The sequence below is a fragment of the Ammospiza caudacuta genome, chromosome 1, assembly GCF_027887145.1.
Source record: "Ammospiza caudacuta isolate bAmmCau1 chromosome 1, bAmmCau1.pri, whole genome shotgun sequence".
Classification (NCBI taxonomy): domain Eukaryota; kingdom Metazoa; phylum Chordata; class Aves; order Passeriformes; family Passerellidae; genus Ammospiza; species Ammospiza caudacuta.
Genome location: NC_080593.1, coordinates 39106525 through 39394882, shown reverse-complemented (window position 1 = coordinate 39394882; position 288358 = coordinate 39106525). Strand labels below are relative to the sequence as shown.

The window sequence follows — 288358 nt, the reverse complement described above, 5'->3', positions numbered from 1 at the left end:
TTTTCTCCCTTCCATCAAGAAGTCAGGTAGACAGATCAGGAGAGTCTGAAGTCAATGTTGCTGTCTTTTGGGGTTCTGTCAGATTTTTTACATTAGGTACTTGGTCGTCTTTCTCAGAAGTTTCCTTCTTCTCATAGCTTGGAGGAACTTCTGGAACATTTTATTGATTTCTTAGCTGCTCTCCACTGGAACTCCTCATAATTCCTTGCTTCCTAAGGCTTCCTTGGGTTCTTTTTCTTTTGTATCCCCAGTTCAAGCAGCAGAAAAGCTAACTATCCTGTTAAGTAGGGCAGCCTTTCTTAAATCGTCGAAAGAACTCTGGATAATCCTTTCATACCTGTCTCCCATCTTCAAGTGAAATGACTATGCCTCTTAAGTTGTCATAGGATGGAACTGAATACTTATATAAATTCTATTCAAGACTCTCCTGTTTTCCCTACAGTTCATGACAGATCAGTCAGACTCTTCCTTTAGACTGTAAAGAAGAAAGAAAATAGAGAGAGGGGAGAGTGTTCAAAGTGGATTTTCTGGTCAAATTCTATTTAACATTTTTTCTACTATTTGCCAATTCCCAGGCCTATGGTTTAGAATTATTTTTTAAAAGCCACCTGGGGTTTAAAAAAAAAAAGGAAACAAATCCTCAAAACAAAATGTTTCAAAATGCTCTGGACCAAAGCAATGTCCCCCAAGACAGCAAAGACTATCCTGTGACCAGATGCAGCCTTGAAAACTTCTGTAGGAAGTGGAATTTATACTATAGGCAGGAAAATTTGTACTTCTGTACATTAAGGAGTCTATAATCAATTTCCCTAGCTTTTGCTCAGGAGATCCCGTGACTACTTCTGTACATAATACAAATTCAGAAGTAAAGAGGAAACTATGCAAAAAAAGAGCAAATCCTTCATGAAAAGAAGGTCAAAGAACAGTTTAACACAGAGAATTTCACAATCTGTTGGAGAAGGTCAATACATGATGGATAAGACTACACCAGATGTATTTGTATATTTACAAATGTGAAAGCAGAAATTAAAGTCTTATTAAAAGTAGCAGCTGTTAATTGCCAGCCTCACATATAGACACAGGCTTGGAGAGACTGTTAATTAACTGAGTGAAAAAGTAGAGGAATTTCAGCTCTGAGTTACTTGTCATGGCCTTAAGAATTTTGGTGAGAGACTCTGATTCCCAGGTGGATCCTGAGCTGGATAATATTTGTTGGCTATACGGAGGCAATGATGTCTATCTGAAACAGAATTGCCCATCCATAAGGATGTGCTGATCCACTAGGGTCAGCATCAGCAACTATTAAAGCAGGCTGACATAAAGAGCCTCCCAGATATCTGTTTTCATATAGTCTGGAGACATCAGCTCGTATAAAACTGCAAAATATTTGAGACTCAGAATGTAAAATTGCTTTCCTTAATGAAAAGCTTCCTTTACTGAAGGGGAGAAAAAAATATCCTTCAGGATTTGAATACCAGCTAGCAGACAAGAAATCCAGAATCCCACTAAGTATGGAGCACACTTACATGAACATTTGCAACAGCCAGCACTTAGCTAAGGACATGATAAAAATCCCAAGGTGTTAATAATAACAACAACTCAATCCCTAGCAATATTCATAGGTTGTTGATTGGGGTTTTTTTTCTGCAAGATACTGGCAGGAAGGAATATGGAGTCTGTACACAAAATTTAGAGAATTAATTTTGTGTCTTCTATGTTTACTAGGTTACAGAGATGATATTTTACCTTTAGAGATGAAAAATAAAGCTGTGCTGCACTCAGACCATCATGCAATAATAACTGATGGTGGCAGCTGAGATTATGGGAGCATCTGCAGCTACAAATACTCATCTGGGACTCCTTTAGGCTTCTGTGTATCATCTGGTCTTCTATTATCTCCTTGGGAATTAAACTAAGCAACACATGGGTGCCATGATTTCTGAATGCTTGATAAAGGAAGTAAAAAATAAAGCTAATGAAAAATCCAGCCAGTATAACTGATACTGTAAAACCACCTTTACTAGCTCGGTAATGACTTAAGAAGGGCATGCATAAAAGACAAAGAGCAAAGGCGTTAGAACAGCTAACCCATTTGTTACCTGACCGTTCTCTTCAATGGTAATGAGAAGATTGGGAGATAATTTGGTGCATTGTGTTTAAAGAACAGCTCTTCGAGGTTGTCCCCGGGATGGATTGCCAGGGAGTATCGGGTTGCAAGTGTATGGTAAGACAATATGAAGAACATGGGAGGAGCGTTTGGTGGAGTAAAAAAAGGTTGTAAAGGTCTCTTAGGATGTAAGGTTGCAGAAAGGAAACTAGTTTGTACGAAATCATGTCACCTTGGCATATAATGAGTGACAACGAGGTGGAACCCTGATTACAAGGAAAAAGTGTACGACAGAAAAATTGTTACAAATACAGAGGTAAACAAAGAGATCTGGCTAAAGTACTTCGTGTACTTAGCTAACAAGGAGAAACAGCTTGGGTGGAGAAAAAAGAAAAATGTAACTTATGGAAAGACAGAGGTCTAACTCGAGCTGTGTTGGTATTTCTGGATTTGTTTTATACATTTATGATAATGTGTAATCCCTCCAAGATTTCTGCTAATCTTCTCTTGGTGGAAATTATTAATCTAGTAGCAGATCAGTGTTATTTGAGGGGCTGAAATTAACAGGGAACCCAAGTATTTGACTGTGGAAGTGAAGTATTTCAGTCTCGCAAAGGTCCTTACAGCTCATCACGGTCAGTACAGAATTCACAGAACACATGGATTACTCTGCCTGCTGCTTTACAAAGCACTAGCAGAAAGACGTTACCAGAAATAATGAGTGGAAATGAGTCTTGCTGCTAGCATGTAACAGCAAAGTGAGCTTCATGAGAGGATTTGGAACCCAGCCACCAAGGGATGAAGGAGTGGGGACAGTTGCACATGTGCTGGTGAAACATTGCATGGCAGTCTGGTCCTGTAGGCTGCGTGTTCCGGCAGAGGAATCCGAATGGCTGCCATAAGTCAAAGCTTTAGACATCTTCAGACAAGCATGAGCTAGTGTCTGTCCTGCAAGTAATGGAGGGGATGCACTCTGTAAATCACACCAGTGATCCGAGCTTAGAGTTCTGATCAGAGAAGAACAACAAATCTGTGTTACAAAGGTCCCTGTGTCATCTTTTTAAGTAATACCACTCAGCCCTCAACAATCCAATACCGTTCTGATAAAATTATTTTTGGATTCATGCTTCCTGAGATACTTTCCTATTTGTCAAAAACTAGCAAAGACTTCTGCTCCTGCACAGGTGCCAGATGCAAAGGACTTTTATGTCAGGGACCTAGGTTAATATTTCAAAAATCATACCGATATACGAGTCGAATGCAAGCATGCCAAACATAGGATTTAAAAAAAAAAAAGGAAGGACAATAATAATAGTTACAATGCTGCAACCAAATAATGGAAGACTGAATCAAGAGGAGAACTTAAAAAAATTGAAGTTTTCAGCATAGCACATGCCCAGCTACTGGGTCTGGCCCATAAGTTACATACTCTCTCTTGCTCTATAATTGTAGTCCATCTACAAATTTCATAGTCTTGGTAGATGGTAAGCTTCCTGGTTTTCTAGAAGTTTTTACAATATTTGAATTTGTGTTGCTGGTTAGAATTCTTGTAAAATTCAAGAGATAAAAAGCTGTAATAATCACTGCAAGTGGTCACAGGGAGATATGTGTGTCAATAAATATGTCATTTTTAAGTGTGTATATATATATATATATATATAAAAATTTCTACCAGCACATATAGAAGTTCTTGTCTGCAGTGTCTTAACATACTTGTCCCTGGCTCTGCTTTCTGAATTTAGTCTCTAGGGCAGATGTTCAGTCCTACAATTACTTCTAAAATGACATTTCTATCTGTAGTCCTAAGTAAATAGTGTGGAGTATAATAGGGAAGGACAGTTTTAGGTGACTTATTCTAACAGTTGCTTCTTACATTCTTTTACAAATTGGTTGCTGCATGGATGCATATATTGCACCTACCTTCATCAGCATCTTACACATCAGCAACAAATATCTCATGGAATAGGGAATCAAGAGTGGCAATTGAACCCACTGTTCAATTCAACCCACTGTTGGAGAACCTATTGTTCTCCAATCCTTGACATGTTGCAAGTGAGTGGCATGGCTGAGGGAAAGATTAACAGGTAAAGATACCACAGGTCCCTTGCTGCTGTGAGTTGTTGGTTCATTACAGGATCTGCTCTGGGTTTGTAAGCAATCCTGCAAGCACTGCTGAGCCACAGGGTACAATTCATTGACTGAAACCTAGGATTCCAACCTCCTTCTGGAGAGGTGTCTGAGGATTAGGAAAGATACCCTAGGGCATCTCATATTGTCACTCAACACTTCAGTAAGCCTTTAAAGTCTCCAACTTGGAGTAAATTTTTAAACAAAATATCTAGATGCACTCCAGCCTTCTTTTTCAGAGAGTCACATTGAATCTTAAGTATTTCATTCTTTTCTGCTTATCTGGAAATAATTATCTCCAAAACAATACAAACAAGTTAGCAAACAAACAATACCACTAGGGTATTTGTAATTGAGACCTTAGGCATAATTGTTTATCTGTGGAGGATAAAACACAGCTATTTATCTATGTTAACCTTTGACTACTTTCTTAGTCACATGGAACAGCTTATTAAACCAGAAAGGGTGGTGCATAGAGGTAATAGCTACTCTGAGGAGGTTTGCAAAATCACTCTGTCACTGTTTCATTCAGCCCGATGAGGTCAGAGCCTTCTAATTAAATTCAGTGAGTTCAGCCTTCAGTCTGCACCCTCAGTTGTCATAAACACGGTTGATATTTGTTATTATTTATGCTGTATTAATTCTCCCAGGGTGTTTGGGGTTTGTGCATATACAGGAAGAAACAGACTTATAGCTATGGGGATAATATGTGCCTTCCTAACTCCAGAAAATATCCCCCTGACCACTAGGCTTGGTAAGAGTTACTGACTTTCATCCACTGCTCATATCTGACTGTAATTTGCTGTGGAGTGTTCTGCTATAGCTTTCTATAAGGACTAATATGAAAATTGCATTGAATCATATTCAGAAATGAAAATAAAGGGGGAAGGAATGGGCGCCAACAGCTCCACAGGCTCAGCTGGAAGAAGCACCCCACCTCTCCCGGCTGGCAGGCCCAGTGCAGTGAGAGCTCCCTCTTCCGTTGCAGATAATTGTCATCATCGGGCATGCTGTCATTTTAACCCCAACATCTGGTTACCTGGTAGATTTTGTCATTGCCCTACTTAACTTACGTTTCCATTTTAAATTTACATTATTCTTTTACTGTTTGCTATTGTTTTCCTCTGTGCCATTGCTTGGGCTTTCTGCTGATTAACACAAAAATCAATATCTCTTCTACAGAAAAAGATCTGAATAAGCTGAGTGCAATAATACAATCATCAGGGCACAATTTAAAGTAAAACAAAGCAAAACAAAAGAGGAATGTACAACATATTCAGAACAGCCTTCTCTGTGGCCAGTTGTAAGAAGGCATCTTTGGCATTTACGATCTTGGTGAAAGTTAGTTTAAAATGTCATCAGTAAACCTGGAATATACTTGGAACAATTAATAATACACAAGATTTTTTTTAGTTAAGGAATTTATTTACTTCTTTCATCTCAATATGCTTCCAAGGTGAGTGTGAAACTTGTTTATCTGACAAGGTCCAAGCATAAGAAGGAATTTTTAAGACTTGGCTTTCAAATGCAATAGAAAATAATTTCAAGAAGAACTATTTATGTTGGACATTGTGTTACTATCTCCCAATAATCTGCCTCCTTCTGTGTTGTTATCTCCTTCTTTTCCCCCAACTAACTGGTTCTTCAGCATAAGTCTTTAGGGAAAGAAGAGTCACTTGCTAAATCCTTTCACAGCCCATAGCACAGAAGGGTCCTGACCTGAATGGTCTTTGGCCCTCGAATATTTTACGAGAATTTGTGACTTATTTTTCTTGTTTACAATATATAATGGAAAACTTCCATTGTTCTCATGTTGTATTGAAGGTTATTTTTTATTCCAGTTAAATATGTCTTGGTTGCTCTCAGAGTGCCAGATTCTCTGAGATACGTCAGATTCTGCAAAACAATCGTGACACAGATTACACAGTATGCTAATGGTTGTGTTACAGTAAGACGTGAGGAAATAGTGCACTACTTTAAAGTCTTACAGTGACAGCACAAATGACACACCATGATTTTGTTTTTGTTTGGACTCTGCTGGCTAGCAAATGTCTGGAACAAAAACTCTGGGTTTGTCTACAGGCAGTTACAGTACTACCATCAGTATATGCTCTTGTGTGTTTGCCTTCCTTCAACTCTGACCAAGGATGAGTGAGCACCATTTTGAATACAAAGGCACTTCAATTTTCATGCTTATTCAATCCTGGGCCTCTGCTGAGACTATGCTAGTAAAAATGCCACATATAAAAATGGTTTTATGATACATGTTTGTCCTCAAAAAGTCCGGCTGCAATAGTAACCGATGTGTCTGATGATAGAGCATACTTGCGTGTTAGAGTGAGAGAGTGTATGTATTTTCAGGAAGATTCAAACAAAATAATGGGGACAAACACATTATTTGAATATTTTTCCTTTTATATTTGAAAATTCTGGACAGTGAAACCATCAATTTCTCTGCTTGCCACTATGTGTTTTGAGTCTAAGCAGCCACAAAATTCTCTGACCACTGAGATGACCAAATTCCTTCCTGAGTGTAGGAGTTCAAGTCAACTCCACTGTCTTATATTTTTACATCCACAAATTTATAAAAAATGCTGTATTTTTCTTATAATAGTATTGCCTTCTCCATTTGGTTTTATTCTTCACCAGTGAAAATGCCTTCAGAATTTCTTACAAGTGATATGCTGTAACATATGGTAAGATTTCAGAAGTTTATGTCCTAAATTTCCAGGCAGGGAGGCAAGCAACATAATAGTCATGAGTGTTTCAGGAAACAGATCTTGACCACACTGGATATTTAAGGTTTCATTGCATCTAAAAAAACAAAGAACTAAAAAGAAGTCCTCCTCCTTTTCAAGTTTCACATTTCAATTTACAGCTATAGAAGTCAAATTTAGTTCCATTTTCTCCACATATAAACCTGGCATGGCAGTGTTATCCTTTTTGCTGGTTCTCCTTCCACATTAACCTTTTAATTCAGTGGTTATCTTCAATTAAATTTGTGAAAAGTCTCAAAGATGTAAGTTTGTTACAAGTTCTGTGAATTTAATGACTAGCTGGAGAACAGAGACTTCGCTGTTGGTGCTGCTGAGGAAAAGAAATTCTGTCATGTGGGATTTGGTGTTTGGTAGCACATGGGCCCATGACCTGGCTGCCCACTCAGCAACTGCCACCCAGTCCTGCCAGACTTTTCTCCACCTGGAGGCAAAAATAAAGTATAAAAGGGTGACACAGGAGGGAGCTGATGGTCTGGTGGATACATCAGGGAGGTTTTGCAGGAGGTGAGTTAATGATCTGAAAAGAACAAGGGCAGTAAGATAAGGAAGAGGCAATGACAGATACAACAGCAGAGGGATTATGAAAGAGGAAAGCCAGCTAGCAGAGGTGATTTTGGAGAAGATGTAGGACGCTAGTGTATAGGAAGCAAGGCTGTCTTTACAACCTGCTTACTGTAAATGTAATTGCTTGTAGACAATAGGAGACAATAATTGTAAATTACAAAATGTAGTGCATAAACTGTAATTTATATATAATATGAGACAATATCCTCACTGTTAACAGGCTTGAAGTTTAATATCTTACTAGATTATCATGCCAATAACGAAGTTTCGTTATTTAAAAGAGATACATTATAGGAAAAAAAATCATAGCAGCAGTATTCAAGTACTCATCCACAAGTACTTTCCCATGTTTCCAAGCTGTTGGTTGTTTTAGAAGGAAATATAATTACATTAAATACTTCCCTGTGTTCAAAAACTGAAATAGCTTGGCTTTCCACAAGATTATTAGCCTGCAGTAAACATGGGTGAGGTGCTCAGTGTAAACACAACTGAAACAGAATGGTCAACACTATCTCATTAAAATGAAGACTGCACAGCACAAAACACTGAAAGACATTTCTCTGTTATATAAACTATTGAAGAATATTCATTTACCCATAGCTCTAAACCAATGGTATAAATTTGGTTAGAGTACCTAGATTTCCCTTACTCTAGTTCAAGATAAATACTTTGCCTCCTCAAAACTAATCAATTTTACCAGTGGGACTGGATCCTTTTACCAGTAACATGCTGGCAGCTCTGAGGAACAGCGCACTACATTCAGACCTAAGGGACCCTGTGTATATACAGCGCTGTCACAGAGAATACCTGACTCTCATTTCCCTGCACCCCATCTTGCTTGCTGGTTTTTTATCTAAGCAACATCATATTTAGGCCAAGTATTACAAAAAGGGTCTTGATCCGAAGCATGGTCAGGCGCTGGAAGAGGCTCCACAGAGAAGGGGTCACAGCACCAAGCCTGACAGAGCTCAGGAAATGTTTGGACAAAACTCTTGGGCACGTGGGTGACTCTTGGGGCTGTCCTGGGCAGGGTCAGGAGCTGGACTTCAATGATCCTTGTGGATCCCTTCTAACTCAGGGTATTGTGTGATATTTGCTAAAGGAATCCAGAAGAAGGATATTTCATTAAATGTAGGAGAGCTGTGGTCAACAGAATCTAAATTGAACATCCACTGGGAATCCAAGATACACAGGTCCCAAATAAAATGAAGAACTTCCATTCCAATGTAATTTCCAAGGCAATATGGCCCAGTGAATGCTGGTCATTTACCAGAATGTCAGGAAGAAAAATTAGATGTGTAGGTGAGCACCTGATAAGGAGTCTAGACACATGATGGCTTTCTCCATCAAGAGGGATTCAAAAAGTTACAACAAAGCAGTTAAATTTTTTCTTATTCAGAAGACAGTGGTGAATATTCCGGGATATTCTTGCTGAATGCCAGCCCACAGATCCCCTCTGGAAACCAGTAGCTGTAAGAAAATAAAGGTATTCATAAAAATAGGTAAGGAGAGAACAGGAACTTGAGCTGTTGATGTGCAGTTAATCTCAAAAAGACACAGAAACAGAAATAAATCTCATGGAGAAATGGAAAATACTTTTCCTCCTGAAAAATGGTGCTAGCAATAGAAAAGTTATGTGAACAAATAATGTACGTTAGACAGTGGAAAAAACAAAGATATTTGGGAGAAAGAAACACTTCCTTTAAACCTTGTGCTCATTTTTTCTTATGTATTTTTAATATGAGAACAATAAAAATTACATTGCCCAGTCAATGCAGGTAACATTTTCCTAGAATACAGTAGAGTAGAATTTGTGCTCATATCTGTCTTAAAGAAAGGCTGTGTTAAGGAACTTGCTGTATAATAAAGAAATTTACTTTATGGTTAGACAGAAAATACATGTTGTACAGGGACATTTTATACTATGTATACCATTTTGGTTCTCAGAATGTAAGTCTTGCACTGGACCTCATGCAAAAGAATAAATTCAGAGCATTTCCTAGTCACCACAATAAGGATGTATTTAAAATGTAGGTACAAATTCATGCATTTTGAAGTATGTCTGTGGAGCCAGAGTGAGGTAGGCTTACAGCAATATTCAGCTAAACTCACTTTAAATGCCTCTTTTTATCAGTGACCTTTCCTTTAGAATTTCTGTGATAACACTTGGGGATATCACATTAAGTTTCTTAGTATAAAATTGAGCAGTGAACAGACTTTTAGAAAGATTATGGTGCTAGAGGGATATTTAATGGTGAAATCACTTACTGTAGTACTCATTTCTGAGAGCAAAGGTCTGAAGTGAAATGAATTTGGTGATCTTTGATTAGTCCTCGTTGGGCAGAGGTCCATGTCTGAAGTCAGCTATGTGTATAATTAGGTATAATTTTTACATCTGTTCAATAGAGGTTAATTGAACTATCATAATAATTGAATTCCAGTACTTCTGATTTTTTCTATTCCAAGTGTTCCTGTGAGATCAAAGCCAAGTATTCATCATCCAACACATTTGTAGGAAATTCCTGTTGCATTCAGTATTTGGTTTGTGGGTTAATGCAGGGCATTGGCATTTTTCAAACGTCTAAGCACAAATACAGATCCAAGCTTTCAAAATAAACAAGCGAAAGAAAGAATAAAATGCATGCTACACATAAATTCATTCTATACTGAAAATGTCTCATAACTTAAAGAAACAGTCAAAAGCATATAGGTTAGCAACAGACAAATTGACAAAGCTGGAAAAATCTAATAATCCTACTCATGTATTTTGCAAAGTTTTCACTCTTCTTGTTGGTGGCATTTTAGATTCAGTTTGTATTACTCATATTCAGTAAGTAAACACTTTGCATTAACATTGAGCCTGAAATAATACAGCTTTATTTTTTCCTAGAGTCGCAGGTGTGCAAACACATGACAAAAGCATATGCATGAATGCTGTGTGATGTGAGCAGTTACACATATTTTACAAGGTTACTGTTCACTCATTCAGAAAACTAACAGGGTTTTTTTTTACTGTTTTCTTATGAGAAAAAAATAGGCACCGTGATGAACAGCATCCAATTATACATTCATCTGGGATTCAACATTATTGGATTATTTTTGGCTCACTACACTTGTCAGACCTACTCTTTAATTTTTTAAGGAAACCTTCTCATTTACTGACTTCAGCATTTATGAAGAATACAGACTTATGATATTGAAGTTCTCTGACCATTCAAATAGGCAAGGTACTGACAAGGTTTTCTTTTACAGAACAGGAAGGAAAGGTATTGTCCATACCCATTTAACAACAGGCTTCTCAGTGAGGACTGTCCACAGAGGTGTCAGAGATGATCAAGGAGTGCAATTTCACCAGAGCTACTTCAGAAATTTAGACAGCATATGAAAAATCATAAAAATTAAAAATATTCCATCTGAAAGTAAACTTTTAAAAAAAATTAAATACTGCCGTATTGTCTCAAGGGCTTTATGAACATTAAGGTTGAATGACCCTGATCTGTCAGCTTACTGGACTACTTCTCTCACGGTACACAGGTTTGATATTAGCAATGTCTCACTTTGACGTAGCATGGGAGTTGTGGGAGTTACTGTCTCTCTGGGGAGTCCAGATATAGTGGAAAATAGAGGTGAGGCACAAATATATCACAACTATTAAATTAAAAATTCAATTTTTTATTTCATAATCCTCTCAAACTATTGAGCTTTTTGCTGGTGAATTACTTCTTTTTTAACTAAAAGTATAAGGTTCTAAAGGAAGGTTGGCTATCAATCCAGTTTTCTTTTAGCTACCAAATAATTTTCTGAAGAAAGTTTCATTGAATGTTGTCCCTATTAGACAAGGACCAGTGTTACTACCCAAACCAATCCAAGTCTGTAAGTGGTTGTCTCATGAACTTTTAGAGTCAGTCAGGCTGGTAGACTGGTTGCAGTGGTGTTTCTGTTTTAACAACTGGAGTCAAGAACAGTGCAGAGTTTCAACAGTGCAGAGAATGCAGGACTGATCCCTACAAACACACTTAACCTTTTTTGCAACTAAATCCCATAAACCAACTTTAGTGGTGCAATGAAGTTCATTGTCTGCTAAGTCATTGTGAATCATAAAGTCCCCATTTGTGTGGTATAAATCAACATAACTATTCAACAATTAAATCTACAATGAATATATTTTTTAAATTGCCAAGCATTATGTTTCATTTTACAAGCTTGCACATGCATTCTTTACAACCTACTGTCGTGTAATGCTTTATAAATGATACTTGATAAACAACAGCTGTATAATCTTGGAAATATTCATCAAGAGGCACATATATCCATGGTAAATCACTTTTGACTTGTACAATGCTGGTGGCTGGCATATATTCTCCTAACTGCTTGCACGTGGAACATAATAAGACATGGCACTATACTTCTGTGAGACAAAAATACATTCAGAGAACATACTAGGGTATCAACTGCAAGCAAGAATGAAAAATATTTGTCAAGTGCACAGTTGCAAAGTGTAAATCTCACAGTAGATGCTATATTTATGCAACACCACTATGCATGTTTTGCATAATAATGCAAAATAACATCTATTTTCAAATTGGGCTTCATTGCACTAATTTTCACAGTTTATTGGCACTGAATAATAAAGCTTAGGGAAGATGTGATATCAGGGATTGGCTTTGCTCTCCCATAAATTAAGCCAAGCTGCAGCTCCTGTATTTCTCTCAGCTGTTAGAGTTCTACTAATTCCCTAGATTATGTCATAGTTTATTTCCTATCTGTTATACACATTTCAACTTTCAGAAAAGTCCTTGGGAGGCAGAATATAAAATAAAAGGGTTCGGGTATACTTTCAGATGCTTCTCTGTGACTTCTGCAGAGCCAGATACAGCAGTTCATATGTCAGTGAGTTTTGGGGAGGAAGAGATAAGGAGAGAAGAACATCATTCACATGCTGATGGCAACTGGGTACTGATGCTGTACACAGCAGTGGGACTAAAGAATTGAAGTGCTCTGTGATTGCTACCTTTGGGCTCTGTGCTGAATTGAATTGCTCGTTATAGCAGCCTCCAGCTTTATTGAGGCTGCGCAGTTTCTATTTAACATTTACACTATAAGGTTACAAGTATTGTTCAAGAAGGACCATTTATCTTTTGTTTAGTATCTTCTGAGGAAGCCAAAGTCTGAGGTACAAACTGTGTCTACTCCACTCACGCAGCAATTCCCATGACATGGGCTATGCTTATTTTTAAAAATCATGGATAGGATTCTCCTCACCTAATCTAGCAAAACACGCCCAATGTAAACCCCTCAGCTAGGCTTCCTCTAATACCCAATGGAGAAAAGCAGACCAATTAATCCCATCCTAAATACTACCTGAGAAAAGAGGATGAACCTCCCTGTGGAGGGCGTACAGACTCTAGAGGCAGCCTAAAAGGTTTCCTTAGAGTAGAAATACTTTTTTTTTATAGGGTAGTGTGAAGTGAGATGAGTGCAGCCAGCTGTGTCCCTTTTAGTGTCTGTGCAGCAGCCATCCCCCCAGCACAGCTGCCCTTAGCTACAGAGCACATGGGGGTTGTGTGCATGTGGCACAATTTACCCCAGCTGTGCAAGTGAGATTTCATTCAGGGAAGTAGCTTAGTTTACCTGATCTGCTGTGTCTGCCTAAAATTAAGACCTTGATTCATGAGTGTGTAAATAGCTTTCATATGTGTTACACGGAGCAGTAGAAAACCTTTTTTTCCATCATAACTTGACAGGATCTGGAGTTGTTTGAGGAAGATGTTGCTTGAACAGGCTTTCTACTGGTTGTTTGTATCCATGATACACATTAGAGGAATTTGCTGTCTCTGCTGTTCTGCATTTGTGTCTGTGTTAAGCCAAAATATCTCAGGTTTTTGACAGAAGTTGGCAGGGTCTCTTTATATCCTTGTATCTCCACTATGGAAAGAGGAAAAGCTGGAGCATATCTTTTATTCACTTATAGAGGCATAACTTAGGCAGGAGCTCTCAAGAAAGGAGGTGCTGCACAGGAAGTCTCCTGGCAGTCTAATTAAAGGATGACCTTTGGGATGAGGGGAAAATTGCATACTTCTGAAACAAATGCTAGAAAACTAAGGAATTTTGCTCCTTTCTCAAGTTTGAATTTGGAAATATAAGTCACACAAGACAACAAATTTCTCATCTTCCTTTCTTGCTCACTAGAAGTTCTTATTAGGAAGCATAGAAAGTACATATTCTTTGCCCTTTTTTTAGGAACTTTGAGGAGTTTCTATTGAGGAACTCAAATAAATTTATTGGCACATTCATCTGTTGTGTTGGCATCTCTGGTTTTATCTGTGCATTGTGTCTATGTCTGTTTGTGAACAGATACGTGTCCCTCCAACCTATTTAGACCTTTTTAAACCTTTTTAAACAATGTGCTCATCAATAGTTTTTCTTCTTTTCAACATTTCTGTAGAAACAAAGACCGGATATATTAAGCCAAATCCAAGAGCAGAAGAGATCTTACTGGTCTACATTTCTGTATAAGTGAGAGCAAGTAGTAAAAGTAAAAAAAAAAGTTTAAAAGTTTCTTCAGTTAGGCACAGGCTAAATTTACATTTTGAAAGCAGCAGAGTGAATACTTATGAGTTAAAGTTGTATTTCAGCTCACTATTAAAGTCACCCTGCTAACGACACAGAACAAAAAAGCTTTACAGTGTATAGTACTGCTGATTAATTCTTAACTATAGAAAACCTTGCCTTCCTGGTGACATGAAGGTTTCCAACAGAAGGCAAAGACAGGTACTTATGAAACAAAACATGTAGAGGCATCTTTTTCCCTTCTATTCTATTCCAGGTTTTGTTCGTTGTTTGGATTTCCTGAAACAGAGGCAACATCTGTAGAATTGTGTTTAAATTCATTAATGAGCCTCTTCCCCAGGCACTCATCTAATCCTTTTCTTGATTCATTTTAATTTTGGTCTCCACCCTGAAGCAATGAGTTCCACAGTTATATGATGTATAAAAGCATTTTCTTTTGTTTGCTTTAAAACTGCTGTTATCTGAATGTGCTCCATTTCTTAATGTGATGAAAAACAGTGAATAACAATTCACTACCTACACTCCTGAAATAATTTTTTGCTTTTTAAATGTCTGCCATGTTTTTAACATAAAATGTGCTGTTGGCTTTTTTGCCAAGATTATTGCCATCTTTACCTCTGTTTAGTTCTACTGAAAGGCTTTTGAAACAGGGTAATTGGACTTGTATGCAGCATCAAATGTGTTACACATATGAGTTTTATTAAGTTGTTTTCTGTTTTGCTCTCAGTTCCTTTCCTAAGAAATCCTAACACTGTAGTTGGCACCAGTTATGCCATCACCTTGAAGATTATCTTATAGAATGAACCCCAGTAACCCTGGATTCTCTGTCCAGGATAGCAATAGTTCATTCAGAGCCCATTCTTTTAGTATTCAAGACTGATTTACTCCAAATGCATTATCCTGCACCTATTGATAATGAGCTTTATTTGCCGTTTTACTTCACTGCTCTTTCCAGTGAGCTCTGGAAGTCCCTGCTGTCTTACACCTCAGAAAGTCCCTCTGCCAGGTAGCACAGGAGAATGATGAGTTATACAGATCCAACTACAGATATTTAGGGAACTTGCTGGTTGAGAAAGTTGACCATTTACAGCTATTCTTTGTCATCTGCCTTTAAGTCATTGCTAATCCTTGGCAGCAGCTTCCTGTTAGCCCCATGGTAATTTATTTTGTAGAAACCTTTAATGAAGAAATACATCAAAAGCTTTTTAAAACCCCAAGTACTCTAAAGCAATAGGATTGCTGTAATCCACATGCTTGTTGAGAGTTTTAAAAAATTCAAATACATTTGTAAGAAATATCTTCCCTCACTAGAGCAGTGTATTGTGCAATATACTCTGTTTGTCCAGATGTCTATTAATCTCATCCTATATTACAGTCTGACCATTTTGCCTGTACAGAAAGCAGACTTGCAGTCTAAGGATCCGAGGTCTCTCTGGAGTCCTTCATAAAGATTGGTGTCACATTTCCCACCTTCTGTTCCTCTGGCAATAGGTTAGACACCACTGTTAGTAGTTTAGTGATTTTATATTTGGGCTCTGTTATAAATCTTCAGTGAATACCATCTGTTCCTGGAGATTTCTTACTGCTCAGTGTGTCAATTTGCTCTAAAGCCTTTTCTATTGACACTTGAATTTGAGCCAATTCCTCAGCCTTATCTCCCATAAGGAATGACTGATATCAGGACCTCATTCTCTTCTGTAATGAACACGATGCAATAAATTAATATAGCTTTCCAGCAATAGCCTCATCTTCCTGAGCATTCTTTTCATACCTTGATTGCCTATTGGTCCCATCTGAATCTCTGCCAGGCTTTCTGGTAATGGTATGTTTGAAAAAAGTTTTATTAATAGGTTACCTGTCCTTACTGTTACTCCTTCAAATCCCTTCTGGCCTGTCATACAGCATCTCTGTATTCGGCATTCTGCCATTTATACTCCTTTCTCTTCTGTTTGTTTGGATGCAGCTCTCAATCTTTACTTCTGACAGCTTTCTCTGCTTTAGTATTTAACATAGGCCAGGTGATTTTTTGTTTCTATATTTTTAATGATTGCATATATTTTCTCTGTATCTCTAATATAGAACCTGTCTAAATTGTCTTCCTGAAAGTGTTTTACTCCTCTGATGGCTGCTTTTCATTTTTATTTCACTCTTTCACCATTTTATATTGTTTCTATTTTTAAAGGTTTTGGTATTGTGGCACATTTGGGACCTTTCCCCTTGCAATAATGAGGATAATGATTGTGGTCACTATTAGGGGGTTCTGTATGAGTAGATATCTGTTCCCTGCGTAGCTGCTTCATAAACCAGTCATCTCTGATACCAAAAAATGTTCTCTCAGAAACAAGCATGCCTAGAAATAACATTTTTTAGATAAATTAATTTGTTTTCAGAAAGTCTACTTTCATTTGCAATAGAAAAACAGTTACTGGGGAGGAAAAAATGCTACCCAGATTTAGACCTTTTCTACCTAAATTTACAATAAATTTATATGATGTGGATCATACTATCTGCTACATAAGTACAACATTTCAATTGTTGCAAATTTTACTTTTTCCTTAGCCCAGTGTAAGTCTGATAATTTCAGTGGATCTGCTTTTCCGATTTATACTGAAGTCGAAGTAAGATCAGGTCTTAAATTTGCAGATGCACCTAAAAGGGATACTATAATTTGTAATAGTTGCAGACATATGCACTATGTGGTCATTTTCAATCAAGCTTTTATTCCCTCTGCTTTCTTTCTTCATAATTGTTTTAAATTGATGGCTTACATGATGTATTTTCCAGTGAAATTACCAATGAGACTCGAGAACTCCACAAACCTGACTAGCTAACTTTCACCTTCCCTGCTAATCTGTGTACTTATGAAGGAATTTAGCCATAAATCAGCAATAACTATTAATAGCTATTTTAGCCAAACCAAATGTCATCCATTCACTTGACTTCCGGTACCAACACAGCCAAAATGCCACGGGGTGATCAGGAGACGAGTGTAAGTGCTACACAACAGTGCATTTAGTTTTTCCATTTGTCATATCATGTCAACTCAGACTCTTCAACATCTTGCCACTTAAGATGTAAGCAGGAATAGCTGTCAATATAATCTTCAGGACATCTACAAACAAATTTAATCAGCTGAACACAAGGGTGACTAACAAATTCCAAAGAGAATCAAAAGTCTTCTCTGGAAGGAGGAGCGATCTCAGTGCTTTGCTTTGGAATTTATCTGTGTCACTGCCCTGCAGTCTTGCACTAAGTGCTTTCTTCTGATATTTTGCACCAGTGGACATGAACCTCCACCTGCATGTTTTACCAGGAATCCCATTCAGTCATAACAGGTATCTCAGTACCATGGATTTCCACACAAGAAAAGTATTGAACGTTACGGAGTTACCAGAGAAATTTCAAAATAAAACTGTTTTAAGGGTAGAAATAATAATAAGAAATAATAATTTAAAAAAATAGATTCTGTGGAGTGAAACATTGCAAATGATAGTAACAAATGGAACTTTCTCCAAATTAAAGGCATATTTAATTCTGGTACTGTTCCCATCATTTAGTTTCTTGTGTAATGTGAAAGAGATTTTCTTATAGAGCTAAGAGTATTTAGTTAGTTGATATTAAAAACCTAAGAAGAGGTAGCTGTGGAACCTCCTTCCTGCACTAGAATTGATATTGCTCAGTCATGGGGGCAACTCTTATGTTTCTATGCCAAGTCAGCTTCTCTCTTTACACCAGTCTTAAATGTTCAGGAGTCTGAAGGCAAGAAGATGCTTTTCTTACTGAATATTTTGTTGCAGCAGAGAGAAATTCTTTCTGATCTGTGACAGGTACTGGCACAAAGTTCTGGCAACCCAAAGCTGATAAAAGCCAGCTCTGATTATGCCAGTTTCTTGCCATCAAATGTTACGTGCTTCTGTCATTCCAAGTAAATCCATCCAACTCATGAATCATAATCTATCACAGGTTGCTTTTATCTTTCAGATTCCAGTGATATCTATTCTCTACTTCTGCTTCCTGCTCTTATACCTAGTATAAATCTTATGTACAATTATTACTTAACTATTCAACTGCTTGCTTGGTTTTCACATGTGCAATTCAAATTAAATGACGAACAAGTAAAAATGTTCCTGAAATTTTATTTTTACTTCTGTAAAGAAGAGTTAATTATTTTGTTATCTCTACCAAAACTTTTGTCCAATGTCAGAAAAAACTGTAACTATTTTTACTTCTTTCTTGAATGAGAGTGTATTTCTTGGACTGTATTGTGTCCTTTTTTTTTGTCTTGTTTTTGTAATGAAGAGGGGATTTTTGTTCAATAATGTAGATCATTACATGATATTACATTGGTGTAATTTAGCCCTGGCAGCTGGTAAAATAGGACAAAATATAAAAATACATTGGTTCTTTTTAATCTTCCATAGACCATATTACTGATGTTTTATTTTTCAAGAGAGGGGAGTTGAAGATTTTGGTTCCATTTAGTCCTTATTCGTTTGTTTATGCACCTTATCAAGAAGAGCTGTTCCCTAAGTGTGACATTTTTGCTTTATGGATGCTATTGACAAGAAATGGTTGAATTTCATACCATCATTGCAGCCTTCCTTTCCTTGAGCCACTAGGAGTGACACAGTTTCTCTCCAGTGGTGCAGTCTCCTCTAGTTCTAAAATTTGAGGTTTGTGCGCAGCAGTTTCAACAATATGTACAAGTATTATGACTACTGTATTTTATCAGAGGTAGGATATTATGAGAGGAAGGGGCTGCTTGTAAAAGAAATTACAGTGCATAGTGCTTTGGCTCTATATCCTGCAGGTAAACTGACTGATATTTTAATTTCCTAGGACTCTTTTGAAAGCTCTCTAAATGAAGGTTCTGAAGAAAATACATAACTTTGGTTATCATATTTTATGGTTATTACTGTGTACACATTAAATGTGAATTAATGCAATAAAACAGTACATTTCACATAAAAAATACTATGAATTTCACTGCTGTTGCTGACAGGGCACATGTATCAATGTAATTATGGGTTACAAATCGTTGGTAATAGAGGCAGTGTTACAGTTTTTGAAATTTCCCCATTTTGTGAACTCAGAAAGAATGCTGCAGCTTGTATTTAATTTATCTTGTCTGGTAGGCCTTTCAAAAAAGCAATATTGATGCTGGATTTATCTTTAGTTTGATGACAGTCAGAGTAAATAAGCATGTGGAATGTACTGGTGCCAGTGAAAATGTTGGGCCTGGCTCCTCCCTGGATTAGTTTGATGCTGTGAAACCATCACAGACAAGTGAACAGAAGAGCTCTGAGGCTTTTTGCCTCTGCAGGACACTTACAGGCCTGACACATCAGGGAGCTCTCTGTTTAGGACTCACTACATTTACTTCAGCTCCACATATTTGTCTGGCGATGTCTGTACTATGTTTGTTTTTCAATAAATCACTGATCAAAAATGTGTCTTTTAAAGCATTTATGCAGAAGAACAGTGAATCTTCAAACTCTACTATTCTGAAGATAGCAAATAGCAAAATTTGGTGTGCCCATACCTACATATCTAAGAACTTGGATGAACAACCAGTTATGGTGCCTTAAACCACTGCCAAATACCCATACCAGATGCGTCTCCTGAGCCTGCTGAGAATCTCTAGCACAGGTTGAAGCCTGCACGTTTTACTTCATGCTTCCCATAAGTGAAAAATTTGTAGTTAGTCAGTTACCATGGCTCCACTGAGATGTAATATCCCAAACAGCTGGGATAATTCATCTGTACATCTGAGCCTGTGAACAGGATATTCATTTTATTACCATGTTATTTGTTCTACTGTGTCATTCATTCATTGCCAGTTGAAAATCAATATATTTTTCCTACCTTTATGCTTCACATATCTGTCTAAATACCACTTTTATACTCTTTTACATCATCCACAATCATACTTTGTCTTGCTGCTACGTATAATTGTGGAATTTCCTTCCAGTTCTGATCTTCTGGTCTTTCAAATCCCTCCTTCAGTGTCAAGTCTTCCAAAAAGCTTACCTATGTTGGTCCATTAAGAGAAGAAATGCTGTCACAGCCCTAGTGTTCAGAAAAATACAGACACCCTTGTACCTGAGGAGTACCCTAAATGAGGAAGAGGTGGGTAAGTTTATCGGATGTACCACTAGTTTCCAATAAATGAAGAGCATTTCTTTACACATCAGTGCTAGAGGTGAGTTACAGTACAGCAATAATAAAAATCCTGATCAAGCAGATGAGTAACTGGTTGAATGGGACTGTGGGAAAGGAGCAAGATTGGATGGGGAGGGGAAACAAAAGAGTCAATCTCAGCTAAAAGAAGTAAACTGGACTGAAATTGTTAAAACTGTGGGAAGCTGGGTTTAGAACTTAGTGACCTCATTCCTTTGAATCATAGGAACATTTAGGTTGGAACAGTCCTTTAAAATTATCAACTCCAACCACTAAACTAACTCTACCAAGCCAAGCCCACCACATCTGCAAGTCTTTTAAATACCTCCAGGCAGGTACTCAACTACTTCCCTGAGCAGCCTTTTCCAATGCTTCAGGACCCTTTCACTCAAGAAATTTTTCCTTATATCCAAACTAAATCATCCCTGGTGCAACTTGAGGAGTTGAGAGAGAAGAGACCAACCCAAGAGACCACCTTGATACAACCTTCCTTCAGGCGGTTGTAGGGAGTGAAAAACCCCAGCTCCTTCAGCCACTCCTCATCAGACTTGTGCTCCAGACCCTTCTCCAGGTTCATTGCCCTCCTCTGGACATGCCCTGGCACCCCAGTGTCTTTATTTTAGTGAAGGGCCCAGAACTGAGCAGGATTCAGGCTGAGTACAGGAAGATCATCATCCCCTAGTCATGCAAATCTCAGAGTCCCATTTATTAAAACAGCTATTATTTGTTTCTTCATTGTAAGAATAAATGATTAGAAAGCATTCAAACTTTAAACCAATTAGGTATTATAACAGTATAAGTACTTCAAGAGATTAAACATCTTCTATGAATATATGAGCAGTTTCCTTTCCAGCTTAGAGTCCCTTGTCAACACTTTCAGTACCCACCAAAGACCCAAGATGCAGATGGTCAGCACCTGCTTCCTTCAGGCATTGGTTCAGCTGTACACAGTCCTAAGTGTACTGTCACTGCTTAACAAATACATCATAAATAATTACTGTAATTAATACTGAAGCTACTTCCTTGGGCTACTCATGCTTTCTGTGTCAGTTCTGCTGCATGTAATAGTGCTAATCTTTTAGGCTAAGTAGCTATTAAATTCTTTGAGTTTGGTGAGTTGTTTCCAGCAGCAGAAAAAATTAAATATCATTAGAAATTTGCCTCATATTTCTATTTATCCTCAGAGAATTCATCATCAGTTCTCGCTTGTCTGAACACATTAGGAATCAGTCAAAGGGAGACTGCTCATAATCCCTAATCACCATTTCAAATTTTCTACCTATTCCTGAAACATTGTCCCTTAGCCACACTATCATGATTCCTTTGCTATCTTCTGAGCTTTCCTGCTGCCTTTGTGGTGACATCTGACTCAAATATATTTACAAACAAGTCAGAACACCACTCGGTCTCTGTATTTCCATTCAGACTCCAGGGAAAACTCATAATTATGTACATCTACAGATATTTTCTCCAGTAACAAATGTAGTTTAAAAGGATCCCTCCACTATCTCCACTTTTTTACTTGTTTCTATCCTGTTTTAGCCCCTCCATGCTGCATTAAGTCCTCTCTGAATTACCAGTGCAAGTGTTTATGGGATTATAGTGTATGCTTGATCACTGACACGCTCCAAGGTAATCATTCCTTTTCTCATATTTGCAAACCTTCAAAAAAATTTAAAAGCACCACAAGTGGATTTTTTAAATGTATTTGCCTTAGCACACAACCTTACTGCCCAACTTGCAATGGTAGAAGACAAGGAAGAGCAGAAACAAACAGGAGCAAAGGGTTATTTTGTCTGCTGCTGGGAGGAAAAAAAAAAAGCAATACCAAAACACACCCACAGCCCTCATAGCTCAGTGTTTATCCCAACCTTGTGTACTGGTTTGTGATTGGGACACACTCTCATCTTGTTCTGAAATAAAGAGGAATGTGACTGCTACCTCATTTAACCTGACTTGAAACTAGCAATTATTCTTACAAGTTCCAAAGGCTTGTGATGGCCAAAAGATCACAGATATTCTCTGGGAACCAGCCCACCTCTAATAGACCTGCATCTCACTGCATTGGACTCTGTTTCACTAAAACTAGTTGCTATCAATTAGCTATCCTGTCTTTCTTCTTAGTTTCTATGGGCAATCTGAAAATATCATGGCAGAGGCTCAAGAAATAAAAGGGGACAATTGACTTTGATGATATGCTATGTATTTTGTTACTTTTAGAACTCTTCTTTGCCTTAGGGATGTTTTGTTATTATCACTGTTGTCAGTTCTGAACACTAAAATTTACTGTATTTGATGTTAAAATCTCAACTCAAGGTTGTAATATCTATAAAGAAAATATTGCTATAAAGATTAAACTCTGAAGGGGTTGTTCACATCCATGAGCAGACAGTAGAATAAATACTGAAAATCTTATCTTCTTCTATTTCTCTGAGAAGCAGGAAACAATATGAAAAACATTTATTTCTATTTGAGAGCAAATACTTTTAACAATACATAATCATTATCAGTCAATACTCAGATGTTGATAGTAATTGCTTGGGAGATGTTTTTCAAGATGACCTTTAAATGCCACAGTCCTAAGCAATGATGTACAAAGAATATTCTTTCATTTCAATATCTACTAGGAAAAAATTAAATTGCTTTTGAGCATAAGCAATATGTATGATAGTGGGACATATCTACACATTGGGTCACCCTGCACAGTGAGCAATGAACAGGCTAACATTCTGAATTTGAAATTACCACCTTTGGGCATGGCATTTCTTGCTGCAAACAACCTTCAATTCTTTACTCTTTAAGTCCAATGTCAATGCTTTTTCTATGATCCATCTCATTTTTTCTCACTAGCACATTAAACACACTATACAAAAATATTTTCCCAAATACAGTCCTAACACATTAGTGTTTGCCTAACCTAAGCAGCAAGATTTAGCATGAATTTTACAATTTTATCCAGCTATGAAACTAATAAGATCATTCAGAATCACATTATTAATATATTTTCTCAATTTTGGAGCTGCAAAATTCTTATATTTGTTATTATATTCAACAGAAGGAGCTGAGATGAAACTTTCTCTATGGAGAAGGTACTTGGTAATTGCCTTTTTAGAGTTTTTTGCACCTCCTTTTGAATTATTTCAAATTACATGATCAATATTTGATGCTGGCCATATTTCATTGAAAAGAATACTGTGGGGTCAATAAGTCTCACTACTGTTGAGAGTATCCTGTATGTATTGGCCAAAGCTTATATGCAAATGCAGCTTTTTTTCATTCAAGTATCTATGAAGTAATTGCTGTAACTGATTAATTCTAAAATAAAGAGTAAATGTGAACTTAGACACATACAAGCTGTGTATTTAGTCTTTTTGAGGTAGTTATATTTGTTGAAATATGGTATTTCAGCAGCAGAAATACTGCTTAGGAAGCAGATAATTACTCTTATAATAAATCAGATGATCTTCAGAATAAAATGACATTCACAAATGAGAAGAGTGTCCCCAAACTCTGGTTGTTTACCAAAAGAAAAAGAAAATATCTGTAATATTCCATATTGCAGAATGAAGCACATGAGGAGTGGGGAAAACTAATTTTCTGAAAGTGGGTGGAACTGACACAGTTTTGGTTTTTTTCTTTTTTCCTTTTCTTTCAAATCTCTCCTTTGCATTTAACTTCCCTTTTATGCCACTTTACACCCAGTAATCTGCAAGCTCTTTTAAATCATTAATGAATGAACCAGGCTGAACCAGGCCTCCCACTGATTTTATAAAGCAGGAACATATAATTAGGCTAATTTACAGGAGAAAGAGCTGATGCACTGGAAGGGTGAGTGACAAATCCAGAATCCCGAAGGACACCCAAACCAGAAGCAGTTATAAAACCCATGCCTTTTAACAGCAAATCTATTTTTTTACCTCATCCACTTTTGGAGTAGTTGTACAGGAATGGGTGCTAATGTAAAATACCAGCTCCTCCTACAAAGGGAGTTGTGCTAAAGTGCTGGCCAACTAAAAGCACTTGTCAAATTAATAGGATGAACAAGTTTAATAGGGTGATCAAGTTTATGCCTTCTTCCCTCAGCACAAGCTTAGGCATGTAGGATCCAGGCCTCGGATCCAAAGCTGGCAGAGGGAGATGCCCCAGTGCCTCTGAAAATCAAGGCCTGTTTAATAAGATGACCAAAAAAAGAATCTTCTGCCTGGACTTTTAAAAAAGATTTTACTTAATGGTCATTGAGGAAAAGGAAATAAACTAACCAAAGTACAACTCAACACTTATCTTTAAGTGCACTGTGAAAGCTGCATTGAAGAGATAAAGTGGTCTCTGTGACTCAGTAAAGGCCTCAGTTTTTGTCAATCCTTTATTTAAAGCTCCGCTGACCTAACCACATAAAGGAAAATAATCTTCAACCTATATTTGTGTGATGATTAAGTCTGCATGAGCTCCAAAAGCAGCCACGACTGACAGTAGAGAAGAGGGTCTGGGGATATTCAGCTGTGATATGTTGCTTCTGTGAAGGTCATCTCTTCTTTCAATCACAGTGAATGATTGACTCCACGTGAAGTTCATATTGCACGACGTACTTTCAGAAATGATTCATGTTAATGGTGTATCCCAAGGGATTGATGTTCAACAGAAGCTACATCTCAAGCTTAAAAAATGATTTAGCAATGAAAGCCTACAAACCAAAGCTCACGTAGAGACATTTGATGGTAAACATCAGAGAATAAATACAACTAAGAGTCATAAAATTGGATGGACAATAAATCTGACTGCTTAAGACCTTTTGGGGCTCAGATCATAGAATCCAACATCACTTACGTAGCCATTCCTAGATTCAGCTGTGCATTTTTTCCTGAGATGAAAACAGAAGACATTTTCAGCATTCTGACAGGTTGGAGCCACTTAAGGAAGTAGCTATGTCAAAAAACATAACAAAGTACAATTCTGAGGAAATACAACTCCCCCAACACTACCCTCTCTCCTCATCTCAGTGTTTATGGGACATACTGGCGCTGGAAACCCTTATCCATATTTGGAAGCATGGCAATGCCACACTCAGGCTGTGGCTGGGAGCAGAGGTGACACACTGTGCCTTTCTCCCCAGGAGCCACCGCTCCTCTGCCACCCCCAAGGCCAACGCTCTCACACTCATGGGAGTGTTTATTGGGTAATGTTGAGCACCTTAGCACACCCCATTATAGGAAAGACCAAATTATGCCAAGGTTTCTCCATCAGTGTTTCTCTCTGAGCCAGCTGTGAGTTTTGTGAGGAGACCTGGTGGCTGGCAGCCTGCTGGAACTACGGATGAGTGCTTAAGGAGGAGATTTGAGGCTGGAAGTCATGCAAATGTCTACTCACATCAGGACAAGGTTATGCAGAGGTGTTTTTTAATTACTATTCCAAAGCATTTTTTTTGTATTTTGTCAAATGTTGACATTGATGGGGGAAAGGGATTGTCCTTCACCAAATATAAATATAGAAATCATGACATCAGAAAAGAAAATGTTACGTGTCTCAGCTTTCAACTGAAATGACATTTGAGAGGGATTTCTGCTGAGGAGGGGTAGGGTGGTGTTCTGTTTGAGATTGTCTGAGTTTACATAGGCATAAGCAAATAAGTGGATTTTTAAAGATCAGGTCAGTAGTTTTAAAGATTATCTTGGTAGATATTTGTTGCCTTTATTAATATGTAGGACTATAAGTATTTTTTCTGTATTGGGCACAGAAATGTAAGTTATCTTCAACTTCTGCTGTCCAAATAATACACCTAGCACCCTAAGCTTCAGAGGAAGTTATACAAACCTCACAGCCAGTGAGTGCTATGTGATAGCTATTTACCATTTTTAAAAACCACTATTTATGATAAGTCTATATAGTCTGGATATCTATATGATTGTTCAGTCCCTTTTTATCTTTCTGAGTTCTTAGTCTCAATGACTTCTAATGATAGCAAATTTCACACCTCAAATACTGAAAAAGTGTTGAGTTTTTTGCTGCTGGCTTGCACCAAATGGCTCCTTCACTTTAGAAACAAGCTCAAGCTGTGGGTCCCTGGCTGCCTGCTCCAGAGCACACAGTATTGCACGGACTCATGCAGAGTGAGCAACTTTTATCATCTCTGGGGAGATTCTTTTCTTTTTCCCTCAGCAACCTCAGTGGAAGCTGGGTGACACACAGCCCACTGTGTTACATCTCCGTTCCTGTAGCTCTCCACTGCTCTCCACACTCACGATTGCACAGTCCCACAGCTGATTTGCTTTTTCAGCTGCAGTTGCCCATTGGTCTGTGTACAGTGCAGTCCTGGATCTCCTTTAGATGATATAATCAGCTTAAAGCTTCCCAGGTTCAACAGATTATTTTTCTTTGCAGCTGGATTTCGATGTTCTTTGTTATCACTGTGACTTTTCACCTGTCTTATTGAAGTGTCTTTAATATTCTCTACAGTCCCCTCAGGTCCTATACAGGTATACAACTTAGTCCCCTCAACAGACTTTGTTGAAATGCTATCCTTTCACCTTTCCAAGTCATTAATGAACTCATTAAACATCATGGCACATCATAAGGAACACCTGGGGCAATTAATCCACCACTGTGATGGGATCTGGTAATTTAATCTTACTTGTTTTTCATCTCTAATCAGGTCTAGACTGCAGCAATGTTAAAATCTTATATTTAAAAGGTTCAAACTGTGTCTTGACCTATCTGTTAATGTACATTTATTTCATATTTATAATTAATTCCCCTAGGACTAAGAATAATTGAAAGGCAAAATTCAAAAATCTCTCTAAAATTCTAAAGCCCACTTTGAAAAAACTCTACCAAATGGTCAGCCTGCTGTGTTATTACCTGGTTAAGCCTTTTACACAGGTGCAGTAGGAACTGTACAAAAAATACTTTCTGCTGCTTAAAATATTCCTTTGCCAGATACAGGGCCTTATGCTGCCTTGTCCATCTACTGTTCTAATTTCTGTGTATTTTTTTAATCTCTTAGCATTTCATTTGTTCTAACTAACTAAATGGAATGCTTCAAGTCTACCATAGAACTGAAAGGTGGATAACATGAGAACATAAATAATTTGTGGAGCAGAGACAGAAATCCAGGATTCCCCTGTCTCAAGAGATCAACAACACCTCTATCTCTTGATTAATGATCAGAGGAACAAGAAATTTATCATAATTCCCCAGTGATCTCTGCCCTGATGTCTATCTGTCATATTCTAATTACTTTCTTCATGTGAATACAGCCAGTTCTATTAGAGCAATCTCATATTTCTAGAACTCTTATCTATAGTCAGACTGTCTTGTACTGTAATTTTTCATACAATTTTCACATCTAAGTTTTTTGTTGTTGTATGTTATAGGATACAAATGAAACTGCCAGTTTTGCCTACTTTTTGAACAATGGCATTTCTGAGTTTCTATTTTTTAAAACGTAAGCTGATACAAATTTTTCCAAGTATGGGCAGACAAAAGGCAAAACAGCATCTCAGAATGGATGCATATTCTAGTTATTCTTCTGCCTCCTGAGAAACTGCCCTCAGGGACAAGGGAAGACAGGCTGAGGGGTTGTTCAGCCTGGAGAAGAGAAGGCTCCAGGAAAACCTCATTGCTGCCTTTCAGTACCTAAAGGGGCCTGTGAGAAAGGGAGGGTGAAAAACTTTTTATAAAGGCCTGTTCGATAGTTCTGAACTGGGCAATGGTTTTGATCTAATAGAGGGTGTATTTAGGTGGGGTATAAGGAAGAAGGTTTTTACAAAACGTGTGGTAGAACACTCTTTGAACAAGTTGCCCAGAGAGGTGTGGAACTATCAGGGTTTGATTGGTTGGGGCTCTGAGCAATCTGGTCTACTTGAGGATGATCCTGTTCATTGTAGGAGGGCTGGCTAGATGACCTTTAAAAGATCCCTTCCAATCCAAACTGTTTTATGATTCTATGAATATCAGGAAATAAATCAATTAAAAAAGGAAAGGAAGAAATGAAGAAAAATAGTCTTCTTAGAAATCTTGAAATTACCTTCTTTTAATCCGTTCTTCATCAGAATTCTTTAAATTTTCTAGTTTATTGCTAACATGAAGATTCCGTTTTCTCCTAACTTTACCACAAAAGCCCCTGCTTGGCCTCTCTGAAATCAGAAACTTTACTTCATCTACTAGAACCTGCTTTTTTTTTAGCAAAGAATAATATGATTTTAGTTGTATTAATCACCTCTGCTGAGCTTCAGTAGCTCCAGCAAGGTTAGTAAATGTGTAGATATAATGGGCCTGTAAAAACATTCCCTATTTCTTTGAGAGTTGGTGATTATTTTTCTTTGTCTGCTGTATTAACCAAGTAATGATTAATGTTGGCCTGATAAGTCTTACATAAAAGTGAGACATTAATTTTATCTTTATCATTATAAGGCTGTCTAATGTTGTGAATGGCTGCAAGAGGTCTGAAAAGATTAAATAATTTTGAGAGAAGGCTAACCTGTCTGATCTAAAAAAAAAAATCAGGACTATTTTAATTATTTCCTCTTCTTCTAGAAGATATGTGAACTGCAGCTGAGATTTATGTAGTTTACATTTTTTTTCTGAGTTGCATTGGCCCAAAGGGGGCTGCTTTTCTTCTTGAATAGTTAAAGCATACCTTTCATCAATCTTTTTCTCTTTCTGCCATTCCAGGGCACCTATGCATGTTGTCCAATTTACACATTTCAAGGTGGAACAGGGGAAATATGTACCCAGAAACCTCTTGCTTTGAGAATACTCCTGAAATACCATTTGTGCTCCACTGTTTACCTGGGCAGCCTAAGAACACCCCATGATCACAGCCTCTCTTAGATAAAGTAATTTTCTTTGGGTGAATGTTCTATAAGCACAGTAATACCCACATCCTGCTACTGGTTAATTCAGTGGAAGAGTGACCCCGTATTTTAAATATTATTCACAGGCATCCATTCAAACTCACAGTGGGAATCTTCGAAAGCACAAATGGAGCGTAAGTCTCAAATTCTTTTTGACTTCCAGCAGGACTGAGACTCCTTGTGGCTCACAACATCTTCCATAACCAATAAAATGCCAAGCTAAAAACATTGCACTGCAGTGAGGTTGACTTATGCTGAAGATAAGACAATGTTTCTGAGTTTATTGAAGCTATTGTTTTGGGTGATTTTATAGCTTAACCTTCAGTAAGTGTTATGAACACCATATCCTTTAAGATTAGAGGGAGAAGAAATTTATCTAAAAGATAAAATGCCTGATAAGTAATGAAAAGAAAATGTAGGTTTTGTATGAAGTTCAAGATTTAATGCATACAAATGTGAACTGCCTTGGTGTGCTTATTGTAGCGTCTGCACTAGGACACATTTGCAGAGGAGAGGGGGCAAAGGCAGAGGAGGTTTCCCCATGAGCAATGCCCTGTGAGGTGCCTGACACATGGTGGGGATCTAGCTGGGCAGCTCCCCCTGTCTCTAAAGCACACTGAAGCTGCACCCAGTCTTAGTATCCTTAATTGGGGTATTTCAGTTTATTGTACACTAATTAGATAGACCTGTTGGTTGAAGAAGAATCAACACCCCATAATTACTTCATTGTAAAATGTAATGAGCTTTGGAACCTGGCTTACTGTAAAAATTGCAGCATAATAAATAGAGCACAGTTTTCCAACTATAAACCAGCAGTGAATTCTGTTAGTGTATTTCTTCATGAAACATGTTTATGTGATAGTCTTCCAATTTTATGGCTGAAGTTTATCACCATAAGGTGCATTTCATGACAGCCAAATAACTACATTCAGTTAGACTTGTCACCATGTGCCTTCAGTATCAAGACACATGCTGATTGTATCAAATAGTGTTGACTGTCTTTGGCTGCAAATAGAAAAGATGATTACACTGTTCTCTTTAGATGTGATGTAATATTATTCACCTCACTAAAAACTGAAGGTCAAGGTTGTCTAAGAACATGAGAAAGATCATCAATTGAAAGCTTCATAATGTGATGATAATGCACTAAGAGAGACAGCAGTAGTTTTACATTAATATTTCTGTGATTTCTTATGCACGAGGCACTGCACAGCCTACAAACTAAGCAAGTGACTGCTGGTACATTTATACAGAAAACAGAACAATTCCAGGAATTCTGATGCTACCATATTTTGCAGTCACTTATTTATCTCAGAAAGGTCAGTAAAAACAGTTTACACTCTTGTGTGAAACTCCAGCAAAGGATTAGCACATTAGCAATGTATTTATGCCAGAATGTCATTATCATCTGCCTGAGCCTGTGAGAAAGCTCAAGCAAAATAAGGGACTGTGATGGAATCTAGTGAAGTAGTTTTAAGGAAAAAGAGTTTGCTCAGGATCATAGCCAAGCCTTGTAAAACCACTGGCAACACAGTTTGTGCTGAACGTGGGCAATGGAAACGCTTGAACCTCCTTCCAGTAGTAAACACAGAATGCCCAGCACACCATGGCGCACACTGTGGGATTTGAATAGAAGCAGAAGACCCACAGTAGCTTTAAGGGGAGCTGATTTCTGTCAGCTGCACCTCACGCAGGCCGGGCATCCCTGGATGAGAGGCAAGGGGAAGGCAGGCTGTGGAATCACGGGGTGCCCCTCACCGGAGCCTGGTGTGGGGATGGCTCTGGCTGCCATGGCAACCACGAGAGGAGCTCCTGCTCTTTGCCCTCAGCTGGAGACACTTGGCCCCCTGCTGCCCTGTCGCCTGTGGCCCTGTGGCAGCCCGACACTCACCCCACCTCTCTGAAAACAGCGGAGATCCGGGAGACACAAACTGATCTCTGGTGGGTCTTCAGCTCCCCGCACTAGTATGTGAGAATAGGAAAATTCAGACTACAAACACAGCTTGTATATTGACAAAATAATCATAAATAATTAGAATGTAATCTGCTTTGAAAAGACAGTTTAGTCTAATTTAGGACTGGATACAGAAATATTTTTATGGTAGACGTTGAATGGCACTGTGAAAGCAAAGGAGGGCAGGCATTTTCATCCTTAAAATGTGTCATTGTAATCCTTAACTTCATTTAGCACCCCCAGCACAAGGATAATATATAATCTACCTAAATAATCTTCATCTAATAATACTGATCTATATTCTTAACATCAATCACACCTTAGTGTATTTTAGTTTAGGAAAACACATAGAGCCTGGAATAATGACAAAAGTTGAAATGATCTTCTCTAGAAAATGTTGTATTCAGGGATTAATTTAAATGAGGTTTTAATATAGATTTTATTGCTTTAATTTTAATTTTTCTGTTTTGTTAAATGAGAGTTGTCCCCTTAAGAACACATTAAGAAAGAGAAACAAATCATCTTACTAAATAATTTTGATAAAATGTCACCCATGACGGTGCTGAAATTTTGGTAGATGTTTCAAAAGATCAAATAATATATTGGCATGATCATCTCAGGTTTTCCTTTCAATAAGCAAAGGGAAGTATAAGGAGACATCACAGAAGTTTTAAAATAGGGAGAAGGAAAGAGAGAGAGAAAGTAAATACAGTGAGAAAAGTGAAAATGAAGTCATTGGCAGAAGGGAAGTAAGAAGCAGAGGAGCTGCCAAGCGAGTAATGAGCTAGACCCACAGAGACATGGGTGGGTGGCTCAGCTGGCAGCTGCTGATGCTGCTCAGAGCACCTCTTGCCCCATCCCCATGCCAGGGGATCTCTGTTGGGTGCCTGTTGTTTCTCACCCTTAAATTCTTAACCAGCAGGTATTCAGACAGAGATTCCTTCTTCAGATCACTCAACACCAAGATCTGCATTGTGGCATCAGTTTTCCTGGCAGAGTGGTTTTATAAATGTGAGTTCATAGAACTGCAGCTGAAGCCAGTGACGGCTGCAGGTGCTCAGCCGTCTCATCCCCTATCCTTTTCCTTTTCCATGCACCTGCCCCTGCAAGGTGCTCTGAGGGTTCAGTCTGAGTGAAAGAGAACTGAAAAGCTCCAGACACATTGTAGCTTCCATAGCTCCTGTCCTGCTGCATTCCTGCACCTGGAATGGTGTTTGTCCTGTGTGGGACAAGGAGATTGTGCTGTACCTGTCTGGGCACCTAGACATGGTCAGGGACATATTTTGTCCTTGGCAACCCTTCAGAGAGATGCAAGCTGGATTACTCATGTGGATAGAGTGGCAGTATCACTCCTTGAAGTAGTTACACAGGGGAGTTTGATTTTCTCGTATAAGTAAACCATTATATTTAAATAAAAACCATCTCTTTTTTCTTATAGCAAACATGTTCCATGCAGGCTTTGTTTATTCCCACAAAGGGGCCAGAGTTCAAATTTGTGTAAAAATATCTGGTGATCAGAAAGTGTTTGTTTTGTCTTTTTTAACTGAAAACAAAAGACTGCATGGAAATTAAATAAAAAAAAAACCCCAAACACTACTATTAAGCTTTATTGCTAATAACCCTATGCATAATAATCAGTATTTTGTCCTCCTGATTGTGTTTTCCTATAATTTTCAAAGGGCCTAAGTCAGACTATGCAGTCCTTATTACTCTAAATGCATAACACTGTCTTCTAAATTCCCTGTAACTATTCAAATAGCGGCTCAAAAAGACAAATTGTCTATCACTCCAAAGTCTTAAAACAAAACAAAAGGCACCATATTGCCACTTTAGGGACACATTTGTTGCCTGCTGTTGCTATTATATATGTCATTTCAGTCCTGCAGTTAGCCATAAACTACATCTTTTCTTTTTCCAGAGAGAAATAAGAGATGCCTGAAGGGAAGCAAGAATGGAAAGCATCCTTAAAATGACTGATTTACAATTGGTAAGAAGATACAATATGAAAATTATAGCTTTCTGAGTGTGGCACATGCCAGGTTTGCGCAATGCTCTCGCTTTAAAAGCTGCCCCACAGGCCAGTGGGATGGCTCAGAGGACAGCATGTGCAGCTGTGTGACAGGGAGAGAGGGACCCCAGGCCGTGGTCTCAGGACAGGCAAGCAGCTCCTCTCAGGGGATGAGCTCATGGGGCACCTCTGCTGCACACAGCCCCCTGCAAAAAAGGGAGACTGCAGCACCCCACCTTTCTGCAGCACATCTGGGAGTGGAATGGAAACAATAATGAAGGCCCCAAAAACATCAACTGAGAGGAAAAAAGGCCCCTGTGATTCAAACCAGAGGCTGTTTCAGGAAGTAAGCAGCCTCTTAGCATAAAATCCTACCCAAGTTCAAGTAAATGAAAACCAATGCCTATTTTATGTGACTGTGAAAAGCAAACATTGAGAATGCTATTTTTAGGCTCCTGGGATTTAGGAGTCTGATGTTACTTAATCTGTGTTAGCTCCTGTGCAGCTTGGTCTCTAACTTAGGTTGTTAAATAGGATCCATCCTCAGCTTCTGCAGTGCAGGGTGGTGCTCTCAAGCATCTACCTTTATCTGGAAGGTGTAAGAGGAATACGAGCATTTTGTGGTGTATGAGATGCTTTACTAACAAACAAATGTAAAGTGTTTGGCCTTTTTACACTCAAAGCCAATAATGAATAGGGGAACTGCTGATTCATTTTGCATTTTAAGCAAAAAGCATGTCCATTGTGTAATTCTGGGGAGAATTTGGCCCAGTACCAGGGCTGGTATGGTGTCTGGCTCAAATACCTTCAGCAAAATAGAGATGGGTGCCTTGAGTCTGTATCTGAAGCTTACTCAGTTTATTTCATAATCCAGTATTTCATAAAAATCCTGCTACTTCCTACTAGCATAAACAATTCAGGATTGTGTTGGACTATCACATCTATTATTAATTAAAATGCTTATCTTCCATAATTTCAAAAACTCCTCTTCAACACCTTTTGTATTTTTGCTCTCTGGATTTTACTGTAGCATGGGATTCCATATTTTTCTTTCATCCTTTATGAAAAAGCACTTCACTTTGTGTTCTGTTGGTTACCTGATTATTTCATTCCATGCCCGCTTGTTCTGATCTTATCAGAAACAGAAATGATCCTTTGGCAGTGTTGTTCTCCAGTCACTCAGGACTGCAAAACCTTTTCTATAACTTTCATGCTCACCTTTAGGATTAGCTACTTTGAATAAAGCAGAATCATCTGCATTTTTATTCATTCCATATTTACAATGGTTTGCAAGTAATTTATGTATAGTACAGATCTCATATGTAGCCTTCCTCTACTGGGCATCTCTAATTTTTTCCTGATATTTTTTAGATATTGACATTTAATTTGACATTAATCCATTACAGGATCTTCCCTCTTACCAAGTAATAAACTCTAGTACTCCAAATATATATAGATTTTCTTTATTTAAAAATCTGTTATTCTATAGGGAGCTCCTAAAGCATGGAGCTAGCTGCACCAGTGTCTCCAAGAAGCAAAATTGGTTTATTACAGCTATAAGTGAGCTACTCCACAGAGCTTTACTAATAAGTTGCACAGTGATTATCACTCTGGTGTTCTTATTTCCCCATCACATGCTGGGATGATTGTTTAAAAGTCTTGTGAACTTGTTTTGAAAAATGATCCTTGTTTCAGTAACCCAAGAGTATAAAACAGGGTGACATTACAGTTTGTGTGTCTCCAGCTTTAATTTGTATTTAATAACCTAGTTTTTGTTAAGTATATTAAATTTAGTTGACTTTTAAAAGAGCACCCACTGAGTTTTATGCACATGCAAATTGTATGTCTGTTTGCTATAGAATTAAACCCTCAATTATAATGACAATAAAGATGTAGTTATAGTTTTAATAATCAATTATCAAATAAGTATCCTGATTAGTGCTTGAGATTAAGTTAGTGATTAAAAATTCCCTTATATGGGAGCTTCAGGAACGGGTTTTCTTAAGGAAATTGATCCTCAGACCCAAAGAGGAGTACCTGGATGCAGATTTATACTTAAAAAAAAAGATAAAAGAATTTGCTCTGATATTTGCACTTGTTGCCACAATAAAAATAGCAGGTTTGTGTCAAGATTCCTACCTGTATCAATGATCATTTAATCTGCACCTGTTAATCAACTGTAAATGGGAATTCAGTGTTACTTTTTGAGCTGTTCATGAGCAGTTCTGTGGTTTGAGACAAATATCTTCAATTTCTCCATGGGCAAAGTGGAAATAACAGACAGGTACTACCTATAGATGCTGTAAAAAATGCTCGAAGGCATGAAACAGGAAGAGATAAACACAAAATACCGCTGGGCTGAGGTGTAACTGTGATTGAACAAAAGGCTTGGGGGATAGGAAACCAAAGTAGCTAAACTATTTCTCTGGCCTTATTGCTAATTGGCTGGTGATCTTGGGTAGTGTCAGGTGGGAATTGCATATGAGACCTTCTTTACAGGGTGTTGAACTGCACACCTCAGTGCTCTGTACTCTTCTCATCCTGTATCTAGGCCTGTGGCATGTTTTAGTGAAGCGCTTGAAAGGCAAGTTTGTTCACTATTTGACATTTTGAGCTAGTTTATTTTCAGTACATTGTCAATTAAACCTCCAATGTTTTCTCATTTTTGTGTGCTGTTCAGAGCATCAATGTTTGCCTTGTTATTTTCCCCCTAGGAAGATTGCCTTGTCTACTAATTCGAATGTTTTGGTCTTTTAATCTACATGGATTTTAATGAAAACTCTTTTGACTGTTAGTTCACAGATTTTCCTTGCATTAAAAAGAGCCTGAGGTTTTTTCCATTGAAGTAATTTTCCTAATATGGTGAGAAAATGCCAGCATCTAGAAGCAGTGACTTAAAAGGAATGAATTAATACTTGAATGAAAATAAAACAGGATACTAATTCTGATTATGCAAAAATTTTCTATACAGTAGTGCTAAAACCCAGTAAATCTAAGAAGTCACATAAAGTTCTTAGACAATAGACTATAGAGAAATCAAGAATGCATGTAGAGATTGAAAATTCCTGGAGAGAGCAGTAATTTAGAGGGCAAAATCTATCATCTGGATTTGGGAGAGCAGTGGTTTGGAAGTGTGGAGATGGAGTCACTGATTTTGGAGAGCAACGGCAGGAAGCAGTGAACAAGCATTTCTTGTAGGTTCCTCTTATTTTAAAAAAGTCACATCTGGCAAAGAGATCTTGCCTTGCCTCCATTCTGGAGCCTTCAGTTTAACAGGTCCTTCCAGACCTTGCACTTCTTGGCACATAATTTAAATTGCACTGTCCAAAGACGTCCCTGAAAGTCTTTCTTTCTCCCCACCAGGGTTTGTTATCCTTCTCTGAATATAATACTGCATGAAACACTTATATGGAGAAAATTATAGGTTAAAAAATATTAGAAGTTGACAGTGCCTCTTTACTTCCCAGAAAGGCAAAGAGTTAGTCATTTGAACATTTCAATCTCTGCAAGAAAAACCTCACAGGTCTTAAGGTATTCCCAAAGGACTTATGGTTCCTCTTCTCCTGATAGCATTTAGCACAAATCATATTTTCCAAGGCCTTCTGATCTGCCCATGGCCCTCTGTTTTACTGAAAACTCTTGCCAGTACACAGGACATATGCAAGTGAACAGGGACATCATTAATTACTGTAGCTTCACTTCAGGTTTCACAGATGCTAATGTCCTGGAACTTCTACCCCCCTGCTGACTCAGACTTCTCCAGACACAGGAAATCTGTCCTACTTTACAATAAAAACTTCTGTCACAAAATTTAAGGATATCCTGAACATTTGTAAAAATGAGTGCTAAGGTGGGAATGTTTTTATGAAGATCTACAATCACCACCAGACCGTGGGGATAATTGAGTCTATGGACATGGAAAGATCCATTCTAGAGAATGCCCCACTTCTTTTGTGTGACTAAGATAAAAAAAAATAGTGCCCAGGTTTCTGACATTTTTTATAATTTCCATCTCCTTTTTGTCACTATGATTGCTGTGAAGCAATAAATGTTTCAAAATACTACAGAGAAAGGGAAAACTAAAGATTTTCTGACCTAGAGAATGGGCAGAAAGGGAACAAAAGAGGAAAAAGCATAATCCTAATATTTAAGAATTCAAAGTTTCAGTTTTAAGAAAACCACCTGCTTTACCGAAGAAGGCAAAATATTCCTGTTGAAGTTTCTGGTGTTGAGAGCAAACACATAATTTCAATTTGTGGGAAAGAGGATGCAAACATAAAATTCTAAGTGGAACTGCGTCAATTGTGAGTAATCATGGGTAAGAGGAAATGATAGTTCTGTAATACACACTTACTGTGCAACAAAAAGTGGTTTTTTCCATGTGATTGTATTTAAGATTGAGGCTACATTCTGCTTTCATTGGAGTAACTGAGTGTCATTATATAACAGATCTATCCCCAATCTCTAGACCCTGGAACAGAGAGTGGGTGAAATCAATTATGCATCTGCTTACTTCTGCAGCAGCCTGTACATTTTTGTTGTTTTGGCAGCATCAAATATGTATAGCAGATGCCATCTCCTGGCAAGATCGCTTTCGGAAAGTAGTCCTAATCTTACACAGCTTACATGCAGGAACCAATTTTTAACTATTTTTGAAATATGCTTAATGTGAAAGCAAACTGTTATGTCCTTGGAGTTTCATAGAAAGCAGAAACAGTTCAGGGACATTAGTTAAATGCTCTGATTTTCACTTGACAGTTCCTAATGGTCTTGTAGCAAAGAACTCTATAAAAGTTTAAACACATACATTTAAATACATATTTTAAAATTTTGGAATTCTTAAAAATCTGACCAAGTTAGGTAGGGGTTATTTTTTTCTTTAACTACCTGATACAGTTGGAAAGAGTACAAGCTTTAGGATTCAAGAGGGGGTTTGTAAGCTTATCTTCAAATTCTTGTCTAATTATATACAGAAGGAATAGGAATCAAAGTGTAATGATTTTAAAGAGACACATGTCTTGACTAGCAGAGAAATCTAGTAAAGTAACATGGAAAAAAACCCCAGAGTTCAAGGGGGTAAAATGCAAACCAGTCTGATTTGACTTGTACGTATTTAGCATATTTTATTGCATTTCATGAATAATTATTGAATTTCAGAAGCATCTCTAAGTGGCAAACAAGTATGATAAGGCCACACAACAAGCTCATGGAAATGAGGTTCTGACATGCAGTGATCCACTTTATTACACCAACAGATTGCCTGGCACTCAGCAGAGCATCTCCATGGGGTCTGTGGCCCTGCTGCTTTGACAAAGCTGAAGCAAAAACAATAGTGGTGAATCTTCCAGCTAACTGTAATCTGTGTTCATTTTGTATTTCCGAGTCCTTTTGGACTTAGTGATGTTAAAGTAAGGAACTAGGAGTAGGTGTCTCTTTGCTCCACCTCTGTTTGCACCGTCCTGTGCTTTGTGATTTCTGATACAGACAGGTTCACACAAGACACCAAACTGGCAAAAGTAAGGAGCTCAGAAATAGGCTGCAAAGTGGTCTTAGGATGCTGGGGCCACTGGGGCTTCAGGAAAAAAAGGAATTGGTAGAAAAAAGCTGACATTGAGTACCAGATCAACATTACTACAGTTTAGACAAGGAGAAAACTAAAAGCTAGACACATTTTCGGATGGTGAGTTTAAACTTGCTGAAGCTTCTCCGGTGTATTTAATGCAACACATTGTCATTGCTTCTTCTGTTAAAGAATAAGAAAGTAGGTGATTAAAAGATGCTGATTTTCAAAGAGTATGCTACATAATTTGCAGCCAATGAGTTCCATGGCTGAGAAAATGAGTACTTTGCTCATTTTGTCAGACATGGAAGTTGCAGTCAAACACTGAAGCAATAGTGGTTAAAGGGCTACCTCCTTTAATTGAATCCAGGAGTTTGGTGTCTTTCTGGATAGGAAAACTGATGGGAAAATAAAAAATACTCTGACAGCTGGGCACTTCTACCCCTAGATGAGGTTTCTTACAGGGCAGCACAAAACCCTGGTGATCCGTACTTGAAGCAGGGTGATTTTCTCCATTGGAGAATCATAGTAACAATCACAACTGGCCTAAATAATGGCATGAAAAGGCTTGGGGTCTTTGGAGCAGATCTATCCATTTGGAATATCATATTCATGTAGAGTAAATATATCTGTGGGGTACTTTCAGACCCAGGCAGTCCTGTGTATTCATGTATATGACAAGCAGAAAACTGTCTCAGCTGCTACAGCTGGAATTACTTATACTACATTTTAGTAATAAAGCCAACAAAGAGCTGCTTACCAAAATCATATCTTTTGCAGTGGTTTTAGACATTCTCAAAAATTTATAGTGCTTTTTTTTTGTAGGGCTTTATTTTACTTGATTTTTCTATCATTCTGCTCACACATTTCTTGGCAATGTTTTGCTGATGCAGATGTATGGGGAACAGAATCCCAGTCAGGGGCTGGTTTTGCCATTGTTGCCTATGTGGGAGCTGAGAGCCCGTCTCTCTGGAGCATCCCAGCTGAGCTGAGTGCTTCCCACCTCTCACTGAGCCTGTGATCTTGGTAGGGCAGAGACTGTTTCCATAGCCCTAATTGCTGGCTTTGCAAGGCTCCTTGTTACAAGTGTTTTTGCGCTCACTGAGGCATGTGAATCAAACTTGTCTGTGTTTGCTTCAGCCCCATAAACAGTGCTTGTTACAATATAGGCTGTTTGCCTGATTATTCAGAAGTCTAATCATTGTAGGCTTCATTCTAGCAGCACTCACACTGAGCTTGTTTTGCAAAGCCCTCTCACTACTTCCATTATCGTTTTAGTACTATGAAATTCTTTCACATCATACTGTTTTCAGAAAAAGAGTGGGGGGAAAAAACATCAGAAAAAGCCGACACCACAGAAACAGCTTCTTTGCACAGCACAGTACAGTACTGTTTTCCAAGTCCTGGCCAGAACTACTACTACTTATTTTGTTCTATGGGAAAAAAAAAAAAACTGTTTCCTTAGGTAATTCTCATCTGCCCAGTCCTGAGCCTCATTATTATCTCTTTTTCCCCGCTTAAGTAATTATTCCCTGGCTCTTAATTCCAAAAGTTGAATCAAATAATAAAACCTGGAAATTGCTGTCATTGATGTAGGGAGAATATAAACCAGCCATGTTTTCCTCCTGGAGGTTTTAACTTGAAAAACTGGAGCGTAACTGTTGTCATTGTCTGAAACTTCTGTAGCGGCTGGTAATTTACATTAATTAAGTATGCAAATAGGTGACATAAACAACAAATTGGCCTCAGCGTTAACAGTTTTCCTCCCACATTTTGAGACAAGCAAAGTGGTATAATGGTATGGAAGGGATCTAATTCATCCTAATTCTGATCTTCCTCTGGGAGCAGAAGGAATCCAGCTGGGCTGCTGGTGCTGTCAGTAATTTTGACACATGGAAGATTTTGGTTTTAATGTAATTTCAGATAAAGACTGCTTGACTTTTTTTAGCAACATTCACAGCAAAACAAAATGTGATGAGAATTAGGGAGCTGCTGGTCAATCACATTACCTCGAACATGCAGAATTCCCATCTTTTAAGTGGAAACAGAACTTAGTCATTTATAGGAGGCATCAGATTAGTCCAAATTATTTCTAGATAATGTTCAAGAATCTTGGTTGCAGTTTTTACTGCCCTGAAAGGACTGTCTTGTTGGAGCTCCGGAAATTAGGGCTTAGGGTTATTGATCCATTTTCTCTCTGGCCGTGGCAGAGAATGTGTGTCAGAAAAAATTTATAACAACAATACTCACTTATCTTTAGACATACTCTTCTTTTACAGCCAACCAAAATGAATAAAGAATGTATTCACTTTCAGATATCTATGTGCATTCACCGCAGCTCCCCTATAGATCACTCTTTCCTTTATGTCCCATCCATTTTTCCCTCCCAGAAGGAGGGATGCCACAACCTGCCTCAGCCCCCAAGTCCTGGCTTGCTTCCCCAGCTGCCCCATATTGTCCCACAGGCCATTTGTTCTGCTCTCACGCGTTGCTCATCTTTCAGTCATGTCATGCATGCTGTTTGCTAATTGCATCGTGGCTAACTAATCTGGGTCTCTCACTCATTTGGGGTGGTGGGGGGGCACTTCTGCCCTGCTCACAGGCCTCTGCAGCATCCCTGGCAGCATAGCTGTGGGTAGAGGACTGAGCTGTGTTTCATCAGAAGCTTAACTTTTTTGGTTAATACATTTCTTTGCAGATCTATTTCTGCAATTGTACAATGCTGAACATTGCTCTTGTCTTCATACCTATACATATTTGCTGCACATAAATAAATGGTTGTAGAGCAAAACCATGCACTGGTGCTCTCATTGCCTCCTCATCTGCAGATCACTGCAAGTTTTACATATTTGAAGTGAGTTTTGCTTATTTTGACTGGCTGCATCATTCATGTGGTTTTGTATTGTCTCTTCTAAGTGGAAGTGAGACCTAAGTGCAAATTCTACATTCTGAGGTAAGAATGCTCCATGATTTGCCAGTACCTTTGTTCATCAGGGCACTGGCAGAAACCAGTAGAAAGCAAACCCAGATAAAAGCATATTTAGTAGTTAGAAAATCATCACAGGTATTAGCTTGTCTCCATTCACAGCCTTTTAACTTCAAATATAAGATGGAAAAGTCTCATGTTTAATAAAGAATGAAAAACAAAAATAAACACAGCTGTATTCCATGGTCTTTATTTGACCAAATTATTTACAGTTGCCTTTTATTATTAAACTTTTTTTGTTTTGGAGGCTGATAATTTTCTTTACATAGCTTTCTGCTCAAAAGAATCACAATAGAATAATTTGATCCCATATGCTATCAGGACAAAACAAGGACTTCTCCAATAATAATTGAAGATTGTTCTTCAGAGTTTTCAGGTGACGAGATGTGAAGACAAATGTGAGTTATTTTAACACTGCTTTGGTTTTGTGTAATTTTGGTAAGTTACATATGAGCTCTACAGACTCCAGCAATCCTGTCACAGACTAGAGTTTTTAAAGATCAGTCCTAGAGAATTTCTGTGTGACCATTGCACAAAAAAAAAAAGTATTCTTAAATAATCAGCTATGTTATAATTTCATGTCAAAACTGCAGACATGGTGAATTTGCTATGATTGCACTGCAACAAGAACTACCAGAAGAATCAGGTAGTAGCCTGGATTTCAAGGAATTAAATTTCAGCAGAGTGTCACACTCACATTTTCTTGCTATAATCTAGGCTTGTTTGAAGTGATGATATCTGTAGGGAAAGGCCTCGACTTCTGATACTGAAGAAAAATCAGTGTCAGTGAAGTGCAGACCCAAGTGATAGGGCAGGGATGAGCTTCTTCAGAGAGGAAGAGCCAAGGAGTGTCTGCCATTTGGGACAGACAGTTCCTAAGGCTGGCAGGCTGATCTATTTGTGGCTGTCTAGTAGCATATAAGAGCAGCTAAGCTCTGTGAAAGAAGGAAGGAATATGGCCACGGACTTACTTTTCCTTTGGTCAAATTAGGAAAATAGCTGTGCATAAACCTGACAGGCTCTGTTCATATGGAGATGCCATTTCTGCTTAACCTCAGACTCCCACTGCTTGGATCTTAGTTAATTGTATCGTGGTCTGTTTGGATCATCTCTCTAGGCAGTGTCCATGGGGAGCACTGATGGAACATACATTATTATTTGTGCAGAAGTATTGAAGAACGACTGAAATACAAGTCTTGATCCAAAGAGATCTGGTCCAAATCCTACCTCTTCCAACTCTACCTACTGTGTGGTGGTGACCACAGAGCTCTGAATCATCTGGTTCTCCTAAAGGGAAACTGGTTCTGTGCCCAGTGAACCACAGTGACCTCCTAAATAAATGATACAGTAGAAAACTTGTTGTTGAACTGTATTGTGCATACTGGCCTTGAAGGCTTTACACTGTGCCAGGCCACTTTTATAAAAATAATAGACTGTGGTTTTAAAAAAAGCATTGGCATGCATGTACATTGACAGTCATCTTCACAGGAAATATTACATCCCTGTATTAAAAAAAAAAAAAGCAAGAACAACAATATTCTTTAAAGATGTCTGGGCTTTAACCTATCTTAGCTTTGTGAAATCTTTAGGATTGCAGTGGAGTATCTGAAGTCTTTGGTGAGGTGTAATGAAATCTTTATGCTGAGGTAACTTTCTTCCTTAATAGCATGGTGAGAGAGAATCCATTATGTTTTAAATCTGTCTTTGTCTCTGTGGAGACATTTATTTTGAAGTAACATTTTAATCATGGCTTCAGCCTGTGGGGAAAAAAGAAGATACCCAGAGCTGAATAATGCATGTCCAACTACCAAACGGGATGCTCTATTAACTCTGATTTACATATGACGGATTGTTTAAATTTGTAATATCACCATTCAGATGGCATTTTGGAAAGGTGAAGACCTCATTTAGGGCAACCATAATTCAAGGAGTAAATGAACATAGTTTAATAAACATTATTTGAATGTATACATTGTCAAAATAAGGCTGACTCCCACCACAATCACTTTTAAAACAAATTAGTTTCCAGGGTCCTTTTCCTACCACATGGGCTTAGAAATTACTTGCCTGGGTTTTCTTTACTTTGCCTGTTTTTATGGACCACAGGCAATTTTGGGGTCAGAAATAACACACATCAGCAGAAAATGTGAATTTAACAAACGTCACTATAGGCATGCATTTCTCATACCCATGTTATTTCCAGAATCAAACAGTTCTGGTCAGTTCAGTTTGGCCATTCATCTTCAGTTAATGGGTCTATGAAGAGTGATCCTTTATTTATTTTTCAGTGGTCTCTCCTGGCTTTTCGGGGCTGTGTGTGTAGAGGGAGACATTTTGCCCTTCTGGCAGCGTTTGTGCAGCACTAGTGGGGTGTGCCCTAGTTGGGGAGCGCCTGGTTAAAGGCTTCCCCCTCGCTGGACTGGCACTGCCCTCAGTGACAGCCCTGCAGCTCCAAGCCCTGAGCTGCCACTCCTGCCTTTGAGAGTAACTGTGCCACCCAATGCCACAGACAGCGCTGGGCAGAGGCGCTAACAGTGCCACAGGCACACATAACCTAATATCTTATTCAGAAGGCTTGCACAGTAATCTCGATGAGAATACTTTCAGGATTTTTTTTACGAGCTAGAAGCAGTGAGCACTGTTATAAATGCTAGCATATAACACTCTGAGAGGAATAATTGCAGCACATAGTTACTTATGTTAATACTATCACATTATCTTGTGATAGCTGTGCAATTAAATGAGTCACCACTACGCCAAAATCTCATTTGTCTCCAAGCACTCTACAAATATGCTGCATTCACTGTCTGTGCTTCGGTCTGATAGCTTTTTAGTCACTGCATTCTCTTTGTGTTTGGAGAACAACAGAGCTGTAGAGCCTTTGAAAAGATGGAACATGCTGTTTGAAATTTAGTAATAGAGGGATATTAATCTAATGAGTGGTTTTCCCAAAATGTACTTAAGAATATACTTTTCTGAGCGATATTTATACAGCAATGTCTGATTCTTAAAAGAGTGTTTTAAGAACAAAAACAATGTTGTGACATAACAGTCTGTATCCTATTTATCCTCCGCTTTGACTACAGCCTGTGTACTCCATATTCCACTGAAGCAAATCTCATTGGCACTGTTTTTAATTTTCAGATATTCCCAATAAGATATGCATAAGTTTTGTGATGAGCAATACTGGAACATCCCAAAAGTGAGCGAATATTCCACTTGAAAAGTGGTCAGCTCTTGTTTTCTGGTAGGAAAAGAAAAGGAACCTAGCAAACAGAGAGGAAAAACTCATTGGTGTTTGGGGAAGCACATTTTTGACAACAAATATCATTTGTCCCTTTTGTGTTACCGATTTTTGCTGAAGAGATTATATCGTGAATGAGGAAGAAAACTGATTGAAAAGGTTTCCTTTTCTTTGCAGAGTCTCTTCTGTTTCTTTTCCTGATTAAAATCTGCAGTCTGAATTTTGCATAGATGATGCCTCTCTGTCCTGAAAACACAGCTAGGTCTAAATGTGGGTAGAAATTGCTCAGCTTCCACCTAAATCAGTGAGGAACTAGAACATTGCCTCAATGCAAGCGAGAGCTAAGTACAGGCACAACAGCTCCTCTCCTGGTTGCTGTAGCAGCTCAGAAATGAACTGAGGATAAACAAAGAAAAACAGACTTAAACAGCACTTGAGAAAATGTTCCCTGTGGCCTCAGGACACCGTTCTGTTATGGTCAGATGCTGTTAAGGTTTAAGGAAACAGAAATCGAGAGTGGTACTTTTATACCCCAGAGTTTAATTGTGACCTTTTGTATTTAGGCAATATCTTTTCCCAGCCCAGGAATTAAATATAGTGCAGAGAGACAATCCTCAATGTGACATCAAGTATATTTCTTCCCCTGAAGAAATAAATGTGAATGATGAAAGCAGGAATGTGGAAATAAAAGTGTTACTTCCACACTTATAATGCCAGCTAGCACTTGTTACCAAACTTGTGAAAATAACACGATTTACTGTAATAGTTTACACTTGACTAGTGAGGTATAAAATATCTTTATCTTATAGCCATATAAACTATGGTTAAATTAGGCTGAAGAGAACACACAGAGCAGTGCCCACAAAAGGATTAGGAGTACAAAAGCATTACAAATACAAGTGGCAAAAGCAGAACATCCTGTTCGAAATATATGTTGAACGGAATGGAAATGAGCGGAATTAAACTAAAAAAAGAATGAAGCAGCTCACCTCTTGGGTAAATCTTAATCTGAAAGAGAAGTTGATTTAGGATGAAGCTATACAAACCCCTTACTTCCCTGGAGCATTTTGACTGATAATAAAACAGGGACTGTAAATGTGAGAATGCTTGGAGATAATGTGATTAGTCTGATCACTCAGATTTTTACCAGAACAACAAAAGCTTTGATTGAAGTGGTAACATTGTATTTGTATGCTCTCACCTACCTAATTATTTACATTGAATACCAGAAATTTTCAAGGCTTGTTTTGCTTTATTTTCATATCAGGATTACTCAGAAATCTGAGGTGAGAGTATTCACTATTCTTGTGCTTGAGAGAGATAGAGATATCAAGCTTTCCTTTCCAGGTATGGGAATTAGAGTTTCAAAAATAAAAGTAACAAACCAAACAGCTGAAAACAGCCTGTGCTGAAAAAACATCTCAACTGAATTACATTTTTTCCCATTTGCCTGATGTGATAAACCTTACACTCTTAAAAGATCTGTCTTTTAAATGGAAAATCAAATGGAAAACCTCAGCGCTTTGGGTTTTTTTATACTTCATGAAATATTGAACAAAAAAGAGGTCATAAGCCATTTTGCTGACTTTATAGGTCTCGTGAGACTTCTTCAGGCTCTCTTCTTGTTTGCTGCTGTACATCTGGAGTGAGAGTCATGCAGAGACAAGATGGCAGGTGTAAGTTGCTCTTGGAGATGTAAAACATTTTCCTCCACAGCATGCAAGACAAACACTTCCTTTCCTGTTTCCACCAGAAGGATAAAAAAAATCTTTGGGCCGTGCTCTTGCCCCCAAAAACCAAATTATTTTTTCCAGAAGTTCCAGCATGACTGGGATTTCCTCCTATAAAGTAAAATATGCAGCTTCCTTTTGAAGAAATTAAAAAAAAAAAATTAGTTACTGCCATGGGAAAAAAAGGTTTCACATACTCTTCTATAATAATTTAATGTTGTAATTGCACATATGAAAAAGAGTAAGCCATGGGGAAAATGAACATACGGAAGACCTAGTGTGCACTAAAATGAAAAAAGTCTATGTCTATAGCAGCAGCAACCACACGGCTCAGGAATCGCGGTCACGGTGAGCTTGTGAGGGGCACACAAAGCTGGAATCCTCCCCGAGGCGCGGGCGGCTCCCAGCGCCCGGGCCGGCCCCGGCTCTTCCCAAACGGCGCCACCGGGTGCCGCTGCAGGAGAGAAAAAGGAAATTAAATGTATGGAATGCTGTCCCGGCCTCGGCCAAGGACGGGGAACGCCGATCCTCGTGATTCCGCACTCGCGCCCAGCTGAAATAGTGCTTCCCCTCCTAGCACACATGCAGCCTTCTTGTGTTAAATTTCTGTATCATGAGTTATTAATTTTACTGCTCTCGAAAGTTATTGAGGAGAGAAAATAATGTCGTAAAATCTGTGTGTGACTCACATGAAGGGCAATGCAAGAGTTGATGGACTGAAATGATTTCATTTTGCTTAGAAAACCTCCAAGACTTCACTATGCAATTCTGTTGCAGTTAAACCTCTGTGGTCAGTTCTGATTTCACATTCTTTTAATTTGTTTGTTTTCAAAAGAAACCTCTCTAAAACGCAGCTGTCAGCACTGCTGATTCTCCTAAAATTTTTGCACGTATTCACCAAATGGTTTGCAGCTAAAATCCAGGAGGGGAGCCCATCAGTCCCAGCACTGCTGACCCATTCAGCCCTGCTGGACAGGGATTCACTCACTCTGCGCTGTCTTACCTGAGGCCTGATTGATTCTCATTTCATTGACAAGTTGGTTAAATTCCCCCAGAAACCTAACAGGATTCTGGCAGAAACTAACAATGTGCGGATGTTATTAGGAATTGTAATTAAAAAGAAATTCCTGTGTTATGAGGATTTGCCTAGGAACCAAAAGGCAGTATCAAAGCATATGTCTCTGCTGTATATTATTAGACTATTTTGTATTATTGAAATATGCAAATCATGGCTATTAAGGAGGATTTCAAATAAGCAGCCAGAGGAGTAGAAAGTTTGCAGGTGGCATGCCGATTGTTTCAAGATGCTCTACCAGAGACTAACAGCAAACATTTACTGCTTATCAAAAAAAAGACTTTAAAAGGACCACACGCACACAGAAAGCTGGCATGACAAAACAGAAATGTGAAAGTAGTTGTTAGAAGTAACAGTCGGTCTTCAAAAAGTGGAAATTGTGTTGAAATGAGGAAAACAGAAAAGAACATAAACTCTTATACGTTTAATATAAAGCCTTTATAAAGTGGGCCAAAATTATTTTGAGGAATAACTTGTGATAAGCATAAGAGTGAATAATAAAACTTGCTCTAAACACATCAGAAGCATGAATTGTGCCAGACAGTTTATAGGCATTCTATAATGTTTGGGCTATAAAAGAAGTATTTAAAGAGATAAGCCCAGAGCTGAAATGCTAAATGAATTTTTCACAATAATGTTCTTCATGGACAAGCTTAGGCAGGTTTCAATAGCAGAACATTTTTTGGGTCCAAGTCAAAGAAATTATCTCAATTTAAAGTGTCAGAGAAGAAATTTTAGAGTAGACAGAACCAAATGGTAACAAATCAAGTAGATTATATCAGGTTTTCAAAACATTTCTAAAGAAGTCTGATATATGTGACAAATTATTAATGCAATGTAACTTGACATGTAGATTGGCCTCTTTTCCAAAGGAATGGAACGTGGTAAATGTGATGTTCATTTTGTTCTTAAATTCAGTGGGACCTCAGGAATTACAGCCCAATGAGCCTGACCTCCTGTAGCAAGCTGATAAAGCTTTTTCAAAAGAAGGGTGTAAGGCACAAATGACTGGAGTTTATTGAAAAATTCAGCATGCAAGAGGATGAGAATGATTTGGATGGTGCATTATGAATGATACATCATAGATGGATTTCCTAAATCTTTAAGCAAAGATCCTTCATTAAAGCATGCTGAAGAAAGCAAGCATGAGATAAAGTAGGGTTTCTCGGGTGTCCATACACAATTGAAACAAAATCTTCAGAAATCAGGATAGGGAATGAATGAGTAGCTTTCTATTTTCACAATGCAGGGGTTTACTCATGGATTTTCTCCAAGATTTGATGCTCATACTGGGCTATTTTATATTTTGAATGCTTTAGAAAAGAAGTAAATAGAGAGGTCATAAGATCAGCAGATGATTCAAACCAAGAGCCACTTGTGATGGGATGCAGGATGTTTTCTCAAGATGGAGCAATTTGGCTATAAATGGTGGAAAAAATTCAATGTTAAATACTGGAAAATACCCATGGGGAGAAGAAAAGCCTTCTTATGCTTATGCAAGTGCAGCTTTAAATAGGTAATATCAACTACACAAGGAGGAGTCTGAGTTCTTCAGGAGATATTGTATGCAAATGTCAGATTAATGTTCAGCAATAGCAAACAAACAAAGCCCCAAAGAATTAGCAGAAGGAAATTATGAATAAAATAGAAATCAGGATGCAATTATAAACATGATACAATTTGCAGATGCAGAGTTATAAATCTGACCCATATTTTGAAGACCATACATTATTCTAGTTGGACTTATTTAAAAAATATTGTGGAACTGAAATATATAGTAATGATGGCAATAAGTGTGGCCAAAGATAAGGTATGGCTACCACAAAAGATGGAACTTAATAGAGAGGGCATACTTTAACTTGGATGAGAAACATCTACTTGGCATATGAAATAACAGAGGTTATGAAATCATTAGTGGCATGGGAAACATGAATAGGGAGAATAGGAAAATCTCCTCTTTTTGTCACAGTGTAAGAACTGGACTCCCTGGAGTGCCTCTCACAGATAGTAAGTTTGAAATCAAAAGAAGGGAGTATTTTTTTGTTTTTAGTTGCCATGGAACAGTAGCCACTGTCTCAGCAGCAACTCCTGCTCTACAGAGATTTGAAAAGGCCCACAGAGACAAAAAGAACATTAGATAAAGCTCTAAACTGTACCTCAGTCAAGTATAAACAAATGTAGTTGTCAATTGTTTATGAGAGGCAGACGCTAGCTTAGGGAGCTCTGCTCTGAGAGGAGACTGAAATCTGTAGGCTTGAGGAAATGGTGTGTTGGATTCATCTAAGAAAGGAGTCTGTTGCTTGTCCTGTTCAGTTGTACCCCTCTCATTTACAGTAGTCCAATCTCAGCCAAAAGTTATGATTATCCTAAGAAAGCCTGGGGAATGTTTTCACTAAAATCCTGACTGTTACTTCTGAGTGCGATATGTTCCAGGTTTGTGATCTGTAAGTCAGTTTTTTTTTGTGATTTGTAAGTCAGTGGATGTGTCCTGAGGTAGCTTCAACACCCAACAGACAGAACCGCATGCCTTCTACATGCAAGGGGCACAAAGCCCTGCCATGGGATTTCTCCTATCCTAAACTACAAGCCAGATGTGTGACTTATCAACTTCCAGTGGGAATCTCACGAGAGACAGGGAGCATTCAGGTCTTATCAGCACTGTAATCCTGTTGCCTTTGCTGGAGAGCAAACTTGAGTTACAGGGATGCTCTGTGCAGTTTTGGTGCAGGGGCTTTTGTTCAAGACAGCATGAAAAGAGTTAATGTAGATTACAGTTTAACTCTTCAGGGAAAACAGCTCCTACAACCTAAGTATGAGTGTTCTCCCAATGTGTATTTCTGCATAGCATTTCCTCTTCTGCAGAGCAAACCTCTACTGTGGACAAAGGAAATGCTAGGCACTGTGAGTCACAGGTCGCAATGACTAAATGAAATTAAGATAAATGTGTGCACAATCAGTGCAGGTGACTGTGAAGTTCCAGGCAATTCAGAAATCATTTTAGATACAGTAGTTCAGTACTATGTCCAAGCTAAGTCCTGGGGGTTACTTACATTTTTACAGATTTTCAGCAATTTGTAAGGATTAGTAAGTTATTGCTGAGACTTCTAGCTAATTAAGTACTTAGTTATATAGCAGAGTAAGAGTAGGATGGTATTTGAAATGGCTTACCTCTGACACAGAGAGGTCACCTGGTTTTGTTAATGACACAGTAAGGCCATAAACTTTATTACATATGAACCTGTTAAACTCTAGTGAGTGTGGAATGGGAAATAGAAGTGCAATATCATCAAAATCTCTGAAAAGACTTTTATAAGGTCGTGATATGCTGACACCAAGGATTTTAATTTAAGGTTAACATCTTCTAATAATACATTTGATAGCTATAATGTGACTTTCAATGGAAAAATTATTTAACTGTTATATTTAACTTTAAAAATTATATACCCCAAATGTATTGTGGCATATATTACCACCATAAATTAAAATGAATGTGTACATTACATAGTAACAAGAGAAAAAGGGGCATTTTTTAATTAATGGAATGGTAATAGTTCAGTGTCTTTTCACTTGTTCCTGCAGAGTGAAAGATGTTATGAATATGAAAGAGGGACAAACCAGTAAGAGGTTTAGCTTCTCAACTTCTCCTTTACTTCTGTCATGCAAGCTTAATGTATTCTGTACTAGTTTCCTGGGAACTTCAGAAGGATGAACATGAAAAAGGAAAAGAAAGGCTGTCTTTCTAAGCAGCCTTTGTCTAGAAACCAACATTCATATTAAAGGCTGAACTGTGTTATTTCAAGCTTTAGCATATATACCTCACCAAATAAGGGACCAGCCAACTTATGTAAAAGAATAACCTGCCTCTGAGCAGAACTTATTAGCTTGGGCACAGTTCCACAACAGCGTGTCCAAACAGCTTTTGGATTGAATGTATCTTCCATTTTGCACCTTAGAAAATGAGCTAAGCTATTCCACAACTGTCTCCACCTGACTACAGAGACATGCCTTCATAATACAGCTTGGACCAAGGCCCTTCCCCAGCTTGCTGACACAAGCTGGATGTCGACTGCTCTTACTTCCCAGCTGATGTGAGGCAGTGGCAGCACGATAAGTTCAATACCTATATTAACAGGAAAGCCATTAGATGGGCATTAAAAGAGCACTCAAGAACACATAGCTTAGTTTCTGAATTTTGTAGGCTCCTTAAAAAGTGCTGTGTGAAAGCAAACAGCTCTCTCTGCTTGCTTACTGCCTTAAAATAAGAATTGTCTGGAAAAAAATTGCAGTTAAAACTGAAGACACAAAAGGGGTAGAAGTTTCTGTCATTAGCCTTACAGATCAGTCAACCTCCAGTAAAACATAAACCGTGCTTAAATAAAATTAGGAAGTCTTCCCAGAAAAACACATCTTTGTCTGTGGGGCACCTATAGTTCAGAGGAGAAGGACCATCCAGCAGGAGCTCTGCTCTGGTGAGTGGCTGTGACACACTCAGTAAGTATTGTGTGTTTGGCATTGCAGGGAATGTGCATCTTCCCAAATCCCCACAAGTTCTTGAGTGCATGCGCTTCAGTCTGCTCAGCTCCTCCCCAGTCTCTCTTCTCAAAACCCATCGCATTTTATTTATCTGACGTGTATGTAACAATTTCAGCATTGTGGGAACATTGTATAACTGTGTGATTGCAGCCACAGAGGAACTTGTTGAATGCCCAAAGCAGGGAAGGCTACATAAACAAGGGAAATATTAGAAAGAAAAGTAAAGATAGGGTTCAGCAGCCAGAAAAAAGGAAAAAGTACACCCCTCAAAAACATAGGAAAAGAGAAGGGGCAAGGAGGAGAAAGAAGCAATAAATAGTTTAAATATGACATTGATTACGAAGTTGCTCCATTGTTCATGTTTGCCAGTGGGAGGGGAAGGGGAAAATAGCTTTTTGGAATGCTGCATGAACATTAATATTGATGGCCTCATAAAAGCAAATTTGGGTTTCTCAAGGGAGAAGAGTGCAGACACTCCTTTGCCATTTAAAGCTGAAGTTCATGTGGAGGAGAGTCACAAAAGTCTTCAGTCTGTGTACCACGAGTGTTCAATAGACCAAATATTTCTGGCAATGTGCCTGCTTAGATGAGTGTGTTAGTGCTGCCTGCTGGGTTATGTAAGGGGGGATACTGCAGCAGAGACAGTGAAGCAGGAAGCCTGAAACGTTCCAGAGGACCAACTGGGATTTCCCCTGCTGCTGTTGTCACAGAAGAGCCACTATTTTTAATTTAACTAGTAAAAATTAATTTACTTATCTTATTCTATACTTAGTCCGCTACAAAAAAAAAAAAAAAAGTATTCAGACAATGTTAGGGGGATTTTAAACATGTTATAGTTTAAACAGAGTAATTTCCTGACTGGTGGGGAGAAAGCTGGAAGACCAAGCAGCACAGACACACCATGTCTGCCTCATGCAGTCCTGTGATGCTTGGTGATGGGGGGAAATACTTGGCTGTGGTGCAGAGGTGGTAGAAAGCCAAGTGAGGCTGGAAACTCTGCTAACATAAACCAGAAAATAGCCAAAACTCTTGAGGGGATGCATCATAAAAAATATAGAGAGGGCAATGTGATGTAATTAGTTATTACAGCAGAGGGATGGGAATCAGAATGCCTTGATTTCTAGTGTTGTCCAAGTTACACACTGAGAGCACAGTCATGCCAGGTACTAAATGTCTTCTCACTCAGGCTCTTGTCTATTCAGGATATTGTTGAATAGCCTTTCCATATTCACCTGCTTTAGCCAAAACTACAAACACCATTCAACATGCTCCTCTCTTGTAAGCTAGAGGCAGACACTTTGTGGTGTCATTTTTTTCTAGGATACAATCATTATGTATGCAGACAAAAATTTTTAAAAGTAGTTATTTGAGAATATGGTTCCAGTAAGACGCATTGTCTTTTTTGATATTGCCTTTTTTGAGTAGTAATATATGCTGCAGTAACACAAATCCTGTGACACATCTCTGCAGGGTGTATTTGCACATGATAAATATACAAAACAATGTTAGCTCTACCATGGCTGAGTTGCTGATGCAAAGACACAGTAACAAAGACAGTGAAGTGTAAAAAGTCATGCATTAGTCACATACAAAGCTAGAACTAACAGCTCCTGGACCCTGACCCAGTGTACTTTTCCTTTGGCCAAAGGGTAAATTTGAGTGTCAAACAGACATAAAAAGTTTAAATGTCTCCATGGTTACTTGAATTTCAGAGTTGAATACATGACTTCAGAGATGCACAGGAATGTGGGAGAATGTGATGAGTACTGATACATTCTGAAAAATTAGGAAGTGGCTAACAAATACTGCAATGCACTTACAAATAATTGCTTTTCAGATATTTATAATTTGTTCAGTGATTTCCATGGCATATCACATCACAATCCCTGGCTCCAGTCCTGATATCCCCACTAAGTTCCTTGTCTAGTCATTCCATCTTCCCTCTCTTCTCCCTGATCTCGAAATCCTACTGTCTGCCCATTATAAATTATTGACCCAATTTTTCTCTTTTTCCACAAGCTTGTAGTTTCTTGTCCTTCCAGATTTTCTCATCAGTTACCTTATGCTCTAACTTCACACCCATTTGTACCTTGCACTTCTGTCAGGCAGCTTTGTCCTCTATCTGTAACAAAAAGGAAAAAAAAAAAAAAAAGAAGATAAAACCCCAGGAAAAACAATTTCTTGGTCCTGATAGGTAAAATCCCAAGGCATCAACTGTAGTTAGGAAAAGCTGAGAATATTGTTGCACCCTTTGGATTTTCAGGTGAAAAGTGAGTCCCTTCTGAGCACTGATGAAGAGATTTTTCCAAAGACCTGGACCCTGGTCAAACTTGGTGTGCTTTTCACTGAACGAAGGAATGGACATTCATTGCACAGAAATTGTCCCCTTACAAATTACACATTTTCCAAGATGTGAAGTGCTGCAGCTGTTCAGAGAAAAGGTTGTGATCAGACTCAAACTCTCCATAATGGCAAAAGAGCAAACTGTTAAAGCACTGTGAAGTTATAGCAAGACAATACAGGGTATTCTCCCAGAAAGTGCCAGACAAACTTTCTCATAGCTGATGCTATCAGCACCACCTCTTGCTGCAATTCACACATAGTAAAGTCATACTTCTTCTGTCATAGTTAGATTTTATGTTTCTGAAACACATCAGAGGGTGATATTTTTCTTGCATGCTTATGGCCAAAAAAATCCTGCTGTTGATTCTTGTGATTTACGTATCAGTTTTCCATTTTAAAATAAGTGCTGTGTAAACAACAGAGAGATTAATATAATGCTGTGGGAAATTCTAACCCATTCACATGCCAAGATTTCATCAGACTTTTAAAGGCAGGAGCTTCAGCTACATCTTTAAAATAATTGGCACTTTTTTCTCTGTAGCCCTGAGTCTGCAAAATATCAATTGCCTTATATGATGCCCCAAAATCTGTCAAAACATTCTGGATCAGATACTCAGCTCCTAGAACACTAAACTTCAATATACCAATTTCATGTGGATGCTGTCTTTGGTCTCTTTAAAACTCCTGTCTTCTGCCATTTTAATTTACACTCTCGCATAGTCAGCTTGCAGACACCGTTTCTGTTGAAACTTCAAATTTTGGCATGACTGAATAAAACATGCAGCATACCAGGTGTGAATTAACTAAATGGTGCTTGTGTTCCTAGAAACCAAAATCCAAAAATGTACTTGTGCTTATTCATTAAATATCTATTTAATCAACCGTTAAATGATTTAACTATGGGATATGCTTAATCAACCATTTTCCAGATCAGAGAAACATGGTTTTTATATGGTAAATCAGGCTGTGTGAGATAATCCGTATTTTTCAGATTTCCCAAGGTGCTTATTTTAAATGGCATAAGGTTTTTCTTTTTTTTTTTTTTTCTTTCATCTGCAGTATCACAAAGTGCTAGACAGCATTAAGCAGTAGAACATTCCTGTGAGGAAACATGGCAAATAGTGACAAACAGGAAATCTGTGTGCCATTTGAAGAGAGATTTGAAAAAGAACAAAAATCCCCCACACTCCAGCCCAGGATCAGATTGAAACTATTGGGATGGTTATCTCCCTGGATGTGAATCTTTGACTCACCTCATACCATTCTAATATTTTAACTGAAGAATTAAGTTTTATTACAAAAAGGACAGGCTTGCACTGGGGAGTCCAGGTTCTCTACAAGCTCTGCTTTTGCCCCTTGTCCTGACTTTATTTATAGCAGAGGCTGCTAGGTGAGCTCAGTTCTGGGTAGTTTTGCAATGTGCATAATCACCCTGAAGAAAACAGAATTATTATTCCCTCTGTTTAATAATTATTATTGGTTGAATGGAGCTTTACGAAATACAAATGAAGACAGTGTCTGTCCCTTTATGGGGCTCTCACTCATCTGGGGCTGTCATCCACTCTGAGAAAGGTTTTCAGGGAGCAAAGAGTGTGCTGTGGACAAGACACTGGAATGGCTCCTACCACAGCAGTGTTATCACATTTCTGGTGGCACCAGGCAGTTTTGCTGCATGTGCATATCTCTGCTCCTGAACTGAGAGCCTGTGTAGGTGAGCTCCCAGGAGACAGTGCTGGTGCCAATCTCTTTGATTCCTGACCAAGACTCCTGAGCTTCCCATTCCTTCTGGATCCCACTGCCAAAGCCTGCAAATAAAACAAAACTCTCTGCTCCTTTTGTCCTGATGTTTTGACACCCAACTCTATTTTCCACTGGAAAGCCTCCCATTCCTTCTTGCTTCCCAACACTCACTCTGCAGCCCTGCAACAACCACAGGGCCCCCAGTGAGGAGCACCCTGCTCTGTTTAGCTTTTGATCTGTTCCTGCCTAGCTCTCCTGCCCATGTCTGCCACTCTTCCTGCTCTGTTCATCCAGCTGCTGCTAGTCCCCCACCTTATACACTCCCTTACCCTCTTCTTCACTGCCATGGCCACTTCAGGGTGGTGGCCTGTCTGTGCCATGCCCACCTATTCCCTCCTTCCTGCCCACCACTTAGCCCTTCTTCTGATAGCATTTCACAAGAACGGGTTCCAGATGTGCTTCCTGGGAGTCCTGTCTGAGAGTAGTATCAGAAAATGTGTTCTGGACACAAAAAGGGCATAGGAGTAATCCCACTGCAACGCTAAAGAAGGCAGGAGGAACTGTGAAAAAGAACAGAAAAAGCCCCCACTCAAACCTAAACAAACAGAGAATATGGGTCTAGTCAGCCTGGGAAGGGGAGAGATCGAGCTTCAGGACCTGAGAGAAGATTGTGGTGGTATCAAGGACCGAGAGTTCAGGTGACTTTGATGAGGGCAGGGTTCAAAGCATGAATGGAGGGAATGGAGGGAAGGAAACAAATGTGCTGATGCACATCAGGAAGGTTGTTTCATTCTTGTAACTGTAGAAAACCACGAAGAAAGGGCTGTAGGAGTAATTTTTTATTTGCTTTCACCAAAAATAAACTAAGCAGCATTATCCTGTGCTGGGAGGGGAATGTTCAGTGTGGACAAAAGTTGCCGTCTGTGGCATCCAGCAGATCTTGTGGTGGAGACCACCTCAGGATGTGGATGTGATGCCACTGCCTTTCAAATAAAAAACCATTTGCTTTTCAGAACTGTCACTGAGGAGCCCGGGCGTGCAGCTGTGACAGGCACCTTGCGCAGTGTCCCGATCCTGCACTGTGACACGGCTGCACCAAAGCTCCCGGCCACGTCCCCCGGCCCCGCTGGGCACAGAGGATTGTCACCCGCTGATCCGCACCCACAGCTGACCCTGGGCTCTGTGCTGAGCACCGTGCCATGCATGACTGCGCTCGCTGCTCCCGTTGTCTGCGCCAGGCTGTTTGCGCAGCCCTCGCTCTTGGGGCTCTATGCGCTGTAACTTGCCTTTTTGTGCTTCTGGCTTCCATTGTCATGACACTAGAGGGTGACAAAGATTCAAACGAGAGCCACAATGAAACCATTAAAACTGGAAACTTGAAATTCAGATGGATTTTTTAAAACTGGTGAGTCGCCTGGTGGAATGGGCATGAAGATTCAGTGATGCTAATGGTATTTTAATAGAAGCTGGTGCCACTTAGTGGAAGCTTGTTTGGTTTGGATCAACCCTGAAACAGATCGTTTAAAATTAAGAGGGTGATAACAAGATTGTTTTCTGGGACTTTTCCAGAACAAGTTGAAAAAATTGAGCATTTTGTTGAGTTTTTTTACATGGTGCAAAATAAAGCAAATTTGAATTAGTGATGGGAAATCTGTGTTTGTGGAAAATGTGAACAAGGACAAGACAAAAACCACATAATCAAATGTAGGCACAAAAAAGTACTGCTGCTAATAGGAAGAGTAGTTTTCAGATATAGAATTATACAGAAAAAGAATATTTTTCTGTACGTAATGCTGTTTACAAATGTGAATATATTGGCTAAGAAGTGAAAATGGTGCAGTTGTTTTACAACACTGAGGAAACCAACCTCATTTTTTGAAACATTCTCATTATTTGCTACAACATTTTTATGCGCATACAGTTTATATTTCACATGAAAACAGGATTTGGATATGTATTAGCCACTTGATAACACACACAGAGCAAGAGATTCAGGATCAAATCAACCATGTTTTCACTTTCAGACACTGTAGCAATCATGTTAAGCCTTGCATCACTTAAAACATGGTCTATTATGTATGTCAAATACTTAAATTATTTAAAAATAGTAAGAAGTGCTCTGCTGAGTTAATTACCTTAGCTTTATTTGCCAACTCTGAGTAATTTTTGAGTGAAATTTGCATGACGTTACCGGCTCCCAGGGTCTTATAATGAAATTTGGTAGAAACTGCAATGTACTGGCACTAAGGAGTGTGTAAATCTCAGCTTGCATGTCTACAAAATATTTCCAGGCTGTAAGACAGTGGAAAAGGAGTGGAGTGGAAAAGAAATGAATCTAAATTTACATCATCTGAACTGCAATGAAAAGAGCTTCCTTTTGTTATTTTAAAATGTTATTTCAAATTTTATTGCTATTTTAAAAATGTTTAGGCGGTCTTGTGATGTTTGGGCTCTTATTCATCACTCTCAGGGCTTGCTGTTGGCAATAGAGTGTGCAAATGGCACCAGTCTGTGCTAGCAGCATCTATCTGTGCTGACTGCTGTGAGGTATTTACTCCACCCTGCTCTGAAAGGAGCAAAGGACGTGTAAACCCCTTTCATGGAAACTTTGGGAAGAAATAGGAGATTTGGTTAAGGATTCTGGCTGCTTTAAGCACTTGGCCAAAAGCAATGATGTTTAGTGGTCAGAATAAGGCACAGGCTGTAATATCTGCTGTTGCCAGAGCTAAACCAACACGTCACCTAACAGACCAAAAGTGCCTTTCCCTTCCTCTATCCCTCTGCACAAGTGTCCTTCTGGATGATGAGGCATTTTCTGGCAGATAGGTTGGGATGCCGTTTTTGTGACATCTGTGCACAAGGCACAGTAAAGTTCAAAGAGAAGGTGTGTTTTTCCCAAGGGAGGATGAAAGCACCCCCCAGACTCTAATGCATGTGTTCTCCACTTGGGATAACCCTGTGGGAGAGGGAGGGCCACCTCCTTTGGGGCTTCATGTGCTTCTTGAGTGAAGCAAGGAGGGCGGGACACTGGTGTAAGACATAGGACTGGAAGAGAGACACTTCACATGCTATAATAGTCCACGCTTTGCTCCAGTTTTTGCTCTGAAATCATATTATATAGAAACTATAAAAACTTCTGTAATGTGTTTTGAGATCTCTGTGGTCCGACAGAAGCGCTGGTAAAAGCTGGAGATGAAGAAGTTGCTGTTGTGGACATGTGTAGGCTGAGCAACAAGGCCTGAAGTCATCCAGCCTAGATGCAGGTGCTCAGCCCCCATGGGTGTGTTGGGGCTGGAGCTGCCTTTGGTCCCCACATAAGCAGTGACTGGAGAGATACTGGAGTTTTTGGGCTTGAACTGGCCCTTCTGCCCAAGTCTGTCACTTGCCTTAGTGCCATGTTTTCTGCTGAAAGAGACACCAGAAAGCATTCCAATGAAAATATGTTTTATAACACTTGCTTTATGTAATCTTCTCAATGTTCCAGCAGCCCTGACTGATTCTCAGTGGTAAAAAATGAGGGGGGAGCCACCCAGCAGTCAGCTGGTCTGAGAGGAAGAGAGGGAGCCGCTCTCACACAATGCAAGGACTTAGCCCCAGCAAAAGCAGGCAATGGCAATTAGATCCCCACATGGATGGTTCACACAGCCACTGGTGGTTTGGGTGCATATTACAGCGACCTGAGTGGGTCACTGCTGGTGAGAGAGAGACGGTGAATCTTGTTTCTTGATCAGAAGGCTGGATTTATTGATATATGATATATAATACATTATAACTATACTAAATAGAATAAAGAGAGAAGTTGCAGAGCTTGCTAGCTAGCTAGGCTAAGAATAGCAAGAAAGAATCTATAAAAAAGTTGTGTCCAAGGACTCTGTCCCTAGCTTGTTCCTTGTGATTGGCCCTTAATTATAAACATGGGAACATGAACCAATCACCAATCAAAATAGGCGCATCCTATTGCATTTCACAGCAGCTGATAACAATTGTTTACATTCTCTTCTGAGCCTCTGCCTTCCAGAAGACGCAGAAATCTGAAAGAAAGGATTTCTGTGAAAAAATGTCTGCGACAGGTGCAGAGAAGAGGAATAACACTAATGCACTCAAGATGCTGTCCAGAGAGAACAATCTACATTGGTGTCTCAAAGACCATGCCCAAGGAAATATAAATGGAAGTAACCCAAAGCACAGGAGGAGTGGAGAGCATTTGATTTTGCTGTGGGATCTGGGGCTCTACTTATATATGCAGGACACTTAAAAGAACTGTAGGTGGGAGACACCAAAAGCCCCCATGGTTAAAATAATACTGTTGGGTATAACAGAAAGGCATTTGTGTTTGTTTTGCTTGCAACCTCTTTGTTACCCCAGCTGTTTGTTTTATTAAGCCACTCGGGCTATGGGTATGTACGCCGACAGCCACACAGTGTCTGAGGTATCTGCTTGGCAGCCCTGCAGGCTGGGCAGTGATGCCTGTGGGGCTGCAGTGCCCACTGCTGATGGAAGGAGCACAGAGTCCTGCCTGGCAGATGGCAGAGGAACCTCACAGGAGCTGGCTGTGGTCCAGATCACCACCCTCATGTAGAAGCTGCTGTCCCCTGCTGTAGCTGACGTAACGAAGCAGTAGATCACCAGATTTTTCAGTGTGTGCTGTGGGAATCTGTTTGTACTCACACAAATGGTCCCTGGAAAAGGGACTCCAGTAGAAGGAATGAACACAACATCTTGCCAGTTTGTTTTATTCAACAAGCTGATTTGCCATTTAAAGGAAAATTCTTCCTTCCTCTCAGACGCTTCTTGTCTGCGGCTATTCCATTTTTCAGGAGAAAGATGGAAGGCTTTTTCATCCCCTTTTTTCCAGACATTTTCATTTTTCTTTCTCTCACCTAATTCTTCAGTACTTTTCCTTTTTCCTGCCAAAAAGTAACTGCTGGTGTGATATTTTTCTGTAAACTCTCCTTGTGGGAGATTAAAAATTATTATCAGTATCTTGGAAAGAAGAAATCTAGACTATTCTGCACCTTTCTTTAAGTGATGTTATGTTTTGGCATGAGTTGGAAATTGTTTATAGCATTATTGTCAGTACTTAAAAAGTTTACCTAATCATGTGCTTTTCACAGAAACTATGCAGACACAGCATATTCCTCCAGAAACATATGGTTCTGAAGATATTTAATAAAGATTAAAAATACATAATACAGAAAATCAATAAGTACCACATAAATTCTGACTAATCTGCATTTTTGAATATAAAATGATACACTTGTGGTTTTGATTTCCACAAATATTTTAAGGTTCTATCTATTTTTAAAATTAGCTGAATAAGTGTTGTGCTAAACTACACATAATCTCACCTTTATAAATTTCTTGAATTCATCATTGTCATCCAGTCCAGTGCTGTTAGCTTGAAAACTTTGATGTTGAGCTTGTAAGTCAGTGATAAAGCCACTAAGAAAAAGGTTTTTTTGTAACTTGTGAATTCATGGTTGGGGTCATGACTCTTTGCTGACATTTACCATTTGTCACCACTGTAGCTTTTGTAAGCTGGATCTTCTGTGGTCCAGAAGTTACATTACTTCAGAATTATAAGTTACATTGCTTCAGAGCTTATAACACAATGGTAGTGGGGACATCACTGGTTTTCAGAGAGATCCATAGATGAAGAGAGCACTTCAATGGGTTTGTGGCATCTCTTCTACCTCCTTTCTTTGGAACATTGGGCAAGCAGATCAGGTTGGAGCATTACTGGGCTCTAGATATGCCTTGGCTGCATGAGAGACCTGCTGGGAATTGCTGCAGTCAAAACACTTTGGAAGTCTGTAACAGTTCTGGCTTTGGGGAGAGAGCCTTCAACAGGATTAGAGGAAAAAGAAAAGGAACAAAGTTGCTGCACATCTATTTTCTCCCTTCCCTTCTGCATAAGCCTTAAGTGTGGGTTGTCAAGAGTGGAGGGTACTCTTCCACAAAGTTGTCTGTTGATGCTTTGCATGATCCCTAAGTTCATTAATCTATTAGATCTAGGAGTAATGTCCCTGGCTTATTACAGATCCTTCTCTCAAGTAAAGCCCAAGGAGCAAGCAAAATTAAATAGGCTAGAAGACGCCAATTGTGGAAGTCTCATGGATTGACAGAAACATTTGGGGAAGTTTTAGAAAATGGATGACAAGTAATGTACAAAACTCCATGAGCCAAATCCTCATCTGGTTAATATAACTTTTTTTCCCTATGAAACTTAAACCTCTAGATTCATTAACACCAGATGAAGATCTGGTCCTTGTCTGAATTTTTCCAGCCAGACATCTATTACTTTTGCCCTCAAATACTAGCCCTATTCCTTCAATAAAACTAAGCAGCCAAAAATTCAAAAATTAGGGGGAGGGATATAGGGGGAATTTCAAATTCAAGCCAATAATGATAAGTTTCTTCAATCTAGTCTGGAGTAATAACATACTCCATAAGTGCTTCTCCATAATGGTCACATTGAGATGGTAAATTAATTCAGTTGTAAGTGTAATTGGTAGCAATCTATATGATTGACTACTGGCAATATATAGGTTTTGTTCAATGTCTCATGTTTTCAAAAAGAATATAAAGTCTTCCTTACAGATAGATCAAATAGATAGTAATAATAAGAGAATACAATTTCTTGTTTGCCCTTTCTCTGAAAGCAATCAAAAAATCCTGCTGGTTTTCCAAAAATAATTCAATTGAATTCTGAGAAATATGATTAGGGTCTGAAAGGTCTCTTTTTCATGAAAAAAAATTCAGCATAGGCAAAAATCTTTTTTTTTTTGCCCTTTTTTTACTATGCTGAGACTCTCTGAGCAAAACTAAAATGTTACTGTGGTAACTGTACAAGCTGCAAGACACCATTCTCCAGAAAATTACATTCTTGGACATTTCCAATGTCTATATGCCAACACCTTGCTTTTTGTAATGTATACTTTGTGGCTCTTAAAATGGATCTTTTGTGATTGTTCTTAGTGCAGATCTAAACCCATGTATTTCCTCTGGTTCATATAAGCTTGACACTGTTACACAGACTCTTTCCTTTGTCTGGGTCTCTGTGTGAGAAATATTGTCTATATTGAATTTTATCACTAGGAGACACCCCCTGTACTTCCTGCGTTATGTGCTAACACATACTCACCAGTATTTACATTTGTTTAGATTAATATAAGTGGATAAAATTCTTTAAAATAATGGGTTCCTTCAGAAAGCCCGAGTACTCTTAGGGATCTGAACTGGATAAGTAAGACCCAATAACTCAGAGTCAGAATAGAAACTATGAGCCCTGGATCATCCAAAAGCACAGAAATGGGTGAGAAACCAAGCATCTCATGAATCTTCATTGCAATGTGTAGAGCCAAGTAACGTCACAATCTTTTTCGCTCAACTTCAGTGGTACCAAGTAAAAGAGATGACAGACAGAATCCTTGCCTTTTATGGCCTTGGAATTACCCAAGAAATGAACTTTGCAGTAAAAATTTAATGGTGGAATGTCATCAGACACATTGAGTCATGTTCTTATCTCAAGCCCACAATATATACAACTTTGTCAGATACCGGGTTTTCATAATTATTGTAAAATAATTAAATAAATGGACTTTGTCTGGGATTTTGAGTCTGCTAGCAGACAGTCTTAGAGCATAGCAGCTGTTTGGAGGGGTTTCCTGAAAGTCTTTGTTCAAAGAGAATTACAGCCAAACAAAACATTACTAAGATAGAACTAGTACTAGCTACAAAAGAGGGTGTTAAAAAAACCACACATACATATCAGACACTTGAGAGCTGATCATGGGCAAGATAAAAGACATGCAAAAGCAGCCAGCTTGTGTGAAATACTGTTACCCTCCCTGCCTGCCTGCTTTCCCAGGGTATTATCGCCCAGGCTACCTGTGTTATGGAGCAACATGAGTGGCAGTGATGAGCAATGGTGACCCCTCTGGGCAGAACCACTCCTTTGGTCGCCTCTCAGCCAAGTGTCCATTTCCTCCTTCAAATAGCAGCTGGAGTAGAAACTCTGGCTGGACTCTCTCACACTTAATTCTTTGCCTTTCTTTGATGTGCATAGAAAAGAATTAATCTACAAGAATTATTTTATTTCTGGGGGGTTTTTTGTTTTGGTTTTTTTTCTTCTGATTTCTGTGCCAAAAGCCTGGGTGTGGTTTCAGTGCTGTTCTCTTAAAATAAGTGCAGTTCTTTGGCCAAAACAGACAAAATTCCATGTGACACTCCAACCTATTTTTTTCTCGATCAGAGAAATCAATATCCATATTCAAATAAAACCCCAATAAATTGTCATGAATTGTGCATAAAGCACTTAAATGTTATTTCATAACTAATAAGATCAAAAAGCCTTTTGAATATGTTTAGTTGGGAATTTGTTGTTAGCAAATGATAAGATGTCAATGGCATCCACTCAGAGAGGGGGTCTTCATGGTCTTTAAGTATTAACAGCCCAGAAGTAAAATTTATAAACAGACAAAAAACCAATGCCTGAGTCTTCCAATTTGATGAAGTGTTTTGTGACTTCTGCAAGTGAAGTATGATATCACTTCTGCTTTCTGCTGCTGTAGTTGCCATCACTGCACTCAATGAAAATTTTTTACTAAGAACACACCTTATTTCTAAATCAGTAAATACCAGTTAAGGTACATTGACAGACATGACAAATGGTATGCAGTAGTGCCCAAACAGAGTTCCTTTGGCTTTGTTTCATGCAGTGAACTCTTGGTATTTTCAGGGAATATTAATTTTTTAAAATGGAAGAGCCTGCAAGTAAAAGTACAAGTCAGGTTCTTTCAGAGTGTTACGTATAGAATTCGGAATTGCTAGCATGCTCCTTACAAATAATATCTGCATATGATTAATAGGGTTACTCACTGTTGCCACAGGTCTCTCTAGAATGCATGCAAAAGTGCCTCCAGCTGAACTATATAATTAATGGCACCATAAAATCTTATTCATTAATATCAGAAAATGATTTATTACCACAGATATATGCATTCATTCAGAAAAAAAATCTTGCATTGGATGCACACTGTGTTGGACAAAGTAATGTGGCAAAATTATCCTTAATACTCTCTAGATGTTTATCTGAGATCCCTAATGAAAGTTACATGAAATCACCTTTCAGTGCAGTCATTTTTAATATAATTTTTATTATCTGAGGACATTAAATGCAAAGAAAAGAAAACTAAAAATGCACAAACTTTGCAAAATTGCTGTCCATTTAAAGAAAGCTAGGTCTAGACTTTAAAAGACTTGAACTGATAATCAAATATATAGGCCAGTTACATTTCTGATTTCGTCACTGTGGAAAAATACTGTAATATGTCCATTATGTTCTGTGCTTTTCCCAAAAAATACTTAATAATTTATCATTGCCAATAGTTTCAGTGTGAAAACAGATGTATTTCTCCATGTCCCTATGGTATATTTGAGCTCCCCATGAAGGAAAATCACGACCAGAAGATAAGCAGTTCTACATGGCAGTTCTGCAAAGCAATGAAACTTCACTTTGCCTTTTCTCATAAAAAAGTAAATGAAAAAGAAAAATCTTGATTTTTAAGTCTGTCTCAGTTTCTACTCAAAAAGAAAGTTTAGGTCTCTCTGAATATCATGTGCATTAGTCTCTGCTGGAGTTTAAAATAGTTCAGACATAGTTACAAAATGTCATGTACTTACTGTCTGAAAACATGAAATAGCAGCCTACTACTTTTTGTGATATTCCCTTTTCCAAAATTCACTGAAGTAAGTGGAAATGTTTCCACTGATTACATGAGTTTTGGAACAGCTTGTGTTCGTGCCGGTTAAGGTTCTGCCTAAGGAAAGATTGCAGGAATATGATTCTATTCTGAGAATTTAAGAAAATGCTTATTTTAAGAGATTTCCATTTAACTTTTTTTTTTTTTTTTTTTGCTGGACAACTGAGTATTTAAATGAAACTGAAAAAAATGGAGTTAAGGAAGAGTAATCTGCTTACTGGATGGCAATCTCTCCTTCTCTATCTTCTTATTTTATTCTAAATGACACTTTTCTTCATAAATATTTAGCATCTAAAAATATTCAAATTTCAAGGAAGAAAATGGATGGAATTATTTGACTAATATTTCAATATTGCTGATATTTTGCAAATTATTAATTTAATACTCAGGAAAGTTTAATTAAGTATAAGTAAATTCTGGCATTTGCATTGCAAGATTTAATTGGCTCCTTTGACTAATAAATACTTTCCTTTTCTCACATACAGTAGATTAGAAAACTGCTGGAGGTAAACTTTTGAAGTATGGAGAATTGTCTGAGCTTCATGACATCAATTACAGGCTAATTATTCTCACCTATTTAATTTCTGTTTGTTCCTCCAGTATTGCAATACCCATGTTTTGCAATTATATCAATAAATACAATAAAGCGAAAGCATTAAATTTATAGCAGGTCCCTTCCTATGAAATAGATATAAATGAAATAAACTTCTTCATGTCTTATGACTAGTGAGATATTACATAAAGTGAAATTTTCATTAGAAAGTGACACATTTTTCGTGTGTCATGTAAATAGCAAGGTTACAATACAGAAGTTCCACATATGGAGAGCAATCTGTCAGTATGATCTTTTTCACTAATGAGTACATATGGTTTTTCCTCATGTTTTCTCTGAACACTTGTACCTAACCCACAGTATTCCAGAGCAATCAGATATTGTGGCAACAAGCCCACACACAAAAAATAGAACTTTGCTTATTCAGGGAAATCAAAACTTTGCTATCATATGTATATATATCTATGAAGGGTGTTTTTCCTAGGAGGAAAAGAGGCAAAAACTTCAAACCATATTGAACAATGAAGACTGACTGGCCCTGCCAAGTGTAGTTGCCTGTGACAACACAGAACTGGACTAGATGACTCAGTCTCGTATTCCTGTTTATGACAAATCTGATTTGGTGTATAGAAAATATTGTAGGAAATCTCTAAGAGGCAGCTAAAAAGGAATTGAATGAAGGTAACTATCCTTTATTCATTATCTATATGTAGGCAGAAACTAGTATGTCTGGCATATGTTATGACTTGTATTTCATTTCTTCTCACGGATCTCAATAAAGTATGGCTTTGTAATTACTTATGCATGAGTTAGCAAGTCCTGGACCTCCTAAAGAGGAAGGTTGGTTTTTTGTTTTGATTTTTTTTTGATCCTAATGCAAACTGTACAGTGTGAACAGAACCCTGGTTTTGGCACTACTGCTTTGACTGCTGCCGTGGTTGTGAAATTTCTTTGACACTTGGTGATGCCACCAGCACTCTGGGTACCAAGGTCTGCTTTGCAGATCATCTCTGTGGTACAGAGCCCACCTCCTGGTGAGGCTGGGTAGGCATGAAGAAAATCTCCCTGGGTTTACCTGAACGTGGGGTCCCAATCGGTTAGACTGACTCTGCTCTTCCTTGTAACACAGGAGGAGTTAGTGAAGCCCTGCTAAGTTTCATCCCCTTTTCAACCCCTCTTCAGGGTTACCAAGGAACCTAAAACTGAGTGAAACCCAAAAAGAGCAGCTTTTGTTCCAGCCAGGAAGATTATGGCTAGCCCATCTGGCATTGATCCATCAGCTGCCTGTGCTTTGGTAGTAGACATCTGTAGAGACTTTATACCAAAGGTCTGGGATGAAAGGAAAGGGATGAAAGAGGAGGTTAGCAAGGAAATGCTAACTGGAACTGAGAGATCTGGGACATGGATGAGAATTGCTGCCTCAGTGGACATACTTCTGGGTAGCACCTAGGAATTATATTGCTCAGCTCTGGAGATGAACTCAGGTAAGGAAAAGGAAATGCGGCATGGCTTCCATACTCACATCCCTGCATCATGCAGAAACAAGATATTGAGGAAATGTGCTGTCACCATTAGGGGAAAGAAATTATAATGCACCTATATCACTTTATTTCCTGTTGCTTTTATGTACTTACAAGATTTTGATAATGCTAAAATCTTTGCATGCAGTCTTATTACTCTTCACTTTTTCTCATGTATTTACATAGCAATACACAGCACAGTCAAAACCAAGTACTATCTAAAATGAGCACTTTTTAAAGCCATTGCAGACTTTATCTGCCAGCTGAGGAGCAAATCAAGGCATGGAGAAGGCTGCTGATGCTGCATGAAATCAGCCTCTGCTGATCAGCTCTGCCTTAAACATATATATCAGACTATATCTGATAGCTGGTCTATTTTGTCTAAAGGTACCATGAGTATCTCAACTGAACTCTCCAATCTGCAGGACAGATCATTACAAATCACAGCATTCAGCAGAGCTGGGCTTGGAGCAGCGGTAGCTGTGTCCATGGCTACTACGGGGTGAGTTAAATCAAAGTGCTGCTCATAAAAGTTGTTCTTTCCAAGAATTTTTAATCTGAACAAGAACAACAACAAAGATTATTTTTCCCTGGACTGATGAATTTGTGGGTATAAAGGGTAGATTTTGTCCTGTTCCCATATTTTTCATGGGTGACAGCATACCTAACAGACCAAGGCATCCTTTCTCTAAAGTTTGAGCTCTTCTTTAATTTTGCAACACTGCCGGTATGGAGAAGGAGTTCAGATTCCCCATTCATGCCACAAGCACATGGGCTGGAATGAAACTTCAAGAAAGTGGGCTGGTTTTCAAAGGTCATTATAGTAATTTTTTCTAAGCTGTGCCAGCACTGTTCTGAAACTACCAGAGGACTTCATGATAAAGTACTTAGGCAAATTTGACTGTAATACTAGTCCATACAATTTCAGAGACTAAATAAATGCTGTGAAGATTATATTCAGTGTTATGTCTAATTTGAAACCATATCTAGAAACTGAATTGAATGTGACACAAGATCAAGAAAGTACAGACTACCAAAGCTTTTTTCTCATCCACTTTTGCCTAATAGTTTGTTACTGGAGATCAGGGCTTTAGTGCTTGGGTGATAGCTGTTTTTATTAGCACTAGGGGAAAAGCCAAAGTGGAAAAAATGATGAGGCTTGTGTCTGTCACATTTTATGGACTGACATAAGGTTTATTATTGTTTAGCAATATTAATAGGCTGACGTAGAAAGAGAGATTTATTGGAACTGTTCTAATATTAAGATGCTTCTGCAAACACAATAATAGATTTAAGACCCAAAGGGTATCCAGGCTCATTTCAATGTCATGTACAAGTTTGGCAGTCCTCTTTGCTTTGATTTATCTGCTCTCTTGCTGAGTCCACAGTCTCTAAGACTGGTTCCTTGCTTATTATCATAGCATTATGGATTTCATTTGCTGTAAACTAGCGGGAGAACTATGGGAGAACTATTTTCATAACATAACATTTTCACAAAATATTCTTTTATTATCAAAATATATTTTATATAATAAAATTATAGCAGTAGTTATTAATAATTATTTCCTTTTAGCTACATTTTTTTTAGATTACCTTTTCTAGAGATCTCTTAACTTCACAGGCAACAGAAAAACAAACCAAAATAATGAAAATACAAAGAGATGTAAGCTGACAAAACAACATATAAGGTACGGTATTATTTTCTTTTCCTGCAAATAGAAAACAGATTAAACATACCTTTCCTGTGTTTATCTAGACTTTTCTTCATAAAACTTTTGACTGCAAGGGCTTGCAGACCTCAGAAAAGAATTATTTTTGATCAAAAATTTCACAAACATCCAGTGATTATTTTGTTAGCTGTGTGGAGACCGTGAAATCAATAGCCATTTCAGAAAATTGTTGCCTGTCAGAGATAATGTTTATCTAGCACATTTCTGGTATTTTCTGCTTTTTACTGTTTTCCCACTATCTGATTTTCACTTCCACTTGAAATATTTTTGAACACTATCATCCTACTGCTGTTGTGCATTGTCTTCAATAAAACTGTGTCTAAAGAGAAAAATAAACATTCTGCAGCTCTCTGCTCTGATAATTTGGCAGCACCCTCTCGCTGGTTTCACTGTCTCTGTATAAAGCCCAGTTTCTGTTCCCTTGTACACAGCAGCAAGGCGAAGCAAAATACTTTAAAAAACCTAAATATATGTTTGAAATGGCAGGAATGGAAGGGAAAGCAGGGAGTGTGGGAATACATACTTGATATATTTAATCTCTGATTTATTGACCCAAGATAGAGCTTGCCCATTTCATGACTTGTTTCTTGTGCTGATGATCTAAGAGAATTTATTGTCTGTAAATCCTTCCTTAAAACTCACCTCCGCCCTGGTGTATACCCTGACCTTTGCAAGGCAGCTGGGCTGGGTTCTCTTACCTAATTTAGTCATCTAAAAGGCATTTAAGCACTAAATATAGACCAGTTACCTAGGTGCCTTCTGCAGTCAATGGACACAACCACATGCAGAAAGTGATTCATCACATCCTAAAATATGTTGGATGAAAGGCCCATTTCATGGATCTGTCACTCTCCATGGACTATGGCAACAGCCCAGGTGTCTAAGACCAAATGCCTTACTTTTATACAGCTGAAGTTAGGTGAGCTAAATCCCACTTCTGGCATCCACGTTGGATTTCTTGTCTCGACTGTAACAGTCCCATTGTTTCGTTGTCTATCTTGTCTGTGGTAACTATACATAATCCTATTTATTGTAGACATACGTTCTGGGTCCAGTTGTTTTTCCTCCTACAAATAAATTTCAAGCTCTTTAGAGAAGGAACATGGAGAAGTCCCTCTTTTCCCAGTTTCTCCCTCCTTTCCCCCTCCCCCCCTCAAAAGAACAATAAGAAATAATTCTGGTGCCAACAAAAAATGATTTTACACATACCCTTTAAACTATCTATTACTGCTAATTTAGTCAGTAGAATTTATGACATCTGTTCATGGAAAATCACCCCAGATAATTTTAAAATTGGTACTGGAAACTCTTACTCTCCCAGTTAGTACTACTGGGGGCAATTGAAAGATTTCTATAAATAAGGGTTTGAAATTAGTGAGAAGGCATGCAAAAATAAGAATTACTTGCATCAGTAAGATTTGCTGAATTCAGTCTTTTATTTATCATTTGCAAATGTGGCCCAGGGAAGATGTAGTAAGATTTGCTACCCACTAGTTACAGTTCCAGACTCTGTTATGTGATAGCCCATGATTGAATAAGTGCATGGCATTTCTGAAGGATTGGGAAGGGATGTAGAAAGATTACTCTCTTTACCACTCTTCTAGTGAAATTTCATGTGTTTGAACAGTGTATAATTTCAAGCTCATTTATGGCTATTTCCCTTTTTTAAATTAAAACTTATGAAGGTGGAAGCCAGAAACAATATCTATGGGTTCATTATGTGGCATGTAATAGGATTAAACCTTCAGGACCAAAAAATAAATGTCATTTTCAGAATCATTAAGGCTTTAACTGCTTTTGAAGTTGAATTTAAAAATCCGCAATGACACCGTCCTACACTAAGCTTACTGGATTCTAACAGTTCCCATTCCAGACTGCCAAATTTATACACTTTGTGCCAATTCCTGAGAAGATCTTTCTAAAACTATTACACCTAGCTTAGTCTTTTCTCAGGGTTTCTCATTATAATTTAGCATTTCATCATTTCAGTTGGTTGTAGTAAATGCTTTGGACAGCTGGAATAAAAGAGGCTTTGTTTCATAAAATCATTTAGGTAGTTTCATATGTTTGAAAGAGTTGTGCTGGAAGGAGTTTGAAGCAGACTCAGAAATTGCAGCTCCTTCCACCACATCACATGTGAAGAAGTAATGCAGAGAGAATTCCTTTTGCTGAGCACAAGGCCAGACTTTGTGGAGCACTGAATCACTGCCAGCTCTCAAAATTTCTTGGCAGGTAATGATCATCCTCACCTTTAAACATGTACCTGCAAGTGTAGTTCTGGGGACTAATTTCCACCAATTCCTATGGGAACTAGATATTACCCATAATCAAATAGAAATAATAACCCCCTTGTCTATTTATGTAGGAAGTATTTTAAATACTGATCTTTTTCAGCTTTGCAAGAAGAGTTTGTAAATACTGAAGTGATAGGTTGCTGTCTGTGTGATTGAACCATCTACTAACCCATGTGTCTGTGCATTTAAAATCCCTGAACCAAACTTGTACTTTCTCACAAGAAAGAGACTTTGCACTTGCCTCCATAGGAACATCTGAATAGGAAATCTCACAAATTTCATGCTGATGGTTGTTTGATGCTAGTTTTTAGAAAGCAGTCTAAGACTCTGTTTTTGGGGAAATCTCTTAGGACAGAATCCTAGAATTATAGAATCACTTAAGTTAAAGAGGACCCTTAAGATCAAGTCCATATGAGTTCAAAAGTGGAAATCAAGTCTGAATTTGTCTGTTTTTCTGGAGTATCATTTTACTTTTTCCATTATGAGAAGAGATTAATCAGGCATCTGTGGAGGATGATTCACGGTAGTCAGTGAATAAAAAAAGAATTTTAGGACCCTCTCCACTTCAGCTATGTACTGGTTGAAAGTTTTCAGTCTCCTGGGGTCAGGTGGATGCACCCATGACCAGTTTTCAGAAAAGCTGTCATTGTGCAGCCACATGGCTCCTGGCCTCAGAGACCAGGTTTCTGTGGAAAAAGAATGGAGGTTCACCAAATGGAAAAGTGCTACTGTGCTCCTGAGTCCCACCTCTGACTTGGGTGACTGGAGAACCTGAACTCTGGGTTTCAGGCACGGTGCTGTGTGAGAAATGCATCTCTCTCATTTCCCCAGCTTCTTTAAATTCTCATGCTGCTGCCAAGTCACGTTGTATGAAATATGTTCTTTGGTGCTCAAGTATTCCTTGCAGGATTTTCTTATGTAATAATTTGATTGCCTTATATTTACTTCTGCATTTATAAATGATCCATCTATTTTTAATTTAGGTAATGAGTTCCTTCTACACTGAAACAGCTCATTTTACTCATAGGTACACATTTTAGCAGAAATCTTAAAATATTCATAAGATTCTCTAGTTGTTTTTTTTCCCTAGGCTGTGAATCACTATCTGATAAAAAGGACCTGACCCTGCTTCTGTTTAAATCAACAGAATAACTTCTAATTCCCCTCGGACAGAGATGAGCTCATGATGATACTGAGGAAAGTTTGTTTTACTTTTTTTCCCCAGCAAAGTATGTTTTCCTATCCTTCTGTAAGACTGAAGTACTTGCCAATATTTAAACTTTATTTAGGCAAAGCTCCCATGAATATGGGTGTCAAGATAAGACCTACTGGCTCTTCTAATAAAGGAGGGGGAAAAGCCACTATCAAACAGAGCCCTGACTTTTTTTCTATTAGAGAAAAGCAGTAAGCATTTTTCCTCAGCTCCTCATACCTCAGTGTCCTGGGGTTATCCCTCAGGGCAGTAGGATGGGTGTGGAGAGGCCCAAGCTGCTGCCTCTGAGATTTTGGTTAAGGCTGGCTGCAATCCATGGCATGGGGAAGCTGTGGAGGCTGGACCCTCTGTGAACAACCCAAGATGGATTTTTGTGTGGGGCAGTACAAAGGTTATTAACCTCCTGAAAAATCTGCCATAGTCTTCCTTAGTTAATGCCTTGACTTGTGCGTTTTCCTTAAAAGTTTTTTATTTCTCCTCCGTCATATTAGGATTTAAAGTGGAATAACCAATACACTCCAAATTCAGTGCATGAAGCTTTCCTGCCAAGTCGCACAAACAAAATTATAAGGTCTGGTGAAATTGTACACTTTTTGGTTATTAGCCCTGTCAAATGAATTATGCTTCTGGGGAATCAAATGTTCATAGAATTTAAGCACTCATAGCTGTAAATGCAGAAAAATATCAGAATAAAAGTTTGCTGTTTAATGAATTTCAGCACATGATTTCTGCAACCTGTCCTGTTACAAAATGTAGGAATAACACAAATGTAGCATGACACAGATAATAGCTATCATAGCCCTTGCCAAGTCATTGTATGAGAAATGAAATTTATAATTAATAGTGACCAGTCTCTTGTGGAACGAGGTCCTGTTTTGGATAGTTTCCAAGTCATCTGCTGTGTCCCTAGGCATAGACTGACTGCAGAGTGTCACAAAAATTTCTTGCTTCAGAAGCAGGAAGGACAAAATAATGTAAAAAACAATTTTAAAGCACTTGAGATGCCTAAGCTTTGGACAGATCCATTTTGTAAAATTCACAAAGGAGAAAAAGCATGTATTGAAATATTTTCTTGCAGTTCTTTTAATTGTTGGTTTATTCATGGGTTTTCTTTTCATCTGCTCTGATGTGTAAAACATAAATAAATATACGACTGAACAAATGTAAACAGTGTAACCAAATTAAAAGAATTGTCAGCAATTACCATTGTATTTATCTTAATTTGCAAATTTAGTACTTGCTCTGAAAAAGACAGAGGCAAATCCTATTTGTACTGCTTTTTAGGAGAGAAAGCCCATTGCAAGGATCCTTTGTACAGCAAAGCCTCAGATGGAAGTGAGGGACACAGCCCGACTCTAACCCAATTTTGATCCCTTCTCCAGCAAATAATTGGGGAGTTCTGGAAGTGTTCAGCCCTTTGCTGGTACCTAGTGTCTAATTCTACAGCCACACTGCAATTCAAGCCTGTGTGACAGCTCTCATTTCTTACAGAACATGTCAGACAGAATATGCTGCCAAACCTGCCCTAAATTATTGAGGCAAGGGACAGAAGTCCATCATCTGCTACTTTTGCAGAGTTTAAGTGGTACCTTATTTCAGAGCCATCTCTCTGGAGCCAACACTCCTATGCACATCCCTGCTGGAGGCTGTGTGCCCGGCACTGTCTCTGTGCAGACCAGACAGGTCTGTGTTCCAGGGATGAGCACGGAGCTGCCCACACTCCTGATGCAATGGCACCACGCCAGTTAATCTGCTAAGGAGATGACATCAAGCTACCAGGGAATCTTTCATGCCTCCCTTCCCCGTGCTGCCTGATACACACAGGAACAGAATTTAGTGGTCGTCCTGGCTATCAGCCTGCTGAAATCAGTACAGGTTACGGCCATTGTGAGCAGCATCAGTTTGCTCCAGTAGGGAAAGTTCCAGTCCAGCCCCAAAATTTTCAAAGCTTTTAAAGCAAAAGAAAGAAACCTCAAAACCCCTTACAAATGAAGAAGTAAAACAATAAAAAACCCTCCTAAGACATTTAACAGGCAACTGAAGTATTTTTTCCAAGTACTGGATGTGCAACAGCTTTGAAGGGGGACATGCAATAAATTGTAGGATTTAATTTCTTACTCGTATTCCCATTATGGAACAGAAACTGATTTGGATTTTGTGTGGGGGTTTTTTAAAGCTTGACTCTGACCAGTAAATTTCTTTCTGCTACAAAATGTCCTCTGATGTTTCCTATTGTCATAAGTAGCCTTACATGGTCTGTTCTTGAGTCTGCTATGTTTTAAAATTCATTAAAAAGAATGACCCTCTTTCTCCACTGCTAAATGTATTAAACCCGAGGGACTTAATCTCTGTAGGAAATACTGGTTTCAAAGAAATTTAAAGTTTTGAAATTTTAATTTACTTTTTGTTTGTCCTCTCTCTGATATCATTCTGATATCTTCTCATTGGAAAACTAGTGTCAGGAGACCTTGATGATGTAGTTTGTATTTCCATTAATTTATTCTTGCCAGATAAATTATTGCCAGAACTTCTCAGTCACTGTCTTTATTAACTCAGTCAAATTTCTCCTTTGGGTCATTGTCCAGTAGTTTGTCCAGCTCACTGATCTGCTGGCAGACTGAAGTAACCAGTGTCAGGAAGAGCACTCTAGCAGGGAAGATGATGAAATCATAACATTTTTGGAATTAAACTTTTTATTTTCATTGAGAAACAGTTTTATGAAAACCAGTCACTGTGGATCACATTTGCCTCAGAACACAAAGGACAAAACAACTCTGTTTAGTAAAACAATTTGTTTGGGTCTGACTAGTTTGTTTTAAATACAGTTTTTCTTTGAACACAAAGTTTCTATTCACAAGAACAACCATAGCCTGCGCTGTTATTGAGGGGTGGTGCAGCATCCAGCAGGACCCATTGAGAGGCTTAATGTTATCTTCTTATTTGTATTTACTACGCAGATAAAAGCTTCCTCCCTATCTAAATCTTCTCCCACCATGTTCTCACAAGTCTGCATAATGAGATTAATAACTAAAGCTTCAAAAGGTAACCCGATCAACAAGACTTTGTGTTCCTCAGCTTTTGGTTGTGGTGAAGCAACCCGATGGTGAACTATGGTGAACTGCAAGCTCCTGGTGCTCCCAGACACTACAAAGCACCTTAAATTACAAATCTATTTTCCAAAAAGTGATGCTAGAAAAATGACACAACCAAGTTATATTTTTATATTGTTCTAATTTGTTCCAGACAAAACATATCAAATTTACAAGTGGAAAGGAAAGCTATCTCCCTTTTCAGTCCTAATGCATTAACTTGCCAATACTTGGCTCTATCAACTTGCTAAGAAGCTGAATGTCATTTTGGATTCTTTCTCTTGTTTTTCCAGTGTGTTGCAACGAGCAGGCCAGTTCCACCACCAGAAACACTTGGCAATCAGATTGTCTTCAGTAGCTTTGCGCACATACAATGGATTCTGACACTGTACAAGACAAATAACAGAAACTATTTCACTTCCTCTGGTCTGTGCAGAGCTAGCAGGAGTCAAAACAAACTGCCAAGCCTCCAGGCAAACAAATAACATGAACACACATGGAGGCTGCAGCAACAATGGCCAAATTTTGCAGGATCCTATAGGAAGCTGCCCTGCCTTTGAAAGCAATGGGGAGCTCTGCCTGAGGCACAGGCAGTCTCCCTCTCACCCCCTTGCAGCTCCTCAAATTGCACTGCTCAATGTCTGGTCCACTCAGCAAGGTTGGAGCAGACTTTTCCTGGAGAACTGGCCCAAATTATACATCCATCCTGGCACCCATTCAGCCTGCAGTCTTTCTTCCCTGTTTGCCAAAAAGCATGCTAGTAATTCAGATACACAGTTGGGTCTGGGATATGAATAGTTGGCCACTGGGAACAGTATGAAAACTTTATTGTTATCCATAGCCCATCATAAACCAAAAATGATTCTCCACATGTAACTGAGCTGGTTTTGGATTTTAAATCCTAAGACTTCAAGCCTTCCAATCTACTTCAATTACTTTTTTTTTTTTTTTCCTTTCCATTGCTCTGGGAGAGAAAGGGGAAAAAAACTTCACTTCAACACAGTAAAAAAATCCAGAGGTTATCAAGAGGCAGTTCAGGGATTGTTTGTGGTTTGTCAGGCAAATTTATGCAGTCCTTAAGTATACAGCTGGTACACCACTGAAAATGGGTCATTTCTGTACGTCTTTTGGGACAAGGAGTTTAGCAGGTTAGTCAGATGGAGAGTTATGCAAACATGGTTTAAAAAGTCATGCTTTTGTAGATGGTTTCAAAAAACAGATTCAGAATTTGCAGTTCATCAAAAGCTGGCCAGAGAGAGATGGAGAAATAACATAGCTAAAAATCAAAACATTGGAAGATAGATGGGATTTTCTTCAACAGTGTGATGAAGAACTGACAGTGAGAGTTGAATCTTCGTGGATTCTGCTGTATTATGCTCTCAAAGCCATTAAAAGAACTGTTGAAAAATTAACCACCATACAGGAATTCAAGAAATCTCTCAACCGTGTGTTTATTTTCCCGTCATGACACAGCCTTATGCACGCAAGAGAAAGAAGCAATCTACCATTCGTTTAAAATAGCAGAGTCCCAAGAAACCCTCGCTCTTATATAATCTAAAACCAGAAATATTAAAATCTATCTACCCATTTCTCTAACTGGACTTCTTACAGCATATTTGTGTGTCTTACAAGTCTGCAGAAGAAGAAGAGGCTGCTCCTCTCATAACTGTCAAAGCTGTGGGCAGGTTTAGGGATAATGCCATTGCTGCAGTGGGCGGATACGGCAACATGGAAATCAGCTGAGCTTTGTCATTCTGAGTTTGTCTCATTCCAGGCAGGAACCTCACTGGTTTTCTCCACCTCACCTTCTTATGGTCTCTCACAGCCTTCAGTGCATGCCAGAGCATCCTTCAGCTGTTCCAAGTCCTTATTCTCTTGGCCTGTTGGCAGCTGGCGATTGCTAGCTCTGTTAGACACAAACCATTGCTTTTGGTGGAAGAAGGAATAGCTCTTCCAGTCCATCAGAAAATTACAATGGAAACCTGTGTGGACAAGGTTGGGCGCTGCCCACCCACTCTGTTTTCAGTCACTGACAGCATTTCCTCTGTTCCTCCCTATTTTCCTCTGTTCCTAATTCAGCCATATGTTTGTGTTTTGTACATGTAAGTGAAGCTAGTAGGAGGCTTGCTGCTAACTTCAGTGGGGTTGGAATTTAACCCGCTATCTACATTTCTGCTTGTAATATTAAATGAAGGAACTGGAATTTCAGCAGCACCTTTACAGACAGAGAGATGCACACTTGGGTTAAGATCACTCGGGTGAAATTCAAGCCTGTTGCAATCAATGTGGGAGCTATTTTTTGCACTACGCCTCTGTTTAGCCCACACTTGAGAAGAAAACACACACAGACACCAAAGAATTATTTATTTAGAATAAACATCAGTTGAGGCAATTGAATGTAAATTGTTCATATCCTTAGTCACAATTATAAAAGCTGCCTGCAAAAGGGCATAGCATAGAGATAATACTATTCCTTTGGTCTTTTTCTCTTTTTCTGTAGCCATCTTCTCAGTAATAATCTTAATGACTTGGAAATGCAGCAACAGTATATTGTAGTACTAATTTGAGTATGGAGGAAAAGTATTTGTTGTCAGTATTAACCTTTGTTTATTACTGTGAAAAAGCCACAGTAGCATGTCATGCAGACCTAATTTGAGAATTATGTGTTGAAATTATTATATAATTCTTTTGTTTCCACCCTGTTTAGATGTTCTAGAACTGTTTCTGCGTATTTTGTTTTAAAGTGTTTATAAGATTGTTTACAAGGCTTTGTTTGTTTATTGTCTAGTAAGGTAATAGATGCCAGAGCTGACTTTACCTTGGTTCCTCACCATTACGTAGTATTTATAAGTAGGATTAACTTCCAAAAATTCAAATTTTTTCAACTGCCTTTGCTGTGCAAATAATGTGGTGCATTTGGTTGCTCTTTTAATTCACTGATTTATCTGCATATTAGATTCTAGCACCAAACTGAAAATGCACCTAAATTTATTAAATTGGCAGTATTTATTGGGTTTTCTAAGTTGTTTTTACATGGTTTCCCTTTCTTTCTCAGGGAAAACAAGAAACAGAGTGAATGAAAAGCCTGTGGATGGACACAGGCAGTCCCAGTAATGTCATTGCAGTCCCTTGGTGCTGAGTCTGGTGACACTGCCCTTCCCTGTGGTGCCGTTTGGGAACTCAAGAGAACTACAGGTACCTCCTACTGTAAACTGGGCAGGGAGTGATGCAGGTTTGAAGACTTATCTTTCAAGGAAAGCTTTCCAGCACACACATGGGAGGATGCTGAACAGTAGATACACAGCTTTGCTTTAACCTGCTGGAAGAGGGCTAATATTCTGCTCCACAGTAAATTTCCTACAGCATCCATTAATTTCTATTTCTTGAACATTAAGTCCCTCTCAATACAGAGCTCCACCTGTAAACTATGTAAACTGCTCTGGGAAGAAGATGGAACACATTCACTTTTCATCAAAAACAAATATATATAGATGTGTACAGGTATATATTTAGAATATTTTAGAGAGTTTCATCTGCTTTTTCAAAGTAGTATAAATATATATACATGTATATAAAGACTTAGTTCTAATACTCAGCTCTGAGTAAGGAAACAAACTGGTCTAAGAAGCCAACCAGCCTCTGCAACCGAGTTTAAGACTCTTCAGTTTTTTTTATTGGAAAGCTTCAGGTGGGTGCTTGTGATTACACAGCAGTCCGTGCACTGTAGCAGTTCCTATAAGAAGAAGTGGTTTCACCTGTTTTGCAACCTTAATAAAAAAGTCATTCTATCACAGAGAAAAAAAATTGCTATTTTAAAAAAGCGTGGCATGATTCATCTGTGTTTAAGTCACTTTTAAGAATAAACAAAATTTGTGCCTTTAGAGCACCAGTCTCTGCCAGTCCACTGCTGGAAACATACAGCAAACTGCTGTGCTTCACCTTCCCTGAACAGCAAACAATGGGGCCCGTGGAACCAGTATGAACTGATTTTACATAAAGGTTTAACTCACCCATGACATGGGAGACAAAATAACTCTCCTGCATGTTTGCAGAGCCTGCTGAATCATAAAAAATGCAGGCAGTCTGGAAAACACGCCATAACACGAGTTCAGAAATAATTTATATTTCCCTTCTGATTATATGCTGAATATTGGCAGGCCAGTCAAGGAGGACTGTTTATAATATACAGTAGTTGCAAAAAGCTATTTCTTATTTACAGGAAATGAAAAAAAGTGAAGTTAATAAGATGGTTGGAAAGGTAAGATGGTAAAGAAACCTTATACTTCTAGACATAAATAGTCAAATAATTTATGCATATGATTGACATTTCTGTCAAAATTCTGAGTTTGGGATGGTTTATTATGGTTAGGCAGTCAGAATTTCACTGTGCAGCGTCACCAATTTGTCCTTTTCTCCTCCTCGCAAAGGGATGCTATCATCGAGTGACTTTCCTGTGGAAGAGGGATGACCAGGCTTTTAGTTTTTAACACTTGTTAAGTAACCTGACATGTTTTTCCTTTGTTTGTTTAGCTTCTGTGGCTCTCATTTCCAAGACATATCCTGTGGATTGTTCAAGTGCAATTCAAAAGTGGAGAACTAAATATATGTGCACAGTGTCTCACTGCATGCTGTCTGCCTGAAATGAAATGATTAAATGAAATGACTGACTCTTATACTAATTGAGTCCATCCATGACTGTACCAGGGTTCACATTGTACCAGGGTTCACATTATCCCTCTTAAAAGCTCCAAAACTTAACCCTATTTTGGAGGGAAAAGGTGGAGTTTTTGCCACATTCCCGACGTCTATCCTAGTAGAGCACTGGTTTTGGCACAGACAAAAAGTTCTACCTGTGAAGTGTTAATTTTTCTTGTTGGACCAATGTCAGCCTTCCTATCCTAGAATATGAACAGTTCAAGAATTTTTTTCTGGGACAACTGAGCTAATTAAATTTATAGTTTCACAGTGTCTCTGACCCTAAGATAATTTGCTTGTGCCCTTTTGCCCCCTTATTATGTTACTTTGTCATAGATTTTATTTGGTTCCAGGAGACATCAGGGGCCAGTGAGAAATGGCTGTTCTGCAAAGGCAGGGGAGCCTTGACTTTATTCTGGTTGCAGCTTCAGTTGAGGAAAGAAGAACATAAGGCATTTCCCTCTCTACAGCAGAAAACCCAGTGATTTGCATAGACTCTGATCTCATCTGAATGTGGTTTTAGCATGGCTGCTTAAGATATTAATAGACTACTTTTAACTTGGACCTCCCTAAATATCCTCACAGTGGTATTGTTACTGTAACAGAGCACACTCCTACATGATCCTCTTTGGTTAGCCTTAAAAATACTTTAAAACCAGAAAGGAAGAATGGAGTCTTTGTCTATGAATGCTAAAATCTATCTTCATCCATGAGAAGCTGTCGATGATTGCCATGGAAACATTTACTAATTGTCCATGGAGCCTGTAAAATAGTAACAAAAAAGGTAAGATTTGTGAAGAAATAACACTTTGTGAGATGTGACCTGAACCAGAAAATTCTGAAAAGCCACAAAGACATGGTGTGGTATAGCAAGGCCTTTTCTTCTTTTAATCCTCTCTTGCACACAGACCACCTTGGTGTCCTACCTAAAGAGACCACATTCCCATTGAATGGGAGTATTGTCACCAAGTCCCTTGATGTCTGTTTACATCTTTCAAAATACAGGGACTGCTGGACTGTGACTGCAATCAGAAGGCAGGACAGCCATCCACTCTGAATCATAGTTTGAAAGATTTGATAGGTCACATTTCTCACTTTTTTTTTTGTAATTCTCTTCCACTCTGTAAAAATGCCATTTTCCAGGTCTAAGTGTATGCTTCTGGGTGAGGTGTGATGCAAACCCAGTCATAGCTCTCACCCTGTGGAATTTGCAAGGTAATTTAAAATCTCACAGCATATCAGTGCAGGAGGATATCAGTGCTCTCCAAGGAAGAGAGGCAGGACAAAAGAATACACTCATGTATAACTAGGTTGGTCAAAAGTACATCTCAAGAAGCCTCAATAGTTGGTAGTTGACTTTTGGTTTTGGGGTTTTTTTAAAATAATCTTGAAGTGCTACTGCTAAAATCTATTATTTGCTGTCAGTTCTCCATTGGCCAACCCAAGAGGCATCTGGGCTCTTAACAAAACACACTAAGGCTCTCTGGATCTTTAAAGTGTTAATCATCAGGTAGCAAAGGAATTATCTGTTCTAGGAAGTATTTTTGTGGCTGCAATGGTCTTGAAAAAGTTATGAATGACAGCACCAATTTTGTTCATCACCAATTCAGACTGCCAGCTATCAGTTGTTATTGACCTAACCTGCTGTGTACTACTAGATTTAAACAATTCTTTACTCATTACATGGGTCATTTAACATGGGCAGAAAATAGAATCTAACACAAGGAGGGGCTGTGCTTTGCCTCTGTATTCCCATTGCAGAGGACTCTGTTCCCTACTGGGTCCCAGTGTGAATGAACAAACCATGTCTTCTCTTAAGGGGAACAGATTCCTTACCCACTAGGAAAACGGTGGAGCTTAGAATTAGTTTCTGCTGAAAGGCTTTCCTCCTTACTGTTCCTACAGGGTTTGATAAGAAGAAGTATACCTATATATAATTTGCTTAAAAGGGGATGCCATATGGACTTCTGCCATGTGGCCACTCAGAACATGTATGACAGCATATTACTACAGAAGAATTCTTAAATAAAATTGCCATTTCAACCACCACATGACTAATATTGATTTTAAACCAATGAGGCCTCCTAACAGAACAATAGCAATGGAAATTTTCAGTGTGCTTTGGACCAGAAAGAAGTAATGAAATTGCTTTATATGTTCCTACTGGAAACATCACAAACCCACATTTCTTTACTATCTGAAGTCCGTATTTTGACACATGAACAGCCATGCTTTACTGCAGGTGCAAAAAACCAGATCACTTAGGGGTTTAGTGAGTCTCTTAATATTGCCTATTGCAGATTTCACTGGGGATCCCATAAAGAGAGAGAGGTAACTGGAAGGGTGAGAGGGAGGCTTGTTAGGCTGAAGACAGAAGCAATGGCCAAGGCAGAGCTGTGTGAGGACAGGAGCTGTCCAGGCAGGCCACGTTTACTGGATGAGAGCCACTGCACAGCTGAGGGCTTTTCCCTTTCCAAATTTTTTCGACTCTTAAGCCTATGTTTTTTCAGTAACAGTACCAGAAAAGTCCATTAAGTGACCTGCATGAAATTTGTCTGCTCCTTTATTTCTTGTTTGTGGATAAACCTTTTCATATAATGAATTGGCTGAGGCAAAGCTCATGGCAGAAACTTTGGTCCAGGTGAACTTTATTAGATATTTCCCTCATGGGACCACTGATGGCTTAGGGATAACTAGTTTAGTGCTAGTTCCAGCACACACTGTGGTGATCTCACCTGGGACTGGTCAGCACATGACCTTAGCAGGCTCGAGTGCATCTTTTTCCATATAAACACTGATTTAATTTTTCTGCCAGTGTAGAAAAGGGCACTTGGCCTTGTTGATGCATAATTTTTTCTGTCATGCATAATTTTTCTATTATTTTTTGTTACTTTAACTTTTCAGAGTGTGTATCAACATATTCGAAAAACAATCATCAGAGGAAAACTAAATAGCAAAAAAATACTGATATAAACCATGCACATTTCACAGAAGCATTTGATATTCTCTGTTCTGATATATTTTGTTGCATCTTGATGAAATGTTTTATATCAAGGAAAGAAATTAATATCAACACAGATTTATATCCAGGTGCAGCATGCACAGATAAAGAATAAATGAAATGAGATAAAATATTCTGCTTGATGATTAACATTGGACAATGTTGTATTGAACAAAGAGATGGCAGAGTTTTTTTATATGAATGCACATCAACAAAAAATGACAGTGCAAAGTATTAAGTGTTCTGGGGTTGCTACTGATTCACTATCAAAAAGGTTTAGGCAGACAGACTACTAGACATTAAATGGCTCAAGAGCAATATGCTGAAATTCTGTTCAACTAGAGACTTAGATCTTCAGTATCCACTCAGACATGTAAAACCATCTGGAAAGGTGAGCTTAAAAAATACTGGGCATGACAGTAAACATAGGGTTAACAGAAATAATATGCAAAAAATAATTCCAACAAGAAACCTAAAATTCAAGCATTGCTTCAGAATTCAAAAGAGTGCAAGAGATGAGTCAGTCTCAATACCTTGGCAATAATATGCAAGCCAGCGGGGATATCCAGACTGAAATCATGTCACAAATTGGCAAGGCAGCAGCTGCATTTATCTGCTTAAAGAAGATTCAGTCCTTGAAAATCTACAACTTAAAGAACAAGCTGAATATTCAATTCATGTTATTTTCAACTGAACAGATGGATGGGAAAGCTGGAAATCTACCAGAAGTATAGGCAGTCATCTAAGAAGTCTGATAAAACACTCAGAGAACATAAACTTAGAAAAATAGTAATTTTTTAAATAGATGGCTTTCTAATAAATTTTCCAAAATATAACAGTATGTGTTATCAGATATTAACAACAACAACAACAAGGTAGCTGTATCTGTGATACATGTTGGTAATAAACATGCAGAATGCACAGGGTAAAAGTACATAGAGAAGTGTAAGCAAAATAGAGAGCTAAAGGGACCCTTCTGCTGAACACTCTGAAGGACTCCCCATCATGAAGACCATAAAAGGTGCTGTGTATGGAGCCCACCTGGCTGCTGCTCTGGCCAACCTCCCCTTGTCCCCCTCCCACAGCAAGGGCTCCCAGAGCAGCAGGAAGCCCTGGGTGGCTGCTTCCAAACTGAGCAACAACCACCATCTCAGACAGTGAGTATCTGCCTTTCACATGGGCTTCTATGAAATTCGAGTCATGAAAACTGAGGGTGTTTGTGAGCTCCTTTGAGTCTGTACGACGCAGAAAAGCAGGTGCTCCTGTGTGCAGGATGGAAGGGTGAAAGCACTGCAATGGCTCAAATAAATAATGCCTGCATGCATCAAGCAGCTGCTTCATTTGGTTGCACTCTCTGCTCGGGGGTTTTTCCAGTAGATTCACCCTACTCTAAATTTTAAAGGCAAAATCTGCAGGAGAAGATATCCCTTTTTTGCAGGCAAGTACAGAAAGATAATTCTAGTAATTTTTATTTGTGTACTTTAAATTTAAAAAATCATCATTATGGAAAATAATGTGACAGTCTAGTAGGAAGCATGAATAGCAAAATTGTAGACCCTTCTCCAGACACAATTTTTCATTACACTGGGCCTTGCCTGCTCTAACATGCTTCCCAGTTCTTCCCAGCTCCAGTCAGTTGTGTGTTCCTATCTGGTCCTTCAGCAAAGAGCAATATAAAACCTCATCAATAGTAAAATCATGTATAGTTCAGATCCATTCTTTTGCTGTTGGAAGGAACTATAGACACTCCATAAAAACCCAGGAACTTAAAATGTACCTCAGGAAAGGTCTTGAAGACATTCTTCTTTCCTGACGGTCACTGTCCCTCCCTGTGCTCCTGTCTACAGCACCCCTTTTAAACATCCAGCTTGCTTCCCTTGACCTGCTAAGTTAAGGTGAAGTTTGTCCTTACTTGACTTCACCTTGCTCCTTTGCCATTGATTTTTTGACTTTATTGTCATTACTCCCCTCACCTTCTCTCATTAACAAAGCAAGGAACAGCATCTTCTGTTGGCTTACTACAATCCTAGCCTACAGACACCCCTCTATACGGAGCAACTGGACTTACAGGATGCCTTACGTATCCTTGCTAGCTGAAAATCTCTACTTTTGTATAAAAATGAATAAAGATAATTCAGTTCATCAGCCCTAGATATTTTAAAGTACATTGTTTTTTTCTCTCTAGAGTAAGATTGGCCCTTCTTCAGGTCTCTAGAATACATTGAAACTCTTCTAGACATCTAATCATTTGATAGATGTCTAATCTAGACATCTATCAAATCCTGAATTTGATAGATCCACAAACATGATATGGGTAGACCCTGTAGCAGTGGACCAAGACTCAGGACCAAATTCATATTTGTTTAAATACATAGCATATTTCACCTGGATTATGAGGACTTATGCTTTTTTTTTTTAGTAAAAAGCACACTTCTCCTTTACTGAAGACTTGAAAATACTGAACTGTGTATACAAGTTATATTTTAATGTATTTCAATATGCTGAACTTAAACAGTTATTTTATTACTTGAAAAGAAAATCCCAACTGGCTTTGTAGGATTGTAATTCACTGGCTACATCTTCTACATATAAGCTGAGCAGAAACATGATGCAGAAAGCACTGATACACAATCAGCACGTGCTATCCCATTTTCAGAGCAGAATCACATTATAGAGTAACTGTGTTCTAGAAGCTTAAACACTAACTGGGATGGAGCTTTAATCCTTTTACTGCCTTTGAACCACTCTCCCGTCTCAGCTGTGATATTATGAGGCCTGTCTAGTCAAATTATTGTATCCCCTAGTAGGAGTCATGTAGGTGCTTCTTATTTCTACATTTATAATGCAGGCAGCACCATGACGCCTAAACTATGTCCTTGTGTCTTTTTATTTCCTTTTGTACTTTATCACATGTAAAAATTGTCCGTAGAGACGTGAAAAGCAGAAAGAAGCAAGACATTGAAAACGTGTCAGCGAAACAGATGTCTATTTTAGCGGCTCCGTAGGTCAGCCTCCGCACCGGGCCACTGGTGAACAGTGGTGGGAAGGAAAAAAACAATAAAATAAAATAAAATAAAATAAAATAAAATAAAATAAAATAAAATAAAATAAAATAAAATAAAATAAAATAAAATAAAATAAAATAAAATACCACAACAAATAAACTTCTTTGCAATCTGTAAAGAAGTCCACGGCGTGTTTGCAAAACCACCTCCAAGGGGCCCGGGCGCAGCGGCCGCTCTTACGCAACCCGCTGCTGACCTGCTGGGCGGCTCTGCGGAGCGCGGCTCGGCGCCGAGCGGGGACAGCCCCGAGCGCTGCCGCGGCGCTCCGCTGCTAACCACGGCAGCGCCCGCACCGCTCCAGCCCGCCGGAATTAACTCAGTTCGTTCGCCGGCGGTTCTGGCCGTGCAGAAAAGGTGCATTCCAGCGGAAAGCTGCCGCGGCAAGGGGCGCTGGGGCCTCCCTCCGCCGAGCCACAGGGACACTACAGGTCCCGTCGCCGGCCGAGCCGGCAGAAGCGCTCAGGAGAGGCGTGAGGAGCTCCGGGACCCTGCGCTGTGCCCGGCGCGCCGCGCCATCCCGGCGCGCAGCCCCGCAGCGCTCCCCGCCCGCCACGCCGCTCGGCCCCGGCGCTGCCCGCCCCGCTCCGCTCCGCTCCGCTCCTCTGCCGGCCGCCTCCATCCGCAGGGAGAGCCGCCCGCCCGCCCGCCTGCCCGCCCGGCCCCCCCGGCCCCGCGTCCCGCAGCCCCCCCCAGCGGGGTCACCCGGGGACAGCGCCCGCCTCCCGCCGCAGGAAGCGCCGCAGCCGCCCCGGCGCCTCCCGCTCGGCGCTCGCCTGTGGCAGGTGAGACTCGCCGCGTCCCTCCCCGCTCCCCGGGGCCGCCCCGCACGCTCTCCCCGCCGGCCGAGGGGACGGGGCCGGAGAACTACCCCAGGCCGGCGTGTGGGGCGGGAAACCCGAGCGGGGTTCCGCGGGCGGGCCGGGCCCGCTGCCGGCGCTGGGCCGGGGCGGCCGCGCACGGCGGGGATGGAGCCGCGCCGCCGGCCGCCCCCGCAGCCCGGCCTGCCTGCCGCCCCGGCGGGGAGGCCCCGGTGTGCCGCCGCCCGGGGAACGCCGCTCCCTCCCTTCCCAGACCTGCCGGGGCTCCCCTGCCGGCCCCGGGCTCCCCGCGCCGGAGGGGATCGAGCTAGAGCTTCACTCAGCGGCTGAGTGTCCCCCGGCCCCGCGTTTTGTCAGACCTATTTACTGGCTACGCGGGAAGAAAATAGGCTCCAGGAAGGGCTACGTCGTGTTTGCTGCTTCTGCAGAGCTCATTCCACCCCTGGGAACTGCTCCGTAGGGAATTCGGGCGCTTTCCCGGCGCGGCGCGTGTGGGAGCGCTGAGCTCAGCTGGGATGGCAGCATGGGAGATGGCTGGGAAACCCTGGGGAGCTCGGGTCACAGATGGCAGCGGCCGTGTGTTATCATTCCAGACTGCACTCTGTGACCAGCTGACAAATTGAAACAAGCTGTAAGAACCTCTCTGCGAATGTAGTAAGGCTGTTTGCTAATCGTACTTGTGACTGCAAAGGATCACTTTTTTAATGAGTGCTACCGGCCTCCTACTCGAGTGAAGTCAATGTCCCTCATGCAAAAAAACAGAGTTGCATAGGGTTCTCTGTATGATGCTTCTGTGGGAGTGATGTAAACAAACTAACACAGAATATTATGTGGAAAAAGGAATATGGAGTAACGTAAGCTCTGCAGCAACAGGTGGCAGAGCTGAGGAGAAGAACAGAGTGCATGTCCTGGCTGTCTGTCTTGCATGTCTGTAATAGCACAATCTCCGTCCATTAGGGGCAGGGCTTTGTGTCACCAAAACAGTGGCAAACACGGGGCGACGTGAGCGCTGCAGCCGAGGAGCTGGCTCTGCTGGGTCCCGCAGCATGGAGCACTTGTGCCCTGGGGCACTCAGGAGGCGGTGAAAAGCGGAAAGAGCCTCAACAAAAAGCAAGCACTTGCAGCACATATCCGATAATCAAATCACAGTTCTTTCCCACGTTAAAGATTTTTCTTTTCCCCCAGAAAGCATACCTGAAACAAAATACTTCAGGATGCTGAGGCACTAAACCAGTGGCAAAGGAAAACAGAGAGATACTGTGTATCGTTAAAAAAAGTTCACAGAGTCAATCCATGCGGGCAAAGTTGCCAAAATGCTTGCTTGAGCCTTTAAAGTAAGACTTGCTTGAGAATTTAAAGCACAACAGCATGCTTGGCTACAAAAGCTTAAGGTCTTGGCCTTTCTCATTGAATCAATAAACATAAACTGAAAATAGGTAGATTTAATATAAATTTATACTGAGCAGTTGAGATAAAACTTGAACAGAATAAATGAGAGGGCATTGTTAGGAAAAAAACTTGGGAAATGGTATCAGGATTTATTAGGGAAATGAAGAAAGACATATTGTCTCAGATTTAAAAAGGAAATCTCTTTAAAAATGAGGCCTAGCAGAAAGAAAGAAAGGGAACCTGCTAATGCAACAATACTTTGTTTTCATGATAAAAGCAGCAGGGAAAATGTTTTGAGAAAAAAAGGGCCAGGAAAAAAATGTCTTTGATAATGATGGAAACATCCTATTAAAAGAAATTGAAGTTCTCCAGGTAACATAAATATTTTAAAAAGTAATATTGGAGTAAGTTGACTAGCTTAAGAGAAACAAACAAAAAGGACATGGGGGTAGTATTACTCAGAAGGAAGCTGAAATGCAGGAGATAAATTGCATTAATTTTCATCACACAAATTGTCACAATCTGGAGATCAGCTCAAGTAAGACACAAAAAGAGAGGTAACTTGCAGAAAAATTGTGGAGTAGGATTAGGAACAGAGAGTGGGAACCAGAGCATAAGTAGATAGCTGAAATGCTACAGGTGTTTCTGGAGACTTTTATATCGGAGGGAAGGATGTCACACTGCTGTCCTAGGGAGTTGTGAGCTCATTTTGCTATGTGGATGGCAGATAAGGCTAGAATCCCAGAGACTTTACCATTTTATCTTATTGGCTCATGAAGATACTTCAGAGAAACCTGAGACATTCTTAAATGTACTATGGGCTGCACTTCCAGAAGAAGGACTAAGCAGGAAAACAGCTGATATAGGATGATGTGTCTGCCATGGCAGGGGATGTCAGAAGCAAGGCCAAGAAAATTAGGGAGGGAGACCCAAAAGTCCCTTATGGGGCATTGAAAACCAAAGGGACTTACAGAAAATACAGATTTTATATACACCTGAAAAAAAGACAAAAGATTGTGAGGTGATTTCCTGGAAAGTATTACCAACTAGAAGGGGCAACTGTGATAAGGGCTGACGTTCAGCCACTCTTGTACAGCAGCACGTACACAGCTATGAGGTATGTTGTGTTACAGGATGTCCTGCAGACCAGGAACAGCCTGATAGCTATCCTGTACCAAGCTGGGCTTTCTAGGCCATGACAGACCAGCATTTCATGGAAAAAAAGGAGGCAACTAATTTCTTCATCTACCCAAAGGAAATGTGGCATTTTTAATGGAGTGTTTGACACTGTAATGGAAGAAAAAACAAAGCAAACCATGAATAAAAAGGAAGGAAAGCTTTTGTAGAAGGACAAAAGTAACAATGTGGTGCAGTTAGGAGAATATAGACAGCTAAAGAGAAGGCATTACATAAACAAAATTAGAGAAAAAACAGAGTAAAATTCCTAACCTTTCCAGGTCAACAAAGCAATTCAGCCCCATTTGCAATCAGACATAAATTATGGCAGTCATGCTAGCAAAAGATATCTTACATTAGGATACATTTTCACACAAACTTTACACTTTGGTCTGACCTTGGCTTTCTGAATATGGACCAGTTTGTTTTTACTGGTTTTATGACATTCTTAACATTTCCATTACAATTATTCCATTTGCATTTCAGAACATGTTCTATGGACGGAAAAACAATAATATCATTCCCAATCAGTTCAGTCCCTACAAGTTTACCAAAATGAAAGGGAGAACACATGGAACCTATGAAACCCAAGGAACCTATGGAACTTAGGCTGAGAGGCAGATAGAGATACGAAGGATCTTCCAAACATTTTTTTATATTAATGGATTAATAAACCAATAATGGCAGGAAGAAAAGGATCCGCACAAAACTTTCAACATATTAGCTAAAATGTTGCACTTGTCTGACATATAGCAGCTATAATTCAAATGAGCTATTGGGGCTGCATTATATAAATGGTATGATGAGTTCTGCCCTCTTCCTTGGTGAATTAAGATTTTAGCCATAGTTAATACATGTTAGGAGGTTTGATCTACCTGGTTTTGGAAAACAACAGAACACAAAAGCCACATGGTTATTTCAGAGAAATGTTTTCCTTTAGGTTTCTGGAGACATGTCCAAGAGAAGCCCTTGACTCTCTTCTGTATGACTTGGTCCTGGTAGTTAATCTTGATCAAAAACATGGTAAAGTAAAACTGCATGAACTTTACGTGTCCTCCTGGTGAAGGTAATGAGATTTTTGTTAAGAGGTTTGATTTCTGAATAACAGGTAACTGCATCAGGCACGAGTCAAGGGAATGTAATACTTGGTGTTGAGATAAACTGCAGAGATCCTGTTTGTAAACTAGCCAGTGGAAGATTGAATGACAGAGAAAACTGAGTAGCTAAAATACATAGGAGGACTTTTAGAGGGTTCTGAGTCTTAACATTGCAATTAAAGAGCATTGGAGTGGAAAATGTTGTCAATAACTTCTATGACTTTGGCAAAAACATGTCATATAGCACCACCTTCCTAATTTTGTTGGAATAATGAGAGGTTAATAAAAAAGTAGAAGGGGACTGTAAATAAGTAAGTAAGTAAGTAAATAAATAAATAACCAACTAAATAACTAAGTGTGGTAAAGTGTTATGAAATGGCAGAACAGGTATATATCTGGAACTGGAAACTCAGACTCTATTTACTCTATGTGTGCACATTTTGTTGTCCTTTACTCTGGCCAGGTTATATGGATTTAAGTTAATTTATAATGATTTTTTAAAAAATTTTTAATTAATGGTCTTCACAGTAAGGATGAATGAGTTATTTACTGTTTTGAGATATTATGGATGTTCTTAGGATCTGAGATCTGTCTAGTCCTCTGGGATTTAGATGGATGATCTCATTAGGTTCAGAGTCATGCAGTAAGTCCAGAAATATACAGATGCTAAACATAATGCAAAATCTTAATTATTGTTTGCAGTTAATTAAAGTGCTATTTTTGTTTGTTTTGCCTCCCTCTGGCATCTTCAAGTCCTAATTAATTCTTAACTGTGGGTGGTGGGATTAGGATTGGCAGCAAAGCACACCTCAAACAGCCCACCAGCACCACAGGGCTGTACGTGCAGAAGTTCTGCCGAAGCAAAGATCACATTCTTGAGAAGTTAGATAAAAGTCCCTATTGTTCTTGCCGCCAAGATTATTTTTATCACATTGTCAACATAGTTGTTAATGTGCAAACATGCAGGTGAGATACAGAACACACGAAACTCATAAAAAGGGCGGAGACGATGTACGCACGTGCAATCAGAGCACTGGGGATGAGATGCACATAAAAATGCTCAGGGGGAGCAAGTGCTCGCTTGACAGATTAAGGAGCTGGCTGGCACTGTTCCTTGTGGTGAGCTGCTTGGTGACATTTATGGCACTGATAAATAAGATTTGTGAGCAAATATCATTAATTGATGTAGTTCAAGGAGTGACTGTTTGGCACATTTCTATGGAGGTGGTAATTCAGGTGCAAAACCAGAGCGACGCTGAGGGGTTTTGGATTTTGTTTTGGTTTATTTTTTTCTATAATGTTGCAGTTGTTTCAGAGTACAATGAGATTTTTTGGCTTAGAAGTGCTGCTGTAATTGGTTTCTGGGACTTTCTTGATTTGACCTAATTGGACATTTTGAAAGGTTTCCAAAGTACAGGGTAGGATTTTGCCAGTTTTCTATCAATGATTAATAAAGCTCATTTGGAGGATCAATTAGAGGTTCAAAAAGAAGATTTTGCACCAGGATTGTTATAAAACCAATGAATTCTGTTTTATTAGTGAACATTTTCAATGTTGAATGTTGAAAAATGCTGCTACAGTGAACAGTAAAGGCACATTGTTTTAGAGATAATTTTGTCCCTTCAGGTTATTATTATGTTATTTCAGTAATTCTAAAATCAGGGTGGGGAAGCACTTTAATTCTGGTTTGTAGTGATACTTTTGGCAAAATTCAAATTGTTGTTTTTAAAAAATCATTAGACTATTAAAGAGTGGTTTAAAGAGGTAAGATTTCCTGAAATGTTTATTTCCTTTTCACAGTGCTTGAAGTTTAAGTAGTAGATTTCTAAAAGTTTTTAGAAAGAATAAGTAACTGCCCTTGGTGTGTCTGAAGACCTAGTGAATTTAAAGACATGAAGTGATATGTTTGGAGGAAGGAAAAGCCAGTGGTGTATGCCATCATCAGTTTTTAATCATCCCAGCTCCTCCCCAAGTTCTCGTTTTCATAAAGATAATTTAAAAGCAACATGCAAGTGGTTCAGCCTGTCTCTGTGCATTTCTAATTTGTTTGTTTCCCTGGTACACAAGCATAGATTTGGTGGATTGTTTTTCCTACAGTCAGAGGACTGACTAGGGTGGATAAGTTAACAAGCAGGAGGTTCCTGCATGTTGGAATTAGCAATTTATCTGTCTCATCCATTGCTTGTTTGTTCATGTTTTGCTCATTCAGATGTATCCTAAAGAAATGAGATACCCAGCTATTACAGTAGTGCCAGTTTCTAATTTGTTCCAGGAGTTCATAGCCGTGGGTCTGAGCACATCAGGAAGGACCTGTAGGTGTGTAGGTGCTTCCATACTCCTTCTTATTGTATTTGGGTCATAAGTAAGGTTTTAATCTTCATGTTATTGGGTTTCAGCTGACTGGGTATCTAAATAAAAGTGTAGCACTGCTATGCTATGCTATGCTATGCATAGCTATGCCATGAGTTGCTATATTTACTCTTTAGAAGTCAAGCAAGAGCTTTTACTGAGGCACTTCCCTCTGCAAAGCTTTGTGCTCACCAGGTAACACTGCCATTCTGCTGCAGTGCTTGAAGGTCACTTGAGAAGCCAGAGTTTTGACTAAAGTGGGACTCTTCCTTCCTTCTTCCTTCCTAAAGAGATATTTTTCAAACTGGCCTCCAAAGTACCTTCTGGGATTCCTGACAGATCGGGTTTTCTAGGGGAAGGAACTGCTTCTTCTGCAGACACTATTAGCATAAATATCACAACATGAAGACAATAATCACACTCAGAGGACTCTTTCCTCTTGTATGTCAGGCAAATTGAGTTTAATTTGGCATTTACTGAAATATGACTGTTGAAAATCTACCAACACTGCATATTACACTGAGCAGGTACAAATACTACACTATGTGCTACACTTGGGGCAAAAAAATGGCAACCCATTCTAAACTAATAGAATTATAGCACTATCCATTATATCATTTCTGCTAGCACCAGGGTAATATTTCTGTCCCAGTTCTCTCAAGAGAATTTAGGAACCAAAATACTTCCATGAAAACACTGTGCATATTTCCAAAATCTTCCAGAAATTCAACTATGAATGGATTCAGGATGAAGATGGTAAAGTGATCCCATTTGTTTCATGTGTTGGGCCTGCTAAAATAAATCTTATCGAAACACTGCTGCAGCAAGAATGGAGGATGAATGGGAAGATTATAGAGCATTATTATACATGTTTTTACTTACTGAAATGAGTAGATGACCTAATCTTCCCCAGAGTAGAGACAGCAGGCTTCTGCTCTCTGTTCTGAACTTAGTAGAAAGGTTGAATCTCAATTCCTAGATTTTGTTATTTTTACTCTGAGGTGGAGGTTGTTTCCCGGCATGTCTGTGTTTCTTGCTCTCTTTTCCATAGTAATGATTGCTTATGAAGAACAAGTTGGTTTAGAATAGGACGAGCTGCACGATCCCTCAATTAATGCACCCACCCACCTGGTAGTTGAGCTCCATATGGTCTTGGATTAGGAATGAGAGAACTTGCAAAGCTCTTGCTTCTGTCAGGCCTCCAAAATCAAGACTCTCCTCAGTGTGTTTTAGCTTTGCCTCAGAGTAACCAGTTATAATTATTCCAACTGAAGGAGCCCTTCCAAGCCCTAATCTTTTAACTGAAACCGCTGTGGTTTGGGACAAGGGATCTGGTTTCAATGGGACCTCCACACATCTTCCCACTCCACCTTCTCTCCCAGCTGTGTTCACTCTTCATTTGATTCTTCTCAAAAGAGATGTCCCTTGTCCACTGCTGAAAGGGAACTGTGTGGCAAGCCTTTGGTGCTGCCACAACCACTTCAAACCACAGGCTTTTCTGCAGGCCAGTTAAATGCTATTTCTTCTTGCCTGGTGGGCTGTCCTTACTAATGTGCTCCTTGACCATCCCATTTGGCATGATGGAAAAGCTACAGATCTGAGCTACTGAAACCTGTCCTTTGTCATCTACTTTTTGCATTAATATTAATTTATTAATGTGAAGTTGCTTCTGATATGTATTTTTGGAAAATCCAAACTAGGTCTACTATCATGAAATTTGGAGCCATGACTCATTAAAAAAATCATCACAGATGGCACTAGGACAAGAATGGTCTTGATTATCTTTTTAGAGAATAAGAATGAACTACTGGTTTTATTTATTCCAGTATCTCATCTAGCCCAGTTGCCCTTGGCTGATGAGTAGAGGATGCTTGCAAAAAGACTGGAAGAAATAGAAAAAGTGTAGGATTTCCTAACTTCTGGCAGTCAGAGGATATGGGAATTTCCTAAACCAGAAATTTCACTGGATTGCATCATCATGTTTATTGGCCATTGATGGACTTGTCAACCATAAATTGTCTGATCCGTTTTGAACTTTCTTGAACCTCCACATCATCCTTTGATAACAGTCCAAATAGCCTTTTTTAGTAAAATAGCTTTTGCAATAAAAAGGAGAACATACATAAATTCCTGTTTAGTCTGGAAGCTGGCTTCTGTCTAGGAGAGCTGAGACCTATTTTTCCCAATACTTTCTTGCTGCAATTTAGAAACATAGATCTTAAAAATAATTTATTGAAAATAATTTAATCTTACTGTTTTCTTTCAGTTCAAATTTTTTTGCCTGTGTTCATTCGGTTTTCTGGACTGAGCACTAATTTCCTGTGTCATGTGCAACCCTGCATAACTTGAAAAAAATTCCCTGCTGTGTTTTTTCATGACAGATCAAAAATGGATATGAACTGTGCATTGGAGGTTAGAGTGTGCCTCCAGATTTGTTTCTCTCCCTTTTGCTTTCCTTCTTGTTATTTATTTTTCTTTCCTATTTGTCTATATTTTCATTCATTTCTCTTCTGTTCTCACACATCCGCTCTGGTTCCCCTTGAGTTCTGGTGGTAGGATGGAATTGGATCTATGTACAAAAACAAAGTATTATTACATTAGGTTATTTTTATATTCCCCAGAAATCTTGAAACAGACATATATCACACTCTATTGGAAAATGGAAAATAAAGAGGAAAAGAAAGAGTATATAGTACTACTGGTTTATTTTCTATTTTTTTTTCCAGGAAATGGATATTTGCCCCAGACAAAGACTAAAGGATGTTGGCCAAATACCTTCAGTTAACACCAAAATGTTTTGTAGTGAATTTAGAGAAGATTGGCCTCAGTTAGCATAAATAATAAATGAAATTAATCTAAAGTCATTGCAGTCACGTACTGCCCATCAGTTTTGTTGTGTGTTTAAGCACTGCTTATCCATCATTTAGAGAGGGATTCACACAGGATGCTTTCCTGCTGTGCTGACTCACTCCTGGTAGTCTAAAAATGAAAAGGGGCATGTATGCTTCCTGATTTTCACATTCCTTTTAACACTTTTAAAACAAAATGTTTTGGATTCTCTTTGTCTGCCAAAAGGTGGAGTTTTCATTTAATCAGCAGACTGGAGTAATTTTGGAAATGCTTTACTGTGATTGTTTTCATTTTTAATCACCGTGTCTCCTCATGCACAGTAGCACTCAGGAAGCAAGAGGCCTGGGAAATTGCAAATAAAACCTGTATGGCTTGTAAGACCCTGCTTCATTAGAGGGTCCCCTGCCCACCAGATAATGTGTGCTAGGTGGTCAAGTGATTCAGCTTAGCTCATGTTTCACTGCCCATGCTCTCTGCCTGCTTGTGTACAAACAAATTAAAAATGGAATAGGTGAGGTGTGTACTACTTCTGAGAAAAACACAAAGTCATTTGCATCAGAACTGATGAGCCAAATAACCACTCTAAAATCAAAGATCAGTAAAGCAAGACAAACCAACCAGTAATAAGGAAATCTGGTGGCTCATGTCAGATGCACAATGTCCATTACCCTTAGAAAGCCCAAAGAAACTGAAGCTCTCCCCTCTGCCCAGCCCTAAGGTGTGAAAGCCAGACAAAAATTACTTAGGGAGAAAAGTAAATTGAGAGCAATAAAGGATAAAAAGCTGAAATCCACCAAGGTACCAAACTAAGTTGTTATGTTAAAATGCAAGAGAAAGAATATGGTTTCATTGACAAGAGCCTTATGCCCTGAAGGGTGTACCGATTCCCTTCCAGCTCACCTCAGAGCTGGACACATCCTAGGCATGCCTGGACCAGCTATCAGGCATTTGATGAGGTCAATGTTAGGTCACTTTTTGATTGAGGGGAAGTTTCTGGCTCCTGCATTTGTGCACACAGTCATGGACTGTGCATAACTGGTGCAGTGGGAAATTGTGCCTGTACGTGACCTGAGCTTTGCTTCTCGGAGAGGAGGGAAACGCTGCCATTGCTGTCCTGGTACAAACTATGCCCTGCCTCCCTCTGCTCCTCCCTCCCCCTTTAGTGCCTGCTCCAGGTCAGGCAGCACAGACACTGCAGGGTTTCAGAGGCTCTTTGACATGTCCTGCACTTGTACTGAACCCTTATGCCAGGCATAAGAAAAGCATTTATGTGAATGCATGGTAGTCCAGCACATCCCTGAAACTCAAAGAGAACAACAGGACCTTTCCTTCTGCCAGACAGGAGTGGTGTTTCAGGCGCTTGGGGGAGCATTGATAGTGAAAGTTGCTGAGGGCTTAGGGTCCTGGATTTCCCAAATCTGGGGACTTACAGTTCATATGCAAGTATCATCTTCTGCCTAAGCAGATAGAAGAGAAACTGTGGTCATGTGAGGACCCAGGAGCATCTGTCCTCATGCACAGTAAGTGCCTAGAGGAACATTTCAAAATACTTTGACATACCTTTTCCAAAAGATGCAGAGAATTGGAATCAGAATACAGGAGGAAGCCGTACCTCTACAGTATGCACAAATATTTGCTCCTGCCATCAGTGAATGGCGTTCTGCCTCAGTTGCATTTGATGGGGATGATGACACATTTTAAGGCTCCCATTCTCACCGTCACATGGCTTTGTGTCCCTGCATTTTAGTCATTTCAGAGCAGTGCATCACCACCCCACTGGCTCATGCGGCACTCTGTGTTTAGCAGCACATATTTATGACATGGGGAGTGAAGAATGAAGTCTAACTCAAGTCCTTAACTAACCCGTAAGTTAGGGAGGGGATTAACTGCCAACTGCAATCTTTTACTAAGTATTAATCACTTAATATTATTTTCATTTTTTTGAAAAGTCTTTTGCTGCCTCAGTATGTCAACACACAACTGGGTTTGAAATCACAGCATTTGGGGGACTGCTGATACACTGCTGCTGTTAGCCTGACAAGGGACCTGTTGTGTTACTTTCTGGGTGAAGGAAGAAGTACATGTGGATGGGCTACGGCTATCAAGGTTTGCTCTTGCTTTACAAACCTGTCTTCCTGGCTGTGGTAGAGTTAAAAAATAATTACAAGTTTTTCAAAGGATCACCCACATACACATGGTATGAGAGCTCTTTTCTTTGTTGGTTTCATTTTATTTGTACATGACTCACTCTTGGCAAAATGAGTGAGCCTCATGAGCCTGTAAAAATTCTGTTTGGATTAAATGATTTGCATTAAATGATTTATAACTGCAAGAAGGCTTTAATATTCCTGTAATTCCTTAAGGAAAAACAAACTGATCTTATTCTTTCAAGTAGCTATTGCTTTCACGCCTGTTACTTCAGACGCCATTTTACTCGCTCAAGCTGATAGCTGCTAATGAGACTCTGGGTACTTCTTCCTTGCTTTCCCTGCCTCATGAATTAGAGATGGGTGGTGGGGATGTACTGTCATCTTTTTCTGAGAACGTTCTTCTGACCGTCTCTGAAGGCCAGGGAACCTACAGCCTCCCAGACCTGCTTGCCTTGCTAAGAGCGAGGAGCAGCATTTGTGCTGGCCTGAGGTGGGGTGATCATGTTTCTGAGACCCAATTTACCCCGGTTTTGTAGCCCAGAGGCCAATCAGTCTTCATTTTCCTGTCAGAGCCGGTGTGCTGGTTACAGCCACTCCTGACTCCTGCATGGACCAGCTGTCAGCTGCCCTCACACCCTGACCCTTGGCTCCCCCAGCTCAAAAATGTGGGGGCAAGGGGAGAGCCCTTGTGCAGAGAGGGGACAGCCAGCCGCCGGCAGCCACCGAGGCTGCCCGCACCCTTGGGATACAGCCTCGCAGTAGGGTGTGCCTGGCCAAAGCCCATGGGAAAAGCATGCGAGTCAACAGCGGGACAACCCAGCCGGATGCGGGACGTGCCATCAACAAGCCCTTTAACTTCGTGTTTGCGCAGCGCCGCGACTGCCCCGGCTGCCCGCTCCGGAGGCTGAGGCGCGGCACAGTTGTTAGCGGGGGCCGCTGCCTTCGGCCTCAGAGCGCGGGGAATCCTCCTCCTTTCCCGTGCCCGTGTCGCTCTGACAGGACGACCCGCGGTCACGGGATTTTAATACTCGAAGCAGAGAAGCGTCGCGGTGCCCGCGCAGCGGCTCCCCGGGCCCGCAGACGCTCGCCGCCCGCACCTCTCCGTCGGAGCCCCCGGGGCGAAGCGGTCACCGGCGGCGCCCCGGGGCCCGCCCTGCCGGGCACCGCCCGCGGGGGGATCCCGGCTCCAGCGGCGCTACAAGTGGCCGCCGGGGGCGGTTTCGGCTCCGGCTCCGCCGCGGTTTCCCTCCGCCCCGCGCCCGCCTACCGGCGACCCTCTCCGCGGCGCGGAGGGGCCGCGGGGCGCGTTGCGTAACCAGCGCTGGGCTCCGCTCCGCCGCGCGTCGCTCGGGGCGGCGGGAGGCGCGGCGAGGCGGGTCCGGTCGGGTGGCCGCGGCCGGAGGTGAGCGCTGGCGGCGGGGCGGGCGGGGCCGGGCCGGGCCGGGCCGGGGGGGCGCAGCGCGGCGCGGCGTGTGCGCGGCCCCGCGGGAGGCGGCGGCGCAGGCGGGGGGAATCCAGGTCACGTCCGCAGCCAGACGGCGGCTGGCGGGAGGGACGCGGCGAGAGGCACCGCACCGCACCGCGCCCGGGAGGGCGGGCGGCGAGCGGCGCGGGGCAGCGGTCCCCGGTAAGTGCCGCGGGTGGGTCAGTCCGCGGGCTGCGCTCGGCGGGCAGCGCGCCCGACCGTGGGCGTGGGCGAGCGGGGGCTGCCGGCTCCGCAGGTTGGCGTCCCGGAGCGCCCCGGGGAGCTGCGGGGCGAGCGCCGGGGAGCCGAGCCGCGCTCCCGGCCGCTCTCTATATTTAGCCGTCACCGGCGGGGAGAGCGGCGGCAGCGACGCGCAAACGCTGCCGGGGACGGAGCTCCGCCGGGCCGTCGGGGCGCCGCCCGCCCGCAGGAGCAGCAGCAGCAGCATCCGGGGGTGGCGGGGGGCGAGCGGCGGCGCGGCCCGGCCGGGAGGGCAGGCAGGCAGCGAGGGAGGGAGCCGCGGCACCGCCGGTATTCATCACCGCGGGGGGAGCGGCTGCCGGCGCTTCCTGATTTATTTATGTTTGCAGCATAGGTGGTATTTCCCCGTTAAGAGTTTATCCATTGAAGTTTTCTATTTGACTTTCTAAAGCGACGGCGACGACAACGACAGAAATCCGCGAAGTTAAAAAGCCAAATGTGTTAATTGTTAACTGGATATAGACGAGGAAGGCTTGTAGTGGGTGGATTGATCAGGCAGCGTACGAGTAAAAAGGCAAAGACAAAATTGTCGGCGAGGTGCCGGTAGGAAGGAGGGATCGCACCTGTTCTGGTGAGTGGTAGGAGCCCCATTGCCCCGTGGTCCCCCGAAACCTTGTTTACCCTCCTGTGATGCGGATGGAGGAAGGCGAAACACAGGTTAAAAATGCTGTAAAAATACCGGGTCTGACCAGGAAGGCAAACTGGACATTTTTTTCTACAGTATAAGCCGTGTTCCCTTTAGTATTTTAACACAAAATTCGTGTATTCGAACTGAGCCATCTGCTAGTTATAGTAACATATTTAGCGTTTATTTACAAAACTTAGTCTGTCGTAAATGTATGCTTGCATAATTGATAGACTGGATATTTTTATAAAAAATGGTTTGTTTTCCTTTTATAGTTCAGTACTACTTGTGTGTTGAGACAATTTTATAGATTTTTTGGTTCCTGTTTTCCCTTCTGAATAAACATTTGAGAAGAAAAACCAAAACAACAGAGCAAAGGGTTTGCTCTTTTACAAGAAATTTCTGTAATAGGTAATTTTCAGGAGAATTTACCATAATCAATGCAGTTGCATTGGTTAGTTGCGTTGCCTCACAGAGAGGCTTGAGTTCTGTCCCTTATTTGAACTCTAAATATCACAGCTATCTGAATGTATGGCCATTTTAAAGTGAAGAACCTGGAGGAAATCACTGGAAAGTTTAGCCCTTCACTTTCTCATAGAACAGTTGTTTAAGATGCAATAACAACAAAAGTTTTGTGAAACTGTGTTTGCCTACTTCCTTCCTGACAAGGCTTTTTTTCTTTTCTGCCAACTGGCATGAAATCACCCTTCATATTAGTCCCAGGACCCTTAAATTAGTCTCAGCCTTCTTCCAGTTTATTTGAATTGGTGACCTTTGGATGAGCTGGTGTGTTCCATTGTTACTTGCTAATGATGGAATAATCTAGTCCTGACGTACCAGTTGTGAAACCGAGGGCGCTGCTGCTGGATGGAAATTCAAATGTCTTATGGCTCCATGGTGGAAAAGGCAGGATTTAGCTGTGGTTTTCATCTGCTTTTAACTCTGTGGACTCTGATTTCCAGAACTTAAAGGGCTCAAACCAAAGTCTGTTAGAGTTGATGGAAAATCTGCCATTGATTTTTACTGATTTTGGATAGAATCCTGTATGAGCTGGTGTTTAGCATATCATGGCTACTCTAAACTGTTCAGTCCTTTTGAAATTCTTTGCATATCCAAGTCATTATGTAAAGTCAATTTTTTTGTGTGCTGTCTCTTTCTTTGTGAGAATGTTCTTTTGCTTAGTAGAAAGTGGTGGTGTTTTTTATTTGTTCTCTTACATGCTGCAGCATTAATTTTATTATCTGATCATTTCCTATTATGTGAGTATGACGTGGGCAATTTTGAAAAAATTGAAAGTGCTTTTTCTGAAGGCTACTTACACTGGAGACAGGTTTCTACAGGTACTTTTCCAAGACCTTGCAGGAGCTGGACATCTTATGTCATAAGACATGCTTTCTCTGATGTCCATGTTGTACTTCCCTTGTCCAGTATATATGGTTGTTTGCTGTCTTTTGTGTTTTGGGGTTTTTTCCTTACAAATGTGAAGAGGAGAAAGTTGTTAGTGATAACAGATACTGGTGTTCTGTGAAGAAGCTTGCAGAATAACACATACCTGTGGTAGGCATATATTCTCTCCTGGCTTCCCTGTTGTTGATGATGAGCAGGATTTTTCCTCTTGGCTATATGTAAAACCCCAGCCAAGAGAAAGTAGGGAGGAGAAGGACTGCTAAACTTAAATTATGGAAGTTTGTCAGAGTTTGTTGTCTAGTGTAGCCTGTCTTGAAATTTGATTCCATTTGGAAGGGAGTCAAGGGATGAAACCTCAAAAAAACCCACCTGATTTGAGGCAGGACGTCCTCCAGCAAGAATCTCATTTGCCACCGGAAGGGTGAGACCAGGAATTTTGGCTCCTTGGAAAAGGAAATTCTGGAGCTCATTATCTCTCCACCATCATATTCTGGTTCACTGATTTGGGGTTTGCTTGTTACTTAGAGTAGAAGAAGGCAAAAGAGACATGCATGTGAAAGAAGCTCAGGTAAATAAGCTGAGATGAGGGAAAGCAGGTGAAACACAATTACTGTGAGCCCTCATGCCTTGGATTTCCTCCTAGGACTTGGAAAGTGCTAATCTTCCCAGCCAAATTAATTTGCTCTTAAATGAGAGATGGCTGTTGTGGCAGAAAGCAGAGCTGTACTGCAAGGTGCAGGGTAGCAGTGCAGAGCTGCATCTTTTCTCCATCTTGTCCTTTTTCCTGTGGGATTTCCAAAACCCATGAGAATCTGGCCTCTGGAGGAAAGGTGGAGATAGTGCTGGGGCATTCTTCACCTACCTGCAGGGACTGAGGCAGCACATCCATGCCTTGGGTTTGCAGAGATTATGGCCAGGATCTAAATGTGTGAGTTCACTGTCAGAAACGGTCGGAGGATCAATCAGGAAGGATTTTCCTAATAGTTCCACAGTTCATCTTTGTTCCCTTCTTTCCAAATATCAGAAATGGCTATGTGTGTAATACTAGATTCTCTCCTGCACGGCCCCATTTAAGTAAATAAATAATAGCTGTTTGGTAACTCTTCAGGTGTATGACAACAGAATTCTGCCCAAGTCACCAAGGTCCTTTCCTTCTATCTGCTTAACTGAAGGAATGCCTCTGGGTGGGAGAAGAAGTCTTAGTCCAGGGAACTCCTTGGCTTAATTTATCCCATCAAAAGAGTTAGCAGAATAATTCACATAGCCACTAATGTGGCAGTACTGCTGCTGGCGTTTTTTAAACTTGTCATTAATGGTGCAGTGGAGAAATAATCTCCCTTCTTAGGGATGAGCTAGGATTTTATGTGTTGTACAGGGATAACTAAACAAACAATGTTTGCATGTGTTATGAGAACCTTCGTCATTAAAGTCAAGGGCAGACGATAAATTTCTGTGTAAAGATTAAACAATTGTATTCCTTTAATTCTGTGTTATTCCATCAGTTGTATGTGGTCCAAGAGGACATTTTGAATAAAGTAATTGAGTCTTGCATAAGTTGTTTCTCTCATTTAATTCACAACACGTGAATGAGATTGTTTCCACTATTCATCACAACTACTTAATTTAAATATGGTCATAGTAGGGGGACAATGAAAGTAAAAAGACTGGTTGGAAAAGTTGTGTCTGTTGTTAACCTTTTCAGTGTATGGTCACACTGCCAAAGTGCATGTAAGCCTGCAACTAGAGAGGAGTAAATTGAAAGCAAATAAAATGGGGTTTTTTTGACATACCAAAGTTAACCTGAGTATTCAATTTTGAATGCCTTTGGTAATAAAAATTCTCATTTTACTCTAATCCATTTTAGCTTATTAGAAATTAAATATCCTGTGAAACTAGTGAACTAATGAAAGAACAAAGGATTAAACCACAGTTTAAAAAATACTCTGTATCCTCACGTGTCTTAAATATAGAGAAGCTGTAATAATTTTTACTGATGCACTAAAATACTCTTATGTTATAATTAGATTATAGGCATGAGAGCGGTATGATCATTCTAGACTGTTCTGTGTCCTCTGGTGAACCTAACCCAATAAGTTAGGGTTCTGTTTTTCCATTGGAAGAAATGAAAGGACTGATTATCAAGCTGCCTAACAGTAAGGTAAAAACAGAGCAAGAAGATCAATGTCTCATCAAGTGTATTTAGAGTCAAACCAAGCATTAAGTCTTTCTTCTTCTGGGTGGAGTGAAGTTGGTACATGTAGAACCAAATCACATGTATGTTTGCATACACAATGATTACTGTTTTATCTCGGGCAGAAGTTCATTCTGCTCACCTGCTAATTTTTTTTTTTTTTTCATTTTTGATGTTTAACTGTCTTGGATACCTCACGAGAGTTGGTTGGCATGAACTGCATGCCACAGGTACAGCACCAATGTTGCTTGACAGTAAGATGTGCTTTGCAACAGCTGTGGTGTAGGAAAATAAAGGAGCTCTTTGAAGAAAATTAGAAGTATCTGTCAACTACGCAAGTAGTTGGATCCTTGAACAATTGCTCACTAACTGATATCTTAGTGACATGCATATGGATGAACCATTTTCAAAACATTCACAAGAAAAAATATACTTCTGTGGGTAAGAAGAGCTTTTTTCATCACCATTGCAAGTTGGCTTCCTTGAGTTGTGTGTCATGTTTGCTGTGATTATCTACATCTGTACAAGGTTCTTGAACTGTGGTCCTTTTCCTTTCTTACATTTTCATTTGCAGACCTTCACATCTTTCTTCCCCTGACTTGGTTTTGCACCTTGGCCCCCTTTAGTATCCTGTTATCTCCACACCTCCCACTCTTGACTTTGCATTGTTTCTCTTGATTCCACTGTGCCAGCTCCTTGCCATGTGCTCCAGCCCAGCTCCACTTTGGCAGGTGTGGAGTGCTGCTGCTGCTGCTGCTTGGTTTCCTACCAGTGGAAAGAATGACCACTAATAAATTTAAGCTATTTCTTCTTTAGCATTGCTTTTTTCCTCCGACCTTTAGCACAAAATCATTCCTGGTTCATTTGCCTACCTTTTTGCAACTTTTGACAGGTGGGATTGCCTTCATATGACTTTGTTCTGTTTTCTAGCTTTACATTAAAATAGTTTTATTCCCATGATTTATTAACTTGTCCCCGGCTCTTTTTTATTTTTAATATTTCATACATCTTAAAAAAGATGTGGCATGTTTGTGTGCAAGGTGCTTCAAAGTATAATTATGAGCTGTAACATTTATGTATAATTCTTAAAATAACTGTGTTCCTCCCTTCACGAAATTGAAGGGTTTATCTTGAGCCTTATTTTATAAGTTAGGTGTCTTGCTTTCTACACTGCATTTTTTCTCATTAAAAGAAGATAAGGTGAAATGCATTATCCAGTTAGATAAACAGGGAAAGAGTCTGTACAGGGTTGTATCCGTGTAATTCCAGAATATACATGAGCATGCACATCTGCCCTGAAAAAATATTCCCCTGCAGAGTATTTGTGACAAATTTAATTATTAAAGCAAAATAATTACTTCATTAAATATTAAAGTATAATTTTATTTCTAAAAATACAGAGAAAATTGTGTCTGGAACAGAGAGTGCTTCCTGTGCAGTGCTGAACTGCATGTATTTTGTGTTGTGCCCAATTCACTGATGTGACTTACTGAAGTGATTTATTTTATTGAAATTTTCTATGTGACCAGAATAAAACAGCTTGGGCTAGAGGACTTGGATCAACTATTTAACTGTAGAAGTTGCTGATTATTAAGGTTAAAGAAAGGAGAAGAAATACCATAACTAGGGTTTGATATGCAGCTTTAATTCAGGCCTCTTTGAATATATGCAGGTAAACTAAGCTTTAGAGTCCATGGATGGTATTACTTCTCTTTTCAGGGTGTTTAGCCCTATGTAATAATTGCCATCCTTGAAACCTCCTCTTAAATTTATTTTAAAACCAGGAAACTTGGGATCAGATCACAGTGAATGCAGTTGGTTATGTAGAATATTGTGGGCGTGTGGTCCTTGCCTGTGCATTACACGTGTGACAGTAATTTTTCACAAGTTGTAAATTTTAGTTGAAAATCACCTCTGCACCATGAAGGTATCTAACCTGACTACCCAACTTTTTATTTAATTGTTGCAAACTGTTTAACTCTCTTTATTTCTCTTGCTTCTCCTGTTTCCCCTGCCCCTAGTCCCATGCCTCAGACACTTCACACTTTTCTCCTTTGCCAGAAATGGGACAGGGATGCTAGAGACATTTCATTTTTTTGAAGAGTCTTATGCATGGAGATAGCATCCTTGACCTTCTTTCCCCTTAGAACATCCTGTCAGTTGCTCCAGTTCTGAATCTAGCCGATGTTGAGGGCAGCTGCCATGCACCTGGTTCTTTCTTACAGGGTCTCCATGCCACCAGAAGGGATAAGCCCAAGGAGTGCCACTTGCCGTTTTGTTGACCAGAACCTGTGCTTTTGCCTTCTTGACTTTTTGCATTACTGAGTATTGAGTTATTTGAGGTTTTTTTTGTCTTCACTGCCATTTGGCATCTTCCTGCCTGGCAGCCCTACCTGGCAGTTCTGCTGGCTGTGTATGTGAGCACTGCCCCGTGCTGTGAGACTTGGACATAAATGGTGATAGCCTCCGTACCCTCCAAAAATGCACAAAACCTTCTTTCTTGTCGAGTAGGTTGTTGCACAAGATACCATCTTGATGGCAGCTGTCTTAATTTGCATTGAACTCTGGGAGAACCCAGAGACTGCTCTGATAGTCAGGCCTCCCTGGAAGCCTGTGTGCTTTCATCCTCTGCCCAGGGAAGATGAATCTCAGCTGCTGCCACTCTCACGGTAGGATGTGGGGAATGCGCTCGCAGTCATTCTGGCCATGACTTTCCAGTGGGTGGATGGTGGGAGTGTGTTTTGCAAGGCAGAAGGATCTTCTGCTGTTATCTCTTCTACAGACCTCATATCAAAGCACTCTCTTAGATTTGGGAAGTACTTTCTGTGCTTGGAGGTTAGGCATGAATGGGAATAGCATGACCTGGGGGAAGGAAAGTGCTGGATTCTGTAATTCCCAAGGGAGGAAGGGCTCTGGTCGAACTGTCTCTATAGAGCAGTTCCCTGGGCTAGCCATCCTCATCTCTCCATCCTACTTGCAGTGACATGGGTAAGTCTCCTTGCTTTGGCTCTGCAGTGGCTTCTCTTCAGTGCCATTTCCTTGCATGGAACCATGTACATGGAAAACCATACATATATGGAGGGCGCTCCCTTCTGTTTTCAGATGTGTTAATATCTTCTAAAATACATGCTAGCTTATAAATTCCAGAATCTGGATGAAACATGGGGGTTTTTTTCCCACATACTACAAGAAATGTTTGTGAAGCACACATAAACTTAGGCAAGCCACTTTTCCTTTTTGACTAGACTATTATTTTCACTGGGACAGCAGGATTCATCCTTGTCATAAGGTCCTTCCTTTCAAATTACTGGTTCACTTCCAATGAATAGAATTTAAGTAGTTGAAAGTAAAAAAAATTAAAATTTGGCGTATAGAAAAAAGCCCAACTCTAAACATTTCCTTTGCTACTTCTGCAGAAATACTATGACTCTTTGTACAGTTTGCCCAGAGGGCATTGTGACATCTCCATCCCTGGGGATACTAAAAAACAGGTGGACATGGTCCAGGGCAACCTGCTGCAGGTGGCCCTGCTTGATTGAGCAGATGGTGGAATGGACAGTCTGCAGCCTCAGGCATTCCTTGACTGAAACTTTCTGAAAACGTTTTGAAAGAGAACCGCAGTTCCTTTGATAGAGCTGAGTGAAATACAGAATAATTTAAGGTAGATTAATTCAATGGAAAGTGTAAAGCACACTTTCAAATTAAGCTGGTATGCCAGGCTTCCCCATAATAAATTAAAGAGAGTAAAAAAAAATTATGAATTTATACCAAATTAACAGAGCAAATAATATTGCTTCTGTCTACACAAACTACTGAAGCTCCTCTGTAACTTTAAAAGGTGCTCTAAATATATTTTCCATGCACAGATCAGAGTTATGAGCTTACTTAAAACTTAGAAAGAGAATTCATGCTCTCACCTTTCACATAAGAGGCCAATTCTCAGGATCATTGCCTTTGATCCCATAGAAAGAGTCATAGGATTAAAAAGGAGCCAGAACTTGCCTGCTGTTTAGTAGTAATTTTCTGATTATACTTTGCTCATACGAATGTAAATGTAAAGAGCTAAATTTACATAAGCAGACTACTCTGTGAACCTTTGCCCTCTCCTCTCCCTCAAACTTTGCTGTCCAGTTTGGCTCCCAGTGCATTTTCAGAAATCTCTTTCTAGGGTTACTTGTCTCTCTAGCAAGAAACCCAGGTTCTGGAAGCAAGAAAGTGTTGGAATTGCAGCCACAAAACCTGAGCTCAAGCAATCTTCCCTGTGCCATTACTGCTACTCCTGCTCACGAGGCAGCCCTGTGGGGACCAGTGTGGACACTGGCTGGCAGCCAGGCATGTACCAGACATCTCTTTACCTTTGCTCATAGATAGAGCTCATCCACAAATGGCAGCTAGAAACTCATGCCTATAATAGAAGTTCATGTTACTTTGACCTGTGTTTTACTATAACAGTGCGGGCTGCCTTTTTCCTGAAAAAAATAATTTCTCAATATTTTTATCAGTTTATTCCCTCAGCTTAGAACTAGCAGGAAGGTTGATCATCAATTTGTGGTGGAGATAGAAAGAAAAGGGGAATTGGATTGCTGACAGGGTATTGCTTGCTGGCTGTGCAAACATAGTGTGCAATAAGACAAAAAGCTTGGGCTCCTCTTTGTGAAGTTCAACTCCAAGCCAAATTAACTTGACCTCAGCCTCTTCAAAACGTGTCTGTATAAATATAGCTGTAGTCGGTTTTGATGATCACAGGTCTCTGCAGCTGAATTAATTATTTGATGGTGCACGAAAGATATGTAAAGGGAGACTTTTGCCCCTGAAGCCCAGATCTACAAGATCAAATCTACAGACTGATTTTCTTTTCTAATGTTTTCTTGCTAAGTGCTTCCTTATACATCATGCCTAATCTTGTCAATATTTCTTTAGGTCTTGCTCCTTTAAATAGCTTGAAAGCTGTTTGTGTGAGGATGGGCAGCTGAAAGAAGCAAAGGCATTGTGAGCCCTGCACAGTCTTAGGATGGTCTGTGTTTGGGACATGAGAGTAGTATGGCATTACTCTGTTTGCTTTGGAGAGTAATCTAATCTAAAAGAGCTTGAAACAGTTTGCAAATTAGGACTATGGAAACCTCAGTGTTGGGTTTTCTCTTCTTTAAGAGAAGAAATATTTAAACTCAGAAAGAGCATTAGGCAGGAAGAATTTGAGAGATTCAACCTGGCAGATGTTACAAGGCATGTGATAGAATAGGACTGAGCTTTTACCTATTGCTGTGTGAAGTTAAAATCTGCAATCTCTGTTAGGAGCTCCAGATTTCACAACACTTGGGTGATGGTGTAACAGGAAGAAGGGTGTGGGCAAAACTACAGAGCTACATATGAGTAATTCAAGACCTCACCTGTTTTCCCATGTGGAGAGCAGGACAAAGTGGGGAAAGCAGATGGACAGATCAGAAGTTAGAGTTTAATCGCTTCACTTTTGTTGAGGTTATCTGTACTGAGGATAATCTTCAGGGATTCGTGTTTGCTGCATGCTTTTTGCATTTTTTTTTTGGTGGATACATTTTGAGTCAGAAAAAATGATGTCCGGTGTCACACCTTTTATGTTCTGTCTCAGCGTAGCAAATCTGAGGTACTAAGTTATAGCCAGCAGATGCCAGCAGCCTTTGGAATTGTGTTTTCTGCAGTGATGTTCCCAGTGGTGAACAAGCTACCTTTTTAATAATATCAAAGGGGTGGAATTACTGCCTCACTTCCACGTGAAAAGTCTCAGTGAATATTACAGGCAGATTATGACTTTAAGTAGTGCCCAGGAGTGAAAGGTCAGAAAGAAAAAGCAATGATCCCAGCAATGATTTTTTAAATTGGGTCAGCATTACATGTGTTAAATAGATGCATGTCTTCCTGCAATGTTTGAAATCGGGGTCAGCACTCCAAAATGAAACTTAATGAGATTGTCTTCAGTGGCTATTATGGCTGGAGAATTGAGAAAGGCAAAAATAAAGGTAGGTGATACAAGCTTGCTGTTTTCCAAAGCTCAACAGTTTTCTGAGCAAAATTATCTGCTTACAGGGTGGTTTTAAGATGGAAGTAATTTTATCTACAGTGCTAAATTTGGAATCAGTATACCCAGCCATCTGCATCTGTGTATATGGCAAGTCTAATATCTTGATTTGGGGATTAAATTTATACCATGCTCTTATGTATTTTTTTTTCTGACCCTTACCTTAGGCTTTGGTTTTGTTCTATTTTTTCTTTTTCTGTTATAATGTGGAATCTCATTGTTGAATATTGTTGCATTTCATATTTACTGATATCTTTATGAAAAACTTGGTGAAAGTTTGTGAAAACTCAAGGCTCCTTATACTCCCATATGTCAATTAGCCAGTGGTATTGATACTGAATGCAATTAATGCTCTTCTCTTTGTAATACAAGCTAATGTCCTCTAATCAACATTATGTAATTCAACAAATAGAGCAAAACCTTCTGAATTAAGATACTGTTCTCTCCTATTATCTCTGGATGTGCAGCATAGCACGTATTTTTGTATCTTCTGAACATTTTGTAGATCAGCAGCTGAATTTCTGGGAGCAAACACATTGTATTTTTGAGTTAATGAATTTCACTTTCTTTCAGCACTTATGTTCAAGTTATGTTTATGCTGAATTACACATTGTTAATTAAGAATAATTTTATCTCTTTGGTTAACAGAAGAAATTGGGGCATTATTAGGGTGTTGGCCATGCTGTTTCCACAACGGGTTAGCTGCTTTGATCTGGCTGTGTTGACAGTGAAATTGGGTCTTCTGCTTGGACATGTAGAAGTATGTGTTTGTTAGACTGTTATCAAATTGGAGGAAATTACTAGAATCAGTAAAGTGAAGACACGCACAGTAATGAAAGTCAAGCAATGCAGGGTCACTCAGAACACTGTCACTTTGCTGATGTAATTTGTGTCTGTAAACAGAGGTCATGATGTCATGCTACAGCTATCCCAGCTCTTCTCAGTTTTGTACCATTTTCCTGTAGCTCACACAAGCCCAGTCATAGAACACTGCATTCCCTTTTGTGTACTGCTCCTTATTTAGTCTTTTTCTCCTAACCAGAAGAGATTAAGCAGCAAAGAATTCAGGCAAGATTTTGAAAAATAATAGAGTGTGAAACAAGAATTAAACTAGAAAAGACTGCAAATATGTGTGTATATATATATATATATAGATACACACACATACATATACACACCCTGTCTGTATACATCCATTAGTGACCTTGTATTTGCTGAAAGAATTGGTGAAAGGTTACTGCAAAAAATGAGGGGTTTAAAATTTTTAACAAGGCGATTTACTTCCTAGACTTTGGTCCATGTGTGATGGTATTACCACCCTGGGAGTGGTCGATAGGAATTAAGCTGTGTAAAGCACCAGCAGCTGTGAATTATAGAACGATAAAACTTTGGTAGAATGAGGGGTAGGCACCTACTGAAGTCCCCTCTTCCATGACCATTTTTGGTATTAGTGATATGTCCTGGTTTTGAACACTAAATGCCTTTGACCTAATTTAACTCTAGTGTAACAGCATTGGAAATATGAGGCATTTCCATCATGGAAAGGAGGAAGGAAAATACATTGAAGTATTTCCTTATTTAAGTGTAATATTTTTCCTCAGTTAAACATATGCAATAATATAAAGCAAGATACAGCAAAAAATAGGATTCAGGGGTATTTGCCTAAAGTAAGCATATGCAATCTTATAAGCACTGTGTGACATTTTAGATTTTATTTAATTTTCCCTTTAAGCTTCAGACTGGAAATTAAAGTGCCCTAAAGGAGTCTTTATTCTAGCTGAAGTGCTCTGATTGCGCTGACCTTTTCTTCCTTTTCCTTCTCTTTTTGGTAGTATTTTAAGGTTTGTGGCTTGTCAGGGAGGAAGTGCCATCTATCTTATTAGGAACATTGGCAGCTAAAGCTACTCCGTGCCTCTTCAGTGATCTTAACAATCACCACTCAGCCAGAAAAGGAGGAGGACCTTGCAGAGTTACAGGTTATCTGCGACCCTAATTCAGAAGTGTGTCTGTAATTTAGAAAAGTTGCAGGGCAGGTTGTGGGATCCATGCTGTGGTTGGCCATCTCACTGGCTGTTTGGTTCTTCTCAAAAGAAACACTGTTCAAAATATTACGACAGCTTTCGTGAAACTTGTGATTTAAAATCACAAGTTACATTTAATTTAACACAAGTTTAATTTAATTTAAATCAAAAACTCAGAGCTGTGACTAACTATATGAAGATTGTAGGTTGGTCAAAGCACGAGAGATTACATTTCAAGACCAATGCTAGGAGAAGTAGACAGGGAAGAAAGGGGGGAAAAGCTACCCTGTCTCCATGTCAGAATTACCAGCTTTTTCCCCCTCTATTGCTTGGTATTCCAGCTGGGTAGCACTCCCCAAAATGGGGTGGTCATACCTGGGTTTGAGCAGAGGTGTCATCGTAGAACTTCAGTGCTTTTCAGTGCAAAGAAATCCAAAAGGACTCCTTCGTCCTCGTGAATTTTTAAAATATATCCTGACACCCTTGATTTCAGAATGTAGGACATCAAATGAAGAGCATTAGTCCTAACATTTGGACAACATCCATTTCAAGTGGATCTTTTTCCAACACAGCAGTGTTCACAAAGAAAGCAAGTTAGGTGCTTGGTGTTTCCTATATTCACGTAATTCCTTGTTGTTCTTAATTTTTAATTTATTTTTTTTTTTAGGATCCAGTTTGTTCTACTATAGTCCTTACAAGGGAACATTTCAGAAGTTTAAATGAAAAGTTGCAGTTCTCGTAGAGTATGTTTATGGTCTCCAGACCTACCACTCTCAGCTGCTGCAAAGTCACAAAGGATCACTAGATACAATTTATTTTGTCTTCTAAAACTGCTGATGAGCTTCACAGGTGTCTGGGTGGCTCTGCAGAATGTCTGGGAGCAAACTGTTTCAGGCAAAATCCTTACAGGTGAATAGTGGATGTAAGCTTGTTTTTCATAATCTTCATTCTGTCATCATACTCCCCTGAGGAACTTCTGGAGCCTGGTGGTGGTTTTAGAAATGTGTAAGGTAGCAATAGAAATAAGATGCATATGGGAGTAGCAATAATGAAGGAGAGACTATTTCACCACTGTTGGTGATTGTCTGGAGGTGAATTTCCTGACGTTAAATTCCCAAAGTGCTAGGAGGTCATCTGATAACATATAGTAAAAATGAGCAGTTGCATCTCTATTATAATTATGGTGTTAAATTTGTGCTGCTTTCTTGCCTGAATTCCAATATGTTTGGTCTGAATTGTTTGTAAGGATAGCGTAGTAATCCATGAAGAATGACAAAATTACCATGGTCTGTTTGTGTTGTGTTGTCCAAATAAAAATCTCTTTTCTGTTTGTACCTGCATACATTTAAGACTAAATGTACCTATTTCTATGTTACCCATTTGTAAATGGTACTTTACAGTCATATGAAAAGAGATACAGTCTTTTCAAGATCTTCCAACATATTTTTATGTAATTATGTCTATTTTCAATAGCCTTTCTGGTTTTTAGCACTTAATTAGGACAAATACACCTAAGTGATTCAATTTTCAGTGCTGTCTGGTTACCCATGTTAAAAATTATTCTTTAACTCTGTGTGTTTGCCTTTTTGAGGATATCATGACTCATTATTTACTCGTGGGTAATCATCTTTAGTAAACAGTACATCTTGTGAGAGCTAATACAGAGCTCTGTGTGTATCAGTTAGAAAGGACCCTTCGAATCAAAAGTTCCTGCCAGCTGCCACCTCCTCAGCTAATATCACCTCATAATACAGAGCTAGTCACAAAATACAGAAGTGATGTTTGTGTTTCAGGAAACAGGAAAGCTTGCAAATAAACCAGAACTCAGTAACAGCTATGACTTCAAGGCTGCAGCAAAATATATCGGGGCATGTAATACTCCAGATTTCTATTTTGTGTCTGGTATCTTATTGCTATGTTTAGTGAGTATTGTATACATTTTCAATTAATGGACGCAACAAAAAAAAAAAAAAAAAAAAAAAAAAAAAAGGCAAAAAATGGAATAACTTAATCTTGTCCTTTTTTCCTGCTGTGGGAAGAAAATATACTTTGTATCTATTACCAGTTACTTTCCTTAACATGATATCCTAGGTTTAGATTTTGAATCATTCCCTGGCTGACTAAGTGATGACTCGCTCGTTTTTGTCCCCTGTTTAGAGAAGAAGTGAAAAGATTTAGCTCATGAATTTTTCATGGAGACCACAGATGTACTGGTTGGGGCCAAGTGCTGTCCTCAGCCCCAAGTCAGTGTCGCCGGTGAGCTGTCGATGGCAGCACTGCGAGCGCGTTTCAGCCTAGAACTGAGATTCAAATGTTTTGCTTCTCGTGTGCATGTGGGGGTAAGAATTAAGGAGATGGCAGATAAACTGATTATAAAAATAGATAGGAAATAGAGGTTCATTTTCCAGTCCAACATGCTGCTGCCAGTACTGAAGCAAGGGTAAAACCATTACTCACTGCCCTGCGGGTGCTGCACCCTGCAATGAATGAGTACCATATTTTAAAATATCTAGTAGCATTATGAAAAACTGAAGTCGAAGCACGAGTTCAGATCTTAATTAGTGAAACTGCCTTTCCACCTTTGGTGCTCATGAGCCAGAAAAATCTGATTATATTTTAAACTTTCCCAAACGGACTTTGCCTTTTCCCTTCTTAGGAGCTGCCTGTGAAACCAACAGCAAGGAAAGGTGTAGCACAGAAGGCAGCTTTACTTGCCTTCATAGCCTGGTTTCAGGTTGGAAAGATCCCTCTGAAGTTTTACTGTACTCTTTCAACCTCTCTGTTTTTCTGTACTTTGAAGTTAAAAACCAAGTTAACCTTTGACCAAGAATTTCAAAATCACCTGGTAGAAAGCCCTTCCCTTTCTGCTGCCTGATAAATGAAAAACTCTCCTTTGCATATAAGACTCAAAAAACCTCTGTAGAAAAGACATGAGGCTTTATTAATTCTGAATTGCAGTTTTTCTGGATAATTCTCTTTAGGATGAGGCACCTCTTCCAAGTGTTTGAAGCTCTTCCTTACTTTTGGACCTGGAAATGGAATACTAAGCAAAAATAATTAGAGGGAAAATGTTAGCAGCACTGTTGTGATGTAAAGACCTTACCTGCAGCTGGGGTCTGCCAGGTAAATGAGGGTGACTGTCAGCCTCACCAGCTCGACACCTGATAGAAAAGAAGAACCAACACAAAGAAAGCTAAATGAAAAAATGCCTATGCCATGTGGTTTCTGTGCTGTAATGAAAAAAAGAATCCCTTTGTGCTGAGCTTAAGGTTGTTTTTTCCCATTATCTTATTCACCATCTATTTTATGAAAAAGGGCAGAGCATGGGCAGAGCATGGACTGGTTTCACAGCTCTCTCCAGCTAGTGGGCATAGGAAGTCTCAGCCCCCGTACTAAATTTCAGTACAAAATGAAGAGCATTGTCTGGTATAGGGTAGATGGTATATTTCATATTTGAAATTCCAGCCACTGCTCCCTGCATGAACAGCGGAGGTTTCTGACTTGAGGTTTCTGAGTGAATCTGTTAGCAGTTTCATAGATTTCTGTCCTCTTGTAAGGCTTTTTCAAACTTTTTTCCTGATCCTGTGTCAGGATGGCTCTCAGGGGCGCTCCTGGGCTCTGCTCTGTTTATGGGAGGGTTTTGTGTCAGGGGAGAGCTGTGCATTGGTACCTCCTGGGCATGGCACCATGGGTGCTCCTTGAGCTAGTGCTGTGCTGCTGCTGCCTTACATCCCCTCGGTGCTCCTGGCAGAGGGCTTCAATGGAGGGGGCTTTCTGTCCAATGCCCGGGGCAGCAACAATGGCATGGCTCAGCAGAACTGCAGTTCTGAGTGAGAGGAGGAGATCTACAGACTGCATCATGTGCTGTAGAGCTGGGTGAGTGGCCAGCACCTCCCTTGCACCCATAGGCAGTCCAACAAGCTCTGCAGTGCTGTCTGTGCATACAGGCTGAATGCTCCTGCTCCCGGTTGGGAAAGTCAGAGATTCCTGCTCATGGTGCAGCTCTGGAAGCATCAGGGTAGGACATTTTTAGTGCCTTTTCAGGAGGTGATTTGTACCTGGGAGGGACACTCTTCTAATGGAGGCAGTGTTGTTTATTGTGCGATACACAGGTGGGACACAAACTCCTGAAGTACAACCAGGATATAATGCAAGATAGGTCTTTTAAGGGAAATCATAAACATGTTTGGCACATACACACAATAAAGTGTCTCCTGTAAGACTCATTCTTCCAGTGTTGCCTAATCAATTTGGTACGCTGTTTTTGAAGGTTTGATTTCTTTTATGCCTTGTGTCTCCTTCTGGTATTCAGCTGGCTGGCTGGCGAGGCCTTTTGATGCTATGTGTTGTATTTATAGCCCTTATGAACTTGTCTTGCAAAATCACTAGATTTTAATCACTCGCTTCTTTGAGAACTGAATCTTAAATATGCAGACTCCTCGGCACTTAGACAGCTTTATTTGTCTATCAAAATATATTAAAGGCAAGTCAGTCTATCAGAGCTGGTTATCTTGAAAGGGTTACTGGTAAAGTTATCAGCTTTTTCCAGGGGCAGCACAGAGGTGAGTAATAGTAGATAGATGGGCAGAAAGATTGGAAAAGAATTATTAATTTAACTATCTTGGAGTCATAAACTCCTGTTTTAGCAGAGCAAGTCTGTCATTATCTGTTTTGCTCTTTGTGCAGGAAGCTCTGGTCCCCCTAAGGCTGAGTGCCATTTTGAAAATCTTGTCAGGGATAATTGCTGTTGTGAAGGTAGACGTTCACACATTCTGGAAGATGCCTGGGATATAAAAATGGTGATGTCTCTAACTACCCATTTCCTTGCTTTTTCTCCTCTTTTCCTGAAATTTCAAAAAAGAGGTGTTAGAGAATGATGCTGTTAAAATGGATTGACTGCCTTTCAGTTTTTAAATTCCATCTTTTCTTTGTTTTATCTTTTGATTTCTTCTTTTCTTTGAGTTTTCTGGATTTTTCTTTGCCTTTTAGATTATTTTCTGTGGAGAGTTAAAATTGTCAGAGAGGTTTCTAGACATAGAATATGAACTGTGCTAACTGAACAAAGAACAGTTCCTATTGAAGCCTGTCTGTGTGGCAACATGAGCACAGAATGGAAGAAAACAGGATATTAAGAGGAGTCTCAAAGATGTGATAAGACCCCCCTTCCTTGCTACTAAAATACCTTAAAAATTGAGAGAAAGCTGATAAGGCAGTGTGTTGAAGATAGGCAATACACTATATAAAAGCACAAGTTTGGCTTTCAGCTTACATAATAGACAGGGGAAAATGTCACTCCAGATTATACTAGTTGCACTAAATGCCTGTCTATTAAAAGCAATTGAGTTTTTTCCTGCTGTGCTGGCATATAAAGCTGCTGTCTGCTGTGCTGTAGCATTCAACCAACACAATTTTAGCTATGTTGATTTTTTTTTCCCCGAAACACTATGTCTGTCAGTTGCTTTGCAGAACTTGCTTGGAATTACAGATATAAAAGTTTGTGTGACAAGGAAGCAGGCTGCTGTTTCATCAGTCTCTCCTTTTCAGTGTCTTTTCTCTGGGCAAAGCAGAGTTTTAAGAGTTTTGGAATGTCAATTCTTCAAACTGCTACTTATGCTAATTTTACTAGGAAAATTTTGAGGAATTTTGATCCTTAGCATTTACATTCAGTCATAAAAATATGAAATGTTTAGTTTAAACTTTCAGAGAGGCAGTACTTGAAATGGGCTGATGTAGCATTACATGCCATGTAAAAAAAGGAGACAAACTTTTGTTATTGCTATTTTGATTTTTCTTCTGAAACACAGACAGAAGCTGTTCAATTTGGGAGCAATCTAAAATATTTTTTTCTTCATTTAAGAAAGAGGCTTATTTTTGTGTTTATTTGTTTGTTTTTAACTGGCCAGTTTAAAACCTTGATTGTTGTGTTTTGTTTTGCTTTAGGAAAGAAACTAGCCAAAGTGATCTTTCATTTTCTCCAAATTATGGTGCTACTCTGATAATAGTTAAGGAATTTATTTTTTGCTGGATTAGACACAGGATCTTAAATTTTCAAAAGTGACTCATGATTTGGAATAAGGCCATTTTAGAGTGCGTAACCTAAAACATCTGAAAGATGGTATTCAGTTCTTACTGGAAACGAGATTCCATTAAAGACATTTCAGTTGGTCAGAGAAGTGCCCAGGCATCCAAAATCACCACTTGTATGTTCAAACTGAGCTTATTAGATTTAATAAGAAATTACATTTGAGAGCTTTAAATAGTTTTAAAAAGTTAGAAGATTAAAATCAATCAGATTTTTACATCTATCTGTAATTACATAATACAGTGTGATAATATAATTTATTATATAATGTCATTTATTATAAAATGATTGTGCTATTATTGCGTGTATTAATGCAAGGGGAAGGAAAGCAGGCATAACTGATGGGCTAGACAGTGTGTTAGGTTCCACTGTTTTTTATACTGCACATAGAATCCCCTGTAATTTTCAGTTTACAGCACTTACAACGCTGATTTTGTGGCTATTTCATGGAATCACAGAATTGTAGAATGGTTTGGGTTGGCAAGGGCCTGCCATGGGCAGAGATGCCTTCCACTTGATCAGGTTGCTCAAAGCCTTGCATTGAATATGTCCAGGGTTAGGGTATCCAGAACTTCTCTGGAAAACCTGTTCCAGTGCCTCCTCACAGTAAAAAATTTCCTCCTAATATCTTATCTAAGCCTACTCTATTTCAGTTTAAAGCCATTCTGCCTTATCCTGTCCTTGTAAAACGTCCCTCTCCAGCTCTCTCATAGGCTCCCTTTGGGTGCTGGAAGGTGCTCCAAGGTGACCCCAGAGCCTTCTCTTCTTCAGCCTGAACAACCTCAACTCCCTCAGCCTCTCTTCATCAGAGAGGTTTTCCAGCCCTCTTATCATCTCCGTGGCCTCCTCTGGACTCACTCTAACAGGAAGCTGCTAAGCAGCCTGACATAAAAGAAAAAACTAAATCCTACAGAGCAAAATGTAAGACCTAGCAGAGGTTCATAAAGCAGCAGCATCAAAATCAAAAGTTCCATTGAATGACAACGTATACATTTATTGATAAAAGTGGTGTGCTGTGTTTATTTCTGCCAAGGAAACATTGTTCAGGTTTTTGTCACCAGTAACTACCTGTGAGGATAATCTGAACCAGTATATTGTCTTCAAAATACATCTGTGAAGACAGTCCATAAGCATGAGCTTGTTGTTGTGTTTCATTCCCAAACACTGGTCAGTTCTCTTAATTGCTAAAACAATCGGGAAAATAATTTGAACATTATAGATAAAAAGATCTGATTTCAGATAGATGAGACTGTTACAGTCAGATTTTGTGTTTACAGCATCATTTTCATCACAGCATAAAATGGAAATTGAAAAACTTAGAGTTCATAGTGTGTCCTATGGGTCAGGTTTTCAGTTCATTACTGTTCTGAATGAAGAAAGCAGATACAAAACAGAAGGAAATCTAAAATAGTTCCATGAAACAAGAAGCTGCTCATCAAATAATCTGATTGTAAGTGTCAGCATCCAGTGGAAGATGTGTTCATAGTTAATAATTTTGATTCTTTATCGGTGAGGAAACCACAGAGTGTTCTGTCCAAGTTTTTAAAGATGCCATCCAAAATGCCGTCCAAGATTTTGATTAAAACAGCGTATGCCTTTTGCACAATGAGTTGTTGTGGCTGGATCTAATTAACAATGAACAATTGCAACCATGAGAGAACAAAATAAAGTAATGATTCAGATAAATTATGGATCTTTTCCATTGCGTAGTCCATATGACTGATCCCAAATACAAAAATCGCAGATTGTTTTTTGTTTAAATTTCAGGGTCAAACACCAAAGATGAAATATATGTAGCAAAAGCTCTTATGGTTTGTAAAATTGAAAATGTGGCTTTCTAATCCATTGTAGCTTGGCTTACATTTTACTTAAATTTTACTTAAATTTACTTGCTTTGTCATAGAATCACAGGGTATCCTGACTGGAAGGGACCATGGAGTTAGACAAGGACCATGGAGTCCAACTCCTTGCCCTGTACAGGACAGCTCCAGGAATCACACCATGTGCCTGAAAGCATTGTTCAAACACTCCTTGAACTCCTTCCTTTTAAACAAGAAAGTAAACAATTATAAAAACATTGTCTGAATGAAATGGAAAAGAGAGAAAGTAGAATGTTTAGTTTCTTACTATTTCCTGTGGACGTGGAATCATGCATCAGTGGGATCAGGCTGGAAGACTATGAACCTCTGCCCCTGTCCCCTGTTTTCCTGTCCCTCTCCTCTGCAGCAGGTGATCCTCCTGTCACCACCAGTTTATGCTGCTGTGGAAGGACAGTAGAGGTGATGCTGCCTGTTCCTCCCTCCAGTCAAACTGGGACCACTCAGCCCCCTTGTGCCTTGGGTTTGCTCCAAGTGCCTCCTACCACTGTATTTCTCCCTGTGCATTCCTGTCCCACTGCCTTCCTGCAGCCCTGAGTGGTTCAGGGATCCATGCCAGAAGTCAAAACATTGTAATTAGTATATTAAAAAAAAGGTTATAGTTGAGAAACATATTACTAGTGCAACTGGCATCTTTTTTTTCATGGATCTGGAATTCCCTTGACCATCTAATTAATGCCTGTCTCCAGAAAAGCAATTAATAATAAAGTAGTGGATTTTTTTTTTGGTCATACATTGTGCTAGCAACTGTTCCAATGTGTTCAGGTGTAACCTTAAAAAAATGGAATTGCATGTTACTGATACCAATAATCAGTTATTTAAAAAATCTGAACTAGGAAGATGAATCACTGATCTTAGACAAGAGGTTTGGGAAAGTAATTACAATTTTATTTACTGTATTTTCTTGATTAACTATGAGATTCTCCCATTTTAGTTTACCAATGAGCTAGTAAGGTCAAAATGATCTCAGAATAAATTTATACAAAATATTTTGACTTTGTGATTCCCAGCTCCATGTGAGGAGATGTAGAAATCATTGTGACTTAACAAGAGTAGGAACTGTGGTAAACATTACTAAATAAAAAAATGTGCATCATATAGTAAAATAACTTCTCAGCTACATTCTGCTCATGGAATATATTGAAGTGCAACCTTACATCATCTTTAATTCAGACAGTGGGATGCTTGAAGTCATCTTTGCTTTTGTGTTTTCTTACTGTTGGGACAAGCTGGCTGGCAGCCAGCTTCAGAGCATCCTCAGAGCACAGCTGTAGCTGGAGTGGGTCCCCTGGGGAATGCTGTGCAACCAGCCACAGGTGTTGGGTGCACTGGGATCACCTGTCCTCGAGAAGCTGCTGGTGAAACAGGAGAATCAGAATACTGGCTGCATTCCCCACGGTTCAGAGCATCCTGCTCCCGTGTGTCCAGGCGCCTTTCGTGACCAGGTGGACCAGTGCAAAGGCAAGAATACGGTTTTTGTCCCTGGTGGTGTGTTACTCAGTGTGTGTGTTGTCCCTCGTGCTGGTGTCCCTGCAGGAGCCAGGTTTGCAGCCGGGCTGGGCTCCTGGATCCGTGGTTCTGCTGGCGCTCCCGCCGGCGCGGCTGCCGGGCACGGCGCGCTCCCCCTTGGGCTCTGCTCCCGCTCCCTGCCAAGGCTTGCAGCAGTGACGTGCTGGGGCTGCCTGCTGGAGTGCACCATCTGCCTGCAGTGGGGTTTGTTTCGGCCTCGGGGTTTGCTCTGCTTGTTCATCACCATTAGCTAACCATTAAACAGGTATATGCTACCTACTTCAGCCTACCTAGGGGAGCTTGGCAGAGTCTGCGGGCATCCTTTAGCATGGCATCCCTTTTATGGTAAAAGAGGTCTTATTATAAGCAGTGATAATGCTCAGAGGATTTCTTTTAAAAAAAGTTATTTTGTGTATGGTATTTCTTTTAATACATCCTTGTGCATAAACCCTCTCGGTATAATTACAGCTTTGTAAATCCTCATTATTTGTTCTCTCTTTATAACAAAGGATTTGTCTGTTAAGTTACAATTGCAATTACCTCATAAACCCAGCAGCTGAGTATTATCTTGTGATATACTGGAAGAAACAAGTAAATACCACCATCTTTCTGAAAATACAGAAGTGTAAATGAAGCCTTTTTTACCGAGCATCCAAAGTGAGGGAAATTCCCCTTGCCTGCTAGTTGTTAGTTGTGCATTCAGAAGTTTTCAGTGTGCATGAATCCAATTTTGAATTTGAATACTTTGATAGTTCTTTTTTTTGGTTCTGTTTTTCTTTGGTAGAAATAAACACAAAAGGCAGTTCCAGTGGATTTGGTTTGGTACATTACTACATAGCTCCTAAACAAATATTTGACTCTGTCAATTTGTCTCTTAATTGGAGTTTAGTCCAATTTCACCTTTCAAAAAAAAACTCCTGAATCTTCAGCATACTTGACCTTAACTCCAGAAAATAAAGCAAATATAGTTTCTTAAGGCTTTTATCCTGTTAGCTTAGCCAGAAAACCTTGATTCAACAAGGTTTTGAATTTATTCATAGTTGGATATCACTGGCAAATGATGTCATTGTCACTAACAATGGTGTCCACTGCCTCTCCACAGAAGATGAAGAGAAGTTAGGCAGCTGCAGACACTAATGAAATATAACTCAGTTTAAGTGAAGATCTATCTTTGCTTTGTATACTGGGCACAGGGAGACATTTTCCAAAGCCCTTTTTTAGAAATACCTGTTTCTGTTTCATTGCATATTTCTTACATTGGCAACCAAAACTGCCATTTGAAAAACACTTCCCAGCAGATCATTATACTGTGTTGTTGTACAATACACCTTCAAACCTCTATGGAGTCCCATAAATAAGAAGAAATAACTCTTCTCTTTAAGCTTGCTTTCACTGACTTCCAAATGTCAGGTTTCCATGTTATTTATTCTTTGGATACTATTCATAGCTCTCAATATGCAGTATGCAGAGTTTAAGGCCATTTCTTGCTCAAATCATACAATCTGTGCCACAGTTCTGAACTGCATTGGGACAATTTACTGGGATACATGCTATACAGGGCTCATGCCATACAGGTAGGAAAAAGCAGAAGAAAGAAATGTAACAAAAAAAAAGACCCTAAACTCAAAGCAGTTAGTGTGCTACAGACCAGTTCACCACATTTTTCTGTGTGTATTAAACATTTGCTTTCATGGAACTGCCTTAATTTTGGATGGAATTATCATGACAGCTGCATTCCAGTGTGCAGGTGTGATGGTTGTCATCCACCATCCCAAGAAGAGCAGAGCAGCACCAGTTATTAGAAAAAGCAGTGCAGGAAAAAAAAAAATTACATGTTCTGGATGAGTTGGAGGCTGCCAGGCTTTATTAAGTTCTAAGATGTGTTGGGTTGGTAGTGGCACCTTGGGAAAGATAACATAACAAAGTCTGTCATATTTTATTCTAGGACTCAATAATGAAATTTACTGGCTGGGGATATTATGCAGCAGTACTTACTGTACGTTTGTCCTTCAAGATACTAGCTTATTTAATTTGGCCATCTCACAGAAGATAAGCCTGGGACAATTAAGAAAAATCATAATCATTCACTTGTCAGTGGGGTGATTACAAGCAGAAAAGTATAGACTTTCTGAGAAAAAGCATGAAGGTCCAAGTCTTGTCTCTGCAGTGGATTCTTTATGCTTATGCAGACATATGGACAATTATTAAAATCAGGCATCTGGTGTAAAGCAGTCTGAGTCTGAGGATGATTGAAAGGCTGAAGAAACCTTGTTTTGGCTGTCTCAGCTTATCTGTTCCCTGGGTTCCACTTGGCAGAGGAGAGGAGAAGATTCCAGGGTGCTGTTTGTACCATCAGTCTCAGAAGAATTGATGGTGACCTCCACCAATAGTTGCAGTATATGGTTAAACACACATGGGATGAATACCCCTGAGTTCCCAAAACTTCCCATATCACTGTCATCTACATTGCATATAGTGCTTGAAGGTTTCCCTTAGATTTGACTATTAGTTGGTTGGTTAAGTTTTTTAATTTAATAATTTAAAAATATGTGTGAAGGCTTGTTTTCAATATCCTGATGCTTTTCAAACTTGAGCCTTTGGTCCTACACAAGGTTTTCAGGCCTAAGTGGAATGCAGGGCTTCTAATCAGCTACAGTGTGTTTGCTTTCTGTGGCACTGGGCCCGGCCCTATGGAGATGACATCCCTAAATACCTTTCAGAGGAAGAAAATAACTGGATTTAGAGCATATGATTATATTATGTACAGAGAAAATAGCTGCCCTTTTCTGGGATCTGCTTAGTTCTCTTAAATTCAATTAATTCTTACCTTACAAAAATGCATTAGCTTTTCTTTTTAATGGCATAAGCAATGTACTTTTTCTATAAAGAGGAGTAGAATAAGTTTGAAGATTTTAAACAATTATTTTTGGTACAGTTTTTATTTTAAAGGTAAATTAATTTATCATTGCACTTTTCAAAGTCAAGAAGAATTGCGACATTAACATTCTAATGTAAATACAATGTACTGTAAGAAAACTTGAAGGTCTGCTAGCCAAAGAGTATTTAATCTTGTTACTTCTTCATTAAAGCAGAGAATTGTAATGGAAATGTTGGCAAAACAGGACTGCAGACATTACTGTCTGTGGACTCATCAGTTGCATTTTCTGTAAAGCAGCTTTGAGCTCTTTAGTATGGTCTGAACAAACATACAGCAGTAGCAATGGTTATTTGTGTTTCCACATTATTCCATCTCTCAACAGTTGGGTCAGGCTACCTGGCTGATGCTAAGACTTCTTATACCGAGGAGGATGACTAGCTTCCAAAAAAATCACTGATGCCCTTGATTGCTATGACAGCCAGTCATCAAGAGCAATAATAAATGGTGACTCTTTCTTGGGCACTTTTTTGGGGAGTAGGACAGATGTGAGATGGTGGCTCTTGGTTGGTCATGCTGGTGGGGCAGCAGAGCACATATTCCACTTAGATCTGGCAGTCCCTGCAAAGGCAGGTATAGCTGTGGGTGGGGCTACGTGCAGTTTTTTGGCAGCAGTGGTTAATTCTTAATCTGTATGTATGTTTTAAGTGGAGCGATTTTATGGGTTTTCTGCCTCCCAGCTATGGTCTTGTTCTTGCTGTCCAGCCTAAACACAGGCTTTCTTCTGCCCTTTTATCCTGCAGAGAGCCTATACCTGCATGCTGATGGTGATTAGCATTGCACTGGTAGTGAACATTCTCAGGATGCATTCTCAGGATGCATCCCTGGGTCCCAGGGTTCAGGCTGAGCACACTGGGTGCCTCGCAGCGCCGAGCAGTCCAAGGCGCGCTGTGTGGAGTTCCAGGACTAGGAATGCCTGTCACAGATTAGACTTTGGCATGCTGCAGTCATGGCTTTTCACTCTGCAGAGTGCATGGCATGGCTTGTTAACTACTGCAGATACTGGAACTGTGAAATCAAATGGCCTTGAGTCAAGACTGGTGGGGCAGGAAGAATTAAATTAACTTTCTGTGCCAGCAGAGTTCCTTGCATCTTGAGGAAGAGCTTTGCTGAGGGAGGTCAGCGAGATTTTTCCCTGCTGTCCTTTTCTTTCCCCTACGTTTTTGTTCTTTTTTATTCCACCTCCACTGTCATGCTTTTAATTCTGACTGGGAGCTGCTAAACAGAAGAACTGAAAGCCAAACTTACTGGAGCAGCTTTAAGAACGAATTTATCTCCTGGTCGGGAGTGCTCATCCCCCACTCCTCTCTTTTTCCTTCCTTGGCTCTGACGGAATGAGAACTCTCTGGCTTTTCCAGGCCTGGGTGGTTTTCTGGGATCTTTTGTGAAAAAGGAAATTGTAGTGAGTTTGTTCAATCAGTCTCTTTGTGGACTTCTGAACACCAGAGCATCCTGCAGGGACTAAAAAAGTAAACTGAAATAAATTCTGGGGTGATTCTGTCTGGAGGACTGAATAGATGCTATCTTTTGATAACTTCAGGTTTTTTTCCAAATGAAGATGTCTGTGATGGGTGTGAGGAGCTTCAAAGTAAGTTTTAATAGGATGAATAGGATTTGATGGATAAGAAGAAAAGTATAAGAAGAAAAGTACTGCTCTCATCCCTAATCTGATAGCTGTTCAAAGACTCAGGCAGAATACACACTTTATATCTAAATTTTCTGAAGAGCACTTGGATGTCTTTTCTCCTACTGTGTACTGGATAAGTGTTGGATCATATGAAAATAAGTTGTTTTAGCTAATAGTGTGTATTCCTTTTTGGGATCAATCCCATACTTTAGTTAATGACAAGTTATCTTCAGTTTTTCAGTTTCTGCTAAACAGCATACAACAAAAAGGGTAAAATAATGACTGAAACAAAAAGGAACATTTTTACTTGGACAACTTCATGCAGTCAGAAATTTTCTGTATGCTAAAGTAGGAAATTTTCATCTATGTCTATTCTGCTGTCTGGTCATTTTAGCAGTATTGGTTTCCTGTGGTTCAACAAGTCAGTGGTGAATCTTCCTTGAGAAAAATAATGAACAGCTTCAGTAGCAAAGTACATTGTTTTAACAATCTCTTATCAGTAGTTTTTTTAGTGTTAATTATAGTATTTATAAAATATTTACAATTCTTTTCTCTCTTGTTTTTTTTTTTTTTTTTTTGGTACCGGGATTGAAAGGATAATTGTAAATACCCTGATGAATTTACAGGGCCTCTTGTCACTGAGTGTGGACAGTTGTCTGCTTAGTTTAACTTGATGGTACTGATGTGCCTTTGAGGCAGTCTGGTAGAATCCTCCTAGAGCCTGTCCAAAGTTAACACATTTGGTGACTGGCAACAAGTATGGTTTTTACTGTAAAGAGGCATATGCTTAGCAAGATGACACATCTGAATATTGCAATGTAAATGTCCTCACTTTTTTACTTTTTTTTTTTTCCCTCTCCCCCTCCATCTAAGCAGTAGGCTTTAAGCTTGAAGGCAGTGAAGGCAGTTAACAGGAGATATATTTTAATTTTAAATTCTTTGCCAAGGTGTCCGAGGCAGATAAAGCAGGAAACACAGTAAGTCTTCTGCAGGGACCACTGAATGCTTGCACCTCACTTATCTAGTGTTGTTTTGGGCACACTGGAGGGGAGGTTATCTCCACTTGGATAAAAACCAGATTTTCTCAGGCTAGAAGCTTCTTGCTACCTGATGGAGATAGTAATTGGTCCTCTGAACAAATGTCTGCTGAGACCATTGGGCTAGACAGGCAGCAGGGCCCATGAGAACTTGTGATAGGAGGTGTTCATGGCCCTCATTAAAGCTTGTCCTGTTATCAACAGCTAGATCAGATAAGGAAAACTTATGCAAATCGGTTTTTTTAAGCATGCTAGGGTGGTTTTTTGATTTTTTTTTTTTTTTGGGAGTCATAAACCCTGCCAAAGTAAGCTTTCATTCTTCTTTTAAAAGTATGTAGGATGCGTTAAATATGCTTCAAAGCAGCTTGCACTGTGAGTGTTTCTAGCATAGAAATACTTTTCTTTGAAACTGTGGATCTTGTCACAAGTCCAAGATGACTTTTAGTCTCCTTCAGACTTGCTTCTGTACCTGCTTTATATTTAAAGCAGGCTAGCCTGTAAGGTACTCCTATCCCTTCCCAGAAAGAAACATTCTGTTCCAGAAACTTGGTGCTGTGGAGCGCGGTAGTATTGTGACAGGTGAGTAATAGAGAATCAGGGATAAAATATGTCCTCAGTTGCACTCTGGCTAGCTTCAATGGGTGTTTTGCATGAGAAAAGTAAGAAGGATTTGGCTCGTGCTGTAATAAATCCCACTCAATCCTATTGAAACCCTGCATAGCATCCAGTGATAAAATGCTTACTGGTTCTGTCCCTTGATTTCTGCGTGCAAAATCTTTCTTAAATTACCTTTTGTGGGTGACCCACACCTGTAGCCAGACAAGTAAATGTGAACTAATCTGGTACTGATGTATTTTTTCAATAGCTGATTATCGTGGGAGCTGTAGAAAAATTAAACCTATGAGGATTTTATGTTTGACTATATAATTAAGTGACCTTATAGTTATTTTTCTTCCCTTAAAGGTAACATGTGCAGGTACTCTGTTGTGGGAAATCAGACTTTGTAAATGTCAGCTCTCATGAGCTGACTCATAAAAATGGGATCTCATGGCTTTTCTCAAATGGGTGGTTAATCCAGTGTTTTACTGCACTCCAGGAATGTCTCTCTTTAAGTTTACCTGTTCCATGTGTGAAGCAGTCTCATTTTATAGGTCTCTCAAAAATATCAGGTGACCATACCATACATGAAGGGAAGACGCACTTCTACTAATCTCTTCAGCTTTGTTTCCCTCAGATTGACAGATTCATTCCTAGAAGACTCTGTTTGAACCCTGCTGTCCCCCAAATCACAGTATTTTCACTGCAGAGCAGTGAAGAGAATCCATCTCTTCAACCATTGCATTGATTGCATGCTTTGAGGCCAAGCTTCGAATTTGTCCTTGGCAAAGATGAACGAGGTCTCTCCTTGTTTTCTCTTCATCTGTAAATCTCTAACCATACTGACTGATGGCTAATGAAGTGTACAGAAAGTGCTAGAGGTTGAGATGCTTTGCCTGTGACTCAGCATGATTTTCTCTGCTTTTCAACAAATACTGCTAATAATTGTCAGATTTTATTAGACTTGGCTTTTTTGTTTTCTATTTCATGCTGTATATTATGCTAATTTAGAAAATGAAATAAGAAAAAGTGTTATTTTATTCTTGCATGCATTGGTGACAAAAAAACCCCCATTTACTACAGAGTTACCAGAATCCAGTCCCCAGCTATAACGCAGATAGATGCTTGCAGATAGTTCTCCCTGGTTGTAAAGGACTGAAAAAAACTAATGAAGAAATGAAAGGTTAATGAATATTTTTTGCATGCCTCACCATTCATTGATTGTTCTGAGTTATGCCTGAACTTTCCCAGAATACTCTTAAAGCTTTTTTGGTTTTTGATTTTGTGATGTGTGTTGGTAGACTGTTGACAAATGTGTCATTCAGAGCAGCTGAGTTGAAGTAGGTGTTTATTGAAATTGCTTGATGCTTTCATTCTTCTAAACTGCCACTGACCCTACCTGTTTGGGGTTTGAGCAGAAAATAGCTACTTTTAAAAAAAACCTTCCAGGCTGAGGAACTCTTTAAATTGGCATACTGCAATGAAACCCATCCTAGACTAGAAAATACCAAATGTCCAATAAAAATAATGGCAACACAAATACTGTTCATGAGATAGAGCTTGAAGTGAAAATAAACCTACTGAATGTGTCTAATCAGCCTGCAAGTTAGGTGGTGAATTGATGAGACCAGTTGTTTGTATTGATATTTCCAAAGCATTTGAAATGTTTGTTCAGAACAGCTAATTAAGATGGCAAATAAATAAAGGTGTCCACTCCAGAGTGTTGAGAATGATTAACCCTGCAAAATAACAGAGACTTACTGCAGTTATGTAAAAAGAACCTTTTAGTTTTGGTGTTAATTGAAGCGAAACTGAAATAGTTACTTCAGAAGGTTCTTTTAACCAAATGGATCTTTAATACAGATTTCTTTACTCTTTTCAGTGAAAGAACAGAAAATGAAGCTCTAATAAGGTAAGAAAGTTTTTTATTCCACTTTAGTAAGATATTCAAGTTAATTTGAGATAATTTTAACAAATATACTCAGCATTTTAGGCTAGATCCTGGACCAGTAGGTTTCACATTTCACTAGTAGATCCCAGTTTGTGTCAGTGTGTCAAAGCACAAAAAAGGAAGAGAATGAGTCTAACAATATTTAACTTTTTTGTGGTTGTTGTTATTGAAGCACTATTTGGTCTTTAATCAAAATAAGATGCCTTCATAGATTTGGAAACTTCTTTTTGTGTGTGAGGAATTTACAGGTAATTATTTGTCAGCAGATGATATAGTTTTCACTACACAGTCAATGAAAATCTTTGTTTTCTTCCAGTTTGAAAATGAAACATTAGAGAATGTGCTGATAAAATAAGTAGCTTGGTCACAGATTTTTGGTTTTTGAGGTGTGGTGGTGGGAGTTTACGAATTATGTAGTTCAATAAATAAAGGAGGGGTGAACTCTTCTAGGAGTGAATATTTCCCCTTATATATAACATAGTTCAGCTGCATTCTGTAAATGGACTCTCAGTCATCTGCTAGATGAGCAAAAGGCAGAAGAAGGTCTTTCAATATACTAATGAACTGTAATGGATGTTAAAAAAGTGATTTTATCTTTCCATTTCTTCCATTGCTAGTGAGGATGCTGACATTCATGTGGTGTGTCACCTAGAAAATGAAGCATCGCTGTCGAATAACAAAACCAGGTGTACAATAGCAAGTTGTTCTGACAGGCAGCTGAAGTATGAACCTGTTCAGAGCATTACAAAAATACATAATTACTTTTCTGTCACAATTAATATTTCAATTATAATAGTCATTCTCAGGATTCCAAGGAAGGGAAGTATTGTTGGTTATTGGGTTTTTTTCCTCCTGTATTTGCCTGGTTTGGTTTTTTGCATCAGTGGTTAAAGTAAAATTTTGCAGAGTTGTTAGCTGGATTTCATACACCTATTTCAAGTCAAATGACTTCCAAATGGAAGTGTGTTCATAAGAAATTTTTTTAAAAGCTGTTAACTTCAATAAAAGTTGATATGTCTGCATAAACTGTGTTCCTGGTTTGCAGAGGGGCATTCTTGGAATAGGGAAGAGGGAGGCTCAAAAAAAAAGGCATTTAAGCTATGCAAAATATAAACTGCTAGAAACCGCAAGTGAGTAGAAATGTGAAGTATTAATGGAAAAAACAGTAGTGTTGTGAAAAAGTAATGAGGTGTCATAACAAATGGTGGTGTTAATAGCAGGCTATCTTTGCAATTCTTACTCTGTATTGGTACACGGAGAGTATGTGCATCTATTTGCAGCTACAAAGGTGTGTGCTTATGTAATACATCTCTGAGACAGCAAGATGCTGCTGTTTTTCCCCCAATCAGGGGGAAAAAGAAGGAGAAGGAGTGAACACCCTTCTGTAACAGGGCTAATGAAGCTAAGGAACTTTATAATGTGTTGAGAACCACATGGGTAGTGCGGGGATTTAGTAAATGCCAGAAGAAATTCTAGATCTGAGCAGTCTTTGTACACTGATCTCATCAGCATCCATGATCCAGGAAGAACACAAGTCCTCCTTCTGTCTCTTTACCAGGATTCAGCCATACAAGCACTGGGCAAACGTTGCAGAAACGAATTAAACTCACTGTGTCTGTAGGTGATCACCTAACACAAGGGAGCCTTATGTGGAGCCTCTGAAGGCCACAGTAACACAAATCCCTAAGTAATATGCCTAAGTAATATAGCATGACAGCAGTAGTGGAAATTTACTTATTTTGTTTACCCAAGTCACAGCTGGAAGTATTTTAAGGTATACATTGCTCACTCCTGGATTTCTGCCTTGGCAGTGCCTGCAGAAGTACCAGGTCATTTTTATGTGATTTAACATATGGGCAGTAGAAAACCACCTGCCATCAGCCATCTTTTTCTTTCTAAGTTAACTGTAGTGTTTAGTAACTACTGATCCAGTTTGAGCTCGAAGTTTTCAGTTAGGCTGAAAATGAAGCTATGCAGGTCACTGTGCTGTTCATCCCAAATTTCCAGGTCATACAAATGGGTGCTGCAGAAGCTGGAAAAGCTTGTTAAAGATGTTTGGTGCCTTCCCCTTGCATTTGAATTGACTTTTCTCTTTTAGTCTCTTTAGTCAAAAGCTATCTCTAATACACCACCACAGATGCTGCACAATTGACTCAGGAATCCCTGTTTAGGTTTGCCAAGCAGGCAAACTATTTATCTCAGGTAAGAGAAGTTTGAGGTGTGATGTGGTTAGTATCTAAAAATATCAGTATAGGGAGATGGGATAGGGCTGCAACAGACAAAAACATGGCAAGATAAGGAAGAGGAGTTCACGTTGGAATTACGATACCGTGGGTGTAATTAACCACTGGAAACGCTTAGAAAGGAATGTGGTAGATCACTTGGAGTAATTAAATCAAGATTAGATCTGGTTCTGAAATATCTTCTAGTAGAGTTACAAGTTCCTGTGCTTTGTAAAGAAATTGCTGCATGAGGTATTACAGGCTGTGCCAGGCAGGAAGTCAGACCAGATTACCATAAGAGTTCCTCCAGGCCTTTTAAATCCACATCTCCACCAACAAAGGCTCTTATGTGGTACAGCCTGCCACAGAATTTCCAAAATCTGAGGTGGAGCAGGTCACTCTTGTTTCAGTGGTGAGAGGTTGAAAAGTCTTTGAGCAGATCCTTGCAGAGAGCAGAGATGCTGTGGTGGGTACTCAGCGCCGCTGAGCTTGTACAGTGTGTGCTTCAGCCCTGGGCAGCAACACTGAGCCAGCTCCTGCTCTGTCTGATCAGCCCATAAACGCATCCTTCTGCCCAATCTTCTGATATTATACCTGATTTATTTAGTGGTTTGCATTTCTTATTGTGTTCAGTGAAAATTAATAATTATTCTATAAAGCTTATTGAATCCCTTCTGTGATACAAGTAAAGTCCTGAAGGAGTTCAGAATTTTCTTCAGTTGCTCAGTGAGCATAATTCCATTGTCTTTAACACAGGATCTTCTATAACCACTATTAATATCCCTATGAGTAGAAAGGGCAGGGAACATTTTTAGCAGATTATGTAGAATTCCTAGGATAAAAGAATCTGCTTTCCCCAAAACTGAAAAAGTAGTAACTTGTATGTTTGCTTCGGGATGTGCGTGGAATAGTGAGAGTGGAGGACACTCATCTCTTAATTCTCTTCAGCTACAGGGAAGTGTATTCTTGTCTTACTGGGTAAGAGGTAGTAGATCCTTTTAATAGAAAAGAGATTAAAATATATCAAAAAGTAATTTTATACCAGAAGAAATACAAAACACAATGGTGAACAAGAATAGCCCTTACAAGAATAGCTTACTTTGATAAGCTCATTAATTTCAACATTCAGAATTAATCAGGAATTACTGTGCAAAGTCTTGCAAATGGAAAAATCCATAAACTTGAGCTCAGAATTATGTCGCCCTAGGTTGCATAGCTTTTGTTAGAGGAATGTCTAGTGTAATTCCACAGCAGCATGACAGGAAGAACAGCTAAGAGTTGTCCTGGCTGTATGTGGGGATAAAAACTTACTCAGGAAAGTTTTCATGTAATTCTGGCTCTGTAGAAAGATCTATAAAAAAGCTTTTCTGTAAAATTATCTAGGGTAAATTCAAGAGTGAGCCCAGGAATATTAGAAGATTTTTTTCCCAGAATACCTGATACCCAACCTGACAGCGTGTAGTTTGCACTTGGTACCTGACGTCCCTACTGCTCTCCCTCCCTGGACTCTGTACTTATGGTTTACACATGGCAGCCTAGACCTGAATTGGAAAAAATACTGGACTAAACAATAGAAAAACTAGAGAAGAGAGATACCATTGTGTTTGATAAACCAAAGTAAGGTGGTTGAGATAAATAAGTTTGTGTGCCTCCATGTGGAGGCAACACCTGCTTTCCTGGACATCGGGGAAAGAGGACAATATGCTGGAAAAAGTTAAAAAAAAAGGTTATTTACCCTTGCTCTTAGGTTAGGGATTCATGGCTGTGGTGAAAGGAGAGAAGATTTTGGTTAGTCAGGAATCAAACATATTTGCTTGGTTGCCATGCAATAATAGTTGTGATTTTTTAGCATGAGAGTTTCTTCTGTACCACCTCTCTTCAAAGTATATTACATGCCTATGGTTTTTACAAATTCCTGATAACCATAATACTTACTGTGGAGAGTATTTAAAAACAAACTTCAGGATGTCTCTTTTTCACATGTTTTTTCAACCAGTGAGTCACTCTTAATGGATACTTCAGTTCTGAAAAGGAATGGAGAAGGCAGTGCCATGGAAGAAAATTGCCCTCTCCATTAGTAAGGTATTTGAGACATCATATTGCTGCTATTTCCTTCCATGTGAAAGCTCATAGCTAAGTCATTTAATGTAAAGGAAAACAGTCTTTTCTACCACAGAAGAAGTGCCTCTACTGGACAGCAGCACACAGGCCCGCAAAATTGACTTTGGTTATCACCGAGGGTTTCCTTGGCGTTTCTTTCTGTCCAGGCAATTAATGCTGTAAAAGCATTCCAGATGACAGAAAAGAGCAGTTGTGTTGAGGTCTGGGGAGTTCCTTTGGCACATCTCCAGTGCGCTGCTAGTCCCAAATTCATTGTTTGTATCTAGGAACCACACTTGCTTTAAAAGCTCAGTTTTACTGCATTTGAAAGCTATTCAGTCTTGTTTCCTGCACTTTGTTTACTTAATAACCCCTATAGAGAATCCACAATTTTGCCTGGGTAACTTGCTGCTCTCTTCCAAGAGAGAAATATACTGGTTTTTAAGTTTTTTAAATCCACATGGTAGCTTGGACCACAAGTGAGTGTAAAGAAGTACCTGGTGCTTAGCCCTGTGCTCGCAATGTCTGCTCAGATGAGAGTTAAGCGTGCTGTGCTCACTGTTACAGAACTCTCCAAAAGTGTAGATTCAGGGAAATTCTGCTGCCGTGAGAGAACGGGAGCATCAGGAATGTTCTCTCCCACTTAATGGAAATGTGGCTTTTGGTGACCAGTGCATTTAAAAAATAGCAGATTGCGTGTATGTGCTCATTGACAGAGTCCAACTTGAACATCACAGGGATGTTCAGGGCAGCAGATCCTGCTGTGTGCTGCAGCCCTGGGAGACTGGATGAGGCTCTGGTAGCAGCAGGCTGGTACAGCTGGCTGCTGTCTGGCTGCTACCAGAAGGATTTGCAGCTGTACAATTTTTGGGTTTGAGTAACCTTTCGAAAAGTGCATCTGAAAAATTGCCAGGGTGGCCAAACAGATTGATTCCCATCAGCAGGAGAGACAGCTGTTCATTAGACTACATTCATTTGACTGTGTGGATCGTCTTACTGGATGGAATGGGCTCCAGAGACCTGCCTGTGGAGAAGAGAAGCAGGTAGGACAACGTGCACTGTGTCAGAAATTCTCTTCATCTTTGACATTACAGAAATGGCCTTGCCTTATGGATGTGGTGGAGGGGCAGGTGGCTTATCTAATTGTTTGACCTTTGTCCATTTGCCCATAGCCCCTCTATTTCAGACCTGAGGAACACTACATCTACAGAACAGATGGGTTAACTACAGAATATATCAGATGGCTGCACCCTGCTGATAGCACTAGTCAAAGCCTCCCTGCTGCCCCAATATATTTACTGTGAAAACATGGATAAGAGTAAAAGATTGGAAAAGTCCATGTTGGCTGAATAATATTAGTCCTAATCTCTATAAGCAATATGTATTCTCTGCCTTTTTTCTCACTTTAGGGTCAAAAGCCTGTCTAGAAGGTGCTAGAGATGTAGATGGTGTTAGCTAGATTTGCTTCTAGGTCATTCTCATTCAGCACCATCCTCAGAGCAAGCTTTGGTTCTATTGTTTCAGTTTCCCCATCTGTGGCTTTAGTCCAGTTCTCTTTCTTTAATCACATCCTATGTTAAATTGTCCTGCAGCTCTTCTCTTCTCCAAGTTTAAGGTTTCAGTTGCTGTGCAGGAGACCCTGTGAATGATTTTATTTTGTCAACTGAGGTAAAAAGATAGTAACAACATACACTAAGGCACAAAATCTTCTCTAATCTGTTATTTGACAAGTGCATTTAATTATTTAGCATGGCTTGTAAAAGTAATGAAGTCCTTGTAACATGAGATTTAACACTCTCCTATTAATTTTTCCCTAAGAGGTGGGAAAAGACTGCCATCATTTTGTGTGCAAACTGAGAGCATGAAGTTAATGAGATTTGACTGAGAATACGTAAAAGGGGCTGGAACCTTTCAGTGCTTCTTAAGAGTTTTGCTAATAGGTAGTAAATCCAAGCACATCCCACAGTTAGATAAGATTCTGCCTGTGTTGGCAAACCAGAAGGTGCTGTCTGATGCTTTGCCAAAGCAAAACAGAGTTTTCTTGGACCAGCTGTATTTTTTTTTTTTTTGGAATGTTTAGCTTAGTAAAAAGGAAAGCTGTAAGTCACAGTCTTGCTCAAGAAGCATCATTCAAAACAAATTTTTATAGCATGATAGATTTCATGTTGCTACAAAATAAATATTTAATCGGCACTAATATTTTTGGTTCCCTCAGGCAGGCAGGGAAGTTCTAACTTTTTACTCAAGTAAGTGTAAATGGAATCTAGCAGGAAGTTCAAAGCAAAATGCATGCATATCGTAGAGATTTTTTAAATGGGTTTTAGGTCCAGCCTGCCAGGATTGATGGCTGATTTTGTTCCTGACAGGAAATATTTTATCTCAAAGTTAAAAAGCCCCTATCCCCAAAAATGGAAAAGAACCCAAGGAGAATCTGTGTTTGATTGGTTTGAATTGTGTGGTGAACTAGATCAGTTACAATTACACTGAAAAAAGAAAAAAAAATAAGAAAGGCAGCCTGAACGGTTTTGTTTACAGTCACAAAGGTGCCTCAGCCATGCCAGCCCAACTCTGTGACTTAAGAGTCACTCAGAGTTGGGCTGGCATGGCTGAGTCACTCAGTCCAGTGACTCTGTAGAATTGCTCTTACTGCTTAGTTTCTAATTCCTCGATCTTATGTCATCTACTGGGCTCTTTATTCAGGAGCTTCACTTTGTAGTACATAAGAATATTTGTAGAATATGCAGAATGTGTGTGCAGTGGATATTTCTTACCTTGACAGCTGCTCTGTCAAGCGCAGTAGCAGCGTTTGGCCCTTGGATGCCATGAGCCCTCTGTGGGCACCTGAGAAAGCTCTAGCTCCCATGATCGTCATCAGACAGGAGGATGGGAGACAAGCACTTGGATTTTGTGCTCCTCATGTGGACTAAATGGAGCCCACTTCATTTTTTCTTCAAATGTGAGCCACTGAGTGAGGCTCCTTCTGCTGTTCTCCCTTTCTGCTCAAGAGTCAGTAAGAGCTCTTCCCTGGTACCATGATGGGCAGATCTCTATTTGTAATGGATCAGTCTTGAGACTGTCATCATGCTTGCATTTAAGAAAATCTTTCAGGACACATCTACTCATTAGTGCTCTCTATCTTTTGATCTGTTAAAACTTATTCCCATCCTTCTAGCCATCAGCATCTTTCATTGTCCTTTCACAAATTAATTTAAAAACCAATCATCCCTTCTTTGATTTAATAATCACCACAAAGAACAAACAGAAGTAAGGGTAAAATAATACAATTTCAGGCAGGAAATTGTGTGTTCTGAACTGAAACATTAATGCATGTGCACCTCAGAGAAAGGCATGAAGTTTCTCTAATGTTCATCCAGAAATTAGGGAAAGCATTCCCTGCCATGTCTGACTGTCACCAAGGAAAAGTAGTACTGAATTTTTGCTGACTCTGAGGATGTCAGGTTAAAATTGTCACAGTCCTTTAGCTGTAGTAGATATATAATACAGAGAGAGAATACTATTGAGCAGTTATGACAAGTTTTGACATTTCTGATTTCCTTTATATTAAGATGCTAACCATAGACACTATTAATCTCACCCCCTGACTGGGGCTGATTCAGACAGCCTTAAGTTTTCAGATACAGAGTGGGTTTGTGAAATGGTAAGACATACAGGATAGTAAAATTTTCAGTGTAGAGCTGCATTAAAATACAGTGACAGTACTAATGCATCAAGATTTCCAGGTAAGTAGCCACAGTGCAGGTGTTCACCAGCTCTGATTTTCTTGAGGTACAGGATGTTGTGCTTTTTCTGGCCTGAAATTCTGTTTCTGAAAACAAATTGACTGGAAAATACTTAGATTTATAGGAGGAGCTCCTGCTTTGCTGGCAGCAAAAGCTAAGTGAAAATGACAGGGAGGGCTCACTTCTTTCTGCAAGTTCTGTCTGCAGTAGGAAAATGGCAGGCTGACCCTGGTGTGTTCCAGCTCTGTGTGGGAGGATTTGATGTATTTTGTTTCCAAAACTTGGTTATAGTTGCAGCTTTCACATATGGAAAGAGGCAGAGGTTAAACACGAGACTGCTGTAAAAATGTACTAGCATTCATAATTATGTTAACATTTTATTATTCCTTGTTTCTGTGAAATAAAAGAATTAAAGGAACATGAAATAATAACAGAAGAGAAAAAATTCATTTCTTGTTCTTATAGGATCATAAAATCCTAGAATGGCTTGGGTTGGAAGGGACCTTAGACGTTATCTAGTTTTTCTAGATAACCCCTCTGCCTAAATATGGACACCTTCCACTGGACTGGGTGGCTCAAAGCCCCATCCAAGCTGGCCCTGAACACTTCCAGGGTTTGGACACCCACATCTTCTCTGGGCAACCTCTTCCAGTGCCCCACCACCCTCACAGAAAAGGATCCTAACCAGGTTCCTCAGTCCTGGTTCTGATAATATTGCAGTCCTTGTTTCAGAACCTTTTTAAATTGCCTTCCTTAAAACCTTCCTTAAATTGCCAGTACAGTTGCTCCAACTAATTCTTAAATGGAGTGGAAATTACACAAATAGGAGTTATTTGAAGCTGCAGAATGATTTTACACTCATTCTTATGTAATGAGCTAGAATTGCACAGCTGACCAAAAAACAGTCCTTAATTCAGAATTCCAGCCTGTTTTTCACTTCAGTGGCTTTGTAAAGTTCCCTCTAGTCTTTATGCACCATTTTATGTGGTTTAACTGAAATTCTGAGAAAATAAAGGAAAATTAACCATGGGCATGGAGAAATGTGGAAGGACAGATGAAGTGACATATTTCACACAGGAATGGGGCGTAGAGAAAGCAGTTCTGTAAGAATGGTTTGATCAAAATGTTTGGGATGGTAAAGTGACATAGAGAAAAAGTTTTATTAATTGAGAAAGAATGCACGACAGGAAAGATGTGATTTATTGGACTGAAAAACTCTTCATCAACAACAGCAAGTGGCATCGTCTCCCAAAGAAAGTGTCAGTCTTATTTGGGAACTGAAAAATTGTTTGAATAAAGACTAGGAAATACCAGTGTAGAACCTGTGCTTCTGTAGGTGAGCACTCTTGAAGCAGAAACCTTTTCTACATCCACATTCTGACTTGCTTGAGAGAGCTCCATGAATCTGATTCAGGCTTGGGATAAAACCATAAGGTATGTTTTCTCTGCTCGCTCCCTTTTTCCCCTAAATGTTATTATACTGCAGCTTGGCTCTGTCCAGACAGTCTGGAGCAGACTGTGTTGTAACTTGCTTTAGCCGCTGCTGAATTTAACAGCTTTTGGCTTGGTAAGGAATGCCTTAGGAGAACTCTTGCTCATCTGTTCCCTGAGCCAAAGGAAAACTCCTCCAGTAGCTTTCCCAGTGTTTTCTCTGGCTGGAACACATAGTTACCGATTGCTAGGTGAAGATACACTACCTTTAATCTTATTTTTGTATTTTTGGTTTGTCCAGCTGACATATTCTAAGATAACCACTTTGACTAAAGCAGTGAAAGAGGACTTTCTTTTCTTTTCCCTGTACTCCATGTAATTAAATTCTTCCACTGGTGGGAAAAATGCTTTTCCTTGATGTAAATGTGTGGCAAATAGTTGAATGCTGAGCCAGTCAGTCACATTTCCCTGCTAAGCGTCCTATTTCCAATATTTTTCATAACAAATTTACTTATCTTTGTTTCCTAGCCCTGTATGGTTTGCTTTCTGATCCTATTGTCATTTAATGTGTTGCAAGAAATGCATCCATTGGGAAATTGTTAAATAAGATATCAATAAACATTTGGATTATATTTAGCAAGTACAAATCACTAGGAGATATTTGCATATTTATTTGTTGAATTTCAGCTTCCACTTCAGGTTAGATGAGACATAAACAATTATATAGCACCTCTGGCAAAGAATTAGTCTTTAAAGCAAGTCAAAGTAACACTGGGAATTTGGAGGAAGATTCCTGAAGTTTTAGAAAGAACTGTGAAAGGCTTGTGCTTTGTTTTAGCTCCATACATTTTATGTCAAGTATGGAATTAATGTTGTAGACTTTTACTCTGATACATCTTGTTTGTTTTACTCTAATATGTATTTCTGACAAATATTTATGGCAGCACTGGTCAGAGTCTGCTCCTTTGCCTGCCTGATTAATGTAAAAATTACCCTAATTTAAAGCCAGCTAAAATATTTCAGGGGTGGTGGTTTGTTTGTTTGTTTGTGTATTTTGTTTGAGGTGGTTTTTTTGGTGTTTGTTTTCTATTTTCCCTGGGTCTAGTGATCAGACTCTCCATTGTACTTTGTAACAGAGACCACAGACAACTCTGATCTGCCAGAAAGGTTTTAACAGGTTTTATGCAAGATCCAGGATCAGGAGACCAGGTACCACAGCATGCTTTTGTGCCCTAGCAGAGGAAATACCTCTTTGGATGTGTTCTTGGCCTGCTTCATTTTAGAAGAATCTCTGTGTAAATTATGGGTGAAAATTAACGTAATTAATTGTAATTAGTATGGTGTTTATAGTGGATACATGTTCCAAAATCTTCAACAACAGTGCAGGAGACTTCATAGTTTCCAGGAACTGTAGATTTACAGTAGCAATTAGATCATTTAGGCCAACCCTGAATACCTTTTGAACTCTGCATTTACTGTCCATTTGCGTCTTTGAAAATCCTCCCACTTATTGACAATTAAATTTGATGCCTTGTTACTTGTGTACATGAAAGCAATTGGCATACTCTTTCTGTCTGTGTCTCAGTGTGCCTTATTTATTTAGTAGCATTGTTGGATTTTAAGTTCTGGAGATAAACCAAAGCGTTAAGGGCACAAGGCTTACCTGCTGTTCCTTGCTTGTCCTTTCTTGCATACCTAAAGGAAAGACTTGCACTGACAGTGAGATTGATAAGCTTCCAATTCTCAAAACAAAGTGCTATTTTTATTATATAGTAAAAGACTTGAGACAACACTTTGCTTGGTACTCTGTTCCTACACATTCACGTGTTCTTTGAACTCTGTCCTCAATATTTGTCCTATAAAATCTTTGTTGTTTAAAGGGGCAAAAACAATAAAGTGCATTTTAGAATGTGTGATCCCTTAATGTTATTTCAAACTTTGATGAGAATAATCAAGGGTTGGAGTCTGTACTTTGATTAGCAGAAAAATATCCTTGTTAAATCCTTGAACTGTATTTTCTTTTTAGCCACGTGTTTCTGCAATCATTTCCAGTTTTGCAGAATATTATGTTCAAAATACTGTGTTCTGTATGAGGTTCACATAAACTTATTTTTCCTATTTCCCAAGCATGAGGAATCATTTGTTAGTACCTAGCCTTGTCTCAGAAAATTAAGATTACTCAATCTGCATTTGTGATCTATGACATGAAATTCTTCCCACTACTTCTTTCATTTTCTTCCACCTCGGGAGGCATCCATTTTTCTTAAAGTTTTAGAAGAACATCATGTACAAGAATCCAAGAATCCCTGCCCTACATGTGACTACTCTTTCTCTTTTTTTTTTCTTGTTATTTCCCTGGTGTTTACAAGACCAATATGTAGTTTTCAGTGGATTAAACTTGTAGCTGAAGAAGATGGAGGAGTTTTTCTGCCTTTGATCACAACTAGAACTTTCTACCCAAGAGAGCTTTGTTCAGGCAGATAACTGCCTTTCAGTCAGTGGCCAGAGGAAGCCAGCATTTAATGAAAATTTAGAGTCTGGATGCATTTCATCTGGGCTATTTATTTTTCCTTGAAGGCAGAGATGAGGAAGGATGTGCAGTGATGCAGCACTGAATGAAGGATAGCAGAGGAGACACCAAGACTTGATGCAGGAACAGAAGGAGATTTACTTTCTTCAGTGTTACCTGATAGAATCTATTTTTATATAGAAATGTCACCTGACAGAAGTCAGGAGAGAGAATATCCAAGTAGTTTAGATGCAGCTAGAGGCAGGGAGCTAAAGCCACAAGGGAATAGAAGAGGCAGTTGAGGTGATCTGAATGCACAGCTGTACATAAAAATAGCAGTTGGAAGGAAGAGGTCTTTGAGGGAGCTGACCACGGACTGCATGTGGCTATAATCACAGGATAGAAGCTGGCACTCATTGGTTGTGGAGAAATCAAGTGAAAGACTGATGTGTTATGATGGGGAACTCAGGAGAAAAAGTGAGAAACAGATGACTGGAAGAAGAAGTGGCACCAGGAGAAAAGGAGGATAAGATGGAAATAAGTAGAGATTTGAGGCTGAGAAGGAAGAAGGATATAATTAGAGAAATGAGGACAGCAAATAGTTGGGCAACATCAGGGAAAAAAAGGAAAAAAAACCCCAAACCCCATGAAAATCTGGGTTTCCTTGTGGCATGAGAAAGACACAAGTGTATGAGTCTGAAGACATTTTCTTTAGGTGGAAAGGCACATCTGTCAGCAGAGTTTATCTGGGGAAAGAGCAGTGGTTTGTTTTCCAAGAGTAAACAAACACTATGGGAAAATAAAACTAAAAAACAGTCCTGGAGTAGAAACTTGAGACAAAGATGTCAGAATCCCTTTTGGAACAAAACAAAGATTAGTATATCTAGACAGAGAAAAGTCTCCTAAAATCTGTGGCTGGTGTGGTTTTAGTAGAATTACCTTGGTCTCTGGGAAGGAAGGTGGGTGAATGACAAGCTAATGAAGATGTACCAAGAGGCATGAAGATCTCAGGGTCATGCAGGCATGAAAAGGTCTTCATGCAATGGGCATGTCTGTACTAGTAAATTAAATGGAGTCTAGAAGCAGTCCCTGGCCCTGGAAATTAAATACATCTACTGTTGACTGTCCCTGGCCTAGTTTTGGTGTACACTTACGGGAATTCACCTGAACTATTCCCAGGTAAGGTTTGAAAGTTATCTTGGGATTCTTCCCAGTAAGCAATTAAAAGCAACCTCCCTGTTCTGGAGGGTGCTAGACTTTATTAGCATGGCACCTTTCTGTGCCAGCTGGCCTCAACATTCTTGGATATGTTTATTTTGCTTGTAGAAATAGAGCTGCAAATGGCTCAGTAGATGCAATCCCTTAGAAACTTAGGACATCACAGTCTTTGATGCAAGCTGTGACAGGTAGTGAATATGATTTCTTCTTTAAAATGTTGCTGAACTGATGTCGATGTGCTCTCAGATTTTGTTTTCATGGAGCACAGGGACGTTGTAGAAGAGTTGGTTATACAAAGTAAGTTTGTATGAAGCATACATTTACTTATTACCATTTAAATTTTAGACAAGTATAAGCAAACATAGGTCATAAGTAACACTCCATCTCACAGAAGGACAGGCTGTGAAATTAAAGAAACAAGGTCATGAGGTTGGTACGTAAATCAGTTGGCTGGACTAAAAAGCCCAAACATTTAAAAGTAGAGAAAACATTTTTAAAAGTTCCTGAAACTTCTGTAAAAACAAGGCAAATCTCCAGACCTAAGCAGATAAGATAAATATGGATCTAGAATGGAATAGGTGTAATGGGAATGTGATGGAAGCATGGAAGCTTTTCAGTCAGTGTAGAAAAATGTGTAAAACAAAATTTCATGTGTTGTTCTGGATTTTGAATTCAGGAATGATTCAAACTAAAACAGAAACAGCAAGAAAAGTGTCACTGAGAGCCTTTATCTTAGCAGAACAGGCTAGCAAAGTGAAACCTAGAGCATGATAAGTTCCTTGATAAATACAACAAGGAAGGGGCTGAGGAAAGCTAGTTAATAAAGCTAAACAGTGTTGACACGTGAACAAAGTTAATAGCAGATGCCAATTTTAGCAGAAAGCAGTTAGTTAACTCTGAAACTGAAGTTAGGTCATCCATGTTACTAGAAGCAGCATGCACCTTAGCGCGCATTTGCTAAATGGGTTCATGAGTGTGACCTGTTCTTAACCAGGAACAATGTTGGTTTTGTGAGGAGCTTCAGAGATGAGCAGGAGGATTTGCACTTTCCTTTCAAATGCCTTAGGCTGAAAAGCCAAATGCAACATTTTTGGAAAGGACTGTGCAGGGTATTTGGCAGTTCTCCTCCAGCATATCATCAGTCTTTCAGCAGTCATCCTACACTCATGGATCCTTTCCTCTTCATTTACAGAATTATAGAATCATAGGATGGTTTGGGTTGGGTCTTTGACCGGGTTGCTCAAAACCTCATCCAACCTGTCCTTGAACAGTTCCAGGGATGGGGCATCCATAGCTTCTCTGGGCAACCTGTTTCAGTGTCTCAGCACCCTCACAAGAAAGAATTTCCTCCTAATCTAAACCTCCCTTCTTTCAGTTTAAAGCCATCACTTGTCCTTACACTGCATGTCATTGTAAAAAGTCCCTCTCCAGATCTCTCATAGGCCCTCTCTAAGTGCTGGAAGGTGCTCTAAGGTGTTCCCAGAGCCTTCTTTTGTTCTGCCCTTTAGATTTTCTCGGTTGAGAGTTGATGTTGTATGTTCTCTGTGGTCCTGCCATCACAGGTGCTGTGCTGCTTTCCTGGATCAGCTGTATGGGAAACCAAGCCCACACAGCAAGTTCACCTGAAGGAGCTTGTCTCCAGGGAGTGTTGTGTCAGACTGTGTCAAACTGTTGCACTATTGTTTTTCTCAGTTTGCCCTATTGCTGAGGCAGGATTTCATGGAGAGCATTCAAAATGCATGTCAGTGTAATTTGGGAAATGTTTTGTTTATATGTGAGTGAATGTGAATGTAAATTGGTAACCCCAAATTGTGAGAGAAGATGATTTTAATGTCTTTCTTATTATTTTTGTTGGCATGTACATATTTCTATAAATACTGTGTAGTTGAATGAATACCAAACTGATGAATGTGGAAGCCCTCCATGTCTCTAAATGAAACTTCCAAATATAAATAGCTTTAAAACTATAAATAGAAAATATTTTTACTATATTTATCACTTTTAACCACTTTTCCCCCCCTTTCATTGCATCACCCATTTTATTTTTAGTGATGCTTACTTAAAATAGTTTCCCTGCTTCCCTGTTGGCCATTATATGGCCACTGTGGAATCCAAGTGATTTCTAAGCCAGATGGTATGGAAAGTGTTCCTTATTTGAGCAGTGTGAGCCTGAAGTCTTGTCTGTTCAGACCTTGTTCACTGATGGCATCAGCTTTGTCTGTTCAGTTAATTTCACATACATATTCCTCAGCTGGTTTCAAAATGTGATTCCAGCATTGTTCAGGACCTCCTATTCTTCTTACATTGATGTTATTCTATGTCCCCCTCATAAGATGGTAGCTCTGGTTTTGCTGAATTACTAAAGTCCATACTCTTCACAAAAGTCACTATGTTGGCAGTCGTAACAATTTTTAAAATTCTAATTTAATTAGTTTTACAATATTGATGTGTTGGTGGTCACTTCAGCTGCACACAAAGTAATAGGAGTAGCTTTAAGTTTTGACGGCCCTCAGGCCTTAGCTTTGACTTCACTGTTGAAACTGCAGCTTCCTGTGCACTATTACATAATAGTATCTGTTCACAGATACATAATTTAAAATAGAGTTGAATGTAGTGTAAGCCACATTACTGTTTGTTAGGGTTTGCAGACCAGAGTTGCCTTCCAACACTATGTGTTTGAAGACGCTGCAAGGGCACCACATGGTTCTTTTCTCTTGAACTGTCTCAAAAGAGGGAAGCGAGTGTCTGTAAGGGCTGGCTGATTATCTGTACACTGCTCAAAATGGCAGGCAAAGTGTAGAAATTCAGTTATTTAAGGCAAATAAGATCACAGTTGGTTCCTTGTAACTCTGACTCTGCATGCTTTGGTCTCAGCCTGAAACACTGCTGTGGGAAGGAAGAGGAAGGAAGCAAGATAGGAGATTGTATGGCAAAGAAGTAGGAAACAAGTAGGACAAGTGGACAAGTTTTGTGCCCACACCACCAGCACCGAAAGATTTCCTGGCACTTCTGCGGCAGCAGTGGTTCCCTCTTGCACCAATAGAAATGCCTTTTCCTGTGTCACTTTGCAGGAGCTGTGTCTGTATGGGCAGATGAGCTGGGCCCAGGGTGCACCTCAGACATGTCGAGGTGCTTGGCACCATTTATTGTGGTGTTAGTGGGGCCCCAAGAGCAGCATATGTGGGAGCTGATGTGATGAGATAGAGTGAGAGGTGATGTTGCTGTCTCTGCCCAAGCCTGTACTGCTGTAGTCATTGCCATGAGACCACTTGTACCTTGGATTTCTTGCAGATTTGAAGGACTGAAGAGAGGAGCAAAAAAGTGTCCTGTCGTCTTTGAGAGGTGGAGGAGGCATTGCTCCTTGTCAGATAGGAAGTTCCCAGCTACTACTAGTAGGGTCATGGACTAAAACTGTTTTCCTGTCCTTATCAGGCAGGAATTTTTCTCCTGCCAGTAGGCCATCATGAAGATTCCTTAACTGCACATCCAAGCAGATTGCTGTTGCACCCAGCCAACGACAGATTAAATGGTCTCTGTTCATGGGGCTCTGAGACTCTGAGGAACCATGGACTTGTTTATCCATCAATCTTCATGCTTTGAGGCATGCCAGCATCTGCAAGCTTCTTAGTTTTAAATGTGATTGATGTAGTTTTATTTTTATGCGGCATCTTGGGATGCCTACTGAGAAGGGCTCTTAAAATAGGTGTAACTTAATGAGCTGTTCAGACTTCTCATTAATCTGCTTGTCTTTACGCTTACCCAGAGGTAAAATACAAAAGCTACAGAGGGAGGAGTTTGGAATAAAATTATATAAAAGGAGGGTCTGAAATAAAGACATTTATTATTGAGGACTAAGACTAGGAGTGGAGGAAACAGAACAGGATGTTCAGAAAGTCCAGGCCCTTTGGCATGAGTTAAGGAGCTTGGAAAATAAGCAGGGCTACAGTGAATTTGTGAAACAATGTTTGTCTTCCTAAGCTGAATACTGGAAAGGATCCATTTCACGCTTTGCCTTTGCCAGCACCCTGATATCTATTGTCGCACTCATCTTCTGGCTTCTTTATTTTCAGAGAAAAGTTTGACTTTGTGTTTAGAAGTTGTGCTTCCCACTTTGTTATGACACTAACAGGATCATATTGTGGCTACAGGGCTAAACTTTGGAGCCTTAATCTTTGGTCCTGCTGTGCCACCCTGTTTCTGATGTTTGTATTTCAACTGCAGCAATGGCTAATGGGCTTAAAATACTCCACTTCCACTTTGCTTCACTGCTGCTTTGTCTGCATGGGTACATTCAGCAGGGCCAGGACTTGTATCTTATGATTGTCCATATTGTTTAATTTCTAGCACATTCCATGACATGATTTTGGTCCGTGCCAACTAGCACACTCCCAGGTGACAGCTGTGGCAGGATGGCGTGGGAGAGACACTGTTCTCAACAGGCATTATTGAAGAGGTAACCATGTTTTGCAGGGGAAAACAGTGTAAAGATGTGGATTGGAACTGGCTTTGCCTTTCTCCCCAAGCCTCTGGAGTCTGATGTACTTTATTCACTAAGACCAGTCTCTCCAATCTTAGCATTTGTGAAAGATACTGAAATACAAACTTTTGCTTCCTCATTGCATCACTAGGTGCTGTTATCCACAAAAACATCCAGCCACCTCCTCCTTCTCCCTGTGGGCCATCTGCTCAGGCTTACAGCAACACTTCCATAGTGATAAGATTTTATCTTTGAGTAAGAGTCAGGTTAGGGGCACAACTCAAGTTGTATGTCAAGCTAGTTCACGACAAAACCAATCCCTCTGAAACAGAGTGAGCTTTCCAGAAAGTGGTCTTCCACCATGCAGCATATCTGCACCCAGAGGTACAGCAGTGGCTCACGAAGCCAGTGTTGTCACAGGCCCACAACAGCAAGTTAGATAAGTACTTGCTGTTCTGGTATGTTTGTATTTGCTTGTCACACAGGGTCATGATGATTGCACATACAGATTGTTCATTTGCTTACTCACATGGGTTTTTTTGAATTTCACACCTATAATTCACTCTTCAGGCTTTGTTTGTGACCCTTTTCGTGAAAATAAGGAATGTTTACTTTTCCCTGTGGGATTTCTAGTTTGTGAAGCCCTCTGCAGTTCTCTGTTGTGTAAGGGACCACTGAATTTCAGAGCATTGCTGATGCTTTGGCTGGATGTGTTTTTCCAAAAATTGTTTGTATAAGGTGAAATATTCTCTATGTGAAATATTCTTTATAAACCTTGATTGCTCTCTTTCTGACTTCATTTTTTAGTGTCTGAGTTTTTAGTTGCAAATGGAAATATTATTAAAACCATAGTCTTCCTCACTCACTGTTGCAAATATTTTTTCGTTTACGTAGTACATGTAGGATGTACATCAACAGTAGCTGCAGTTTGCACAGACTTGGGTTTTTGTCGTGAAAGTGATAGGATTAGCTACACAGTGAGCCTGTATCTATCATGAAGATTTAAGCTCTTGAGCCTGTTCTTGGTGCCACTGGAGCAGCAAAGGAAGAAACCACTGCTGAGTCATTGGACTAACCAGTGTAGGTTTCTTCATCGTGACAATCTGTGTACAGCGCTGTTATCAAGGGGATTAGGAACACTGAGCAAAAGGGATTTTGTTGTGTTAGTGCTAGATGAAAGGGTGCTTTTACAAACTGGTGCGGTGGGCAGGTTTGAGGCTAGTGAGAGCCATGAGAGCCATGATGGTAACAGTCACACAGAAATTGTTAGGAACAAGAAAGGCTGTGAGGGGTACAGGGTCTCCTGTGTAAACTCTGTTTTACAGTTTGTGCCAGTCTGTGCACTCCTCTCAGTATTCATCAGCTGAACAGACTGAAAAGTCAGTCTGGAAGAGATTTGCTGACTACAAGTTTCTGTAGCCTTTGGTGGTGCCAGCTGCAGAAATAGGCAAATCCGGCTGCAGCGGAGGGCATGATGGGGCAGCTCCAGCCCAACTGCTGCCCTGGAGGTGTTTTGGAGGCTTTGGCTGGAAGCCCGAAATGCATCTCCCTGGGGAGGACTGCATTGCAAACAGGCCTTGCCCTTCCCTGTCGGTGGATTCCTTTGGCAGTAGGCTGGCATCAGAACACCTAAACATATTTATGATAAACTGCAGTGATTTTTTTTGCCGCTCTTTGAGATGGATGTGAGATTTGCATTGTGTTCATTAATTCATCTCACATATGACCCTTTCAAAAGGTCTCATTATAGCAGCCATTCATTAGTGGTGGCATTGTTCCTGGCTGAAGGCCAGATGAAAACATGTTTCTCAGTTTCTCACTCTTACATGGCCTAAACCAAACATTAACAGCTCCCCATTGATTAAAGTGGCTCTTGATTGGATCAAGCCTGCTCTGGTGTAGGAAACAAAGGACTGGAGGAGTATTCCTATTTTTCCTTGGAGTTTGGCTTTCTTAAAGAGGAGAACTGAGAGGTCCTCTGCACCCCAACCTGAAGGAATACCTTTGAAATAGGATATTTGTTTACATGTATAAACAGATTAGCATTAGAAGTAACTTAGAAGTTACTTTATGCATACTTTAGAGGACTTTCTCTTTTCCCACAGAATTATGGTCCTTGGTAACTTGGTCAACTCTGTGTATAAAAAGTCTTTCTGGGAAGGGATTAATGTACAGGGACAAAAGCCCACTGAACAAAGCAAGCTCTCTACTGAAAATGAAGAGTTTAAAAAAACCACAACACTGCTTTATCAGTTACAATTTTATGCTATTTTTTTAGGGAATAATTAATCTTTCTTGTTCATCTTATTTACTTACTTTTCATAGGAAAGGGAAACTGTTGGGATCACTCAGTAAACAAGAAGTCTCAATAAGAGCCAATGTTTGCTTCAGGCAGCAATTGGACCACAGCAAATGTAGGCAGGCTGGTGTTAGCTCCCATGAACTGTAATGACACTTAGATTGTTGCTGAACTAAGTATGCAGGTCAGTGGGTAGGTCTCTGTATCCCATACTGGAGCTCTTACTGCTGTATGATTCACTGCTTTTAGGACCGGCATTAGTAAGATTAAAGTCAGTGCTGCTTTGCCTACCTAGCTCCTTCCTGCAGGGAATGCAGGGGAAAAATACTTGTGAAATCCTGAGCACACAGAAAAGAAAGAGAGATCCACACTTACCTTGTGGCAGTGATTTTTGAGGCTTTTCTGCACTTTCCTGTGGGACAAATTGCTGTGTTGCCTCATTTTCTTTGGTGGTGTTCAGACATCAGTTACTCAGTTCCTACCCTTGGACAAGTGCCAAAAATCACAGATGTGGAAATCTTGGGCACTGTGATTTTTCACAGCATTCATGACAGAAAGACAGTTGGCTTCAGAGATAAGAGGCGTCTTTGAATATGAAAAAAGCTCTTTTAAGTGTGTTCTTCCTTTGTAAAGGCAGTTGCTCATGCAGCCCACAGTCAAGTGTGAGTACCCTTAGCTGGAATCCTCTGTGCAGTGTGGTCTTGCTCCTGTTTAGAGTCAATGGGGTTGTTTGCACCACTGCAGCTCATTACCCAGGCTTTTCATCAGCTGCTGAACTTAATTTGTTTTCTGGAGTTTACTCCCTAAAAAATATGGTAGCCATCAGTAGAAAACCAACTGAAACAAGAAGTGTTGGACTTGTTTTCTATTTTAGGTATTATGTGGTTCTATAGCAAATAAAAGGTAGAGATTATTTAATTTTATTCAAGCAAATAATTTGCAACAGCTGGTAAGGAAGGGGAGCAGCCATGAGCTGAAAATAAAATTTACAGCACAATTCCATGTATGTTGTCAAGGAATCATTCCCATGCAACCCAGTAATGGCACAGAGATTTCAGGGATTATGTTCAGATTAAATGTCATCAAGAGCTCAGCCTTGGCAGTATGCCAGGAAGGTCATATGAGGAAAGTCCCAAACTTTTACACTCAAATAAAATTTTCTGCTTAATAGCCAGAATACACTGCAAATTTTAGCACAAATAATAGGTTAGGAAATATAATTTTATTTTTAGAAAGTTTACTATTTAACTAAGGTTCAGTATTTTTCACTGCTTTTTGAGATTTAAGACTATGTTGGCAATTTTATTTGGGGGTACAGGTTTTGTCTTGGTACCATGATGTTAAGAAACTTTATACCAAAATTTTACAAGTTTCAAAATTTGAAATTTTTCATTTTCAAGTTAAACATGAAGGGAACAACAGTCTGCTAATACTTCCACCAGTATTATTATTTCCCAGAAACATCCCTGTTATTTTTAAGAAGTCTAAAGTGCTGTAATTCCATTGCATTTATGGAAGATTACTTTATTATTGGGAGGGAATGAGAAAATAGTTAACAAATGCATAGTTGAGAATTGCTTTTTCTTTTATTTATCTGTGTCTGGTGTTAACCATTCCAAAATACCTGTGGAATTATGAAGGAATATGCTGACAGTCTAATACTGCATTGAGAATGTGTCATTTTGGTTTAATCTGATCTATTTACAGTGGATTGGTTTCAACTACAGAAGGGAATTCTTTTCCTAGGGAATATCTATACGTGGAATTGTTGAGCCTTAGCTATACCACTGGAAACAAACACTCTTTTAATATACTTGCCATCTCTGAAAAAAAAAAAAAAAAAGCTGAAACTATTTAAAAAGTGATTTCTTAAATCTCTTAAGTGCTCTCAAATGTGATCCTACTATGAATATGCCTAAGGGTGTATGATGATTTTTTCTGTGGTGTTTCATTTGCTGCCTGGCACTGATCCCAGCAGTGGTGTGGGCACAGCCCTTGCTGCCCTTGGTGGCAATTGGGTCTTACAGAGAGAATTGTCACAAGACTTTCTTTTGGGTGCCACCAACCTCCCGAATCAAAGCACTGCTGTTGGATTTGATTTACCACTGAGCTTAAATAAAAGGAGAGCAAAACTTGGGGTCATTAGCCAAAGCAGTGATGAGATTGTGGATTCAGGGCTCTACCTTTATTTTCTAGTTATATATGCATCCCGTATTTGTAAACCTTATTTTAGGTTTACTGAATATACTTACATATGTGCTTATATACCCAAGCGTGCATGTGTGTGTAAACATATATGTGTGTCTATGTGCATGATGAAGTTTATTTTCCCCTTTCCCCTCCCCTCCTCTTTGCTCACCTTGCCTGCTGCAGTGAGGCACAAGACAGGGTAGAAAATTGTTTTAGCTGACGAAGGCCAGCATTGCAATGGGAGACTCCACAAACTCATCTTCAGTTCCCTGAAGTGTGGAGGTTGGGAGGTAACGATCAGAGCTGTCAGATTCTGGAAAGGGTCACAGTGATAGCAGTGGGATCAAAAGTCAGGCTGGAAAGCACCAGGAGATGTGGCTGGGGGCAGCAGCAGGACCCAGGCTGGGTGCCCAGGCTGCTGAGGCAGGGGTGCTGCCAAGTTCTTCAGAGCAACAGATTCAATTGGATTGTTATTTATGAAGGGTACGGTATGCAACCCTCAACGTGGCAACAGTTCTTTAAAGTGCAGATGTGAGAAATTCCAGTTAGAAGTCAGTCCTTTAACTACTATGAATAAACAAGGTAAATTCATTAATTATTTCAATAAACTTAAAGACCTTATGTTGTACCATTAATTTGTCCTGAATTATTGATAGCATTTTTTCCATTACTTTTCTAGACCTTTATTTAAACTACAGTCAGTAAAATTTTACCATCCTACAGCCCCAGACACACAGTAATAAATCACCCCTTATTTCCTTGTTTGCTTGAGGCTAATGAGACAACAAATAGTCTGTTCACATACATTATTTCTTTGTACTACATCGTATGCAAATATTTCAATTATTATCCTTTTATCTCTATAATATTTTAACAACATGATACAACATGTTTCTCTGATAAATTGAGTTACATAAAAGCAGCTTCGCATCTACATAATGCTTTAACAAAACATTCCCTCTATTTCAGCTTAAAATGTGTGTTCAGCTTGGGAATATCCTCATAAAGAAACTTAATTTGCCTTATTAAGAAACACTTGTGTATTCTTATAAGTTTAATTTTTTTTTTTTTTAAATAATAATTTTATCACATTTTGGACTGCTGCCTGCCCAGGCTGCCTGGGGCTGGCAAAGGTTTGGTAAGTTGAGTTCTGCAGTTAAATTGAGTTGGTTTCTTGTTTATAAAGAATGTAGCTTGTCTTCCTTGCACCTTTTTCTTTTTTTCTCGCCTTCTGTGACTATTTATGTAACTGGATGTTTATTTTCTGGTATTAATCCTTAGTGGCTTGAGAATGATGGCTGTCCCTCTAAAGCTGGTGGAACTCTGAAAACTGATGTTACCCCAGCAGGGTTCATCCAGCTTTGTACCTGTGCAGCTCTGTGTCACCAGCATTTTTTTTGAGCAGGATTGATCCATCAAGGGCCTGTGGGATCCCTTGGCATGGTGCAGCCTCCCCTGTGTGGGTGGCTGTGTCCCAGTGCCCTGCTGGGACAGGCGGGAGTTTCGGTGCCTGTGCTGTCACAGGGATGGCGATGGCAGGTGCTGCCAGGGTGCTGGAGCTGACCTGGGTGTGCTGCCCACCCAGCCTGCCTTCCTCAGGAGGAGCTGAGTGTCGGGCACTCAGGGCTGTGTGAGCTTGCACTGCCTGTATCCTGAAGTATTTGAAGTGTTTATCCTAATGTGTAAAGCAAAATATGCGAGGGAGGAGCAGGTATGTCTCCCCCCTTCCCAAAGAAGGGGAAGAGAAACACATAATGTTAGAAGAAATAATTTCCTCTTAACTCTCTGCCCTGTACTGTCTCGAGGCTTTTTATAAAACCAAATAGCATCGGTTTGCTGGAGGAGTGTGAAATAGCCAGGTGTGCTTTGTGTAAAAGCAAGTGATTGTAGCCTGAAACATCGCTGCAGACGCTTCATGAGTCAGATCATTCACGACTGCAATAACGAGATTATTCATGGCAGGCTCCTCACTGTGACAATGGTCCTTTGTTTGAAGTCTGCATTGTGTATGTGCTATACTTCCGATTTGAAGATTCCTTCTCTGCTAGAAAACAGCGTTGCAGCAGGGAACCAGAAGCGAAGATCAGTGCTGCTAAGTTCAGGATGTTGCTCGGTGCTGGAAATAATTGGGAAAGTTCATAGTTGAGTTAAAAGCTGTAACCATGAACTTCAGTGGGATGATACTCCTTCCTGTTGGTCCCGAGGTAAGTTCTTATTTGATTTTTAGTGAGTTGTCTCTTGGTTTTGTGGGTTTTTTTAAAATTCTGTCTTCTGATTAGAACTGGTTAAATACTGCCAAGAGAGTTTTGTTGCTCATGATCATGTAAGAGGTGTTTTGTCTTGATAGCGACAGTCCTTTATGTACACAGCCATTTTGTTTAAGGAAAGAAAGAACAAAACCACAGCATTTCTTTCATGTTCAGAGTGAAGTTAATTTTTAGCTCGCCCATGCTCCTAATTTTTTATTAAATTATTCTTGTCTCCATTATATAACTTTCATGAGGTCCCTGTGTTAGGAGGTGATTACACTTTGTGGTGGAACCATGACCAGGGTGTTTTAGGTGCTATAATATGGCTTAGATTTGTCTCCTGTGCCCAGGTGGTCAGACTGAAAGCAAGGCACGTTGTGCTCCAGATTTTATCCCAAGTGGAGCATCCTCGTGTGATCTTCCTGTGCCTGGTGCACAGAGCAGCTGGGAAGTTCATCCCTGGTGAGGCAGGCTGGGAGCAGGAGGTTCTGGAATCCTCCTGCTCTTCCATCTTGAGGAGTCCCATGGAGCTCGCAGGCAGCTCTGGTGTGAGCTGTGCTGAGAGGAGGCAACCTCTGCCACCACTGGGAGGATGATGATGGTGAGCCGGGGATGACTTTTGGGAAAGCAGAGAGACCCTCCCTGTGTGGGAGCAGCACCTCAGAGCTGTTTGCTCAGTAGTAGAGTTGAAAATAACTGTGTTTCCCATGGTCAGCAACTTGTAAGGGAAACAGAGCAAGCTCGGTTCTTGAAAAGCCCATCTGAAACTAAAACACTGCTTTTGTTTTTACTTTTGATTCCAGCTTCTGTCCTTGAAGCTCAGAGGTTTCCTGGTGTTTTCTTTTGAAACTCTGCTGTTTCATGCAAGGCAAACAAGACTAAAATAAATCCAATGCAAGTATTACAGAGACTCTGTCCTCTATTTGAGCATGTGATTTTTAATTTTTTCCCCCAATTAATTATTATAGTCTACAGCAGAAGATTGTTTGCATTGTTATGGATGTTAGCGATTCATTTTGTACTCCCGTTTAAATTTGAATTCCAGGGCATTTTGTTGCAAGTTCACATAATATTTAAGTGGTCACATTCAGAAATAAAAAAGAAGGAGTTAGTTGTTTGACAGGAATAATAAAGCATTTGAGAATTCTGTATTGTGTGGGGTAGTTATGACAGACTTATTTTGGTTGCACAGCATTCAAATTATGCATCAGTAAGGTAATATTGCATTATATCATCTGTTGGTACTTCTACAAGCAATTTCATTACTTCATTAAAAATTTACAGTGTTCTGAAAGGCACTTTGAGATAGAGTAATAATTATACACATATGATTTTGTATAGTGTTATGTAGATCAACATTTTCTGCATCCTATAGCAAGAAATAGAATACTATTCCTCTTGAGATACTTGCCAGGTAATTGAATTTAAAACCTGAATTTTTAAATGAAGCTTTTAGTATTTGGATTTTAGCCATTTCAGTTGCAGCTGACAAAAACACTCTCACTATTATTGGGAAGATAATCAAATTGAGTTTGCTGAAACAGAGATAATTTTTTGACACTTGATTTATTTACAAATGAGATTAAATAGGAATGCAATAATGCTTTTTGCCCTAAGCAGTCAAAGGGAACAGTGTTTATTTATTACCTTTTCCACACATCTAGATCAGGGCTGTTTAAATTGCAGGTTTGATTTTGGCTTGAACCATGAGAGTATTTGACCTGGCTGTGATTACATTAACTTTCCCTGATGGTGTTGGAAATGTGGCACATCTTGCTGCTTTTTCCGGTTTCTTGGAGAGTGGATTCGCCATTCCTAGGTGTCAAGACTGGGCATGACTTTTGGATAGCCATGAGGATACAGATTGATCTCACAACAAATAGCTGAATAGCCCTTAGTAAATTAACTGAGTAATGCAGATTAATACAGTGTTAACTTGTTATTTACTGCAAAAGCTTATTTCTCTCAATGAAAGGAAAAAAAATAAACTGTAGAAATCTGTTGTCACTGAACTTTTGACAGTTTTATTAAATTTTTTTTCTATGAAAATATATAAATTGCTATGAAATTGAATAAAACCTTTGTTATGATCAGAACTTAGTTACCTGGTTTAATAGGTATTAATGTAATTTTTGCTGTGCCATGCTTGAGGAAGCCCTAGATCTTATATTGGTTATAAGGATTATGAATGTCAGAAAACAGGTTGGGAGTGAGGGATATTGGCTTCTGACATAGTTCCCCATGTGTAAAAGTGCAAAATGAGCAGTAATTATATTGTGACTAGGATGACATGTAAAGAGCAGTTGTTGGGATAGGAAAAGGTCTCCTTGGAGTTGCAAAAACTGATTTCAGTTTTCTTATTTCTTTTTATGTTTTGAGAAGTTCACAGATTTGCAGTTGAAATTTTATAGCAAATACCAGGTTTGAAACTCTTCAGCAGAACTACTGAAGTGTAGTTACTGCGTCTACACAACAGAGGAAAAATCTTGACAAGAAAATCCTCCCATTTCCAGTTTCCTCAAAACTTTTAAAAGGAAAAGTAATGTGAAAATATTTTCTTTAAATTGTTTGACAGTGCTGTTCAAAAATGAGATGTTTTGTACTCCTACTTGTTAGCTCAAGCACAACCAGATAATGATAATCTTAGACCTGTGATTATTCACTGCTAAATTTATTAATAATGGTACTCTTTCACTCTTGTACAATTGCTTTCCAAAGCAATCTCCATAGTGAAAGGCAGCCTGCTCATATTTTTTCTTTTACCACCATAGCAGTTTCCTTTTTTCTTTTTCTCCTTTTCTCTTCTTTTTTTTTTTCTTTTTCTTCTTTTTCTTTTTCTTTTTCTTTTTCTTTTTTTCTTTTTCTTTTTCTTTTTCTTTTTCTTTTTCTTTTTCTTTTTCTTTTTCTTTTTCTTTTTCTTTTTCTTTTTCTTTTTCTTTTTCTTTTTCTTTTTCTTTTTCTTTTTCTTTTCTTCTTCTTCTTCTTCTTCTTTTTCTTCTTTTCCATTTTTTAATTAATTATTGTACAAAATTATTGTATAAAATTTCATATTGTACGAAATTTTAATATACAGCCTTGCTAGGGAAGAGAATGGAGGGAAATAAGATAAATTGGCCTAAAAGCAAATTGAAGTCTAAAATCAAAGTAAAGCTCTTAACTTAACTGAACTTTGAAATATTTATCTTGATCAGTAATGATTTCCTCTGTGGGCACTGTCAAAAAAAAAATAAAAAAGGAAATCTGGAATTATTTGCCTAAGGTTGAAGCACATCATTATTAGATACCTGTCATCACTGTCTGTGGGTTATTCAGTGGTTAATATGTAACAATCATTCTTTATAGTGGTCAGTTTATTTGTATCAAATTTTGCTCTTTAAGATCTTCACAAATGTTGAGGAAAGAGTGGGAGGAGAGATTTATTTTCTTAATGTGCTGGGATTAAAAAAAAAAAGCACTGCCACTAAACCTATTTTAGGACTATTTAGAGGAGATTTTTTACACATGCTTTCAACAATACTTTACCCAAAAACATCTTTTCCGCTTCTCTCGTTTTTTCTCAGTCTGCAATTACTATACCCCAAGAGTGTCTTCACTTCCTTCCAAACTTCTCCTGGGCTTGGGGTTATTCCACCCATACACAGAGACCTCAGAATACTTGTCCACGGAAGTGTTTTTTCTCAAGACCTCTGGAAATCAGTCTTTCCCTGAGACTGAGTGGTCAGCTCAGCACTAAGTAAACAAAGAATCTTCATATGATTAGGAATGGAAATGTATTTCCATGCTCATGAACTTCTACAGAGAAATCCATTTGCTGTCTTCAGTGTAACAACACCGCTGACACAATTTCTGCATGCTTAGCATCCTTTTTTGACATTACCGGATGAATTTGGAATATGTGGCAAAGGCCAATGCACTACACCACCATAAGGCTGTATTTCTCTGTTTTCCTCTATCTGACCAGTTCTGACTTGGAACAGGTGATGTTACCATATGAGTGAAATATTTAAAGTCACAGATGTGAAGAGGAGCTATTTTAACTAGTTTGTCCAGGAGACAACACTATTAACTCGTCTGCATGTACACACCCTTCTTAATTGCTGAAAATTTCTTAAGGAATTTCTGGGTTAGTGTGAGAGCTTGGCTGTAGAGTAACTGAACTTCAGAGCTGGAGAAGACCTGAAATTTATCTGGTGGATTGTCATCTGCAGTTCCCATCTGCACAGAGATGACCTAGATCAAAACTTTACCTGTCAGATGGGTTTCAGAACAAATAAAAGCAAACCGAATGCAGTTTTTGAACTTTGATTAATTTTATTGGATTGCTGCACTTGGAAGGATCCTGGCCAGCCCATTTACTACAGCACCAAAGTGGGCAGTGATCAAGACAAATGTCTTAGTAGGCAGAGTCCCAGAAACCTTTTGGAAGCATCCTTTAATCTGGTGGTGTGGCATGTGTAGAATCCCCCAGGGGTTACTGTCATTAACTACTCCCATGGGACTCCTGACAGAGAAGGTTTTTCAACACCAAACGTGAATCATGAAGCGTGCCTTTGATTGACTGCAGCCTCTGGTTTGGGAGTGTAATTAATGCCTGGGTTCAGCGGCCAACACGCTGATGCACAGTGATACTTGAGATGTCACAGAGGGTGTCCCCCTTGGCCTCCAGCAGTGGCTCTAGAAGGAAGGGTGTCTCTGTGAGAGATGCCCCGTAAATGTTGGGGTTGTACTTGGAAAAAGGCAGTTGAAAAAAGCCCTTCTGTCAGGAGAGCCTTGTGTTTTTTTAAATTTGTATGAGAATTTGGGGTGTTTTCCATTTTCATCATTTTGCCTTTCACTTCTTCCTCCGTTATAAATAAAACTTAAATGTTGCTGTAGAAGAGGACTAGATTGCCTGCAAAGATACCAGCCACTTATCACAAGGAAAGAATTGTTAGTTTTGGTCTTCATGATGTGTAATAATGGCCAAATGATAAAAACATAGCATTTTTTCTTTAGTCTTTTTGATGCAGAGATTAGCAATTCATAAATTATTTTCTTCTTTGGCTGCTGATATCCTCATTATAAAACTGAAGGGTTCTTAGGGCAGTTCAGTGACGCTTTCACAGCGTTTCCTCTTGGATGAGATCCAGAGGATTCCAGCATGGTCGTTTTGGCACAGTTGGTTGGTTTTATAAAACATGTGTCTACATGTGTGTAATAAATCCAGTTATGCTGATAAATCTGAACAGATAATTGAAAAGTGTGTTTTACAGTGAACAAAGCTGGTAATTTACCATGTCAGTAAAGCAAAGTATAAACAACATTTCTGTAATGTGTGTAATGTTCAGTAATTCTGTAATTTAATGGCTCTATTGTGTGAGCCATTTTTAAATTCCTGTTCAAGATGTTCTTGATCCACATGTTCATATATTTTATTTTATTACTAATTGCCTTTCAGTTAAAATCTGCAAAACTGATTCTCTTCTTGCTTTACAGTGGTACCAATCAGTCCATGACAAAGGATATAAAATTAATGAGGAAGTGAAGAACTGAATCATACACATTAAAAATATATGTAGTAAATGAAAATCATCAGTAAGCTTGTATTACCAAGAGTCACTTTTCCAGGTGATGTTCCAGTTTATTCTTTGAAACCAAAAAAGCTTTTTAATCCTGCTCATATCACTTACATTAGATTGTTGCTAGTTAAGTTGCTAAGATTCAGCATATAATATCTCAGATGGCCTGGAAATCTTAGAAAAGCAGACTGGCCATTTTACTGTAATGAATTTCATCAGTAGCATTGTGATGTTTTGGGCTCTTTTTATACATTTCTTTCCAAAGTTTTGAAGTCTCAGTCCTTATTTCAGATTAATGCCTTAACCTTATTATCACCATATTCACGTGGAGTCCCATGACCTTCAGAGAAAAGTAGAGGACCTTCAATGTTTTGTAAAGATCATTAACAGCTGAAAAAAAATTAAGCTCAAATGTGATAACCTCCATGATTACTGCTACTGAATTAAGCATAGGAAGCATTGCAAGGAGACAGTTTTATTGCACTCACTGGTTAGCAAAAGGTCTTCTAAGACCCAAAGGATGGCTTTGGTCATTGTTCCTCAAGTGTGTAACAGATTTCAAGGGTTGCCTACAGCTCTGGGAAGAGCTAGGACCTGTGAGCAAAGATTTCAGAGATGCAGGGAGAACTGCTAAAGGAAGTCCTGGATTCTGTGGTGATTTGGGGCATGTGCTGAAGCTGAGGATCAGTCAGTCAGAACCAGTAGAACAGTATCTATGTACTCTAACTGTACCCATAAAGTATATCTATATTGTATCTGTACATTCAGGATCTGTGAGTTGATGTGGCCTCCATAACTCATCAAATGATAGTCCAATCCCTTATTCCTTTAAATACTCTGTAAAAGTCCACGATTCTTAAGAGGCCACCTGGACGAGAGCTTTGACAAATGGGATTGTTACAGATTCCTTTTTCCTCTTTAGGGTGTTTTTTTCTTTGCACAAGCTCTGAGAATAGGTCTGATCTTGAGGAGACTGATCCTAAGTGCTTTTGTTCAGGGAAGTGCATATATTGCTCCTGTTGCCTCCCTTCCTCCTGCTCAGGATATCCAGCTAGAGCTAAGGGCAGCCTGGTGAATTAACAGCTTTTGCACTTTATTTTGAGGGTATTTTCATCATCATGAGTTTAGGAGCACAAATTCCCTTTAGGATCTCTCTGCACTGCCAGGTATGAGTGAAGGAGCTGTTCAGTACATTGTCTGAAAAAGCAGGCATATAAATCCTCTTCAAACTGGGAATATAACTTCAAGTAAAGAACTTCTTTTATGTCCCTTGATGCAATGATAGTCAGTTAATCTAGTTCTCTTAGCTGAGTATTGTGAGGTGTCTTCAGACCTAAATTCAAATATCTAAGGAGAGTTAGGATCTGTAGATGAAAGGCTTGACATCCATGCAAAACACAGTGAGAACAATTTGTGTGTTGTCCTTAGATTCAGCTGTAATTATGTTTTGTGACCAAGAGGAAGAGGGAAGTGTGATTTACAGTGTTGAAATTTGTGAAGCTTTCCATTAGTTTTGACACAAAAGCAGTTTTGGAGCTCTTGTATTCTGTGCTGCAAGTCTCCCTTAGATGAAAGTAATATGGAGAGAGCAAGAAAACCATAATATTGACCACCATGCTTGTAAGAGTGTTATGTGACAATCCATTCTAAATCAAATAGTGATGTACAAGTTTGTGTATATGTTCCTGATTTGAGTTTTGTTGATTTGTTGGGGTTTTTTTGGTTTTGTTTCTTTGGGGTTTTTTGGTTGGTTGGTTTATTTTGGTTTTTTGGGGGTGAGTGTGGGTGTGGGTTTGAAATCTAAAGTTCCAGGATATACAACTATTGAATTTTTTTTAAGAGTTAATGTTAAACTCTGTACTTGCTGCCAAGTCAACACATAAAAATAAATGAAACACTCACACAAACATTCTGCTTACCATTTCTGTGCTCAGAGAGATTTGAGTTTTTATTGCATCTCTCAGCCAATATGTAAGGTCCCAGCATTTCTGCTGCTGAACAAGATTGTTTTGTTGCGCAAAATTGATGATACTAATTATTCTGAGCTGTTTTCTTATGTCTCTGCCCAGTACATTGGTGATGATGTGGGAGTAGGATTCCAAGGCTTAAGTGCCTGAACTGCTTGCAGCAAATCTCACAAAATCACAGAATATGCTGAGTTGGAAGAGATCCACAAGTCCACAAGGTCCAACTCTTGGAAGGTCCAACCCAAGAATCATACAGGGCCAGAGAGCATTGTCCAAATGCTTCTTGGACTCTGCCAGGTTTGGTGCTGTCACCACTTCCCTGGGGTGGTTCCAGTGCCCAACCACCCTCTGGGTGAGGAGCCTTTTCCTACTATCCCACCTAAACCTCCCCTGACACAACTTCAGGCCATTCCTTTGGGTCCTGTCAGTGGTCACCAGAGAGAGGAGATCAGTGCCTGCCCCTCCTCTTCCCTTCAGGGGCCTCTTCATCTCAGGAGCATGCACAGGGTGCATCAGAACATGAGTGTATGTTATGGGTGTTATGCTTGTATTGCCTTGGACCTTATCTGTATTAGAATATTGGAGGATTTATGCCCTACAGATTGAATATTAGTGGAATGAATGAAGAATTGGATGGGATTCCAACACCAGCTTTCGAGTGTAACTGGATTGAGATTATTCTGCTTCTGGTTTAGAACTAGAAAAGTTTTTAGAAACCTCAGCTAAACAGAAATGGGGACTTGCTTTATCATCTGGTAAATGGAGAACAGTCCCGTGCTTTCGCCTCAGCCACTGCATACATTCTCCATAGTAATATGATCAATGCAAAAGTAGTTTATACCATATATTAGTGTCTCGTTCTTGCATGGATACAGCCTCAAAGTTGTGTATTAACTTTAAAACAGTGAATGGAGATGGACAGGAAATATGAGACAGACCACACTAAGGAAGGACAATGCAGGTTTTATTGATGATACCTCCAGAATAGCACTGGTTTTTTGTCAGGGTGAAGTACATGCAATACTAGCAAGACCGTTCATGCCAGCCTTGCCTTGTGATTTTTTTCACTCATGATGCATACCCTGTTGTACCAGAACAGAAAGAAGTCTGCAGGGAAAGAAGTTCGTTAAGCCCTTTCCAGACACATGTGAAATATGCAATGAATAAAATCTTTTAAGAGTGCTACTTAAGGTTATAGTGTTCATATGTCAAGCTCAGAAGAAAAGTCCAATTACAATCCCCATGCAATGAGTGGTTTATGTTATGTGTGCAGTGCAGGTGTCATAATTATTTTCTTCTCTTGATATATTGGTAATTTATTGAATAGTGGCATGAGGTAGTGATTTTTTTTATGGCTGTCTAAGATCATGATATAGTATTAATGTTTCATATTCTTCACACTGAAATGGTTTGGATGCTTTCTCTATTTTATTGAGGTCTAGTGCTATGCGTAAATGTATTCTACCCTACTGATTTATTAGCTTTTCATAACCATATCTGAATTGTCTCAAATATCCTCCTATTCCAAATAATTCAGCTTGTGCTGTAGTCACTCAGACACCTTCCTCACAGCTTCCTGTCCTGTATGATCATCTGTGCTTTTATACTCTGACAGAAAGTGTAATTAGAGAACAATGATTTAGCTTTTTGCTTGACATACACTAAAAACTTATTACAGTATGCTTTCATCTGCTGCTGTTGTCTTATCCAAGTGTTAGGTATCTCTTGTTTTTCTCCAGGTAATTTCCCAGCTCTGTCAGAGGTGAAATGCTCTGTCCATTAGCCATATAAAACATTGTTGTCTAGGCGGGGAAGAGAAGAGTTATTTCTCTCAGTCAGCCTAGTGTGGGAATTTGGAGAGACAGAATGTAATTAATTATCATGCTTGAATTTTGGCCAAGGCTTTATTAGAGATGAGAGCTACAGTTTATGAATTTCTTTCATTCTTGTGATGATAGGATGAGCAGGAGGGAGACGAGAGTGGGGTTTTGTGCAAACATAGAAGTTTGGGCTCTTGCTGTGGCAGCGTGTTTCAGTTGTCATCATGCTAAACTGGACTGTTTTATGTGGCTGTGGCAGGAGAATGGGGGGTAAAAATGATAGCACAGCTTCGAATGAAATTGTTTGCAGGGGAAAAAATGGTTAATTATACATAAATCAAGCTCACAAAAGCCAACCAGAGCATGAAAGAGCTACAGTGCATGCCCTCTGCCTTTCACAGACTCTTTCCAATTCACTTGGTGCTTTGTGTTGCTTTTCTGAGGCAATTCTTTTCTCTTTATGTGCACCAACACACATTTTGTCATAGTTTGTTGATTGTAATTTTGGGACCAGATCTAGCAAGTCTCTAGTAGGCTGTTTAGCAATTAGATCAAATATAAACTAAGAAGTTGCTGTATAAGTTATATTCTGTAATTCCTCTACCACGTCTAGAGTTAATTTTGTAGGGAAGGAATAATCACAGAGACAAGTATTAAGACTGAACACATCCAGAACTGGAGGGGAGGAGAAGCTATCTGTCCATCAAGGCCATTTTTCTGCTGTGTTATTGGGAGTACATGCCACATCAGCCAGCACTAAAGGAAATAGTCTTATGCAATGGAGAAACAGGACTGGAGAGTAGATGATCTGTTTTTGACAAATACCTCTCTTGTGAATTTTCAATTGTGCTCCTTTTTACCATTAAAATTCTTCAAATGTTATCTAATAGTTTATATTTAAATGACGGAAGGAAGTAATTAAAGGTTCTAAGTTTTCAGAATCTCTTGCTTTTATGAATTTGTCTTCTGAAATGCATGGTGTGCCAAGTCCCAACAGGTCTCGGTCCTTAAATAATAAGAAAATAATAATTCACAGAGAATGAGATCTGTTTTTCTTCTAAGGAAATGCTTGCATTCTGAAAAGGTTGTAGTGGTGTACTGTGTAATGGTTCCATCGTCCTTGTAAAACAAGATGTACTTTCTCCTGTTAAAATTAGAACTACTTAAGAGTAATTCTTGCCACACTTGGTATGAAATTGCAAAGAGTCTCTCCTGGGAGAAGGTGATTTTCCTTGCTGAAGGAAAGTTGGCATTGATAAGCACATAATCCATGAAAAAAGTATTGCCATAAAAATGGATGTTGAAGTTTCTATCTGTGGGAATAAATAATACTGTAGGGGCTAGGAAGAAAAGCAGGGTGCAACTGCACAGCCAGTGTTCCTCTCCATCTTATGCCTTTAGGACTAATTCATCACATAACCAGCTAGTTGGGTGAAGTGGAATTCACTGTTGAAAGGAGAACACGTCAATGAGATAGAAAGTGAGCTGAAAATTGAAAGAAAAAAAAAATCTTTGTATCTTTCAAAGATTAATCACTGGGTACAACCTTGAACCCCCAGTCACAGGAAGTTTTCTGCCTTACTTTGTTCCATTTCAGCTCTGGACTGTGGTGTAGTTGCGTATGCAATGCCCTCTCTCTGTTGAGCAATCAGCGCCATAAAGGCCAATAATTAACCAACACTTGGCTACTGATCAAAAATCACAGCAGAAATCAGAGAAAACCATCACGAATTCTCCCGTGCTGAGACAGATCACCCATCCCACTCTTTGCCCACAGAGGACAGCAGTTCAGGGCTGCCCTGTCCTTGCCCTGCCTTCTGACCCTGGGTGTGCTGGCACAGTGCAGCTGCAGTGGAACAAAATCTCCAGGGTTGTACATAGCTGGATTTGTAAGGGAAGATTTTCAAAGGCATCTTTCCTTAAAAAACTCTGTAAAATTATCTACCTGATTGCTGTAAGAGGTACCTCAGACCATGTTTCTCATTTTGACATGTACATTTCTAATCATGGAAACAAGGGGTGTACTTTTAAATGCATTTTAAAAAGAGGAATATTTTCCCTCTTTTTAACAGAGGTTTATTTCTGACTCAGTTTTGGGGATGTTTTGAATCTCAGTAACAGGAGACCTGTGTGGAGTGGCCTAAATATTTAGGAGCTGCATGTTTTAGTCAGTATCTGAGAACATTAGCTTTGAATTGTACATTTCCAACTCAAAAAGTTATTATTCATTTTATTCTTGCTTAAGTGAATAAAGTGCACAGACACAACAGGCAGTTTGCAAAGTCAAGTGCTATTCCCCACCCATGACCCTCTCTGCTTCCTTTCATCACAAACTCATTATCAGTCAGCTAAATCCTGTTCTTTTTAATCACTTTGGGGGATCCCACTCTCTTCTGCATAACTGGTCTGTATGGGCCAGATATACCTAAGTTCTCCTCCTCTTTCCATCAGTTTTTCCCTGCTGGAGTGTGGGTCAGCCTGGTCCCACTCTCTGTGCTGCCTGACCTCCCTCCTGGGCTGTGGCACAGGAGCAGCAGTGGCAGCAAAGGCATCTCAGCTTCCTCTCTTTGCATGAGGATAATGCTCCTCAGGGGAACCCAGCATTAAACCCGGTGTCCAGCACCTCTCACAAGTTTGCAGACGTTTGGAGTGTCATCACATTTGAACTGATTTTTACTGGCCTGGCAAGAGCCACTTCCCTGACTAAAATGAATCCTCTACTATTTAAAACAAAATGAATATTTGAATTCTTGAATATAGTATTTTCTTATGGCAAAACAGTGTATTTTTTTTTCCTGGCTTCTATCTTGTAAATAATCAAACCGTTTTGGTTAATGTAAGAAAAAAATAGCCTGAACCATGCATCCAATGTGGAAAGTTTCAGCCCAAACAATTAATCAAGCAAGTGAAAATCAGATTTATAGGAAGCATTGGATAATCCTCAGTAATGGTCTGTGTCACAGCTCCCACCTGTGTGTATTGAATTCACAAGACCACTTTCTTGTCAACATGTATGCAACTTGCACACAGTCTCATGCAGTGTATTCTGCTGAAATGCATATCTCTCAAATAAATAATCCACTTAACATGCATAAGAATGTCTCTAAATATGACTGTAGCTAATGGCATGTGTTGTTAAACCTGTTAATTGCTTATCATCTGTTTGCATAGATTGTGTTTTATAACAGCAAACGGAGAACCAAATGCTCAGTTGTCCTTTATAATTGTTACTGTTAGACATCTTTAAATAATTATAAAACTTTTGTCCATTCTCAAAAACATACAGTAAATTTATAATATAAAAGCTCAGTAATTGAAATGCTATTGTGACACAGAAAGCTGTCTAGCAATTAATGGTTCAGGAAAACAATAAGTTAGTGCAAAGCCTTGAGTCTTCATTCTCCTAATACATAATTTTGTTTATTTCCATACATATTTCATAGTGTTGTTCGCAGTGGGAGTCAGAGGAAGCCTTTGGCTGAATATTCTCTACCCCTAGCTAAGAGACTCTGTTGTGTTTTCATTACATTTGCCTCACATAATTACTCACTGTTAATTTCAAAAAGCCTTTGATATTTCTGCATGTGTGTGTCCTAAACAACAAGCTGATCCATAATGCAGCATGATTTATTGCCTTCTGGCCTTACACACAGCTTCTCCTTGTGGAAAACAGCTTACAAATCTGGGTGTTAACTGCAGCTCGAGTAGCACAGAAAACTTTCTTCCTGTGTGCCTTCCTGCATTCCTGGGCAAGGTCAGTGATCTGGTCAAGTGAGGCTTTTTTGTTTGGATGGCCTGTCCTGCCCACATTCCTTATAATAATTTTTTTTCCCCCTATATTCAAGTATGCTTCCCAAACCAACTCTGCATGTGTGGAGAAGTCTCACTGTTTACTGTGACTGCAGGCTGGCAATGCAGTGCATCTAGGCTGAGTACTCCTAGGACCAGATGGAAACTGCCAGTGTGCTGTGGAAAATCAGCAGCAAGCATGAACACCTTTCTTTCAGCTTGTTTGTTTTGATGGGCTCACGCTGTGCCACCAGAACAAGTCTGATGTAAGGGATGCTGGGGCAGGAAGGCTGAAACTTACCAGATAGACATGGAGAAGGAAGGTGGTGTGCAGAGAACATTGCCTTAAAGCTTATAATTTTCAGAGAAGCTGTCTGCAGGAATGCTGTAGGCGTGGAGGAATGAAGATCTCAGGGAGCACTGAGCTGTATCCTGGGATTTACACCCATTGGTGGGAGGAGTCTTCTCACAATCTCTACCTTGTAGGTAGAACTGTATAAATTTAAGTGGCCTAACTGAACCCAGAAAATCATTGCCCAGCATTGAAAAGTTGGAGTTAGGAATTTGAGTCCAGGAATCTCTACTACTTAGTTCTCTGGTAGATAGATACTTGTTGCTTAAGGTACACAGGAGGGAAAGGGTTAGAAGAAAAAAAGTAAGCAAAGATTTTGGAAATCCAGTATCTTTACACAGGACATATGATCAAAGTCTGCTAGAAGCCTTTTGTGTGAGAGAGAGAATGTGCAGTTAAAACAGTAATTTGTTGCTCAGGCAAGTTCTTCTGGAAGAAGGTGGCTGACTGACTCTCCAGGTGCTAATGGTGAGAGTGGCAGTGGTTACTTTTCTGGTTCTGCCAGAACTGATGCCTTGTGAAGGCTGACCTAGAACAGAGGCTAGATGGAGTTAAAGAATAAAGTAGGGATTTATTAAAAGGTGTCAATGGATGCACATTGTGCAGCACAAGAGCCCAGCCAGGGCTACACCCAAGATAAACCCAAAATGGTCACCAAATGAATGACCAGTCATGAGATCTCTCACTTTTATAAGTTCTGGTCCATCAGCATATTGGAGTTAATTGTCAACCTGTAGCTTTAGGTTATGAAGTCTCATCCTTCTTGTTTTTCTCTCTTCAGCCCAGATTGTTTATACTCCTGGGCCTGAAATTTGGATCAGTTGTCCTTGGTCCCAAGCTAGAAAAGGAATTGTTTTGTCTTGCTGCTCGGTGAAGGGAGCTTACCATCCCTTAATATGAAACTCAGAACGACACACTAAAGCAGTACAGAATCTGAAAAATATAAAAGCTAAAACCTAAGGCATCATGCTCACTGTCATGGCTTGGCCAGTTTTACCTCCTCTGTCAGTCTTTTTAAGGTGAGCAGAGCCAAGGAGGATTTTAAAATGGCACCATGCCTTGCAGTCAGTTCCAGAGTAAATGGAAATAATGGAAAAAGTAATAAGAAGGTGGCAGCAGTGGGGCAGGGAGAGAAAAAAAGAGAGCACAGTGGTACTGCTCTGTTCTGTGGGAATGAAGGATCACACATTAGGGGAAAAGCTGACTCTCATGTGTGTGGAGATCTGCCTCACACATGCTCATGTGCTGATCATGGTCAGTGACCTCATCCATATGCAGGCCTGGATATCACAGTGGTTGGGTTTTGCCAGCCAAGGACTGACTCTGGAGGAAAGTGAACTGACTCTGGCTGGTTTTGGCAGAGAATCCCCACTCTTTGCGGACTCACTTGGAATCTTGTGAAGGCTATGAATCTTAGAGTCTTTTCTTTCAGGGCTTTAAAGCTGCATGGCAGATGAAATAAGTTCATTTGCTGGTTATTTTATTCCTCAAGTAAATCTGTGTTCTATTTGTACCTGCATGAGCTCACTGATTTGCATTCCTGTGATGTGCTCTTTCTCTTTTATTTTTTTGGGGGCTGTCTTACTGTAGAGTCCACAAATCCAAAACCCTACTAAGTCCACTGAGACACAGAGGAATGGTGGTACCCATTCCATGTGCAGGAATGATGGGAATGACCTTGGAAAGGGTCATGACAGTCTGGATCAGCGCCACAAATCTAGGCTGAAGCCTCTGTCCCTGCAGGTGCTCTCAGTTGCATGCAGGGTCACCAAGCTGTGTGAGCTGGGACTTGTCCTGTAACTCAGTGTTTCCAGGCAGGGAAAGGCATGAGAACCGGACTGCTCTTTCCCAGCAGTGCTGCTCAGCTCTGTCCAGAACGTGCCAAGTCCTCATTAACACCTTTTTCCCACTCTTGACGTAGCTCTGGGATGGCAGTGTTTGGTATTTCCATTTAGAGGGACTGATTTTTAGGTTCCTTTCATAGTTCTGCATCTAGCAGTCCTTGCTGAAGCATACAATAAGTATGTAAGAGACTCTCCTGTGGTCTCCACAGCTCTGCAGTAAATGTAGAACTGGTGATCCCAAGAGACAGAGCATTTTCCCATAAATTCTTTGCCCTGTCTGTTTTCAAATTAACTGGTGATGGATGAGGGGGAAGAGGAAGAGAAAGAATAGCATAATAAAACTCCCCCATTGCATCACTTAAAATTCTCAAGGAATGTTCATAAAAATCAATGTTGCTTCTCTTCAAGCTGCTGGGGGGCACAAGTCTTTAATCAATTAAATTCTCATTTTTAGATATTTTTTTTTTTAGCAAGGCTTCTTAAATGTCTTTGTGCTATTATGTGTGTCTGGTGTTACTTTTCTAGCTAGAATATTGGATAGGTTTTGCATATTTTAGGTATATACTAGATAAGCAAATAATAATGGGAAACATGAAAGTATGGTTTACATTAAGAATTAAAAGTTGATGTAATCTGAATGGGAGCCACATGAGTTTGAATAGCCAGTTTAGTTCATGCAATTGGGAAAATAATGGAAAGAAATGTAAGTATGTCTGGTACATTTGGATACCAATGTATAAATGGATAAAGCAGAATATAATCTACAATTTTGTATTTTTGTGTATTTCTATTTGTAATAATAATAAGAAATAATAATTTCTTTCTAGTCTTAGGGGGCAATCAAGATAAAATAAGGTCTGTGAACTGCCATTTTCCCCGTAAGCTATTAAAAACTTATTCTGGTAATTTGTTCATGAGTAGGTGAACATGGCTGTTCCTATTGTATTCCCAATTTTAATTTTGAATAAGGATATTAATCTAGCAGGCTGTACTTGATTTGTTTTTCACAAAAAAACAACTGGTGGGATATGTGTAGGCCAGATAGGAATAATTTTATCTGGAGATTCTCACTTCTTTAATAACAAATCATCCCTTTTTCTCAGAGTAGTTTATCCCACTACTTTTTCACCCATTTCAACTCCACCAAGGGCTGGTATCCTGAGGAGACCTCCACTCCTTGCGTTTTGTGCCTGACCTCCCAACAGTAGTTCTTGTTTACCTAGGGACATAATTGTTTTCTGGAGAGCATCCAGCTGATAACTTACTTTCTCATTAGACCCCTTTTTCCTATTAGTTATCTCCTGTCAGTTGATCTGTGTCATTTGATAAAACTAATTAGGTAATAAAAGACTGTTTCTGAGCTCCTCCCTTTAATTTTGGCATGGTGAAATGTGCTTCTTGGCACCTTGCTCTTTCCACATAAAGACAGCCTTCAGTTGACAAACAACATTAATCCAAAGGAAAACAAGCCAGTTCACGCATCCTCTCTTGATATATCCTTGTGCCAGAACAAAGTAGTTCCTAACAAATTATTTGTACCAAAGATAGTGACATAACCCTGGCACTGTTTTAGAGTTTTGCAAATGTTTGCAGAGCTTCTGAAGAGGCCAGGCTAAAAATACTCAATGAAACCATTCAGAATTCTACTAAAAGCATTTTGTTTCCTAGGACTTTCCTCCCTTCTGAAAATGCCCTCCCACAGCTGCATGGCATTTATTAGAAGGTGATGAAGGTATAAGGTAGGAAATAACATTTTATTTTTTTTTTTTATAACTTGGGCTAATTTTCAAGCTTCCTTTTTAGATTACATACATTTTTGTAAAGAAAGGGATATTTCAATTTTTTATTAGCTTCAAATTGAAGTATGCTCATCCAGTGAAAAATGCTGATCAGATTGTTCTTCTTGAAAGTTTTCAGTGTGGGGGTTTGAGGTGTCATGGTATGCAGCATTTCAAAGACAAATAGCCAAGAATTGCTACTCCCTTATGGACAATGGCCTCTGCTGCACCCTAATGATGTAGGAATTTCCTGAGGATGCTGGTGGATTTCTTTTTTTCTTGATTTCTTGCTGCACCACAGAATGAAATTCTTCTTCCAAATTTACTTTAAGAAGAGTATAGAACATGCTATGCTCAGATGTAAGACCTGAAGAAATTGCTGTAATCATTTTCCATTCACCCCAGAGAGAATCTATCAGAGCTGGTGAAATTAGACTAACAAAAGGATCTCCACGGTAGTTGTTCTGTGTTTTACACCCAGAAATGTCACCTCTCATAAAAGAATGGCTTCTACCTGTTTGATGTTGAATGCAAGCAGTGCTTTGGTCAGATCTGAAGAACTGTTTTGGTGTTAGTTGCATATTTACTGTGTATTGTATTTACTTCCATCTCAGAAAGATCTACCATGGAGATGTTCATGTTGTGCTTGCAGAGATTTGGAGTATTACATCTTCTGGGATGCAGGAGCCCTAAAATAGCAGTATATGAAATTTTAAAATCAGTGGTATGATAAACCTGGATAGTACCAGTGTGTGTTTGTGAGTCATGTGATAAATAAATGATGGAAGTGATAGTGAGATTCAGTTACAGCAACAAGAAGTGACTGTTTTAAAAACTAAGAAGGAATAAAAGTTTGTACTTTTATTTGTCCTAATTAGATTCAGAAAAGGTTTTTACTTGCTTTTTGCCCCTGAACTTTTTTATCTTCTCTAGATGCACTTATAGGCAATAGTGACTCATGGGCATTCAGCTAAGATGCCTGAGATGGTTATTATCCTCTGGAGCTGCTGCTATTCCTAACAGGAACAGTCTGAGATACTGCAGTTTATAACCTACTATAATGCTACCTTTTTCTGTCTGTTTTGACTATCATACCTTGTATCTCAAGCAGAGTTGATTTCGCATTTCTAGCATTAAACATAAGAGCTTTCCAAGCAAATGGCAGTCATCATTGCAAGGGAATTAAAAGCATGGGCTAGCCTGCCATTGTGTCAAATCTGATAATTGGTTTTCACACATAAGCAGCTCTGGAAATCCAAACTACCAAGCCTGTTTGTCCTGTGTGCTTTCCTTTCATGTACTACTCATTTTCACTTCAGATAGTTTCTTAGCCCTCCTGGCCAAAATTCAGTGCCACACGAAGCCCCTGTGAAAGCCTTGCTCAAATTGTTCCAGTGCTGTGCTTAGTGGTGCATCAGTGAATTGTATCCTGTGTGGCATGATTTTCAGCTGTGAACAAATTCTCCAGGATTTGCTAAGTGGTAGTGTTGGGAATCTGTATTTATAGGCAGCCCTGTGGTGCCCAGCAGCATGACACTCATTTTCCCTCAGGATCCTTTCCCTGTCTGGACTCCGTGCTGTCCGCCCTGTTGGAAGTGAAGATGTGGAGCAGTGCCAGAGGTGCTCTTGCCAGCAGGGCTATGGGCTCATTTTGGCTTGACCCCAGCAGAAGGGCAACAGATAAGGAATAGAGGAGGCTACAGCCCAGTTTTGAATGGAGTTGCTCTTGGTTTCTCTGCCTTGGCTCAATGTTTAGCCATGGTCCCTGCACAGCTGTCAAGATCTGATCCACGGGAAGGGAGAGAGACTGCTTGGCTCACACTGCTGCAGTCCTGTCCTAGGCACTGCAGAAATACATGAGGAAGTGCTGTTGAGCAGAGACACTGCTCTGGGTGTCCTGGCAGGAGACAGCATAGCACCTCTACAGCTACCTTGGCTGGATGGGTTGAGAGAAGTCACCAGCCTGCTGCTCGTCTGGGCTGCTTGCACAACTGGTGGGGGAAGCCAACCTTGCCATCCCCAGCCTGGCACATGAAGACAATGCAGTTTAATATAATCGTGTCCTTTTCACTGCTTATTAAAACAGAGCTGTATGTTAACATTTTGTGGATTAAACCATTAATATTCACATTTTCACTCCTATGGGGTTCACAAACGCTATCTGTATATGGAATTAAGAATGCATAGCTGTAGGAGAACTGTCTTTACCAACTAACTACTGTGCAGCATTTTCTGAATTAATGAGAAATCTTTCTACAAGTCAGGATTGCTTTTTCTAGTAGGGATTGCTGTTGTGACACTAGATTATTTTCAGGTTCAACGACATCGTCCTTAGATGAGACAGTGAATTGTTTTGTTGGATTTTTTTAAAATTAACACATCAGAGAAGTGCCTAAACTCATCTGAAAATTAGAAGAGGAAAAATGCACCCTATTTTACTGCCATGTTAGTTGAAGATTTACTGACAGTTCAGCAGTGATGATGTTTTACAGTGCTTTTGTTTGGTGCTAAAAAAAATTTTCTGTTTTATGCCTAAGTTACATGGAATACATATAAGATCTAAAATTGAGTATATGTCTTACAAAGGAGAATTAAAATTGGAAGGAAAATACACTAAATTGTGGTGTGAGTGGGTTATGACAGTGACTTTCTTCTATGCAAAATTTAAGATAAAAGATGAAAAATGCCAAAAGCTAAGTAACAGCTGGTGCTGGTAAACAGTATTTGTCTTCAAAGAGCCATAGGGATTTTCATGAATTTCAAAAGATCCATAAGTGAAAGAGATTATTTGGCTTGACTTGCAGATACTGCTGCCGAAGCAAGGAACTCAAGTAACTGTCCATAGCAGAGCCAAAATCAAATCTGACTCAGGTATTCCTGATCTCTCTCCCTGTTCTCCAGTTTCTTGACTGTCAAGGCAGACTGACACAAAATTGTCAGCAGGTTGTTCCTGTTTTTTTTTTTAGCCATTAGAAACATTGGTTCTCTGCAACAGACAATGTTTGTACTGCGGATGCATGAAAGTGGTTTGAACATGTCTGCTTGTGGATATATTTTATTTTTAGAAACTGCAGAATTTTCCCCTCTTCTTACCATTTCCTGTGGTTTTACTCTGGAGCATGATGGATGAAGGAGGCTATTTGTGTGATTAAGGTATGAGAATAGCAACTGTAGGTCTTGGGTTTGCAGTTGCAAGTCAGATGTGACGGTCAGTCCCCGAAGTGAAGTAGCAAAAAGTGAACTTCTTCATCTAATAAAAGAATATTTGTCCTGTTAGAAGTGTGTAGGAGAAGTGAGGCTGCATTAATATTTTAAAAGCCTTGTGGGATCCGTGTAAGAAAGTGTCCGTAGAAGTGGTATTAAGTCAGTGAGAGTGTAGAAACAGTACATTCACCTGCAGTAAGCAGTGAGAGAATTAAGCTAAACAGGAACACGACGCACTGGAATAAGTGTTGACACATGGAGTTAATTGAGAGCAATTAGGTCTGTGCATAGACAAGATCTACACAGCCCGTTTGATGCACGGCATTATGTGAGTAAAGGGTGCAGGATTAGACCTTTTGTTTACAGATTTACCTAGTGCTTTGAACTATTTGGATGAATGGTGTTACACAAATGTTAGTCATAATTATTATTTAATTATGACCGCATGTTTACTTTGAACATAGTCCTGTGCCTAATATGTAGGAAAGCCAGGATAATGTTGCAGCTCCAGTGTGCAAGCCACTGTTTGCCAAGCAGCGTTTCCCTAATGGTTTCTCCTTCCAAGGGATGGAAATGCCTCCCTGGACGGTGAAGTTACACCAGTTGTGGTATGTAATAGGCAAATAGCTTGCATAAGAATACCTTCAGCTAGAACATTTTAGAATATGCATCTCAGATAGAATGCTAACTTATTAAAATTGAGGCTATTAAATGTGCTGCTTGTATATAATTTCAAAATCCCTGAGATGCCAGTATTTCATTCTGTTTCCACTGAGAGTGCAGAAAGCAAATTTCATAGTATGATTCATAATATAGGAGTGCTACAGAATTTCTATAATTCATGTGTTGCTACTTTAATTTGCATTTAAATGTTTAAACTGTTATGAAATTGAAGATTTGTTAAACTTTAATCTATTTTTTTCACTCTTAAGCAGAATGAAGTTGTCCCTTGTTTAACTCTGTTTTGAGGTTTTCCTTTGCTCCGATCTTCCATTTCAGATACAGTGGAGATCTTAAGATAATTTTATGAGTGGCTCCACATATAAGCAAGAAAGAGTTTAGTGGGGGATTTTTTTGTTGGTGTTTTTTTTTGTTTTGCTTTGTTTTGCTTTGGTTTTGGTTTTTTGTTTGGTTTTTTTGCTTTTTTTGTTTGTTTGGTTTGGTTTGGTTTGATTTGTTGTTGTTTTTTTTAACCTTTTTTTTTCTTTTTTTAAAGACTCTTATAAGAAATATAATTCTGATAAATGTACGGTATCCTAGGTTGCAAGAGATGGAATGCTTTCTGTCCTATCCTTTCCACTAAGTTAATGTGGGTGTTTTTTTAAGTGACCAAAGATAAAGGAGAATATGAACTTCTTCCTTGGAATGCTCTTAGTGCTTTGAATGGAGATACCTCAGTTCCTCCATGCCTCGCATTTTACAATGATTGTTGGTCCTACTGAGAGGGGGGAAAAAGACTTCTCTTGAGCAGACTGAGCACATGGACTTGTGTGCAGGATCAACCTCATTAATTCAACAAATATCTGTCTTTTCTTTAACCCAATACGGGAATCTTCTGATTCCTGACTGGGTTACTGAATCCCATAATTGCAGCTCATATTTTTCTCATTGTTTAAGGCACTTGATCTTCCCTGCGGGCCTCCCCTGACATGCTTGGCCCTGCTCACCAGTCTGTAGAAGAAGATTTGTGAATCTCCTGGTGCTGACAGGCTTAAGGTGACATGACACTTCCCACGTGCACCAAAAAATCACGTGTATTTCTGTACTTCAGCTTTCCTGAGCACCTGTTTGCTTTGGTGAGAAATTACTTATCCAGTACATTTAAAAAGAAAATTAAAGTAGTCAATTATTTAGAGTAAGTGTATGTTTCCTAAAGGGAAAAGGGGAGACATGCTGATTCCTTCAGGAGAGAAGAAACTTTTTTAAAGTCTAGGTGTTCAAAGTTTACTTAAACTTTCTTTCACACAAAAGGCATTGGGCTCTATATGACTGTGTCTACCTGGAAAGAAAGTATTAGTTTATGTTTGATTTGAAAAGATTTCTGAAAAGAAGTTTGGTTTTAGAAAATTATTTCACCCTTTCAGTTTATTATTTTGCTGTCGAAATGAAGGTAAAAATAATTTGTGAATGCAATTTCCTTGAGAGGGCTTGAGTTTCTGCATTCCTTTGCTTTTCTCTTTTTTTTTTCCGCCTGGCCATACGATTGAATGTTTGAATATTGTAGTGTCAACAGCTCCTTGTATTTTCACTTGATACAGTTGAGCAAAAATTTTGACATTCAGCTGAAATGTTTGAGGAGCCATTACCAGCATAATTCTGCTTCTTAAGTAAATCTCATCTCGGTGCTTGAAATCTAAATGGATTAATATTTTTAATGTCTTGTTTACAATGCTGCCTATGAAAGCCTGTATTTGTCTACTTGCCAGCCTTCCTTCTTGGCCAGGAACCATTCTGGCATGAATCTCAATGCTGGGCTCCCATCCATTTTCCTTGAGTCTCTCTCATTCCCTCCCTTTTCCTCAGGGGCTCTCTGGAAGATTGTCAGAAGGGCTTTAATTTCTTGAGCAAGTCAGCTTTTTTTGACTCCTAAATATTTCTGCCCCAGCCCTGAATTTTGGAGTTTGCCAGCCAACTACAGATGGCTTGCCCCAGTGGTGTTACAAAAAAATATATATGTTCTCTGGTTTTGCTGAAAACAAACCTAAAAACAAACCAGTGTTAGCTTTGGAAGGGGGCAGAAAAAGATGCTTAAGGAAAAAGAATCAAATGGAGTGTGTGTGTGGGACTTGATAGGGTGCCCAGCAGTCATGGTGGAGTAAAGGCGAGCTAGTAGGTAATTCCTAATGTAGATTATACCCACTATAGCATCCTGTACCACTTATATATTTTACCAACAGAGCCATACTAGCTAGGAATGCCCCAAAATTTACTAAAATTATAAAAAACCCCAAATATGACCATTATGGTGGCACTGGTGGCACTGTGATTGCTGAGCATCTTCAGGGTTAGGAGGGGTCTTGGAGGAGAATCTGGGGACTTGGCAAGTGTGGCATAAGCCCAAGTGCTAAAGCAGCAAGCAGGTTAGTAGAGTAGAAACCAGGGGTGTATGATATCAGACTACATTACAGTAAAATCATGCAGCTGCAGGTATGGTGAACCCTCTTCTGAGCAGGCCAGCAAATCCTCACTAGTGGTTATTTTGATATGTGATACTCTGATGCTAATCTAAGGAGTTGAATGCGAAACCAAAGAAACCCCAGCAACAATGAGAGCCCTTAGCTGAGCAAGGAGCTCTTGGCAGTTCCTCTGCCTTCCTAGAAACAGAGAGTGAGCACGAGCTCATGCAGTGACAGGGTGCAAGGTCCCTGGAGAGGTGTGGGCAGTGGGTCCCTGCTTGGTGCCCTGACTCAGGTACATGTGGAAGGAAGAGGTGGGGTCCCCACACTACAATACTGGGACTGGTAATCAAACAGCCCCCAAAGCAACAACAATTTCTGCTGGATCTGGCTTGGATGGGGGTTTTCTGCCTGGTCTGGCATTAGAGGGGAGTGCAGTAGAGTGGCAGCCCTGAAACAGAGTCTGGCCAGACACATGTTTTGCCAGCCTGCCCCTGCCCTTGGAAGAGTGGGAGTCACTCTGACCCCATGGTGGAGGAGAATCCCCATTGCCCCTGCCATCAGTCCAGTGCTGGTCTGTCTCCTGCCTGTGCTTCCACTCAGCTCCAGCCTCCTGGGAAAGGTCCCCTGCGCTGGAGGTGAAGATAGAAGGTGTGAGTGAGAGGAGCCAGCCAAAGCCCTGCGTGCCTGCCCATGAGACACAGGTGGGGGCCAGCTGCACCCCAGGAATGAGTGAGTGAGGGAGTGAATGCATGTGTGTGCGTGTAAGATGCTGATTTCCAAGGAGATTTTAATTTCTGGTTCTTAACATGCCATTTATTTTTGAAAACACGGTATTACTCAAAATGAGATAGGTTGATGAGCCACAATAATCTTGACAATCTTTCATTAAAGATATCTGAAGGGATATGATCTTTCTTAATGTTTTATAGACTAGTGTGTCTGGCTCTGAGAAATTATAAAAGAAATACAAATAGCAGGGATAAAGAAAAGGGAAATATGGATTTAATATATGAAGCAGCGCACTATTTGGCTACCCTTTATCATTTATTGATCATTCTCTCTGCTGTTCAGAAATTATTTGGAGTCAAGGACTCTCAGATTTTTTTTTTTTTAAATCTCATTGTCTGTCTCAGACACCAGGCTTACAAGATGAATGTACAAACATGAGTGTGTGAGTCAGGAATCATGTCAGTGGAGGTGGCTGTGTGAGCAAGGCTGTAGGTAAACAGAAATAAAGTTAATTGGCACTTTTCTTGTATGCACGGGCAGCTGAAGTCCTTTTCACTGGAAGAAATTTTCTTTTCCCATTATCCTTCAACATTCTCTTGGAGGAATTGTCTCAAGGGAAGTGAGTGAGTCAGAAAATATGCCAAGTTCATGTCATGGCTGTTTCGGCGTTTCTTTCTCTTGCTGGCCTCCAGGAGCTTTATTGGCAAGTGTTTTTAAAGGAAATATTGGCAAAGGAAGGCCTTATTGTTTATGTAATGAAAGTCTCTTGGCTTCTTCTGCCTTGTTATTTTCTTCCTTAAATGGGGAAATTAAGAGTGGGGGGACTGAGAAAGGAAAAGAGGAGAGAAGCAGAATCTATTGACTGTTGCTACCAAAACTCTTCCCCCTACATCAGGATGTATCTTGGTGAGTCCTCTCTTTGCTTTTTCTCTGTTGCTGCTTTTCAGGCTCTGCTACAGCTGATAAATGGGTTTCTAAATGCATAAGTCTCCTTTTTATGCTTTTCAAGATGCGGCACTTAGCGAGGTTTTTGAAAGAAGCCAGCAGTTTTCTGCTGGACTCTGCGCTGCCAGAACGGAGCAGGGACAGGCAAACACAGAGCCCAGCCAGGGTCAGATCCCTGCTGCCTTCTCACATGCAGATCTGAGCTCTGTGATGGGCTGTGGAGGACATTTCATTAAATTCTTTTTAGCTCTGTGTAAGGTTTGCATACAAAATACAATGTGATTTACAGGAAAAGAAATAAAATCAGTATGTTCTGCTCAGCAGATGCAGCGGGTACAGAGAGAAACAATAGTGAGATGGTGCACGGTCAGAAAAGTTGCTTGTTAAAAACCAAAGCAGAAAGCAAAAGCATTCCATCAAATGTGTATGCGTTCTTAAAAAAAAATACCAAACCAATGAACCACCCCTCTCCTTCTACCTAAACTTACTCATATGCACTCAGGCAATTTTGGCATAACATAAAAGCACACAAAAAAAGAATTGTGTCCAGTGCAGCAATAAAAATTGCTGTAACCTATTACCCTCAAATTAGGTGAGAGTTGGAAAGTCTCTGAGGATGCTATTAAAGAATTAAATATTAACATTTCAAAGAATGTTTCAGAATTTAATTTTTTTTTATTTGGAAAGTAAAAAGTTAACTCTCCTTGTGGTACGTCATGGCAGAAATTCTGTTTCTAAACCAGGTTCATTTTTATCTATGATATTTGCCTCTCTGATATTTGTGTATGCAGCTCAAAGATCTAGGATAAAAAATTATTTCAGGTTAATGTAACAAAGGTATGCATTGATGTATAAAAGAAGCATAACCCTATTTCTTTTGGATTTGTCACCACAGAAAAAGAAATGTAAAGCAAATGCCTATTTTTGTGAGTTAAACAGAGAAAATGACATCTAAACTACTTTTCTTTGTATCCATTTAAACTAAAGATTGTCTGTGGAATTAAATATCTATTTCAAGGCTGTGATGCATTTCTTGTGATATCTCTTCAAACACTAAGTATTTGTTGCTACATAATAATTCTTTTTATTGTGGCATCTTCCTTGCATTTTGGTGATTCCTTGCCTTTTTGGAATGCTCTTTTTCAAAGAAAGGAGACATGAATAATCTTGGCTCTTTAAACCTGTATTGTTTCACTTTTCAACTCTTTCACGTTCTTTTGTTTTCTTACCTACCTATTTGCAACCTCTGTGCAAAATTCTGTAAGTGCATAGCTGTTTAATTTGTGGAAGCTTTTCCCTTCCCCCACTGCTTCCACCTTTGTACTTGATTTGTGTAAACTTGCTTCTACTTTCTTTAAAAATGTATGTACAATTGAAGGTTAGTTCGAAGTTCTCGTGGAACATGCATTTCTAGACCTGAATATTCTTAGAGCTTGTTATTTTTTCGGATTTAGGATCTTGCTCAGCCTGTTACAGGAAAAGTAACTGCCTGCCAACATTAAAATCCAGGGAACAGGAACCTGGATTTTGCTTGGAAAACATCTTTAGGAAAGGTGGCTGTGGCTTTTATATGCCTGCCTTCAAGTGTTTTTACCAAGACTGAGCCATAAGAATTATATTGTAAAATGATAGTTACAAAACCAGGAAAAAAAATACCCCCCCTAGCAGCACTAGCATATTTTGTTTATAATTCATTTGTATGAAAATGAATCTGTAACAAAGTAACCAGTTAAAAGGATATCATAGTTTCATAGAGGATGTTGCAAGTGAGCCATTATCACTTTGTTGTAATTGTTATCTAGAGTGAACCATAATCTTTTTCTGTTTTATTTTCTGTGTGTACATACACCTATATCTATAAATATATTTGAATAGTTATATCAAAAATACTTATGGTAATATCACCATAGATTTTTTTTTCTATGTTAGGAATTCTGTTCAAGCAGACAGAAACCTTTGTGCTGTGATTTTGTGTCTCGTGTCATAACATGAGAGAAAACAAACCATAAAACTGGGTGTGAATAACTGTACTTTGGCCTGTGTCTGCTACCCACTTTACCAGACAGCCAGAATTCTTTAGACATGGCAGTAAAAGCTCAATATTAAATCATCAGCCCATATCTACTGCTCCAGTGTCAGGTAAACTGTGACAATATTACTTTATTATTATGCCGGAGCACTGAGTAAAATCACCTGTTTCCTTAGGGACTTCCATTGGAGATGTATTTCTCCTCTGTGCCCTGAAACTTGAAGGTCTCTTCTGAGCAAGGAAGCCCCCAATTTGGGCTACTCCATTGGTATTAGGCTTGTTGGTTTCCTTAGCAATGAACTGTAGGAAAGCTACATTCTCCTCTTCAAGAGCTTCCTCCTCTCTCCCACAACTCCATCAATTTTTGTTGCACTGGAGAAATAGAAGAAAATAAAAGTTGGATATGGCTGATAACAGTCTTGTAAAAACCATTTCCATAATTCAGAACTTTTAATTTTCTGACAGCCAGACTGTCACATGTGTGTAGAGAGCTGATCAGGATGAGTGCTCTCAAACCACAGCTACAGCTCAGTGCTTCAGCATGGAATGAATGGGAAAAGGGAGTCAATTGTAATTTAGGATTGTGTTGTTCATCATGCAGGCTAAATAGCCTGGCTTAACAGGAGGAGGTCAAAATTCACAGGTCTACCCAATTCTTCAGGGGAGTCAATGATTTGGACAAAAATTATGATCCAGTTATAATCTACTTGAATTTCCAGAAGTTATTAATAGGGTTCTTCCCTGAAGGCTTATAAAGAATTAAAGCTCCCATGCACTGAAAGGGAAACTCTTGTAGTGAATTAGTAGCAGGTTAAAAGTTAGGAAGCAATGGGGAGTAAATCATCAAGTTTTACAGTGGGGGAATCCTGTTAGGCATCAATCCAATATAAGGAAAAATGGATTAATATTGAAGTAATAAAGCCTGATGGTGGTGCTTTAGTCAGCTGGGAAGAATTGTACAAGGATTTGACAGTATTGGGTGTGACTGAGCAATATGATGGCAGAGGGAATTCAGTCACAATAAATGTTAATATTTTTAAAAGGAGAAGAATTGCAATCACAATGGACTTATGAGCATGTAGGGAAAAGGTGCTGGTGTCCAATAGACTTTTTATAAAGGTAACAGCTAAATGTGCGTCATAAGTCAAAAGCAAACATTGCGAATTTTTAGGAAGGGAAAAGAGAAAAATGTTATATTCTCCATGTTTCACTCTACATAGGACTGCATCCAAGTAATGTGGTCTTTGTTCTGACCTGTTAGATTTTCATGTCTGTAGTGTTAAAACATGTATAACAGTACAGACTTTTCCATTCTCAGATGCATCTTTTTCTGACATGATCTAAAAACCCTATAATATGAAAAACAAGTGAAGATAGACTAATGCCTACCAATGTTGTAGCACTTTGATAGAAGCATCTAGCAGTTTCTTACTAGTAATTAAGAAAGGAAAACACTGAGAGCATATCTGAAAAGTAAAAGGAGTGAAGGCTGTATGAAATTTTAAGCTGGGAAAAACTACAAATGTGAACAGCTTTATGCCCTCCTTAATAAATAAAGATAGTTCATGTGGGGACTTTGCTGTAACAAGCCTGTCTTCCATAATGTTTTATTCTGGAATGGGTTAGTCCCAAAGGACTTTTTGATTGTGTCGTTTCAGATGTATGTACCTATAACTGCTGTACCCATCAAATCCTCTATTTATTCCAGAGCAATTTTACCCAGCAAAACTTATGCCTGTGAGGTACTAAGCACCAGTATTGTGGCCATAAATGTGCAAAATTAACCACTTTGCCAGGTATTTTCCAGGTAAAATAACTGCTACGTATTTTGTATATATTTCAATTGTTCTCTTGGTTACAAACTTGCACAAGAAGTATGGGATGCATACTACACGTAATGATTTCTACTTTTCCCTCCCTATCCATCTGAAGATCTCAGACTATAAAGAGAAGAAAAATATTCTAATCATGCATTCATAAAAGTCATTGGTCTTTCAATCATTTTACTTATGGTTTTATAAAATGTTAAAATTTTAGAATTTTTGACAAAAAAAAATTTACAAAATTCTTTTTCACCTGCAAAAGGCTTGAGATGACACTGACCAGACTGCTCTTCAGAATTATATAGGTGTATTCAAACAGCTTAAAAGATTATTATCATTGCTTCCCTGATTAAATAAAAAACAGAAGAAAAAAAAATTATGCTAATGTTGTTCTAAGGTTCATCTAATATGTACATAGAAGTAATAAGTAATTTTACAGTTTACACAAGTTTAAATAGAAAAAGATTAAAATTAAAAGCAGAAAACCCGATGGATAATCAAATTTGTTTCTTCACAGAAAAAGTAATGCAAAGATTTCTGCTATATAAATAGACTCTGCATAATGACAGAAAATGTTACTTCTACATTGCTTAATTTCTCATATTTCTCCCTGACATTTTGAATCCTGCATTAGTCTGTAGAACAGATTCAAAATATCAGAGGTAAAACAAAAAGCCAAACTTTGTCTTCAGGATGTACTTTCACTAACTTGATTGGGCATTACTCAGAGCAGATCCATTTTTAGCATATTGCAATTTGCATACTGACCTTTTCTGCACTGTGAATGAAAATTGATGCTATGATGTGTTGATTAGTCCTGTAAAATAACGTTTAAGATTTCATTTAAATATATTGTTTGGTGAACAATAATGACATCTACTCTATTACTATAACAAAAATGTCCATTACAACAATAAAATAAATCTAGATTGCTTCCAGATAGCTGAAAAAGATGATCTTACAAAGCTAAGCATTATTTTCGGAAATGCTCACTGACATTTTCTGTCTTTGGTAGCTCTCAGTAAAGTGCATAACTGTTGAAAGTTTAACAGTCTTATGCAGGATGGATGTAGACATCAGGTCTGAAATGGGGAAATGTGTACATTTGCATGTGTGCATATGCTGATGATAATAGTTTGAAAAAATATCACCTCAAAACTTTAGACAGAGCAGCTGCTCCAGGTGAGCTACGTAAATGGATGCTTTTATTTCTCTTACAGTGTGATCACTGCACAATTCAATATAAACTGAAAGCAGACTTACTTCAGGGAGAGTAATCTGGAGTAGTTAATGTGTAGATTGCCCTAAGTAATGACTACAAAATATGTGCATAATTACTTTGACCTGCTGAGGTCCCAGGTGCAGCACCTGCTCCAGTTTAGTACTGTCAGAGAGAAAGTGAGCAACAGGAGACTGTCTAGACAGGAGTATCAAGAAATACCAAAGGCATGGAAAGCTTGAGTTCTAAGTAAGGTTTTAGCAAAGCACAGCTGCTTAGTTTTGTGAAAAGGTGATTGGGAAGACCATGATAACAGTTCTCATGAAATGGATATTTCCATTTCCAAATGGAAAGTTAGCTGTGAAGAAGAGCCAGCATTGGTTGTGGATCTAGCCAGACACTGACACTTGTGTCTACAGTAAGAGAACCCTGGGCTGGGAAAAACCCTCGAAATAAAGGAAGAGATGAGCAATACAAATGTTACCTAGGGTAGGTGTGGTGTTTGAAGCTGGCATAAGTGGGACTGGGTGTGCAGGAGAGATGCACCAACTGACAGATCTCTCTTTGTCACAACTGGTGAGGTTCTCACTTTGGCTCGGGTGAGACATGCTGTAGCAGTCCTAATAGGTAGCCTCTAGTATACCAGAATTTATATAAACCTCTAGAAGATGAAACTCCTTTTGATCATTGCTGTCCTTCACTATTTCACCCTGCACTTACACAAATCCTGCTCACAAATTACAGCAGCGAGTCTGTATGGACAGAAGGAGTAAATCCACTGCTGGACTGGAGCTGATCCTGCATTGAAAGAACAAACTTTTAACTTGTTGAAATACTAAAAGCCTATTGAACATTGCAGTTAATTTCTTAATGCATGGCTTAAGGATGTTTCATTACTACACAGAAATTGGGAAAATAGATGCAGATTGTACTGTTTCAGAGAGGTCATTCAGTGTTTAACTTTCAGCTATGTGTCTTGAAAAAAGGAAGCAAACTTTCCATCCTTTACACTCCAGTGTTCATTCTGAATGATGTTTAATGTACAGCCTACTGTGGCACCTCCTTTAATTAGCACTCGCTGCTTTTCTTCTGAAGACAATTGTGATAGTGGCAGACTTCATGTCTTTATTACCAGCAAGATGGGAAAGTCTCCTGTAACTTCTGTAACTGCTGGCCTGAGACAGTCTAGGTGCCCGTAGCTCCTAATGAGCAGCGCATGACACGGTGCAGAGCATTGGCAGGATTAACGAGCCCAGATTTCCTGACCAGCACACTGCCTTGTCACAGCAGCACAGAGAAGGAGTCAGAGAGCATTAACACATGGTCTACAATGTACCTCATGGTCTACAATGTACCTTTGCACTGATGGGAAAATCCTGTGCAACCAGCCGCAGGAATAGATGTGAACAAATCTTCAGGTTTCTATTTGCAAATCAGGATTTGTGCAAATGGTTGGGGACTGATGATAGTTATCAGACTGAAGCCCTAAATTGGGAATCTGCCATTGACCTTGTTTTGGGAAAATATTCCCATACAGGAAAACAGATCAGAATACACTCCTCTCCAAAACTGTTCCCAGTTCTCTTGGCAGCATGAAAAGGTGTTTTTTCTTTGTTGAAGTCCCTGTCAGTAATTTTCTGACATCTTTAACAACGTGCTTCATTTTAACAACAAAGCATTATCACATCAGCCCCCTGAATTAAATAATACTAATTCTGATGTTTTCTAATCAATAGATTCCTGCTAAGTTTTCCTCTGTACTGAAAATTTCCTCTGTACTGAAACAGTTTTTTAAATGCCTTAGTTTGGAAAGCTAATGACACTTGCAATGCTTTCTGATTAGGACTTTGAAACTATCTGATTTTCATCTGAAGGTTCTGATTTTGTGATACAGACAGTTCTAAGGAAGTGTAATCTTTTGGGTAATCTTGAGATTGTGAGGACACAGAGACGCTTCAATTGAATCACATATTATAACCATTCAACTCGTAACTTGGCATCTAAAGTGCTTAAAAACACCCGCTGATTTCTTATATTTCCTGACTCTTAAGGAAGACCAGAAAGATGAAATGTTAGGAGTATGAAGTGGGATGAAAGAAGCCTAACAAACTGAGTATGTGCTTTACCTTACCTTCCTTCAAGGAGATGAGCACCTGCACACTGGAGAGACCCGAGACTTCACTTGAGATCAAAAAGCTGAGTGCTGTACAGGACTCCTGTGTAGGTAAATACATGAAGGGATTGCTTTGTGACCCCTATTTCTCAGTCTGAAGGTTATTTCAGGCCCAATTCTTGGTGTTCTTTATTGCCTTTACACATGAACCCGTTCCAGCTGCCCATAATGAGAGATGCCTTGCAGAGGAATGGAATCAGTCTTACCCCTGAGCTGCTGAGTTGGGGCTGACAGTGCTCAGTTCTGGAGCCAGGCAAGTTGTATCCCTCCATGTCTCCCAAAACCTGGAGGAAATGCCTGATACACAACCGAGCAGGTTGGCAGCACTGAGGCTTTCCTATTTCTGCCTCTCATCTTGTTTGATTTGATCTCTGACTGTGACTCTCCTTGGTAGGTAGGTAGAATTAGCCACTGTGGGTCTCCCAGCAGCCCTGATGAAGCTGTTTCTCTTTTTACATAAAATATTTAAATATTCCCTGAAAACACAGAAAAAAAAATCAGTCTTTTTTGGGAGAAATCTGTGCAGCATGGAACTGAAATCAGTCTGAAGTTGTTTTACATGGTTTTAGAAAACAAAACAAGACAGAACAAAATATCCACCAGCTGTGAAAAAGTACTGAGAGCAGCAAGCATTGCCCAGCGTCGAGGGTTCATGTGGTGAGTCTGTAAAAACATAGATTTCTTCTGATGATTTACATGGTAGTACAAATTTTGTAAGACAGAAGAATATTTCAGAAATCAGCTGTCCAGCTCCAGGGAAGCTGATACTTACAAACAATGGGTTATAAACACTGCTGAAATTTCATTTGAAAACCTTGATCTCAGGCAGTGCATCTGAGTTGTGAGACAGTGCACCAGTGAGGGCTGTGGAATTGCAAATGAGCACCGTGCTTCTCTTCTCCTGGGTGGTGTAGGCAGCTTTCTGCTCCAGGCTGCTGCCTACCTTGCCTGCTGCCTTGAGCTAACTCTGCTTTTCCATGAAAGAATATAAGCAGTGGGTAGAGAAAAATTCTCTCAAGTGAAATGGGAACAGGATCAGGATCAGACTGCTTGTTGGTTTTTTTTTGGTTTTGCAAAGTCAAAGTATTTCAGGTGAATGTCATCTTTATTCTACCACCTGAAACAGGGAACTGACGATCATTGTAAAAAGGGTTTCACTTGAGATCATTCTTGTGTACAGTTGCCAAATGTTATATGTGGGCCTCAAATAAAATCTGAGTGTTATATCAAAGACCAGGAGAACTGTGATTACCACTGCCTAAGAATTAGGAAAGTCATTCGCCCATATATATTTGTCATGATTTTTTAAAAATAAAATTAGTGGAAGTTCTTTCCATCTGATTTAATTATTTTAAAATTTGATGGGAATTTCAATAGCTTGTAATTAAGAAAAAATAGTTTTACTTGCATGTCAGAAGTTTTCCCCACTGAGCAATAACAACAAAAAAGGCATACAGGTTATTTTGTTACTTACCTTGTAAATGGGATTTTTGGCACTGCAGGTAGGTTGATCTACTTCCAGACTCTTGGCTATTTCAGTGCTGAACAAATCCTAACAAACAGAACTTTTTGTTTAGCAGCTTAAAATCTTCTTCCTATTAACAAACACACTGTATAAAATACTGGTCTTCCGTAGAGAGCATTAATAAAGAACGTATGGTACTGTTAAATATTCTAGTAGCTAAACCAAGCAAGAAATATGCTGGCAATGACTAACATGCCAAATCTCGGATTCTTCCCAGGAGTGCCTGGATTCTCTGGTATTATGCCGCTTTTTGTGCAATTGTTTGCATTTTGTAGGATTGAATAGTGCTTTTGCTCAGTTGTAAATGTGCTGTGAATGCAAGTGGACATTTTTCAGTGGTTATTCAGAGACATTCAGACACTGTGTCAGAAAAATTGAACAGGTTTCAATAAAAAAAATTGTAATTAATAAGAGTTAATATGTTTAGTGATGTTACTGGATTTATATCTACTGTAGGTGTCTTGGTGTGGAAGCAATCAGATTTCTTTCTGCAGGCTGGTCTCTGGATTTTATTAAGTCTTCTCCTTAATGAACAAGCCTCTTTTTTTTCTTGTTTTTTTTCTTGTTCTTTCTTTTCTAGCTCTCTTTGAGTGTTGTAGAATTCCCTTTTGTTTTTGAGGATAATGACTCTCATATACGATTTCTTTTTGTTCTGTGGCATCTCACTTCAGAATTTGAACTAAACTTCAGAAGCACAGCTAGCACCCAAAAGACATAACATCTCTCTGCTGGAAAACTAAGCCTTAGTTATTTCTACATCAGTAGTTTACATTCTTAGTGAGGGTACTTGGATTTTATATCTGTGAGGATAATACACTATATACTCTTTTTAAGGATAATTTGTGCAGTATCTAAAGGCGCTAATACTTATAAGAAAATTTTGTCTGTATGAAATAAACTGAAAAGAGATCTAAGGGTCATTTTAGAAAAGCAGCTGGGAAAAAAACATTTTGGAAGGAAGATATTTTGCCTAGTTTTCTAGCTAAGCCCCTATTGTCCCCAAAATAATGCTTTCAATGTTAGATGCAATAATTTCATGTAGCATTTTAGCAAAGAAATGGGCAATTCAGTTTCATTACCTGCTCTTCCACTTACTGAATTTGAAGACATTAACTCCTTCTTTGGGACTAGGCAAGCAGTGAAATTACTTCAGATGATTTTTTCCAGCATGCATATGTTGTGTAGAGACATCTAAAAATAATCATCCCCTCCTAGCTGGTGAAATTATCCTGGCAAAGCCCCTAATACATACGAAGCTATGCCAATGGAAAAGTGCTGCTGCCTTTATCAATTTAGCTGATGCCATTTCGGGGAGATGACGCAGTGTTGGTGGGAGAGGGTTTCCTTCTGCTGGTGTGCATGTGAGGAGAAGGTCAGAAAGAGGCTGATGCTGTCAGGCTTGGTACATGCACCACCATGACAACACGGAATGCTCGATCCGTCCGCCTTGGATGTTCTGCTGTGCCCATCCCACTCAGTCCTGTGAGTGCGCCAGCAGGTCAGCATGCACGATGTGCTCTGAACAACAGGCTTGATTGGCTGTTCCAATCTGGGACAACAGCTGCAGTACTCAAGTGCACCCCCACCTTGTCGTTACCCCCAAATGGCCCTGGTTAACATCATCTGTGTCTGCTGTTATTACTTCTGCCGTTTCTTGATCCTCCTTTTTGCTGCCCTTGTACCTCTTTTCTCCACTCCAGTCTCCTCCCCAATAAACAACCCACTCTTAATTGCTTTTTTCCCATCTTGATCCCATTTTTCCATACCCATCTCACCCTTGTAAACCTGGCCCCAGATGCCCTGAGTGGCTGTACACCTCAGCATGTCCTCTGCCCTCCCCCTTCCCTGCCTGTGGCACTCGGCCATCTCTTGCCAAGCTCCCATCAGTGAAATCATTGAAACCTGCATAAAGAGTGCAGGAGTGACAGTCCCAGTAGACTTTATCGAGCCAGCTCAATGGAAATGAGTGCAAATGAAGAAGTACAGAATTTGGCATGAGAAGCTCTTCTTTGTGTCCTAATCCCTTGCTAGAGGAACATGGTACAAAATAGCTGATGTCAGTAGAAAGACTCCCTTGGCTTCATAGGCCTTCCTGCAGAACCTTATCTTTTCTCTTACTATCTTAATGCTGGCAGGATGACTAGTACAGACAGATATCCTAAGGCTGACAATGACATCTTAAATCTGTCATAAAGGATTGAACAGAATACTTATTTCTACAGCTGAGCAGTTTTTCATGAATTATAGCCCGTTATTCTACAAAAAAGTGCAAGGATGAATAAAATCAAAATTAAGAAATGCTTGTAAAACTTAGCAAAAGGACATATCATTGAAAAAAAGATAACTGGAAGAGATACACATATTTTGGCTATTGCTGTTGACCACAATATCTGAGAAATAAAGCCTAGTAGGGTTATGAAATTCCAGCAAATTGATGTCAGTTTGTTCAGGAGAGATGTCTGTGTTATTAAGGCATTTCTAATGATCCAATACTGTCAAATTCCAGTACTCAGGAACTGTGAATCAGGCCATTACTGCCAACTCTGCTATTTCATGCTGAATTTTTAAGACTTTTTTTCCATTTTATTGTCTGTATGTAGTCAAGGACAGCCTTTATAGTCCACTGTCCCCTGTAGCTTCTGTGCCACTTCATAAAATGCTGATAGTATACCAGTCTCCTTTTTGAGAGACCTACAAAGAAGGTTTAAAAAAAAAAAAAGCCTGGTTTAAAAACACATCTCATCCTGTTTCTTAAGTCTTCTTTTTCTATAATTTGGATAGGATACCTCAAAGAAAATTCTATTTTTAAGTCATTATAAATAACTTCTTATGTAAGATTCTCCAACAACTTCACAGATACTAAAAAATAAGCCCTTTCTAGGAGCTAGTACATTTTGTGCTTCCCATATAAGCAAACTGCTTTGTCATTTAGACTCAAGTATCTTAGTGGATGGCAGACCATGAAAATAAATCTGAGGATCCTGAAATAAATCTGGGGATCCTGTTCTGATAAAGTTTTCCTTCAGCTGGTTGCAGATACCTTCCACAAACAATATGAGGTGTTCTCTCATTCTGTCAATATTTTTTGGGTTTTTCTCATTAATCTGTATGTTTTTCATAGTAGAGATATTCCATTTTGAATTGCACAAAATAACAGAATCCTCCATGCTGTATTTTTTTTTTCCACAGAAATTTCACCATGAGCTATTGCAATCTCCACATATTGTATCTTGGCACAAAACACTACCTCTGCTTCTGGTTTGCATCATTAACTATCAGATTGGCTGCTCACTGTGTTTATAGGATACAACAAGAAATAGCCTGTTAAATCTGGCTGGTTGGTACAACTGATGTTGAATCATTCTGCTCCTGTGTTCTCACATCATACAGAGAACAAAATCCCATAAAACTAATAAGCTGTAAAACAGAATTAAAGTCAAAGACAAAGAATATGCCCAAGTGTTGTGAATAAATTGAGAACAACTTTCCTGAAGTCTAAAATAGTAAACACTGAGAGTAGACTAGAATTGGATTCTGTAAAACTGTTTTGAAGTAAAAAATGCATGCCAAGCATATATGATATTAATAATTGCAGTTCTGATGGCTTATCTGTAGATCTTACTGGCATCCTGTTGGAACTGAAGTGAGTATTATCATCTCCACCTTATGGATGAGGAAGCTGGGTAACCGTAAGAATAAATTTTCAACACAGAACATGAGGCAGTGCTGATTTCAATTCCCATTGCAACTCCCTAACTTTAATTATTTTTCTGTGAGCTTCGATTGTTTCTCTTCATTATACAGAACTTGTTCTTTCAGCACAAGGTAATTTGGATAACACTGAATGTAGATTAGATCCATCTAACAATACTTACGAAACTTATTAATTCTAAAATTGCTGTGATAGATTAGCTCCTTCCCATCACTGGATGGGAAAATGCCCACATCCTTAATTTACACTGGCGTTGCTTTTCACACTTAATATTTTTCTGCTTGAGACACTATGAAAAGCAGCAGGAAAATAATGTCTCTGATGCTTATTTTAGCATGATTCCAGATAAGCCTGGTGGGAAGTATGTGGAATATCATTTCTAAGATCATGTATTTCCACTGTCCTTTTTAATATCCATGTGATGCTGCTCAGATAAATCATGGGAAGCCTCAGTATCAGCAATACAAGGATGATTTCCCATTCTGTTTCTCCTCATTGATTGAGGGCGTAAAAACTGTCTCTGAGTGTCTGGCTAAAATCAAACTGCATATTAGTTAAATAGAAATGGTGCTCAATGAAGGACTGATATCCACTGAAAAAGTAGCGATTTCCATCTTGTCTTGTGTTTGGGACCCATTTTGCTTGTGGCTTCTCCCTTGACTCTCTTTGGCTTCTTTGTTGTCTTTATTTTCAGAGCAATCTTTCCTGAGATAAGCAGCAAAAATTCATCTGGTAATTTCACTTGGGTAATCCTCAAATTTGTATCTTCCATCCCTTACCACTGCAGTGTGTTTATGTGGAGCTTTAACCAGGAAACTCTTCAGTTCTTTGGAACTGTTCTGTTGCGGCACCTCTGGGAGCACTCCCTGCTTTATCACTGTCTTGCCCCTGGCATTCCATACCAGGTGGGATTCAGCATCTTCCTGCTAACCTTTGAAGTCATCTCTGCTGGGTGTCTTAAGACAAAGTTTTCCTTGAATGGTGATTGCCCCTGCTTGCAGCTATGTTCTTCAAGGATCTGTTTGTTTGTCAGGCAGCAGATGCACAGGAGCAGCACACAGAGATGGAGTCATCAGGGCCATGGCTTTGGCATTTGGTAGTGGAGCCTCTCAGGAATGAAATGCAACATCCAGTTTTCCTGTTGCACAGCTACACAAAGAAGATGGGAAATTAGAACAGAAGGAGAGATTAATTGGAAAATTGGGAAGGAGGAGACAGGAGAGAATTATGTATTAAAGAAAATCCTGGCTCATCCCACTGACTCAGGAGAGCTAAGAAACTCAGATTGATACTTTGGTCTTACCTCAGTCACATAGCCATCATGAAACACTGTAGTAATGAGATTTTAATGAACTTAGTAAAATGGGTGGATAAGATTCCGGCATGTAATTTTTGGTGTACTTTCTGGGCAAAGTGTATCTGCTCCTATGAGGGTTTTGCTTCAGACCCTGAGAGGATGCTGCTTCCATACTGACCTCCCTCTGCCCTTTCAAGACCCTTAATTTCACTGCTTTGATAAATACATGCCCTAAGTTGTACATAGGGGTAGAATGCAGGCAATAGTGACTGTTAAGATTTGAGCCAACTACTGACAAACCAGGGAAAGCAAAACAGCTTCAGATGTGCAACTCACAACTCAGGGGAAGCAGGTGCTGCTGAACAGGCCTTACAATTGAATTTCTCCTGCTCGATTTTTCCATTCTTTCCTTCCAGAGGCTTGGATTCCTTCTGTGTTGTCTCCAGCATGGACCTATGCCTCTGTGCACCTACAAGCAGACCACCCTTAAAGCTATAATTTCTTTCAGTGCTTTGCTTTCCCTATCATTCTAAGCTTCTAGAACACGTGTCCAAAGCTCATCATCTCAGGACAGATCAATATGGATCTATTTATGACGGGTCACATTAAAGCATGTTCAGAATCAGCTGTTAGAGATACTTTTCTGAGTCTTACTGCACTTCTGTTGCTGCATCTTTGATTCTTTACCTTTGATAAGCAAATGCAAGCTTTCTGAATGTATTCTCACTATCTGTACAGAGGGTACATCTATTTGTGGAGCTTTTCATGGCTTCTCTCTGACAGGCTTTGCTGTCCCTGAAGGCCATCCAAAAGCTCCTTTTTAAAAAATTAGGTCTCCTGTTCTCATTTACGTCATTCTGCAGCCCCTCATGTTCCTCCACTGTACCTGTGAGCTGTCTCACAGTGGAAGTGCCATCACAGCAAATGCAGGGATGGGGTGTTCTGCCCAGGAGTGACACAAAGACTGGGGGGTGGCGAGGTGAGCTTCCCAGGCATGCTGCCTGTGGAGGTGTAGAGCGAATGAGATCAGCAAGGAGGGTGTCAAGGTGAAAGCAGTAGTATTCAAAATGCAGCACCAGAATCTTCCAGCCATGTCCTGGTAGCCTGCAAGTGAAGATAAAATACATGGATGACATGGCAAGCTGAAGAGGTCAATTGCAGCTTCCTCACTGCTCAGAAAGATTGTCCTTTGGATGGGTTACTGTAGGTCTTATTCAGGTGTGTTTCATAAGCTACTTTATTTATTCTGTTCTTTTATTCATTTTACTCCTGATTTCATACACTTGCTTTTTTCTGATAGAAACAGGGAAGAAAACATTTAACATCTAGGCTGGTCTTGAATTTTAGTGTTGTTAACAAATTTTCAGAACAAAGTTTTTGTGGCAAGTTCAGCTAACTAACTTTGTCTGCTAAGTCTTTCCTGGGTATGGTCTTTATTATTTATTTGGCCCACTGTTAAGTTTAGGTAACTTAGCAATGATGTGGACTTGGGTTCTTGCTGGAAATGTATTCTCATCAGTACTAGATTCATGGCTTTACTTAGTGCTAAAGGGAAGACTGACTTTACCAATTCATACTGTCATTCTCCAGAACATACAACTAGCACTTTTTACTGCCTTTCTTCAGTGTATAAGGATCTAAACACAAAAAGAGTTATAATGAATTACATTGTCTTTAGAATTGTTTTATTTTCACAGTGGAAGACTTACAATCTTCAAAGGTGTTTCAGAAAGCTTCAGAAATAATTAGCAATTAAAAAATAATTTCAATGCACAGAGTCATAAATACCCTATTATATTGCAAAAGACATCAACCCATCCTGCGTTCCTCTGGTGTGCCGTTTTATGAGACAGGGTGAACCTCATCTCCCTCCCCTTGCCTTCGAGCAGCTGTGGTCTCCTGGCCAGCTGTGGTGGTCACCAGCCACTTCACAGGGATAATTCAGCTCACCAACCCAGCACAAAACTTACCCAGCAAAAAGTGGGTATTTTCTGCAGAGTCAGTGAAGCGAGTCAGGTCATGCAAGGGGTAGAAGGGGGCTGTGCTACAGAGAACAAAATCTTTTATGTCTGTCCTCATTAAATATTATGCCTATCCTTAAAGCTATCACCAGTTTTTATAGTGTTTTGAATGAAGATTGTTAATGGGTTGACTGTTAGCCTCATACTTAAAACTCTCTATGTCCCATGTGTTAGGCCTTTTTTATTCTCCTTATTTTGAAATTTGGCTGTTAATATATAGTTGTGTTACTTTTTAAAGAGTTGTGCTATACAGCAAAGTAAGCATTGCAGTATTGGTATTTTCTAGAACCATTAGCATAATTATTCCTTTACTAAAAATTATTTCAAGCAACAAATTAATGCCCCACATTATCTACATACTAGGAATAAAAAATGCCCTCCTGTATTTGCAGTTAACTTTTATCCATTAGAAATATGCCACTAGACATTAAAATCAAATCACCTAAGGAAAGCAGCTTAACTCCTCTTTATCTTCAGCAACTTCAGCAGTTTTGCAGAGCCACCTGTAACTCAGAGTGGCTCAACAGCTCCCCACTCATGACCCCGTACAGCCATACTAGGAACTAAATAAACCCTACTTACTAGCAATTAAAGTGATTTAATTTAAAACACACTGACAGATGCATAATGGGTTAATTAGAAAATAAGTAATTAGCAAATAGGATGGAAAAGGTTAAAAGGTTGTGGACTTTTGTTGTTTGCTTTGGAGAGATAGCGAAATCATCAGCGATTAAACTTTTTCTTTTAATTTCTAGGCTTAATTCTATTATTGTTAGCTGTAAATGAGGCAGCAAAAAAGAAGAGAGGGCTAAAAAAATAAGAAGAAATCAATGTTTTATCAGACATACTGAAAGGCCATTGTTAACACTTAGGCTGTGTAATTTATTTCCAGTCTGCAGAGAAAAGCAGGCACACATCTATGATGTTTGTACTTAATATCAGTACATATAAATCTTCTGAGAAGAAGTAGTTGTCCTCTCCTCTCTGCACTGGGCCCCCAGTGAGGTCATGAAAAAGGGTATAAGATGTAATAGAGATTAGAACACACTTCTTAGGAAACTCTGCCTGCCTTAAAGATTAAATCAGTGAATTACTTAGTTGGGAATGAGCTGTAATGTGTTTGCTCTCAAAAAAAAAAAAAAATTAAAAAGGAATAGACTTTGAATACAGTAACTTCTGAGCTGTGGAAATCCTCAGCTGAAATCCAGTTAACTACATGCAGTGCTGATTATACAGACAAAGCTATTACAGAGGGTACAAGCAATTTTCTGTTTAAAGAAAAAAGCTAAATAAGAGCTTCTACTTCATTTTCACAAGTATTATTCCTTCTCTCCATGACTTCTGTCTGCCCAAAACCAGAAGCAAATGGGCATTTAGATAGTTTTAATACAGTCATATTTTATGACCACTAGCTTATTGCCAGGTAACTTGAAACTTTTTATTTTTTTATAATAATTATAAATGTATTGATGTATCTATGAAACATGAGGTTTGTATTTTGAAATTTCAGGGAGAATGTTTGCAGAAAGCCTTCTCCAGTGTGATTCTAATTTTTACTGAAGTCATTGAATTTTTTCTTTTGAAAAATAAGCTTTTGGGTGAACCTCAGAAATAGCAATATAAAGTTTTCCATTTCAAAATATCAATTAAAACCAGGCATGATTTTTTCTTTTTAAATATAGCTGCCTGCTAACCTAATTATATGTCCACCAGTAACCATTAGCATAATTTGACCAAATTTCACATAGCAGTCACATTCTTCCATCGTTCCTTGCTCTCTTTTGTATGTGGCTATCCCTGTGTTCACTGCCTCGTCACGTCACCACGCCATAGTTAACTCTCAACAGATATCTGTCACTCCATCCTCATAATCATTTAACTTTACATGTTTTTCCCTCCCTTTCTATTAGTCATACTTTTTTGTGTCTCTGGTGTGCTTCAGGGATGTTTTCTGCTTTACTGCTTGATATAAAGCCTGAACCTAAACATCCAGAGATGCCTTGTCCTCTTTTGGTGTGTGTCACACTGTCATCAACCCTCTGGTGCCCTTTTCCCTTGAGCCACTTCTGGAGTGGCAGGCAAAGGCTCCAGGTCTGCCAGTTTGACTTGTTGAAAGGATCTTGCACAGATTCTAGCTAGACTTTATTCACCCACCATGGTTCTCGCTGGCTAGGGATACAGATTTTAGAAAACAACTAACTTCTGGTTCTGGTCTGTTACTTTGATTTTGTTGAAAATCAGCTCCTTCAAAATTCTTTCCCAATTATAATTGAGTTTAAGCCATGTATTTCATGTCTGGAATCTGTGTCAAACATTTCAGAATTCGGTGGTTTGGCAATTCAGATATCAGTTTTTAGGAAAAATAGAATCAAATCTGGAAACTCATCAAGTTACACAATAGATAAAACCCATGATGCTAAATCCATAGCTGTAAAAGCATCTCTCATTTTGTTTTCCAAGATTTTTTTCAAACTTCTGTATATTTGCACACTGTAATACAAAGCCTGCAATACAGACAACAAATTTTCATTTAGATTTTTCTTTTCATTTTAGAATTAATTATTTTCAACTAAGTGGTGATTTTCTGAAGCTCTGGTTAAGAAAAGCAGAAAGCCTAAAGCTGAATTAATTCTGCTGTTGATATCTGAATCCCTGAAAATAGCTCAAACAAATGCCAGTACCAATCTTTGGGGTAATACTTATCCCTATTCAGAGTGACATTTGTAGATTAGAACATACTCATTTCTGCTTCACTGATTTTTTAGGCACAGCATATATAAGATGCATTGACAAAATGCATTCATGTTAACAAGATTCATCCAGGTACCTCCCCTCTTGACATTTAGAAAATATTCTTTTTCTTTATCCATTCCACTGTAAGGGGGGAAATTCACCAGTTTCAAGGGAAGTCTTTGAATTTTATTTTCCTTGGGATTAACTGACATCAGTCAGTTGCAGAGTAGGTAGGTCATTCAAGGCAACCTTCATCTAATATACACTTCTAAATGAGTAATAAGAGAAATTAGCTTCGAAGATAAACTGTCCCCTGTTGAAATTTCAGGGAGAGCTAATGTTTCCTGAGTCAACAGAACAAAAGAGACAAACAAGGAAAGTTTTATGTCAAAGCTGTTGTCTGAATGGAACACCCGTGTGCTGCAGAAAGAACACAAAAGCCATGAAGTATCTCAAAAAACCACAAAATTATCACTCAAATTAGAGATCTTTTTTATAAACCCTCCTCCCTCTCCCCCTTTGCTTTTCTATCATTCTTGGCCCTCCAGGATCCTTGCTCAACTTGATATTTATTCCAGTTGGTAGAGGTCTTTGTGAATTAAGGCTTAAATCTTTAATGATAGAAACATCCCTTAATTCACAGTTACAGATCAGCAACTCTTTGGCAAAGCTGGCTAGCTCACACAGTAACACTTCCAGGTAAGAAAATCACTCAGGGCAATAGAAGCCTGGTTATCAGAGCAGTGGCTGAACAGGGCTGTCGGCAGTTCTGTGCTCCTCTCATGCCCTCCTGTGTACGCATGTAGTAGGTCAAAGCAAAGTGCTGGAGAGCTGACATTTCTGCTCGGGGATGAAGTAAAGCGAAGAGAAGGCTGCCGCCCATTATGCTAACCTAGTGTTAAGCTGAATGTAAGTAGATTTCTTAGAGCCTTTACATCTTAGGGGCAGTCAGCAGCTTCAGATCATAATAATAAGTGATTTGAGATACTCTGGAAATGAGATAACATTACTCATTTCTGTAAGTACAGGGCAAGAGGAGAATTATATATTCCATTTTTTGCTTGATGCCCAGGTGGTTTAAAGGTAATATTACAGTCTCCATCTGTGTTTTTTCAATGATACTTATGAAACTGCCTTTCTAATCTCTTCAGGCTGCTGGGAGACCAACAGACACGCTAAAATTCTGTTTCTTTTTGCTTGAGAAGAGAAGAAGAAATGCATTATTATATTTTCCATGCATAATAATTCATTATTATATTTTCCACTTATAAAAAGATCTATTTACTCCAGTGCAGTAAGCCATTAAGTTTTGATGAAATCATAAAAACAACTTTTATCTTGCTTCTGTCTTGCATTACTTTATTTTGTGGTGCTGGGTTTCTCTTTTTTTTTTTTTTTTCTTTGTAGCTATATTCAAATCAACAGCTTTATGATTCAGGCTGTCCTGCAAACCATATGCCAGATTCAAAGCCTTACTACTATGAGACTATAGGAAGAATTATTTTTTCTGTCTAATTCAGTAGTGTTTGTCCTGCAGATCTGCTTATTGAAACACAAGAGCTTTCAAAAACCTGTTGAACAGTGAATTTACCCTTATCTTTTTTGAGACTTTTGAGTCTGCATGTAATAATTTTCTGGCTTTTGTGCTGTAAAAAAATCTGCTGATGCCTGCACAGAGCTGAGCACGAGTTGAGTCTGTGTGAAGGGGACATTACACAGAATTACTGGACATTCCTATTAAAAAGCTCAATTGCTCTTTGCTTTTTTGTTCTTATGTTTTGGGATAGACTGCAAATGTTTATACAGATAGTGCACTGTGGTTTTGATTTTATGCTTTATTGCAAGTTTTTGTGTCCTCATGAGCTGAGCTATACTAGCAATAAAAAGCATGAGTCAAAGCCCATTTCTGAGCTTGTGCCTACAAGCTAGTTCTTATGGGTGCTTTTCATTAAACATATTTGGAAAACTAGATAGATTTTTATTTCTCATGCAATGCACAGTTGTTCATTATGTTTTGCAAGGGAGGAAATACTGCTGCCTCATGATAAATGTATCATGTACCATAAGCCATGGTCTAGTACATTTTATACTGAGTATGTAGAGCTTGCAAAATCCTCTGTACAACTTGCTCCAAAATACCAATTTACTTTGTTGTTAAATATTGCAATATTAAATATTGAAAATAATTTAAAAATTCAGTTAGACATCAATACAACCTATGGGCTACCCTGTAATTTTCCTGATGCAGAATTGCTACTCTGGATTTTCACTAAAGACAAACTTAAAATGAGAGGAACTTTCACAGAGGGAGTTTACAGAAGAAAATATTCAGATGATACATCCCATAATTCATCACCCCCAAGCCAAGATACACCCAAGGAGAAAAAGGAAGTGACATAACTTGTGGAATGGCAGGGCAAGAGGGGCTGGTGTGGTGTTGGGGCTGTGGCTCTCGCTCTGGCTGTGATGGAGCTTCCCCCCTGTGCCTGGTTCCAAAACCTACATGTTCTGCTATCCCCTCAGTGCCCTCATCTGCTCCCAGGACCTGGCCAGGCTTCCCCTACCCTGTTCCAGGTCTGCCAGCAGCCTGCCCCTCTCCTCAGCCTCCCTGGAGGCATCCCAGTGCCTGGCAAGGGTTGTGTAAGAGCGTTGTGTAAGAGTGCCAGGATAAGGCAGAGCCATCGGGAGCTGCAGGTAGGGTTACAGGAGGCACTTGTGCCAATGAGCCAGGTTGCCCCATGGTCCTTCCTCTGGCTTTTAAAAGGAGATGTCAAAGAGCAGTCCAGCAAGGAGCTGGGCAGCTTGTCACTGCTTCTGAAAGGTGCAAAATCCCTTTCCCACCTGTTCCTGCCTTGAGAAGAGACAGGAGACAGCAGTGCCTGTCCACCCTGTGCAGCTTCTTAGCTTCTTGATGAGTAGGAAGGGAAGCCTGAGGCCTTCCAGAAGGTGTGTGGTTCATGGTATGGACAGGAACCAGGATTCAAACCACAAAATTACCCTGGCCCTGGCTTTGAGGCAGCCACCATTTGAAGCTGAAGCATCAGAATACAGTCAAAAACACCCTCAATCCCCTGGGCAGCACACTCCTGTTAGATAGTCATTGGTTAATCTGATGCATTCCTGTGAAGGAGGAGGCACTTGGTGAAAGTGGGAAAACACATAACTACACTGATTAATGCTAATTGGTTAATTGCCTTTCATTATGGAAAAAATAAGGATGTGCAGTAACTGGCAATATGGCTAGACAGTGCTCCTGTTTTGGAGAGCAGAGCCTGAGAATTAATTTGAAATATCACCTATTCAGGCCGGAGAATCTCAAGATTCCAAAGATGTCTCTTTTTAAAAATTTATTTAGGACCAGTATAAGAATATTATTTTCCTGGAGCAAGGCTGTAGATCTGAAACAATACTCGATATCAAGATGCAGTATGCATTTTGCTGCTTTCATTTGAGGTAGCCAATGCAATCACAAGGACTATCTTGTTTAAAAAAAAAAAAAAAAAAAAAAAAAAAAAAAAAAAAAAAAAAAAGAAAAAGCAGGGTATAATGCCAGTGATGGAGAAGGAGCACAGTGCTCAGTCTGCTGCTGAGACTCTCTAGCAGGGAGGTCATGCGGGATGTGAGATAGCAGCCTCTGAATTGATGCTGCAGCACTCAGGGACTGTGACTCAGAGCCATGAGACCTTGGGTAGCTCTTTTGTGGGCAAATAAGTGCTCAACACACAAAAGATAATCTAACAAAGCCTGCTCCCTGCTCCCTGTGACGTTAGCAAAGCTTAGCCATAAAAATTGTGTCACTTCTGGCAAGAAAGGGACTTACTCGGCAGTGTCCGTAAAGACCCCCAGACATTCCTGGCCTGATGTAGTGGAGACTCGTCTGTGACTCATCCTCATCCTTCCCTTTGTGCCTGCTCACATACTTTTTAGCTGTAGACTCTTAAAAACATCTTACACAACTATGCCTTCAAGAGGAACTGGCTACAATTAATGTAGGCATCACTTAATATTCTTGCTCGTGTGAAGTAGAAGTTGTGTTGTGCCTTCAAAAGGTTGTGCTATGAATGTGCCAGAATGGATAAATAATTCTGTATATCCACAATGTTTCCATCTATGGGCCACATTCCTTGGAAAGAAAATAGGAAATTGCTTCTGGCATATAAAATGTAGTGTAAAAGCATCCTTTAGAAAAGATCCCAAGACATTTGGGAAGATTATTAAAATCATAAAAGATTTTAATTATCACTATGATTTTAATTATTATTTATTATGGTTTAAATTAATGGTTTAAATAATCATAATGACTATTAAAATCATCATCACAAAGCAGGTATTACAAATGGGCTCAGTTACTGTGTATCTTTTGGCGGTTGCTAAATTGACCTAGTGGAGATGTCAGATGGGTGAGATGCTGTACATCTACAGCAACATCAAGACCTGCTCCAAGAAACTTTGTCTCTAGGCAGGTGTGAGGAGAAAAAGAGGATGCACACTCTCCATTTTAAACCACGGCACTCAAAAAGACTGCCAAAGCCAGATATGTTAGTGTAATGCTTCAAAACAAAAGACCAGCATTTCTTACAGTTATTTTGTAATTAGTTTTTTTACACAAGTGACAGCTGCTTTTATGCCAAGTCCTAGTCTCATCAGGGAAAATGGCAAAACTCCCAGGATAACTAGAATTTTTCTCTTTGTACAGAATTCATTTAAGAACATTGTATTTATTCTTTTTTTACCGTCTTTTTTAATAGATTGGTGCAAAACCAATAATTTTAGGTTTAGTAAGTAATTATTTACAGGAGGAGCAGAATTTTTGTTTAAAACACTCAATTGTTTGCTTCAAATATGCTTGTGTGTCAATGAGTCACTAAACCACAATTAAATTCTGGGAAATGGCTTATTGTTGAGGTTCACAACATCCCATGACGTGGTGGGAAGGGTCAGAGTCTGATTTTAATTGGAGGCCTGATCTAAATTTATATCCTCTCAAATCTGGATTGAAAAACTCTGAAGGATTTTGAAGTTCCACAAGATGTCAGCAGCAAAAAGAATGACCTCTGGTTGTGTGGTTTGTACATGGAAATATCAAACAGAGTATTTGCTCTTCCCTTATAAGATTAAAGAAATTCCATCTTGTCTAGAAGCCCAGATGAAGTCTTGGGTGGCTTGCTTGGGAGAAAAGATGAGGTAAAAGCACATTGTTACACGTATACTGGAGGATATTTTACCATTTCACAAGACTTGTTAGGGTTGGAAGGGACTTCTGGAGATCATCCAGCCCAACCCCTCAGCCAAGATAGTGTCATCTAGAGCAGGTTACAGGTGACGCAGGAACGTGTCCAGGTGTGTTTTAAATGTCTCCGGAGAGGGAGACTCCGTGGCTTCCCAGGGTAGCACGTTCCAGTGCTCTGCATCCCTCATGTAAAGAAGTTTCTTCTGTAAAACTTTAGTAGGTTTTGCATTGTGTTTGCTTTGCAAAGAGAATGAACATTATATCCTGAAATCAGTAATTTCCATTCAATATAATATATTACAGGGAGAAATTATTTCAGATTACTAGGAAATTAGAAAGGACAAAATAAATTGGGAAGTGGTCACGGTTCCAAGCCTGTCAGAGCTCCTAGAGCCCGAGGCAATGCTGTCAGGCACGTGGAGCCATCCGCAGAATCACAGAATCTGCTGAATTGGAAGGAACCCATCAGGATCACATTCCTGGAGTAGTCCCGGGCAGGGCCAGGAGCTGGAATTCGACGATCCTTGTGGATCCCTTCCAGCTCTGGATATTCTATGTTTGGGTTTTTTCCTACTTTTTTATTAGGGAGAGGGTGTGTACGTGTGTTTGTATCTTGTGGGGGTATTTTGTGTGTTGTTTTTTGCTGGGTTTTTCTTGGTTCTTTATTGTTCGGTTTTGTTTGCTTGTGTTTTCGTTTTTTTTTAAATCATGAACAATTCCGACGTTTGGAGTAGCAACTAATTTAATTTAAAGCTATACGCCGACGTGCCCGGTTTAGTCAAGGAGGAGGGGGGGTGATGGAGAAGCCCGGGAATGGCGCTCCGGGCCGCGCCGCGGGCCGCTCCCGTACTGCCGCCAGGGGCCGCTGCCGCGCCACGCCTCGGGCGGGCTCTGCCTGAGGGAGGGCGGGGAGGCCGCGGCTCTGACCGGAGCCCCTTCCCTGCCTTGCCGCGCTTCCCGGTGCCCCTTCCCTGCCGCGCTGCTTGCCCTGTGCCTCCCGGCCCTCGGTGGGCGCGGGGCACGGCCCTGCCCCACAGCCCATCTCGATAGCGGCGCGCGAAGCGGCGCCCCGGGCTCGGGGCGTCCCGGCCGCACCGCGTGTAGCTGAGCGGAGCCCCGGGCGTGGGAGCGGCCCGCAGGCCGCTGAGGGGCTGAGGTGGAGCGGCGTGGCCGCGTCCCGGCTGCATTAATTCACCCCGCTCACCTGCTCTCTCGTTCTGACCCCTGCCTAACACAGCAGATGTGCCCGATGTTCAGGCCGCTGCTAGGGGAGGATATTTATTTCAAGGGAAAGGCTTCCTGTGTGAGGAGACAGGGAGCTGTGGCACTGAATGGACGGAGAAAAATAAAATTCACAGGTTTGTTAATAAAAATCAGTTTCTTACCATGAAATGGTGATCAGGACAATTTAAGAGAGGTTCTACTTCCTCTAAAATGTCACTTCCACACTAATGTTAAAAGAGAGGTGTTTTCTGTTCAGAGAATCACAGAATCAGCAAGGTTGGAAGAAGCCTTTTAGATTATCCAGTCCAAACATCAACCCAGAACTACCACTGTAACCACTAAATCACTAAGCCACATCATCCAGCACCAGACCCAGATGCCTCTTAAACACCTCTGGGGATGGTGACTCCACAACCTCTGTAGACAACCTATTCCAATAGGTGTACATATTTCCAATAGGTGAAAAACTTTATGTAATATCTCATCTGAGTCTCCCCTGTCTCAGCTGAAGGCCTTTTTCTCTGATCCTCTCAGTGCAGTCACACCTCACTACATTCTCCTTTTGGGTAGTTGTAGAGAGGGATGAGGTTCCCCCTGAACCTCCTCCAGGCTAAACAACCCCAGCTCCCTCAGCTCTTCCCCACAGAACATGTTTTCTTCACAAGCCTTGTTGCCCTTCCCCATAGGACATGTTTTCTTTGTGAGCCTTGTTGCCCTTCTCTGGACATGCTGCAGCACTTCAATGATCTATTTAAAATGAAGCAAAACTCACCCAAACCTGAACACAGTATTTGAGGTGTGGCCTCACCAGTGCTGCTGAATAAGGGGGGTGTTCCAGAAAGCAACTCTGTTCTCAGGCTAGTTTTCCACAGGCAGTATTGGGGTCACTTGTAGGCCTGGGATTTCTTATTTAAAAATTCTAATGAGATCTTGTCTCTATTCTGGAGTAATGCCTTTAGGATTGTCTCTGCTTGGGTTGGATTGTTGGAGCTTAGACTAGGGAGTGAGCTGGGATCATCTAGCTGGGCACTGTGTTTTGGGCAGGGATGGCTGAACAAGGGCATGCTGCCTGTGATGCCTCCGTGTGAAAAATGTGAGGGCTAGTATAAATACCGACACAGCCAAAGGATGTCCTCATAACTGGTATCCATGACTTTCTCTCCTGGCACTAAATTACCTTGCAGGGCTTTGATCTTTGCTACCAAGCAGAAAAAGAGTATAGTTAGCGTGTGTGTGTGTGTGTGTATGGACATATGAAAGGGGGACACAATCTAACTATCAAAAACAAGACTTTAAAATGCCAGATTCAGTTCTTCACAGATGCAGATGTCTTGTTAATAAAATAGAGGATGCCATTGTTCAAAAGTGTTAAGTACATGTAAATTAGTTTTCTACCATATGAACAAAATTATAATTTACATCTCAGAACTTTGTAAAAGTCAGCAGACTTTTGGGTTTCAAATGACTGGGTAAGAATTGGTGTAACCGTGACAGATAATTTCTAATCCCTTTGAATCCTCTTGGTTTTGCTGAACCTGAGAGTAATGGTATATGCATATCATTAGAAACTGTAAAGTAGAAGCCAATTAGCTCCTGAGGTCACATATGAGACTTAGAGGAACTTCTGCATAAAAAATAATGGAAAGTATTTCATGAAATGCACAAAAGCATTATTTACTTTTTTTAGCATCAATAGGCATAGGCTTTTGGACATTGCTTCCAAATCCCTGTTAACCACTGCTCCTCCATGTTTTGGACTTGATTTACATTTGTTGCCTCATGCAGCTAAGCAAAGTGCTTTGAATTCAAAGTGTTAAGCCATCAGACATTGACCATGCTATTCAAGATCCAGAAGGTTCCACCTTGGTTAAATGTTAATGGTATTCTGCAGATGAGCATTTATGAAGATATTACATGGATTTTTTCCTTTTTTTTGGCAGGTGATATTGGTGACAGAAGAAGGACAAGAATGATTACATATCCATAACTCCCAGCAGTATGTCAGGTAATCATATTTAATAAGAATATCTGGGCAACGTTTCTTGCCTTTCTGGAGTGATTATTGCTAAATATTTATTGAAAAATGCTTCTTTAACAATTTCTGAATTCACTGAAATTGAAATTTGTTGAAATTCTGCATTCATTCACCATAAGTGCTGGGAATTGAACTCTTTCCTCCATCCAGAGCACAGAGATGTGGGACACAGAGTAATCTTCCCCAATAGTTTTGAAACTTTCATTGTCCTTGGTTTGCCTTCTGGAACCCAGTTGTGTTTTGTTCTGAACGTGCATTCAGAACAACTTCAGCTATCCTGCAGAAGCTGCCTGCATAGGAGCAGTTTCTGCTGAGTATCCTGGCCTAAGATATTTCATAACATGGACATATCCCCTGAGCTTCAACCTGAGACAGTCAAATTTATTTTACATTTGTTGCAAAGTACACTTCCGAGAGTTATTGACTAGGTTTGCAGGTGGGCTGAAGATCCAGAGTTGACATGGCCAGTAACCATTTTAAGCCTGCTTAACCATCTTATCCCTGCCAGTTGCAGAGCATCGGAAGGTTACACATAAATTAGCTGTGTCAGAACCCCCATGTATCTAATCTCTGAACAGTGTCTAGAAAGACATGCTTATTGTGTGGAGATTGTATAGAAGGCCAGAGAATTTCAGACTTCCAGAATTTGTTTTAGTATTCATCAATTTCCGTAAGAAAGTGTTCTACTGATAGTGTTTGTCAATGTGAATTTCAAGAGCCAAATGCATAAATGAGACCTTTTAAAAAGCTGCAAAATACAGCATGTGCTACATAGGAAAAGTCATCACTAACAAGACTGTATTCCTGGTGTTCTGCTCAAAGGACAGTTTATTTTTACTTGACTATGCAGATCAACTTTCTTTTCCTTTTGCCTAGAAGGCTCCCATCCATTTGTATCGGCCAGCAAGGGGTAACAGCTGCATTCACCAACAAAGATGGTCTTCTGATTTTAGGTTTCTAGATATGAGGTGGAGGGGGAAAGAAACAGAGTATTATGTAAATACAAGCTTTCATAGTAAACCCTATTATTTGATAGTATGAAAAGGCATGTCTTTTTGTGGTTACTTTGCTGCCCATTGAAGCAGAGACAAATATAAGAAGGAAGCAGAGAGCAACGAGGCATTTTGTGGAATGAAGTGGAATATTGACCCGTGGCCGGTGTGTCAGGCTCTGACTTGGCATCACTGCCACATGAGGATTGGGAATGAGTTTGTGTCCTTAGGCTGCACTGGCAGGCCCTGCTAGAGTGGTTTTGCATTGTCCTGCAGGCATTCTGGGCATGGTGATTTCATTTGGCAAATACCTGTTTCGGAAGAATTTGAAGCACTGGCATGTAACTTGGTCTCTTTCAACTCTCTGTTGTGCTCTCCCCTGTGTCACGCTAAACTGTGTTTTATGGCATTTTACTACAGGGCTTGACGTTGCTGTGGTTTTGGAGGGAGCAGTTAATAGCTTCTGCTGAGTGATGGCAAGAGATGAGGAAGGAAACACAGTGTACCCACTTTATCCTCACCTTCTCTGCTGGATCTGTGGCTTCCTGTGGAGGGTGGGTTTGTGGAGATTTTCCACTAGCATTCTAATCAGTCCTGTCTCCCTGGACTTGCCCCTGGCAGGGCAGCTCTGCTAAGCTGAGAGAAACACAAAGCCTAATTGGAAGGACCTATATTTTCTGCATTTCTTTTGACAGAAGTCAGTAGAGCAAATATGTGCAAAGAACATTATCATCAAGCAAAAAAATAAATGTTGAGATGGAGATGACTGTTTGTACAGCTGTAGATGTCCATCACTTTTCATTGTGAGCAGTTCGTATTTTCTGTTTCTGATTATAGGAATGACAATCCCTACATGAGTGTAAATGTGAAGAGAAACATGGATGAAATGAAAGACTTTCAAACTGTATAAAAACTTCATAAGTACCGTGATCCAGAGCCAAACAAGAGTCCTTTTCTAATGAATGATAATGGAAGTTTAGATTCTGTTACTGAGTCACTGGAATATGGGAGCAGAATCTAATACGAAACCAAACCAGCTGGCTAAAATAACAGGCTGTATTATTCTGTGGTTTTGATAGATAATTTTTCCTCCCCATATGTTATGTTTCTACTGCAGTATGTATTTTCCACTTGTAGGCACTGCCTGAAAGCCTTCAGGTTCTAGTGCAATCTAGAGAAGTTTTTCTGGCAGGAGTTTGTAGAATTTGACTGACAGTAAAACCAGTCTTTAGTGCATTTGCAAGATAAAAAATTTGTCCTCATCTTTCTTACAGCCCCTTCAGGTACTAAAAAGCCACATTAAAGTCTCCCCAGAGCTTTCCCTCTTCAAGGCTAAACAGTTTCAACTTTTTCAAGCTTTCATTATAGGAGAGGTGTTTGATTCTTGTGATCATCTTGGTGGCCCTCTTCTGGACTCACAGGTCTCTGTCCTTCCCGTTCTGAGGAACCCAGAGCTGGATGCAGTGTTCCAGGTGGGGTCTCATGAGAGAGGAATAGAGGGGCAGAATCTCCTTCCTTGCTCTGGTGGCCACACTGCTTTGGATGTAGCCCATGGTGTGATTGGTTTTCTGGGCTGCAACAACAGTGTTCATCAGCAGTTTTACAGTTGACACCAACAGTTGCTGCCCACAGAGTAATGTCTGAGAAAAAAAAAAAAATATCAGCATAATAAAATTAGTACTATCTTAGCAATAAGAGCAGGTTCTTTCATGTGCATACGTTTGCACGATTGAATAGTAAAAAAGTTGGAAAGTATTATTTTCTCATTGAGAAAATAAAATAAATAAACAAGTATGTAAAATAATTTTTAAAGTTCTTTCTATTTTAACATTGTTGTGAAGCTTTTGGTTTAGCATCACTATTCACTGGCCATAGCTATCACTGAAGGCTCCCTTCTGTACATTTTCTCCCAAAATGCAGGACAAATCTTGAGACATATTTTCATCTTACTTTATTTACTACAGTGCAAACTGAAGAAGAAATTCAAGAAAGGGTTCTGAAACCTAGAAAATAGTATTTGTAGAATGTAGTAAATCTCATAATATTTACTTTCATGGCAAATGAATAGAGAATGTAAAGAGTGTAATAGTGGTTCCAGTAAAACCTGCAGCAGTTCTTCCACTGATTTCAGTAAGGCTGGGGTTTTACTCTGCTTTTACTTGGGAGCTTCAAAATCAACCCAGTCATTGTCTTCTACTCAAATATCCACACTGTTCTATTTGCTAATGACTGTAAAGTTAGATCAAGATAGGAATTATAATAAAATTAAGTGCTTACATTGGGGAATATAATTTAAATGTCATAAATGCATATTTTCAGAAAGTAGAATTTAATATGCAACATTTCTTGAAACAGGTCCCTCATTTGGAGAAGAAATTAATCAGCTTTCATGCAACAAATCCATTTGAAAACCAGTGTCTCAAAGGGTGTTGCACGTAGTTTCCAAGAACTGGGAAAAGTAATAGAATAGGAAACGTACCACATTTTCTTCATGAGTCTTTTCACTGTAATGCTCATTACCCTGTAAACTTGGCATTAATTCAGGCAGAGAACAGTTTATTGTTTAACATCAGCTGAGAAATTATTTCTCCCAAATTTCTATAATGATTTTCCTAGGATAATTTAATTTGACATACATCACTGTCTGACACTTCTTTGCCTGCCAGACCATGATAAAATCCGACTAACTCAAGTGTATTATTTCTTTTAAGTAATGGACTTTTAGGAGGATGGTAAATACTTTAATATAAGGTTTTGTTATGCCAGGATTCAGCAGCTTTGTAATGAGCTTTTGGGGATTTTCAAAAGGTTAACAAGATTTATATTGTGGGATGTTTTTGCATGAAGCTATGAATCACTCCATGATGGCTCTTATTACTTAGAAGCGCATTTCTGAATATGCAGTTAAAAATATCACACTTGCTAAGTTCTAGGTTACAGACACTCTGGGTTAATTTTTTGGTTCAAAAAATTAATATTTTTAAAAGTGCTTTGTAAAAGTGCTGTATAAATACAAAAGCCGAGTAGTCTGGGAAACATTTTTTAATGTTTCAAATTTTATGCAATTCTTTCATATGTTATATTTTCTTTCCAACTTACGAATACCTGCTGCTTTTTTCCTCAAAAGATCACACATTTTCAAAAAAAAAAAAAAAAGAGGGGAGGGGGATCTGATTAGATTTCACAAAGAACAGAGAGAACAAACTTTTTTTTTGTAGTGGCAGTATTTTTTTTTAGTTTTTTTTAGTTTTGTAGCATTTGCTAGTCATTTTAGGTATATTTCATTATGTTAATGCTGATATGTTTGTTCTGTTTTCTTTTTAATGATCTATCAGTATATTTAGTCCCTTTCTATAGTAGTTTTTTTTAAGCCAGAGCTGTTTCTTTTAAAAACTCATTTTTCTGAAATTTATTTCTGTTGGGAGCAGACTGTTGTGTTTTAAATTTTGAGTGTAGCTGTCTGTGACTTAGACTGTGTAGTTGTCTTTCACTACTGACATCAGGTAAAGGAGAACTGCAAAGTGCTGTCAGTATAAAATGTACTTGTTCATTTTGCAGGCAAGAAGCTTTTAGAATAGTCATTTAAAAGGAGTAAAATGTCCTTCTGTTTTTTTCTAAGTCTTCTCCAATAGCCTATAAAATAAAGCACTTTGCTGTGCTTGCCACAGGAGTTACAGCCTGCCATTCTATGATCTTGAAAAGCCTAACCACAGCTGCTGTTAATTCTTCTGATAACTGTATGTCAGACCAATCAACTTACAACATTTGTACTTGGTATTGATCCCTATACATAGAGAGGACTTTAATTTTTTTTTGTGCCAATTGTAAAGCTGTTGGTAAATTGTGGGATCACAATTTACCCCACTCGGGCATTTTCCAGTTATTTCCATATGAAAATACCTTCTACATTCACTAAATGCACTTCTCATTAAGTTCTTTAAAAGCATCAGATTTGCTGCAGTGCTATCTTAAAAAAAGAGAAATGTTTAAGGAAATTTGTAAGTGTTGTCATACACAAAGGCCTTTTACTATTGCTTTGTTGTGTTTCTGAAAATCGTTTAGATCTGTTGAGTTTATTTGAAGTTAAAAGAATTCTCTCCTCACATCCGAGTTTGTCTTTTTTACTGAAGAAGCTTTGGCTGCATTGTTTGGGCAAACCTCATTTGTTTATTTACCTTTTTTGTCTATGACAAATTGCATATTTGTCAAGACTGCTAGTTTTAGTACCTTTTTTTGTTTTACCTGGCCATTACTCAAACCTCAGTCCTTCAATGGGAGGTGTTATTTCAAGATATCTCTTTAAGCAGTTTTAGAACCAAAATAACTTGAACTGTTTCACCCCCTTGAAAAAAGAAAAAGCTTCAATTATGTGCTTGTGTCCCCAGGATTTTGTTAGCAAGCAGCAGCCAAATGTACACTCCCCAGTGGGAGGAAATGGAAGGTCTAATGAGAGATTAGGGGAAGACCATGTGAATTAATTTGAAAGCTCATGAGGAAAGTAATATTCAGAATCAGGATTTCAGAAAAATGTGGCAGTGATCTAAAGTGATTTGTAGAAGTGATTTGAATAATTTACTAAATGGTTTCACTGTAACTTACTTGTTTTTAAAGATGTGTTTTATGTATTTTGAGCCATATTCTGAAAATGGTGTTTTGTCTTCTCACTTTTATTTTAGTAGGTTCCCAGGCATTACAAATATTATCTAAGACAACATGAAGAGAGTAAACATCCATTAACATTCCCATATTCACACAAACAGTAGTCTGTAAAATGAGCCCTGGAGGGTTGGATTGCTGTCTGTGGGGGACTAAATCAATGCTGTTTTAAAACAGGGAGGTGGTTCTTCACATGAAGACAGACACTGGGATTCCTTGCTAGAGGGGGCTGTGAATACAAAAAATGTACTCAAGAGTAGACTGGGGCGTAGTTCAAAGAGAGACCCAGTGGGTATTGCTGCATTTTAGAAAGGCCACAAGGGCTCAGTCAGTCCCTTGGGCTGAGGAATAGCCTGGGATTGAGAGGCTCTTGGTGGGAGCTCTCATATGTGTGGGCTTTGTTCTTACTCTTCCCTGGGTACCCATGTATGACTCCTGTTGGAGACAGCAGCCAGGGGAGCCCTGTGGTTCAGCTATAGCTTCTTCTCAGAAAAACTCCCTCCCATGTGCTGGGCAGAACTGTGAGAGGAAAGAATGCATTTATAGCATCAATGTGGCTGTATTGGTTAGCACCACCATTCTAGTTCCATGGTGTGTCCTGGTATTTTACTGCTTTTCCCCATATAGCTTTGGTCATTCATTTCTTTTGGTAAGTTTGTTTTATCTGGAGCTGCTACAAGATTCTGTTTTGGTCCATACAATTCCTGTTCATTTCTCAAAGGACAGGTTTTCAGAGAGCTCTTTACATACCAAAAACCCTGAACAATTTGCTTCTCTGTGCTCAGAACCTGCCTCTGGTTAACTTACAGATGAACTGCCAGGTTCTTTTGGATATTCTTTTTCTCTGATTAATTTTTTCTCGTGTTTAGAAATTTGAGCGTAATGTTAACCCCAGCTCTCGATAAGTGTATGTGTAATATTGCTTTAAAAGTTAATGGAAATTTAGCATGTTTTTAAAAAGTGATTGCACTGATTCACAGAGGAGCTCATTAAGATGTATCAAGAACAAGGATAAAGCTATTACACTCCTTATTACAAGTTTCCTAATATTGCCTTTTCTTACACATTAGAAACTGTTTACAAAGTTTATTGTAATTATCTGTGCACTCTTCTTTCCTAGTGATTTAATACTTGTCCAAAAGATTGGAAATACTGAAATTTAATCTTTAAATCCATATTCTAAAATGTAATATTTAAATATTTTACAATATTGCCACTGCTAAAGCAAGTAGCAGGGCAACAAGCCTGGATTAAATAACTCTGGCTGTTTACTTCTACAAGCATACACATATGCACATGTTTCTGAAATATTGAAAATCACCTAATGAACATTGTTCATTCTACCTGCTACAGTTCCTTTTACTCTACAATTTTTTATAGGCATTGTAATTTTTATATTTTAGAAATTCAGGAAAGAAATCACATGTTCTCAAAGGTTTTATTTAGCACATTTGCAGAGGCAAAATTTGCATATTTAAGAAGAGTCTGGCTTGTCTTTGTGAGCTGAGCTCCATCCTTCTGCTTATTCAGTGATCATATGAGCCTAGTTTAAAAGTTGTGAAACTCAGTTCTGAAGTGTTTCCCTCTTTTATACGGAAGCATAAGGACAAAATGCTATGCTCTTTTCTTGGGAGAAAATGGAAGGATAGGAGATAAAAGAGGAAGATGAGAGAAGAAGCAAAATAAATGAGAGAAAATGCTGTGAACTGACAGCAAGATTAATGAGAAGAAATGGAACCTTAGCCTTGGCTGACACAAATGATTTTGTCTTTCCCAGCACAAACACACATGAAAACTTTACATGCTTTTACTTATAGTTTGTGGGGTTTAAAATGCTGGAACAAGGTATGAATCAGGTGTTAACTTTACTGGGGACATGTCCTTTAATTGTGGCTTGGTTGCTTTTTTCTTTTTTTCTGTCAAGTCATCAAGTAAAAATCCTCTAGTTTTATTGGTCTGGGTCCATACAAAGCTAGGCTGCTTCATCAACCTACTGTGCACCCCTCAGTCCTAATCCTGATTACATTTGCCTTAGTTGATCTCTCTGAAGCCAACCTACTTCAGTGTCCTTATATGCTTGCACTTCAAGGGCAAAACAAAAAAACCAAAAACAACAACAACAAAAAAAAAAAAAAAAAAAAAAAAAAGGAAAAAAAAAAAAAGGAAAAAAACCTGTAAAGTGTTTTTGTCTTTGCTGCTCTTTTTTCAGTAAACCTCAAATATCCAAAAAGGCAAAACTTTGTTATGTATGTTTGCAATCAAGTAAGTTAATGGCAATTCAGAGATCTCCAAGCTGGTTTCCTAATTGCCCCTGTTTTGGTCAGCTGCAAATTGAAATACTGTATAGAGAGAATTTTCTGTGGAAATTCTGCTGTGAGCAGTTTTGGAACGTAAAATAATTTTTTGTTGTTAGAGGAAGTGTCTTTGTAACTGGGAAAACAGCAATCCTCTGACTTTCCAGAACTGTTAATTTACCTTTTGTCTAAGTGACAGCCTGTTGCTGAGGGTGAAAAATAAATGTTTGCACTCCCCCAAAAAGTGTGAGCAATGTAGTCAGTCTCTGAGGAGCAGGCACTGATTGCCTCTGTGGTCACAGCAGCTTTCATCACCAGTGGATCTAGCTGTTTACTGGAACTACTGTGGTATAAAGCAATAACAGTAATAATGGTAATGCAAATCCAGCCTTGATTGCAACATGGCAGATCCCAAGCAAGGAAAATTAGTGTAGCTCTCAGGGCACAGCAGGGGGAATTTCATGCAGTGCCTCTGGGGTTGTTGTGAGCATGGGGAACAGGCACTCTTTCAGTGTGGTTTTTGGTCTTATTTTGTGCACTCTGAGTTTTTGTCAGGATTAAAGTTCAGGTTGGTATCCAGCTCATTCCAGCAGGAAACACTGTCTTCCTGGCTGGCTGGCTGGCTACCACCTTCCATCTTTCTGGAGATACTACTTAATGCCTCTCTTCGCTTGGGTTATATTAAAAATGGTAGAGCTTTTTGTATATTGCTTCTTTGAACACTGTTGACAGATACTAGATAGTAGAAAATTGGGAAAAAAGACCACATAACTGAGATGAAAACAAATAAATTGTTCCATATTTTTTCTGTAGTCCTTTATATATTGACATTCAGATAACACTGCATGCCTGAGAATAGGCCAACCTTTACAATTGCCATTAAGGAGTATTTGCTTTGGCTTGTAATAAAAGAATTCTTAGCGATTCCCCTTGCCTATTATTTTAGGTAAGCTTAATGGGCAGTTCATCTGCTAAAAGTTTTCTTCTTCTGTAAAAACAAGCTTGCCTTTAAAAAAACCTTCTGATGGGAATTTGTGGAAGTCTTTGGACCTGTTGACTGCTGAGATGCCAGTTACTGCTACACTGTGCATTTTGAAATTGTTTGGTGATACCTTGATGAGAAGAGCTCTGGCCCTGCTTGTTAGTTCCTCTTAACTCAGAAACGGGGCCTGTGGTTTTTAGTCATGGTTCATCCCAGAAGGCTGTACTGCTTCCTGCCTTGATTATACCTGTTTTAACAGCAGCTAGAGGGAGAGAGAGATGCTTCTCTTGCAGGTAAGAAGTGGAGACAAAATTACATTATCATCCTTTATCAAAGATTTTGGGTTGACAAGACCAAGAGCAGATGCAAGAGATTTCAAGTGGTTTTGTTTGTTTGTTTGTTTGTTTGTTTGTTTGTTTTTGCTAAAAAGGAAAAAAAAAGGCTTTGAGAAATTCAGGCAGTATATGTTAGAGCCAATGGAGTAGAATAAATAATGTAGTCTTCTCATGAAAATAATTTAACATTATAATAAGAAGAATAGTAATTTAAGACAAACATCCACTATGCCTCAGTATAGGAAGTACCAGAAGAGAAGATAAAATATAAGAGCCTTCAGTAGTAGTTCCTTGCAACTTAATCTTTGACTAGCAAACCTTGAATGTGTAATGTCCCTGGTGACTGAGGAGAATTTGTGAAATAAAGTGGACACTTGTAAAATTAAATGAACTGTAACTAACATGGCAGGCAAAATAGTGAGACAAATTTCAGAGGGAACTAAAAGGAAAAGAGAGCATATAGCTTCTTGATGTTTGGCTAGCTTTGGTAAACTGTGCCTGGGTAAATTCCAAATGATGGAAACTGTAATAGAATCAATTTCTCCTCATAGTTTAAATGTGTCTATAATCATATTTCAAAGTCCCATGGATGTTTTGCTAACAAAGAAATTGGAAGATTTGTAGATTTGTTTTGATTTTATTTTTTAAGTTATGAAGGCTTTTGGAGTTTCTTGTTAAAGATAAAAAAATCTATAAGCCTCATGTGACACCCTCTCTGAATCCTTGGGGAACAGAATTTTTACCATAGTCATGAATATATGGGTTTTGGTTAAAATCAAAGGTAACACAAATCCTCACAGGCTAAAAGACAGCAAAGATGCCCTTTAATATCAAAGATAAATTTGAGGAAAATATATAGTAATTTTTGCCTAATTAGATTGAACAGCCTGGATTATGAATCACTGATCTTGAAGACTAATAGCAAGACCTGAGTACCTGAGGATACAACTGACTTTTCTAAACAAGGTCAAGAATTGTGTTGCATCACTGGCCTGCTCAAGGAGCTGACAAAACATGGATCTATTTATGAGCGCATTATAGAAATGCCAGTATTTTTAATATGTATATTGCACATGCCTGACTCTCACATTTGAGAAGATGCAATGTCATCCACGTAGGGAGATAGTTAGGGTGTGAAGGAACTTAAGGGAGAGCAGCCTTCTGCTGAACCAAGTACACTGTTTGAGGTTATGCAAAGTCTAGAGGAAGGGTGGCTTGTAGTGCACAGTTCCTCTTTGTGCCACAAAAAATGAAGTGTGTAAGTTCAGATCTTAGAGGGAAGTTCTCAGTTCCCAGAGGAACTTATCAGAGAAACCCTATCTCTTTCTCTGTACTTAAATTTATGAAGTCAAGAGTGTTCAAATTATGAAAAAAAGTTTTATATTCTATTCTTTTTATATTTTTTAAATTGCCTAGTATTTCTGGGTTACTTTCACTATTCTATTTTAAACTGATTATCCTCCTACAAGTGATATTCTCTTGCCATATTACCTGCATTTAGAATTAGTTTTTAATTTTACTTACAAAATGAAGTCTGAACTAAGAGCAGATCTATAAAGCTACAAGTAAGTAGGTAAGAACAAATTATGTAGGTAACTTACCTGCCCTTTGCATTGAAGTCCATGATGCCTGGTACATTACTGATGTCCAGCTGAGATACAGTCAGTAGAAGAAACAGACTTGTAGCTGCAAATGTCAGGTGAGCTTGTATTCTTAGCAGCAAAAAGGTGTTTACATCTAAAATTAAATAGCATACTCAGGAAATGTGTATGTACATACAGGAATTAAAGTAGGATAACAGTATTTAAAACTAACCATGATTAAGTTTTCTGAATTTGTCCTGTAATAACAATGTTCTGCTTAAGAGAAGTCCTAAGACAAAGGATTCAGAAGCAGCAATATTATGATAGAACTGGTAACGGAAATCCCAATTTACTTTGAATCATTTTTTTCTGGAAATTAATGATTTGGCATGCCCTTACTAATATGTTGCTTTACTGAGTGAAATGCATGTAAAATTGACTCTTAGGTTGATTAGAACAGCAGAATCTTACTGTGATTAAAACCACTGTGGGTATCAGTCATCAGATGTCTGGAATTTGCTATTTTCTTTATGCAAGTTAAACAGTTTTTTTGTATTTGAATTTTGTTACATATAATATAAAATAAAACCATTTCTTAAATACTGAATATGATCTTTGTTGGGTCATTTCTACTGATTTTAGTTTTGGTCTCCAGAAATAGAAATTGGACTACATTTAGTTTTACAAATTTTTCAGCTAGTGGTATCTCAGTCTCTTCTATACCAAAGAATAAGCAATGACCAGTTAGATAAAATCATGCAGCTTTGGTATTGTTCATTATCCACACTGCAGCCAAATGTCCTTGCTCCTGAGATAAAATTAGCACCTCTGATACTCCACTGTGACCACAGGCGGAGAAAGGCAGTAGGTAGCAAAAGCGGAACTGCTAAGCATGCCCACATAAGAATGTCACACTTAGGTAACTGAGTGTCCCTCAGGTCAGCCTACGATAAGAGCAAAGTCAAACAAGGCTGAATCCTTGATGTTTTGTGTTTTAAGTATCTGAAAATTGTTCACGACCAGCCTCGACCTACAAGACCTCAAATGATCATATGAGCAAGGCAATAAATCGGTGTTAACTTGCCCTGGGGCCCATGTTGTAGTTGTGATGTTTTGAAAGTTGCATCTAGTGTTAGCCTGTCCACATAGATCTGCCTGCTTTTTCAGGATTCTCAGACAGGAAAATTTTATATTCACTTTTACTGAAGGGGAACTATGGTGGCTGAATGGGCATGGCTGAAGGGCTCTGCATCGTATCAGTGCAGTCCAGTGGAGATGCACGGGAATACCACAGCATCAGGAGAGCTCGGGAACCACTTGCTTTCCAAAACTCCACACCTGAGCAAGATTTTGGCAAAGCCAACGGTTTGTAGCCCTGCAGTATTTTCTAAACATCCAGAACGTGGCATCCCATTGTGGGACAGACTGATTCACCTTCCTGACAGAAATCAGAAATGGAATGTAATGGGCATAACAGAAAATCATTTCTGTAGGAAAAGACACTTCAAAAATTATGATATCCAGAGGAATGGACAGCAGCTTTCGCAATGCCGACATGCATCAACTTGGACTAGTACAATTTTACAGCCAGGCTATACAAAAGCAAACTTTCAAATCATGTCAAGTGCCCAGGAATACAAAAAAGAAGAAAAAAAGTGTAAAGGTAACTGACATTATCATTCAGAGCACAGCAAATGCTGTATATAGAAAAAACAAAAAGCAAAATCAGCTTATGTCTTTGTTTACTGTCAGGGGTTTGGCCATTGGTAAAAGCATTATTATGTGGGGATGTTTTCTAGCTACCAACCTTTTTAAAATTTATTTGTTTCTTATCAGTGGTAATTGTGGTTTTTAGTTTTCTCTTCTATTTAATTTAATAGCTTTGTGAAGAGCCCTTATGACAATGTGGTTAGTACTTACTGGGGTTTTCTGTGTGATACCTAATACAGAATAATATCTCTTCTTTTAGAGCTTTTTAAAAGTATTTGTCTCTCTGCTTATAATCTTTATAAGCTGATCAAAAATCTTTTTCTGAACTTGGCCTTTTTTTTAAAGCATATCTTTGATACATTAAAAATGCAAAGACAAAAGAAAGCCTTCTTTTCTACTTTCAGGGTGCTCAGCTCTCAACAGTGACTGTGTTGTTTGCCTTCTTTCTTACTATTAACCATACCCAAAGCCTCAGTGGGTACATGTACAGAGCTCAAGTGGGACTTCTTGTTAGGAATATTCTCTGACTCACTAGTCAGGAGAATAAACCATTTTCTCTGAGGTAGGTTGTTTTCACATCAGCACACCATTGAAGGAACTCCCTTTAAGAATCACAGTTGCTAGGGTATTGGCACAAATGTAGTGCTTAAGTTATTCTTATTCCTCTTTAAACTTGGATAAATAGTTCTTCATTGCTCTTTGCCTAAAAAATAATTACTGTATATTGTGAGGGGGGATTACAAGTTGTTTTCTTTTACTTAAGTCTTGCGTCACTCCAGGAAGAAAGATTACAGTGTCAGGCAGGATATCACCTCATGAAAAAGTTAAACTGGTCTAAGTACCTGATTTCTTTAGATTTAGTTGTACTTTACCTCAGGATGCCTCTTTGCTAACAGATGTCAGGTGTTGATCGCTTTAACGTCTTACTAAGGGCTGTCAGGAGGCTACCAAACCCAGACAGTCGCATCCAGGAGTCTGTTAATTATGTTATGTCAAGCTAAATTAGCCTGTTTGCTGCTTGGTTTTGGTTTTTTTTTTTTTTTTTTTGAACAAATGAAACTTCTTACCTTGATGTTTTCATGTGAAGTTGAGGCAGGGAATGACTCAAAAAAGGTACATGTTTTAAGTGTTGGCCATTACTTTCTCAAGAGATAAGCTCTGTAATTAACTGATGTCTGCTAACAGGGTCTTCCAATTATGATATATGGGGAGGCTTAACAAAGTGCGTTGTCTGGCTCACAGGTCTATAATTACTCTTAGTAATATTTGTTCTGGGACCATCTTAAAGTCTTCCCAACTATTCAAGAATTTTGTTTGCTCATTTGTTGGCTGACATCTCAAGGAGTAAATGCTTTCTGACAAGACCGTGTGCTACCTATCCATGTCATGAATCGTGCAAGAAAAAGCAAGCACAAACCCTGGAGGAGTCCTCATCAGAAAAGAGCAAGCTCCATTCTCTTTTTACCAAATTTATTCAAGGTGTCAAAAATATTTTGAGGGATAACTGGAATTGTAGTGTATCTGAACGTTTAAATATAAACGATGACATTCTTTGTTATTCAAGCAGACTAATGAGTCTGAAGTATTTCAATAAAAGGCACATCACACTGGCATTTTATGAGTCACAGACAAATTTAGTGTCATGTCATAGCCAAGGTACAGTGGGTTTTGTGAGAGGAGCAGTTTTAGAGAAATAACTATGTTGGTACACGTGGAGAAAAGAGATGTGCTGTTGTCTAAGTAAGATTTTCATCTAGTTTGTACCACAGGGCAGCTAGTTTGAATCTTCCTGCATCTGTTGAAAACCAAAGGAAATCATTTTATGTCAGAAAGATTTAGCTTTCTCTCCTTTAACTATTATAAATGTATCATAGACAAAAAGATTATTTTTTTAATGTCTTATCTTCAACTGAGACGTACTCCAGGAGCTCTCAAATGCTGTTGTGACTTTTCAGCACCAGAATTGCATAATCCTACCTACCTTATGATTTAGTCACAAGTAGAGTTTTCAAAATAAAATAAAAACCATGAAAAATTAATTTTCTGTTCTTGTAAATGCTTGTTGTTATTTTGGATTCTGATGTTTGAGGTTTTCTTAGTTAATCTCTAAGTTTGCGTAGTCATACTTCTGAGGGACCATTTTGAGTCTTTGATAATAGTGCATAAAGTGAATGAATAAGGTGGTGCAAATACATATATTAAAGAGAGATGGTAACTCATTGTGTGGGCCAGAGAGAGTTGTATTTGATAACTTATGGGTGTTGCAAAAATGACATTAGTAGTTTTGCTCAAAAGCTGTTGCAGTTTTCAGTATATGTTCCTTATGATGTGAGAAGATATGTCTGGAATGTAGCCCATGTTATGAAAGTGCTGACTTGTGTTTGCTCAGAAAAGCCATGATCTATTTTATTTTTTTTTTCCCCAAAACCATCAGAGGTGGCTGAGACAATTCAGGCAACAATAAAATCCATAAATAGGAAATATAACAGTTATTTTGTAATGGGTAAAAATTCATTTTACAAAACTAGGAACTGATAATACAGGCATACAAAACTGTGAAGAGTTCAGAACGGTATGTTTAATCTTTGCAACTAGGTGTTTAAATGTGTAAAATTTTTTAGTAAATCCTGGATTTTTATTCATCTTTATGCATGAAGTCTGAACAGCAACCAAGATAAGATCCTTGCATTTGGTCCTTCAGAAGTGGCACTCTGCCCTGACTAATTTCTGATTTGAATGCTCTGCAATACCTCCCACATACTGACACTGCTGAATCTTTTAGGATGGCGTGCAGGGGCCCTATCTGCAGCATTACGATACCCAGGACTCTAGACCAGGGGTGCACAGTTTGGGAAAAGTCAGGAGAATAGGACTCTTGCAGGTAATATTCCACAGCAGATTAAATTGCACTGCATGATACTTCTTTTTTCTGTGTCAGGGACCTCTGTTGGTTGGGCTGTAGTGTTCAGAGGGACACGACAGGATTTTTGTCTTTCCTTAACATTTCTGTGAGTTCATTTTGCTGGGTTTTCTAACCAAGCTAAGTCACAAGAGAAGTGCATCTTAATGGGGGTATTTCATTGTTTGTAATTAAAAATCTTAGTCATAATTTGTAAAACAGGAGTTAATGAAGAGCTGAATAGTGTAGTGTAAGGTGGTCTCTTCTGCAGATTCCCCCTTTCAGGCATTCACAGCCTTATTTTTGCCCACCCAGTTAATATCACTGACTGCGTTAGACTTACTTCTGATTTACACCAGGGTGAGTATGTAAAAACCTTTGGGGCATTCCAAAGTTCAAATAATTCCTGTCTTTTTTAGAACAATGGACTAACACCTTAGACTGTGAGAGGTTTGAGCTTTGGATCCTCTGCCGTTACAGTGTCAAAATTTCTGTTTTATTCCTGGCCTGTTTGCTTGAATTGAAGCGTTTATTCTGATGGTGATTAACTTCCATGTGTTCACATAATCAGACACATGTGAACTCATAAAACTCCTAGTGTGATATTACATTGCTGGAGGCAACAAAAGCTCAACATGACATGATGTAAAGATATATATATATTCAAATAGGAATACAAAACAAAGAAAAATATACTATTCTACTCCACTTTCAGACTTTTGATAAAGAAGACACTGTCTGACTGTCTTGTATCAGAGAATTTAATTCAAAGGCGTGCATGAAATGAACCTACAGGATTGGACCCTAAAAGATTAAATGAAAATATTTTAGGAATATTTCAGTTTTTAAAATCTTTGCAGTGTTCTTTAAAGTGATTTGTTTCCAAGGGAACAACAATCTGCAGAGCTATAAATCTCTTTAATAGTAACATATCACAGGTAAGAAACCCACATTCCCTGGTAGTGTTCATAATTTTTTTTTGTTTGTTGGAAAAGTAATTTTTCATTTTTTCCTTATCCTTCACAGTTTAATATAATTTAATTTCCTTATGGTATTAAAGGAACACTTGACAAAAATAGTACATGTGACACATTTCTGAGCATTATTGATGTAGCTTAGAGGATAAGAAATATTTAAGGGATTTATTTTGAAACAGAAAGTAAGTCACAGGTTGTGCCATGTTGAAGTACCATTTCCTCAGGTGCCGTCCTGGCTGGAACAGCTCTGTCTACAGAAGGCTTCAATTCTGTTTAGTTTTTCAGTAACAAACCTAAATCCAGTCAGAGGGGGAAAAAACAAGAAAATGAAAGTTTCGTGGGAATTTTGACTTTGCTGGCAAAGCAAATCCACATGGGAAAATTTCTCACTAAGAATTTAAAGCCCAGCTTCTCTGGATGGTGTAAAAGTATCCAGGTATTGTGTTTTGCTAGCCTGTAAAACACAGCCTCATGTCTGTTGGAGCTCTACATAAGTTCCTGTTGGTGGTACAGGGGATCTTTTTGTGGTAAATTAACAACCTAAGTACAGTACTTGGGAATGTTTTATTGAGGGCATGGAGAAGTAAATTCAGCAAGCTGTATATGTTACATACACTACAGCATTACCAACCCATCCCCTCAGTGGAATGGTTTGGGGGTTTTGGTATAAACAACTACAGAATTTCTTGAATGAAACAGGCGTTTTTATGAAGTGCTGAACATCCATTATTGAAAAATCAGATCTTGCATGAGACATGCTTTTTATCACAGACAAACTCACTGTTTTTAAAATCTAGATGATGGGCCTGAACTAAAGTGAAAATTAACTTTTATTGTGTGCTTTTCACACTGTATTTTACAGTATTATTTGTTGAGTTAGACAATGGTAAATGAATGAGGGTTCATGAGGGTTTTGCTTGTTGTATTTCAGTAACTGTTTGCAGTCTTCATGAAATGAAATGTTTCAATTATTAGATTTTAGGAGAACAAGTTCATTTTAGAGGCAACTTCGTTGACTTCAGTAGCACTGATCTCAATAGAGTTCAGTTTGACTTACCAAATGTATTATTATGTTGTAAGCAAGTTAATAAGAAAGGCATGTTAAAGATGCTTCTTTTATAGTTAGAGAGGGAAGAAGAACTCCAAGTGTGAATTTTAACTTCTCTGATCATTGGAAGGACTTGTCCTGGATTTGGTAGTTAATTAGACATTAACTGAGAATGCTACTTATTTAGAAAAGTTAGTTACAGTTGTGTGTTGGAAGGAAAATGTCTCTCTGTTGGCTGTTTTTATTAGTCTGAAATATTTAGCAATATCGGATAGGGAAAATTTTGATATGTCATGCCCAGTTCTTACCTATTGCACTGAAATTTTAAGGACTATTTAAGAGTATGTTCATCAAGATTGTTAGATGTATGCTTAAGATCCTAGAAGAAAAGGGCCAAGTTACACAGTAATTTTAGCAACCCTGTAGTTTAAAATGAATTAAATACGAAAGCTCTCATTATCAAATCAGTAATAACTAAACTTCCTAATAAGAAGAACCAATACTAGAAAGGTATACCGGTTTATTACTGACTTCACAAGTTTTACTGTATCTTAACTGTGCTGTAAAGAAAAAAACACATTTTTCCTCATAAAAAACAAAATAGCAGTTAATATAAGTTAAAAATAAAATAATTTTTTTTAGATTTAAAAAAATGGCTGATTAAAGAAGGTATAATAACCATGCTGAAGCTTGAGGTACATTAGGCAATTAAAATATCCTACAGTTTTTGTTGTAGTGGCGTTGCCATGTTCATAGTTCATAGGTGAGCCAAAATATGTTCCTTCCTTTCCTCACTCTGTTATCAGAAAAAAAGCTCTTATAAAAGTACTTCATTACTGAAACAGAGCTTCATTACAGAAAAGATAACCGAGCAGAATAGCAAAGCAATTAGCCTATTGATAATATTTAAGCAGAGTTCTTTTTGATTATTATATTATTTTGAAGTTTCCCACCTGTTGAACTCAATAGAAATTGCTTCTTGAAATCACTGAAGTTTAGAAAAGCGGCTTTCCTGTAAATTCATTATAAGGCAGTGGGGAGGATTGTGTATGTGTGGAAGGCTGGGGAGATTCATGCATGTAATTCTGTAAAACAAAATCAATAAAGCTGATGACAGATTAAGTTGCTAAATTTTGTAACACTAGACTACTGTTTGGGTCATCAGCACAGCACTATTGGATTTTCTATGGTTTAATGCTGAAAAACAGGATTATTGATTTTAGGATTTTCAGCGTATCCCCTCTGGGAGTTCTTAAGCAGTCTTTATAATTCTTCACACTTAAGTTGACAACTACAGTGACATAACTGTGTCCTTGCCTTAGTAATCGTTTTCTAATCATATTGGAAAAGGCTGGAAATGGTTTATAAAATGATTATTCCAGACAAATGGGGGAACAGAAGGGTTGTCAGGATGTCACTTCTTTGTCTGGTGGTCATTGCTACCTGACTGCCATCTTGCCTTGGAATTAACTTACAGTCACAGATTAAGACCTTTGACTGTCATAAATCTGCTTCCCAATATGTTTGACTGGCAGGGGAGTTCACAAGCCGTCCCAATATAAATAGGATTTTAGCACATCAGGTGCTGCTCCGAAGTAAAACGGGCTGTTTTGCAGTCGACTTTGTTGGTGTATATTCATTGCTCCTTCCCCGACCCATGTGTATGCATGCCTGCGTGTGTATGCATGTGTGTGTGTACGTAAAGTAGAAGCTGAGATAGGCTAACAAAATGAACTACTGTATGCAAGAAATATATGAAGTGCACCCAGCTGCTGGTAGCAATTGCTACATGCAGTCCACTGATTATTGCACATATATCGAAGATAATCAGGGTTACAGCAGTTGTGATGCTCAGGTCCTGCACAGTAACAACATATATATGGAACAGGCCTGGGCGGTGAATCAGCCTTATACCTGTAGTTACCCTGGAAACGTTTTTAAAAGCGAGTACTCTGACATGGACATGGCCCTGAATCAGTACAACCAACCTGAATTTTTCACAGAAGAAAAACCTACTTTTTCTCAAGTGCAGTCGCCATCGTACTCTCAGAAGAAAGGTAGGGGCATTTTATTTAAATAACAAAAAAAAAAATTCTCTGTTTTTGTTTTTGTTTTGCTTTAAACTTACAGTTGCATCAGTTGGCTCAGATGCATCTTTGAATGTGAAGGCTGCCTGTTCAAAATTGAAAGCAGCAGTAACATAGGTTGCTAGGTGATTGTAAGGTTTTCGGAGAGCGATGAGGATTTCCAAGCACTTTTTCTTAATATATAAGAGACATTTGCAAGTATATTGCTTCTTTTTTCTGCTTTCCTGGGCTATTAAGTTCCTTTGCTATTCACCAGTGAGCTTGATAAGAAAGTTTCTCTCCTGAAATGTCATCATTATATATGCTGCATCTTAAAGCTGTGTTTCTGTTTACATACAAACTGTATAAGTCCGTGTTTTCAGTAAATGTGAACTCTGTTTGCTCAGCAACTCAGGAAAAAGATTTTGAAAATAGGACTGTAAATATGTATGGGAAAATGTGTTTGAATTACTGTTTTCTAAGTGAAAACCACGAGTTTCTGATTATGCAGAGCAAAAAAGACTGAAAATTCAAGAATATATCTATGCAAGAAGGATGACTTTGCATCCAAAAGGCTGATCTAATCAATACATTTGTGAGACAAGTGCAGTGTCTGCTCCCTAGGGGTTAAATCATCGCCAGTTTTTAGAATTTATTCTTTTGATTTCAAGTAAGCAAGTGAGATTTAAAAGGAGCCCAAAATACTAACAAATACTTGGAAATGTTTTCAGTGCTGTTTGTTTTGAACTCAGTAACCCAACTTATGCATATGAAGTATACATTCTCTGTGTTTCTTTAAAATCACATTATTAAAGACAGAAAAAAACTTGTATGTTATACCAAAATAATATCCTTTTCTGATCAGACCAGATTTTCTGTATGCAGTTTTCCAAAATCCAGATGAATCGGATGTAACTAGAGAGTTAAAGAAAATACCATTTACTACTTTTGAAGTATCTTTGTAATGAAGAGCAGACTGTTTATTTTTATTAACTACATGGAAAACTGAAGTATTTTCCTCTGGACAGAAAATACTGATTAACCCTTGATGCAATAAATCTCTGTGATTGATAGAAAGATGTCTTAATTTTATACATTGAACAGCATCATATTTAATAATAAATAAAATTATTTTTTAAATCCTTCTTGGAAGCTGTGACAACATGATCAAATTGTAGGCTAAATGTAGTTGTGGATAATATATGTTTTTGTGTTGTGCAACATTTTAAATGCTTTTTAAGGCTTTTTTATCTGTTGTTGGGTTTTAATTAATGACTTCATATCCTTTGTAGAATTCTTCTATTTCTTGTTTTTGGTTAAGGGAAAAGCTTATCTCAGGATTAATTTAGAAAAAAAAATAAAGACTTGCTGTTGCAAAGTCACTGAAGGAATACATTTTTCATAATGTTAAAGGTTATAAATAATACTTAGTACACCTAGATCAAAGCTTTAAGTTATTTCAGTGCTCAGGCACCCAACATCTGCCCTGTGTAAAGTTTTCGAACTTGTTGGTTTGAAAGAATACAGAGTTGTTTTTAAAAACAGCTTGTATGCCTTTATTTTCTACCACCTCAGTTTCACTAAGAATTTCCGAGGAAGCCTCTCTAGCAGGCTTTTAATTGATCATTCACAGAGACTGAGCAACGTGTTTTGGGATTCTTTAGAGCCTTATTACTGTGATAATCAATAAAAAGTGGCCTCCCTTCTGTCAAACCTTTGCAAATGTTGAGGTTGTTAAGCAGAAGAGATCTAAACTGCGTGGAACATGTGCATCTTCTCTTTTCTTCTTTTTTTTTTTAATTTCCATCTTTTAAGCAAGCTATCGTAAAACTAACAAATCTTTTAATCCTGTCCTAAGAACAGAAGGCTTTTCACAGGGCATGTGTGTCTGTATTGATCCAGAATTGATTGGGGGAGCGAGTGAGTTTGTTAGAGAAGCCTTGGTAATAGCCCATTAAAGCAAAATTAATTCCCTAAACAGGTGTTCATGAAGAGTTTTGATTGCTGCAGTTGGTATTTTTGTTAGTCCCTTGAAATTTGTTATAATCTCAATAATATGCTGTTCAAATCAGATTGTACTTTACAGTAGCACATGGACTTGTTACTTGTTTCATATCAGAGCTTTTGCTAGTTACTAAATGGTTAAAATCTTGTTTTCCCTCTGGGAAGAAACAAAATCAACATTGTATATGTCGAAAAGCTTGTAATTTGTGAAAGGGTATTTAATTACTTCTCTATTTTTATGTCACTTTGAACGAATTAGAAAATAACTTGAAAAACAACAACCAAAGACCCCAGCAATGTGTCACTGGGGGGGGGGGGGGGGGGAGAGAAACATTTATAAAACATAGCCAGTTGTTCTAAATATCAGAAAGCTGCTTCAGTTATTACAGTACATTAAAAACTATTATTTCCTGGCTATCCGTCAGAAATTCTGATGAAAGAATTAATCTTTAAAGAAAAGAATTGTAGTCCAGAAAATCAGGAGTTGGAGATGTGTGTTTAGCTTTGCATCTACTTGTTGCTCCATTACCTTTTGTGCTCTGGTGTACACGGTTAAAAGGTGACAGCACAACGTTTGTGCAAGAGCTTACTGTTTTATTAAGGAAGCCCTTTTGGACCTGATCCTGCCCTAGGAAACAGACAGCCACATACACTCTGTTTTCTGTGTAACGCTGTGAAATCTGATAAGCAGAACAGGGCTCATCGTTGTGAGAACAAGGTGCTATTCTCAGTTTTGTCCCAGAGAGCTTAAACTGGAATATTCTTCCCCTCACACAGTGTTGCCAGCCGTGGTGAGCTTGCAGCATTGCCTGCTGGATGGGTGATGCTCAGGGGGCGCCTGTGCCCCCCTGCCCCTGTGCAGAGGCTGTGCAGACAGACAAAAATGTCCCTGGATCTCCTCACACCACCTATGCTGTGAGGAGGAGTACCCAGTGACAGGAGGAGATAATGCAGTTAGGAAGGTACAAAAGAAATATGTACAGGAGTCCACAAACATCAGTCTCCCCACACTAGGTGTCTGCACAGTGTTTTGGACATTTGGACAACATGGGAGAAGTGTCTGCAAAGTTAAAACTGGGATAAGAGTTGGCTTTTCACTTTCTTTGCACGGTGATTTCTCGTACAGTGTTAATGAAAGATGTCCACAGGTGTCTGTGAGGTTAGGCTTTAACTTCACATTCTGTGGGGCAGAGAGCAGTAAGCAGGGGGTGCCCCCCCAAACCAAGGGTTTTGGGGAGAATTCTTGAGATTAGGCTAGGGGGGAATTCTTGAGATTAGGCTGTAGCAGAGCCAGCTTCTCATCCTTGCAGCTCACCTTGCTTCCCAGATACCAGTGAGATACTGGTGAGGTTAATGCCATGTTTGGAAGGACTCATGGTATGGTGGGAGAACAGGGCTTTGAAAGCTGTTGTTATTGTTGTTATTTTATAATTGTATTTGCCATAATTATTTCTCTCTATTTTTTCTCAGGCAATTAAGGTGCAGCTGAGAATATGTAGTGTGTGAATGCTAGAGTATGCAACAGAATTGGCCCAAACTGAGTTCTCAGCAGTGTGAGAACATTAAGGTACTTTCTAAATAGCTAAGAAAAAGTAACATGAAGCTTATGCCAAAATGTCATCAATGCGGGGAGTGTGTGTGGATATAATCAATTTACAGAAACACTGAGAATTTGTCATCCTGGCCTTTGCAGCAGAGCAGTTCCCAGTATGTTAACGATTATTCAAGCTTAAAAATATTAATTTTGCTCTTGACCACCCATCTAAGGAAATAGCACTGAGAAAAATTGCATAATCCATTGCATAAATCATTATGCATTTGGAGTTATGTTTCTTTCATAACAAAAATCAGTGGAAATAATGTGTTTTCATCTCCTTTACTGTAACCTTTCCACAACCAAATGAAGGATGAAAAAGTGAAGTAAGTTATGCTTTGCTTTGTTCAGTGAGGCTTAGATTTCCAAACAAATAACTTTCTTGCAGTACTAAGATACTGTCTCTAAAAACATTTAAATTATTTGAAGGGTGGGGAAACTGCATGATATGACCCCTTAAAGTGATGTATTTTGTACCTGTAGTTGGTAATGGCTGCAGGTACAGTACTGATTGCAGAAGTTTAAGTGACAACACAGTTTGGGCTAAAATGTTTTCAGCACATTCTCTGCAAAAGCACTGCTGTTGATAACGTTTCTGACTCAGCCTAAGGAGCAGGGTTAATGCACTGAAAAGTCGTGGAGAGAAAAAGGACTATAAAATGTTTCAGATTAAATCATTGCAGAATCTTTTGTCAAATTTTAGTAATTTCATAAATCAAGAAATGTCAACAGAGATCAAAATTGAGCACATGCGGGCCGGTTAGCTAACAAGAAAAGTGTGAATCTGCTCAGCAACATTCTCGGTGCTTCCAAGCTCAAAGGAGAAATAAGCCATTTTTCTCAGTGGGAGTAATTTAAAGAAAGTGGGAAACAAGGATCAGTGTATCTGCCCAGCATTTCAGATCAATGTTGATAATAGCACACATAAGAATGGAGTATGCTTTTTCTCTGTTGGCTCTATGCTTTCAACAAAACTCCATTTAAGCTTTTTCTGCACAAGTATGTCCAGGATGATGCATGGCTGTTCCTTGTAATTTTTTATAATTTGTAAAGAGTTCAAGGTGACTATGAAAGCAGTAGAACAGCAGTACAAATTTACATTTCAGTTGAGGATTCTCAAGGTAGTAATTAATTTCATCTTTTTGATTTTCATACTGTAGTGTCTAGTAAGTGAATATCAGCTTACTGGTAAGTCCTAACTCCTCATTTTAGTGAGTGATCTCTGGTCATGCAAACCATACCAGATGGGAGAAAGAGAGATTTCAAGGAATATATTTAATACATGACTCTGCCAGTGTACACTGAAAATTAAAGTACTGAATAATGGTCTTGAAGTGTAACTGTCCTTCTGCAATAGCAAAAAATGGCATTTTCTGCCTTCAAGCTATAAATCTATGGTGGATTAGGAACAAGCTAATAATGAACATCTGGCAGACAGGCATAATTTGTTTGCATCAGTGTTACTCATATTCTTGTTTGGTAGTCAAATACCATTTGGTTCTACAATTTTTTTAAGGTGGGGATTAATTCCCTAGGTGAATATCACATTACTTTTACAGATCTAGATATATAAAGTATGTGCAGTGATATTTTAACAAAACTGAAGTTGGTTTTTTACTTTTCTTAGAAGATGCTTTTTATTGTTGATGTTATTAATGTGTACCAGGTACAGAGGGAGAAGAAACACTATAATTTTTCAGAGTTTTTTTATAATTGAAATAGTTTTTCTTTGCTTTGTTGGATGGAGGAATAGGCACTGAGTGCCTCGCTTGTGCCTCTCCAGCCCATTACACTGTGCAGGGTCATATATGGTGCTGTAAGGCATCATTCCTGCAAATGGTAATTAATGGAGGAGTACCTCAGATGACTGCATGGGGTAGCAGATCTCCTTCTGTTCTTACAACTGCTTGGGGCAGACTCATTGTGCATTTTCCTGTTGAAGGGAATTGTTTCCTGCCATGCCTCTAGAAAGCTACAGTTGTTATTTAGATGGCTCTCAAGATTGGCTATAATGGATTATATGACATATTCTTCTAGAGAGGGGCAAGTGGTCCTGCTGTGTGCTTAGCCTTGCCAAGACAGTAAGATTAGGCAGACTGGCAGGTGGGAGTCTGGGAACCAAAGGTGTTACTTTAGGCTACAGGGGAAACACCAGACAAGGCAGATCAAGGTGATTCACTGTTATTATTCTCTCAAAGATCCAAGGTGGGCATTGGGATAAACAATGTCAGGTCATACTTGACAGATAATTAACTTGGAAGATCGTATGGGATGCAACAAGTGACAGTCCATGAGGATGCTGAATGCAGCAAACAGACTTGAAACAACAAGGTTGTTTTTGTGCAATTCAGTGAGGCTGGTGTTGCTCTTGAACAGTTCCTCTTAGATATTTATGTAAAAGGTTTTGACCAAGAAATAAAAAATAAATTCTGACCACCTGAAATAGGAACAAACCTGATGTTTCCATGAAATTTATCAGTAAGTTAATTTATTAGTAAGAAATGTATCAGTAAGAAATGTATTAGTAAGAGCACCAGGGTTACTCTGTCCAGACAGCATCTGCTTTTCCACATGGGCATTTTTATTTTTGCTTCGGTGTTATTACACAGACATGAAGCAAAAGTACTTGTTGATATGAGAGACAAGTTACTAATAGTGGTGCAAAGAGTGAGACAAGTTCTGTTGCTCTTTTCCTTCCTCAGAACATCTAACAGGCAACTCTGCTGCCATCCATGACTTCCTCAGGAATCTCCACTGCACTATTCATTTATTCCATGCTGGTACCATGTTTAGAAAGACAATGTTGAATTTCTTCCTGCTAATGCTGTCTCTAACTCTGAGAAGCAGAAAAAAATGTACTGTCTGTTTATCTACATGTCTTTCAAATGAAATTGTATTGAATTTATACAGAGGTCATACAGGATATTTGCCACTACTAGAAATTACTTAGAATTTACATTAGTGTTTGTAAGAACTGAATGCAAATCCATTTACTCCTTTTGCAGGGATGTCTGTCTGAATTGTGTCTTTTAAAAATACTACTGAAGGTCCAATCTTCCCAGTCTAACTGTTTCTAACCCCATTAGCTGTTAGAAGAAGTGTTAAAAATACAGAAAACTGTAATAGAAAGACAAGATTTATGTATTGCACACTTTTGTTGCCAGTGATTTCTTGGAATAAGAATTTTCTACTCATGTTTCCTGTTCAATTACTAGAAGAGTTCCAGTTGTGTACTTCCCTTGTGACATGGAGTCAGTCTGTGGCAGTACTGAACATAATATTTAGTTAGCTTTAAGTAGGTGGCACTTAATGCTTCTGATGCAAGAAATTTGCAATGTGGTTGCATGTAAGGATGCCATTTTTAATTTCTGACTAGGAGTGCCCCTAGGAGATTTCTGCCAGATTGGAAACTTTATATTGGATAAAGTCATGAAACCCCAGGAAGAAGATGGACAGCAGTGATCACATGCATGACCCAGTGTATATATTTAAGGAAACAGTTTAGACAAGTGATCTCTTGCTCCTCCAGTAGAACAAGTTGCCATTGCATAAGCAGCACTAACCAGCTTTTATAATTATTGAAATACCATTTCATTTAATTCAAAAACAATTCTTGAGGAAGCTAACCAAGGGTACTGAATTTTTGAGGATGTAGATGCTATGCAAAGACTGTGTTTTGTGAATAGCAGTAACCAGCAATAACAGAAGCCATTGATCTTCATGATACATTGAGGGGAAAATTCTGCATCCCTTTGCTGCATCTTCTGCCCACTCTGTCAGCTCTGTGTTGTGTATGTGTTGCATGTGCAGAGGCAGGTGTGAGCAGAGTGGGGGCAGGATGGAGATAATAGCCTCTGCTAATCCCCCACTGGCATAGTGTCTGTTAGGAGTCAGTGATGTAATTAGAGTTGAAACCCCGCTGTCTCTCGTCTCTCAAAGTCACATGGCCACCAGTCTATCCAAGCATAACTTGTTCATCATGGAGAAATATAGCCTGAATATAAATCTGCTCTTTTGCTGTCTTGTAGACTGGTTTGGTACAACATTGACATCTTAGCTCATTCCCCCACTCCCCTTTCAGAATATTGGCAGACCTGAGATGCCTGTATCCAGGAATGGCTTCCAAGTACTACTGCTTCCTTGTTTTAGAGAAGAGGATACTTACTTCTCTATAATTTGAGGTTCTCATAATTATACTCAAATTAGGCCATACAAATACTTTTTGCCTTCTTTACTTTCTCCTGATTTACTCACCAGACTCCATAAAGTTTAAGCATTTTAAGCTCAGTTAACTTTAAGTGTTTTGTCTAATTTGGACCTTCCTTTCTAGAGAGCCTCTGGAAGCATAGCCTTAGGAAGGCATTTGAATTTAAAGTGCTACTGAGCTGACCCTCTGGCATGTTAATTGCAGGAAGATGATGGCCACCCCTCTTGCAGCATCCCCTAACAGCCTTCTGCTGCCCTGTGTCTTGCTGGTTGCCCTCCAAGTGACTGGTGTCCCAAGTCCCCCTGCTGTACCAGCCCATGCTGCTGTAAGGGCTGCACAAAGACATTAACCTTCATGTCTAGCCTTATGTGTGGTGCTGCAGATGGATTCAGCAAGCTAGTGGTAAGGGACTGTGTTACAGGCAGCTGCATCCAAAGGACTCTTCTTCATTGCACTCAAAAATTCCACTCAGACAGCTGGCAGTTGATGCCAAACTGGGAGGAGTGGCTGGAACACCAGATGGATGTGCTACCCATTCAGAGCAACATAGGCAGGCTAGAAAAATGGGGTGAGAGGAATCTCTTGAAGTTCATCAAAGGCAAAGGCCAAATTCTGCATGAGTGGAGGAGTAATAAAAAGAGCAGTGCAGGCCCAGCTGGCAGGAAACCGCTCTGCACTGGAGTGCTTGGTAGTTCCTGGTGGGCAGCAAGTTGCATATGGGCCAGCAGTGCGTTCTTGAAGCAAGGGAGGTAAATGGCATCTCATCTGCTTTTGGAAAATCATCACCAGCAGCTTGAGGGATGTGATCCTTCCCTTCTGTTGAGCTCTAGTGAAACACATCTGCAGTGTTTGGTCCAGTTCTGGGCTCCCCAATAGAAGAAAGACACAGACATCCTGGAATAAGCCTGGCAAAGGGCCACAGAGATGATGAACTGGAGCATCTCTTCTATGAGGAGTGACTGAGAAAACTGGGACTCTTCAGCCTGGAGCAGAGAAGGCTCAAAGGGGCATATCAGTGTGTGTGAATATCTGATCCCCCACACTGTAGAAGACAGGGCCAGACTCCTCTCAGTCCCCAGTGACAGAACTAGAGACAATGAGCTCAAATAGAAGTACAGGAAATTCCTTCTGAGAGTAATAAAACAGTATTTTCTTTTCACTCTGAAGGTGACAGAGCAGAACACTTGCACAGATTGCCCAGAAAGGTTGTGGAGTCTCCATCCCTGGAGATACTCAAAAGCTGTCTGGGCATGGGCCTGGACAGCTGGCCCTGTGTTGAGCAGGGGTGTTGGAGTAGTTGACCTCCAGAAGTGGCTTCCAACTTCAGCCATTGTGGGACCCTGTGCAATGTTTATTACTCCACTAATCTTACATAGTTATACATATAGGTGCACTTTCCTCTCTCCCCTCAAAGGGAGTCTGAGATGTCTATGTTACGTCTTCACAGTGAGATTTTTCAGAAGGTAAAGTTACAAACTATAACTCCATTAGTTATGAGTCATGGAAACATTGATTTTGAAAGGTTTGTATTTTACCCTGTTAAAAAGTTGTCTCTGGTTACAATTACTTTTTGCTTGCCATCAGTATTGTTTTGGTTTTTTGCTCAAATTGAAAATATGTTTGTGTTTTCAAAACAAATGTCATTGTGGGAAAAGAACCAAGCATTGCCAATTTTTTTCACAGCAGGAATATTTTCACTGGCTGGATCTGGTAGACCACTTCTGAAGAGAAAATGTCATTCTAACACATACGTGTACACACTCACGCATACACACATATTTGAATGTCCACATATTTTGCTTTAAATTCAGGCTACATTAAGTGTTCCTGTGGAACACATCCAGGTCAGGCATGATCAATAAAACTTGGGCTATATGTCGCTTGTACCTTTCTGCTTTGAAATAAACCATCTGTCAGTAAATATTTCTTACTACCAAGCCCCTCAGTCACACTGAAACCTGGGGTCTCATCTACAGTATACAAGTATATTGAGGTTTTTTCTGATATATAGAACAGAAACATACTGTATGCATTCACTGCCATTTTATTGTTTCACATCAAATCTTTTGAAGCAATGAATATTTTCTGATGTAGGATTTCACTCAGGAGAGAGAAATCATGTTCCAACTTTTCCCTCTTGACCAGTAGACACTGAATCAGTCTGAAGAATATAAAATCTTATAGGCTGTGTTTAAGTCTGTAACAGTACAAACTTTTATTCGGGAAATTCAGTGAGTTCAGAAGTATGTCACTGGTAGACAAGATCTGTGGTGGATTTTAATGCAATCTTTTTATATCACATGTATAATATAAATTTGTATGGAGTTTACACGCCACATCCTCTTTTTCTTTGCAGGGTACATACCCAGTTACTTAGACAAGGATGAGCTATGTGTAGTATGCGGGGACAAAGCCACCGGATACCATTATCGCTGCATCACTTGCGAAGGTTGCAAGGTAAATGGCATGGTGGGAAAGTGGGAATCAGAAATAGCTCTCCAGCTCCTCCATTATACAGACTTCCTGAACTGTGCTGTCAAAGCAAATAAAGACAGATTAGAAGCTAATAAGAACATCCAGTACTGATGATAAGCCGCATCTGACCATGCTGCTGCTCTTCATATGCATAAGGAATATAGTTGGTTTTTGCCGTGTTTGCTTTTGAAAAGAAAACAAGAAATTTAGACTGGTGTTGCTGCTGTTTAACAGTTAGCTTCTGAATTTACATTTTTTAATGTTTCTTTAGCCATGTTCTCAGCCAGGGTACAGCAGCATGTTCCCAGCTACTCCACTGAAGCTGTTTATGCAATAGCTAAGGTTCTGCTTATGGCCATGAGATTAACAGTGTTCTAGTGCCTCTCACCATCCCTGTGAAGAAGCAAAAATCAAAATCCTTTCCACATGCTCATATTACAGTAACATCCATCAACTTGGGAAGCATTGACACCCAATTAAAATAGTTTCAAAAAGATTTTGACTTCTTTAACTTAAGCACATTGAAATGTGCTTGCAGCCCTAAAATGCATCTCCAAGACTACATGCAAAATTAAATTTAAAAAGAGATTGCTTTGGGCAAGTAAATAAAAAAATGGAGTAACACAATCAGACACATCTTACATGATTTCACTGCCATGAATTTGCCTGAATAGCTTGAGATTCTGTAAGAAAGCTATTCTTTCCTGCAGAAAGTAAAAAAAAATTGTTTTTCTAAACAAATGGGACCACACATGTCTTGGGCTGGTGTCATGAGACTAAGCCATGAAAGTCTCATTTTGTTCACCCACAAAGTCTGGAACATTTGGATATGATATTTTGGGTTTGGATTTGCTTTAGAGCTCCTCATTGCAGTAACTCTTGTGTTGAAGTAGTTCTTTTGGTTGTACATCATTTCCCTAAGTTACATTTATGAAATGAACAGAGACCTAAATATCCTATGTATAGCAGATTCATGGTAATACTCATAATGGCTTTATACATATACTTACATACAAAGTAATGTATAATGTATATATATCTTTATATCTTTATATATATGTATCTTTAAAAAGAACTATGGAGCTGCACAAGTGGTTCTTACACATTTGCATCCTGAATACCAGATAACAATACATAACATGTATGTTGTATGGATGCAACTTAATTCAGATATAATGGGAAGTAAGCAGCACTGGGGCATTATGAAGTAGACTTAGCTCCCAGCTGAACAGCTGTATCTGTTGCGAGTTTTCCTGCTAAGACTTTCATTACTTCAAGTCAAGTAGTTCTTTTTATGCCTGCCAGCTATTTTAGAGACATATCATACAAATTTGCTTTTATCTTCCCATACAGTTCTTCTGTCTGATGTACAATTTAAAACAATGTTTATGCGCACAAGGACCTGACATAACAATTTGCAAAAAGTAATTATTTTCTTGAAGGAGCTGCATACACATTTCAAGCTGTATGATATATCAACAAAGTTATATGTTTTATCAATACACAATATATATAATAAATTTTCAATTAATTTGATGCTTACTAGTTGCTTCCACTCAATGTCACTTTAGTTTTGTAACAAGCATAATCAAGGCTGACAACCAAAGATTTGCTTTGGCATGTGCTTTCATGAACTTTATTCTCACACATGATTCCTGAAGAGTAAATTGTGAGGAATTTAAACACAAATAAATGAGCAGTGAGGTCTGACATCACTGAAATGTTTTTCCTGACTTTACCCCTTGCATCTTCTGCTATATAGGTGTGTAGCAAAGGAGTTTAGAAAGAGTTGCTCCCTACTATACAATGGGCTTTCTTTTATTGATGAGAATAACGCTTCTGTGGTGAAGTGTTTGGACAGATATAGAGAGCAGCTTCCTTAACATCTAGCTGGAGATGAACAAAGAAAGATTTTTGCAATTTTTTTCTGAAAAGTGCAAAGAAATGAGAAGGTGAAATGGGCTGTCTCAGCAGAGGTGATTGAGACCCTTGCCAACATAAAGCTACAGCTGCATTAAGTCCTGTGCAAGGTTCAGAAAGCAGAAGTTCACTTGCTGAGATTCATTAGAGATTTTTCTATCTCTTGTTTCATAACTATTGATAACCCTGTGACCCTGGTTGTCCACAGTCATCTTAGGTCTTCAGGAAGGGGTGGAGCAGATCCTGTCTCTAGGAATTCATCACAGGGTTGAGAACAGAACCTAAACTGGGTGTTCAGTAGATGAGAGTTTGAGACTTATTCCAAACCCCACATAAGGATATCTTGCCTGTGATTTCCTAGATTTTATCTTAACACAACTGGTCCCAATCTTGCAAAGGCTCCCACACAAGCTTTATGCCACTCAGTTTAATTAACATTTCAGGTCTTACCATAATTAAGGAAGAAAGAGTTGTACTCTTAGCTCAAGCTGAACCTCGTAAGATAAAACTCTAATGAGGACAAGGCTCTTCATTGTTTTCACAGGAGTTAGGAGTACAAGCTGAAATACAGCCTTATCTGTGCATGTTAATTCAACACTTTGTGTTAAAAGAAATTGCGCACTGCTGTAAGATTTTACTGGGTATTATTTAACATGATTTAAAAACAGACCTTTCGCCTACTGAAGTGAAGAGACTATTCATTAGACAAAATCCCAGCTGAAGAGACTATTCACAAGGTAAAATCTCACTTGAATTTTGCCATTGTTTTGACTAAAACCAAAGCCATTCTGAACAGCCTCAGTCAAACAGGACCTGAGTGTCAGTGTGTTGTCTGTGTCAAGGTAATCCTGAGCTGCATTGCTGAATCTAGACAGTCTCAAATAATGGTGAAACTTGAAATTGAAGTCTAAATTTTCTGCTTTACAGCCTATCTTGTTCATATCTTTCAGTCTTGGGGAGTTTATCCAGCCCCTTGCAAAAGTCAGTGAGAAAAGTCATTTTGGAATTAAAACCAGGATTTTGTCCATAATGTTTAGAGATAACTTTTGTCTGATTTCATTACTTACAGCAATGTTTTATGGGGCATTTGAATGAGTGAATTCAGTGGGATTGCATTAGTTCATATAGTCTTAGGATCTGTTTAAATTTGCAAGATATATCTGTATTATGACTAGATAGATAGATAGACCACCATCATGAATCTTTGTTCATCATGGGGCTTTTGGGGCTTTTGAAATTCTGTGGTAAATACAAATTAAATCTGCTTTTCAGAAATACAAATAATTTATAAATTAGGGATCCTTTGAGTTTAGAACCAAACTCAAAGATTGTGTAGACTGTATTTGAAAAATCTTTTTCTTGCCCAGATTTGGTTGGTTATTTGGCTTTTCTGGAAATAAAGGAGTGGAACTGTTTGTCCTCAATCCTTTAATAGCACAAACACACCACCATTCTTACTATTTGCAGAAGCTGCTTTTTAATTAAGACTATGTGTATGCCTTTCAATATCCTTCAAAATGATTACAGAATTTGAAAAGGGGCTCAAAAAATACTTAATATGCAAAAAAAAAATTAACAGTAAAAAAATATGACTACAAGAAGACATGTACATAGTATTTGTGTCTCAAGACAGCACTACTTGCACTTTTACTTATCTAAGATCTCTATGTTTTTAATTGTTAAGGAAAATCAAGAGAAATGCCATACACTATAAAACTGGTTTGAGAGCTTTGAGAATTTTTGGGAATGAAGTTTGTTATCTTGCATAGTTAGGTACATGCCTAACAAATCAAGCAGCTCCCAATTTTTAAAAATTGCTCAGTGCTAATGCTTTCCAATGTACTTATTTCTTGCACCTAGGGTTTTTTTAGAAGAACCATTCAGAAGAACCTCCATCCAACTTATTCCTGTAAATATGAAGGAAAATGTGTGATAGACAAAGTAACAAGAAATCAGTGCCAGGAATGTCGCTTCAAAAAATGTATCTTTGTTGGCATGGCAACAGATTGTAAGTATATTTTCCTGGTTTTTCTTTATTTTATTTTTTTTTCAGTGTCTGTGTTTGCCTAAAGTATGTTGATTGATGAAGCTTGTTAAAGTAAAATAGAACTGCCAGCCCTTTTCTGGATTTAATAATACCAGGGAATCGCAGTCATTGCATTAAGCCACTTTCACAGGGCTGTAATTTTTTGTTTATCCTTCATCAGGGTGCACCTTCTCCTGGCCTTACCAAGCTGAGTAACAATAGGAGTGTTCACTATTTGGAGGAGAGGAGGGAGAAATGCATCTGGATGGACACTTCTCTTGAGATAAAAACATCTTGTTTAGAAAATTCTGGAGGATGTGAAATTGAATGTCATTGTATGAGTCATCCTGCAGTTGTTTGTTTTATTTTTAGCCCTGAAGAAGTTATCTGCTGCAAAGATTTTGAGTCTTTTCTAAAGAACTAGAAAATATGGCTGTAAGATTAATCCTTAGGGGTCTTCTTTTCCTGCCATTGCACAGGGATTTACACCAATAACTTCAATTACTACAAATGGGAAGAAATCATGTAAAGCCCCCCAGAATTCATATAAATCCCCTTGTGCCTTCATGGTTGTTGCCAGTGCAATCCTTTGCAGAAGAACTGACAGGAAAACAGGCCCAGTAAACAACAGAAGAATAGTCTAACTTAGTATTTTCATTGTTAATGTAATGTATAACAGTTCCCTCTGTCTAGACGGAAATAGAATAAAGGGGACATTTTCATTGTGGCCAGGTAGGACCTTCGGGGAAGGGGCTGGATACCAGTGAAGTGATGAGCAGAGAGCCCTGGGACCTGTGTATCTGGAGTCACTGGAAGTAATGGGGCTCTACAGGAACACCACTTGTGGGGATCAGGGAAAGAGCCAAAGGCATGTTGGCATGTTTGTGTCATGCTTCAGGCAGATGAGCCTTCTGTGAATAAGTGCTCCCACTTTCTTTGATCCATGTTACCTTCTGCTGGCATCCAAGTACATTTTCTGCACTTCAGAGCAGTGAGTGTGAGAGCATGCTGATAGGGACAAAGAAAACAGAAGTGCATCTTTCCCAGTATGGATTACTCCAAGTCCATTATAGGAGCACTTGGATACCTCACAAAGCTTTTGCATATTACTTTTATTGGTGGAACAACCCCTTGAGGGCAATGGCAGTATACAAAGCATTACCAGGATGGTAAGTCACTCTTTGCTACCCAGGCTTCTGAGAAAATGAAGTTTGAAGGGCGAAGTAAGAGAACAGTCTCAACTGTGGGTCTTGCCAAGGCACTTCCTTACTGATTAGTTAAGGTGTTTGTAAGCAACTGGTACCTCAGGCACGCAAAAGACCAAAATTCTGACAGTCTTATGAACTTCCTGCCATTTTTGTATGTTTTTTCCCCTGCTAGTGGTGTTGGATGACAGCAAGAGGTTGGCAAAGAGGAAGCTGATAGAAGAAAATCGAGAGAAGAGACGTCGGGAAGAGCTGCAGAAAACCATTGGGCACAAACCAGAGCCAACAGATGAGGAATGGGAGCTCATCAAAATTGTTACTGAAGCACATGTGGCTACCAATGCACAAGGAAGCCACTGGAAGCAGAAAAGGAAATTTCTGGTAAGGGCTGTAGCCTTATACACTGCTCTTAGAGCCAGGTTCTGTTATTTCTTCTGTGGTGCCTTCCCAGCATTGCAACCCCAAAGAGATTTTATTGCCAGTGTACTGATGCTTGTGAAAAAAGGGTGATTTTGCATAGTTATTACTTCATTTTTCGTGCCCGAACCTCAGTGTTTGATCAGACCATGTATTTCAAAAGATAAACAGTGTTGCTATGTTAAGGCTTACTCAGCTTGATACTTTTATTGTGCTGTGATAAGGAAAAGTAGAAAAATTGTTTCTCTCCTTACTGAGAACAGAAGCAGTCTATAATACATACTGTATTTTTTAATATATTCTATCTAGGGATAGTTGTCTTTATTAGGGACTATCATAAAACATATTGAAAGTGTTAAAACAATATAAAGTTCTAGATGAAAGCTGATACTTTTGGTTAATAACTCAGGGGTTTTGCCTCTTTTGGTTAATGGTGAATACAGTACTGAAAATAAATTAGGCAAGGAAAATTAATTTCAGTGAGAACAGGATGATACATACACTATACCATTGGGGTTGCAGCCTACAAAATAACTTGGATTTTCATCCTATTACTAAGGGTCAGAAAATAAATGTTGATTTATGATGCTCGAGCTTAAAAAAGGATTTATTTGGTTTTTCTAAATCGATTTTTAACAGAAATAAGTGCAGAATGCAAAATGCTTCTACCACACAAAAGAGGGATTAGAGACTGCATTTGAGAAATACACAGGAGTCTTTAACAGTCAGGGTATACTAAATCAGATAGAGCACACTCATCTTTTTGCAAGCCCAGGTTCCTACTGCGTAATTCACCATGGGAATTTCAACTCACTGTTGAATTGCTCAGAGAAATTACGTATTCAGGACAGCTGATCTCTTTCATAATGTTGGGGTTTTTTTAATGCCAGTGACACCATCTATATTTCTATATGAAAGGCTTGTGTTCATAGACTCCACAGTCAGGAAACCACAGCCAGTCATCACTGGCAAGAACCAAGAGAGCACTTTCCAGGGGTGTTGCAGAGCAAGGTGTGAGCAGACCAAGAAGCACGTGCAGTCGTACTTTTGGTTGATTAGACAGGAGTGCTGTTCTTCAGGTATCAGCTGGTTTGGGATAAAACCTAGGGAGCTGGAGGTTGGGGCTGGGAATGAGCTGTTGAAGAGCAGGAGAAGCTGACAGTCTGCCCCAGGAGTTATGGATCTGTCCGTATGTGGCTGAGGCTGGTTCTTTGACAACAGAGACTTCATTGGGGTCCACCTTACCTCTTCTCCTGTTGAGTTAGGTGGAAGGGGCTCCCCTCCAGTGTGTTAGCTTTAGCTGGCTCTCCTGACTTCCTTTGCCTTTCCCAAGAAAATGCTGTGCTCTTCCTTTTTCTCCATAACAATGGTTTGCGTGAGTTTAAGCATTTGGTCTTTTTTGCTTGGAAGGGATGAAGTTTGTTTATCATGAGCACACTGACAATGTGGTTTAGTTACCCAAGATTCAGGGAGGGAGAGAGCCTAGAAATGAGTTTGAGTTTTTTAGTAGGAACCATCAGATAATTGAGCCCAGTATTCTTCATTGTTCCTTTACAATTGGTGCTTGCTTTAGCAACACATTGCTGAGGTTTTTTCTTATAAGAAGTTAGATTTGGATTTAGATTAGTTACAGAAGGATCTTTTATGATGTGTTTCTTTTAAAAAGTCGTTGAACACAAATTTTTATTACAGACAGCACTTTCAGCACCTCCAGTGTTTAAGTGTCTTATACAAATGTCATGGGGCCCATCAGTCTTAAAGGTCTGTGTCTCTGGATTTTATCTAGTTTATGACCTTAATGTGAACAGAATGAAATTTCTTCATGGTGTTTGGTAGGTGTTTGTAATTGCAAAGCCACACTTCAAAAAAAAAACAGCTTTGATATGCCTGTTTTTAAAAGACATGGTAACATTGACCAGCTGCACAAAAAAACAAGTGAACAAGTTCAAGTGCAGTTGGAATAAAAACCATTCATTACAGATTCTGCTTGAAACTATTTAATTGTATATCCTTATTGAAATCCTCAAAATATGATTTGTTGTTCATTTGGAGAAACCTTGAGCTGAAATCATGCAACAGGCAATTTTCAAACAAAATTTTGCACAGATAAGTTCAAATTCCATTTACATTATCCAGGGTACCTTTAGGTTAGCCTGTTCTTTCTTGCTCTTAAGTTGTTTTAGCTTTGCACATAAGTTGTTTTAGCCTTTTGGAAACTGGCCTTGGCAATTGCCTGGGGGATGCTGTGTGATACCTGGCAATCTGTTCTGGGGAAGCTTTCTGAGCTTTGAGTGGGTGAAAGAGCTTAATTCTGCAAAGCATGCAGCATCTTCTCAGGGGTAACATGTCTCCTCAACTCTCTTTGCTTTTAGGGAAACTTGAGAGCTTTCAGCTGAGAGTTTTCCTGTAAGGAAAAGCGTGCCTATGTTTTTAAGCAAAAGATGTATGTGCTGCACCCATAAAATACATAGATACAGACACAAGGAAGAAACTGTGTGCACAACAGCCAGCTGTCCACAAAGAATGGGTAGAAGCATACCAGTCACACATTTCTCTGTGCTGTCACCTCTTTCACAATGAAAATGAATTCACACATTTGTATACCTTAGAAATGAATTCACATTTTGTGATGTAAGTGGACTTCACTTACAAAGCAAATAGCGTTGCTTTTTATTTTAGCACCTCTGCCATACCAAGCAGGACTTTTTGGAGTATAAAATAGTTGCTCTAAGACAGATTGCTCCTTTAAATGTCTTTGTTTATATCCTTAGCCAGAAGATATTGGGCAGGCACCAATAGTTAATGCCCCAGAAGGTGGGAAAGTGGATTTAGAAGCCTTCAGCCAGTTTACAAAAATTATCACACCAGCGATTACAAGAGTGGTGGATTTTGCCAAAAAGTTGCCTATGTTTTGTGAGGTAAGAAGACTTTCTTGCACTCCTCATTTATATGCCTGTTGTTAAAAACTACTCAAAATACTCTGGCATGGAACTTAAAAATTCAGTTTGCCTAAAATTAAAAAATTAAAGACACTCAAAATTAATGGGACTAGAATAATCTGTATTTTCATTAATTTTCTTTTTCCTGTGATTGCTGAAATCCTGAGTTTGTTAATCTGGAAGTCATTGTGGTTCATTAGGGATTCAGATATGTCTTTAGAGGTGGCCTTGAACAAAGCAAATTAACAAAAAGATACTGTCTAGAAGCATTGCTGATATGTTTAATAAAATCTTCCAGCACATGGTTCCCTATGTATCTTCTGGTTCCTTGGCAGGTACAGTATTGTGGAGTTAGGTCTAGACAGTAAAAAATTCTTGAAATTCAGTAAAGCACCCCTGTCCAGGAGTGGCACTTGCCTCGTTGGGTTTCCTAGGCTTGGTTTTCCTAAATGGGGAGGTTGTCCATAAAAGTGTCTGTGAAAGCAATGGATTGTCATTCCAAGTAGATACTCATAGGTAAATATACAGTAAATAGACTCAAAGGCTTGGTTGCACATAAGGAATACAGAGGCCTTAATCTGATCTCATTTGTACCAAGGTATCATTTTTATTGAAGGACCAGATGCAATGGCTGATTATATTTTTTTTCCTCCAATTTAATAAATGGCATCAGAACTGCAGCCTGAAATAATATTTCAGTCTTAATAATCTAAATAATTTTCAAAGAATCATAGAAAGGTTTGTGTTGGAAGGGACCTTAGAAATCATCCAGTTCCAACCCCCTGCCATCAGCAGGAACACCTTCCATTTCATCCTTTGAGGTCAACACCCTACCAGAAAGGAAGGGTAATGCAGCCATCAAATTTTACTGTGGCTGGCATCTTTTTTTTAAAGTCATTCAGGGAGTGCTATATATGTTCTCTGGCAAGTACAGAACAAGAAGAGGTAAATATCAATAGTAGTCACAGTGTAAATATCTCACCCTGGCCAGCCTCTGCATTGGTCATCAGCCATCAGTAAAGGAAGCATGAAATGTAGCCAAGCATGAAGATTTTAAAATACAAGGAATATGTCCATAGCTCATGAGCATTTAATGTCTGAGGAAATCAGTCTCCTCTGATGTGGCATTTGTTGGTGGGAAGTTGCAGTGACATACCAAGGTAGTCTTTTTAATTTAGAAAGCTCTGCCAGTCACACACAGACCTCAGTGCCCATCTGACATCTCCTACCCCTCCTGGCTACCCGCTTGTGTCAGAGCTAGGCAGGAAGCATGGATGAAGAAGTCAAGGCATTGTTGAGCGTGACATCTCTTTTTATGTGGCTCAGCTGGACGGGCTTTGTTTGCAGCTGAGCACTGTGTAACCCTGACACCTGCCCAGATACAGCAAGATCTGGTGGCTGGGTGAGGGACAACTCCTCATGAACACAAAGGAGTAGGACAGCTGTCCTCCAAGTTGTCATATAGCACTTCCTGTAGCATGAAGAAAATGACAAATGTTTGCTTCTTTTTGAAGGGGCACCCTCCTGTTAACTTTGTTTCTATTATGATTTTTAATCCATACCTTTTTCTTAGAAGCAACGCTGTGTGGGCTGTAGATTTTTTACAGGACAAAACACTTCTTTCTTCCATAGGATCTGCAGAGCATTTAAACATTAACTCAGTTCATAATTCCAGAAGCTGTCTGAGAATGCAGTAAATCTCTATGAAAGTAGGACATGACAGGGAACAACCATGGCCACTTATATTTTCATAAGGCTACTTTTCCTTCTTTTTCACATCTTTGGACACATGTAGAAGCCAGCAAAGCACTGAGTGCCCAGCTTAGCTTGTGTGCATCCACTGTCCCCTGCCTCAAACCGTGTCCAATCCCAGACTAATCAAAGTATAAGGAAAACTTGATTTGCTTCTCAGCATTTCTCCTGTTGTTTCTTTCCTGCTTTTCTTTCTGCTTAAAAGATGAAGATTGAGGAGAATGTAATAAGTTTAAAGTGGGTTTTAAATGTCAAGGCATCAGTGGTTCTACAGTGGGTGAAGCTGTATGAATACTCTTTGAGGTCACTCAGCTCAACTCAATTCCACAGTGCTGCATTGCACATGTCCTGCAGAGGTGAGCCCTTCAGGTTCCTGCCTTGTGCCTTTTCTCCCTCCAGAGAGAGGAAAGGACAACACATGGCAGGGTTTCAGTCACATTTATTGATCCTGCTACTGGAAGGTGCTCTGGTGGCAACACTCAAGTGATGAATGTAGGTAGCATTAAAATCTGCACAGCTGGGAGTAGAACTGATGTTCAAGCCTCCTGTCTCTAGTAACTCCTGCTACTGGCAGATAAGACCTGAGGCTTGGCATCTGTGAAACAGGTGTCCCATGTATCCTTCAGAATTAGAAAAGCAGGTGAAAGACAGGTGTGGTCAGACTGCCTCTACCATAAAGAAGTTTTAAGAAGGATCAAGTAGAAAGAATTGAATTTGTTTCATGGCTCACTAATAAAACAGCTGAAACATCACAAAATATCTTCTCTACTGTTACCTATTTCTTTTCTACTATTCTTCCTACTGTTTAGAAGCTTGGTGGTTTTTTCAATTCTCTTTTCTTGTCCCTTCTCTCTGCCTTTCTTTCATGTTCTTTTTTTCGCTTCCATTGCTTTTTCCAGTATCTCTTCATGGTTCCTCTCACAAATCTATTCTCGTTGTAATTTTTTTAAAACTTTATTTCTTTCCCTTCTTCAATCTCTGCTGCCAAACAGTGGAATTGTCATTGGGTAGCAAGACTTCTGCTGTGCCTGTGCAGTCTTCCTCACACTGCTGCTGAGCTGAGGGTCATCTGCAGGGAAACTGATTTGCTCTGAACAGGATGAGTCAATTTTCTTGTGTATTAAACACTTCACACCTGGAGCTGGCATTACTGGAAAAGTAGCTGCATGACTCAACTCATTTTCCTGACCATGACTAGCTCTGTGCTTAAAACTCTGCTCCAACAGGGAACTGCTTTCCACTTGCCTTAGGTAGCTCTGCATCATTTCCCACCAAATCAATGCACTTGCTTTGCAAGTACACCGTTGCCATGTAAACCTATTGTTCAGGGGGGGGTTCATTTTTGAATTGCAAAACAGGTAAATATAATAATTTTATATAAATCAAAAATAAATGGCTTTTTGCCTCCTTTCAAGCCAAGCAGAAGTGTGTTGCTCTTTCATATGTGGCACCATTGCTATTCGCTTACTGTCTCAAAACAGTCTTGGTGGGGTTTTGTTATTATTAAATAACCTATGAAAACATAAGGACATTCGTTATAGAACATGTTCTGCTCACATGTCAGCATCCTGATTATAGTCTGTAAATACAGAACCTTTGGGCAGCTTGCCTTTGTTAATGGCATGGAAAAGTCACATGCCCTGAAGGTCACAGTTTATGCTCCAGCATAAAAGCTGTAGCTATACCATAGATTTTCTGTCTGTCCAGCAATAGTGCAGGGAGAACAGCCTTACTAGATTAAGTCTAGATTAATAAATTCTCTGTTGTTAAAATGGGCAGTGAGAATTCCTGCTCCACTGATTGAGGTATATCCTGTAGATATAAATATTTGTTTAAAACACAGTCCACTCTTACAGACCCTCCCAAATGTCTTTCCTTTCCTCTGGTCAGATAAGAAATAAGTATGGCTGACAGTGAATTTAACTGGGATGGCTGAGGTTTGCACCAGCCCCACTTATGGTTTATTCTCCTATGATAAGTTGTAAGCTGAAGGAACCAACAGCTGTGTTATTGCTAGATTTCCCAAAGGTGTGTGGAGATGCTAACCAGGAAATGTTAACCTGCTGGCAGTTCCTGAAAGCAGGAATGCAGATCCTGGGGGTTTGTGCAGAGCAGCATGTTTGGAGGGGAGCTGCACTATGCAGGGCAGCGTCCTGGGCTGTGAACTGCAACTTTGGGCTCATGGATCTACTGTAGCTGTAAAAGCCACTCAGTCTGACAAACATGTATTTTTCTTTGCCATTTATAATTTCTGCAGCTGCCATGTGAAGACCAGATCATCCTTCTGAAAGGCTGCTGTATGGAGATCATGTCCCTCCGAGCAGCAGTTCGCTATGACCCCGAGAGTGAGACTTTAACACTGAATGGGGAGATGGCAGTGACAAGGGGCCAGCTGAAAAATGGGGGTCTTGGTGTAGTGTCTGATGCCATTTTTGACCTGGGCATGTCTCTTTCTTCATTTAACCTGGATGACACCGAGGTTGCCCTTCTTCAGGCTGTTCTGCTCATGTCATCAGGTGAGAACAGAAATATATTGGGATCCAAACAATTTTGAAACTCTTTGGTCTTTGTCACAAGCCTCTTTATAAAGAAACAAGATAGGTTAGATCTTGTAGTGCTGACTAGAGTAATGTGAGAGAAATTTTCTCTCAAAACCCCAGTGACTTATTTTGGTAAGCATCATAAAAAAAATTCAGGGTGTTCAGAGAGGTGGACATAAAACTGGTTTTGGTAACACACCTTACTCATTTTGGTACTTAGGAATGAGCCAGGGGTGATCATCAAGAAGAAATCAGTTCTGATTCTGAGCCAGTTTGCCTTAAATGAAAAATGGATAATTTAGCAACACTGGTCCTTATGATAAGTTCCCTCTTCCCCCAAGCAATGTCGTGCACTGGGCATTCATACACTTTTCCACCAGTCTTATATGTTCAGTTTGACTTGCCCTCCTGTTTTCCTAATTAACAGCACCAGTGCTTCCTAATGGGCATTTACAAGCTGTGCTGCTTCCTTACACTGGGACCATTTGCAACTGGTCATGATACAAAAGCAGCACAGACAATTTCCTATGATTTCCAAAGAGTTTCTAACCTTCTCAATTGGAGTATGTTTTCATATCTGCTTCCAGTGATTGTGCCAGGCCAAAGAGGAAATTCCATTCTTGGGCAGTGGTAGATCTGGCAAGATTTTATTTTAAGATGCTTTGAAGATTGGGCACTGAATAACACTACACAATCAGTGATTTACAAGCATTAACTGCATCTGAGATAAAAAGATTTCCACATTAATCACAACACAGCACTTCATTTTCCTGATCAAAACATTTTGATTTCTTTTTTAGGTCCCTACACAATGATATGGGAGCAGGGTTTTCAAAAGCTAATTCAAAAATTACCTGCTTTCCCAGAGGTGTCTCCTGAGAATTTATGTGAAAGGGGCTTTCCCAGTCCCCATCTGGGTGCCAGTTGAGACAGCCAGATTTTCAGCCTTTGTTGTTCCTTGATGCTCCATAACAGCCCACCTGGGATCAAAGCATGATCAAACCATTAGTCAGATTGTAGAAAACCAGATAGAAAGGAACTGTAATTTAGATACCTAACAAGGATTTTTTTTTTTGTTTCTTTATTAGTTGTTTTATAGAAAAATGTAGATAGAATCCTTAGCTGCAATCAGGGATCTGATGTTCTAGTCACTGTAAGGAAACACTTCCCAAATGGCTACACTCTGTGTAAGTGTGTGTAGTGAGCAAAGCAGGCATTGGATGAAGAAAGGAAGGATTATCTTCTTCTTTTAACATGCATAGTACTAGCAAGTGAGGTGGCTGGAGTGAAAGAAGTGAAAGTCCCTGGTCTCTCTCCTTTCTTTCCTAGCATCAGAATCATCCTGTTTTTCCTGATTCATGATCAGGCATTTGTTAAAGCAAATATGTAAGAATGATAATTCTGCTGCTTTGTATCTGCAGATCGCCCAGGCCTTGTTTGCGTCGAGAGAATAGAAAAGTGTCAAGAGGGTTTCCTCCTGGCATTCGAACACTACATTAACTACAGAAAACACCATGTTGCACACTTTTGGCCAAAACTGCTGATGAAAGTGACAGACCTGCGAATGATTGGAGCCTGCCATGCCAGCCGCTTCCTGCACATGAAGGTGGAGTGCCCCACAGAACTGTTCCCTCCGTTGTTCCTGGAAGTGTTTGAGGATTAGAGACTGAAGTGGTTCTCCACACCCCGGTCGCACTACTGGCTGTCATTTCATCCCGTTGCCCAGCTCTTCTCACCTGTTTGTTCTTCTTCTTTCGTGGTCTTCTGTTTCTTGAGATGGGGCTGGGGTTTTGTTTGAGTTTTCTTTTGGGGTTGCTGGGGGCAGTTGTATACACATGGATGAAAACATCCCTTTAATGCGGGTACTTGTGACTATTGCAATTTGTTCTTCAGTCCTTTGATGTGAGTGCTTTGACAGCTTAACAGTGAAAATACGAACAGACCAATCTCATTCACCAGCATTTGCGTGGTCACCAGCTCACACCCATCATTGCCTGGAAAATAGGGGAGAGAGACTGAAGTGGCAGAAAAATAAATTTGCCTTCAAGTTGAAACAGCTTTTGTTAATTTGACCCTGACAATTCTGTCTTGTATTACTCCTTTTGCAGGGTACAACTGACCAATTCATAGTATGAAATTTCTGGTCTTTGTCATGGTTTCTATTGTAACAATGACCACTATGATCTAGAATCTTCATCATCATTATAGTCCCATCATTCTCTGAGGTTTTTTCCAGCAGATGCAGTTTAACTGGGCCCCATAAATCAAGTACTTAAGATAATGCAGTGTTAGAAGGGACTGAGTCTTGTTGGTCTTTTTTTTTTTCCATGTGTATAAGATATTAAGATCTTCAGTTTCTAAATTTGGACTCCAGGTAACTTCACTGGAAGGTTTGTTGGAGCAAGGACAGAAATTTGATTCGCTGAGGTGCTCCTGATAGTGGAAGGGTCTGCTTTTTCTGAGGTGTGTGGAAAATCTACCACTCTGAGGGAGAAGGCTCTCTGTCAGGATAGCAGGCAGTGTCTCAGAGTTAATTCAGGGATATGAGAGCTCACGGAATGACGACAAGGAGAATGGAACATATGAGGTGACCTTCAGATAGGACAGAAACCAACTGTGTTATTAACAACACTCAAGACTGTAGAGCTTTATCCCAGGAATACAAATAGTGTTGCTCAGCAGTAATCCTCTGTTTTATATATATATATAAAGTTTATATGCACCTATATATATAATTTTATATATATATAATTACAAATCTTCAGCAGATGTCTTAAACATATTTCCATATTTTTATCTTCTCTCTCTCTCTGACTCTGCCCTTTGTGTGTGTGCATGTGGATCAGCTGAGTTCTCCTTCCCTACAGGTATGTCTGTATGTGTTTCATTAGGCTAGATGCTCTCTTGATTCTTCTAATTTATTTCCACTAACTGCACTAGCAGGAACCAAACTGAGCAATGACAAAATGTCCTGCTGCCGAAGTCTGCAAGCCAGTACACACAGTCCTGGAATGTTTGGAGGCCAGTGATGAGGACATTGTAGGTAGAGGTTCCTCTCTGTCACCATCTCCATTCAGGGATGTTGTCCCTGGGTTTTATAAACTTGATATTAAATCATCCTCTGAATTTGTATGACACTTCTAAAACATCTTTTCTTCCTGGGAACCAGAGACTTAGTTCATGTTTTTTGCACTGCCTCATACCCTACATTCTTTCATGCTGTGCATTGATTTGTACCAGTTTCTTTCTCCGCTATTTATTGTCCCATTTGCCCAGCAAGTTGTGGGCATTGTTAGAGTGGATGAGTTGACTTTCAAAGCTCATGGCCCATATCTGAACCCATAGGTTATGTACTTATCCCCTCATAAAAACAGGATACTCAGGAAAACTAATAGATGGAACACGATATACGTGTGTCAGGAGTTAAACTTTTTCTACCCTTCTTTCCCTACATCATTGATAAAGCATTTGGAGTGCAATTGGGCACATTTTTAGGGATGTGGAATCTTGTTCTCTCTGTTGTTTGATACCGTATGCACTTGTGATGAGCTGTGAGCACTAATGTTATCACTTAGGGGGTTTTTCTGTCAGAACATGAAACACATTGGGGTGTGTAGGAGTTTTTCTGCAGGTAGCAGTGAAGACACACCACTGGAGATTAATTCTTAAATATTTGGTGTAAAACCTCTTTTGTTGGCTGTGTTGGCTCCATCTTAAAGCGTGTGTCTAAACATCTCTATCCAAATTCCTTATAGAGCACTGTCTTGGGGGCAAAGAGTCAGAAACTGCCTTTTTGGATAGGTGATTTGGAGTGACTTGATGGAGGACTTAGAGCATGTAGTAGGGAACTCAGAAAAGCAGCCAATCCCTTACTTGCACTGATGCCTTCACAATCTAGAAACAAAACAACATACTTTCGAGAAAATATTAATATAGCAAGGAATATAAAAGCAGAATTGGAGGCCTCCAGGTGCAAATATGGCAAAATGCACATGTGATACAGGACTTCTGCAATTTTATGAGTTTAATAAATAAGCATATTAAACAATAGTGTCCAATTAGAAGAGCATTTAGTTAAGTAATCCCCTGTTTTGGTTCTGCCCATTTGGAGTCCCTCCTGAGTTTCTAGTCCCATATTTATTATGTCTAGGATACATGGTAAAAGGAAATAACACATCTTTGGCTAAAGAGGCAACACTAAATAACATTTCAGGAATGTAGCATAATATGTCTTAGAGGTTATCTTATTGATCTAAAACGTAGGAGAAAAGGGGTAGGGAAAGTACTTTACTTGGAGCTACAGCCATGTATCAGAAATCTACAAAGTTACAAATATATGACAAATACATGAAAAGCTTAGGCATCTGTGCCTATGCCCACAGTGGCTTGCAAAGGAAAGAGAAATGTGCATGTCTTTTGAAGCCCTGTTCTGCCATGGATCTGAGCATAGAATTCCTCCTGAAGCCAGTGCAAGTACTTCACCTGTTTACTTAATGTGAGCTTGAGTAGGCATTCAAGCTTTTGACTGTGCTGCAGGTGAGACCCAGGAGAGGAAGCATCACACCTCTTCTTCTTCCTAAATACCAATGCAGTTTGGAGCTGTGCTTAGTCAGGTTTCAGAAAATCAGGCCTCCTTCCTTAGGTGATTGCAGATGGACTGAAGTGCCTAAAATCAGGCAACCAACTTAGACAGTTCTGGCAGTGCTCTAAGCAGAAAGGACATACATCAATATGTTTTTCTAGCTTTTCAGGTTAAATTGGAGTCTGGCACTAATTAAGAGACTGAGTTAGTAGTATTCCCTAACTGAAAACTAAGGCCAAGCTCATAGTTGGACAGATTTGATGAACTGGCATCTAATGGCCTCTGATCTCCTACCAGTCTAACTTTGTCTCATTTCCTTTCCTTTCCTCAGTATGACTTCTGATTTATGTGATCATGAGAGCAAAACTAACTGACCTTAGCTCTGCAAAGACGTACTTCTAAATATCAGTGATCTCAAGCCATTGTGGGATTGAGCCCTGGACTGACCACCTCAGTGGCAGACACCAATGCCACCTTTAGCCCCCTTTGCAGTACCTGGCCTTCTGAGTGAAATAACAAACTTGTGCTTTCCAGTGCAGTCCAGAGTCTTGTTTCTGCTGGTGCCACATGGCTCTCATGTTTGCTTTGTGGTCTACATGTGGGTCTCACACAGAAGGTTTTTCCTGTCAAACCTGATTGTCGCCATTCCTGTTATTGCCCTGAGTGACATGTGCATTTAGATACTCATTTCATGTGTAATCTCAGTTAAGTCGTGATATTTATTATAACATATATAGTGTGTGCTAATGATTTTTGTTTACATTCTGCCAAAATGTAGACCTTAGAGTTAGACCTCCCAGGTCCAAAATCATCTTTAAGCAGACTGCTTGCTTCTTCAGAGGCAGGTATGAGAAAGAGGAAAAAACTGTCCAGAAAGACCATTTATATCAGAAATCTGCCAAGAGAGGGCTGTTAATCACAAGCAGAGCATGTCATTGCTAGTGATGTATTTTTATGCTATGGAACTCTAATCTGTATGTGTCATATTGACTTCTTGCTGCATGAATCATAAATTTTAAAAATCAGTCTTACAGTTTTGAGATGTAGCCAGAATTCCTAAGGCTAAACCTTTTTCATTGACAGAATCAAAATCCACAACCAAGGAACGTTTTCCTCTCACTGTGAGAGCAATTGAAAGTGTTCAACATTTATCTTTTCACAAAGGAAGAGGCAACAGAACCTCTTAATGTGTCTTGTTATTGTGATCATCTGGAAATGATTGCCAGACATTTCCTTTTGATATAGTAATGAAGTGATCTGTATTTAAATTTTATAGAGAGAATTTTATTCTAGTGTGATAGAGATTTATTTTCCACTTAAAGACTCAAAACGATGTGAGCACGTTTTTGGTTTGGTTTTTTTTTTTTTTTTTTTACTATGGTATATTTTTGCTTTAAAATTAAAAACAAAACAAAAAAAAAAGGTTTGGCCTTATCACAAAGTTTTAGTATAGATGTTAGCAAACGCAAAGAGTATGCATTATTTGTGTGTATCCACATTGACTGATGTCGCCTTCAAAAAGCAATATTGTGCAGGTAATAAGTTGTTTGTGACTGTCCATTGCACAGTTTACCTTCTTTAAAAGCTAACCTTGTTTATGCACAAGACAATCAAATGTAAATCTACATCAGCACCCAGGTGTGGATTAAATTTATGTAAATTACTGAGCACAATGTAAAACATTAAAAGACACTTTATTTAATTACACATTTAATGTTGGTAAAGATAGTATCAGGGCATGAACTAGCTGACATACTGTAATTTCTTTTTCTCTTTTCCTACTTCCTTAGCTCTCTACAGTTTCAGTTTGCTCATAAATACATCAAATTAGTCATTCATTATTTTTTTGAAGAGGAGGGTGGATTGGGTTGTTTATTTGTTTTTATGAAGTCAGTTGGGAGGACTTACTACTTTGTCTATGAGGTTGTGGGTTTTACTTATTTGGTTTATTTTTTTATATCAGTTTCATGCCCTGAGGGTAAGGCAAACATTACACCATACAGTAAAAAACAAAGTACCTTGGATGATGTATTTTTTTGCAAACAGTGTTAAGAGTTATGCTAGATTGGTAATATTTTTTCAGCCTAAAATATATTAAAAAAAATCTGTGATCACAAATGTTTTAAACTATCTAAAGAGAAAATTTGTATATTTGGGGAAGAAAATAATTTTTACATAGCTTTTGTATGCAGATATTAAAATGTAATTATGAATATAGTGGGCATAGATAACTGTGTAAGCTTGAATTCTAAAAAAGAAAAAGCTTATAACTGAAAAGTGGTCCTGGTGTCTCTGTCTCTTTGTTGCAGGCTCTTTTGTCAGCTCTGTCTCACGCTTCCAAACCACTGGAATGGGAAAAGTAGAACCTAGAGCACAATGTTTTATCAGCTATAACCTGTTCACATTTCTGTGCTTCTGCATCCCTTTCATCACCTACCTCATATCTTATCTCCTCTCCTCCCTTCCCTTGGGCAGCCAACCAAAGGTTTTCACTTCCTCACTCTTCCCAGCAGCCAACCTTAATTTACTCCAGTGAACTGACTCTTGATTTATGTCTCACTTGATTACATTTTTTAAGGGAACACCCTTTCTTTCCTTCTCCACTCCCAGTCTAAGCAGGGATGGTGTGACAAGAGCAATAAGCTTCCCATCCTTTCATGCTTTCCATACCTTGGTCCCTCACCTATTGGAGAAGATCTTCTCATTCAGATATTTTCTCTTGCCTTATTTTCCTTTGCAGTTCTTATTTCTCCTCCAGTTCTTCCACTCCCATCAGGAAGAAGCCAGGCCTATTGCCTGGATCCAGAGCAATGCCTTGGCCTGTCCCAGATGGCAAACCTGTTCTGGGCTCTTGTTTCATGGTGATTTCCACAGGCATTCCCTGGCTGCCTGCCAGCTCCTGCTCCTGGTCCCCTTCCACAGGAGGTGCCAGGAGCCTTCCAAGGGATGCTGAGCTCCCTGAGCTCCCCTGGGAGCCCATTCCTGACACCTGGCTGCTGTCCCTGGGCAGTGCTGTGCCAGCAGCTGGAGGGTTTGTTCCCTCCCCATTGTGGCCTGTGGGGAGAGGGGCTGCCTTCAAAGGCAGGAGCTGTGTGTGAGGAGCCAGAGGGCAAGCATGAAATCCCTGCTGTGCCTCCAATGAATCCCTCCAAGCACTGGAGTTCAGTGGGGAAGCCTTGCTAAAGCCTCTGCTGGGTTTGCACCCAGCGAGCAGCAACGTGGGGTTGCTTTGGCCCCCCAGGACCAGCTCTGGAGTGAGGAATTAATCTGGTGTGTAAAAACTTGTTTACTTGATGTGAAGAAATAGTTCTGCTTCCACAGATGCCAGTGATCTGGGTACAATGTTTTCATTTGTAGTGGTGAAATCTGTTTTTCAAAAAGTGGTGTGGTATCTGTGGATTCTGAGTCACACGAATTTGCTTCAGTGTCTACTTTTCACTACAGAGAAGGACATTAGAAATGGTAGCTTTTCCTCTGGAGGTCTGGCACTAAAGCAGGAGTGTGTTCTTGACCTGCTGTGGGCTGCTTCTTGCACCTTGAGCCTGTTGATGAACACAGGTGCTGTTTGTTTGCCCCACTTGGTGAGGTGGGTGAGGGTTTTCTGCCCTTGAAACCTCAGCCACATCTGAAGGATTTTCTCTGTGAACTTAGAAGTCTAACAACAAGCATGTGTCACACATATGGCCATGTGTTCTATGTGGTATTCCCCATAGCATCGGTAGTTCCAAAATGAAAACCTGCATATGAAAAGTGACTGCAGGCACATCACCTTTGAAATAAGTAAAGGGTGTGTACAAAAGTCCCTCAGCTCTCTTTATCATATTACAACCCTCCTTTCCAGACTGAATCACAGAGCATCTCGCTCTCCTCTCATGCCTATGCCTGCTGGAAGCACTGACCTGCAGGTACTGCCACAAGTTGCCTTTGTACACACAATGAAAAATTAGAAAAAAAACCTGAGGGATCTCCTTTGTATCATTTGGGAGAGCTTTGAGGCTTCTAAGGTCAAGGAATATTGAAAGGCCTGTGGGATCTTTAAGTCAGAGGCCCCAAAGGGAGAAATAAAATGTCTCACAGGTCATCCTGACCTTGTGGTGGCGTGAAAAATTACAAACTTGGAAAAGTGCTTCATACTCTGTACCTTGCTGTGCAGTACCCTTGTGGTGGTGTGAAAAATTACAAACTTGGAAAAGTGCTTCATACTCTGTACCTTGCTGTGCAGAACTGGGGTGGAACCTGCAGGGAAGACAAGACAATCCTTAGTGGATTGTATTTGGAAAACACAGTGTAAAAAAGTAAAGAAGGACATCAGCAAATCAAAAGCATAACCCAGAATGAGTCATTTTCTGAATTTCATTGGAATCTGAATGTGCTGGAGACTGTCTGAGTGGGTATGGGGATAGTTTCAAGCAGTGTTTCTCTGAACAGAAATGTTCTAGTTGCAAGAAATAAAAAGGAGTTTTTCAAAATTCAAGAAAAACTCTATTTAAAGAGGAAAAACAGTGTTATATGTGGCTGCAAGGTCTTTGGTATCTCCTTGCTCAGAGATAGGAACAAAAAGGAGAACAAGTTGTCCTTTCTGGGCTAACCATAGAAGCAGAAAGTTTCACTGCCCCTTGTAATCTTTAAAATGGAAATGAAAGGTCTTTGTGCTTATATAAAGTTGGAGGAGGAGTTGGCTAGGGCTGAAAACACATCCCAAGTGCAATCTCAAAGACATGTGGGAGGGAGGGAGGGAGGGAGGAAAGGAAGGAAGGAAGGAAGGAAGGAAGGAAGGAAGGAAGGAAGGAAGGAAGGAAGGAAGGAAGGAAGGAAGGAAGGAAGGAAGGAAGGAAGGAAGGAAGGAAGGAAGGAAGGAAGGAAGGAAGGAAGGAAGGAAGGAAGGAAGGAAGGAAGGAAGGAAGGAAGGAAGGAAGGAAGGAAGGAAGGAAGGAAGGAAGGAAGGAAGGAAGGAAGGAAGGAAGGAAGGAAGGAAGGAAGGAAGGAAGGAAGGAAGGAAGGAAGGAAGGAAGGAAGGAAGGAAGGAAGGAAGGAAGGAAGGAAGGAAGGAAGGAAGGAAGGAAGTGGCGGAAGGAAGGAAGTGGCGGAAGGAAGTGGCGGAAGGAAGTGGCGGAAGGAAGTGGCGGAAGGAAGGAAGGAAGGAAGTGGCGGAAGGAAGGAAGGAAGGAAGGAAGGAAGGAAGGAAGGAAGTGGCGGAAGGAAGGAAGGAAGTGGCGGAAGGAAGGAAGGAAGGAAGTGGCGGAAGGAAGGAAGTGGCGGAAGGAAGTGGCGGAAGGAAGTGGCGGAAGGAAGTGGCGGAAGGAAGTGGCGGAAGGAAGTGGCGGAAGGAAGTGGCGGAAGGAAGGAAGGAAGGAAGGAAGGAAGGAAGGAAGGAAGGAAGGAAGGAAGGAAGGAAGGAAGGAAGGAAGGAAGGAAGGAAGGAAGGAAGGAAGGAAGGAAGTGGCGGAAGGAAGGAAGGAAGGAAGTGGCGGAAGGAAGGAAGGAAGGAAGTGGCGGAAGGAAGGAAGGAAGTGGCAGAAGGAAGGAAGGAAGTGGCGGAAGGAAGGAAGGAAGGAAGGAAGGAAGGAAGGAAGGAAGGAAGGAAGGAAGGAAGGAAGGAAGGAAGGAAGGAAGGAAGGAAGGAAGGAAGGAAGGAAGGAAGTGGCGGAAGGAAGGAAGTGGCGGAAGGAAGGAAGTGGCGGAAGGAAGTGGCGGAAGGAAGTGGCGGAAGGAAGTGGCGGAAGGAAGGAAGGAAGGAAGGAAGGAAGGAAGGAAGGAAGGAAGGAAGGAAGGAAGGAAGGAAGGAAGGAAGGAAGTGGCGGAAGGAAGGAAGTGGCGGAAGGAAGGAAGGAAGGAAGGAAGGAAGGAAGGAAGGAAGGAAGGAAGGAAGGAAGGAAGTGGCGGAAGGAAGGAAGTGGCGGAAGGAAGGAAGTGGCGGAAGGAAGCAAGGAAGTGGCGGAAGGAAGTGGCGGAAGGAAGTGGCGGAAGGAAGTGGCGGAAGGAAGTGGCGGAAGGAAGGAAGGAAGGAAGGAAGGAAGGAAGTGGCGGAAGGAAGGAAGGAAGGAAGTGGCGGAAGGAAGGAAGGAAGTGGCGGAAGGAAGGAAGGAAGGAAGGAAGGAAGGAAGGAAGGAAGGAAGGAAGGAAGGAAGGAAGGAAGGAAGGAAGGAAGGAAGGAAGGAAGGAAGGAAGGAAGGAAGGAAGGAAGGAAGTGGCGGAAGGAAGGAAGGAAGGAAGTGGCGGAAGGAAGGAAGGAAGGAAGTGGCGGAAGGAAGGAAGGAAGTGGCGGAAGGAAGGAAGGAAGGAAGGAAGGAAGGAAGGAAGGAAGGAAGGAAGGAAGGAAGGAAGGAAGGAAGGAAGGAAGGAAGGAAGGAAGGAAGGAAGGAAGGAAGGAAGGAAGGAAGGAAGGAAGGAAGGAAGGAAGGAAGGAAGGAAGGAAGGAAGGACTGTGCCCCCTGGAGCTGTAGATAATGACAAAAGGCGAGATCCAGGCTGTGGATTGGTGATGTTCTTTGCTTCACTTAAGTGTAGGAGGGATCACAGGTATTGTCAGTTGCTTTCATGAAAGGCACAATAAAGTATTTGGCAAATGAGACACAGAAATGTAACCCACATTTTAAAGCCAGCACATCTTGGTGCAGTGGGTCAGAATCCATGACAGTGAGGAGCAGAGAGCCTGCAAGATCCAAAACCAGGAACATCCCAGAGGACTGAGCCAGGGAGGGTGGGAAACATCTAACTCAATGTGATTGTGTTGCCAGCAGTTCCTTTACTTCTCCTGGGCAGGAAATCCATAAGATGGGCTCTTCAAAGACTCAGAGAGATCTGACAGACATTAACTGACAGTGCCTTTAAGCCTCCAAGGCCAGGTAGGACAACCTGGATGTCCTCTTGCCCTCCCACCTAGGATACGAGTGTGGTGGCTTTGTCTGGCTGTTCTGCGACCATGGTGGGAAATTTTTCGGAGACTTCCAAAAAAATGGAGGGGCAAGCAGGGTAGGTTTTTCTCCTGAATGCCAGAGCACACACCAAAGCTGCTGACCTCTCCCTCCTGCCAAATTGAGCTCCTTGCTCTCTGTGCCCACAGTCCTGGCTCCAGCCCTGGAAAGGAGCAGCTGAGCATGCTCTGTGCTGGCTCAGCTGGGTCCCTTGGAGGTGAAGCCCATCTGTGTGACTGTCTAGGCAGTGAACAAGGCACTTCTCCATTCAGTCAGAGCCTGCTTTGTCTATCATGTGTTGGTCACCTCAGTCCTAGACACTGTTCCAGGGAGAACAGAGAGCTCTTCCAGACCTCCCACTAATGGCCTGTGAAGGCAGGTCCTGACATCCATCTAGCATTCCAGAGCAGCTCGTGTGGAGAAGGAATGTACCCCAGAGGCATGAGCCTCCCTGGAAGTCCTGCTGGCACCAGAGATGGGATAAAAGACACCAGAACAAATTTCTCACCAGGTCAGGAACTACAGAGATGGAGTGATGGTCACAAAGGTCTGCCTGGAGGAAATGGGTGGTGACAACAGGGACAGGTTTGTGGCCTCCAAAGCCTGTTGCAAAGCTCGAGGGCAGAGTATTCTTTGTCAGAACTCTGTAGTGATAAAATGGGCATCTTTGGTTCTAAAATCCCAACATTCACTTGTTTGTTCTCCTCAGAAGTATCCTGTCACTGGAGTTTGTAAGTTGGTATTGCTGCCAAGGCCCAAGGGAGAACTGAGAGATTAAGGGGGAAGGAAGCTGCTCCATCCAGAAAGAGAGGGAATTGAGCTCCCTGCAGACTGTGCATATGAGGGCTTTGCACTCAGCACAGGGCTAAAAACCAAACTGGGCCAAGCCATTTCCAGGCTATATCACTAAAGCCCTGTGTTGAAAAGGCGGTGCTGATTGCCCTTTAAATCAAAGGTCCTCTGGGGCAGATCATCTTGGGAGCCAGCGATGGCTTCAAGTCCCAGGCTGCCCTGTGCTGAAAGCAAGGGAACACTCTGGGCTGGGAATATCCATGGAGCAATCACCACGTGCTGCGGCAGCTGACAGGCACACTGCCCTGGGAGCCTGGAGCTGCTGGAGCTGCACTCCAGCTCTGGCACCTGGGCTTGGCTGCTGGTCTGAACCCAGGCCAGAAAGGACACACAGAGTCCACCTGGGCTGTGAGGTGTGGGATTCTTCTTAATTTCATTTTTATTTCAAGTTCTGTTAAAGAAATCAGTGGTGAAACTGGGCAATCAGCTAATATTAATGATAGCTTGTCACATTTCTAGCTGTGCTGATCTGATCAGATTTGCCTCTAGCCTTGGCTTCAGACAGTTGCATGCACCTACACTCCATTATTACCACACATGTTTTTTCCTGAACTGGGCATGATGACAGTATTTCAATTTCAAAATAAACGTCTCAATATCCATTCCTTTTTTATGATGGAAAAAAAGGTTCTTATAAGTACTTTAACCAGGACATGTTGAGAAAAGATTGGTGTCTAGGTCAAGAGAAGAGACTGAACTAATAAGCCAGCTTTCAAAATAATTTTTATAAATTCTAGTGCTCCACTTTTGTCCATCCACAGCTCCAGAAGATTGACCCCAGTCATATTTTTATTTTCATCAGGGAAGTAAAACTTTTTCCCTTCTGTGCTTCATAAGAAACTCAGGAGATGTTTGCCTTTCTCAGAGCAAAGATGTTTGACTTCTTCAAATTCAAGTGAGCCCCTCTCAGCTGTTGACATTTGTCTCTGCTGCAGATGAAGTTCTCTTCCTATTCAAGGTGTATTTTAAGCAGAGAGGTTGATTAAGAAGAGGGAATAGGTGTAGCCCTGGCCATTTGACCTTTGTTCCTACATGTCACCCATATGCACATGCTGATCCTGGGCAATTTCCTTTCCAGCATGCCCAAGTAGCTGCTGCCCCTGGATCAGAGGTCAGGTGCCAAGGGCTTGTAAGAGGGAGAATTGTTCTGGGTGCTTGCCAGTGCTCTCCACAAACTGGAAACAGCATCACTCTAAAAGAAGATATAAGCAAAAGCTTATAATTTTTGTGAGAGGGTGCAGGCTTTTCCTGTTGCATGAGTTAAGGATCAGTTATGAAGACCTTGCTGTTCTTTCCTTCTGCAAAGTTGTGAGATAGCTCAGGGCTGCATTATTCTTGGACCAGATTTGGAGTGGTCTAGCACTGAGCATAAAAGCATAATCTGAGCTGTAATTCACTTGGTGCTTATTTTAGAAGTTGACCTAATATCATTGTATTAGGAAATCTGCTGCCTTGCCTCTAAGCATCCATCATGCTACTGAAACAGGTGCTGATTAGTCTGTACTGAATTTTCCCTTTATTTTTTAACTGTGTCATTTCAGGCCCACAGGATGGAATAATTTTTGCACAGTGCAAACTAACTGATGACTAAGAATAGGACCCAAGACTTGAATCTGCTTTTGAAATTCCACTTCTTTAAAACAGACATTGAAAAAGCTCTCCATTTCTCTTTGCTGTACAAATCTCAGTGTAAAATGCCTTATCTAATACAGAAATATTTCCTACTTCTTCTGCATTGGAACATCAGTATTTTAATGATTTTTAAGTGCAAATGGGGTAAAAAACAGATGACAGCTATAATCTACAACAAGTAAGCAGAGAGAAGGGATAGCTTAATGCTTGTTTTATATTAAGAGCTGATTTAACTGATGATGATGTGTTTGTGTTCAAGCCTAAAAGCTGTTAAAGATGTTCCGAAATCAAGCGGATATAGAAAAAAAATCCTACTTGCATGTAAGTCAGTGATCCCCAAAATGTATTTTAGTAGGAATCTTTCTGAATAAAACTTTTTTTTTCCCTAAAGTGGGAATAACAGCATAGAGAAGTGGTACACTTGTCTAACAAAAAGTGAGAGAACTTTGGCCTTTTTCACCAGTTTTACTCTGCACAGAGCCTGTGTAAGGGGCAAAAGCCCCAGAGGAACTGGGCTTTGCAAAACATCTCATTTGGTTGGGAAGCCAACTTTGTAGCTAGCCCATCTGGAAACACTGTGTTCCAGCCGTAGGTTCAATGCACATACACAAATGAAGCTACAAAATAAAGTGGTTTTTACTGAGCCCTGACTTTGTGACAGCAGCCTAGCACACTGAGTGCCTGGTCAGCTGTAAAGCAGGGCAGATTGTTGGCTCCTCTGTTGTTTAAAATGTCAGGACTCTTCCCACATGGAAAGGTGGTGCATTGTGCTGTCAGTGTTGATTTTGCAGCTAGACAATAAGTGGTAGCTTGTGTGACAGACACACTGATGAATAGATTTGGGGAACTGTTTATCATCTAAAATGTCTGTGCTGAGAAATATCCCCTGGCTGTCAGTCTGGAGTGACCAGGGTTGCTGTCAGATCCTTTGTAAGCACCAGGGTGGTTTTGGTCTGATTCTGCACAGGCTTCTTTGAAGTGCTCCATGGTTCTTACAGCACACAGCTGGTGAGGACATGCCACAGGGAGAGAGGAATTTTTGCTGCCTGCAAATCACGCCCTGTTCACAGCACAAGCATCAGTTACACTCTCTGTAGCTGGGCCATGCAGACAGGCTGAGCTTGTCCCTTTGAGCAGTCTGGGCACAGAAGTGCATTGAAAGCACAGGTAGTTGTTTCTTTTGGATCATCACTAGGGAATGCACACTGGGCTGTTTGGAAGACTGCATTTGAAACTGGTTTAGAGAGAAAGATGGTTTTCCAAATGAATTAGATGTTTGGTAAAAGTATTCTTCTTTCCGTCAACTTCCTTGATTCCACAGTTCAGATATTCTTTTTCAGATATAGCACTGCAGTTTATCCTGGGTCTGCAGCATGGGCATGAATGCCCAAAAACTTACACCTTCAGCTGGAACAAAGTGAAACTGGCGCTGGAAATAAAACCACAGGATCTTCTGAAGCTTATCTCCCTAGCCAGGCTGCCTCTCTCATTCCTTATCACCTGGCCCCTGTGCACAGTGCCAGAAACTGTGTAATGAGCTCCAAACTCTCAATACCCCTTCCCTGCAGCAGAATGGGGACACATAGAAGCCCCACCATGTGCTGTTAGAAAGCCTCTCTGCCATCCCTGATTAACTTCAGGAGAGCAAATAAAAGCATTTCTTTCAAATATTTTCTTTCCCAAAGTACTTTGCCAAAACTGCAAAAGTCAGAGAAAGAAGAAAAATCCAGCTACTCTAAAGTGCAGTAAACCTCTGGTCAAGGAGCTTGCCAGGCTGATGAACAGGTTACAGAAATTTCTGACTTACATTTACCCTTCTGCCTCCTCCCCTCAGTCATTTGATTTCACAAGTTTCCTAGGGAGATTGTAGATTAAATAGATGAGCTTTGCCCAAACCAGTAGTAAAAAGTACCGGAGAGCCTGAAGTGAAAAACAGGAAGCTTCTACACCACAGGAATCCTGAATGTTCGGTTTAAAGAGGAGTCACTGATTGGAAAATGCTAAATATTGACTTGAGGGCAATAAGAATGATGAATGTTCAGAAAGGAGGATGTGAAATCCACTTAAAGAAAGAAAGAAAAATAGGGGAAGTAGTCCAGCTAAAATTCTTATTTTGCCCTTTGGGAGGGGAAATCTAGAATTATATAACTATGCAAAAACCCTGGGAAAAGTGTTTGAGCCTTCACAAGCTAAGGATCTCCACTGAATACTGAGTTTAATATGGCCTCTAAAGCTTGAAAAGGAATGCTAAAGTAGTTCCCAAAAGGCCAGAAAATGTCCATTGACTTTCTTCTGAATATTAAACAGACTTTCCAGACATGGGAACAGACCTCAGGTACCTGTCACAGCCTCTGTCTGTGGTTCCTCCTCCCTGGTCAGCCCTCAGGCCAAGCTGAGGGCTGGAGTTTGTGCTGGGCAGCCCTTGGCTCTTCCCTCAGCCCCATGCAGTGCCCAGCTGGCTGCCCAGCAGGAGGCTGGATGTGGGCTCTGGATTGGGCTCTGGATTGGGCTCTGGATTGGGCTCTGGATGTGGGCTCTGGATTGGGCTCTGGATTGGGCTCTGGATGTGGGCTCTGGATTGGGCTCTGTTTCCAGGAACAAAGGCTCCTACCAAGTTCTTTCACAGCCTGGAGGCAAGGATCTGGCATTGCTCTGAATAGGAGCAACACCTTCATCCTCTTCCTGTGGCCAGGAGCATTGGCACTTGGCCAGCTTGGCCAAGACAACCCAAATGGGCAGGAGCAGCAGGAGCAGCAGGAGATGTGGGAAAGGGGCGAATGCCACACTTCATTATTTCCTGGGTTTTAAAAACCTTCCAAAGTCAGGCTGAAGACACACAACCCTTTCTAGGTCTTCAGCTCTTTGATCTTAGAATCATTAAGGCTGCAAAAGACCTCTGAGACCATCAAGTCCAGATGTTAACCCTGCACCGCCAGGACCACCATTAAACCACATCGCAAAATGCCATTTCTATGTGTCTTTTGGTCACAAGAATAAGGATTCTACTGCTTTCTTGGGCAGCTTGTCCCAGTACTTGACCACCCCTTCAGTGAGGAAATTTTACCTAATGTCCAATCCAAACCTTCCCTGGTGCAGCTCAAAGCCATCTCCTGTTTTCCTGTTGCTTGTTAGCTGGGAGAAGAGAGTGACATAGAATCACACAATCCTGAGGTTGGAAAAGGCTTCCAAGCCCAACAGATGAACCCACCTGAAGCCCAAACTCAATATGCTGCATGCCCTGACCATCCCTGCACCTAAGAGACACAGTCTGGAGTTCCTGCACCAGATCCTGCTGTCTTCAGCTCCATGGGACCGCACAGGAATATTGCCCATCGATTCCCCCTTCAACAAACTTAATTCTGAAACTGCCACCAGGGCACAAATGCATTCCCCAAATTGTGGGGGAGTCCAAAGAGGCCTAGCACAAATAGGGGACCTCACCAGCCTGGACAGCAGCTCTGTGAGCCTCCCTGGGGACTCCCTGTGGGACTGTTCCTCCTATCCAGGCACAGATCCCAACCCTGTTGTCAGCTCCAGGCACACATGATGGGAGAGTAAAACCATCACCTTGTTGGCTGAAAATACTAATTCCTTCCTAGCTTGTGCCATCACAGGCACCTTTCCAGCCATTCCAGGTATGGAGAACCAATGATCCATTTTCATCTTCCCTCTACTCCAACTTCCGGCATTAAGAGAGACAATGCTGTCCTTCTGTACCTGGAAAAGTCACTCCTTTATTTCACAAAATCCCATTTTTTCTGTTTGATTTTTGCTGGTTTTCACCTCTTAATTAATTCTGCTTTTCTAAAAAATGTCATTGTTTGACTTGTTCTATTTGCTTTCCTGGACAAAGATAACACAGTAATTTTTAATTCTTCACAATATTCTTGTTGCTGCACATAATAATAAATTAAATTGTTCATAGCATATAATTCACTTTTATGATCATGCGCTCATTCACCTTGAAAGAGTGAAACTTATGCAGAAATAAATGAGTAAATTAACTACTTAGGAAAGCAAAGGTAGGACTTAATAATGTCCAATATGCTCCAATATGCACTTGAACCTTATAATGTGTAACACAGACAGTTCTTGCTCTTTCTCACCTTTTTGTAGGATAGAATAGCACCTGTGACAACCAGACCATGTGCCAGGCTTGCCAACGTACCAAGAATCTGAAAATCATGGCCATCATCTTCTCCAGTGTGTCATGGAAGCAGATGGCCTTCCAAGCCAGCACTAAAACTCAGTCCTCAGTGCTCTGATGGGGAGGTCCCAAATCTCTCCTCTGTGCTGCTTGTGGGACACACCCACGGGCAGGGAGCAGACTGAGCCTTACCTGCTTTTTCTGCCTTACCAAGAGCTCTCTTATTCTTTCAATGTATACTGAAGAAAAACAGCAAGCTGGAGCCAACTGATAGTCTCCCAATGTGTGGGATCTGACAGGTCTGAAAAAGGCATGGAAAAACAGGTAAGACTGTTTATATGCTAGTCAGGACAAGTCCACAAAAGTAGACCTGTCATCTATCCTTATCTCACTGGTTCAGAGCAATTCAGTGCAGAGAAAAATTATGTAATGAGAAGATAAGAACATGCTAGAGAGGACCTATACTCTGGAACAGTTTGCCCAAAGAAATTGTGGCTGCCCCACCCTTGGAAGTGTTCAAGGCCAGGTTGGATGGGGCTCTGAGCAACCTGGTCTGGTGAAATGTGTCCCTGCCTGCAGCAAGGGGGTTGGGTTTTGAGGACCAAATCAACCCAGGCCATTCTGTGATTTTGTGATCTTGGCAATAACTCTTGATCATTGAAAAGCAAGATGGAAGAGAGTAATGCAAGTTCCCTGAGCTGTTACAGAAATTATAATAAATGTGACACAAAAGCAGAAGCCAGAGAAGCTTTTACTTCATCACCCTTCTTTAATTAAAATATCCCATGTATGTGGTCAGGAAAAGAAGCATGCTAGTGTGAGCGCAGTGTAGAGAAGGTGTTTATTGTTTAGCATCCTCTCATTTTTTCCTCTGGGGATGTTCTGTTATACTATAAATACCTTCTGTCATTTCATACTTGTATTAAGAGAAATTAAGAGAGAAATGGGAAAAATGGCAGATATATTTTAATAATCTATCATCAGTAGCAAGATCTCATCAGTTTAGCAACAGTTTATCATCAACATTCTGAACTTGTTTGAACTGTGCAAAACCAGCTTTGGATTGCATCTTACATGTTTGCAGATAAATTCACAAATGTATCTCAGCTTCATTTCTGTCCTATTTCAATGCATGGTAGTAACTGTTTCCTTAGCTGGCAAGGCTATGACAGAGTAACTAAGAGCAAAATTGTAACAATTTTGATTTCTCAAAACATTTAAGTCCTCTGCTTCCCATCTTTCCTTCTCCAATCTGTTGTTTAAAAATCGTGACTTGAAGAGCTTTTCCACTCGTAAGGCGTTTTCCGTTTGCAGAGGAATCTGGCTCCACCAAGTGACAATTGCTGTGATTGCCGCCCTGCACCTGCAGCTAAAATAACACAAATCTGCCACTAGCTAAAATAACACAAATCTGCCACTAGGTCCCAACCCGCCCGTGCCTCAGATTGCCAATGGAGAGCTTTCAACTCCAGCAGTTTTGGACTGTAGGGTTTCCTTTGACTCATATGATTCCAATGTGGACCGCAGAGCATCGTCACTGATATTTTTGGGCCTTGTTGCACTGCACTGTGCCACCAGCACCCAGGTTTCTGTGTGCATCCATAATGTATAATTTAAAGATATGCATTCCATGGAGGAGTTCAGAAAAAGTGAAGTGTAAATGTACATTTCATTGTCTGTGTTTGTCTCTTCCCTACACACACACACACACACACACACGCACACACACACACACACACACACACACACACACACACACATAAATAAATATATATATATATATATGTATATATATAAAATAACATTATGCATGTTACTACTGTATTACTAATTGTATCAATGTTGTTAATTGGTGTTTGTGTATATAATATATAAAATATAAAATATAAAATATAAAATATAAAATATAATATATAAAATATAAAATATAAAATATAAAATATAAAATATAATATATAATATATAATATATAATATATAATATATAATATATAATATATTATTATATATATTATATATTATATATTATATATTGTTATATATTATATATTAACAGTCCCATGTGATGAGGATATATTTGTGGCATTCTAGCTTTTTTCTGAACTTAGACCAGTGTATGCTAAAGTACTCATAATAAATTTTCGCTGTAGTAGAAAAAACAACAGTTTCCAATCAATGTAATAACCCCTGCATATATTTTCTAATTTTGATTTTCCTCCATAAATAGATGAGAAGGTTTATTCATCTTTTACTTACCTATTTTCACTGGTGATCTGGTGAATGACCAAAAGTAGTAAAAATCTTTTTCTACAAAAGACTGTACTACCAATTTCTGTTACTGATACCCAACAGAAATGTTATAATTCCAGTTATAATCTGAAGAATTTGATCATGGGAGCAACAAAACCAACTAATTATCATTGGACAGGACAGTTCAGATCCAGCTTGTTGCTCAGCTGGGAAAAGAAACTTTCTGACTTAAAAGCACCACATACAGTCACAGAGGTGCTCTGTGTTGGCCTCTACACCACGTGTCACACAACAGCGTGTAGCTCGAGTTCCAAACTCCAGTGAGAAGTGTCTGGAATCCTGCCAGAAGCACAGCTCTGATTCCTTTGGTTCAATGTAACTGTATGGTGTAGCTCTATCCACATGACTTAGTGGAGTGAGATCAAACCTGACTTGAGGTTTTCTCTTTGAATCCTCCACACACTGTAACAAATGTTTTGCCATATGAATACACTTACCTGCTATATTAAAGTAATATTATTGATAGATGCGATATAGAATGGTCTTCATAGAGAAAAACATCAGCTTACCTGCAATGTTAAACTAATATTATTGATAGATACAGTATAGCATGGTCTTCATAGAGAAAAACATCAGCTTACAGTAAAGAGTCGCTTGAGCTAGAAGTATTGTCTGTTTGGGAGGATATGCCCAAATCTTGGGGTAAAAAGCAGTGGAGGGTTGGGGATGAACTGTTAGGATGAAGGTAATGTGCAGTATCATAAAACCATTGCTGTGTTGGGCACTTGTTCCATACCACCCAGTGGAATCTCTCTTTTCCCCCAGCTTGGGGGGCTTTCTGTGCTTAGGAGGAGGCTGGTGGATGTTTGGCGGAGTTAGGAAGAATGAACAGTGGGACAGAAAGGAGAGTGAGGGAAAGAAGAGGAACTGAAATGCTGATTTGGCTTTCTGTGACATTAGGAACTAAAGTGGAGGCTTTAATTAACTTATTTGCTCATCATTTTTCATATTGAAGACTAAGAGATTGTCACTCTTTGTGGTACCATCATGCATTTCAAAGCAGGACCTTCACTCTGGATTAATGAAATGTGTTCCCACAGAAACTTACGTGACAGAAGGAAAGTGAATTCCAGCTTTTGGTGTAAATTAAGAATAAGTTAAACAAAATAAATTACTTTAAATCATTGTAAAAGCTATGCAGACAAAGCCAGTGATTTTGGGCTGAAGAAAAAAAAATAGAGAACCTTCCAAGGACTGGGTACATATAAATGATTTCTGTTTCCATTCTCAATGCATAAGAGGTTTCTCTAGTTTGAAATATGTCCCTGCTCACGGCATAGACTGGGACTATGTGATCTTTAAAGGTCCCTTGAAACCCAAACCATTCTATAATTCTTTGTTCCTATGTTCTGTGTAAGTACCTTTCATTAACCTGTATTTATATTTGAAAATTCTACACAATACACTTATGCTTCTGATCACAATAGAATTTGTTTGCTGCCCTAAAAATGTTGTTTTTCATTAAATTCTACCTTTTTTTCCTTGAAGAATTTCCACAGTGTGCTGCTGAAGATGGTGAAACACTTGGATGTGAAATCCAAGGTTGATAGTTACAGAAATGAGCCTTCTCATCTTGTTTCAGACTGCCAGCAGTCTGACAACGCTGTTTCCATAACAAAAATGGCTCCAGACAGAAGTAAACAAATCTAAGTAGAAATTAGGCATTGTTTCTACAACATAATTACTGCTTTTGAAGTAATTGTGAAGCAATTTTAACTTATTATCATTAAAAGGGTACATTAATGTCAGTAAAGGATAGACCTTTTGGATGGAGATGCCTAGCAGAACAGAAGAATCTGAAGATGGGCTTTCTTATGTCTGCAGTCTATTTGCATTATCTGCTGAGCAGTTCAATAGAGACAACTATTGTTCAGTGGTGCAATTAGTATTTATGTAATCAACAGCTGTTACAAAGTAAAAGATTTAGAAAGCCTATTTAGAAAAACAGATGTGGCCTGCAGCTAAAATTCCCAAAATGCAGTAGTTTAGAGGAATTCTCAATCAGTAGTACATTTATGAGTTCCTTTCTGGAGGATGGCTTGAGCAGAGATTAATTGGTAACTATATGCTGGGTCATGCAAGTCTTTCTAGAAAGCTCCTAACACTCTAGTTGTTTACAGGTTCCAAATATGATCACAACTCCTTTTTTTTTCTGGCTTGTTTTCATTTATAAAGGTGTGCAGCCAGTTCTTGTCTGGGCAGAATAGTGTCAGAGCTGGGAGATTTTTTTTTTTTAGTGAAGAGAGGCTATTTTTCAGTATATTACCAAAACCCATGTCCACTGGGCATCCCTGCTCAAAGGATCACTGAACTCAGGATGCACTTGGTGTGTGTGGCTTGGACCTTTAAGAGACACCAGATTCAATGGGAGAGTTGAGTAAATGGGGGGCAATTGGACTTGAAAGGCTAGAGGAGTGCACTGCAGGAAATATAATTCCAGTATTTTCCCAAGATATATCTAGGATGAAGCAACTGGAAGGACAGATTGATTGATTGATTTCAAGAGTGTCAGTGTAAATGTTGATTTAATCTTAATTGAAAGTTGCCTCTGTGACATACAGCTGGGAGTTCCTGTCTGGCACCTTCACAAATGTAGTCTTTTAACATCCTTGTTGGCCTGAATCATCCTAAGTGCATAATGATCCATACCTTACATTTTTAAAAAGCAGAAACTTCTGAGCCACTTTCTGGTGCTATCAAAAGTACTTCATAATTGCAGCATGGTGAATGCACATAATTGCCCCAGAAATTGTCCCAGCAGCTCCAAAAGGCATATGAATTGTGCATTGCCATCTCTCAAGAAGCAAGTATTGAGGGAAAGATACTTAGTGAAATTAAGCTGAAAATTAGGTGCATCAGGCGATCTTTAAATGCAGTCTTGGAAGAGGAGGTATTTATATATGAAAAATATATTCTTAATTAGAACCTTTACAGAAGGATTGGGTAAGGGCAATACAAAAGAGTTCAAGTAGAAAAAGACTTCCTGCACTGCCAAATGCGTTTCATGGTATACTACCTATTGGAAAAGGTTTCCTCATTCAGATTTTATCTCTGTTCCCATACTCCTTTGCAATTTTGAATTATTCTCCAGTCCTTTCATGCCCATCAGGAAGAAGCCAGGTCTATTGCCTGGATCCAGAGCAATGCCTTGGCCTGTCCCAGATGGCAAACCTGTTCTGGGCTCTTGTTTCATGGTGATTTCCACAGGCATTCCCTGGCTGCCTGCCAGCTCCTGCTCCTGGTCCCCTTCCACAGGAGGTGCCAGGAGCCTTCCAAGGGATGCTGAGCTCCCTGAGCTCCCCTGGGAGCCCATTCCTGACACCTGGCTGCTGTCCCTGGGCAGTGCTGCGCCAGCAGCTGGAGGGTTTGTTCCCTCCCCATTGTGGCCTGTGGGGAGAGGGGCTGCCTTCAAAGGCAGGAGCTGTGTGTGAGGAGCCAGAGGGCAAGCATGAAATCCCTGCTGTGCCTCCAATGAATCCCTCCAAGCACTGGAGTTCAGGCACCGCATGGGGAAGCCTTGCTAAAGCCTCTGCTGGGTTTGCACCCAGCGAGCGGCAACGTGGGTTGCTTTGGCCCCCCAGGACCAGCTCTGGAGTGAGGAATTAATCTGGTGTGTAAAAACTTGTTTACTTGATGTGAAAAAATACTTCTGCTCCCACAAATGCCAGATCTCTGCTGGGACATTTTCACCTCCTTTATTTGTAGGAGTGAAGTCTGTGTTTTTTAAAAAATAGCATAAGATGTCTGCAGGGGCTTCCAGAATGTGTCAGAGCAAGTCTGCCAGGCCAATGTGCAGCAAAAAGGCACTTGAAAGGGATGGCAACGGTGTGGGGAAACAACCACAGGCTGCACTTGGGTTGTGTATGTCAGGTTTTACTGCAGAATTAGTCCCATCCCAGACTTTACTCTGCTGACCTTGAGGGCAAGCTGGGACATCAGCAAGTGTTGTGAGGCTTGGGACATTTTGAAGGGCAGAGAGAAGAGGGACACCGTTGGCAGCTAATGACCCACTGGTGGTTTGACCAGCAGCAGCTAACATCCCCCAGGCTTTCCTCATTGGCCTTTAAATCAAAGGTCCTCTGGGGCAGATCATCTTGGGAGCCAGCGATGGCTTCAAGTGCCTGTGCTGAAAGCAAGGGAACACTCTGGGCTGGGAATATCCATGGAGCAATCACCACGTGCTGCGGCAGCTGACAGGCACACTGCCCTGGGAGCCTGGAGCTGCTGGAGCTGCACTCCAGCTCTGGCACCTGGGCTTGGCTGCTGGTCTGAACCCAGGCCAGAAAGGACACACAGAGTCCACCTGGGCTGTGAGGTGTGGGATTCTTCTTAACTTCATTTTTATTTCAAGTTCTGTTAAAGAAATCAGTGGTGAAACTGGGCAATCAGTTAATATTAATGATAGCTTGTCACATTTCTAACTGTGAAATCTAGATCTGATCTGATCAGATTTGCCTCTAGCCTTGGCTTCAGACAGTTGCATGCACCTACACTCCATTACTCCCATGAGTGTGCCTCTTCTTGAACTGGTCATGATGACAGTGTTTTCAGCTTTAGAACATACCAACAATATTCCCCATGTTTTCTTTGTTGTGGGAAAGAGTAAGGACTTTAGGACTTTCAGTAATAAGGGCTTTAAACAGGAAATGTCAAGACAAGGTATGTGTAGAGTAGAGGCTGGACTAATAATACAGGTTTCAGAAAGGTTTCATGAGCCAGCAACTGCAGTGCTGCACTTCTAAAGGGCTATTACAGGGCTAGTTCTGCAATTCCCCTGATTTTACTGATAAAGTAAAAAATACTTATTGTTTTCTTTTTGTGAGCTTCAAAAGAGAATGCGATGATGCTCACAGCAGAGGAGCTACATCCCCACAATCATCTTGGTGGCTCTCCTCTGGACTTGCTCCAACAGGTTTATGACTTTCCTGGATCCATCCTCACTACAAAAGTACTGCACTTGCAAAAATATGTTCTTTTCCAAGTAAAGTTTGTCCGTTGCTTTTACAAAGAAGGCAAAGGAAGTGGGAGTGTGGATGTTCGGGAAGCCTGGCTTTGCCCTTGACACAAAGCTGTGATTTGTGACTGGAAGGCTGGGTGCTTGATCAGAGCATGGCAGCTGAATGTTTGCACCTCCATCATTCAGAATGTTCTTCTCCATGAAATGGTCAGTTCTTTGTGCTGTGAGTGTTGTTGTGCACCTATGCAGCACAAACAATCAGGTTGTGACAGACATATCAATACTTTGATGCAGGGAACCATTTATCAGCCAAAGTCTCCCTGCTTTGAAATACAGCCTGGCTACGAGCCCTAACACATCTGGTCTCCTGACAGAAATTCTGTAGGTCCAGGCTGATATCAGTCCAATTCTGTCCAGATTTTTTCATACTCTGGTCTATGTTTCTTACAGTGCACAGCTGGTGTGGACATCATGGCCTGACTGAAAACCATGTAGTATTTTTTAAATCTGCAAACAGATGACAGTGCCCTTACCTGCCTTTGAAGGACTGAGCAGGTCATCAGAAACCACTGGGCATGTCATGAGCAATGGCCAGACATGACAGGCTACCAGGGAGTGAAGGGATCTGTACCTGCCCCTCCACTTCCCCTCATGAGATGCTGAAAACCACAAAGAGGTCTCCCCTCAGACTCCTCTTCTCCAGACTGAACAAACCAAGTGGCTCAGCCACTCCTAAGACCTCTTCCCCAGGCCCTTCACCACATTTGTGTCCCTACTTGGTACGTTCTCTAAAAGCTTAATATCCTTTTTATGTCGTAGTGTCCAAAACTGCACACACAACTCAAGGTGAGACATGCAAGGTTAACATATCATTATCAGAAGTACCTAATTTTTATAGGGATCCAGCCAGATTATGAATGAAAAGGAAAAAACTAATTAGGGTTTTCTTGTTTATTTGGGAGGAGACTAGGGTGGAGAAAGGAGGGTTGAAACGTGGGAAAAGGCCTAATGGATGACAATGATGAAGCACAGCTGTCCGTGGGTACCTGCCCTCTATCCCTACAGCCTGAAGCAGGACAATTAGCCCAGCCTGTTGTTGGGATCACACCATGCATGTCTAACTTGTTCCCAGAGCCAGGGGCCCAGTGTGCATTCAGTTGCCAGCAGGAGAACACCCAGGATGGACAAACTGAGCATCCCATCATCACCATGTTGGTATCTGTTCCAAGACTGATGCTATCAGCATCTCCCCGTCAGCCTAACATCAGCATTTGTGACACAAATGTTGGTTATATTCTTCTTAACAGATTGATTGCCCTGCTTCAAAATGCTCTGTGTATTTTAATGACTCATCTTGGAAAATTTCTTGTTCCTCAGCCAAGATGTAATAGGGAGAAAAGTTACAGTCTCCAGGCAGGGGCTGGAGGATGAAGCCTGCAGTTGTCCCTTTGGGGACCCCAGAAATGCTCTGAGAAGCTCGCACAGTTCTTATGTTGTTTTCTTTGGATCTTCAGGGCTCAAGCTAATCTGAATTACTCCAAAACCCAGGCTTAGGAGCTTGCCAGACTATATGGTGAACAGGTTTCAGAAATTACTTCTTCATATTTATGCCTCTGATTTCACAAGATTTGCTTCATTAAGTAGAGAAATTTTTCCCATGCCATTTTTTGTGTCTCTCTAGTACTTTTTAGTAGTAGAGAGTTATGAAAATTCAGAGTCCTGCACCACAAAGATTTTGAACACCAGGTGAGCACTTGGGTCTTACAACACATTGTGTGCTTGGTGCATGTTCATTCCTGCATCCTGTACCAGGTATTCTCCTCACAGCACTGCATTTCCAGAGCTGATCTTGACCATTGCCCTGCTTACCTGCTCATCACAGAATGAGCTCTGAAGGGGGAGGATGGGGATATTGGGTCTGTCTCAGAGATATGGTTTGTAAATGGGAATCCAGGAGTGAAGTTCAGTGGGAGGTTCCTGGGATAGGGGTTTCTTCATGTGCTTCTCATTCAGTTCCTGGGACTCAAGATCCCAAGTGAATTCTGTTCCCAGAGCTCCAGCTTCTCCGCCTGCAGTTCTGGAGGCACACTCAAGGCTAAAGGCTGCGTCACCTCTTACCCATTGTCCCTCTTCTTGCTTTGACTTCTGGCTTGGGTTATGCTGTGCACTGTGGCTGCCATTTGGGTATAGAACCTGTTGACCATTGAGAATGAGACAAGAAAGGGGTTGATGAAGATGGAACTGAAACCCAGGAGGTCCAAAGCACATTCCCACCTTAGCCCCAGATCCTCTGTGTGATCTCAGGCATGGGTCTTAAGCTGAACTGTCTGCAAAAAGGAAATAACATAACTCTGCCTTCCCAGAGCACTGATGATATAGAAATAGCACAATAATAAGGGGCATACTTGCACCTTTTAGAGCAGTTTAGGACAGCCTGATCTCTTCCATATGTGTCACATGGAGTGCCACCCTTTGTATACAACACTGTTGGCAATTGCCTGAGTCAGCTTTGCTTGTTTGAATGAATTTCTCTGGATGGTGGATTTAATGCAGTTTATTTTATCAAGCCTTCCTAGGCTTTCTGACAGGGTAATTAATAATAACACAGACACAGCATTGGTAGGTTTTGTGTGGCTCTTATTGTGAAACACTTGTAATGATGAAACATTTTCACCTGGAGTCTTGAGGACTGAGTCCACAGGGTGTTAATAAAATTAATTGAACAGAGTGAAAAGAATCCCAGGGAGGGCAAGACCTTTCCTTCTGGCAAGCACAGGTATTTTGCAAGTGGGTGTGCTGCTCTGACAGAGGAACAGAAACAATGGAGTAAAAAACCTGCTGGTTTCCAGACAAAGAACAGCCCAGTCCTCATTCTCCATTCATTTCTCTATGTCTGCAGCAGACAGAGGTGTCTTGAACCCCTCCAATTCTGCCTTCTCAGTATCCTCCTGGCATGTAGGACATGGAACTGAGCCATGTGGAACAGAAAGCTTGCTCCTGCTCTGCTACACTTGGTGTTTTCTTCCACAGGTCAAGTAACATAAATTGCACTGGTATTTTCTCTGTGATTTCTTTGGCTGTTGCATTAATGGGTATGAATTAACACTGAGGAAGAAATGCTTATGAGCTGTAGGCTCAGGATGTAATTCTCATTGCAGTAATCAATGTCTGAGAGTGCTGGCTGGCTAAACTCCACAGTTCAGTCCAAGAATGAGTTTATTATTCAACCATTCAGGAGCTTGGATAAATTGTGGCCACAGGTTTTACCTCAGGAAAGGATTAGCCTCCTTAAGAGACTGGCATGTTCATGCCTGATGTGAGACATGATGTGACACATGGAGCTAGGGGAAGGCAAAAATATGACAGGTTGAGTGTTGATGGAAACTGAGTGTGTGTCAGCCCAGAGCCACTCTTTGATTTCTACTAAGTGTCCAGAAAAGGACAGCAAAATTAATTCTCTGAAAACACCAGGAATATGAAGGAGGCATCATGAACAAATGAAGAACAAGGAAACACATAGGAACTATATTTTTAAATGTCAGTTTCTTAAGATCCCTGTAATTATGCTTTCATTCTCTCTCTCTGATTTTATGTGCCCCCATTGATTTTACCCTTACCTCTCATCAGTAAGTTTTGACTCCTGGTGTTTTCTGGAGGAACCAAAACCTCAGGAGTGCTGGCTAAGATTCCTCAGGTTAAAGGAGAAGTTCTGTTCCCCTTCCTATGGCAAAAGACAAGCTCAGTGCTTATTCAGCAGAAAGGGTTCCATGTGGGACAGAGAGAAAAAAGGGGAAAAATGGATGAGTGCCCACATTGTGGAAGTGCATAATTTCAAGATTATGCAGAGTCACAGCTGATTATTATCAATGTGCTCAACACTTTTTGCACCCCATGTTATATTCTTATTATCAAACATGACATTTGCTCTTCAGCAGCAATGAATAAAGTCTGAAAAAATGTGCACGCCTATTCTAAGGCTGCTGGACTGAAAAGATGAAGATATGAGCTTCTGAGGGGGAAGAGAATGAAAATAGGAGAAGGAGATTAACAAGCTATTTAAATACTTTATGCCACATACTAAATGTTTTTATATTTGTTCTTTCTTGGTAAGGATAATGAGGGTTGTTTACATTACTCAGGGGTGCCGCACAGAAGGGCTGCCAGGAAGGCTTAGGAAAAAAAAAGGCTTTGTGGATGAACCACAGCTCCAAAGGTTCAAACTCTGAGCTGCAGGGTGTGCCAAGGGCACATGATCCTGTGCAGCTATGTAGTGGTTTGCAGGGATGTGTGGCTTGCAAGAGGCAGTCCAAAGAGCCCTTTGGAGTCTGAACAGGGATTTGGATGCTTTTGAACCATGTCTTAATATTAGTCCTGCACAATTTTGTTGTTTCAGAAAGTTCAGAGAAACAGATTACCTTTGAAGAGGCTTAAAACCAAACTGTCAGGTGTATTCTATTTTTTCCATAATTTACCCCAGCCCTCAAAGTGTTCCACATATTCTGCAGATAAGGAAGGAGGCTGAGGGATAATTCAGCAATCTTCATGCACAATAGCAGCCTCAGCAGCAAGGCTTACTCTTCTCTGAGGGATTTATGATTTCTTAGAGAAGGGGCAACTAAATAAAGAAATACAAGAAAGTGATGGTGTGGGAAAACTTAGCTATGTCTTCTAGTTTGATATCACTTTGCTGTTAATTTTTATATTTATATTTGGCATCTTTCTGAAGTGCTTCTCATCACAATGGAAGAACAAATCATGTTAATAAATGAGAGTAGCAGCCAAAAAAAAAAAAAAAAGCTAGCACTTCTTTGCCATAGTCAAGAGCTCTTGAAAAACTTGTCCTTGATGTTGTTTTGGCTGAACAAAAATTAGATGCATAATCACTATTAGGCTTGATTGAGTACATAATTCTTTCTATTACACTGATGAAAAGCACATGGCAGGAATTCTTTGCCTTGTACAACTTTATTGCCACATGCACATATTGCTAAATATCTGAGCATCTCCTTGACTTGGACATTCATCACTGAGGGCGTTAAAATGTCTGAGGTAACCCACAATAGTTTTGGCATGATGGAGGAAAAATCCTTCCTGTTGATGTAAGATCTCTGTCAGGCACAGGGCTGGGGTAGGATGTTGTGAATCAGCACAGTGAACCTGCAAGCTCCAAACCCTTGGTAGCTTTGTTGTACTCATCCACAGTCATTCACTGAGGCTGAATTTAGTAACCCCCATTTTTACCTTGGGTAGCAGATCTCACTGCTCACTGTGGGATGCTGTCCCCAGGCCACACAGCAGCAGAAAGGTTCCAAGAGACCACAAAGGCTTCTTCAGTCACCAGACACAGCAGCGCAGCCTGTAGATCCCATGCCAGAAGGGAAGGGTGCAGCTAGTAAAGTGCTCAGCAAAGGCTGCCTTGTGTGCCATTAAATTCACAACCTATCCATCGTTCAGTGGCTGCTCCCCAGCTCTCCCACAGCAGCCAAATGTTTTTCCTGTGGGCTCAGATAAGACAGTGAAAGAGAAATAGAAATTTACAAACAGAGTTTATTCACTTCCTTCCCCATCTTTGGATAAGAGATGATGAAAATGGCTCATCATGGCTCACTCACCACCAGCATCAAAGTGATGCAAGTGGCTTAGCAGGGACACACAGAGTGTCTGAAGGACAGACTTTCCCTGCACTTACTGCTCATCTCAAAGCTGAACCAGGGTTATATGTAAACAAGGAAGAAAATGAGCTGGGTTTCCCCACAGCTAAAGATCAATGTAGTCTGAAGATTTTAAGTGCAAGACTGGTCCTGAAAATGCACTTAGAACCCTTCTCTAAGAGCCTGCCATCGTTCAGAGCTGCTGTCCTGGCAGGAGTTAAATGGAGCAGAGCTGGGTTCCTGCCCTCCCACCTGAACAGATAATCTCTGAGATCTCTGGTACAGTAGCCTGGTGTTGAGTCAATAGGCTCAACCAAAATACCTCAAATTGTTGACAGCCTAAAGAGCTTGAAAGCTGTGGCTGACACAGCTGCATCTGTGGCATTACTGAGGTGTCAGTCGTGTGCTGCTCTGTGCTTGGGAACCATTCTTCTGCTCTTATGGCAGATCACCCCTTGGTTCTTAACCCACCCTAGATCACTCTGTCTCTAATAGAATGCTCTTGATTGCTACTGGGCTTGCCAGGCATGCATCAGGCTCTCAGGGAAAATTCAAGTTGTCTTTGTGGCCAATTCTTGACCGTGTTGTGGGGTGGTGGGATGGGAGAGGCTGCAAGGGAACACTTTCATCAAGGCGGGGAAGGGGGAGAGGATCAACCACAAGCAGGGGATTTCAGTGGGAGCAAGGAAGCTCCAACAGCCCTGAGTCAGGCAACCTGAGCTGATGAAGGCAGCCAGGAAAAGCAGGCAGGACACAGCAGGATGTGGGAGAGTGTCTGAGGCTGGCTGCACAGTGCCAGGGGTGAGGAGGGGTCTCAGGAAAGGAGAGGATCTGCATGGCTGGAGGTGCCAGAGGGTCAGAGCAGGGCTCTCTGCTCTTTGACCAGCAAGTGGGCAGAGCAGGAGCAAAGGGAGCTGTGCAAGACAAGATGTAAACCTGGATGTTACCTCGTCTGACAAGCACAGGAGGTACTGCTGGAGATGGGACTTGAGGAGAGGCACAGCAGAGCTGGATTCCTTCCTCTCAAGTGAAATGCAGCCACAGCAGACTCCAGCAGGATCCTCTGGAGTTGGGACCTGGCATAGAAACACATTAAGAGCTGCTATTCATAGGAGCAGTGCAAACAACCCAGGGGGCTGGCTCACAGCTCCCATCAGTCACACATGAAACCCTATTTATACCTTCCTACACAACCAAATGAGCTGTGATTAACAAACACAGGCCATTTCAAGCATCACAGACTAGGCTTAATGGTAATTTAAGAAGGGGATGGAGAGGGGAAGAAAATGTTTTCCAGCTCCCCCTTGTGCCTCTTCTCTGTCTTTGTTTTGTTCTCAGTTTTGCTGGCAGTCTCCATGTCCTGCCTCCCAGAAGTGATTCAAAGGATATTTGATTATATGAGGACTGTTTTGTCTTACAGGACAGAACATCATCCCCTGGGAAACTTGGGAGATGCTTCTGCTGCAGGTCCTTGGCTGCAGCTGATGGTCCCCATCAAGCCCCAGGTGCTGGAGCCGTGTTTGTGTGTGCATGTGCACTCATGGGTGTTTGTATTTCTGTGTCTGTGTGTCTGTGTGTGTGTGGGCATGAGCACTCATTGTCTGGCCAGGTGGAATCTCTGTGTTTAAACAGGAGAAAGTTAACTTGTGACCCCTCCTGGGTTTGGGAAGAAAAAAAAAATCAAGAAAAGGTGAATCCTAATACACAGATACAAAACAAAAACAACGACAAACAAACAACAAAACAAACAAACAAAAAACCAACAAAAAACCCCAAACAAGCAATAAGTAAAAAGGAGGAAAGTTAAAGGTATCTGGTATTATTATTTCCAGCCCCCAGAGGAAGCACAGGGTGTTGAGCCCTATTCTGTAAAGAGCTGCTTGCTCTCAAGGCTCATTCCCTCATCTTTCCTTCACCAGCAGCAGAAACAGCAGCTGAGAGGGGAGAGGAGCGGCAGGAGCCATGGGCTGAGGCAGAGACCCCACAGAGACATCCCTTTGATGCTCCAGCTGTAATGCTGCAACACCTTCCCCCTTCCCTCACCAAGTGCCCACTGAGAAGCTCAGCAGACCACGTTGCATCCCAGTTATGCTCAGCATTGTTTTGGGGCTCTTCCCCTCTCCTGATCCCAATTCCCTCCTGCTGCCTTGCTGTGTTCCAGGGCCTGTGCCTGTTTGTGGGCTGATGCTCTGCCCAGCCCCGGTGCAGAGGCTGCAGTGAGGAATGGCTGTGCATTGCTGAGCAGCTGGAAGCAGTTATTAACTGAATTTGGCATCCAAGCTGAACTACAAATGCATCTGGGTGGCTTGAATTGTCCTTAATTATATTTTGCTTTATTGTTTTCATTTCGCGCTGTGCTCCACCACCGCTCTCTGTACAGCTCTGTGCTGTGCATTTTCTTTGCTTCCAGCCCAGGGTAATTGCTCCTTGTCGTGCTGTGTTTGCCATTTTAATTTTTTATCATCTCAGATACTTTCTTTTCTTTCTCCCTTTTGATTATTTGGTTATGTCATTCCCATTTGCCCTGACATTTCAATAAATTCACTTCTACATTATCTTTGTCCCTAGAGCAGCAGTTTATCCCTCTCTTTCTAATGTCTCTGTCTCAAAGCTGGATATGAACTGTTTATTTTTTCCCGAGTCCCCCTTTTGGGCTGAGCAGCAGCCAGCAGCAGAGAGCAGGGTGCTGGGCTGCAATCCTGGAGCCAGAGTGCCCCCTTCCAGAAATTCTAAGGAATAACACAGTTCCCTTCAGGGCAGGAAGCGCAGCCAGGCAGGACCCTGCAGCTCAGGGTCTAGCCACAGGTTAATATCCAGGTGAGATATTAGATGAGACTAACTAAAAGGATGATGCTGCAAATGATGTGTAAGGAAGTGAAGTTTTTTTGAGTACATTCCTAGACTAAGGGAATGGCCTTTGTCTACTGCATTTCTCACTTCCCTCTCTCCTTCAGGTTCTTCTTTTGTCTCTTTCAAACCTGCATTTTGATCCTTCCAGCTAAGAGCTCAGAGGAAGGGTGTACAACGGTGGTGGCCCTCCTGCAGGACAGCACCTCTTCCCTTTGCAGCAGCTGATCCAGCCCAAGCTTCTGTTTGGCCAAGGCTTTGAGCTTTGGCAGACTCTGACAAATTTCACTCTGTGGTTAAAGACTGCTCTCAGCTGGCCAGTCCAGTCACTTAGGGAGGGAAAAACTCCTCTTGCAGCATCGCTGGAGAAAAAATGGCTCAGGGGAGACCTTATCACCTGAAAGGAAGTTGTAGACAGGTGGGAATTGGTCTCTTCTCCCAGGAACAAGAGGGGGTAGCCTCAAGTTGCACCAGAGGAGGTTTAGATTGGATATTAGGAAAAGTTCCTTTACTGAAAGTGTGATCTGGCATTGGAACAGGAAGCCCAGGGAAGTGGTGGAATCAGCATCCCACGTGTGTTCACAAAAGTGTAGATATGGCACTTGGGGACATGGTTTGATGGTGCACCTGGCAGAGTTAGGTCAATGGTTGAACCTGATAATGTTGAACCTGATAATGCTTCTGTGATTCTGTGATTCTTACCCTTTTTTTCTCAGCAGGGTGGCAGGAATGGAAGGGCTCAGGAGCCTTGTCTCTGGTCTTTGGCTGCCATGGAGCAAAATCTGGCAGCTCAGTTTGAAGAGACTGATGAAGATGGGTTTTGAGGGAGCTGTTGGCCTCTGTGGGGTGGCACAGCCAGCCACTGCATCCCGGTGTTTCTGTGGGAGAACACAGAATACTGCTGGGGTGGATACTGCAGGTGGAGAGGTGAGGGGAACAGAGGAATATGATACTGCATTAACCTGCCTTTTTGGGGCTGAATAGCGCTTACCTTGTCACCACTCTCTAAAGAGAGGGCCTCCCAAATGGTTTGTTTTCTGTAGCAACAAAATGACCAAGACCTTGAGCTGTGTTTGAACTGTGAGTTCACCCCAGCAGCTCTGTGTGTACAGGGCTCTCTGAAGTGCTTGTGTTGAAAACATTTGTCCATTTGAAGCGAGAACACAGAGACTGAGACAGACCTTCATGTAAAAACTATTCTCAGCACAGAGGAGGCTGCAGTCAGACCTGCATCAAGAGGAAATGTGAAGGAAACAGTGTCCACACCTCATTCCAGGGAGGTATGAACATATATGGTTTGTTTGAAACTCCAACACCAGGTTTAAGGTAACTGTAACAACATTATGCAATCTCCTTCAAATACTCTTCTTATTGCTAATAAACTTTATTAATATAAGAATATAAGTGCTTCAAGGCACTCCTTTTAGACTTCAATAAGGTCCTCTTGTATTAACAAGCCCCTGGAGTCTTGCTCTTTCTTGTAAGACACTCCAAAGGCAAAACCTACCCTGGCAGCAGTGTGTTTGCATTCCAGGGCAGGAAGGTCCCTACATGGCAGCTCCTCAGCACTTTGGGAGACACAGGCTCCCAGCAGCCAGCTAACATCAATCATGGAAGGGGAGGCTGTGCACATGATGAGATCTGTGCTGTGCAGCTAGGGAAGTTTGGGCAGAGCGAGGGAACACGACGTGTCTGAGAGCACAGAGGGAGTAAGGACAGAGCAGGGACTGAGCCCAGCTGCTCCTCTCTAGGCCTTGTGTTCACTACACCATTTATCCTTCCAAGCCATGGCTGCAGCAGCAGCAATGTGACCCACAGCCATGCACTCACACTCGTTCAGGTTCTCCCACTGCCAGGCTGGACAGATAGAGCAGCACCTCAGGCTCTGAGGCTCTGACACTGCTCTCCCAGCTGGGGATGCACACTGCTGAGGGATGCACACTGCTGGGGGATGCACACTGTGAGGGATGCACCCTGCTGGGGATGCACAATGCTGGGGGATGCACACTGTGAGGGATGCACACTGTGAGGGATGCACACTGCTGAGGGATGCACACTGCTGGGGGATGCACACTGTGAGGGATGCACACTGTGAGGGATGCACACTGCTGGGGGATGCACATTCCTAAGGGATGCACACTGTGAGGGATGCACACTGTGAGGGATGCACACTGCTGAGGGATGCACACTGTGAGGGATGCACCCTGCTGGGGATGCACATTCCTAAGGGATGCACACTGTGAGGGATGCACCCTGCTGGGGATGCACACTGTGAGGGATGCACATTCCTAAGGGATGCACACTGTGAGGGATGCACACTGCTGGGGATGCACACTGTGAGGGATGCACACTGTGAGGGATGCACATTCCTAAGGGATGCACACTGCGAGGGATGCACACTGTGAGGGATGCACAATGCTGGGGGATGCACACTGTGAGGGATGCACACTGTGAGGGATGCACATTCCTAAGGGATGCACACTGTGAGGGATGCACACTGTGAGCGATGCACACTGCTGAGGGATGCACACTGTGAGGGATGCACACTGTGAGGGATGCACATTCCTAAGGGATGCACACTGTGAGGGATGCACAATGCTGGGGGATGCACACTCCTGGGGGATGCACACTGCTGGGGATGCACACCCCTGGGGGATGCACACTGCTGGCTGAGGGATGCACACTCCTGGCTGAGGGCCCCTTCCCACCCTGATCCAGCCTCAGGTGTGCCCAGCTGAGCACACAGGAATGCCCAGGTGCTGTGCTGGGAGAGCAGCAGCCCAGAAATGCGGCTGCAGCCCAGCAGGATGAGGCTGAAGCTGATCTCTCCTCTGTGGAAACCTCAGCAGCTGCTGGACGTCAGGGGATTTGTACAGAGCAAAGTGCTGTGGCTGGATCACTGGGCTGAACCAGGCACTGAGCCTAAACTGGGCCAGTTGCAAGCCAAGAGGCAGCCACTGCTTCAGGGCTGCATTGAAACCAGCATGGCCAACAGCTCAAGGGGAGGTTCTCTCCCTCTACTCTGCACTCCTGAGGCCCCATCTGGAGCACTGCATCCAGGTCTGGGTGCTCCAACATCAGAACAACATGGGCCTCTTGAAGTGAGTCCAAGGGAAGGCCATAAATATGCTACAGCAGCTGGAGCACCTCTCCTATAAATACAGGCTGAGATGGTTGGGGATGGGAAGAGAAGACTGGGGAGACTTTATAGCAGCCTTCCACTGCCTAGAGGGGGCCTGCAAGAGAGCTGGAGAGGGATTTTTCACAAGGGTATGTTGTGATAGGACAAGGGTTAATGGCTTTGAACTGAAAGAAGGCTGGTTTGGATTGGATGTTAGGAATGCAGCATCCTGTTCCAGTGCCTCACCACCCTCTTAGTGTGAGGGTGGTGAGGCACTGGAACAGGATGCTCCAGCCCTGGAAATGGTGAATGCTCCATCTCTAGAAGTGTTCAAGGGCAGGTTGGATGGGGCTTTGAGCAGCCTGTTCTAATGGAAGATGTCTCTGCCCATGCATTGAGCTGACCTTTAGGGTGCCTTCCAGCCCAAACCATTCCATGGTTCTGTGGTCAGTAACTGCACAACAGCAAGGGTACACATCTGCAGACATTTGTGAATAGGCACACAAAGCTGTGCCCTGGTTTTGAGGGCCTTACAGTTTTATTTCTCTTAGTTCTAATGAAATGATAGGGCTAAACAAGGAAACTTGTATCACTAAGGCAAACTTAGCTCTGTTTCTGGCCATTTTAGGGGCTCAGATGGGTGAAGAGGCAAAGCAGCCATCCAGGGTTTGTGCTGAGTGTGTTTGCAGGCCAAGCCACAACTGGAAATCCTCACCACAGACAAGCACAGTGTGGACATCAGAGCCTGCAAGCACTTCACCCTTCAGGCCCAGAACTGTTTTTAAAGATCCTGACCTGGTTACAGACCTGCAGACACCTGGCGGGTGGGAAGGAGCAAACACAGGGACCTTCTCCATTATCTGAAAATAATTATTAGCTGTGAATATAGTCGCCAAGACCTATTATCCTGGCCCATCCCATGTTTGTCATCTCTTCATCTCCTCCAACCCCCCAGATGTGACACACTCTTGTCTTGGCTGCAGTGCATTAGGAGGTTTTTCAGAGCCCCATTTTCAGTCTGAGCGTGGATCAGAAGCTGTGGAGCCTGGGGCAGCCAGGGGAGGCTGACACCCACAAAGCAGCAAAGGCTGAGCCCACAGCCTGCTTGTTCATGCCAAGGAATTTTGGCTGCAGGTGTAAGTTAATTCCTGGTATTGCTGGCAGGAGATCCCCCTAGCTATTCACAGTAGTGCTTTAATTCAGCCCACCTATGCTCAAGAGAGGATCTTGTGCAAGAACAACCCTGTCCAGAGCTTACATGAGTTTAGATACCAAGAAAGGCTTTTTTATGGTGAAGTTAAAAAGTGATGTGTGAAGTTGAAAAGTGACATCCCACCTTGTCCCAGGAAACAAGGGAAAGACTTCTCCATTGGTGAAGCACCTATATGAAAAATGTTGCTTTTGTGCCCATGATTATCACAGCATTT

General features: G+C 40.0%; 1 protein-coding gene across 3 annotated transcripts; it reads left to right on the top strand.

The window, feature by feature from the left end:
- Positions 1-100412: 100412 nt before the first annotated feature.
- Positions 100413-256718, top strand: THRB (thyroid hormone receptor beta). Of its 3 annotated transcripts, none has more exons than XM_058805378.1 (9): positions 100413-100502; positions 130669-130698; positions 207204-207268; positions 237002-237102; positions 240901-241048; positions 242447-242652; positions 245460-245606; positions 249637-249895; positions 251341-256718. In XM_058805378.1, the coding sequence occupies exons 3-9, from the start codon at positions 207262-207264 to the stop codon at positions 251580-251582; spliced, it is 1110 nt and encodes a 369-aa protein (XP_058661361.1). In that variant the 5' UTR covers positions 100413-100502; positions 130669-130698; positions 207204-207261; the 3' UTR covers positions 251583-256718. The 3 variants fall into 3 exon arrangements, with proteins under 3 accessions (XP_058661361.1, XP_058661369.1, XP_058661352.1); XM_058805386.1 differs by lacking the exon at positions 100413-100502 and adding an exon at positions 100653-100727; XM_058805369.1 differs by lacking the exons at positions 100413-100502; positions 130669-130698; positions 207204-207268 and adding an exon at positions 219356-219803.
- The last annotated feature ends 31640 nt before the right edge of the window (positions 256719-288358 follow it).

Coding starts and splice junctions, on each gene's coding strand:
- THRB (XM_058805369.1), top strand. CDS start 219,356: ATGGTGGCTGAATGGGCATGGCTGAAGGGCTCTGCATCGTATCAGTGC. Junction 219,804..237,001: donor AGAAGAAAAAAAGTGTAAAG/GTAACTGACATT, acceptor TTTTCTTTGCAG/GGTACATACCCAGTTACTTA. Junction 237,103..240,900: donor TCACTTGCGAAGGTTGCAAG/GTAAATGGCATG, acceptor TCTTGCACCTAG/GGTTTTTTTAGAAGAACCAT.